The following is a 219,386-nucleotide window of genomic DNA, read 5'->3' as shown; positions in this document are numbered from 1 at the left end:
ATGATCTCACTGCCCTTGACCATTGTATAAAGTTTCATTGAATTCCAACCATTAATTTTCAAGTTATGCACTGGACAATAAAAAGTAACAAAGGGCAAAAACTTTTAAATTAGTCAAAAAAGAGTTATGCTTTCTGTGCACTGCACTTCCTCTCAATATACTTGACCATAGTATGAAATAGTTTTGAATTCCAACTAGTAGTTTTCAAGTTATGCTCTGGACAAGGAAAAGTAACAAAGGGCAGTAACTCTGTAATTAGTCAAAATGGAGTTATGGTTCTTGTGCACTGCACTTTCTCTTATTGTGCTTGACAATTGTATGACGTTGTTATAAATTCCAACCAGTATGTTTTAAGTTATGCTCCAGACAAGGAAAAGTATCAAAGGGCAATAACTCTGTAATTTTTCTAAATGGAGTTATAATTCTTGTGCACTGCATTTCCTCTTAATGTGCTTGACAACTGCATGAAGTTGTATTGAATTCCAACCAGTAGTTTTCAAGTTATGCTCCAGACAGGGAAAAGTAACAAAGGGCAATAACTCTGTCATTAGTCAAGATGGAGTTATGGTTCTCATGCACTGCACTTCCTCTCAATGAGCTTGACCATTGTATGAAGTTATATTGAATTCCAACTAGTAGTCTTTAAGTTATGCTCCGGACAAAAAAAAGCAATCGAAAAGTAACAAAGGGCAATAACTTTGTAATAAGTCAAAATGGAGTTATGGTTCTTGTGCACTGCACTTCCCCTTATTGTGCTTGGCCATTGTATGAAATTGTTTTGAATTCCAACCAGTAGTTTTCAAGTTATGCTCTGGACAAGGAAAAGTAACAAAGGGCAGTAACTCTGTAATTAGTCAAAATGGAGTTATGGTTCTCATGCACTGCACTTCCTCTCAATGTGCTTGACCATTGTATGAAGTTATATTGAATTCCAACAATTAGTCTTCAAGTTTGAGTCCAGACAAAAAAAAGCAATGGAAAAATAATAAAGGGCAATAACTCTGTAATTACTTTAGATAGAGTTATGGTTCTTGTGCACTGCACTTCCCCTTATTGTGCTTGACAATTGTATGAAGTTGTTTTGAATTCCAACCAGTAGTTTTCAAGTAATGCTCCGGACAAGGAAAAGTAACAAAGGGCAGTAACTCTGTAATTAGTCAAAATGGGGTTATGGTTCTTGTACACTGCACTTCCTCTCAATGTGCTTAACCATTGTATGAAGTTATATTGAATTCCAACTATTAGTCTTCAAGTTATAGTCCGGACAAAAGAAAGCAATGGAAAAATAACAAAGGGCAATAACTCTGTTATTACTTTAGATAGAGTTATGGTTCTTGTGCAGTGCACTTGCCCTTATTGTGCTTGACAATTGTATGAAGTTGTTTCGAGTTTCAACCAGTAGTTTTAAAGTTATGCTCCAGACAAGGAAAAGTAACAAAGGGCAATAACTCTGAAATTAGTCAAGATAGAGTTATGGTTCTTGTGCACTGCACTTCCTCTCAATGTGCTTGACCATTGTATGAAGTTATATTGAATTCCAACCATTAGTCTTCAAGTTATGCTCCGGACAAGAAAAATGCAACGGACCGCTGGACCGACCGACAGACCACCGGGTGACTCCTATATACCCACCCAAACTTCGTTTTTGGGGGTATAAATATACTATATATGGGTGAGTCAGTCAACTAGTTCAGATTAGGGCCCATTGATCAATGTCACGTGTCTCCTCTATAGCAACTATACTGCAACACGCGGAGTTGGTAGAATTATTAAACTTTTATGACCTCCGTAGCAGTCGAGCTTAAATTAATGAATCAAGTTTGAACTAAATCCAATCAACGTTTAACTCAAATGTTATTTTCTGTACGAAATCTGCTGTGGTCATAGTATTTTTACAATAGGTTTAGCTCTTACATTTGGTTTGCTATTGCTAATCATGGTCATGCATAAAGAAGCAGACGCTTGTTTTGGTTGAGTCTATTATGTTTTGTTTAGGGGGTGAGTTGTCATACACATTTGAAACAAGACTTCCTAAGAATGCTACAGACAAATTTTGGTGATCATCCATGTAAAATTTTCTAAAGGTAATAAAATGTACAAGAATGAGGATAGTTCTTTAAGTTTTTGGTTAATTTGTAAGTGATTACAAAATTTATAAAGTCAAACGTAAAACAAGTTAAAGAGATGCCTATAAGAGAAGTTATCCTACACTGAAAAATCATCACTATAATTCAATTTGAATGTTTACAAAATGGGCATTATCTTAGGTACAAGAAATAATTTTTATGTCATTGTTAGGCAAGAACTGCTAATATTTCTTTTTGTACTGAATATTTAGAAATACATGTAACATAATTTTGCATGCTTACCAGTTTTACTTTGCCCGAGAATCCTTTTTAAAGATATTTCTTGTTTTAATTTTTATAGGTCTGTCAAGTCACACTAATTTAAGAAGAAGAAAAACAACAAGAGCTATCACTAAATGTGATTAATACCCCCCCCCCCCCGAGTGCTTCGGAAATGAGGAAGTTACTAGTAACAGAATACCTTGTAAAAGAATTGAAATAGAGTTATGGTTGTGGGCAATCAAAGATACTTGTGCTTCTTGTACGTTCCTTTCACTGTGGTTGACCATTGATGAAGTTTTATTGAATTACTCTGTAGTAAGTCCAGATAGAGTTATGGTTCTTGAGCACTGCACTTCCTCTCATTACGCTTGACCATTGTATGAAGTTGTATTGAATTCCAACTACTAGTTTTCAAGTTATGGACAGGACAAGAAAAAGTAACAAAGGGCAATAACTATGCAATTAGTCCAAATAGAGTTATAGTTCTTGTGCATTGCACTTCATGTTACTGCGCTTGACCATTGTATGAAGTTGCATTGAATTCCAACCATTATTTTTCAAGTTATGAACTGGACTTAGTCCACTAGAAAAGGTAATGAAGGGCAATAACTCTGTGATTAGTCAAGATGGAGTTATGGTTCTTGTGCACTGCACTTCCTCTCAATGTGCTTGACCATTGTATGAAAGTGTATTGAATTCCAACTAGTGACAAAGGGCAATAACTATAAATATTCTGGATAGCGTTATGGTTCTTGTGCACTGCATTTCCTCTTATTGTGCTTGACTATTGTATGAATTTGTTTTGAATTCCAACCAGAACAGTTCAAAGTATGCTCCTAACAAGAAAAAGAATCAAAGTGCTGAAAGCACTGATGGGGGTGCAATATGTTGCATACAAAAGTTCGAAATTTGTAGAGCAATCTATTTCAGGTATTCCAAGCTGATATCATTCCTACTTTCAAAGTAGAATAAGTGCCCATTTTGTATACAATATAAAAGTATTGCTTCCAAACCAAGAGCATACTTACAAACCCAGGCAAAATGCATAATTGATATCATATATATCATGAATAAACATTTCAAAATATGACATTAGAATTTGTTGGGAAACTATAGTTTTTTAAGTTTATCTAAATTTTTCTTTTAACCAATTTTCATGTAAAGGACTTCCATATGTGAGTGTATAACACATAAATCAGTGCACTTACTTATTCCAAGAAATGATTATGCAAATAGAAAATAAACAGAAAATTTAACTGTCTATAAAATATTTCTAAAATAAAACCAGGACTGTAAGAACAAACTTATTTTTTGTAGAAACCTTTCAAGCACAATACATAATACATGTGAGAATGTAAATTGGAATGGATACATATAATGTAGTTGACATTGAAAACAAGAGCCACTACCTAGCTTGGGCCATGCTCGGCCTTTTCTTATATAGAAAGTCAAACACATCAGTTTGAGAATATTGTAGTATCTATAAGAGTCCTCCTAGAAAACATAATATAAGTGTATAAAGTAAATTTCAAATTTGAATTTGACTGTCAACACATTTAAGTAAAGGTCATAGTTGAATGATAAGTGTTCTTTTGTCCAAGAATGAATCAAATCATAGACAAAAAGCAAAGTTATGAAAATGTGAGCAAATTAAATTGTATAACCTTGGAGGTAATGGTCAGTTAAAGGTCAAAGTTAAATCAGAATAATTCAACATGTTGGTGGTGTGTTTGTTTGTCCAAGCATGAATCATATCTGTAAAAAAAATAACAAAGTAATGACAATTCCAGCTAACTTCAAAGATTTGTTTATCAAATAAAGGCCATATATGAACTTGGAAGGGTTTTTGTCACAAAAACATATGTCTTCTAAAACTGTGTATGGTTCTGATGACTCCTTTGAATTTGGCGGAAATCCAGCCAGCAGTTTGACATGTGATAGATTTTTCTATTTTTAACCCTGGGGGCCATTTTGTTCAGTGAAGCGGAACATGCCGGCAATGTGCACAACTAGGGATGGAACTGTTCACTCCTGTGAAGTTTCATTAAAATCTAACCAGCAGTTCTATCTGTGAAAGCCAGACAAGATTTTTCTATTTATAGCTCTGACAGCCATTTTGTGCAGCAAAGTTAAACGTGCTGGCCATATGCACAACAAAGGATAGTACTGATCACTTCTATTAAGTTTGGTTGAATTCCCACTAGTACAGTTGAGTTCACACTAAAGGTTACACAAAGTGCACAAGTTGTGCACTAGTAGTGCACTTCATAAGTGCGAGTGTAGGACAAAAGCCCCCCCCCCGGACGAAAGCCCTCTCCCCCGTCTAAAAATGACAAGGTGGACAACAGCCCCCCCCAATGAAATTTACACATAGGACAAAAGCCCCCCCCCCCCCCATCAAAAATACAGGTAGGACAACAGCATGACTTGAGACTTAATTCCTCTTGTATAAAAGCATTCCCTTTATACATTATATTTTTAATATAGAAATCTTGAATAAAGTTATCAATTCTATTTATTTCATGGACAATTTTTAATTATTTATATCATTAAAACGTATGCAAGCATTTCATGGTTGAAAAACATAATATCACAGTGTATGGATTGTTTTAAATCAATGAATTAACATTCTCTTTCAATCTTGAACATGAGGAATCGTCTCTTAAGTTATATATTATTATGCAGAATGGCAAGAAATGTGGATAAATGGATAAATATAGAAAATTCTGCTTTAGAGACAATAATATCTAATATGCATTTAAGCCATAATGTTGTTTTTTTTTTTGTATATTTTATTATACAAAAATTATGGTCATTTATCTATATGACTAACTAGCCTGAGTGCCAACACCTGATGAATCCCCAGGCTTATGTCTAACATGCATTTTGAGAAAACCAGGGAATTTCAATGCATAGTTATAATCTGCAAAATTGACTGTTCTTTGTTATTTACCATGAGGCCCTCTTATCAGCAGGAGGGTGGTATAATGAAAACAGTCCCTCTCAGAAAATACCAATACACAGCATGACTTGAGATTCTCCTCTTCAATAAAATTTTTCCCTTTTTACATTAAATTTTGAATATTGAAATACTGAATAAAGTTATCAAATTTATATATTTTATGGATAATATTCTTTAAAACATATGCAAGCATTACACAGTTGAATACTAAATTATCACAGTATATTGATTGTCACAGTATATTGATTGTTTTAAAATCAATGTATTAATATTCTCTTTCAATATTGAAAATGTGGAATTGTCTCTTAAGTTATATATTACAGAAATAATATTTTAGCTTAAATATAAACCTTTCCTTGATTTGTTTGAGCTTATGAAAAAAAAGTTTATAATGTTACAAACTAAATTAATTGGGCCAGAATTATCACTTGATTTTCCCATTTGTACACTAGAAAAATTGAAATACATGGCCATTAAAACATTAAAACTAGAACTGTGTCCAAAGGACACGGATGCCCCCACTGACAACATATATATGGTATATAGTGAAAAAATCAACAAAGGGCCATAATTCTGTTAAATTTGGTTGCAGCAAAAATTCCTTCCTTTACTACCATCTACACATTAAGGTTGTTCATCCCTGGAAGTTTAAGCAAAATCTGTCATTCGGTTTAAGAGGAATTGCGTTCACAATATTTCTATATGGTATATAGTGAAACAAGAGGGCCATGATGGCCCTGAGGTCGCTCACCTGCGTATAGGCCCCCGGAGCGGGGCCAGTTTAAACCCCAGGGCTTTTATTTGAACAAACTTGGAAGACACTCATTAGAAGATGTTTCACAATGTTAAGTTTTTACTACACACATGTAAAGAAAAACAATGATCTCAGCCACCCCCCGTCCTCCCCCTAGCAGGGCCAATTTTCAGCCAAGGGCTTTTATTTGAACAAACTTTGTAGACATCCATAAGAAGATATTTCTAGCTCATTGGGTTTTTTAGAAGAAGATTTTTAAGTTTTTACTACACACATATAGTTAAAAACAATGACACCCCTGGGGCGGGGCCAGTTTTGACCCCAGGGCTTTTATTTGAACAAACTTTGTAGACACTTACCAGAAGATGTTTCATGCTTAATATCTAAACTCTAGCTATTTGGGTTTTTTCAAAGAAGATTTTTTAAGTTTTTATTATATGCATATAGGGAAAATCAATGACCCCCCGGGGCGGGGCCAATTTTGACCCATGGGCTATTATTTGAACAAACTTTGTAGACACTCACTAGAAGATGTTTCAGGCTTAATATCTAAACTCTAGCTATTTGGGTTTTTTTCAAAGAAGATTATTTAAGTTTTTGCTATACACATATAAGGAAAAATCAATGACCCCCCGGGGCGGGGCCAATTTTGACCCCGGGGCTTTTATTTGAACAAACTTGGTAGACACCCATTAGAAGATGTTTCATGCTGAATATCTTAGCTCTAGCTCCTCTTTGAGTTCTTTCAAAGAAGATTTTTTAAGTTTTTACTATATGCATATAGGGAAAATCAATGACCCCCTGGGGCGGGGCCAATTTTGACCCCAGGGCTTTTATTTGAACAAACTTGGTAGACACTCATTAGAAGATGTTTCATGCTGAATATCTTAGCTCTAGCTCTTTGGGTTCTTTAAAAGAAGATTTTTAAGTTTTTACTATATGCATATAGGGAAAATCAATGACCCCCTGGGGCGGGGCCAATTTTGACCCCAGGGATTTTATTTGAACAAACTTCGTAGACACTCACCAGAAGATGTTTCATGCCACATAACTAAGCTCTAGCTTTTAGGGCTTTTTAAAAGAAGATATTTAAAGTTTTTTTCTTTCGGTTGCCATGGCAACCAGAGTTCTGCATGGAATTAAATTCTTTGAACAATTTTTAAAGGTGACCACCAAAGAAACATTCCTGTGAAGTTTGGATGAAATTGGCTTAGTGGTTTATGAGGAGATGTCATTTAAAGTAAAAGTTTACGGACGGACGGACGACGGACGGACCCGGACGAAACGGTTACACATTTGTGGACAATACACAATCATTTACAACGGATGAAAACATCAATGAAAGGCTGTACTATGACGAAGTCCACCTTAATAAATCTGGTGGTGCTGTGCTCGGAGGGCAAATTTTGGCAGCCATTAAATCTACCCTAAACATCAAAGGTTCTCCAGCACAGTCTGCTCGAAATTTTCCCAGGGACAACCGTCACAGAATACCACCACATCAATCTTATTGGAACAACAGAAACCAACATAAGAGGAGACAGCAATATCAAGGTCACAACAGGATTCCCCAACACAATTTCAACAGAAGGATGCCAATATGGATGCAGAGGCCATATCCATGGACACCAGTGCATCATGCACCATACTAACTGTACAAAGTGGAATCGGTGACAAACTCCATTTCGAAGCTCTTAATGATTCTACATCTTTACATACTCATCAAGAAAATGAAAATAGTCAAGAAAATAAATTTCCTCTTAAAATAAGTAATAACAATCTGGACACATCACATCAAGACTTAAAACTCCAAGACTTAAAATTAGACAAAAATGGACTTAACTTTATGCATCTCAATATACATTATTTATATCCAAAATTCAGTGAAATTCAGTTTCTAGTTGATAATCTCCCGGATATTGACATTCTTGGATTACAAGAAACCTTTCTCAGTGATGCTTTCTCAAACAATGAAATTAATTAAACAAATTATCAACTTTTCAGGCATGACAGACAATCAAATGGGGGAGGAATAGTTTTATATGTAAAATCAAACTTACATTGTGAGAGTAGAACAGACCTTAATTTAAGTGATATTGAAGCAATATGGATAGAAATGAAGCTTGACAAACAAAAACCTTTTATTGTAGGATATATTTATAGGCCCCCTTCATCACTTAATTCATGGACTGAAGAAATTGAAAAAATATTAGAAACCTTATACGTTGAAAACAAAGAAATCATTCTCTTTGGCGATTTCAACTACAATTTTATTAATTCTATTTCAGTTAATTGAAAATGGAATAATACAATCAGTACATTCAATTTAAATCAACTAATAACACAACCTACTAGAGTCACGCCAACATCCTCAACTATCATTGACCATCTCTACACAAATCAGTCTCAAAATATATGTAATATTAAGGTCCCAATTCTTTCAATAAGTGACCATTCCCCCATTGTTTTTACCCGTAAAACTAAGTCAAAAATCAAACAAGAGGGCCATGATGGCCCTATATCGCTCACCTTAAGAAATAGATGTTAACTGGATTTTTCTTATTTAAAACAAGCAACATGTTTATAAAATACTTAAAATGTTATTTAGTTAGTGTCAAATGTAAAGTATTTTTGAGCAAGAGGAATGCAATCAAGTGTATAGAAATACCTCTTTTTTCTTTTCTTTAAAGTATAGGTTGCTAAAAAATACACTCCCTGTAGTGTGTTTACATCATGAAAATTTTAACAATGACATCATAATTAACAAGGCGAAGTACAAATTTGGATAATACTTCAATAAAAATGGGTCAAAGACAAAAATGGCCGGGTTGCATTTGTATACCAAATAACATGACTCATGAGGCTGTGATGTTACAAAAATGTACTACCATTGACCAGTAATGTCGAACTTTTTACTAAGTCGGTAAACAGGAAGTGGATAAGCGATAGACCTGAACTTGGGACCACATATTAATGCAGTCACATTACCAAATATCAAGAGGCTGTGTTATGTAGTTGCTGAGAAAACTGTTACAGAAATTTCCTTCCATTTACAATTAATGCCAAAAATTCAACTAAGTCATCAAACGGGAAGTGAATGAGCCACATACCTGAAATCATATCCCATTGTATGTGACTACATGTTGATGCTGCATACCAAATATCAAGAGGCTGTGATAAGTAGTTGCTGAGAAAATCGTTAGGAAAAATTCCTACCATTGACCATTATTATGAATTTAACTAAGTCAGTTAACATGAAGTGGATGAGCGACAGACCTGAAATCGAATCCCATGGTATGGGACAATGTGTTAATGCTGTAAACTAAATATTATGAGGTTCTCTAGAGTAGTTGCTGAGAAAAATGTTACCAAAAAGGCCCAACCAATTCGCCTGTCTGCCCGGAATTAAGTCTCAATACATGATGGTAAACAGTATTTTTTTTGCATATGATTATGTAAAATTTTTCGAAAACCAGTATTATAGTTGTACCAGATATCCCATTAGTGTTTAGATATTAAAATAATTTTTGATAAAGGTGTTTACTCAGGGGTATCATGTTGGAGACAGGATCTAACCCCCAAGCATCTATGGTTTATCATATTTGGACATCCCTTTCTACAAAAACTTCTTCCTGTTCACATGAGTGGCTCTATACACAGGTTTAATCATAAAACAAGAAACATGGCAATGCCACGAAACCAGGTTTTCAATTATCTCCATTGTAGATAAATATGTTGTATTTGAAATACAAATACAAGCAATAAACAATGTAACTATGTGCAATGTAAAACATGAATAATGAAGGAGGAATTGCCACAGAAGAAGTGTTCACTATATATTCTGTATAAGGAAAAAAAACAAAGGGCCGTAATTAGGTCAAAAAGTATCCAATCACAAAACCTCTACAATATGCGCCAGGGCACTTGATGATATGGCTTCTGTGAAAGTTTGAACAAAATCTGTTGAGAAATGTAGGACTAGTTCAGCACAGAAGAATTTGATCATTATATATTGAGGAAAAAAAACAAAGGGGCATAATTAGGTCAAATATTATCAAATCACAAAACCCCGACAATATGCGCCAGGGCACTTGATAACAAAGCTTCTGTGAAAGTTTGGTCAAAATCTGTTGAGAAATGTAGGAGAAGTTGCGCACTGTAGAAATTGTTCACTATATATTCTATATAAGGAAAAAAAACAAAGGGTCATAATTACGTCAAATATTATCCAATCACAAAACCCTGATAATATGTGCCAGGGAACTTGATAACAAAGCTTCTGAGAAAGTTTGGTCAAAATCCGTTGAAAAATGTAAGAGGAGTCTCGCACAGAAGAAATTGTTCACTATATATTCTATATAAGGAAAAAAAACAAAGGGCCATAATTAGGTCAAATATTATCCAATCGCAAAACCCGGACAATATGTGCCAGAGCACTTGATGACAAAGCTTCTGTGAAAGTTTGGTCAAAATCCGTTGAGAAATGTAGGAGTTGCGCACAGAAGAAATTGTTCACTATATATTCTATATAAAAAAAAACAAAGGGCCATAATTAGGTCAAATATTATCCAATCGCAAAACCCCGACAATATGTGCCAGGGCACTTGATGATAAAGCTTCTGTAAAAGTTTGGTCAAAATCTGTTGATAAATGTAGGGGGAGTTGCGCACAGAAGAAATTGTTCACTATATATTCTATATAAGAAAAAACAACAAAGGGCCATAATTAGGTCAAATATTATCCAATGGCAAAACCCGGACAATATGCGCCAGGGCACTTGATGACAAAGCTTCTGTGAAAGTTTGGTCAAAATCTGTTGAGAAATGTAGGAGGAGTTGCGCACAGAAGAAATTGTTTACGCCCGCCCGCCCGCCGACATACCTCAATCTAATAACCAGTTTTTTCCTTCGGAAAACCTGGTTAATAAAATCATGTAAAATGTTATTAAACAAGAAAAATATTACATACATTCGTATGTAATATAGGTACGATTGCATACTACTTTTTGTGAAGACTTCATTCTTGCTGAATAAAAGGTGTAATGTAAAATGAACAAACATGTCATGAGATATTTTATATCTTTAAACATTTTCATGGAATGTAATTAATGTATCACCATATTAAAGTTGCATGCCTTCTGATGAGAAAAATGATTTCAAGGAAATCAAAATATGAAAAGAAAATTCACGGTCAATTGACTGCTTTGAAGCATAATCACAAAATAAAATTACAGGAAATTAAAAACCTTTTTAATACACTAAAGGTAGAATTTCATTGTAAATCATAGTCAAAGATTTGAGATATGATTATTTATTCATATTAACATCATTATTGGCTATATATTGATAAAAAAAACCCCGAAAGACACAGTTTGTAAATATTTATTACAATAAAATATGAAAAAGGTATTCGCGCAGAGGTTAGCTATAATTAAAATTCCCGCGCTAAGTCGCGGTGGTGCTTGGGATAATCACTTGATACTGTAAAAGGCAGCCATTTTACGATACGAATCCTCGGACAGTTTATCCTGCCGAAAAGATATGAAAAAATACTTGCAATTCAAAGTTTGCTGGCTACATAAAGATTATCGATTTACTCTTTGCACACTTTTTCTCTGCCTGAGTATAATAATATTGACGTGTTTTCATTGGCTTAAACCATCACGTTAATACCAATACACATGTAGGTGTGAACTAATTTCGTGTTCATTAAAATTATTCCGTTAATAGACATATAACAATCTTATTTACAAATGAATTGATAAAACAACAATCCCAGAAGCATTTAAGATAATAACAATCATTGGAAAAAAATAAATGCATATAAATTGTAAATTTGTGTATGACAACTCAACCCCCTAAACAAAACATAATAGACTCAACCAAAACAAGCGCCTGCTTCTTCATCTAACTATGTAGTTGCATGACCATGATTAGCAATTTAGCGAACCAAATCCAAGAGATAAAACTATTGTAAAAATAATACTATGACCACAGCAGATTTCGTACAGAAAAAAAAACAAACAGCAGGGATCTCAGGAAGGTCAGAATTTCACGTGGCAGACTGTTTGGCCAAAAAATTTCATGAGTCAAATCAGTTTTTTCTTGTGTTATTTTTCTACACGAATCATTTTCATGTTTTCAGAAATTACTGTTTGGGAAGTCATTTAGACTAGATTTTCAAGTTTAAATTGATAACAATTATAAGCTTCTTGCTTAGTTAACATGATAAAGATAATTAAGTATTTCTAGCACCATGGATAATTACCATAATTATTGTTCCATTTTCACTTACATTTATTGAGGTGATAAACACATGTGTACATGCAGGGGTAAAAGTTACAGAAACTTAAATTCTGAAAGAAAAAGTTGGGGGTCAGGGGGCTGGAGGCCCTTGGAAGCTTTTGCAATTTAGTGAATTTAAAAGTTCAAAAAAGGCTCAGATACATACTCAAGTGCTTTATATATCTTCAGATGTAATTAATCTGATATGTTAAAATTTACACAAATTCACTGAGCAATACTATTTAAGCAATATATACACATTCCACATAACAAATTATGTTCATTCTTTTACTTTCAATTTCATATCTTAAATTTAATCCTTTTCCATTGTCTTCCACTTGTTAATGTAGCACACTTTCAACTGACTTGACAATTTCTTCAGATGTGGAAACATTTTGAATTTTCAATCCTAAATGATCCATTACTACTTGACTAGTTTCATCATCAAAGTACTAAAAGATTACTTTGTTATTGTTTTTTGTTAGTTGCCTCATCCATATTCAAAGATATTAACTTGTCTTTCACTTTTGACCTTAACAGATTTGGCTACACCATGTGTTGTTATGTACATTGCACTGGTTGGAGAAAGAGAAGTTTTTTCAAGAGCAGGCTTGTGTTCAGCTAAACGTAGAGATCGCCTGCTATGGAAAATGGCAGTCAATGTTCACTAAGAAAGGCAGTTGTGATTGCTCTTTGTATGGCAATGCGGTCTTGCATACTTTCAATCTTTTTGTCCACAGCTTTTGATGAGCCTGGCAGTACCTGAAAAAGACAATTTTCAAATAAAAGATGTATGAAACATATCAAATAAAATATCACACTCATAAATTGTCAATTTAGTTTGGAAACAAGGAGATAATCAAACTAAAAAAAACATAGATAAAGAAAATCGTGTTCTAATCCTTAAAATAATATCAAGCTGAAAAAAAAATCTCCAGACCTATTAAAAATTTGGGCATAGGCCTGCACAAGGCCATTTTTTAATTCAACCCCCAACCCTTGCCCAGACCACATGAAAGTTGGGGGAAGACAGAAGAAAAAGAGGGTGGGGTAATGTGAATTGTTTATTAACTACACAATGCACAACTAAACCTCTTTTCGTTACTTACTCTAGATAGTGGCTAAACTACAAAGAGAAATGATCTTACTTGGTCTAAGATTCTTTTAGTGGTCCTCATCTTCAGCTCATCGTGATTAAGAAGCACCTTTTTCTGTTCGATTTGTCTAGTTGATCGTTTTGGAACAGACTTCACAAAAGCCCATTGCATTTGGTTTCTTCAACCAAGCATCCCATTTTTCACATTTAGAGTCCTTTTCCGCTAACCACTCCCACCTCCATTTGTTTTTTGCACCCTTTTTCAGACCAGGCGGTAAACACTTCTTGTATTTGTACATGTATTTTGACATCAAATGACTATGCAACAAACGATTTCATTGGCTAGTAAAAAACGACGACCAATCAAATCTGATCTTGTATATTCTAGCTCAATTTTTCATCGGCAATCTCCGTAATTGTTTTGATTCGTATACAAACGAGTCTGAGATGGACAAATTTATTTTAAAATATATATCAAGCATTATCAAGCAATGTGCACACGCTAATTAATGAGGCATGCTCACACACCCTTCCCGATTTCTCATCGGATTTGCGTCATTCAGAAAAATGACCTCGGAGATCGCCGAAAACATGTATAATTTTGGAAATCATATCACGGGAGGTGATATTTACATAAATACTAAATGTCATCCCTTAATACTTCACAAATAGTTAACAAAAAACCTGTTTCAACGAAGCACATCGATAATTGTATTCATCTTCACTTCTTTGTTTTGAAATACGAGTTTATGTTACAAAATTTCTCAATTTCCTTGTTCAAGGTCGCCATTTTGTCCTAATTCCCGTAATCCGATTTAGTTTAGTGTATAGGTCAGATTGATACAGATCTTTTCTAAGACTCAGGACTGATTGATATCTATTATTTAATGATTTGAATTGTATGTTTATAATCAGAATAAAATATTATGTCATAAATCGTTCAGCAGATTCAGTAAGACCGGTGTACACAATGTTGAATATATGATTTTTTCCGCAAACCGGAAGGAAGAATTTAAGTCATATCCGCACTGTAAATTAAACTTTTATCTTAATAAGCTATTTTTTTGTGAAAGAAATACAACACTTTTTGTTCACTTTCGTTTCTTTGTGCAATATCTTACAAAGAAAATGTGCAAGTCAATGTCAAGAACCAAAATACAATGCATTTAATTTCGGAAATGACACAGTCTTCCTTTCTGATGATATTACGAAATTAATGGAAAAATCCATTATTGAATAGGGAAATCAACTTCACTATAGCTCTCAAATTTGTGCTATTCTGATCGACTCTGTTTTGAATTAACATTCACATTCAACAAACTTTTCATCCTTCTAATGCTTTAAAAGAAAAATCTTCATAACAATGTCTGTTCAGACAAATAATACAAGATACACTGTCTCAATTTATCCCTACAAAGAAAGTCTATATAACCTTGCAATAAAAAAACCTTTAACTACCAAAATAGAGACCAATTTTCAGCTTTAGATAATAATTTGAATATACTTTGTAGGAACTAACAAGCTAATGCCTTGTGAGAAATATCTAAGCTCTAGCCCTTTCCATTTTGAAGTATAAGAACTTATAAGTTTTTTCTTTTAGTTGCCATAGCAACCAGAGTTTACCATGGAATGGCATTTTTTGAACAATCTTGATAGAGCTTCATACAATGAGTATTCCTGCCAAGTTTCATTAATATTGGCCCAGTGGTATTGTAGAAGATGTCGTCTGAATAAAATGTGTACGACGGACGCCATTTGGTTGGCCATCCTAAAAGCTCACCTGCACTTTGTGCAAGGTGAGCTAAAAAGGCCCATTACACCTTACTATCAATTATAGATATTTAAAGCAATTTAATGCAGAACATTTTTTAGCTGATCTAAGTAATCAACCATGGACATTGATTGATGTTTTTACTGAACCAGATGATGCTCTTGACACATTTTATGACTTATTTTTAAAAGTTCTTGATTCACATGCACCATATAGACAAAAACGGGTAAAACACAAAAACCAGAATGAATGGTTCACAGATGAAATAGCCAGTGCTATTCATATGAGAGATTATGCTAAAAAGAAAAATAAAACAGAAGAATTCAAATACTGGAGATCACAAGTTAAAATACTATCCCATCAATCAAAAAAAGACTTCTTTAATCAAGAAATAAATTCACAGAATAAAAATCCTAAAAAGTTATGGAAGAACCTAAAAGTACTATCTGGCAAAACTGACAACTTCCAAACAAACTATATAAATGATGACAATGGAAATCCAGTCTCTGACCCAAAAGAAACAGCAGAAATATTCAATACTTTCTTTTCAAACGTATTTAAAAAATCAGGAAATATTTCAGCACTGAATAAAGCAAATGAATCTATATTAAAAGAAATGTTAGAAGGTAAAGTTAACTTAGATATTCCAGAATTTGTGATACCACCAATTGAACCGGATCATGTTAAAAAAACATTAGACTCACTTGATGTCAAAAAGGCCACTGGGCTTGATGGAATCAGTGCTAGATTTCTAAAAACTGCATCTTCTGTAATATATAGACCTTTATCTACTATTATCAATTTAAGTGTTCAAACAGGAAAGTTTCCTACCAAATTAAAACAATCAAAAGTTACACCCATTTATAAAAAAGGACGAAATTCTGATAAAAATAATTACCGACCAATATCTGTACTTCCACTCATTTCTAAAATATTTGAAAAGCACGTATCTGACCATCTAAAACAATTTCTAGAAACTCATAAGTTTATTTTTAAGACCCAGTCAGGATTCAGGACCAAGCACTCTTGTGAAACAGCATTAACAAACAGTTGACAATTGGATAAATGCAATAAATGATGGAGAACTAGTTGGCACAATTTTCCTTGACCTTACCAAAGCATTTGACCTTGTAAACCATAAAATTCTTATTCAGAAACTGCATTATTACCATTGTTCTTCTCATACAATTAAATGGTTTTCATCTTATCTTGCAAACAGAACACAGAAAGTCAGTATATCAGGTAAACTCTCAGAATATGCAGAGGTTATATCAGGTGTTCCCCAAGGATCTGTCCTCGGGCCCCTGCTTTTCATTATATACATCAATGATCTCCCACTTCATTTAGAGACCTCAGAAATAGACATGTTTGCAGATGACACCACACTTACAGCATCAGGACATTCACCACAAGAACTACATAATAAACTTCAAACTAACCTCGAACATGTAAACACAAAATGCAATGGTGTTAAATACACAGAAAACAAAGGCAATGCACCTTACATCAAATAAAACACAGCTTCATTTACCACCTTTACACCTTCAAGATCAAATGATCCAATTTTCTGAAACCGAAAAGTTACTAGGTGTTTTTGTTGATAGTAAACTAAAATGGAAGATCCAAATAGAAATGATACTTAAAAAATGCAACTCTCAGTTATACCTACTTCTCAGAATCAAGCAATACCTATTCTTTAACTCATACATCTTACCACACTTAGATTATTGCTGTACTATCTGGGGCAATTGCAGCAATGATCTGATCAATGAAATCATAAAATTTCAAAAAAGAGCAGCAAGAATAATTCTAGATAAAAGTTATGATGCACCCTCCAGTGATTTGTTTAAAGAACTAAATTGGATGAGATTTGATGAAAGAATGAAATACAAAAAAGCAATCATAATGTTTAAATCTATCAATGACATACCATATCCACAATACATGCAAAGTAAATTCCAATTTGTTTACCAAAAACATGAGCGCAACTTAAGATCTACAAATAGTTCAGACCTAGCTGTTCCACGACCTAAGAAAGAATTTTTTAGAAAATCCCTAGTATACTCTGGCCCTAAATTATGGAATAATATCCCTCTTAACATAAGAAAATCTAAAACAGTTCAGGAATTTCAAGCTTCATATCTATCCTGGCATTTCTCATCATTAAATTAATCATTTTATAACAAAATTAGAATCTAATCATTTGATGTTCCACTAAAACGTATTTCATTTGATATGTACTTCTTTGACATGTATTATGCTATTAATGGACTGTATATCATTATTTAACATGTATTTCTTGTTCTGACAATTTCAATGTACATTGTAACACAATGTTGTTGCAATTATTTTTGTAATATTGTAGTTGTATATATTGTAAATTATGTTTCATAGAGGCCCACATGGAAGATTGGGAAACCAAATGTGTAGCCTTGATAAATAAAGCCTTTACTTACTTACTTACTTACTAAAAGCGATCACAAAAGCTCACCCTGTCACTTTGTGACAGGTGAGCTAAAATCAACAAAGGGCCATAATTCTGTTAAATTTGGTCGCAGCAAAAATTCCTTCCTTTACTTCCAACTACACATTAAGGTTGTTCATCCCTGCAAGTTTAAGCAAAATCTGCCATCCGGTTTAAGAGGAGTTGCGTTCACAAAATTTCTACATAGTATATAGTGAAAAAATCTATAAAGGGCCATAATTCTGATAAATTTGGTCGCAGCAAAAATTCCTTCCTTTACTACCATTTACACATTAAGGTTGTTCATCCCTGGAAGTTTAAGCAAAATCTGCCATCCGGTTTAAGAGGAGTTGCGTTCACAAAATTTCTACATAGTATGTAGTGAAAAAATCAACAAAGGGCCATAATTCTCTTAAATTTGGTGGCAGCGAAAATTCCTTCCTTTACTACCATCTACACATTAAGGTTGTTCATCCCTGGAAGTTTAACCAAAATCTGCCATCCGGTTTAAGAGAAGTTGCGTTCACAAGATTTCCGGACGTACGGACGGATAGACGGACAAGTGCAATGCTATATGCACCCACTTTGTGAGGACATAAAAAGCTTTAAAAACACTTATTTAATAATCCATTACGCAGCATATTTAAATTTAACCTTATTAATTCTATAAATTTGATTTTAAGGGGTATTATTTTACACTTACAGTTAAATACTGGGTAATAAAAATATGATTACAATAAATAAGCAAGAGGGCCATGATGGCCCAAAGTCGCTCACCTGTATATAGGCCCCCGGAGTGGGGCCAGTTTAAACCCCAGGGCTTTTATTTGAACAAACTTGGTTGTATATATGTATGTATGTATATATATATATATATATATATATATATATATATATATATATATATATATATATATATATATATATATATATATATATATATGTATATAAATATTAAATATATATGTATATATATATGTATATATCTAAAAAAAAGTCGAGCTAATGAATGACCCCCTGGGCGGGGCCAATTTTGACCCCAGGGCTTTTATTTGAACAAACTTGGTAGACACCCATTAGAACATGTTTCATGCTAAATATCTTAGCTCTAGCTCTTTGAGTTCTTTAAAAGAAGATTTTTAAAGTTTTTACTATATGCATATAGGGAAAATCAATGACCCCCTGGGGCGGGGCCAATTTTGACCCTAGGGTTTTTATTTGAACAAACTTGGTAGACACTCATTAGAAGATGTTTCATGCTAAATATCTTAGCTTTAGCTCTTTGGGTTGTTTAAAAGAAGATTCTTAAGTTTTTACTATATGCATATAGGGAAAATCAAAGACCCCCTGGGGCGGGGCCAATTTTGACCCAATGTCTTTTATTTGAACAAACTAGGTAGACACTCACTAGAAGATGTTTCATGCTTAATATCTAAACTCTAGCTATTTGGGTTTTTTCAAAGAAGATTTTTAAGTTTTTGCTAAACACATATAAGGAAAATCAATGACCCCCGGGGCGGGGCCAATTTTGACCCCAGGGCTTTTATTTGAACAAACTTGGTAGACACCCATTAGAACATGTTTCATGCTAAATATCTTAGCTCTAGCTCTTTGAGTTCTTTAAAAGAAGATTTTTTAAGTTTTTACTATATGCATATAGGGAAAATCAATGACCCCCTGGGGCGGGGCCAATTTTGACCCTAGGGTTTTTATTTGAACAAACTTGGTAGACACTCATTAGAAGATGTTTCATGCTAAATATCTTAGCTTTAGCTCTTTGGGTTGTTTAAAAGAAGATTTTTAAGTTTTTACTATATGCATATAGGGAAAATCAAAGACCCCCTGGGGCGGGGCCAATTTTGACCCAAGGTCTTTTATTTGAACAAACTAGGTAGACACTCACTAGAAGATGTTTCATGCTTAATATCTAAACTCTAGCTATTTGGGTTTTTTCAAAGAAGATTTTTAAGTTTTTGCTAAACACATATAAGGAAAATCAATGACCCCCGGGGCGGGGCCAATTTTGACCCCAGGGCTTTTATTTGAACAAACTTGGTAGACACCCATTAGAACATGTTTCATGCTAAATATCTTAGCTCTAGCTCTTTGAGTTCTTAACAAGAGCCACCGCCGGGCGGGGGCAACACTCGACTTTTTACTTTTGAACATATATTAACGTTTCCTTTTTATAAATTTAGTTGGTCTGTCTTGTCACATTAGTTTTGTTTATATATTTTGTATATATATATATGAATAGAAACATTAAGCATATTTCTAAAAATAGCAACAGTACGCAATTTCTTAAAATAGCAACATGACGCAATTTCTAAAAATAGAAAACAAGAGCCGGTTGAACCGGGTGTTGCTCCCCGAATAGGTTTTGGACACAGGAAGGTATACCTCTTGTTGTGTCAGAGTTATGTCACAGACAAAGTTCAAAGTGTAAAAACAACCCAAATATTGAGCACGACACATTGTCTCAATATGGTGATCATTTTTGTGAAATACTTTAATCAAAGTGCTGCAGCACTGAATGCGACGGACATGCAACCGGAGAGACATATTAAGGCTTCTTTTAGAAAAAAAACAAAAAAACACACAAAATATATAACAGAGAAAATTTGTACCATACAAGTTCGAGATTTGTAGAGCAATATATTTTGTGTCCCAAGTTGATATAATTCAGATTTTCTACTTTCAAGCACTTAAATACAGAATGAAATTTATGCCTAAAAACTCTGGTCAAACTTGTAAATCAGTGTCCTTATCGATTTATTCTAAGAAATGATATGTAAATAGAAAAAAACGAAATATTTCTAGAATAAATCCAGGCAAATAAACTTCAAACATAATACATTATACATTTGAGAATGCTATTTAGAATTGCTTCGTGTTATATCATAGTGGGCATACAGACAATAAAATATAAGTCATTTGTATTTTTATTTCTCTTGGATATGTCTCAATAAAAAAAAATTGGTTAAAATCATCAGCAATTAATAGTGTATTTCTTAGATTTTTTTTTATTTACAAGGTAAAGATGTAGAGGCCAGAGCACATCGTTTTTATTTTAATTTAAATGTCACTTAAGCACTACAGTGTTTAGTTGTCCTTTTCAACTTCACACTAAATTCCATTTTCAACTTGTTTGCTTCTTACAATTGTATAGCATTTCTAAAAGTATTGCATTACAATCCGCTGGTTTATTAATTACATGTTTAATGTGTACTTCCTAATCGCCTGTCCAAAAATCAGAACAGGTGATGCAGAATCTATTTTTAGAATAGCGAAGGTTAACTCATATCGTGACCTAGTTAAATATGTAAACAAACCACAAGAATCGGAAGTAGAACTGATATTATAACTTCCTTACCATGAAAGACTACATGGCGGTAAAGTGTCTTACATGCATTTTCAAAAATAGATATTTATACTAGCCATTGTACTGTATCTAATCTATTAATAACTGCTGAATATTCAGCTAAACCCGCGGTATGAGTCACGAAAATAGTTCTTCTTTTATTAATGCGCGAGGTATCCTAGAGTCACGAAAAACTTTTGATTTGTTAATAATAATGTTTTGTATAATGTAGAAATATTTATTTCCTACTAATAATGTCTTGGAACTCAGAGGTTACACCTTTATTTTAGTATAATGTGCTGTCCTACTTTTTCGACAGCGGTAAATCGTTTCAGCAGTAATTTGCATATTGCGCAATAATACTACGGGACTACAACGTTTTTATCAATAATATACGTTCATATTTTAACTTGGATAACTTAATTTGAAATTGAAAAGGCTAAATATGGAAGACATTAAGATATCCAGACAAAGTATGGGAGTTTTGAAGGATCAAATTCATGTACTATTTCTTGGGCTGTTAATTGGTTTAGGACACATTGCGCGAGTGTAGCCAACGAAATCCCATGTGTAGATGACTTAGCTCTGAACGCGCCTGAGGGCGCGTCCGTCGCAAAAATCTGACTTCAAATAAGGAAGTTTTGGGCCGGACACGATTTTGCTGCAAGGTCATGCTGTGACCTTGACCTTCAAGGTAGCGACTTAAATGTTGTGCATGACACGTCACCTTAAGATGATGATCATTTCTGTGAAATACTTTTTAAATCCAACTTCAAATAGCGAAGTTATGGGCCGGACACGATTTTGCTGCAAGGTCATGCTGTGACCTTGACCTTCAAGGCGACCCACATGTTGCGCGCGACACATCATTTCAATATGGTGATCATTTTTGTGGAATATTTTTTAAATCCGACTTCAAATAACAAAGTTATGGACCGGACACGATTTTACTGCAAGGTCATGCTGTGACCTTGACCTTCAAGGTAGCGACCCAAATGTTGCGCGCGACACGTCGTCTCAATATGGTGATCATTTCTGTGAAATATTTTTAAAATCCAACTTCAAATATCAAAGTTATGGACCGGACACGATTTTGCTGCAAGGTCATGCTGTGACCTTGACCTTCAAGGTAGCGACCCAAATGTTGCGCGCAACACGTTGTCTCAACATGGTGATCATTTCTGTGAAATATTTTTAAAATCCGACTTCAAATAATGAAGTTATGGACCTGACACAATTTTGCTGCAAGGTCATGCTGTGACCTTGACCTTCAAGGTAGCGACCCAAATGTTGCGCGCGACACGTCGTCTCAACATGGTGATCATTTCTGTGAAATATTTTTTAAAATCCGACTTCAAATAATGAAGTTATGGACCGGACACGATTTTGCTTCAAGGTCATGCTGTGACCTTGACCTTCAAGGTAGCGACCCAAATGTTGCGCGCGACACGTCGTCTCAATATGGTGATCATTTCTGTGAAATAATTTTAAAATCCGACTTCAAATAACAAAGTTATGGTCCGGACACGAATTCGGGACGTACGTACGGACAGACTGACGGACGGACGGACAACCCGACGACTATATGCTCTCCCGAAATTTTTCGGGGAGCATAAAAATGATGCAATTTCTAAAAATAGAAAAAATGACACAATTTATATATATATATGTACATGCATATTATATATATATATATTTATATATATATATCTATATATATGTATATATATATAATATATATATATACATGCATATATGTATATATATATATATATATATATATATAATATATATATATATACATGCATATATATATATATATATAATGTATATAGATGTATATATGTATATATATATATATAGAAAAAATGACGCAATTTCTAAAAATAGAAAAAAAATGATGCAATTTCTAAAAATAGAAAAAATGACGCAATTTATATATATATATATATATATATATATATATATACGTGTGTGTATATATATATACATGCATATATATATATATATGCATGTATATATATATATAATATATATATATATATATATGATATATATTTATATATATATATATATATATATATATATATATATATATATATATATATATATAATATATATAAGCAAAAACGCTATTTAAATTTGCCGTAGCTTTCGGCCTTGCGGCCTTCTTCAGCAGCATTTATTTCACATACAAATATATCAAACAAAACAATGAAAGTGACGTAACGTCAATGAACGACGCCCGCCGTGTGGCGTTGGGTGCTGGTGAGCCGCGGGTCATTCTTTGGTGTGTTAACTTACGGTGATATTAGGTTCTTATTTTTTCCCACAAATTTTCTTGTATGTTGGTTTCCGCGTTATAGGCTTTTCAGCCCAGGTATCGAAAGAATCGGTTAACGTTTGTTCTTGTGTAAAGATGCGGTCCGCTTGAGCGGTCGTTGTACTTTGGTTGCGTATCTGGATAATTAGAAGGTTGCTCTTTGGAGCAACGTTTATCGCCCCTGTCTTAGTCGGCACAGTCTTATTGGCTTACTAGTCTACTTATATTAATCTGTTGTCAATTATGATCGATCTTCATAGGCCCTTCGGTTTTCTGGGTAATTGAGTGTTTAAGTATGTTGTTTGTAGTCGCATTCAAGTAGTACTATTCGTTAGCACTGCGGCAGAGTCCATATGGTTATTGACTTTTTTGTCGGATTCCGGATGAGAACCGAATGTGTTTAATGCAAGTCACAGGTGTTTATCGGTCTGGTTTAGTTGTGATAGGTGCGTGTTTATAAAATGGCGGGCATGCCTGGATCGTTCGTCTTTCGTGCGAGTAACTGCGAGTTTTTGCAGCGGCTGAAGTATCTTAATTCTATTTGATTCTTTGGGTGATGAAGTGTGATTCGCGCAGCTGCATGTGAATGTTTTAACGATCGAGATGTGGTGGGTGGGGGTTACCGGTGAGATTCCAAAAGCCGCCAAACGTTCTCAGACATTACCGAAAATTACTGCAAAGCGGACTGTTTATACGGTTATCGTCATAGGCGTATTACCGAAGTAGATCCAGATATGTAGATGGGCGTGATTATCCCTAATCGTGAAGCACAATCGCTGGTTCCTTTGGTCTGGTACGAATGTTATCTTCCGATCTAAATGGACATAGTGTTATTTTCAAGGACCAGTGTCCATATATAGAACATCTGCTGTGGAGTATGTTGGTTGGCACGTTGATTTATATGCACGTGCAACCGCTCTCGTGCCTGCTGCCGTGGAAGCTTGGGTATGAGTTTCACGGCTAAACAGAAGAATTGTTTCTGCCGAAGTGTTGTTTAATATTGCTTTTTTCTAGGAATCCGTGCGTGTCTGTTATAAAGTATGAAGGGAAGTGATGTGCCAGTGGCGGGCGTTAGGCTCCCATGTTTACTTTTCTGACCATTTTCTCGCGTAGGATTGATTTCGTCGCAGTTTGACGTTTTTCTCAAGTGAGGCAGCCCTGTGTTAGTGCGTTTCAGGAATTCTAGCTTGGCGAGTTACCGGAATGTAGCCACCAGACGACCGTCAGATATCTTTTAAATCTTTTTGGAACATTTGATCCTGTTTCTTTTGCGAATATGCATCCTGTGCAATCTTTCCTTTGGTTTTCATAGTGTTGCGTTCTTTCTTTCCGTTTCCCGTCATATAATTTGCATTTGTAGGTCATCTGCGGCAGTGAAGTTGTACTCTGCTAGTCCTCTGGTATCATAACAAGCGAGATAGCCGTCCTATCCGCCGGACGTAGTACGGTAAAGTAATCATATTTAAGAGCTTCTTGCATCTGCTTGTTCTTCAGGTTCTTGTAATATTTGTTTTGAATTTTCTTTAGCCGGATTAGTATAGTCATCTTTTACTTTCTTGATGCTATAGCAGTCTAACATTTATTCACTTCCGCACTTGGCGGTCATCTCACGTTGACTGCTTGCTTTTTACTGTGCATATTCGATTGTTGTGTATCGGTTTTCTGTTTACTTTGTCATTGAAAATCTCTTGTGAGTTCTTCGAATTCGGCGGTTCCACGTGTTTGAAATGCAGTTATTAAGTTTTGCCTATCTATAGTTTTCGGCGGTGTCGTGACAGAATTTTTCACATCCTTGGTTGATGTAAGATAGCTGCTTGCGTAACTCAGCGTTGTTGACGACATCGTTAACACAGTTCCTGGTTTACCATTATCTATGGAATTCCGGAATTTTGATAGTTTATAGGGCTTCCGGTGACGTTCCTTCTTTAATTTATCCCAATTTGAACAGGTTCTTGGGGAATGAACCTCCAAGGTCGGATTGGGGTGTGATGACAATCTAATTACCGGATTGTGCGGCAATGCGCAAAAACAGTTCAAAATGATCACTGCATATGTTCTAAGCGATAATACATCTTTCTTGATGGAGATCAGGCCTTCGCTTGCATAGGAAAGGTTAAGGCGAATTATTTTGTAGACCACATATCACATTTCACATATATGTCGATACCATAAACACATTGCTGCAGCCGTAACTTCCGCCTCAGTAGCCCATGAACACGTTTCTCCATTTACTAATAGCATGTTCCGTACATGATCTCTAAAACTGCCATCAATCAAATTTGAAAAGTACAATCGATTATTTTCTATGTATATTCTACTGCTCGTAGTTCCTAACTTCTCTATGTTTTAGATGAATCCCCAGAATCTGCATAAGCAACACAGACGGAAGATAACGAATTCCCATCTTTTTCTATTCTATCAAACTGCCGTTTGGATTATTCTGTCGCGGTGGTGTTGTTAAGTTGTTTTCATTTTTTTGGCTTTTTCAAAGCGTTAGAAGATTTTTATCTTCGGATTGTAACTGGAAAAGTAGGATTCGCGAGATTACTCATTGTCTGTGTAGGAAAATGTCTTCACATAACATGTAATTTTAAATGTAACTGTACCAATTTCATTCGTGTTTTCTTGTTGCACTAGACACTACTCTGTTACAAACATCTACTGCTACATTCATCAATGAATCGTGAAGTTGACGAAAGTATATCTTCTACCCGCCGTTTTTGCCGCTCCATTTATGTCAAAGTCCAATTTCCATTTGATATCAAAACCGTTTGGCACTAATTGTTTTCTAAGCACTCCTTCAAAAAATGTTTATGGACTATCATATTCGATTTATTTTTTCTATCAATTTCCGTAGGCGGCTCAATTCCACTGCTTCCCGTAGTCTGCTTCATATTTGTTGTTGTTTTATAAAAGTAAAATCTCTAACTTGCCGTAGCATAAGCAAAACGCTATTTAAATTTGCCGTTAGCTTTCGGCCTTGCAGCCTTCTTCAGTTAGCATTTATTTCACATACAAATATAGTAAAACAATAACAAGATGGAAGTGACGTGAACGGTCTGTATGAGACGACGCCGGCGCCGATTGGCGTTTGCGTTGCTCGCGGTCATATGACGATGATATATATATATGATATCATAATTATGACAAACACAAGTAATGCGCGACCAAGATTGGAGAAAAGTTCAGGTTAGATATAACCTTGCAGGTCAAGTCATGTAAGAGCCCAACCAGAATTTGGGGTTATAACACTAAGGGTCTGGTCTTTTTTAGAGAATGTTTCTTGTGCGATAATTATTGAAGTTTATTCCTTCAATATTTTAGCAAAGTTCAGTTAGTTACCGCCAAGACAATTGAAAATTTCAATAATTTTTGATCCTTCGAAAGACAATGTCTTCAATTAATGGAGTTGGCAAGAGTCAAGGGTCTTTGTGATATGCTTTAACAGTTATCTAGTTGAAGGATTATTGATGTTTTCAAGAGTCTTTCAAGACAATCCATCAAAAGATAACACAAAAGTGTAAGCGAATTTAATTAGCCAAAACAAGATCTGCATTTTTGAGAAAGTAATACTTTGCCAACGACGCATTTAATACGAACACTAAATAGTAGAGTTTGTAGGAACAGTTTTTTTTTGGTTTCTATACATTTTTTGAAGATTGTTCATATGCATAGATCCTGACCTATTAATTCTTTAATATCAGATTAAGTTGGTTAAATTCTTGTTCGAGATAAAGAGATAGAATAGGAAATATCATGTCACCTCGAGTTCGTAGGTGAATTAGGTGGATGAAGGTAATTTTCACACGAGCTACGAAATTTCATGACTAACATGCCAAATGCAACACAGTAAGGACACTGTGTAAAATCTTTAAGGTTCATGTGAAAATCAAAGTTCACTTTTCATCCCTAAATCTGTATGCCAATGGTTCAATTTCATAGTGTACATCAAAAGACAAGAAAGAGGGCACCATTCATCAAAAATCTGGTCATCCTTTTGAATGATCAAAGGTTCAATTTTACAAACTTAAACTGCTGCACCATCATGTGGTTCAAAATTGGTCCCTTGGGCAAAGGGCCAAAATATTTGGGACCCAAGGATTTACATAGTCCAACAAGTCTTGAAACAGGTCCACCAAACAACATTTCGATGTCAATATGCTTAAGTTGTATTTTCCGCATTTCAGGAAAACTTTTGTTTTGATTGATTCTGTTTTTATTATGTGCTACGATAATGAGAATCACGTGCCGGAGGCCAGGGCCTTAATTTCGAACCAGGTGGGAAATTTGAACGAACTTTGGTGTATGAGCACCTATAGATAGTATTATTATGAAGGCTAACATCAAAGCTCTATGCCTTGTACCTTCAGACAAAAATATTTTTTTTTATTTTTACTATACGTACATAATGAAAATCAATGACCCCTGGGGCGGGACCAATTTTGACCCCAGGGCTATAATTTGAACAATCTTTGTAAAGGTTCACTTCACAAAGTCTCATGCCATATATTTAACCTCTAGCCTTTGTCAATTTCAGAGAAGAAGATTTTTCAATTCAGAGAAGAAGATTTTTCTCAAGTTTTTACTTTATACATATAAGGAAAACTATCGCCTCTGGGGCAGGGCAATTTTAAACACTAGGGGCATAATTAAAACAACTTAGTAGAGGACCTATAGATGATATTATATACCAAATATCAAAGCTCTAAGCACTTGTACCTTCAGACAAGAAGATTTTTTTATTTTTTACTATATGTACATAGTGAAAATCAATGACCCCTGGGGGTGGGGCCAGGCCAATTTTGACCCCAGGGCTATAATCTTGCTAGAGGTTCACTACATAATGTTTCATGAAAAATATCTTAACTCTAGCCTTTGTAAATTTAGAGAAGATGATGTTTTTAAGTTTTTACAAAATACATATAAGGTAAAACCTATGGCCCGGGGGCAGGGCTAATTTTGACACTAGAGGCAAAATTTGAACAACTTTGTAGAGTACCTATAGATTGATATCATTTAACAAATATTAAAGCTCTAGGCCTTGTACCTTCAGAACAATAAGATTTTTTTGATTTTTTACTATATGTATATATAAAATTATTGAAAATTAATGACCCCGGGGCGGGAGCAATTTTCACCCAGGGCTATAATTTGAACAATCTTTGCTAGAAGTTCACTTCACAATGTTTCATGCAAAATATCTAACCTCTAGCATTTGTGAATTGCTAGAAGAATTTTTTTTTAAAGTTTTTACTATATACATATAAGGAAAACCAATGACCCCGGGGCGGGGCCGATTTTGACCCCAGGGCTATAATTTGAACAATTTGGGTAGAGGTCTACCAGACAATGCCTTATGCAAAATATCTTAGCTCTAGGCCGTTTTGGTCTTTACAAGAAGGATTTTTAAGTTTTTTACTATATGCATATAGTGAAAATCAATGACCCCCGGACAGGGCCGATTTTGACCCCAGGGCTATAATTTGAACAATCTTGGTAGATTTCTACCAGAACAATGCCTTATGCAAAATATCTTAGCTCTAGGCCTTTAGGGATTTTACAGGAATGTATTTAATGTTTTTACTATATGTATGTATAGTGAAAATCAATGACCCCCGGGGCGGGGCCGATTTTGACCCAAGGGCTATAATTTGAACAATCTTGGTAGAGGTCTACCAGACAATGCCTTATGCAAAATATCTAAGCTCTAGGCCTTTTGGATCTTTACAAGAAGATTTTTTAAATTTATTCTTATAATTCCTTTTGGTTGCCATGGCAACCAGATTTCTGCATGGAATGAAATTCTTTGAACAACTTTGGAAGCCCTTCACCCAAGGATCAATCCTGCCAAGTTTGGTTGAAATTGGACAAGTGGTTTTTCACATGAAGATTTTTTAAGTTCACTATGTAATCTATATAACACACACACACACAAACAAACAAACAAACACACACACATACATACACACAGGTGAATCGCTATATGCCACCGCATCGCAGATGCTGCGGTGGCATAAAAATGAAAATTTCAATCATTTGACCTTCAAAGTCAAGGTCATTTATGAATGAAGGTTACAGCCAATAACAGCATGAACAAGCAAAAATTGGACTTTTAACCTTGAAGGTCAAGGTCATTTATGGATGAAGGTCAAGGTTAGTGTGGTCTACTGAAAGGTCTTGTCCCAAGGGTTGTTGTGGCCAAGTATGAAGACAATACACCAAGAAATAAAAAAGTTATGATCCAGGTACAAGTTTTCGGACGGGAACGGCAACGGCAACGCCGACCTGACTATAACAATACCTCTACTTTTTTATTCAAAAAAAAAAAAAGTCGAGCTAAAAAGAAGATTTTTTAAGTTTTTACTATATGCATATAGGGAAAATCAATGACCCCCTGGGGCGGGGCCAATTTTGACCCCAGGGCTTTGATTTGAACAAACTTGGTAGGCACTCATTAGAAGATGTTTCATGCCAAATATCTTAGCTCTAGCTCTTAGGGTTTTTTAGAAGAAGATTTTTTAAGTTTTTTTCTTATTGGTTGCCATGGCAACCAGAGTTTTAAATGGAATTTTAAATTTTTGAACAACTTTGAAAGGGGTCCACCTAAGGATCATTTCTGTAAAGTTTGGTTGCAATTGGCCATGTGGTTTAGGAGGAGATGTTGTTTGAAAAGTTTCACGCCATTTTTGAAGGACGCACAACGCACAGACGCACGACGGACGCAGAGTGATGACAAAAGCTCACCTTTGAGCACTTCGTGCTCAGGTGAGCTAAAAAAATTAAGCTTTAACATGATATCACCTAAAATGTTAAAACTGCTGATTTTAAAATTAACTTTCATGAATAGGCCATATATTCCCAAATTTTTTTTGTTACAGCAGCTTAACAACGGATGACCCCTGTCACTTGGACTATGCAATAATCCAATAAACCAGTTAGGTGTCACCTTCCCTGGCCAGCCTGGCCATTTGGTCTAGTGCACTAGAAGTGCTGTAGTTTGACTTGTGAACAAAATTTTTCTATTTTAAGCTGTGGCGACCATTTTGTGCAGCGAAACGGAACTTGCAGGCAATGTGCACAACTAGGGATGGTACTGATCAATCCTGTAAAGTTTGGTTGAAATCCCACCAGTAGTTTGACCTGCTTAGGCCGGGCAAGATTTTTCTATTTTTAGCTCTGGTGGCCATTTTGAGCAGCGAATCGGAACATGTCGGTGATGTGCATAACAACGAATGGAATTGATCACTCCTGTAAAGTTTGGTTGAAATTACACCAGTAGTTTGACCTGTGAAGGCCAGACAAGCTTAATACAGACGACCTGACGGACGAACAGATGGCGAAGGCAAAAACAATATGTCAAAAATTAAATTCAAGGTCAAGTTCCATTTAATCTTCTTGGATGTCTTGTCCGAAGGAGTGTTTGTGACAGAGTGGTCAAGGTTGTTGACTCCACCAGTCATGCTGGACAGTAACCATATTATGACCTTCACTGCTGATGCATTGTAAAAATCAAAGCAAAGCAAAGCAAATAATGTTGGAAAGATAAAATAAATTTATTATTAGATATACATATATATCCCAATAATTATGTTAGTTCATATCAAATCAATAATTTAACTTAAGAAACTCTTTGTTCAAAATTGTCCAAGCACAAAGATTTTTATAGTATACTATAGTAATTATAGTGTATATACAGTATGTACTAAATGTCTTTACAACCTACTATACTGTCCTGCAATTTTACGAAAACAATTATTTTTAAAATCCATTGTCTCAGAAGTTGCAAAATCAAGTAAATGAAATTGTTCTGGGTTTGTATCACTCTGCACAGACTTCTGTTTCACAAAAAGCTTCAAAAACATGTTATGAGTGAATCATGTGTCCCTTATTCCCTGAAAGGCTGTTGTGGTTACAAGTTTGAGAGCACAATCCCATTTCAAACCATAACAAAGTGTATAGCCCACTCCAATAGTGCAAAAAATCAAGAAATACATTTAGAGCATCTTTACCTTGGCGAATGGATTAATATGAAGGTCAGTTTAGTCTGGATCTACTTGAAGTGGCGTTGTTGTGAGCCAAGTTATTGTCTGACCTGAATACACAAAAGGTACTCTGAGAAAACTTGATGAACAACGGGGTTTAAAGTAGTTTGACAAGCAAACGGTGGTGACTGGTAGACTCATTATATAGTTGGCCATAAATGGCAAACCGAAGAGTTCTGAGCTATTACACACCCTGTCAGCATTTTTTCAATAATAAATAAATGCAATGATAAAGTCAGTTACTTGCAAGTCTTCTAACATTTTTATAAAGAATAAACATATATATTTTTTCTCAATAATTCTATGATGATGTTCAGCCATTTATATTATAACAAGATATCGAAAAGATCTACATTGTATCAGAAATAAATTGGCTCGTGGACTTTATTGTCAATTATAGAGCTCTTATGCAAAATGTAATGGTAAGCAAACATCCAGCATGAAATTTTCAAGTAGCTAAAAGTTAAATAAAATTATTAAAAATACTTTGTCATAATTCAACTATTGCTTGAAATTGACCCACATGTTTGATTACAAATGTATTACATCTATACTGTCCATAGAAATAATAAATTAATTTTCAGTCTATTTCTCTTTGCGCTTTCACACAGACTTAAATTATGCAAGTCTATGATTTTCAGAAGGAAAAAAAATCTTCTTTTCATCAAACACTAAAAATTAATATACCAACTGTAAATTGTATATGATATTCAATAAAATCTTCTTTTAGAAAAATAAGTTTGCATATTATTGTTTTAGGCAAATCATTTTTAAAATGCTGTACGGCTAGCCTCAACAGTGAGTATATATGCTAGTCGTATGTGGCTCGCGTACAGCCAGCACTTTTGTCAAACAATACTGGTTCATACTGCTAGCCACTGCCATGATTAATTATTCCTTCCTCTACCAATTCACATACTTACATCAATTAGACTTTTGAATACTATTAGTATAATAATCATATAGATGTTAAACAATAAAAGTAATGATGACTAAATATGATGTATATAAAATTCCGCTGCTAAAGACAAGTTTTTATTGATTGTTTATATCAACAAAGGTAATGAGGTAAGTTTCATCAGTGTATGATGACTTTTAAATTTTTGTTTAAAGTGAAAATTGATAGTCATCAAATTGTTCTAAATATAACCATACTGTTATATTTAATAATATAATCAGTAATGTTATTATTATTGACCTGTGGTTTTAAATTTTAATACAACTACTATTTTCATATAAATGTCTATAAATTTACAAATAAACAAGAACGTGTTTGTTAAACACAAATGCCCCCGGCTCAGATTCTTGTCAGTAGCAATATTTCAAAAAATGTTTACCCATTCACTCAGTTATGGACAGAAAAATTGCCAAAAAATTGTAAACACAAGTTATATAGCTTGACAAAGTCATGGCATTTTGTAATTGTGAAAAATATAAGTTGCCAAGTCATTGCTCAGACTTGTGAAGTTGAAAAATATTCAACTTCATGCAAGTTATCTTCCTACCAAATATGAAATACATCTGTCATTAAATAAAGGCTGTATGGGCAAAAGTGTAAAAATCTATTTTGAGCACTGGTGACCTTAACCAAACTGACCCCTAACTCTATCCAAAAGAAGAATACCATGTAAGTTATCTTCCTACCAAATATGAAATACATCTGTCAATAAATAAAGGCTGTATTGGCAAAAGTGTGAAAATCTATTTTTAGCACTGGTGACCTTAAACAAACTGACTCCTAACTCTATCCAAAAGAAGAATACCATGTAAGTTATCTTCCTACCAAATATGAAATACATCTGTCAATAAATAAAGGCTGTATGGGCAAAAGTGTAAAAATCTATTTTTAGCACTGATGACCTTGACCAAACTGACCCCTTACTCCATCCAAAGGAAGAATACCATGCAAGTTATCTTCCTACCAAATATGAAATACATCTGTCATTATATAAAGGCTGTATGGACAAAAGTGTAAAAATCTAGTTTGAGCACTGGTGACCTTAACCAAACTGACCCCTAACTCTATCCAAAAGAAGAATACCATGTAAGTTATCTTCCTACCAAATATGAAATACATCTGTCAATAAATAAAGGCTGTATTGGCAAAAGTGTGAAAATCTATTTTTAGCACTGGTGACCGTAAACAAACTGACTCCTAACTCTATCCAAAAGAAGAATACCATGTAATTTATCTTCCTACCAAATATGAAATACATCTGTCAATAAATAAAGGCTGTATGGGCAAAAATGTAAAAATCTATTTTTAGCACTGGTGACCTTGACCCACTGATCCCTACCCCAATCAAAAGGATGAATACCATGCAAGTTATCTTCCTACCAAATATAAAATATATCTATCACTTAATAAAGGCTGTATAAGCAAATGTGTAAAAATCCATTTTTAGCACTGGTGACCTTGACCCAACTGACCCCTTACTCCATCCAAAGGAAGAATACCATGCAAGTTATCTTCCTACCAAATATGAAATACATCTGTCAATAAATAAAAGCTGTATGGGCAAAAGTGTAAAAATCTATTTTTAGCACTGGTGACCTTGACCCACTGATCCCTACCCCAATCAAAAGGATGAATACCATGCAAGTTATCTTCCTACCAAATATAAAATATATCTATCACTTAATAAAGGCTGTATGAGCAAATGTGTAAAAATCTATTTTTAGCACTGGTGACCTTGACCCAACTGACCACTAACTCCATCAAAGTTTATGTTTCTATCAATTATAAATAACATCTATCTATAGAATAAGGTAAAATTGTAAAAATCTATTTTTAACATTGGTGACCTTGACATTGGTAACATTGACCTTGACCCAAATGACCCCTTACTACAACCAAAGAAGGAGGATTTCCCTTGGCATGTTTGTATTAAACTAAGACATCAACTAAAATATAAAGGCTGTATGAGCAAAAATGTTTATATTTATTTTTCAAACCAGTGACCTTGACCTTGACCCTAGAGACCGCTTACTCCACAAAAAATTAGAGGACCATCAAAGGTATCCACCTACTAAATATGAAAGATATCATTAAAGAAATTAAGCATTTAAGAGAAATTTAAGATAAATCCAACTTGCCGAAATAGGTTAACCAGACAAGGCCCTATTTTCAAAGTGAAAAAAGGGAAATAACTGGGAAATATGGATGACACAGTTATATAACTTGGCAATATCATGTACTTTGTATTGATAAGTAATTGTGGAAATTATAAATTATAAAGCCATTAGTATAGATAGAACTTAAGATATTTCCAACTTGCCGTTTTAGGTTAACCATTATTCATTTTCTAAGTGCTTAAAAGGGCAATAACTTGGTAAATATGAAAGCCAGAGTTATGTTACTTGCCCAGATCATGTACTCTGTATTGATTAGTAAGTGTGTAAACTTAGAAGGCATTGGTACAGGTAGAACTTAAGAAAAATCCAACTTGCCGTTCTAGGTTAACCTCGTACGGACAGACGGACGGACGGTTCAATCACTATATGCCCGGGGGCATAAAAATCTATAAAATTATGGACTGACCATAAATATCATGAAATCCTACATCTGATGAAGTCAAAACTGTGGAAATCAGATCTTCATGTATGAAATAAGTAGATCTGAACTTTAGCCATATTGTATAACAAGTTAGACAAAATAGAAGAAGGTCTTTGGAAACTGGTGACCGTTGAACATGAAACAAATATTTCTTTATAAGAAAATGATTAAATAGGCCTACCATTTTATGAATAATTCCAAGCAAAAAAAAATAAAGTAAACATACAAGTTTACGCAGAAAATATCTCTATTTATTATGACAGATGCCACTACGAATATTTTAATTTTGTAGATTTTCAGTATAAACAATTTATTGTTTGTAAAATTTGAGATACATATATTAAAGAAACAATGATAATTTTCGAATATATCATTCAAGTTTTTCCACCTTAAACAGTAAATTAATTATAGAAAATTAGAAATATCACGTAATAGTTTTTTGTTCTTATTATGTGTAATTCTGACTAATTTGCTAGAGGTAATTCCGTAACGTACCGATAAACAGTATTTAGCCAGGTTTTCGACCAATCGTGTACGGTTTACAGATCACATGCTCATCCATGTACCGAAAACAGGTCACGTGCTCCTCCATGCCTCAAAAGTTAAACGCGTACCAATACCCTGCGGTCTCCAGACCGCAGGGAATAAAGGAGATTAAGTGTTTGTATAATAAAACTTACAACTCTTTTAAACACCTGGGACTTCCTTATCGGTAGCAAATCTTCTCAATCTTTCTTCGAATAACTGGCCAATTATAATTGCGGGAAAATGACGCCAGAGGGAAAATAGTTCGTATTAATATGCATACAATTTTTTTCTCTGACATTCATACTTTTTAAGCATTTTAAGCTTGAAAGTTATCTAATATGAAAATCATATTCCATTTTTTCCTGAATTATTGTGTTCTATGATAGTTAGTTAATTTATGACTTGATAAAATTGGCACTAAATTTATGCACGTACTTTGGCTCTCATGCATCGGGAACCAGAAGGTAGATAAATAAACTGGTTCTCTTAAATTTTCTATCGACTGCTGGCGTAGTAATATTCAAATCACGTAAAGCAATGATATATGTAATTTTGTGATGAACGGATTTATAATTTAGTAATAAAATGACCAGTCAATTTAAAACACATAAGATATTATAATTATCTGAATATTATGGCAAAATATTGGAACTATTTTTGCTCAGCGCAGCTAGATAGCCTAGATGCGTTCAAAAGGTAGTAAGCTGAATTTATCGTAATTACACTGGGGGCTTGCGCACCCAAAAAAAGGCAATAACTCTGTAATTAGTCAAAATGGAGTTAAGATTCTTGTACACTGCACCTCATCTCAATGTGCTTGACCATTGTACAGTCGACTCCACTCATAACTAACTCGCTTATAACGAATTATCATTTATAGCAAACTTAATCTGAAATCTCCTGCTGATTCCTTTTTTATTTAATATTTAATCACATCACTTAATACATACTCGCTTAAAATGAATTTTCGGCTAAAGCGAGTCCCAAACAGCGAAAAACAAATAAATTTCATCTGTTAAAACACACTGTTATAATTAAGAACAATATTAAAATAATAATAAATATAATATCAGGTTGCGCTCGATTAAAGATCAGTACGTAAATACTGCTATCCGATAATTATTCAATCAAGTGATTGCACAGTCAAGTTATGGCTTCAGGGAATGAAAATTTTGGTAAAATGTTCTCACAAAATATTGCAATACAACTGCCAAGCTAGTATTAAAAACATTTTAACAATCAATCAATCAATCAATCAATCTTTATTTAGCAATCGGCATAAATATGCCTTTGGCCATTTACAAGTAAATAATTATAGAATATGGCCAAGACAAAATAACATATCAATGTACAATAATAATTCAAATGCATATGATTTATCAAACACATAATATATAAACATTACAATACAATGAAAATTTTTTTACAATTAAGCACTGTTTGTCTGTAAAAATTCATTTAGCTCAATAGCCAGTGTTCTTACTTTAAATGCCTCTTTAATATAAGTTGCTAATTTTACTTGAATAGTTTTATTATTATTATTCATTAATGCAACAAATTTATTAAGTGAAGGCCAAGATGTACGAGGTATAGTCAAAAAGTTCCCGGACTGGTCTGTTTAAAAAGATTATTGATGTCCGATTGTCATGAAATTTGTTTTGTTTGTTTGTTTGTTTCATTTTACGCCTTTTCCCCAACAGTATTTCAGTCATATAGTCGGGTAGTTTCCTAATCATCGTTCCTGGAGAGTTACACCAGTACAAGACTACTGTCCTCCGCGCTAAACTACCAAAGCATCTCCGGGGATCGAACCCACGCCAGATAGGTAACTGGATTAGAAGTCATCGACTCTAACCCCTCGACCACGAAGGCGGTCTGTCATGAAATTTACCATGTAGGTATTTTTAACTAATTTGAGTAGCAACATGTATGAAAAAAATCAATTTAGTAAATATTTGGAAATTATTTTTCACATGAAACACACCCGCAACTTGGTACGGGGCATTTCAGAATTAATTTGATTTTTCTAGAAGTGAATAATACTCTTTCATGAATGTATCAAAATACTGGCGCCAGAACGTTGTGATTTTTGTATGTGACGTTAGCTGAACGTTACTAGTAAACAACTGCAAAAATTCAGCGTGATAGGATGACGTATCGCCATTTTGTGCACGATTATTCAAGCCACGTGAAAATTTCTGTACGAAAAAATGTCAATCTCAGAAAAACGTACGGAGCAGCGGGCAGAAATAGAATTCTGTGCGATGTCTGGAATGACCCCCGACTGATACCTGGAAGTTTTTGAATCAGAAGGAGGGTGTTCATAATTGTTCTAGGACACTTGTGTTTGACTGGCACAAGCGTTTTAGGGAAGGTCAGACGGAAATTACCGATAGTGCACGAAGCGGAAGACCGGGTAACGATCAGCGCTCAATCCAAGATGTGAAGGACGTCATCGCCAAAGATCGGAGAAAGTCGATTGATGATATCGCAGACACCGTCGGGCTTTGTCATGGAACTGTACATAAGATAGTGACGAAGGATTTAAACATGAATAAGGTATGCGCCCGCTGGGTACCTAGGTTACTTACAGATGAAAACAAAGCAACCCGTGTAGTCGCTTCCAGAGAATTTTTTATGGCGATATGATAGAGACGGCGAACGATTCCTAAGGCGCATTATCACTACGGACGAGACGTGGGTGAACTTTTATGACCTGGAGAGTAAACGAGAGTCGATGGTGTGGAAGCGACCTTCATCACCTCCCCCCAATAAGGCGAAAACCTGCAAGTCGGCGAAGAAAGTCATGTATATTTTCTTCATGGATAGCCAGGGTATGCTGTTGCAACATGCGGTGCCAAGATCGGCGACAGTCAACAAAGAGTACTATCAAAAGGAAAGCATTAATTATGTCGCATGAAATGTTTTTACTAAATTTCTATGTTTATCTATATGTAAGGTGAAAAGTATAAAATTTATATCAAAAAATGAAAGAAATTATTATTTTTATAATTTGCCACATTTGTGGTAGTTTCAAAGAAAATGAATTTGTTATTAACAGGTTGTGCGGAGGGATCTAAGAACGCTATCAGGAAAAAGCAAGCAGGGTGCTACATCGTAAATTTAATTTTTCATCAAGATAACGCTCCAGCACACCGCGCAGACGAGACACTCCTAACTATTGACTTCTTAGGATATGAGCGGCTACGTCATCCCCCTTATAGCCCCGATCTCGCCCCTTAGACTTTTGTGTTTTCCCTAGACTGAAAGCAGATTTGAGGGGTGGGAGGTTTGATACAGAAGATGAGATCAAATATGGTGTGAGGTCCGCAATAAGAAGTTACACTCCAGAGTGGTACAGTTGAGTTCACACTAAACTTCCCACCCTTGTGCACTTCTAGTGCACTAGAGCTGAACTAGAAGTGCACACCGTGTGCACTTCTAGTGCACTAGACCATATGACCAGGTTGGCCAGGGAAGGTGACACCTAAATGGTTTATTGGATAATTGTATATCAACTGACAGAGGGCATCTATTGTTAATCTGTTGTAAGAAGAAAAAAACTTTGGGAATATATGGCCTGTTCATGAATATAAATAAGTAAATTTTAACATTTTAGGTGATAACATGTTAAAGCTTAAAATTTAACAAAAAATTATTTATTGTAATCATATTTTTATTAACCAGTATTTAATTGTAAGTGTAAAATGATACCCCTTAAAATCAAATTAATAGAATTAATAAGGTTTAATTTAAATATGCTCCGTAATGGATAAATTGTGTAAAAGTGTTTTTTAAAGCTTTTTTTAATGGCCGTGTATTTCAATTTTTCTAATGTACAAATGGGAAAATCAATGTGATAATTCTGGCCCAATTAATTTAGTTTGTAACAACATAAACTTTTTTTTCATAAGCTCAATCAAATCAAGGAAAGGTTTATATCTAAGCTAAAATAAAATATTATTTCTATAATATATAACTTAGAGACAATTCCTCATGTTCAATATTGAAAGAGAATATTAAGACATTGGTTTTTAAACAATCAATATACTGTGATAATTTAGTATTCAACTGTGTAATGCTTGCATATGTTTTATAGATATAAATAATTAAAATATTATCCATAAAAAAAAAAAAATTAATAACTTTATTCATGATTTCAATATTAAAAATTTTATGTATAAAGGGAATACTTTTATTGAAGAAGAAAATCTCAAGTCATGCTGTGTATTGGTATTTTACTGAGATGGATTGTTTTCATTATACCACTCCTGCTGATAAGAGACTCAGGGTAAATAACAAAGAACAGTCAATTTTGCGGATTATTAGTATGCATTGAAATTCCCTGGTTTTCGCAAAATGCATGTTAGACTCATCAGCCGTAGGCACTCAGGCTAGTTAGTCATATAGATAAATAACTATAATTTTTGTTTAATCAAATATACAAAAAAAATCATAATGGCATAAATGCATATTAGATATTATTGTCTCTAAAGCGGAATTTTGTATATTTTATCCATTTATCCACATTTCTTGTCACTCTGTATAATAATATATAACTTAAGAGGCAATTCCTCATTTTCAAGATTGAAAGAGAATATTAAGTCATTGATTTTAAAACAATCCATACACTGTGATATTATGTTTTCAACCATGAAATGCTTGCATACTTTTTAAAGATATAAATAATTAATTTTTTTTCATGAAATCATGGAGCTAAATATAAGTTTATATATCTGTGCATGAAATAAATACAATTGATAACTTTATTTAAGATTTCTATATTAAAAACTTAACGTATAAAGGGAATGCTTTTATACAAGAGAACAGTCTCAAGTCATGCTGTGTATTGGTATTTTTCTGACATTACACTGGTCTCCTGCTGATAATGGGGCCTCAGGGTAAATAACAAAAAAGCAGGTGTATGCAATATTTATTTAGAATTTCCAGTTTTTTTTCCCCAAAATACATGTAAGACATCTAAGATAAATGACTATAATTTTTGTATAATTAAAATTTAATGTAAAAAATAATAATAATGGCATAAAATATGCATGTTAAATATTATTGTCATTATTGTGTTTGAAGTGGAATTTTCTAATCTCATCGTTTAAAATCAATATCAGTTTTAGCTATTCTGGAATGACCTCATATCAATATTTATCCACATTTCTTGCAATTCCACATTAAAATCATCTTTTAGATTCTGAGCTGGGAAATGTTAATTTTTTTTATTATAGATTTGACAAATTTACCTTGTCAGTTTTAACACATTTAGAAGATAATATATTTTAAAGAAAATATTTAAATACATGATTATAAAACTTTTGCAACTTCCTTTTCACTTTAATGCGGATCTGTTTTTTTTTTTTTCTTTTAATAAATTACCATACATGAGCATAAAACTGTTACAGAAGATTGAAGTGTCAAAAGTCATGCTGTGTATTGGTGTTTTAATATAGTACCCTGCTGATAAGAGAGCCCCTCAGGGTAAATAACAAAAGGCAGATGATAAATATAAGTAGGCAATGTAAATTCTGTATTCTCTGGATGTTGGTGCAAATAAATTTCATTACAAGTAGTACAAAAAAGAAAAATGAAATATTTTTGCATTTTATAATAACAGTTTATACTAATTGGTATAAACTATAATTTGTATAATTTGCACCCCCACCTTCCAAAAAATTAGCATTTCAATGTTTCATATTTCATTACCAGATTATAATAAAATAGAATTATATTAAATATCAATTAATTTTATTTATTTATGCACTTATCAACATTAAAGTTATAATTATTTATATTTACTTATTCTAACAATTAAGTTTTAAAATCAGTAAAATTAATGACTTTGAAAAATTATTGTTCTAATATTTTACGCCATATTTTACAAAATCCAATATTCACAACTTCAAATCTATTATGAAAAACTATTATACAGATATCTATATTTATCTATCTTTTTGTAAAATTCAAATTGCTATTCATTGAAATAAAAGGTAACTGCTACATATAATAGGTCTGGTGCACTACAAAGTGCACTTATGAAGTGCACTACTAGTGCACTTTGAAGTGCACTAGTAGTGCACATCTAGTGCACTTTGTGTAACCTTTACATTTACCGGAAGTGGGTACAGCGGCACAGGAAGTGTATTGAACACAATGGGGACTATTTTGAAAAAGTATGAACGTGACGGTAAGTTGTTTCTGGAATATGAACGTCACCTGAACGTCGTTAGCGTTGTTGACGTCGCGAAGTGCTCCGTACGTGACATAGTGTGTAAGTTTATCGGGCTGTTAAATATGTGTAACATTTATGAAAATCATTGACTCTTATATATTCATGCAGCGATTTCTCTAAATTTTAATGTGATATATGTCATTATAAAAACATACACAAAATAACAAAGTTATCGTAAGAGTCCGGGAACTTTTTGACTATACCTCGTATAATATTTTGGAAGTAAATCTTTTCTGATATTATTATATTTTGAACAAATCAATAAAAAAATGATATTCAGATTCAATCTGTTTCTGATTACAAAATAAGCACAATCTTTCATTTCTCTCTATATTATTAAATCATCCAGTTTCAGTTACAAGATTATGCGAAGACAAACGGAATCCACTTAACTGGATTCTAGAAATATCATTAACAATATTATTAAGATAAGGTTCAAATTCTAATATATATAAAAAATTTACAGCAAAATCTATTTGTAGTCATTTACTAAAATAAACACACGTACAAGTATCATTCTATAAATAGATAACACTGTTACAATTCAAGCTACATCAACAAGACTGTAATTGAAACCGTCCAGGTAAACATCAGTTATTTATTGACATTTGCATATTTCATGAGTTATTTTCTTTTGATAGTATTAGATGGCAAATAAACAATATTATCATGACAAACAAATGGGTTACAACACCTCTAATTTGGTATTAATTGGTATTAATTACTTTTAATTGCCTTTATCATGATCACGAGGTATTAAAAACATGTGTCGCCTACTGTGTGTGTGTGTGTGTGTGTACATATATTATAGCCAGTTACAAAATTATGAAAATTACACACAAAATTTAATAGGCGTGTATATAATGTAACAAGAACGATCAGTAATCACATGTGTCGCCTCATGATGGCCAATTTCATGTTGGGACAAATTTTGTGACAGACGGACAGACAGACAGACAGTGCACAACTAGACTTGGTACTGATCATTCCTGTAAAGTTTGGATAAAATTGCACCAGTACTTTATGAGGAGTAGTCCGGACAAGCTTTTGCGTATCTGGCAACACACAGAAAAAAACACCTTTTTATCAAAGGGCCATAACTCGGCCAAAAATCATTCAACCAGAAAACCTGTGCAATATGCGCAAGGACTTGAGCTACAGATCAATCCTGTAAAGTTTCATTGAAATTGCATTAGTGGTACAAGAGAAGTAGTCCGGACAAACTTTAAAAATAACTAGAAATGTGTCATCATGCCACGGATGCCCCCGCATGCAGCCAAAATTTCAAATGTTATAATATTTAGTTCCAAATTTGTTTGCACAAATTATTTTTTTCATTCTATGTTCAAAGCCCTTAAAACTTTTCAATGTTAACACAAACCATTTTTATACAATGTTCAAGGCACTGAAATTATTCAGTCTTAACCTTTTGAAAACAGCATATTGCATATTTGTAGCCAAAATAATGGCTATATACATTTCCAGAAAAGTATGAGTGCTGAAACTGAAAGTTCAAAATTTTTCCAACATTCAGGAAAGATAAGTTTGTCCAAAATCATTGAACAACGACCAAATTCCAACTTAAACTGCTTATTCCTAAGATGTATCTATATTATTTTCAAAGTGAAAGGAACATAACTCTGCCAAAAAATCATCGAACCATGACCAAATTCCAACTTGATCTGCACATTCCTTTGACATATCCATATGTCAATTTTGAGTTGAATATGTAACACTGTTGGGTTGATAATGAACAGAAACTGTAAATTTCATATCATTTTCAAAGTGAAAGGGGCATAACTCTGCCAAAAATCATCGAACCATGACCAAATTCGAACTTGGCCTGTGCATTCCAAAAATATATCCATATGTCAAATTTGAGTTGAATGTGTAGTACCATTGGGGAGATAATGAACGGAAACTGAAAATTTCATATCATTTTCAAAGTGAAAGGGGCATAACTCTGCCAAAAATCATCAAACCATGACCAAATTTGAACTTAACCTGCGCATTTCTTTGACGCATCCATATGTCAAGTTTGAGTTTAATGTGTTGTACCATTGGGGAGTTAATGAACGGAAACTGAAAATTTCATATTATTTTCAAAGCAAAAGGGGCATAACTCTGCCAAAAATCATCGAACCATGACCAAATTTACTCTTGACCTGTATTTTCTCATGACATATCCATATGTCAAGTTTGAGTTGAATGTGTTGTACCGTTGGGGAGATAATGAACGGAAACTGAAAATTTCATATTATTTTCAAAGTAAAAGGGGCAATATGTCTGCAAAAAATCATCGAACCATGACCAATTTCGAACTTGACCTGTATTTTCTCATGACATATCTATATGTCAAATTTGAGTTCAATATGTGCAACGGTTATTAAGATAATGAACGGAAACTGATGATGACGGAAGGACGGAACAGGGTAACACTATATGCCCTTGCCATTATATGGCGGGGGCATAAAAATTATTGAAGGGCCATAACTCTGACAAAAATCATTGAACCGGAAAATGCTGACAATATGCACAACTAGACTTGGTACTGATCATTCCTGTAAAGTTTGAATGAAATTGCACCAGTAGTTTATGAGGAGTAGTCCGGACAAGCTTTTGTGTATCTGGCAACACACAGAAAAAAACACCTTTTTATCAAAGGGCCATAACTCGGCCAAAAATCATTCAACCGGAAAACCCGTGCAATATGCACAAGGACTTGAGCTACAGATCAATCCTGTAAACTTTCATTGAAATTGCATTAGTGGTATAAGAGAAGTAGTCCGGACAAACTTTAAAATAAAAAATTATTAAAGGGCCATAACTCTGACAAAAATCATTGAACCGGAAAATGCTGACAATATGCACAACTAGACTTGGTACTGATCATTCCTGTAAAGTTTGGATGGAATTGCACCAGTAGTTTATGAGGAGTAGTCCCGACAAGCTTTTGTGTATCTGGCAACACACAGAAAAAAACACCTTTTTATCAAAGGGCCATAACTCGGCCAAAAATCATTCAACCGGAAAACATGTGCAATATGCGCAAGGACTTGAGCTACATATCAATCCTGTAAAGTTTCATTGAAATTGCATTAGTGGTATAAGAGAAGTAGTCCGGACAAACTTTAAAATTAAAAATTATTAAAGGGCCATAACTCTGACAAAAATCATTGAACCTGAAAATGCTGACAATATGCACAACTAGACTTGGTACTGATCATTCCTGTAAAGTTTGGATGAAATTGCACCAGTAGTTTATGAGGAGTAGTCCGGACAAGTTTTGTGACGGACGGATGGACAGACAGACAACGGAGAAGTGATCCCTATATGTCGCCACTACTCCGTAGAGGCGACACAAAAAGAGAACAAAAATGTATATATACATATATAATCAATCAGCAAAAAACAAGCAAAATTTAGACATTTAAATTTGAAGGTCAATGCCATTGATGGATGAAGGTCAAGGTTAGTCTGCTTTACTAAACTGTATTGTTTCAAGGGTTGTTGTGGCCAAGTATGTAGACAATACACCAAAAACTTAAAAAGTTATGATCAACATACAAGTTTGCAGACGACAACGTCAACGGCAATATGACTGTAACAATACCTCTACTTTTAAAAAAAACAAGATTGCATTAGAGAAAAATGCTATGCCACAGCATTAATCCTTGTACCTTCAGACAATAAGATTTTTTGATTTTTTTACTATATGTTTATATTGAAAATCAATGACCCCGGGGGCAAAGGCAATTTTGACCTCATTGCTATAATTTAAACAATCTTGCTAGAAGTTCATTTCATAATGTTTCATGCAAAATATCTAACCTCTAGCATTTGTCAATTACTAGAAGAATTTTTTTTAAAGTTTTTACTACAAGTCATGTTTAAGTTTTTTTCCTATATACATATAAGGAAAACCAATGACCCCCGGGGCGGGGCCGATTCTGATCCCAGGGCTATAATTTGAATAATCTTGGTAGAGGTCTACCAGACAATGCCTTATGCAAAATATCTAAGCTCTAGGCCTTTTGGGTCTTTACAAGAAGGTATTTTAAGTTTTTACTATATGTACATATAGTGAAAATCAATGACCCCTGGGGCGGGGCCGATTTTGACCCCAGGGCTATTATTTGAACAATTATGGTAATGGTCTACCAGACAATGCCTTATGCAAAATATCTAAGCTCAAGGCCTTTTGGGTCTTTACAAGAAGATTTTTTAAATTTATTCTTATAATTCCTTTTGGTTGCCATGGCAACCAGATTTCTGCATGGAATGAAATTCTTTCAACAACTTTGGAAGCCCTTCACCCAAGGATCAATCCTGCCAAGTTTGGTTGAAATTGGAGTAGTGGTTTTTCACAAGAAGATTTTTTAAGTTCACTATATAATCTATATAACACACACACACAAACAAACACACACACAGGTGAATCGCTATATGCCACCGCATCGCAGATGCTGCGGTGGCATAAAAAAGTGGAGCTAAAAATAATCAATAATTATAAGAATTATCTGATAGGTTGTTTCTTATAACATTTTTTTCTCATCTTTAACCAGTAATTGGTAAAATATTGGATTGACAGTAAACTAACTGGTCAATGTTTGAAACAAGAGGGCCATGATGGCCCTGAAATCGCTCACCTGAATAAAGAAACTCTCCAAAACATGGAACAAGTAATAAGGTAAACTATAAACAAAAGCAGATATAAAATCTAAATCTTAAACTGATATCACAAACTACATGTTTGTATCTGAAATATAGTGTATGTGTAAAAACATTACTAGTTGCTTTTGCTAAGGGAAAACAACAGTTCCAAGAAGAAGGGGGGGCAGGGGAAATGTGGGGGCCGCAATTTAGACCCTAGGGTTTAAAAGAAGATTTTTTTTAAAGTTTTCACAATATACATATAAGGACAAGAGGGCCATGATGGCCCTGGGGTCGCTCACCTGTACATAGGCTTTTATTTGAACAAACTTGGAAGACACCCATTAGAAGATGTTTCATGATGTTAAGTTTTTACTATACACAAATAATGAAAAACAATGACTTTTGCCCCCCCCCCCTCCCCCTGGCAGTGCCAATTTTAACCCAAGGGCTTTTATTTGAACAAACTTGGTAGACACCAATTAGAACATGTTTCATGCTAAATATCTTAGCTCTAGCTCTTTGGGTTCTTTAAAAGAAGATTTTTAAGTTTTTAATTATTATATACAATATAGGGAAAATCAATGACCCCCTAGGGCGTGGCCAATTTTGACCCCAGGGCTTTTATTTGAACAAACTTGGTAGACACCCATTAGAAGATATCTATGCTAAATATCTTAGCTCTAGCTCTTTGGGTTCTTTAATAGAAGATTTTTTTAAGTTTTTACTATATGCATATAGGGAAAATCAATGACCCCCTGGGGCGGGGCCAATTTTGACCCAAGGGCTTTTATTTGAACAAACTTGCTAGACACCCATTAGAAGATGTTTCATGCTTAATATCTTAGCTCTAGCTCTTTGGGTTCTTTAAGAGAATTTTTTTTAAGTTTTTACTATATGTATATAGGGAAAATCAATGACCCCCTGGGGCGGGGCCAATTTTGACCCAAGGGCTTTTATTTGAACAAACTTGGTAGACATCCATTAGAACATGTTTCATGCCAAATATCTTAGCTCTAGCTCTTTTGGTTCTTAAAAAGAAGATTATTTAAGTTTTTACTATATGCATATAGGGAAAATCAATGACCCCCTGGGGCGGGGCCAATTTTGACCCCAGGGCTTTTATTTGAACAAACTTGGTAGACATCCATTAGAACATGTTTCATGCTTAATATCTTAGCTCTAGCTCTTTGGGTTCTTTAAAAGAAGATTTTTTTAAGTTTTTACTATATGCATATAGGGAAAATCAATGACCCCCTGGGGCGGGGCCAATTTTGACCCTAGGGCTTTTATTTGAACAAACTTGGTAGACACTTACTATAAGATGTTTCATGCTTAATATCTTAGCTCTAGCTCTTTGGGTTCTTTAAGATAATTTTTTTTAAGTTTTTACTATATGTATATAGGGAAAATCAATGACCCCCTGGGGCGGGGCCAATTTTGACCCCAGGGCTTTTATTTGAACAAACTTGGTAGACATCCATTAGAACATGTTTCATGCCAAATATCTTAGCTCTAGCTCTTTGGGTTCTTTAATAGAAGATTTTTTTAAGTTTTTACTATATGCATATAGGGAAAATCAATGACCCCCTGGGGCGGGGCCAATTTTGACCCCAGGGCTTTGATTTGAACAAACTTGGTAGACACTCATTAGAAGATGTTTCATGCTTAATATCTTAGGTCTAGCTCTTTGGGTTCTTTAAGAGAAATTTTTTTAAGTTTTTACTATATGCATATAGGGAAAATCAATGACCCCCTGGGGCGGGGCCAATTTTGACCCCAGGGCTTTTATTTGAACAAACTTGGTAGACACTCACTAGAAGATGTTTCATGCCAAATATCTAAGCTCTAGCTCTTTGGGTTTTTTAGAAGAAGATGTTTAAAGTTTTTTCTTTTGGTTGCCATGGCAACCAGAGTTCTGCATGGAATGGAATTCTTTGAACAACTTTGTTAAGGCTTCACACAAGGAACATCCCTGTGAAGTTTCATTATGATCTGCCTTATGGTTACAGAGGAGATGTCGTTTGAAAAGTGTGAACGGACAACGGACGACGTACGACATATGACGGACGACAGACGACGGACGAAGAGTGATCCTAATAGCTCACCCTGAGCATATGCTCAGGTGAGCTAAAAATCAATAACCCCCTTTAGACTGGTTTGATTTTGGGAAAATGTTCATCCTAACAGCATTTTTTAGTACAAGCAGGTAGTTGGGCTTACTTACCTATTTAAAGTACGATGAATTCATTTTTTGCTCTACCACAGCTTGACCTTTAAAAATCAATAGCCACCATAGAATTTTTTGTTTGTTTATTTAATCCTTCCATGGGCGAGATATTAACCCTTTACTTCATATAGACGTGTTTTGATGGCTTTTCACCCCCCCCCCCTTTTCAGGCCTCAAACAGTGGCAAAAATGTCCTATTTAGGCCCCTAAACACTGTTTTTCATTTGAGAAATGTTGATTAAAAGTGATCGCTTTTTTCGGTGCCGCCCCATATCAAAAAAGTACATCAAGGGAATGCCAAAAGGGGGATGTGTCCCCTTCTGTTTCGAGGGGTTTTAAGGGGGGTGGCAGCTCCCCTCATCGCCAAGGAAATTTTGGACATGTGACAAGCTAAAAATGGCCTCAGGTTGATCGTAAGGTAACGTGTTACCAACGCTGAAAAGCCTTTTACTCTATCTTAATCCATTGAGAAGTTGCAGCACTTTGAAATCAGTTTTGATAGAAAAAAAAACAATGCAAAATAGTGATTTTTGGCAATTTTGAGACGTCCCCCCGTTGCCATGGTAACAGGAAATTTAAGATTGAGCATGCTGTTACAGAGGCTATGGTCCAGTCAACATTTGTCCCAAGTTTCATCAGTATTGAAGCATTTTTCATAGTTTCATAGCAGTTTGAACTTGTAACAGGAGGCATTTCATCGAAAACGACCATTTTTCACAATATGCTCATGAGGTAAAGGGTTAACACATTTTTTGGCATTTTAATCTAAAGCTTTGTTAATTTTAGTCTGCTGAAATGTGAACGAGAAGAATAGATGAAATAAAAATTATTGTGGCAGCCATCTTGCTGACACTTTCCTATGTTTCTATACACTGTATTATTTTTAAAGTAAACAAGCGCAAGAAGGCTTTTTTAATAGGCTTGTTTTCTTTTATTATGAGTGCAGTCATACTTAATAAGACTGACAAGCGCAGACTTAAACAAGAGCTGTCGGTAGGACAGCAACTCTCGACTATTCTTAGTGCTTGATAGTAAAAAAAATGCTTGATAGAGTTACCTCCTCCTGTTTACAGGTATGGGTCATGATGGTGAACAAGTGTGCAAAGTTTCAAAGCCATATGTCAATGGACTTTGAAAATATTTGAACTATTACAAAAACTTTAACGTAAATTCTAAGTCGAAAAAGGGGCATAATTCTGTCAAAATGCTTAATAGAGTTACCTCCTCCTGTTTACAGGTTGGGGTCATGATGGTGAACAAGTGTGCAAAGTTTCAAAGCCATATGTCAATGGACTTTGAAAATATTTGAACTATTACAAAAACTTTAACGTAAATTCTAAGTCGAAAAAGGGGCATAATTCTGTCAAAATGCTTGATAGAGTTACCTCCTCCTGTTTACAGGTTGGGGTCATGATGGTGAACAAGTGTGTGCAAAGTTTCAAAGCCATATGTCAATGGACTTTGAAAATATTTGAACTATTACAAAAACTTTAACGTAAATTCTAAGTCGAAAAAGGGGCATACTTCTGTCAAAATGCTTGATAGAGTTACCTCCTCCTGTTTACAGGTTGAGGTCATGATGGTGAACAAGTGTGTAAAGTTTCAAAGCAATATGTCAATGGAATTTGAAAATATTTGAACTATTACAAAAACTTTAACGTAAATTCTAAGTCAAAAAAGGGGCATAATTCTGTCAAAATGCTTGATAGAGTTACCTCCTCCTGTCTACAGGTTGGGGTCATGATGGTGAACAAGTGTGCAAAGTTTCAAAGCCATATGTCTATGGACTTTGAAAATATTTGAACTATTACAAAAACTTTAACATAAGTGGTTACGCCGACGCTCGGGTGACTGCAATAGCTCTACTTATTCTTATCGAATAGTTGAGCTAAAAAGCATTCATTAAAACTACAAACTTTATGGTGCAAAAAGGTCACAAATTATACAAAAATAAATGAGAGTCATATTTGCATTTGTTTTTTAGATGTTATTTATATACTTCTAAGAATACATTACATGTTCTTTAAAACTTTTGCGATGATTTTTCAATTGTTTTTTTTATCGCCCTGAAGTGGGGGGCGGCTGCTCAAATGTCTGTCCGTCTGTCTATTCATCCGAGCATGTCAAGTGCCAGCTAGTTACCAGTTGGGGTCCAGATTAATTCGACCTCTAGGAAGAATCAGTGGTTATTGGAGGCAAAAAGGATGCATTTGGAGATAGAAACAATAATGAAGATCACAGGCATCCGCACAAATCTTTCAGTAAGAACTTGTCCCTGTCTGTCCGTTTTTAATCCCGTCCATATTTGTCATTTTCGGATTGATTATGAAATAAATTGCATGAATGTGTGGCATATGGAGACAAGTCATAATAAAGATCATGGCTTAAAGCTTAACACTTAGACTTGCAAGTGCTTGAAAAACTTTGTATTGTTTAAGATTGTGTAATTAAAAAAAGTTGGATTTTGAAATAATTCAGCACAAATTCACAGCTTAATAACGGATTAGGAAATAATATGCTTTATTATATTACTTAATCTTCAAATAGAGATACCATGAAAATGTTTTGGTTTCAAAGAGAAAGGATATTTTATGTCAATGTCAATTGCACAAGAACATGTACTAGGACGTGTAGTTCCTGAGAGTCAATTGAACAACCCAAAGATCAGGGTCATGTCAATCAAGAAAGATAACTTTGCAAAGGTTCATTTGTGGGGAATCCAGTCAATAATTTGTCATTCACAAAATCATATTAAACAAGAGGGCCATGATGGCCCTTATATCGCTCACCTGATTATGAAGGATCAATCCCATTTCATTTGGGCTTTGTGACCTAGTTTTTCACCACAGATGACCCATATTTAAACTTGACCTCGAAATCACCAAAACAACCTTCTGACCAATTTTCAGGTTATTTGGATCACAACAGTAGCCTCTAAGGAGTAAGCAAGGTTTTTCCATATAAGGGCTGTGTGACCTAGTTTCTGAACACAAGTGACCCATATTCAAACTTGATCTGGGAATCATCATAACAACAATTCTTACCAATTTTCAGGATATTTTGTCTGTTACAGTAGCCCCTCGAGTGTAAACAAGGTTTTCCAATATTGAGCCTGTGTGACCTAGTTTTTGACTCCAGGTGATCCATATTCGAACTTGATATAAAAATCATCATTTCAACCTTATTGACCAATTTCCAGGATATTTGGTTCAAAACGGTAGTCAATCTTATTAAAGGGAGATAATCAAGCCAGACATATACAAACAAGAATTTGTAACAGAGTTACCAACGTCCCCTGCCTCAGGGAAGTTTTAAATAAAGCATAAAATTGTACTATTTCAAAAGATTGAGGTATGGATCTCAGGACTTTCTGTGCAAAATAATGATCAATGCTAGATCTGCAAATGCTACAATAAATTTATAAAAGAAATAAAATGTAACACGAAATTGAAAAATCTATCATGTTAATCTTTGACCTCTAAGTGTGACCTTGACCTTGGAGGTAAAGGTGCAAGTGTTGTGCATGACATATCGTCTTATTATTGTAACTATTTGTGCCAAGTATTTTCAAAATCCTTTGAACTATGAAGAAGTTATAGATCGGACACAAAATATACCCTATAACAGACTATGTTAATCTTTGACCTTGGAGGTAGGGACCCATGTTTTGCGCCTGACATATCGCCTTATTATTGTGGTTATTTGTGCAAAGTATTTTTAAAATCCCTTGATCTATGAAGAAGTTATGGACTGGACACACAAATAAACCATATAACAGACTCTGTTAACCTTTGACCACTAAGTGTGACCTTGACCTTTGAGGTAGAGGTGCAGGTGTTGTACATATTGTTTTATTATTGTGACTATTTGTGCCAAGTTATTTCAAAATCCCTTGAACTATGAAGAAGTTCTAGATCAGACACAAAATATGCCCTGTAACAGACTATGTTAATTTTTGACCTCTAAGAGAGACCTTGACCTTAGAAGTAGGGATGCCGGTGTTGCGCATGACACATTGTCTTATTATAGTGACTATTTGTGCGAAGTATTTTCAAAATCCTTTGATCTATGAAAAAGTTATGGACCGGACACAAAATATACCTTATAACAGACTATGCTAATCTTTGACCTTCAAGGGTGACCTTGACCTTGGAGGTAGGTGACAGGTTGTTGTGCATGACACATAGTCTCATTATTGTGAACAATTGTGGCAGTATTTACAAAATCCCTTCAAAGATAAGAAAGATATGGACCGGACACGACATATACCATCAAATAGACAATGTTGACCTTCAATGAGCAAGTGCTACCTTGAACCTGGAGGTAGGGGTCCGGTTGTTGCGCATGACACATTGTCTTATTATCAGAAACATTTGTGCCAAGTTATTTCAATTTCCTTTGATGAATGACAAAGTTATGGACCGGACACGAAAGTGTGACGGACTGACGGAGCCTATTTCTATATCCCGCTTTTTCTATATCCCGCTTTTTTCTTCGAAAAATCCTTATCATTCCTTTTGGTTGCATTAGCAACCAGCTTTCTGCATGGAATCAAATTCTTGGTTTTTCACAAGAAGATTTTTTAAGTTCACTATATAATCTATATCACACAGACACACAGAGGTGAATTGCCATATGCCATCGCAGATAGATACTGCGGTGGCATAAAAAAATGTTTGTAATTTCACAATTTTCACGTTTAAATTATGATTTCTGCTTAGGCCGGTGCTAGAGGGTTTATACAGTAGCTTGCAATTTTCTGTACCGTCCATGAACAGGCTCAATCAAACCGAGCCTAATTTTGCCGCTTTGAGCGTTTTTAAGGATTCTGTTTTTTTATATATTTTAAACCAGGTCTTTCGGCAGATGTTGTTGCAACGACATGTGGCCTGCATAGACATAGTCATTGGCCTTTGAAGATGAAGGCAATTTTTGAAATATTAACATACTTACCTTAACTTTTGACAATCAAGTTATAAAATGATTTAGTGTTCCAAATGTTATTTCATCAAAATTACAACTTAAACATCTAATTGTAAATTAACTTGTGCATGTTTAAATATTACACATTTGGGATCTCAGATAAATAATAACAAGGAATATTTGTAAAACATGTATGCCCCCTATCGGCAGCCAATTAGTCATGTGATCAGGTTATTATGACTGACTTTTGACCTAGTGACCAAAAAATCAATAAGAGTTAATTACTCGTCATGACTAGTCACTAGGTAATAGTGACATGCAGCAATTTTATGACAAAGTTATTTCAAATCTTACCAAATAATATATGCATAAATTTTATAAATCATGTAGGCCTCATTAATGACAGCCAAGTTTTTACCTAGAAGGCCCCAAAATCTGCTGGTCATGAACAATCATCATATTAAGTTTAAAGTTCCTAGGCCTTAGCGTTCTTCAGTAATTGATCGGAAACCATTTTTACCTACAAGGTCAATGTGACCTTGACCTTTGACCCCAAAATCAATAGGGGTAATCTGCTGGTCATAAACAATCATCACAACAAGTTTGAAGTTCCTAGGCCTAAGCGTTCTTTAGTTATTGATCGGAAACCGTTTTTACCTACAAACTCAATGTGACCTTGACCTTTGACCCATAAATTAATAGGGGTCATCTATTGGTCATGAACAATCATCATACCAAGTTTGAAGTTCCTAGGCCTAAGCGTGTTTTAGTTATCAGTCGGAAACTGTTTTTACCTACAAGGTCAATGTGACCTTGACCTTTGACCCCTTGACCCGAAAATCACTAGGGTCATCTGCTGGTCATGAACAATCATCATCAAGTTTGAAGTTCCTAGGCCTAAGCGTTCTTTAGTTATCAGTCGGAAAATGTTTTTAGCTACAAGGTCAATGTGACCTTGACCTTTGACCCTTAAACCAATAGGGATCATCTACTGGTCATGAACAATCACCATACCAAGTTTGAAGTTCCTAAGCCTAAGCATTCTTTAGCTGACACTCGGAAACCATTTGGTATACAGACCGACCAACAGACAAATGCAAAGCAATATCACACCTGGTAAATGATAGAGCTACCTCTTTCGGAGGTATACGGTAAATCGCTCTATCACTATTTCTGAGCTAGTGCAGGTCGCTGAAATCAAGTGTCAATTGTTTTCATTTTTTATTTATTTTGTAAACTCTATACCAAATATCGAAATTCGGAGAATGCTATGCCATGTTTATTTGATTAAAGTTTCCAAAAAACGTAAAGTTGTTATATTTGTGTTTGAAATGTAGTTGTGGCGGCGTTTCCGTGTTAGCGAATTCAGCGTTGAAATGGACTGTTTCATCATAAAACAAAGTATTTTTCCTCCAATTTTCATCTATACAGCGATTCAGATTAAAAACAAATACGTTTCAAGAAGATATTAGTTCTATTAATGAAATAAGATTTTAGCGACATGCACTAGCTCGGAAGTAGGGATAGAGCGATTAACCGTATACCTAAAGAGGTAGCTCTATCATTTACCAGACGTGACTATACCCCCACTTCTTTGAAGGGGGGCATAATTAATTGTCCATAAAGAATGACCTGTAATAGTTTGAAGAAATGATGTAATTAACAATTAAAGTTTACAGTATACCTACACATTGTGTATAATTCTACATGACATGTTGCTTATATCATTATTACATTTTTGATAATTTTTCTTACAGAAGGATCCATTTGTTTTAAAGCACTTTACTTATATTTGTAAACTAGAACTCCGTGAGTCTGATGTGTCACCTTGTGAACAATATAGTTAAGGAGAAATGAGCAGGACAAAAATAAAGTATGAAAATTAACAAAGGGCAATAACTCAAAAAATAAGAAATGCAGAGTACCAGTTCTTGAGCACTGCACTTCTTAATGAGATCTATCATTCTATGAAGTTTCAAGTCCATAGCTTTTATACATTAGGAGAAATGGCCCGGACAAAAATAAAGTATGAAATTAACAAAGGGCAATAACTCAAAAAATAAGAAGTGCAGAGCACCGGTTCTTGTGCACTGCACTTCTTCTTAATGAATTCTATCATCCTATGAAGTTTCAAGTCCATAGCTTTTATACATTAGGAGAAATGGCCCGGACAAAAATAAAGTATGAAATTAACAAAGGGCAATTACTCAAAAATTAAGAAATGCAGAGTACCGGTTCTTGTGCACTGCACTTCGAGTCATTATAAGAAGCATGCATACTAAGTTTGAAGTCAATCAAGCTTAAGGGGACGCCGACGACAAAAGTAACCCCTGTTGCCTTTTTCAAGGTGACACAAAAAGTTAAAAAGGGTGTCCATTTTGAAATTAAAGATGGCAGCCATAGTAGTCAATGTTTAAATCATGTTTGATTATCAGCCAGTAATGGAAACTTAATTCTATGTAGATGAATGGACATACAATACGCTATGAACACAGAAATAATAAATTATAAAGTAGATGGTAAAGGTCAATGGTGGCCATTTTGATTTGACCTTTAGAAGGTCAAAGACTTCGGGTACAGCCGTGGTAAAGCAAAAAATGGATTAACTACCTGCTTGTACTTAAAATGCCGTTAGACTCTGAACGGTCTGAAAATCAAACCCGTTTATTTGGGCGGTGCCAGTTTTTACTACATACAAAAATCAATGATTCCTCTGGTGCGGGGCCAATTTTTAAGCTATGGCTTTTATTTGATCAAACTTGGTAGAGACCCATTAGAAGATGTTTCATGATTAATATATAAGCTCTAGCTCCAAGATTTTTGAAGTTTTTCCTATAAACATATAGGGAAAATCAATGACCCCTTGGGTGGGACCAATTTTGACCCCAGGGCTTTTATTTGAACAAACTTGGTAGACACTCACCAGAAGATGTTTCACACCAAATAAATATCTAAGCTCTAGCTCTTTGGGTTTTTTAAAAGAAGATTTTTTTTCTTTCGAATGCCATGGCAACCAGAGTTCTGCATGGAGTTTAATTCTTTGAACAATTTTTAAAGGTGACCACCAAAGAAACATTCCTGTGAAGTTTGGATGAAATTGGCTTAACGTTTTATGAGAAGATGTCTTTTAAAGTAAAAGTTTACGGATGGACTGACGCCGATCACAAAAGCTCACCTTGTCACTTTGTGACATGTGAGCTAAAAATTCCTAAACCCACATTCTCTCACTTATTCACTTCTTTAGCATTGTTCAATGATATTACTCAAATCAATCAAAAACTGGGTAATGGTGGTCAAATCCTCATTACTTTTCATCTGTTTCTTCAATGCCCCACACTTTTCCTCCTTCCTGAAATGTACATGAAGAAATTGTTAATTTCTTTTGTATATAAGCCAATAATAGGCAAAGGTTTCTTTTGAACCTTTGCTAACATGCTTAACACAAACTGCATAATATCTTTGATGTCCATCTTGCTGGATTTTTTTAAAAGGCTTGTCCAGTTTTCATATTAACTGTCCATTATCAATTTTAAGGATAGTATAATGAAAGTTGAAGATGACAGCTAGAAGTAGAGGCAGGTCAAACTGCATGAGTAAATTTCATAGGGCAGATTTCATTTCTTCATTGTGGTCTAGATAAAAGACTTAACATGTCCTGCCACACAACAGATAAATGAGTAGAAAACCACAGACCTTTCATAGCTTCGTTAAGTAAAAAGATTTTATTTTCTCTTGCTAGGGAGTGAGGGGCAAATAATTTGCAATTGGTGAACATAACCACTAGGCTACAGGGATCCTATAATAAAGTATTAAAAATCTTGTATAATCCTTTTTGTAAGTACATAAATCCCAATATTTTCTACCACTATAATTGAATCTGTAATGCTTTGGTAGATTTCTGTATATCTATTTTGCACATTCATTTGTGTAAGTTTGTTCTTCACTTCCTAAGCAGATTACAGTAAAGATTAAATAATTACATATACCGAATAAAAGAAAAATAATGACCTACTAGTTATAACCAATCAATACGTGAAACATAAAGACCTTGACCTTTCAACTAGTGACCCCATTATGACTAATCAATTTGTGAAATATAAAGACTGTGGAAATTTTTCAAGGTAATAAGCGGAAACCATTCTTACATTTCAAGCGGCACGCCTACAGATTTATGCTAATTTTATGAAAATTTTGAAAATGTGTTTAAAAGTATTATTCAGTGAAATAACAAAAAAAAGCAATTTACACAATATCAATGCCACTTACAATCCACGTAAATTACTTAAAAGAGGACAACATATGCAACAAGAGGGCCATGATGGCCCTGAGGTCGCTCACCTGTATATAGGCCCCCACCACCGCCCCCCCCCCCATCGTTGCAGGGCCAATTTAACCCAAGGGCTTTTATTTGCACAAACTTGGTAGACACCCATAAGAAGATGTTACATGCTAAACATCTAAGCTCTAGCTCATTGGGCTTTTTAAAAGAAGATTTTTTTTAAAGTTTTTACTATACACATATAGTTAAAAACAATGACACCCCTGGGGCCGGGCCAGCTTTGACCCCAGGGCTTTTATTTGAACAAACTTTGTAGACACTTACTAGAAGATGTTTCATGCTTAATATCTAAACTCTAGCTATTTGGGTTTTTTCAAAGAAGATTTTAAGTTTTTGCTATACACATATAAGGAAAATCAATGACCCCCGGGGCAGTGCCAATTTTGACCCCAGGGCTTTTATTTGAACAAACTTGGTAGACACCTATTAGAACATGTTTGATGCTCAATATCTTAGCCATAGCTCTTTGAGTTCTTTAAAAGAAGATTTTTTAAGTTTTTACTATATGCATATAGGGAAAATCAATGACCCTCGGGGCGGGGCCAATTTTGACCCCAGGGCTTTTATTTGAACAAACTTGGTAGACACTCATTAGAACATGTTTCATGCTAAATATCTTAGCTCTAACTCTTTGGGTTCTTTAAAAGAAGATTTTTTAAGTTTTTACTATATGCATATAGGGAAAATCAATGACCCCCTGGGGCAGGGCCAATTTTGACCCCAGGGCTTTTATTTGAACAAACTTGGTAGACACTTACTAGAAGATGTTTCATGCCAAATATCTAAGCTCTAGCTCTTATGGTTTTTTAAGAGAAGATATTTAAAGTTTTTTCTTTTGGTTGCCATAGCAACCAGAGTTCTGCATGGAATTAAATTCTTTGAACAATTTTTAAAAGGTGACCACCAAAGGAACATTCCTGTGAAGTTTGGATGAAATTGGCTTAGTGGTTTATGAGGAGATGTCATTTAAAGTAAAAGTTTACGGACGCCGGACGGACGCCGGACGAAAAGCGATCACAAAAGCTCACCCTGTCACTTTGTGACAGGTGAGCTAAAAATAGCCCTTACTGCGTTAGTAACGCAATATTTATAAATACTGAAAAATCGGTCATTAATCGCAAATAACATGTAAACTATTACTAGAACTTTGAATCCTAAAATCTTAGTACATTTTTCTCAGGTTTGATTTTATTGAAATATTTTCGCTCATCTGGTGGCGTGCAGCTTTAAGGCTGCTGTGACCTTGACCTTTGATCTATAGTAATCCCAAAATCTATAGGGGTCATCTACAACATATGGTTATTCAATATGTAAAATATGAAGACTTTGTGATAAATAGTTTTAAATATAATGAGCAGTAACCATTCCGACATTTAAGACCCTTGACATAGTGATCCCAATATATGTTAAATATGAAGACTGTGTGATAGTTTACAAGATAATGAGCATAACCATTCATGTATTTAAGGCACCTGTGACCTTCGCTTTTGAATTATTGTAATCCCAAAAATCAACAACATATGGCATATTCAATATGTGAAATATGAAGATTTTGTGATAAATACTTTTCAATATAATGAGCAGTAAATACCATTCTGACATTAAAGGATTCTGTTAAAGTAATCTAATGATCGCTAGCCCCATGAGTTCAAACCCTGGTAGGGGCAAGTCGTTGTTTCATTGAGCAAGAAACTTTACACACATTGGTCAGTACTGGTTGGTTCCAGGAACAAATTCGAAAGTGTGTGTATAAGCTTATAGCTTCCTACACAATCGAACTAAAATAAATTCTGTATGAACCAAAAGTTGAGTATTGCAAATTTATACTAAGTCAAGGGCAGTAACTCTGTCAAGGGCAGGGCAATGCTTGACTTTCTAAAAAACAACATAACAAATAAAAGTTTTAAACAAATCTTTGAAAATAAATTATAGTGACTTTTTTCGTTATTCCTTATTTCTTTAAATTTTAATAGGTAGGCCTAGTCACACTTGTTGTTTTGTCCAAAAAGTCCAAATTTCATTGCTGTACATCAAAAAACCAGAAAGTAGGTCACTTTGTAAAATTATCTAGGTCAACTGATATCAAAGTTCAATTTTACATCTGAAAATGTGTACATGGTCAAAATTTCATAGCTGTACATCAAAGGAAAATAAAGTAGGTCACTTCGTCAAATTATCAAAGTCAGCTGATATAAAAGTTCAAAAGTAGGTCACTACATCAATATATAGGTGTAATGATATTAAAACTCATTTTTACATCTAAAACTGTGCGCATGGGCCAAATCTCATTGCTAGAGGATAAAATAAGAGAATTTCATTAATTTGACCTTGATGATCAAGGTTAATTAAATGTCACATCTGAATTATTCTATATATTTGTTTGGTAGAAAGTCTTGTTTTGTCCAAGTATAAATCAAATCCTTACATAAATAACACAAGGTCTAATTTGAGTTCGATATACATGAAGGTACATGTACTGAACTAAAAAATGTTGTGTCTATAATTCATAATTATAAACAAGCAAATTCATTGAATTTATATCCCCCGCTGAGTACAGGTTATTACTAACACAACTGGCTTTAATAATAAGGCTTTATTTACATAAAATCAATTTCCCTGCCGTATTGATGGTTGCCATAAAGTCTTGTTGAATCAATCCAGCAGCAATATTGCTCTATATACTGCATAACTAATCAAGGGCCATAACTCTGTCTGGAAGGGTTTGACCGGAATGATTTCGAGTCAACTCGTCCTATGGTCAACTCGTCACTTTTTTGGTCAACTCGTCCTGTGGTCAACCCATCCTGTAGTCAACTCGACCCCTATTTTTTATTATTAATATTTGATAAACTATCAGATATATTTATAGAAATCCTTGCAAGAGAAATATTGGAATTGGCACTGGGATACATTTTTACCATTTCATGTGCTATATAGACACCTATTTTATACTTAATATGGTTAAGTTGAGGTTTATCTTTTCATAATCATAATTATTTGCATTATCTGATAACTTGGTTATTTTATCAACAAAGAACATGAAGACGATCATATATCAATAACATTTATTATACAAAACAGAACATATAATACTTTATCACATAAACCGTGGCGCAGGAGTGAAATAAATCCATTTAATAACAAGCAATTATCATAGTATTGCAAGCAATCCATAAGTCCCCTACCGGTTAGAACCCCATCAACATTCTGAAGGGCCATAATATTGGCCATTCACTTATGTTTCAATTTTTCTATATTTTAAGTAAATTTGTTGGAAAAGTTCTTTAAAAGTGATCACAGGAAACAGTTTTTATGAACAGACAGACAGACGGACTGAAGGACACTCTAAAGATTATATTTGAAACATCCCTGTTACCAAAATATAACATTTTTAAAAGCAAAATTCTTAAAGAGGAGATAACTCTTGAATTAAAGATGAAATTTCATAAAAAAATTTCAGCTCTTTTTTACTAATCACAAATAATGTTATATTTGCCATGTTTTAAGCCTATTTGTTGCCAAGGCAACCAATATTTTTTCAAAATAGGGAGAACAGATAAGACATGCATAATCTCAAGACTGCCATCTACCCATATGTCAAGTTTCATAAAAATATTTCCAGTACTTTTTGAGTTATCACTGGATTCAGTGTATGTGTAAAATTTGCCATATTTTTAGTCTATGTGTTGCCATAGCAACCAGAATTTTCAACATAGGAAGAAAAAAAAGAAGACGTGCATAATCTCCAGACTGCCATCTACCCATATTACAAGTTTCATAAAAATATTTCTATTACTTTTTGCGTTAAAATCACTGGATCCAGTTTATGTGTAAAATTTGCCATATTTTAAGCTTATTTGTTGCCATAGCAACCAGAATTTTCAACATAGGAAGAAAAGAAAAAGACGTGCATAATCTCCATACTGCCATCTATCCATATATCAAGTTTCATAAAATATTCAGTACTTTTGAAGTTATCGCGGGATCCAGTTTTGTGGACGGACGGACTGACAGACAGACGGACAGACAGACAGACAGACGGACGGAGGGTAAACCTAAAGTCCCCTCCGGTAAACCGGTAGGGGACTAAAAACGATATTACGATGTGACGTCATTTGCACTATATATATAAACATAGCGTTAAAGCGCTAGGCACGTCATTGAAAAATTACTGTTGGTCTTATTTACGGGCCAATTTTGACTTTAGGGCTTTTATTTGAACAAACTTGGTAGACACCCACTAGAAGATGTTTCATGCTTAATATCTAAGCTCTAGCTATTTGGGCTTTCTAAAAGAAGATTGTTTAAGTTTTTTACTATATACACATAAAGGGGAAAACAATGACCCCCTGGGGCGGGGCCAATTTTGACCCCAGGGCTTTTATTTGAACAAACTGTGTAGACACCCACTAGAAGATGTTTCATGCTTAATATCTAAGCTCTAGCTATTTTAGGTTTTTAAAAGAAGATTTTTTAAGTTTTTACTATATACAAATAAGGAAAATCAATGACCCTCCGGGGCGGTGCCAATTTTGACCCCAGGGCATTTATTTGAACAAACTTGGTAGACACTGACTAGATGATGTTTCATGCCAAATATTTAAGCTCTAGCTCTTTCGGTTTTCTAAAAGAAGATATTTTAAGTTTTTTCTTTTGGTTGCCATGGCAACAAGAGTTCTGCTTGGAATTAAATTCTTTGAAAAAAATTTAAAGTTGACTACCAAAGGAACATTCCTGTGAAGTTTGGATGAAATTGGCTTAGCCGTTTATGAGGACATGTTGTTTAAAGAAAGTTTTACGGATGGACTGACGCCGGCCGGACGAAAAGCGACAAAAAAACTCAACATGTGACTTTGTGAAAGATGGTGTATACGCTTATCTGTTGATATTTAGACTGCATTGAATTGACCTTAAACTTGATCAGCAATTAAATTAATCGTTACAATCAGATGTAGTTTGTTTATTTCAAATGAAAAATGCACAACAAGAAAAAGCTTCACTTATCAGCGTTTTTGTGTTGGAGTCACAAAGAAATACAACAGAGAAGTTTAAAAATTCTGGAAAAATGTCAAACATGTACATAATGGATCAAAACTAATTTGTCATTAAATATCAGAAAGTTATTTTTTACATAAGCATTCATTTACATTATCGGAGCGTTTATATTATTAAACATTTATATAAATTTAGTTGAAAAACATTCAAAAGAAAGATGTCATGTATAAATTTTGACTTTTTATCATGTTTTGTCTTAAGAGACCGTTTCATTAAGCGACCATTTTGGGTGTTTCCCTTGCGCGGTCGCTTAATACAAGTTTGACTGTAGATATAAGGGAAACATATGACCCCCTGGGGCGGAGCCAATCTTGACCCAAGGGCTATAATTTGAAAAACTTTGATAGAGGACCTATAGGTGATATTACATACCAAATATCTAAGCTCTAAGACTTGTACCTTCAGACAGGAGGATTTTTTAAAGTTTTTACTATATACATATAAGGAAAACTTATGACCCCCTGGGGTGGGGCCAATTTTGACCCCAGGGCTATAATTTGAATAACTTTGGTAGAGGACCTTTAGGTGATATAATATACCAAATATCAAAGTTCTAGGCCTTGTACTTTTTAACAAGAAGATTTCTTAAGTTTGCATTTTTAAAACTCCTTTTCTAGCCCCGTGACCTACTTATGCAACAGACTGGAACCATTTGAACAAGTTTGGCAGGGGACCAGCCAAGGATTATTCCTGTAAAGTTTGGTTACTGTGCAGTCATTGGTTTTTGAGGAGATGTAACATTTAAAGAAATAGTTGACGACGGACGGTGGGGGATCATAATAGCTCAACATGAGCATGTTGTGCTCAGGTGAGCTAAAAATGATATTACACTAGTGTAAAAACACTTTGACGTGACATCATTTGCGTTATATATATATATATAAATAAACACGCAATTCTATAAATAGAAAAGCACAATGTAGTTGTTGATGATGATGATAGATATATATATATATATATATATATATATATATATATATATATATATATATACACACACACACACACGCAATAAATATATATGGTCATTTAATGCACAAATCTGAGAAAATTAAGTAATTTAACCTTCAAGGTCAAGGTCATTAAAAAGCCCAAGTCAATTTGGGTTTGATAAACAACAAGGACTTGTCCTTAAGAATGTTCTGTTATAATATGAAGTTGATCCCTTCAATAGTAGCAAAGTTACAGCCAGTTACAGCCAAAATAATGAAAATTTCAATCATTTGACCTTCAAAGTAAAGGTCATTAATGAGTGAAGGTCAAGGTCTGTCTGGTTATTTTTAAGGGTTATCCTTGAAGATTATTATGTTCAAGTTTGAAGACAATCCATTCAAAAATAACAAAGTTACAGCCAATAATAGCAAGAACAAGCAAAATTCTGTTAATTACGAACATGCTGGTGTTCAGTCTATTCAGACACATAGTTGTGATTTCCTTTCTAAAGGGTTTTCTAAGGCTCTTTTTGATGATGATTCGATTAAAAGTGACCAAATAACAATTTTTTATCTTCGGATGAAATTGATTTGGCTATGCCAAAATTGAAGGTTCCTTTAAAAGGCAAAGCTGTTTCTACTAAGTTGGCTGAGCTGATAAATACTTCTTGTACAGCTTTTTGCGATACAGATCCCCTTACAAATGAGTATAAGGTGGCTGAGAACTGCGAAATGGCTAGCTTACCTTTAGTCAATCAAGAAATCTGGAAAATTTTGGACAAAAAATCTCATTTGAATGATAAAATGTTGGTTAACATTCAAAATCTAGTAGCTACCGGTTTTGGCACAGTAATTAAATTAGCAGAATTGATTAAGGGTAATATATCTCCAGACGCTAAGAACGTAATGTGTGACTTATTCACTGTCCTAGGACAAATACAGTATAATCTTTCTCTTCGGAGAAGATATTTTATTCGGCCATTGCTTAAAAAGAAGTATGCCAGTCTTTCTCAAACCTCCATGCCTGTTACAACTAAACTTTTTGGGGATGACATAAGTAAAGAGGTAAAGAATTGTGAGAGTACATTGTCTTTAGGGAATACCTTCAGTCAACAAAGTCCTTTATATGGATAATATGGGAGCAATTTTAGAGGCAGAGGTCGTTTTTCTAGGAAAAGCTTTTCATCTAGGTACATATCTAGAACTCAGCCAGTCAGTATACAATGTAATAGGAATATGCCAAGATCCAGACCTTTTAGGAGATCTGTACCTACTGCAACGGCTACAGCCCCATACGATCAGGCTTAAATAAGGTAAGTTCAGTTGGAAAAATAAAATTACATTTAGACCAATGGCAAAAATATACAAATGATCCTTGGATTCTAGGAGTAGTTTCTGGTTATAAAATTAATTTCCCGGGTGTAGATTTTCCGAGGTTTATGAAAAAAACCATGGAAACTGCTTCAAAAACCTTGGAAATAAACCAGTTTTACAAGGTTTTTTTTTAATTCCGAGGTTTTTTTTAAAACCTTGAAAACTTTATCCAAGGTTTTTGTATAAAAATCCTTGGAAATAAAGAAAACCTTGGAAACTACCTCAGAATTAAACACTCTGCCAAAAATCAGCTCGGAAAAAGCTTAGAACTTTGTCATTTTTTTGCTCGGAAAAGAACTTAGAAAATTTACGTAAAATTTGTTGGAAACACTTTGCCAATATTTAGCTTGGAAATGACCTCGGATAATTGAACTTAACTAAATTTCATCTCGGAAAATGTTAAGACATAATCATGATTTAACTTATAATGGGCATCAAAAGCAATAATCAACAGTTAAAGCAAACTAAGATAACAACCCGACTGTAGATTGCCAATGGATATTTTTTAATCCATGGTCAGAGCAAACAATTGTCCAACAGCATGGAAAGGAGAGATTTGGTCCAGGGAATCAATTTTTAGTATGGACATTGTCAATGGCCAACTTCCTTTTCAATAAATTTGTAAGCCATTTTTTGGGAGGAATCAATTAAAAAAATTTAAGTGTGAAAACATGGAAAAGTTAAATACAATGTAAATTCCTTGTTGCCATAAAATACCTTTTATTAATGGCTATAAAGGTATTGTAACTAATCAAAAATAAGATAAAGATTATTCAAATAACTGATGATCAGAAAGACTTGAAAATTTTTTTTTTTATTTTCATATTTTTTTTATTATTTTATAATTATTGTTACTAGATATCTTCTCCATTTTTAAGAATAGATAAAAGAGCAAAACTTATAACTATAGAAAAAGAAATAATCAGTGTTTATGTCTATTAGTTTCCAAATACATCAGTATTTTTCCTGCAGTTTCTTTCTATATATAGACTTAACTTAGGGTTCTTGACAGCCTGTAAGCAACACTGAAATAAGAATGCTATTAATCTTTAATATATGTTTTATGCCATATAAAATAGTATATTCTACTAAGCAAGTCTGTGACATACATTCAGATTACAATTTACTCTGCCATTAATTATGTGTACAATAAACATAAATAGTTATTAATTGTCCTTTAAATATAATTATGTACAATTGAATGTCTGAAATATAATAACCAGTATGCTTGTTAATTTCTTATAATTAGGATAAATAAATACTGCATCCACTAAGATTTCACACACAGAATATAACACACTGATCAGATAAAACTAATGGCACCCCAGGTGGTTCCTTTATCTATGCATGATCAATCTTCTCATTGAGCATTCTGGGATAGACCAGATTGTTCCATGTGATTATTCAGGGGGAGTCTGGGTTTTATACAATCCAAAACAGTCTAAAATGACACTGCAACTGTGATTCTCTTTCAAGAACTTATTATAATTTTCAAGTTTTACTTTTATTTATCATTTGATATATTTGTACCTTCAATAAATGTCCAAAAAAAATGATGATGGCTTTGATATTTTGGGATCACCCCTGTTTCACATTATGATTGCCCCTTCAGTTATACTGTTGAAAAATTTGAATCTCAGACATTAATGGGTCAAGTGGTTATAGTTGGAAATAGTGCAAACCTGGATTTATTTAAAGCAATTATGGAGATATCTTGTTTTATTAATGTTAGAGAGCATATTTTGGAATTTTCAAAGAAAACATTTATCTAAGTGTGACAAGATTCAGGAAATGTTTGGTTGATGTAATTGAACCTAAAGATCAATGACCTGGGACAGGAAGATAAACAAAAGAAACAAGATAGTTAAAATGTTCAGGTAAATAATTTTAGATACATTTATGCATAAAATCTGTTGTTGTTTTTTTTTTTCAAATAAGTATTAAATACAAACTATTTTAGATCTATATTTTTAACCTAAATGTAAGCTAGTTTAAATACAATTGTTTAGAGGATATTTTATGAGTATAAATGCTATGTTTGTATATGATTGTATTGAACAAGATGAGTGCATTAAACTATGATGACATTATTTATAAACTTTCATCTTTCATCTATTATTTGAATCTACAAATTTTTAATTACAGAGTCAGCTTGTAAGCAAGTTTGCAGGACTGTTCCAAACTATCCAGCTTTGCTGTGTTTTATCATAGTATAAAGCAGAGGAATATACTGGAATGTCATTGGCATTGGCACCTTCAAAGTCAAGTGATTAAGGAAGCCAACTGTAGACCAGGAAAGGCTTCAAGGAATAATACTACAGTATGTTTTTTGTTTTAAAACTAGGTTTTGAAAGTTTCAATTTGAAATTTGAATGAATGAAGGTTTTCTGGAACTGATTTTTTTATTGATACTTTGTTGGAAATGCTGTTAATGTTACATGATGACTCTCCAGCTTTATTGATGCAGATGTCACTTTGAGCAGACAGATACAATTAGTGTAGGCAATCGGAATCACCTTATGAAAAGCGTTATTTTTTGCAATATTTTTGGAGTGCTTTAGGTTGTAACATCCAGTATGACATAATCTAAAATAATAGTAACAGACATCGTTTCTTTTCTTAACATCGCAGAATTGTCACACTGCTTACCAAAGTTTTTCTTGAAATCCTAACACTTAAAGTACTGATGAAGAAAAAATAGAAATCAACATGAAAAAAATTAAATTCACTATTTCAAAACAGTAGACAAACATTTAAAAGTAACTACAGAAAAGGTCATTTTTGAAAATATTAAAGCCTTTCATTTTAAGCAAAGGTCTTAAACAACTTGTCATTCAAGTAGTTTTGGATCACTCAAAAGATGTATTTCTTTTCACAAAAGTGCTGATTTTTTTAAACAATATATATCAACAGTGAACTGATATTTTTGTCTATGGAAACGTTTAAGGAACGTATCATTTTTTTTTTTGATTAATAAAAAAGAAATTAAATGATGCAATTCTGATTGCCTACACATACTGAACTGTCCTGAGTATAACCACAGGTGTTCCTTAATCCTGGGCTGGATAGCTCCCTCAGAGGGAAGAAGCCCATCCTGGCTTCAGGAGTCAAAAATACAATGTTGTAAGGCAAGTAGTTTGAAGTCTTTGATCCTGACCACATGGAGAGGGAAGCGCCTAGTGGTGATTTTATATAATTGTTTTTCTAACTTCTTTCAATGGCTGTACTTTATTAAATATTTACTTAATTTATTTCAGGAATTGTATCCTGGAGCATTTTCCACATGTGACCCCTGTGATGGTGAGGGAAAAACTAAGGGACACTTTAAAAATCATGGAGAGTGAACAGGAATTCAAAAGATAGATATTTGAATACATTAAAATATAGCCGGTTACCAAAAAATTATAACTGAACATTGATTGTAATATTTACCATTAAAGACTATAACTAACTTAACTTTTCATTTGTAGTGCATTACTATTTACTTCACACTGACATTAAATGTTTCAGTGAGTCATGTGATCATTTTTTGCTCTGTATTATTATAAAGAATTTTCTTAATTCCTTAAAAGGACAATATAATTGCTCTTTTCAGAACATTTCATTGGATGTTATATTTTCTTATTTTCCATGGATATTCTAGAAATTTCCAAGGTTTTTGCTCAAATAAACCTTGGAAAATTCTCTGATGCCCTTAAGTAAGAATCCTCGAAAATATAACAGTATTCCCAGTTGTGAGAAACTTTCCGAGGTTTTCATTTAAAAACCTTGGAAAAAAAAACCACGGAAACACTTTAAAAATCCTTGGAAATCGTTCCAATACTCCGAGGTCACTCATTTTCCAAGGTTTTCTAAAAAAAAATCCTCGGAAATTATTTTACGAGGTTTTTATTCTGAAATCCTTGGAAATCGTTCCAATACTCCGAGGTCATACTTTTTACGAGGTTTTTTTTAATAAAAACTCGGAAATTTTTTACAAGGTTTTTCACCCTCTCCCTATTTTTCCAAGTTTTTTTTAATAGCAAAGTTTTGCATTTTCTTGTTCCAATACTCCGAGGTTTTTTTCCAAGGTTTTTGAGCCAAAAACCTTGGAAAATCTACACCCGGGTTTGTAAAGAAACCTTTTCAGAATAAAATACCTAAAGAAATTCCTTATGAAGGTGAACAGTTGAAAATTGTTAATGATGAAGTTGAATCTCTTATTAAAGAAGGTGCCGTTTTGCAATCTTCTCACCAGTGTAACGAGTTTATTTCATTGTTGCTACGCCTAATGTTAAATTTAGGCCAGTTATAAATCTTAGATATCTTAATGGGCTATTGGTACTTTGCGAAACGGAACAGAACGAGGGGCACCATATAGGGGAAATTAAGAATTCAAGTTCAAATTTGGAAAATTAATATAATCATAATGGTAAATAATATGAACTCTGTATAATTACAGTCGAATGATGTATAATGTCCAGTGGAACTCACCATACACAAAATATTAAATTTTAGTCTTGTTCCGTTACGTTACGCAAAGTACCATTACCCACACTGGTTTTGGTATTTTGCGAAACGGAACGAAACAAAAATTAAAAGGGGTTACAGATATATCGGTGAAAAGGAATAAAATCCTATCTTTCATTTGTAGCTTAAAGCATAACATTGAATAATTATAAATGCATACATCTGTTAACGAGCACATTTGTACATGTATATGAACCAGAGAGCAATTTTATTATTTATGATGTACCGGTCCGGATATATATAAAACCTTGAAAACAGTACTTAACATAGCACATTAAGAAATGATAATAAATTCGCCTAGTTTCATTTTGTTACGCAAAGTACCAATACCAACACAGGTATTGGTACTTTGCGAAACAGAACGAAACAAGAAAAAATATTTCATTTACATGAACTGTTTTTCATGAATTCATATCTAATAATCGTTTATGCTTGCATGTACAATAATGATCGCAAGGACTTGCAAGTCAATATGTTTCAAGTAATCTGCGACAGCTCATCAAGTCCATAACTTACTGGTACCATGTAACACTTTACTAAAAGTTAAGGCACAGTTTCTTATTTAATGTGGCTAGTCAGCGAACATCCCCGCTTGGAATGGACGGAACAACTTATTCCTGTCATGCCCAAGGAAGGCGTCATATACCTCCCCAACATCCAGTCAAGGCCGATACAGCTGGAAACAATACACATTTAAGTATTTCACCGAGCCCTGAATGCACTAGTCGTGATGTCAGCTGTGGCCGGAATCGAACCCAGATCGCTGTTATTGTATCCCAACCTGCTACCCACTGCGCAAATGACTCCCTATGTATGAATAATGTACATACTCTCATACTTTCATAGATCCATGCACCTTTATACATAAGCTCAACATGCAATACTGCCAGAAATATTGAATAATCATTTATGGTTTTATATATGTAGTTATAACTGCCAGGTCTGGACCTGCAAGTTGCCTTTCTACATGTATGTTATAAGATTATAGGAAACTTGTCTTTTTATGTCTGAAGATTACAGGCGAATTTGTGTGTTCGTGTGAAGGGGATACTTTTCATGTATTTCTTTGTATGTAACTGCTTGTGCTGAAATTTGATTATATTTATTTTCTTTCTTAGTCTATCGTATCAGCACCTAGAATCACATAATACCTATGTGACCAATCTCGTTTCGTTCCTTTTCGCAAAGTACCAATACCCAAACAGGTATTGGTACTTTGCATAACGGAACGGAACGAGAACATTTAATGTATTTTTACATGAAATATTTCAGGCATTCATATCATATGTTCGTTTATGCTTGCGTGCACAATACAATTCGACCCTGGATTGGTAACTCATTGTTGATTTTTTAAGCAATTGACAACAGCTTTAAAACAAAGCCATAATCCGAAATTACTGGTACAACATAATGTTACTATAAACATATCTACGTATCATGATAGAAACATGTACCTTCATAAGATGCCTCGACATGCAATAGAGCCGCACATTGCTGCCGACTTCAAATAAATCTTATCTTTTCTTAAATATTGAATAATCATTTATGGTTGTACTGTATAATTGCCATGCGAGGATCCGAAAGTCGACTTTTTGTCTAGAGATAAATATGATTCTCTGTCTATTTATATTTTAATTCTTATTGTCGGCATCTAGAATTACATAATACTTATAGATGTATAACAAAATTAGCTCTTGAACCTCTCTCGTTTCGTTCCATTTCGCAAAGTACCAATACCCACACAGGTACTTTGCGAAACGGAACGAAACAAGAGAATTTTAAGTTTCAAGAATATTGAATAATCGGTCAATCGTTTATATATGTGTGTGTGTGTGTGGGTGCGTGCGCACGCGTGCGTGTGTATAACTGTCGGGTTTGGATTTGCAAGTAATCTTTTTATGTATGAAGGAGGATTTTATAAGTTCTTGAATGTAACTGCAACTGTGCAACTGTAATGAACAAGAGCCACCGCCGGGCGGGGGCAACGCTCGACTTTTTACTTTTTCTAAACGCAAACATTTCTTGAACATATCTTAATGTTTCCTTTTTATAAATTTAGTTGGTCTGTCTTGTCACATTAGTTTTGTTTATATATTTTGTATATATATATGAATAGAAACATTACGCAATTTCTAAAAATAGCAACATGACGAAATTTCTAAAATAGAAACAATTACGCAATTTCTAAAAATAGAAACAATGACGCAATTTCTAAAAATAGCAACAATGACGCAATTTCTAAAAATAGCAACAATGACACAACTTCTATAAATAGCAACAATGACGCAATTTCTAAAATAGCAACAATGACGCAATTCAAAAAAAAATAACAACAATGACGCAATTTCTAAAAATAGAAACAATGACGCAATTTCTAAAAATAGCAACAATGACGCAATTTCTAAAAATAGAAACAATGACGCAACTTCTAAAAATAGCAACAATGACGCAACTTCTAAAAATAGAAACAATGACGCAATTTCTAAAAATAGCAACAATGACGCAACTTCTAAAAATAGAAACAATGACGCAACTTCTAAAAATAGCAACAATGACGCAACTTCTAAAAATAGCAACAATGACGCAACTTCTAAAAATAGCAACAATGACGCAATTTCTGAAAATAGAAACTATGACGCAATTTCTAAAAATAGCAACAATGACGCAATTTCTAAAAATAGAAACAATGACGCAACTTCTAAAAATAGAAACTATGACGCAACTTCTAAAAATAGAAACTATGACGCAATTTCTAAAAATAGCAACGACGCAACTTCTAAAAATAGCAACAATGACGCAATTTCTAAAAATAGCAACAATGACGCAATTTCTAAAAATAGAAACAATGACGCAATTTCTTGAGGTCGCTCACCTGTATATAGGCCCCTAAACGTTGCAGGGCCAATTTAACCCAAGAGCTTTTATTCCCACAAACTCGGTAGACACCCATAAGAAGATGTTTCATGCTAAACATCTAAGCTCTAGCTCATTGGGCTTTTTGAAAGAAGATTTTTTTTAAGTTTTTACTATACACATATAGTTAAAAACAATTGACACCCCTGGGGCCGGGCCAGTTTTGACCCCAGGGCTTTTATTTTTGAACAAACTTTGTAGACACTCACTAAAAGATGTTTCATGCTTAATATCTTAACTCTAGCTATTTGGGTTTTTTCAAAGAAGATTTTTTAAGTTTTTGCTATACACATATAAGGAAAATCAATGACCCCCGGGCGGTGCCAAATTTTGATCCCCAGGGCTTTTATTTGAACAAACTTGGTAGAGACACCTATTAGAACATGTTTGATGCTAATATCTTAACTCCAATAGCTCTTTGAGTTCTTTAAAAGAAGATTTTTTAAGTTTTTTACTATAATGCATATAGGGAAAATCAATGATCCCCCGGGCGGGCCAATTTTGACCCCAGGGCTTTTTATTTGAACAAACTTGGTAGACACTTATTAGAACATGTTTCATGCTAAATATCTTAGCTTTAACTCTTTGGTTCTTTAAAAGAAGATTTTTTTAAGTTTTTACTAATATGCATATAGGGAAAATCAATGACCCACTGGGGTGGGGCCAATTTTGACCCCAGGGCTTTTATTTGAACAAACTTGGTAGACACCTATTAGAACATGTTTCATGCTAAAAATCTTAGCTCTAGCTCATTTGGTTCTTTAAAAGAAGATTTTTTAAGTTTTTACTACAGTGAAAGTTGAGAAAACCGGACGGCTTTCGGACTGAGGGTTTTGTCCGGTTTTCTCAGCGGTCCGGTATTCTCAATGTCCCCTTCAGCTGTTCAGGATCTTATATTATAACCGAGCAATGACTTACTAAGGATGCTGTATATTTGCATTTCAAGATCATGTATACGTATATTGCTAAATAAAGAAATGATAAGAATACAACAAAAAATATGTTTTAATTGTTTTTGTCCCATTTTTGCATATAAAGACATAAAAGTTTGGATATAAATGAACAATAGTGACCTCATAACGATTCAAGTCCGAGTACATCCGCATATGTTTACATTTGGGTAATGGGTAATGATTTTAACGAATATTAGTTTACTTTATTTGTTTATAATAATAACATATTGGTCAGATTTTTAAAGTAGTTTTCGGCAAAGTTTCACTGTCTTTAATTAATCTAAACTTTGTCACATGTAGACAGCTCTCGTCGAATTATTTTCGGCCATGGAATAGAACTTAGCGCCGATAAATTTCGTTTCCGTTGCGAAACACAATAGAAAAATTACTCTATTTTTTTATTCATACTAATTTTAACTGATCAATATTCGTGCATTTTGGCATTTATATAAAACAGTAACATCTACACCTTACAATAAATCAAACTGAGAAAAGAGACAGTATAAACAAATCAGACAATTATTGTTCCGTTACCGCTCAGTTAGCGTATTAGACAAACCAATTGATAAGTACACAAAGTTTTTCACACATTCGGCGTCCGGTATTGTCAGGGTAATTGTCTATATAATTGACTTTGTAGTCCCCAATCAACCGTCCGGTATTCGGTTTTTACAGATTCCGGTATTGTCAATGTTTAATACAATAGTTTAAAGAAGGGAAAATTTGGGACTGAATTATTCGTCCGGTATTTAGAGAGTTCCGATTTTCTCAGCGTCCGGTTTTCTCAAATTTCACTGTATATGCATATAGGGAAAATCAATGACCCCCCTGGGGCGGGGCCAATTTTGACCCCAGGGCTTTTATTTGAACAAACTTGGTAGACACCTATTAGAACATGTTTGATGCTAAATATCTTAGCCATAGCTCTTTAAGTTCTCTAAAAGAAGATTTTTTAAGTTTTTACTATATGCATATAGGGAAAATCAATGACCCCCCGGGGCGGGGCCAATTTTGACCCCAGGGCTTTTATTTGAACAAACTTGGTAGACACCTATTAGAACATGTTTTATACTAAATATCTTAGCCATAGCTCTTTAAGTTCTCTAAAAGAAGATTTTTTAAGTTTTTACTATATGCATATAGGGAAAATCAATGACCCCCCGGGGCGGGGCCAATTTTGACCCCAGGGCTTTCATTTGAACAAACTTGGTAGACAACCATTAGAACATGTTTCATGCTAAATATCTTAGCTGTAGCTCTTTTGGTTCTTTAAAAGAAGATTTTTTAAGTTTTTACTAAATGTATATAGGGAAAATCAATGACCCCCCGGGGCGGGGCCAATTTTGACCCCAGGGCTTTTATTTGAACAAACTTGGTAGACACTCACTAGAAGATGTTTCATGCCAAATATCTAAGCTCTAGCTCTTATGGTTTTTTGAAAAAAAGATATTTAAAGTTTTTTCTTTCGGTTGCCATGGCAACCAGAGTTCTGCATGGAATTAAATTCTTTGAACAATTTTTAAAGGTGACCACCAAAGGAACATTCCTGTGAAGTTTGGATGAAATTGGCTTAGTGGTTTATGAGGAGATGTGATTTAAAGTAAAAGTTTACGGACAGACGGACGCACGGACGAAAAGCGATCACAAAAGCTAACCCTGTCACTTTGTGACAGGTGAGCTAAAAATAGCAACAATGACGTAATTTCTAAAAATAGCAACAATGACGCAATTTCGCAATTTCTAAAAATAGAAACAATGACGCAATTTCTAAAAATAGCAACAATGACACAATTTCTAAAAATAGCAACAATGACGCAATTTCTAAAAATAGCAACAATGACGCAATTTCTAAAAATAGCAACAATGACACAATTTCTAAATATAGCAACAATGACGCAATTTCTAAAAATACAAACAATGACGTTTGTAAATATATATACACACACACACACCAATAAATATATAATTATGGTCATTTAATGCACAAATCTGAGAAAATTCAGTAATTTAACCTTCAAGGTCAAGGTCATTAAAGAGCCCAAGCAAATTTGGGTTTGATAAACAACGAGGTCTGGTCCTTAAGAATGTTCTGTTATAATATGAAGTTGATCCCTTCAATAATAGCAAAGTTACAGTCAGTTACCGCCAAAACAATGAAAATTTCAATAATTTGACCTTCAAAGACAATGTTATTAATGAGTGAAGGTCAAGGTCTTTCCGTATATTTTTAACAGTTATCTTTGAAGATTATTATGTTCGAGTTTCAAGACAATCCTTTCAAAAATAAAAAAGTTACAGCCAATAATAGCCAAAAAAATGAAAATTTCAATAATTTGACTTTCAAAGTCAAGGTCATTTATGAGTGAAGGTCAAGGTCTGTCTAGTTATTTTTAAGGGATATCCTTGAAGATAATTATGTTCAAGTTTGAAGACAATCCATTCAAAAATAACAAAGTTACAGCCAATAATAGCCAAAAAAATGAAAATTTCAATAATTTGACCTTCAAAGTCAAGGTCATTTATGAGTGAAGGTCAAGGTCTGGCGGGTTATTTTTAAGGGATATCCTTGAAGATTATTATGTTCAAGTTTAAAGACAATCCATTCAAAAATAACAAAGTTACAGCCAATAACAGCATGAACAAGCAAAAATTGGACTTAACCTTGAAGGTCAAGGTCATTTATGGATGAAGGTCAAGGTTAGTGTGGTCTACTGAAAGGTCTTGTCCCAAGGGTTGTTGTGGCCAAGTATGAAGACAATACACCAAGAAATAAAAAAGTTATGATCCAGGTACAAGTTTGCGGACGGGAACGGCAACGGCAACGCCGACCTGACTATAACAATACCTCTACATTTTTTTTCAAAAAAAAAAAGTCGAGCTAAAAATGATTTTCCTTCTAATTATACTTTTTATAGTCAGCATCTTAAATAACATAATACATACATAACCAAATTAACATTTCCTATCTGGTTTCGTACCAATACCCACACCAGTAATGGTACTTTGTGAAACGGAACGAGATTTATTTTATAAATATAGTTTTTGAATTCTTATATAATAATCGTTTATGCTTGCGCGTGCAATACTAGTTAAGCCTGGATCTGTTAATCGTTTTTTTAAGCTTTAAAAAGCCATTATCTAAAATTTAGGGTAACAAACTGCAATTATATACGTATCATACGTATACGTACCTTTATAGATACATGTAACCTTATTACATGCCTTGACATCGACAGGCAATAAAAGGCCTCTATGGCCGAGTGGTTTATGTCGCTGACTTCAAACCACTTGCCCTTTATTGAGTTGGTTCGAGAATTCATCACGTGAGGAAGTTATCCAGCTGATTTACGGAAGGTCGGTGTACTTTCGTGATGAAATAATGCACGCACAGTCACCTGGGTTCTTTCTCCAGCACCCATGCTGAAAAGTTGCCATATGACCTATAATTGTACCTGTGCGACATTTTCCATTGTAGGTCGAAAGTATTTCCAGACGAATTTTTTGGATCCCAACATTTTTTGTTGATTAAAATTTCAAATTTTAGTTTGCTTTATAATTTTCCAGTTAAAATTTTTTATCACCCATGCGTTTGACCTATTATGTAACTGGTCATTTTACACCCATGTGAAATGCTGATTCCCTTGGAATGCATGTTCATAACTGTTGATTTTGGATTGATAGATTTAATTTCAAGTGAACGTTTAAGATGGACCTTCCGCAACTGTAAATTAGCATTCAAGACGGGAATCAGACCTCTGTTGAAGGCGCTTTTTCCGCGCGGAAAGATGCACTCTTGATTAATTGATAAGCTAAAGGCCATTCTATCACTCACTTCTGAATTATTTGCTGCTGATGGTTAATGTAAACACTGTCACGTGGGTTTGTTTACAACTGGGATTTCATAATTCCTAAACTACCAATTTGCTCCCCTCCCCAATCCATAAAATTCAAATTTCAAATTGGACAGCTAAGTTGATTTGTTTTCTATTTTCTCAGAAATAAAATAAAATTTTGCAAAATAAATTAAAAAAAATATTTGATGCAATCACTTTCTTTTATCATGTTGATAGTTTCAACAAGAGCGATCAGTGATCACATATGTGTTGCCTCATGATGGCCAATTTCATGTTGGGACAAGTTTTGTGACAAACGGAGAAGTGATCAGAGTAGTGGCGACATAAATTCCTGTAATGTTAGGATGAAATTGCCCCAGTAGTTTATGAGGAGTAGTGGGGACAAGTTTTGTGACAGACAGACAGTGCACAACTAGACTTGGTACTGATCATTCCTGTAAAGTTTGGATAAAATTGCACTAGTAGTTTATGAGGAGTAGTCCGGACAAGCTTTTGTGTATCTAGCAACACACAGAAAAACACAACTTTTTATCAAAGGGCCATAACTCGGCCAAAAATCATTCAACCGGAAAACCCGTGCAATGTGCGCAAGGACTTGAGCTACAGATCAATCCTGTAAAGTTTCATTGAAATTGCATTAGTGGTATACGAGAAGTAGTCCGGAAAAACTTTAAAAATAAAAATTATTAAATGGCCATAACTCTTACAAAAATCATTGAACCGTTTATGAGTAGTATAGTCCGGACAAGCTTTTGTGTATCTGGCAACACACAGAAAAAAACAACTAGCTTGCAGCAAGCTTGTGGTGCCTTTCAAATCTAAAGCATACATTTTTGAAAACAGGCCCCAAGCTTGCTGCGAGGTTCCAATTCTAAGCTTTCCGCAAGCTTTATTTGCAAGCTTGTGACAAGCTTGTTGCAAGCTTGTTGCAAGCTTTTAAAAAGCTTGCGATTTTGGTTTGGGTAGTCCGGACAAGCTTTTGTGTATCTGGCAACACACAGAAAAAAACACGTTTTTATCAAAGCGCCATAACTCGGCCAAAAATGATTCAACCGGAAAACCCTTGCAATATGCCCAAGGACAGAGCTACTTGAGCTCGGCAAGCGTCGTTACCTCTCAATGGGCGGGTCCCCTCGGGACAGATATTCCGGTCCGAACCGCAACATGACAGATATTATTTTTCTTGCATAGCAGACTGGCGTTTCCGTGAGTTTCACCCATGCCGGAAATTTCATCTGGCATGGGGGTGCAAGATGAATCGCGTGCCATACAACAACATCATTTTAGCGCATTTTATGTATGAACCGCGTTAACATGACGTCATTTTAGAAGGGAAATATGTGCTTAAGATGACGTCATTTCGCCCTTGTTATAAAGCTGTAAGTTCATACGCTATTGTCAGAAAATAGTTACTTGCATGTGAGCAGTTCCCGTACAAAAATCGTAGTAACTTAAACATTATTTTTTATTACGCTCACTCACCAAAATTTGAATGTTACACATCAATATTCAGCTCGTCACACAAATCATGGAAATTCCATCATGTTCTAAACATAGAATAACCCTTAGTTATGAGGCCTCATATGGGGTACCGAAATAATCCATTATTTTGTATGAAGAGAAGTAGTTCCCGTACATAAAATCTAACCCATTATAATTATACAATTTTATTATATCGGACCTATTTTTCATTTACAATTGTTGAACAGACCATTATCTAAGAGATAAATAGATGTAATTCAGGAAATAGAGCGTAGACTAAACGCGGGTATCAATTACCCGGTACCGTTACCCCAACGCATTCACATGCAATAGCATGCTTGTATGCATGATATTTTACGCATCAAAGCCATAAAATTATTATATATAGTAATATTGGTCAACATTCTGATAATTAAACAAGTTTAAATCACATTGCCTACTTATTTGTAAACAGGTGGTATTAGTGGAAAACCCTTTAACAAGCCTCACGTGTAAGTATTTTTGCGCATGCGCGCAAGGACGGAATCCCCCAGAGAAAACAAGGTCACGTTTTGACGACGCACAGGTGAAAGTGATTTAAAATGAGACTTTATATACGTACTGCCGAACTGACACTTAGATTTTGTCTCGTTTATGTATCTGCTTGATTTGAAATGAATTTTTGAAGAATGCAAGTAAAAATCAAGCGTTTAAATGAAAAATACGGGTACTGCTTCTGTACGGGAACTGCTCGCATGCCAGTATAGATGAAATCACTTTAATTTCCATGATCATATATATTATTGAGGTAAACCATTTTAAATATGAAATGATATGGCAGAATATGCAAGAAAAAATATCTGTCATATGTTTGCGGTTCGGATCAGAATATACGTCCCTCGGGAACCCGCCCATGGGTCATTGCCGCGCGACTATTACGAATGGATTGCGTTCTTAGGATGACGTCATTTTTACCGTTATGAAAGAAGTTGTAAGTTCATGATCCGCTACTATAAGAACAAAAAGCGTAATGAGAATATCAGTTCTCGTAATTTCCTGTTTTGAAAATAATTGATATGTAATTTGCAAGACAAGAGGGCCATGATGGCCCTGAAGTCGCTCACCTGTATATACGCCCCCAGGGCTTTTATTTGAACAAACTTGGTAGACACCCATTAGAAGATGTTTCATGCTAAACATCTAAGGTCTAGCTTGGTGGGTTTTTAAAAGAAGATTTTTTAAGTTTTTTCTTTGACACATAATTATATTATATTTAAAAACAATGACACCCCTGGGGTAGGGCCAGTTTTGACCCCAGGGCTTTTATTTGAACAATCTTTATAGACACTTACTAGAAGATGTTTCATGCTTAATATCTAAACTCTAGCTATTCGGGTTTTTTCGAAGAAGATTTTTAAGTTTTCCTATACACATATAAGGAAAATCAATGTCCCCAGGGGCGGGGCCAATTTTGACCCCCAGGGCTCTTATTTGAACAAACTTGGTAGACATCCATTAGAACATGTTTCATGCTAAATATCTTAGCTCTAGCTCTTTGGGTTCTTTAAAAGAGATTTTTAAGTTTTTACTATATTCATATAGGGAAAATCAATGACCCCCTGGGGCGGGCCAATTTTGACCCCAGGGCTCTTATTTGAACAAACTTGGTAGACATCCATTAGAACATGTTTCATGCTAAATATCTTAGCTCTAGCTCTTTGGGTTTTTCTAAAGAAGATTTTTAAGTTTTTACTATATGCATATAGGAAAAATCAATGACCCCCTGGGGCGGGGCCAATTTTGACCCCAGGGCTTTTATTTGAACAAACTTGGTAGACACCCATTAGAAGATGTTTCATGCTAAATATCTTAGCTCTAGCTCTTTGGGTTCTTTAGAAGAAGATTTTTAAGTTTTTACTATATACATATAGGGAAAATCAATGACCCCCTGGGGCGGGGCCAATTTTGACCCCAGGGCTTTTATTTGAACAAACTTGGTAGACACTCACTAGAAGATGTTTCATGCTAACTATCTAAGCTCTAGCTCTTTGGGTTTTTTAGAAGAAGATATTTAAAGTTTTTTCTTTTGGTTGCTATGGCAACTGGAGTTTTGCATGGAATTAAATTCTTTGAACAATTTTCAAAGGTGACCACCAAAGGAACATTCCTGTGAAGTTTGGATGAAATTGGCTTAGTGGTTTATGAGGAGATGTCATTTAAAGTAAAAGTTTACGGACAACGGACGGATGACGGCCGGACGCCGGACGAAAAGCGATCACAAAAGCTCACCTGTCACAAAAGTGACAGGTGAGCTTAAAAAGAATCAAACACTGTCTGCCGGTACAGACCGGAATATCTAGCTCTCGGGTAACTGTTTAGCGGAAACTCGGCAGAGCCTCGTTACCGCCGTAAACAGTAACCCTCGAGCTAGATATTCCGGTCTGTACAGGCAGCCAGTGTAAGATTCTTATATTACGTCAGTATGCCGTTCTATGAAGTACTATGCAAAATAGAAGTCGACTATGAACGGAATTCGGTAAAGTATCGACTTCTGTTTTTCTATGAAAATTAACGCACAGGATTTTTTTTTAAACTAGAAATGTGTCCATAGGACACGGGTGCCCCCACCGTGCCACTGTTCTGTCAATCTTGGTTAGGACTCTAGGTCAAATATTTTTTGAAAACTAAAAATCTTTTTACTAAGTAAAGGGCAAGAACTTTACAAATACTGAATAAATCCCCAAGCAAACCCCAAGTTGAAAATTGCAAATTTATACTACTGTAAGTCAAGGGCAATAACTCTAACAAAACTGAAAAAAATCCACATGCAAAGTCCCAGGTTCATAGCTTCACAGTGATGTGAATCATTATTCCTGTAATATAGTGATGTTGATCATTATTCCTGTAAAGTTGGTTGATTCTAACTCAAGCACTCAAGGAACAAATAACAGCATAATGAAACAGTTTTTACTAAGTCAAGGGAAATAACTCTACAAATACTGGATAAATCCACAAGCGAAACCCCAGGAGCAAAACTAAATATGCTGAGCAACCTTCCCATAAAGTTTAATGACTCTATGTCAAATCCTTTTTGAGTTACATGCGACACAAGTTGAAAATTGCAAATATTTTCTAAGTCAAGGGCAATAACTCTAAAAATACTAAATAAATCCACACGAAAATACCCAGGTGCACAACTACACATGCTGATCAACATTCCTGTAAAGTTTCATGACTCTAGGTCAAATACTTTTTTAGTTACATGCGACACAAGTTGAAAATTGCAAAATTTTACTAAGTCAAGGGCAATAACTCTAAAAATACTAAAAATATCCAGAAGAAAATACCAAGGTGCACAACTACACATGCTGATCAACATTCCTGTAAAGTTTCATGACTCTAGGTCAAATACTTTTTGAGTTACATGGGACACAAGTTGAAAATTGCAAAATTTTACTAAGTCAAGGGCAATAACTCTTAAAATACTAAAAATATCCAGACGAAAATACCCAGGTGCACAACTTCACATGCTGATCAACATTCCTGTAAAGTTTCATGACTCTAGGTCAAATACCTTTTGAGTAACGTTGCGACACAAAAGAGAACAGACGAACGGACAAGGGTAAATCTAAATGCCGCCACTAATGTGGGGGCACAAAAAAAGCGTTTTCATTGGATGACAAATAAAGTTGGACACTAGTGTATAATAATGCACGTTTTTCGTTCAAATGCTTTGTAATTAATCACTCAGGCCTATCGGCATTCGTGATTATATTACTATGCAATTGAACTCAAACCGTGCATTATTCTACAACAATGCACTCAGAATTGATATCTTTTCCTAAATAAAATCGGTTTGACGTTCTATAATTTATACATGTGATGTAATTTCATTATACATGTGATGTAACCACTAAAATGTGACGCGCTGAAAATAAGTACGGAAACAAATCAGGCTCAATATAGGTTATTATTTAATTTTACCCATGAAATATGGTGCTATATCAGTCAAATATATTTCATATTTTTTCAAAATAAATATGAAATATAAATATGAAAGTGGGCAGAGTCAAAACTCATATTTATTTTAAGGGACTTCTTTCGCCATTTTGTTTGAAAAATCTGATAAATACAAAACTTTTTGATGAATTTTGTTTTGAAAACTATCTAGAATGATAGAAAATGGTCTAACTAAGAAAATAAATCTGAACACAAATATCTTTAATTCAGTCAATAACGCTGTACAGACGTTTAGAGTTGTTTACGTGACGTCACAATATAGCACTAAATATCGCGTGCAAGCAAGACAATAATTATATTACTGCGCGCTGTACAATTGCAGCTGCGTAACAAGCAAGGGGGTACGTTACCATTTTTCTTTGATTATGAAATTAAATAAGTTATTTTTTCGTTTTTGTTAAATATGGTATATATTTTCACTCAACATGATAAAATGCCAAACATTTTCACTCGCCGTCCCGGCTCGTGAAAATATGTGGCATTTTATCACGTTTCGTGAAAATATATACCATATTTCACTCAAACGAAAAAATATCCTCTTAATATCAGGTACAGCAGCATTTATTTGTTGATGTTGTGTTAGAATCGAAATAATATATCCAAAATAGTGATTTTATATAATTCCTCTCATCCGAACTCCAAACAGTGATGTTATTGAGCGATAAAATCATTGTTTTGGATATATTATTTCTTAAATCATACATTGGTTTCAATAGAAGTTATAACGTTGAGTATAAGATAAATATAAGTAAAATACAAGCAATTATCATATTACTGCAAGCAATTCATATGCACCTACCGGTTAGAACCACAGCAACATTCTGAAGGGCCATTGGTAATTGAATTATGTAATTGAATGAACGAATGAATTTAAATCATTTGCGTTCTAAGTTTGTCTATATCTTAGTAAAGTGTTCAAGTGCTTAGTAATGAAATTATGTTTGTACAAGGGATAATCAGAAAATCCAATTTTTTAAGGATAAATATAACTTATGTTTCAACTTTTCTCTATTTTAAGTAAATTTGTTGGAAAAGTTCTTTAACATTGATGTCAAAAGAGTTTTTAGAAACGGACGTACAGACAGACGAATTGACAGACACTCTGAGGGTTAATCTTTATGGACGCTAGATTAATAACCATTGTCATATTATTATAATATTGGAGTTTGAAGTAAATGCTATAAGAAATGAAGAATTTAAGTAAAAAGAATATTCCAGAAAAAAATATGTTCAATGTGATTCTGAAAATAGTCAAGCTAGAGTATTAAATTTCTACCAAATGATTTGAGTAATAATAAGAGGATATTTTTTCGTTTGCGTGAAATATGGTATATATTTTCACGAAACATGATAAAATGCCACATATTTTCACAAGCCGGTACGGCGAGTGAAAATATGTGGCATTTTATCATGTTGAGTGAAAATATATACCATTTTTCACGAAAAACGAAAAAATAACCTTTTCATTTAATTTCATTATCAAAGAAAATGGTAACGAATCCCCTTGCTTGCTACCAACTGCAATTGTACAGCGCGCAGTAATTTATGCGTAAGCACGGGCTGTTTGGCGCTACATTGTGACGTCATGTAAACAACTCTTTAAACGTCTGTACAGCGTTAATTACTGAGTTAAAGATATTGGTGTTCGGATTTATTTTCTTAGTTAGACCATTTTCTATCATGCTAGATAGTTTTCAAAACAAAATTCAAGAAAAAAAAGTTGTTTTGTATTTATCAGATTTTTCAAACAAAACGGCGAATGAAGTCCCTTAAAATAAACATGAGTTTTGACTCCACCCACTTTCATATTTATATTTCATATTTATTTTTTAAAAATATGAAATCTATTTGACTGATATAGCACCATATTTCTTGGGTAAAATTAAATAATGATACATATTATATGAAGTTTAAAGTAGATACATTCAGAAATAAAAACAGTTATAAAAAGTATATTTTTTTCATGAAAATTCTAAGTTCAAGGGGGTAAATTCTGATATTTTTGTGCTAGAGTTGTAAATCATGTCACATATGATGTGGTTGGTGACATTTATTTGATATTGGAAGTAAATACTTAAGAAATAAAGAACTTATAGTTAAAAAGTAAAAAAACAACTTGAAAATGTCGCTGACGCTTACAGCTCTCGATAGTAAAAATTAAAATGATATGCATAATCTACATACTGCCATCCATCCATATATTTAGTTTCATAAAAATATATTCACTACTTTTTGAGTAATCACAAATATTGTTATATTTGTCATATTTTATAGCTATTTGTTGCCATAGCAACCAAATTTTTGTAGCATAGAGAGAAAAGAAAAAGACGTGCATAATCTCCCATCTATCCATTTATCAAGTTTCATAAAAAATAGTTTTAGTACTTTTTGCATTATAGCGGTGTCCAGGGGGACTTATTATATATTTCTATAACTTTTAGCAGAAAGTTCAATGTAAAATACTTGTTTTGTGTTCCACTAACTTTCACATTTAAATATAGATTTCTGGGATCATTTTCAATCTATATTTCAAGTCCGATCCATGAAAATTGAATATTCCACGTTTTTGTTTTTGTTTTCTTTTTTTTATCTTTTAGTTACTTAAATCACATGTCTCCTTATTAAATTCCTTAGTCATTTTTTTACGAAATAATTTGTCAGATTATTACAGTTTTCTTAGTTAGACCATTTTCTATCATGCTAGATAGTTTTCAAAACAAAATTCAAGAAAAAGTTGTTTTGTATTTATCAGATTTTTCAAACAAAACGGCGAAAGAAGTCCCTTAAAATAAACATGAGTTTTGACTCCGCCCACTTATATTTATATTTCATATTTATTTTTAAAAAATATGAAATATATTTGACTGATATAGCACCATATTTCTTGGGTAAAATTAAATAATGATACATATTATATGAAGTTTAAAGTAGATACATTCAGAAATAAAAACAGTTATAAAAAGTATATTTTTTTTCATGAAAATTCTAAGTTCAAGGGGGTAAATTCTGATATTTTTGTGCTAGAGTTCTAAATCATGTCACATATGATGTGGTTGGTGACATTTATTTGATATTGGAAGTAAATACTTAAGAAATAAAGAACTTATAGTTAAAAAGTAAAAAAACAACTTGAAAATGTCGCTGACGCTTACAGCTCTCGATAGTAAAAATTAAAATGATATGCATAATCTACATACTGCCATCCATCCATATATTTAGTTTCATAAAAATATATTCACTACTTTTTGAGTAATCACAAATATTGTTATATTTGTCATATTTTATAGCTATTTGTTGCCATAGCAACCAAATTTTTGCAGCATAGAGAGAAAAGAAAAAGACGTGCATAATCTCCCATCTATCCATTTATCAAGTTTCATAAAAAATATTTTTAGTACTTTTTGCATTATAGCGGTGTCCCTGGGGACTTATTATATATTTCTATAACTTTTAGCAGAAAGTTCAATGTAAAATACTTGTTTTGTGTTCCACTAACTTTCACATTTAAATATAGATTTCTGGGATCATTTTCAATCTATATTTCAAGTCCGATCCATGAAAATTGAATATTCCACGTTTTTTTTCTTCTTTTTTTTATCTTTTAGTTACTTAATTCACATATCTCCTTATTAAATTCCTAAGTCATTTTTTTACGAAATAATTTGTCAGATTATTACAGTTTAAACATTAATTTTGCACTATTTTCCTCCAAAATAAACAGAAACTATATACATGTAGTAAACTGCCAGTTAAAATTCCACATTGCAGGCCATGCTATGTACAATAGTACTTTATGAAGTGTTGGCAGATCTATAGCAGTATTTATATATTAAACAATCTAAAGCTGACATTGGTTCATTATTGTAATTTTATTAGTAAAGTTAAGTATGTAAAATAGTGATAAATATGGACCCTTCAAGAAGCAACAGCATTCTTGTGGAAAAAAAGATGAGAAAAAATGACTATAATCAATCTGCATGATTTTAAACCCAGTCAGCTGATTTTGAGACTGCACGTAACTGCATGCTATTTTTAGCTAAACACTAAATCGTATTCCATTTCGTTTCGCAAAGTACCATTACCGGTGTGGGTATTGGTACTTTGCGAAACGGAACGAAACCAGATAGGAAATGTTAATTTGGTTATGTATGTATTATGTTATTCAAGATGCTGACTATAGAAGGAAAATCATTTTTCATTACAGTTGCAGTAACATGCAAGAATCTAATTTAAAATGGCGGCGTTGCGAGGACTGGTAATCTTAGGATCGCTGACTGTGCGGGTTCAAACCCTGTCAGGGGCAAGCTGTTGTGTCCTTGAGCAAGACACTTTACATTTAATGCTTAGTACTGGTTGGTTCCAGGAAGGGATTCGAGAGTGTTTCAATAAGACAATCGAACTAAAATAAATTTGTATAAACTATATGCGAACAGTATTCACAACTTCTCCTTCATACATAAAAGATGAGTTGCAGATCCAAACTAGACAGTTTTATAAACACAAACCTATTATTCGATATTCTTAAAAAGGTTCATGTAAATAAAATATTATTATCTTGTTTCGTTCCATTATAAGAAAAACACAAAACGACAGAGAAAGGGCTAATTGGCTATACATGTATATGTTTTATGTTATTTAAGATGCCGACAATATAATTTTAATATAAACAAAAAAGTCGACTTTCGTTATGGGCACGGCAATTAAAACGAAAGTTTTAATACTTCTCCTTAATTCATTTTTATATTTAGGCATTATATAATTATATACTATAAATCTTATGAAGCACACTTTTATTTCAATCTAAAATTATCCAAATTGATCACGAAATTAACAAGAGGGCCATCATGGCCCTGAAGTCGCTCACCTGTATATAGGCCCCCCCTGAGTGGGGCCAGTTTAAACCCCAGGGCTTTTATTTGAACAAACTTGGTAGACACCCATTAGAAGATGTTTCATGCTAAATATCTAAGGTCTGGCTCGTTGGGTGTTTTAAAAGAAGTTTTCTTAGTTTTTTTCTTTACACATATATTTAAAAACAATGACACCCCTGGGGCAGGGCCAGTTTTGACCCCAGGGCTTTTATTTGAACAATCTTTATAGACACTTACTAGAAGATGTTTCATGCTTAATATCTAAACTCTAGCTATTCAGGTATTTTCGAGGAAGATTTTTAAGTTTTTGCTAAACACATATAAGGAAAATCAATGTCCCCAGGGGCGGGGCCAATTTTGATCCCAGGGCTCTTATTTGAACAAACTTGGTAGACATCCATTAGAACATGTTTCATGCTAAATATCTTAGATCTAGCTCTTTGTGTTCTTTAAAAGAAGATTTTTAAGTTTTTACTATATTCATATATAGGGAAAATTAATGACCCCCTGGGGCGGGGCCAATTTTGACCCCAGGGCTCTTATTTGAACAAACTTGGTAGACATCCATTAAAAGAAGATACATGCATATATATATATATATTCAAAAAAAAAAAATAATATATATATATATATATATATATATATATATATATATATTATATATATATATGCATATATATATTAAAAAAAATAATATATATATATATATATATATTTATATATATACATGTATATATATGTATATATATATATTTGATATATATATATATATGTATATATATGTATATATATATATATATATATATTTGATATATATATATATACATTTGATATATATATATATATATATCTATATATGTGTATATATATATATATATATATATATATATATATATACATGCATATATATATATATTTATATATATATATACCTGCATATATGTATATATATACACATTTATATATATATATATATAATACATATACTATACATACACACACACCAATAAATGCACAATCTGAGAAAATTCAGTAATATAACCTTCAAGGTCAAGGTCATTAAAGAGCCCAAGCAAATTTGGGTTTGATAAACAACAAGGTCTGGTCCTTAAGAATGTTCTGTTATAATATGAAGTTTATCCCTTCAAAAATAGCAAAGTTACAGTCAGTTACTGCCAAAACAATGAAAATTTCAATAATTTGACCTTCAAAGGCAATGTCATTAATGAGTGAAGGTCAAGGTCTTTCGGTATATTTTTAACAGTTATCTTTGAAGATTATTATGTTCAAGTTTGAAGACAATCCATTCAAAAATAACAAAGTTACAGCCAATAATAGCCAAAAAAATGAAAATTTCAATAATTTGACCTTCAAAGTCAAGGTCATTGATGAGTGAATGTCAAGGTCTGACTGGTTATTTTTAAGGGATATCCTTGAAGATTATTATGTTCAAGTTTGAAGACAATCCATTCAAAAATAACAAAGTAACAGCCAATAATAGCATGAACAAGCAAAAATTGGACTTTTAACCTTGAAGGTCAAGGTCATTTATGGATGAAGGTCAAGGTTAGTGTGGTCTACTGAAAGGTCTTGTCCCAAGGGTTGTTGTGGCCAAGTTTGAAGACAATACACCAAGAAATAAAAAAGTTATGATCTAGGTACAAGTTTTCGGACGGCAACGGCAACGCCGACCTGACTATAACAATACCTCTACTTTTTTTTTCAAAAAAAAAATGTCAAGCTAAAAATAATGTTTTGTGTATTTTGAGTTTTACTGGACATTATACATCATAAGACTGTGATTATACATAGTTCATATTATTTTATTAAATGATTATATTGATTTTCCGAATTTAAACTTGAATTCTTAATTTCCCCTATATGTTGCCCCTCTTTCCGTTTCGTTTCGTTCCGTTTCGCAAAGTACCAATAGCCATCTCAATGAATTTGTATGTTATAATCATTTTAAACAAGAAACATTCAATATTGTTTTAGATCTGATACAGAGAAATGATTACTTTACAAAGGTTGATTTGTCTGAGGCATACTTTTCTGTTCCTATACATGAACATTATAGAAAATATTTAAAGTTTCTATGGAATGGAAACTTGTATGAATTTTCATGTTTACCTTTTGGGCTTTCCATTGCGCCATATTTGTTTACAAAAATTTGAAAGCCAGTCTATGCTTGGTTAAGGAAACAAGATATTCGTTGCAGTTACTACATTGATGATTCATTGAATATGAGTCAAGATAAGGTTATCTGTTAAAAGAATTCAATGACTTTAGTTAAAACTTTAGAATCATTAGGTTTTGTTGTCAATCAAGACAAATCCAGTCTTGTACCTTCTCAAAGGATAATATTTTTTGGTTTTATTATTGATTCTGTTGAATTTAAGGTCTATTTACCCGATAAAAAAGTACAAAAAATTATTTCTAAAGCTAAGTTTCTTATTTCAAAGAAGAATGTTTTCATAAGAGAATTAGCATCTTTTATTGGTCTTGTTATCAATGCCTTTTTTGATGTTTTTGAGGCTAAATTACATTATTGTGCTTTAAAGAGAGATAAAAGTTTTGCTCTTGGCAACACTATGGATTTTGATCAGACCACGAATTTATCTGCAACTTCATTGGAGGAGTTACAATGGTGGTTACAAAATACTGATGTTAAAAATGGGTAGTTTATAAGACCACAACCTGTGCATATCAGATGTAGAACCTACGCAAGCCTATCTGGTTTTGGGGGGATATACCTCAAGTCTCAAACGCATACAAATGGTAGATGGACTTTTGAGGAGTCAAATAACAATATCAATTATCTAGAATTATTGGCAATTTTTTATGTTTTAAAGGCTCTTTACATTAATTAATCCAATAAACATATTGAAGTACAGTGTGATAATACTACTGCAGTTTCCTATGTAAATGAGTTTGGTGGTATGCATTCAATACCTATGGATTCTTTAGCTAAAAATATTTGGTATTGGTGCATTCAAAGGAATATTTATTTGTCTGCCAGTCTTATTGCTGGAATAGAAAATACTGCAGATTTTTATTCTAGAAATTTCTCTAATTCTTTTGCATGGATGCTGAAACAAAGTGTTTGACAGAATTTGTCAACAATATTTTTTACCAGATAAAGATTTGTTTGCGTCTCGTTTAAAAACAAATTTAGACAAGTTTGTAACATGCTTTCCAGAGCCAGGAGCCTATTCTGCAAAATGCGTTTTATATGTCATGGTCTGGACTTTGTAAATATTTGTTTCCTCCATTTAATTTGTTAACAAAAGTTATAAATAAAGCAAGACTGCATGAAGTTGATAAGGCTTTAATAGTATTCCCTTTATGGCCATCTCAGCCATGGTTTCCTGTTCCTTTAGAATGTATTTGTTCTATTCCCTCAAAGTTACCACGACACAGGGATTTACTTACACTTCAGCATAATCAGGAACAACACCCATTGGGGAAGCATTAAAATTTGGCCCCAACCATCATAACAGGGAATCGCTCAAAAATTGAGGTTTTTCGTCAGAACTTGCCAACTTCATTATATCATCATGGTCATCAGGAACACGGAATCAGTATCAAAGCGCCTGTAAAATATGGTTTTCTTGGAACTGTGTCAGGTCAACAAATCCCCTTAATACAACTGAAGATGAAATTTTAAAGTATCTATTTTATTTATTTAAATTAGGAAGATCCTATTCGGTAATTAATAGTCATATTTCTATGCTTTTTCAGACTTTGCCGTTTTTTGGAAACAGTTGGTGCAAATCGTGAGTTAATTCCTCGCTTCATGAAAAGTGTGTTTAACTTTAAACCTCCGCGGCCTAAATATTGTGACAGTTTTTAGTTTATAAATTATGGAGAGTAATTTTACTTTGGATTAAAAACAGAGTCTTCATTTTATCAGTAATAAATACAAGTGCTACTAATTTGTTGTAGATGTTAATTGCATTTTCAGGTTACCATAAATCATTCTGATAAGCACAATAGTAATAAATAGTAGGTTTATTCTCAGAAAGGGAGAGGGGGATAGAATTTTGAGATAGATGGAGATTAGGGAGAAATATAGAGATGTGGAAAAGAAAATATTTGAGATTCATCAGAAGTATTGTTTTAATGTAAATATTTGAAGTTTGAGTGTAATAACTTTTAATATGTTTGTGTGTTTGCGAACAAATGAATAAATGAAAAATAAATAAGTAGAAGTAGAAACTGTATTCGTATGTGTTTATTTTGGGCCTGCTGAATGTTACTTTCATGCAGGACTTTGTTAGCCAGACTTACCTCTCCAATGCTACCTAAGGAGAAGAGACTAAGTTTGGTTACACTGGTGGCAGCGGTGGGATATGGACTTTAACACACTTCTGGAGAATTAAACGTCAAAACATGGAATTTAATAAAGTGACATCTTTTAAAGAGATTTACGAAAGGAGTCCTCCTCCAAAGAAACTACAAAGTTACTTTGTGCGGGCAAATCCAAAACCAAGTATTTCGGAGAAGGATTTTGACAACTTCGTGGATAATTATCTTCTAAAACCTATTCAGTCTAGAGGATATAAAGTGCACCCAAATCTTCCATTTGTGTTTGGGTCAGAAAAATGGGATTAATTAAGTTGTGTCAATAATTGAAAGAGTTTATAAAGAGAAAAGTGCTGGATTTTTTTTTGTGTGTTGCTCCTGTTATTTTCAAATTCAGTGGAATATAATTATATAGATATGAAAAAAATCATATAGATACAGAAAAGGTGAAATTATAAGTGATTACAAAAAAGAAATGGAATAAGAAATTTGAAAATACTTCCTTAGGCTAATTCAGAAAATGGCAGAATTAATTAATGATACAGAAATAACATTATTGCAAATCATGGTGGAATTACACAATACTGTACAACACTTTCAGCTTGAATTTCAGAATTTTTTGAGCATTGTTCGTATACAGCTTAATCAGAGGGACAACACAATTGCAGATTTGAAGAAAGAAATTAATCAGTTGAAGACTGATTTAGATCTGCTAGTTCGCAAAGTCACTCCAAATGATATGAAATCATAATTCATTCATTGGTGTTTTTAAAAAGAAGTGTTTTTTTTATATAAATGCTAAACAGTGAAGTATGTTATCATAATGTGAGATGTATGCATTATTTCTTAAAGTGCAGTAAAAGATAGTTCATTTTTTTTATCGCCAAGGATTTAAGTTCAGATATATGTAATTGGTTATTTAATCGATAAAGCATCAAGATGCCCCCTAAGCGTGTTTCAGAAAATCAGGAAGGGTTGCCTAATCCTCAAGATGATAAAAGTGTTGAGGATGACCTTCGTCGTCAGATTTTGGATTTAAAACGGAAATTAACAATTTCTGAGGAAACAAGGGAGAGAACTCTTCAGGAATCTATAAGGGAAAGGAATATGATGATTGACCGTTATCAGGAGCAAATTGATAGAATAAGTGCACAAAGGAGAAAAGGGCATGATATACCGATGCCACGTCAAGTTCAGTTCGATGGAAAATCTTCATGGGAGAGCTTTGTAAAGCCGTTCATAGCTTTACAACAATCATGTAACTGGGATGAAGATGAAAGCCTTTTTCGTCTTCAAAGTAGTTTGAGAGGAGAGGCAGCTGAGTTCGCCTACAATCAGACAACACCAGAAACAACGGCATCATATGGAAAATTGATGCGGGCACTTGAAACCAGATATAAGGAACACCGTAACAGTTCTTCATATTTGGCAGAATTAGAGAGCCGTAAGCTTCAACCAAAAGAAAAGTTGGCTGAAAACATGGAATTTAATAAAGTGACATCTTTTAAAGAGATTTACGAAAGGAGTCCTCCTCCAAAGAAACTACAAAGTTACTTTGTGCGGGCAAATCCAAAACCAAGTATTTCGGAGAAGGATTTTGACAACTTCGTGGATAATTATCTTCTAAAACCTATTCAGTCTAGAGGATATAAAGTGCACCCAAATCTTCCATTTGTGTTTGGGTCAGAAAAATGGGATTAATTAAGTTGTGTCAATAATTGAAAGAGTTTATAAAGAGAAAAGTGCTGGGGTTTTTTTGTGTGTTGCTCCTGTTATTTTCAAATTCAGTGGAATATATATGGATATGAAAAAAAATTATATAGATACAGAAAAGGTGAAATTATAAGTGATTACAAAAAAGAAATGGAATAAGAAATTTAAAAATACTTCCTTAGGCTAATTCAGAAAATGGCAGAATTAATTAATGATACAGAAATAACATTATTGCAAATCATGGTGGAATTACACAATACTGTACAACACTTTTAGCTTGAATTTCAGAATTTTTTGAGCATTGTTCGTATACAGCTTAATCAGAGGGACAACACAATTGCAGATTTGAAGAAAGAAATTAATCAGTTGAAGACTGATTTAGATCTGCTAGTTCGCAAAGTCACTCCAAATGATATGAAATCATAATTCATTCATTGGTGTTTTTAAAAGAAGTGTTTTTTTTTATATAAATGCTAAACAGTGAAGTGTGTTATCATAATGTGAGATGTATGCATTATTTCTTAAAGTGCAGTAAAAGATAGTTCATTTTTTTTTATCGCCAAGGATTTAAGTTCAGATATATGTAATTGGTTATTTAATCGATAAAGCATCAAGATGCCCCCTAAGCGTGTTTCAGAAAATCAGGAAGGGTTGCCTAATCCTCAAGATGATAGAAGTGTTGAGGATGACCTTCGTCGTCAGATTTTGGATTTAAAACGGAAATTAACAATTTCTGAGGAAACAAGGGAGAGAACTCTTCAGGAATCTATAAGGGAACGGAATATGGTGATTGACCGTTATCAGGAGCAAATTGATAGAATAAGTGCACAAAGGAGAAAAGGGCATGATATACCGATGCCACGTCAAGTTCAGTTCGATGGAAAATCTTCATGGGAGAGCTTTGTAAAGCCGTTCATAGCTTTACAACAATCATGTAACTGGGATGAAGATGAAAGCCTTTTTCGTCTTCAAAGTAGTTTGAGAGGAGAGGCAGCTGAGTTCGCCTACAATCAGACAACACCAGAAACAACGGCATCATATGGAAAATTGATGCGGGCACTTGAAACCAGATATAAGGAACACCGTAACAGTTCCTCATATTTGGCGGAATTAGAGAGCCGTAAGCTTCAACCAAAAGAAAAGTTGGCTGAATATGTTTCAGATATACGTAAGTTGGTGATAAAGGGCTATCCTACAGCTGATGACATTACCAGGGAAACGATTAACGTCCGTCATTTTATCAAAGGCTTACAAGACCAACAGGCTGCACTTAACATTGGCATGAAAGATCCAAAAACTATTGAGGAAGCCAGAACAATCCTTGAGACTTACAATAGCTTAAAGGATGAAATGAGGGGAGGTGCAAGAGTTCGAGAAATACATCCCGTGAAAAAGCCAAGTTCAACTGACTATGTTACAGAAAGTAGGCTTCAAATCTTTGGCAGAGATATTAAATCTTCACTTGGAAAGAAAATTGACAGTTTAGCTAACCAAATAAAAGATGTGTCAAACCAACAAAAGCAACAAGTTCAAAGGAGACCAGCAGTAAGACCTAACAGTAATATTGTTTGTTATAGATGTGGTGAGGTTGGACATATTTCCAAGCAATGCAGTGGAAAAATGGATAAGACTGTTAACAAGAAAACGGAAAACTAGGAAGGACTGGTGCTATCGGCCCAGCATTAGTCCATAAACCTTGTGGTGATAAAGTAACAATCATTAAGTGTCGTGGAATTAATCATGGTACTTCCATTCTTTTGAAAACATATGTATGTGACATACAGTCTCATTTTGTGGTGGACACAGGTGCATGTGCAACAATACTTTCAACAGCTTTATATAACAAAATTCCCAATTCAAAGAAACCAGAGTTAAAACCAGTTGACAATTCTCTTAGACTTGAAGTTGCGGATAATGGACTTTTGCAAGTTGACGGAATAATGTCAGTTGATTTTAAGATAGGTAAAGATTACTTTCAATGGAATGTTCTGGTCGCAGCCATTCGAGAAGATGGATTAATTGGCTTGGATTTTCTGCATTATTATGACTATAATTAAACAAAAGTGGTTTGAAGTTGCGTGGGAAAAGGTGTGAAACTTTAATTGAAAATGTTCCTTTAAGAGCTGTTAGAGTTACATGTACAGAGACAATTTCTTTACCACCAGACTCTGAGTGCATTATTCCTGGTAAAGCAAACAGCAGTTCTTTTGATTTTAAAACTGGATATTTTAACCATCTGAAAGTATTACATGATCTTCCACGGATGCAAAGGCATATTACATTTGGACATTCAATTTATGACACTAAGCAACTGAAAAAGGGACAGTCTATACCTATCAGAGTGATAAATACTTCACAGGAAAAGGTTACAATTAATGAAGGTTCGACTTTAGGTTTTATAGAAGAAGTTGAGGAAAGTGATATCTGTGAGGAACAATCATCATTAAATCAGACATGTGTAAAAAGTTTAACAATGGACAGTTTAGATGCATATATAGCAAAATGGAGTAAACCGCTACAAGACTTATACAATCGTTCTTGTGTAAATCTTACTCAAACGCAAAAACTTACCCTTGCTTCTTTATTAGAGGAATTTAAATCAATATTTTCAACCGGTCCCAGTGACTTAGGGAGATTTAGTGTTATAAAGCACCAAATCAATACAGCAAAAGCACAGCCAATCAAAATACCGCCGAGACGGGTGCCGAAAGCATTTGAAGGTCAAGAAGAAAAGGTAATTCAACAGCAACTAGCAGCTGGAGTTATCAAGGAAAGTAACAGTCCTTGGTCATTTCCACTTTGTTTTGTTAAGAAACGTGACGGAAGTACTAGGGCATGTATTGATTACAGAAGACTAAATGATATTACTGTAAAAGATGCATACCCGTTACCAAAAATTGATGAATGTTTGGACTCATTACATGGAGCTGTGTATTTTAGTACCTGTGACCTTGCTAGTGGATTTTGGCAAATTGAAGTTGATGAAAAGGACAGGTCCAAAACGGCATTTTGTACAAGCAAAAATGGACTCTATGAATATGTTACTTTACCCATGGGACTTTGTAACTCACCATCAACCTTTCAGCGTGTGATGGAAGTAGTATTTCGCGGACTCCAGTGGAAAACATTATTGATTTATCTTGATGATATAATTTGTTTTGCCAAAAGTTTCGAGGAACATGTTAGCAGGTTGAAAGATATTTTTGGAAAGTTAAAGCAAGCTAACTTAAAACTGAAACCCGAGAAATGCAACCTCTTTAGGACATCAGTTGAATTTCTAGGATTTACTGTGAGTGGTGATGGAGTAAGTCCAACTGGTAATAAAGTAGAGTGCATAAAAAATTGGCCTGTGCCTAAAAATTTAACAGAAGTTAGGAGCTTTGTTCAATTCTGCTCCTACTACAGAAGATTTATCAGGTCATTTTCAATGCTAGCTGCACCAATGAATAGATTGATGGGGGCCGGTCAGGTATTTCATTGGGGCGAAGAGCAACAAAGATCATTTGAGGACTTAAAATCAGTTCTTTGCGGTAATGAAGTGTTAGCCTATCCAAATAATACAGGCTTATTTATCTTGGATGTTGATGCGAGTGACACTGGGGTAGGAGGATGTTTAAGTCAAATGCAGTTTTGTGAAGCATCCGGAACAGATGTTGAGAGGCCAATAATGTTCGTGAAAGAGGGAAATAAGCTGGCTAGTAAGTCGTTTTCTCCGAACGACCATGACACTACCGTCAGTAGCCAAGTGTTTAAACCCTCGCTTCTTGTGAATCATAGTCCGGAAAGTCTCGCAAGGTTGCAACGAAATGACCCAGATGTGGGTCGCATAATTCTCTGGATGGAGGAAAATAGAAAGCCTTCGAGAGATGATATTGCTGCTGAATCACCTGCAGTAAGGAATTTGTGGCTGAACTGGGACATTTTGTGTCTGAAGGACAATGTTCTATTTCGGAAGTTTACAAACAAAGATTTTACGATTAGAGAACAACTGGTTCTCCCATCATTGCTCAAAAGAGATGTATTAAAAGCGTGTCATGACTCTAAACTATCAGCGCATCAAGGAATAGACAGGACATTATCAAAGATAAAGTGTTCATTTTACTGGTATCATATGAAATTTGATGTTCGGGAGTATATCAGGAACTGTACAGTATGTTCATTCAGGAAAATGCCTTCTAATCCTGGAAGACATAGTCTCGCACACTATTTAGTGTCAAATCCAATGGATCGAGTCTGCACAGATATTATTGGACCTTTACCATGCACAGAAAAACAAAATCGTTATATTCTTGTAGCCATGGACCAGTTCTCGAAATTTGTTGAGTGCTATCCGCTTCAAGACCAGACTGCAGAAACTGTAGCGAGGAAACTTGTTTATGAATTTTTCAGTCGGTATGGTATTTGTTTGGATTTACACAGTGATCAGGGATCAAATTATCAATCGAAGCTTTTTCAAGAAGTTTGTCGTCTTCTTGAGATTAACCAAACACGTACATCAAGTTTTCACCCTTCTGCGAATGGAATGGTGGAACGTTTTAATCAAAGTTTATACAACATGATAACAACATACATAAATGACAATCAAACCAATTGGGATGAAGACTTGCAATTAGTGACATTTGCGTATAGGTCATGTGAGCATGCCTCTACGGGATATTCACCGAACATGTTGATGTTTGGCCGAGAAGTTGTACTGCCAATTCAGTTACAATATGGTTGTTTTCCAGCAAATGAGAATCCTTATTCGAGCAATTTTGTTGAAAATCTTAAGGCTAAGTTAGAACAAGTATATTCACTGGCCAGGAAACATACAAAATCAGCAGTGAAGAGACAAAAACGCAATTATGATTCAAGAGTACATAAAAACACCTTAAATGTAGGAGATTTAGTTTACTGCCTTGACAAATCTAGAACAGTTGGTAGATCGAAGAAGCTAGAACCTATCATTTGGCAGGGCCCTTTTGTTGTCATAAAGAAATTCTCAGACCTTTTGTTTAAAATCAAAAACAAGAAAAAGTCAAAAATAGTTCACCATGACAAATTAAAAAGATATACTGCCAGTATTATTCCACAGTGGGTCAGTGCCATCAAAATTAACTTAAATAACGAAGAAAATTCACTACCAACAGTTAAACAAAAAGAAACTATTATCTTCAAAAGGAAAGGAAATCAAATTAAGAGGACAACATCTAATAAGAATCAAAATAAAAAAGTAATTGATGCAGCATCTTTAAGACGTGGTCAGAGAAACAGGAAACAGACACAATTTTATCAAGCAAATTAACATTTACAAAAATATGGGAATAAGTGAATATGGACTGATGGCCAGTGTAAACATTCTATTAAACAAAAGATGCATTCAGTGAAACTATATACCTGAAATGCTCAGGTACATTGTAAAAACCTCAGGTATGTTGTAAAAGGAGCACAATCAGCCCCTTTTGTTTTCTAAGAAACTGGAATCACAAAATGATGGACCATGAATAATTGTTACATGTGTGAGGGATATACTGTTTGGTATAAGACAATATAAAAATGTGAAACTAGTCAGATATTCAAATAATGCCTCAGTGTAACAACTGCAGTAAAGATTTTAGAAATTTCCAAAAATTAAGATGACACTTCCTAAAATACGTACCATATTATTTTGGAAGTTATATATGTGTTAACTGTGAGTTAAGGTTCGATACGGAATTACGGTTAATTGCACACTGTTTAAAAAAATCTCATAAAAAAAGGACTTCGGTCAACTCTTTCGATATTACTCAAAGAAGAAAATCTTACTTCAAAACTTTCAAAAACGACACTTTTGGACTTAATAGTGAAACTTTTTCGAAAGAGGACATTGATTACTTGGTAAATCAAAATTTTAGAACAAATTGTGAAGTAGAGAATACTGTATACTCAATGGAAAAGGAACTTAATTTGTGTGGAATGCCTACACAAAATACTCCGTATACAGAGGATATTAGTGTGGTATCAGTGTCCCCAGCACCAGATGACCAATCAAAGAATGACTTTGAGCTTCCGAAGTTCACCAATCAGCTACTGTACTCAGCAGTTCAATTGCCAGGATTCACTTCTTTAAACTATACTCAGAGTGCAGCTGATCAGGATCAACTTCCCCAACCACCTAACATCCTGAAGAGAAAACTTTCCTCATCCACACCACTAATGGATGAAGAAAATCATAATCAGTGCTGCTGTGCTAAAATACTCAAACTAGAAGAATCAATAGACACTAGATTCAAACAGTTAGAAAACACAATGATCCAGCATCAAAAACAAATGCTGGATGCCTTGAACAAATCCAATCAGTACCAACATCAACTTGGGTTGGGATTACAAAAACAAATGATGGAACTAAACTCACAACTACTAAAAGTGCAAACTTTTGAAGTACAAAGAGCCGAAATGGCAATGAAATGTTCAAAAAGTAACATGATTGCCACAAAATGAGGACGGACAGACGGATGTATGGACGGATGGACAAGGGTAAATCTAAATGGCCCCCAGTGGGGGCAAAATAAAAATAAAAATAAGTTACCAAAAATATTTGATGTATTTGTTCCTTTTGTTTTCTTTTTTCAACCAATATTTACATATCCTAAATAAAGATTATCAGAAATTCCATACAACTTCATCAATCCAAATCAGTTCTCCAATTCCGAAAGAAAATTATCCTTCATTTTTGAACTATGAATACAATATTTAAAGTCCCTGATCCACTGTTTCAACTCTTGTTCTTTTCAGCTTCTATGAAGGGCTAGTAGTAATGTTACTGTCCCTTGTTATGCTTTACTTGTTTTTCACATTGTAACTATTTTACTTACTCAATCCTCTCCTTCTGCAAGGCCATCAGAGACTTCTGTTTCTGTTTTATACTTTGTCCACTCTGAAAGATTCCATGCTATAATCAGTTCTTGATTTACACCAAGTTCAAACTACTTCAAAATGAATTCAATTTAATTGAGCAGTTTTGACTGAAAACTATCCTATTAAAATAAATGGAAAAGCATTTTAACTTTGCAATTAGACCATACATCAAAATCTATATCATGATACCACTCCAACACAAATTTTGAAACTCATCCTTGAATGTTTAATGGGTACAAAGTATAGTTTGCATTGACTCAGAGTTTAAAATGGTCATGACACCAAATTTGTCCTGCTGCACATTTAGCAGGTGTAAATAAATAATCCTTTCTCCAAGAATGGAGAATGAATGTGTAAGGCTACAGAGAGGGCTGCAATTATCTGAGCAAACAACAAATTGATAGATATATTATGATGTGCCTTTTTTCTTATATAAGATTATGTAATACATTATAATAAATATTCATATAATTAAATAGGTAAAATGTTTTAAAAATATATTTTGCTAACTTTTTAACTTAAAACAAGAACCAGTCCGGGTGATGCTCCCCGAGAAGGTTCTGGACACAGGAAAGTATAAAATAATAAACAAAGGGCAAAAACTCCAAAATTAGGCAAGGCGGAGTTATGTTTTTTTGCACTGCACTTCTATTCAATGAGATCTATCTATCTATAAAGTTTCCTGATGATATCTCTTATAGTTTCAGAGTTATGTCCCGGGTAAAATTCAAAGTTTTAAAAATGAACAAAGGGCAATAACTCCAAAATTAGACCAGGCTTTGTTTAGGTTCTTTAAGCATTGCAGTTCTATTCAATGATATCTAGCTACCTACAAAGTTTCATGTTGATATCTCTAATAGTTTTAAAGTTATGTCCCGGACAAAAGTCAAACAGTAACAAGAGCCACCGCCGGGCGGGGGCAATGCTCGACTTTTTACTAAACGCAAACATAGAAAGGTTTAAACATATCTTAACGTTTCCTTTTTATAAATTTAGTTGGTCTGTCTTGCCACATTAGTTTTGTTTATATATTTTGTATATATATATATGAATAGCAACAATGATGCAATTTCTAAAAATAGCAACAATGACGCAATTTCTTAAAATAGCAACAATAATGCAATTTCTAAAAAATGGCAACAATGACGCAATTTCTAAAAAATGGCAACAATGACGCAATTTCTAAAAATAGCAACAATGACGCAATTTCTAAAAATAGCAACAATGACGTAATTTCTAAAAATAGCAACAATGACGCAATTTCTAAAAATAGCAACAATGACGCAATTTCTAAAAATAGCAACAATGATGCAATTTCTAAAAAATGACAACAATGACGCAATTTCTAAAAAATGGCAACAATGACGCAATTTCTAAAAATAGAAACAATGACTCAATTTCTATAAATAGCAACAATGAGGCAATTTCTAAAAATAGAAACAATGACGCAATTTCTAAAAATAGCAACACTGACGCAATTTCTAAAAATAGCAACAATGACGCAATTCTATAAATAGAAACAATGACCCAATTCTATAAATAGAAACAATGACGCTATTCTATCTATAAATAGAAACAATGACGCAATTCTATCAATAGAAACAATAACGCAATTCTATAAATAGAAACATTACGCAATTCTTGTTGTTGTTGTTGTTGTAAATATATATATATATATACACACACACACACACCAATAAATATATAATTATGGTCATTTAATGCACAAATCTGAGAAAATTCAGTAATTTAACCTGCAAGGTCAAGGTCATTAAAGAGCCCAAGCAAATTTGGGTTTGATAAACAACAAGGTCTGGTCCTTAAGAATGTTCTGTTATAATATGAAGTTGATCCCTTCAATAATAGCAAAGTTACAGTCAGTTACCGCCAAAACAATGAAAATTTCAATAATTTGACCTTCAAAGACAATGTCATTAATGAGTGAAGGTCAAGGTCTGTCGGTATATTTTTAACAGTTATCTTTGAAGATTATTATGTTCAAGTTTCAAGACAATCCATTCAAAAATAACAAAGTTACAGCCAATAATAGCCAAAAAACTGAAAATTTCAATAATTTGACCTTCAAAGTCAAGGTCATTTATGAGTGAAGGTCAAGGTCTGTCTAGTTATTTTTTAGGGATATCCCTGAAGATAATTATGTTCAAGTTTGAAGACAATCCATTCAAAAATAACAAAGTTACAGCCAATAATAGCCAAAAAAACTAGACCTATCACTGAAGGTGATTAATACCCCCACCAGCAACTTTGACTTTTTGAAAAATAAGTAGTCTGAAGTAAAATTTGAACACAAACTATCAACTGTGTACAAAGAAATATTTTAATTAATTGTAATCCCAACTGGGGTCTCTAAATAAGCTTGCTTTTCACAAAGTTTGAATACAATATCTCATTCCTAACTTTAGTTATTGTCCGGAAACCATTAAATAACGGTTTTAATGGAATAACCATTTTTCTATTTTTAGTAACACTGTAACAGTGACCTTGACTCTAGGGGGGTCCAAATGCAATACCAACCAAGGTCTTCATATAAGCTTGCTATACACCAAGTTTGATTACAATATCTCATTCCTAACTCAAGTTATTGTCAGAAAACCATTTTTCTATTTTTATTAACAATGACCTTGACCCCAGTGGGCCCAAATGCAATAACAACCCAGGTCTTCATATCAGCTTGCTATACCCCAAGTTTGATAACAATATCTCATTCCTAACTAGTTATTGTCCAGAGATTTTTCTATTTTTAGTAACAGTGACCCTGACCTTGACCCCAGGGGGTCCAAATGCAATACCAACCCAGGTCATTATATAAGCTTGCTATACACCAAGTTTGATAACAATATCTCATTCCTAACTTTAGTTATTGTCCGGAAACCATTAAATAACGGTGACCTTGACCTTGACCCCAGGGGGTCCAAATGCAATACCAACCCAGGTCTTCATATAAGCTTGCTATACACCAAGTTTGATAACAATATCTCATTCCTAACTCTAGTTATTGTCCGGAAACCATTTTTCTATTTTTAGTTAAGGTGACCTTGACCCCAGGGGGTCCAAATGCAATACCAAGCCAGGTCTTAATGTAAGCTTGCTATACACCAAGTTTGATAACAATATCTCAATCCTAACTCAAGTTATTGTCCGGAAATCATTTTTCTATTTTTAGTAATGGTGACTTTGACCTTGACCCCAGGGGGTCCAAATGCAATACCAACCCAGGTCTTCATATAAGCTTTCTATACGCCAAGTTTGATAACAATATCTCATTCCTAACTCTAGTTATTGTCTAGAAACCATTATTTTTTTGTAACCTTGACCTTGACCCCAGGGGGTCCAAATGCAATACCAACCCAGGTCTTCATATAAGCTTGCTATACACCAAGTTTGATAACAATATCTCATTCCTAACTGTAGTTATTGTCCGGAAACCATTTTTCTATTTTTAGTAACGGTGACCTTGACCTTGACCCCAGGGGGTCCAAATGCAATACCAACCGGAGTTTTCACATAAGGTTGCTATATACCAAGTTTGATTACAATACCTCATTCCAAACTCTAGTTATCGTCCGGAAACCATGATGTGGACCGACCGACGGACCGACCGACCGACAAGCTGACTCCTATATACCCCCCTAAACTTTGTTTGTGGGGGTATACACAAGTTTGATAACAATATCTCATTCCTAACTCTAGTTATTGTCCGGAAATCATTTTTCTATTTTTAGTAATGGTGACTTTGACCTTGACCCCAGGGGGTCCAAATGCAATACCAACCCAGGTCTTCATATAAGCTTTCTATACGCCAAGTTTGATAACAATATCTCATTCCTAACTCTAGTTATTGTCCGGAAACCATTTTTCTATTTTTAGTAACGGTGACCTTGACCCCAGGGGGTCCAAATGCAATACCAACCCAGGTCTTCATATAAGCTTGCTATACACCAAGTTTGATAACAATATCTCATTCCTAACTGTAGTTTAATTGTCCAGAAACCATTCTTCTATTTTTAGTAACGGTGACCTTGACCTTGACCCCAGGGGGTCCAAATGCAATACCAACCGGAGTTTTCACATAAGGTTGCTATATACCAAGTTTGATTACAATACCTCATTCCAAACTCTAGTTATCGTCCGGAAACCATGATGTGGACCGACCGACGGACAAGCTGACTCCTATATACCCCCCCTAAACTTCGTTTGTGGGGGTATACACAAGTTTGATAACAATATCTCATTCCTAACTCTAGTTATTGTACGGAAATCATTTTTCTATTTTTAGTAATGGTGACTTTGACCTTGACCCCAGGGGGTCCAAATGCAATACCAACCCAGGTCTTCATATAAGCTTTCTATACGCCAAGTTTGATAACAATATCTCATTCCTAACTCTAGTTATTGTCCGGAAACCATTTTTCTATTTTTAGTAACGGTGACCTTGACCTTGACCCCAGGGGGTCCAAATGCAATACCAACCCAGGTCTTCATATAAGCTTGCTATACACCAAGTTTGATAACAGTATCTCATTCCTAAATGTAGTTTAATTGTCCAGAAACCATTCTTCTATTTTTAGTAACGGTGACCTTGACCTTGACCCCAGGGGGTCCAAATGCAATACCAACCGGAGTTTTCACATAAGGTTGCTATATACCAAGTTTGATTACAATACCTCATTCCAAACTCTAGTTATCGTCCGGAAACCATGATGTGGACCGACCAACGGACGGACGGACCGACCGACCAACCGACCGACCAACAAGCTGACTCCTATATACCCCCCCTAAACTTCGTTTGTGGGGGTATAATGAAAATTTCAATAATTTGACCTTCAAAGTCAAGGTCATTTATGAGTGAACGTCAAAGTCTGGCGGGTTATTTTTAAGGGATATCCTTGAAGATTATTATGTTCAAGTTTGAAGACAATCCATTCAAAAATAACAAAGTTACAGCCAATAACAGCATGAACAAGCAAAAATTGGACTTTTAACCTTGAAGGTCAAGGTCATTTATGGATGAAGGTCAAGGTTATTGTGGTCTACTGAAAGGTCTTGTCCCAAGGGTTGTTGTGGCCAAGTATGAAGACAATACACCAAGAAATAAAAAAGTTATGATCCAGGTACAAGTTTGCGGACGGCAACGGCAACGCCGACCCGACTATAACAATACCTCTACTTTTTTTTTCAAAAAAAAGTCGAGCTAAAAATGAACAAAGGGCAATAACTTCAAAATAAGGCAAGGCAGAGTAATGATTCTTAAGCACTGCACTTCTACCCAATAAGACCTATCTATCTACAAAGTTTCATGTTGATATCTCTTATAATTTTAGAGTAATGTCCCGGACAAAGTTCAAAGTGTCAAAATGAACAAGAGCCATGTCAACATGGCCATCCCCCGCCGAATGTGTTTGCTCATTGGAAGAATGTATATGTAGTAGAGCAGAATAATTCCATTTTAAGAAATCTTTTGGTAATGAAAACTGATAGCTATAGTGATTACAGATTTGAAACCTATGTGAATACTGATGGCAGAAAATAACAAAGGGCAATAACTGAACAAGATTGCATTTGAGAAAAATGCTATGCCACCACATGGTTCAAATTTCATAGCTGTACATCAAAGGACAAGAAAGTAGGTCACATCATCAAAATCTAGGTCAAAGTTCAATTTTACAACTAAAACTGTGCACATCGTCAAAATGTCATTGCTGTACATCAAAGGACAAGAAAGTAGGTCACTGTCCCCTTGGGCAAAGCATAATTTTGACCCAAGGGTTTAATAACAATCTTGATACAGGTCCACCAAACAACATTTCAAGTCAAATATCTAAGCTATAGCTTTCTCCCATTCAGAAAAAATTTGTTTTATTTTCTGTTTTTACTACATGTACATAATGAGAATCACTGCCCCCGGGCAGGGCCAATTTTTGACATTTGAACAACTATAGATGATATTATTATCAAACATCAAAGCTCTATGCCTTGAACCTTCACACAAAATTTTTTTTTCCCACTATATGTACATAATGAAAATCAACAACCCCCGGAGCGGAACCAATTTTGACCCCAGGGCTATAATTTGAAAAATCTTGCTAGAGGTTCACTACACAATGTTTCATATTATTTAACAAATATTAAAGCTCTAAGCCTTGTACCTTCAGACAATAAGATTTTTTGATTTTTTACTATATCTATATATTGAAATCAATGACCCCCAGGGCGGGGGCAATTTTAACCCCAGGGCTATCATTTGAGCAATCTTGCTAGAGTTTTACAACACAATGTTTCATGCAAAATATCTAACCTCTAGCATTTGTCAATTGCAAGAAGATTTTTTTTTAAGTTTTTACTATATACATATATGGAAAACCAATGACCCCTGGGGCCGGCCGATTTTGACCCCAGGGCTATAATTTGAACAATCTGAGTAGAGGTCTACCAGACAATGCCTTATGCAAAATATCTAAGCTCTAGGCCTTTTGGGTTTTTACAAGAAGGTATTTTAAGTTTTTACTATATGTACATAGTGAAAATCAATGACCCCCGGGGCGGGACCAATTTTGACCCTAGGGCTATAATTTGAACAATCTTGTTAGAGGTCTACCAGACAATGCATTATGCAAAATATCTAAGCTCTAGGCCTTTTGGGTCTTTACAAGAAGATTTTTTTAATTTATTCTTATAATTCCTTTTGGTTGCCATGGCAACCAGATTTCTGCATGGAATGAAATTCTTTGAACAACTTTGGAAGCCCTTCAACCAAGGAACAATCCTGCCAAGTTTGGTTGAAATTGGACTAGTGGTTTTTCACAAGAAGATTTTTTAAGTTCACTATATAATCTATATAACACACACACACACAAACACACAGGTGAATCGCTATATGCCACCGCATCGCAGATGCTGCGGTGGCATAAAAATAATGCAGGGTAGGTTATCATTCTTGTGTGCTGCATCCCTCCTCAGTAAAATCTATCCACCTATGAAGTTTCAAGTTGATACCTCAAATACTTTTTGAGAACAAAATTGAATTGAAAAATTAAGTATGAAAAAAAAACAAAGGGCAATAACTCAAAAATTATAAAAGGTAGAGTTATCATTCTTGTGCACTGCACACCTCCTGAGTTAGATCTATGCACCTATGACGTTTCATAATGATATCTCAAAGGCCTTTTGAGTTATGCACTGGACAAAAATTAATTTTGAAAAATAAAAAGGGCAATAAGTAAACAATTATGCAGGGTAGAGTTATCGTTCTTGTGCACTGCACACTTCCTCAATGAGATCCATCCACCTATGAAGTTTCAAGTTGATATCTCAAATACTTTTTGAGATAAGCTCCGGACAAAACAGTATGAAAAAGAACAAAGGGCAATAACTAAAATATTGTACAGGGAAGAGTTATCATTCTTTTGCACAGCATTCCTCCTCAATAAAATCTATCCACCTATGATATTTCATGTTGACATCTCAAACACTTTTGAGTTATGCTCCACTTAGGTGAAAAATTATGTATGAAAAATAACAAAGGGCAATAACTCAAAAATTATAAAAGGTAGAGTTATCATTCGTGTGCACTGCACACCTGAGTGAGATCTATGCACCTATGAAGTTTCATTTTGATATCTCAAAGGCTTTTAGAGTTATGCTCTGGACAAAAATTAATCTTGAAAATTAACAAAGGGCAATAACTCAAAAATAATGCAGGGTAGAGTTATCATTCTTGTGCAATGAACTCCTCCTAAATGAGATCCATCCACCTATGAAGTTTCAAGTTGATACCTCAAATACTTTTCGAGTAAGCTCTGGACAAAATAGCATGAAAAAGAACAAAGGGCAATAACTCAAAAATTGTATAGGGAAGAGTTATCATTCTTGCGCACAACATTCCTCCTCAATAAGATCTATCCAACTATGACATTTCATGTTGATATCTCAAAAACTTTTTGAGTTTTGCTCCACTCAGGTGAAAAATTAAGTATGAAAAATAACAAAGGGCAATAACTCAAAAATTATGAAAGGTAGAGTTATCATTCTAGTGCACTGCACACCTCCTGAGTGAGATATATGCACCTATGAAGTTTCATGTTGATATCTCATAGGCTTTTGGAGTTATGCTCTGGACAAAAATCAATTTTGAAAAATAACAAAGGGCAATAACTCAAAAATTATAAAGGGTAGAGTTATCATTCTTGTGCACTGCACTCCTCCTCAATGAGGTCTATCCACCTATGAAGTTTCAAGTTGATAACTCAAATACTTTTAGAGATATGCTCTGGACAAAAATGTCGAACGGAAGGACAAACGGACGGAAGGACGGACAGACGGACGGAGACTATTTCTATATCCCCCGCCGCCTTTTCGGCGGGGGATAACAAAGGGCAATAACTCCAAAAGTAGGCAAGACAGTGTTACAGTTCTTGTGCACTGCAAACCTACTTAATGAGATCTATCTACCTACAAAGTTTCATGTTCATACCTCTTATAGTTTTAAAGTTATGTCCTGGACAAAGTTCAAAGTGTGAAAATAAACAAAGAGGAATAATTTAAAAAATAGGCAAGGCAGAGTTACGGTTCTTGTGCACTGCACACCTACTCAATGAGATCTATCTACCTACAAAGTTTCATGTTGATATCTCTTACAGTTTAAGAGTTATGTCCTGAACAAAGTTCAAAGTGTAAAAATAAACAAAGGGGAATAATTCAAAAATTAGGCAAGGCAGAGTTACGGTTCTTGTGCAATGCACAACTACTCAATGAGATCTATCTACCTACAAAGTTTCATGTTGACACCACTTATAGGTTACGAGTTATATCCCAGACAAAGTTCCAAGTGTAAAATAAACAAAGGGGGATAATTCAAGAATTAGGCAAGGCAGAGTAACGGTTCTTGTGCACTGCACACCTACTCAATGAGATCTATCTACCTACAAAGTTTCATGTTGATACCTCTTATACATTTAGAGTAATGTCCCGGACAAAGTTCAAAGATTTAAAATAAACAAGCAAATTCGTTGAATTTATATCCCCACGCCGGGTACTGGTTATAATTAATACAACAACTGAAGACATAAGGCTTTATTTATATATTAATCATGGCATAAACAGTAATATTCTTTGAACTTGATAAATATTCAGGGCAATAACAGAGCCATAACTTTGTGTTAAATAGTAAAATCTGGAAATGCCAATGAGATGTATGCATACTACATAACTAATCAAGGGCCATAAATCTGAGTTATTAGTATCTGACTGGAACAAGGCGACTATATGCATATCTCCTCTTAGTATCCCAAGTTTCATTGAATTCCAGCCAGTAGTAGCAGAGATTTTAGTAGCGAGGAAACAAATATTTTTCTATATGGATACTGCATAACTAATCAAGGGCCATAACTCTGAGTTAAAGTGTCTGACCGGAACAAGCAGACGATATGTGCATCTTCTCTTGGTATTGAAGGTTCCCATAAAGTTTCGTTGAATTCCAGCCAGTAGTTGCAGAGAAGTAGTGCGGAAACGATTTTTACTCCATACGCATATTGCATAACTAATCAAGGGCCATAACTCTGAGTTAAAGTATCTGACCGGAACAAGCCGACGATATGCGCATCTCCTCTTGGTATTGAAGGTTCCGATAAAGTTTCGTTGAATTCCAGCCAGTAGTTGCAGAGAAGTAGTGCGGAAACGATTTTTACTCTATATGCATACTACATACAGTCTTTCCGAAAGACCGTCGGACCTGACCGGTAAAAAAGCAGAAGGTCCGATAAAAATATATGTATTGACGGCCCAACAGTCCGGTAAAAATTAAGGATTTATAAAAACCTTACATTCAACATTTTGCAAAGACCGATCATTTACCTACATTCAAAGCATATCAAAATGTTGTCATTACACAATATAAGCAATGCTTGTAGTTGTCAACTGTTATGCATTCTCATAATGCAAACTTTAATGTAACAACGTAAGATAAAAATATCCGACAACTAGTACAATTAAAGTCAATAAGCGGCCGTATAAATTACATAAGCGGCCCAGATGTGAAAGGTCACCCGCTATTAGTTTGTTTACACAGATGAAAGTGTCAGTTTATTAAATGGAACAATTTACGTCTTTAATCCACAGACTGAGAGAAATGCTAAACTAGACCTATCACTGAAGGTGATTAATACCCCCACCTGCAACTTTGACTTAATGAAAAAAAAAATAGTCTGAAGAAAAATTTGAACACAAACTATCAACTGTGTACAAAGATATATTTCAATTAATTGTAATCGCAACTGGGGTCTTGAAATAAGCTTGCTATACACCAAGTTTGATTACAATATCTCATTCCTAACTCTAGTTATTGTCCGGAAACCATTTTTCTATTTTTAGTAACACTGTAACGGTGACCTTGACCCCAAGGGGTCCAAATGCAATACCAACCCAGGTCTTCATATAAGCTTCCTTTACACCAAATTAGATTACAATATCTCATTCCTAACTCTACTTATTGTCCGAAAACCATTTTTCTATTTTTCCTAACGGTGACCTTGACCTTGACCCCAGGGGGCCCAAATGCAATACCAACCCAGGTCTTCATATAAGCTTGCTATACGCCAAGTTTGATAACAATATCTCATTCCTAACTCAAGTTATTGTCCGGAAACCATTTTTCTATTTTTAGTAACGGTGACCTTGACCTTGACCCCAAGGGGTCCAAATGCAATACCAACCCAGGTCTTCATATAAGCTTGCTATACACCAAGTTTGATTACAGTATCTCATTCCTAAGTCAAGTTATTGTCCGGAAACCATTTTTCTATTTTTAGTAACGGTGACCTTGACCTTGACTCCAGAGGGTCCAAATGCAATACCAACTGGACTTTCCACATAAGGTTGCTATATACCAAGTTTGATAACAATACCTCATTCATAACTCTAGTTATCGTCTGGAAACCATGATGTGGACCGACCGACGGACCGACCGACGGACCAACCAACCGACCGACCGACAAGCTGACTCCTATATACCCCCCCTAAACTTCGTTTGTGGGGGTATAATTACACGTGTGCTCAACTGGTGTTTAGCTATGAAAGCTCGTCCAAGATGTTGACAAAAATTAAACTATACTGTGAAGGGAACAATTAATCTGTCAACTTCACTAAATTACCGATATATATAATTCTGTTTACATATGCCAGACTTTTGCTGAAATTTACCCTCTCATCTTGCTAGTATATAGTCTGTATGAAATTAAAGTTTAAATAGCAAAATCCATTGAATACATGTATAACAATATTTATGTTGACATTTTGATTGTGGTGAAAAAAGATAACTTCACTTCGTTGATAATACAATTTTCTTTTTGTACACAAATTTTTTGACTGCTGATACATATCAAATGACTCAAAATGCTATACCAATCAGGTTTTTTTGGTCCAGTAAAATCATGTTTGGTCCAGTAAAAATTTTCAGTTTACAGGACCTACTGTCCAGTAAAACTCAGAAGTCTTTCGCATAGACTGTACATAACTAATCAAGGGCCATAACTCTGAGTTAAAATGTCTGACCGGAACAAGCCGACGATATGCGCATCTCCTCTTGATATTGATGATTCCCATAAAGTTTCGTTGAATTCCAGCCAGTAGTTGCAGAGAACTACTCCGGAAACGAAATTCGGACGGACGGATGGACGGACGGACAACGCCAAAACTATATCCCCCTCCCGATTCCATCGGCGGGGGATAACAAAGGGGGATAATTCAAAAATTAGGCAAGGCAGAGTTACAGTTCTTGTACATTGCACACCTACTCAATGAGATCTATCTACCTACAAAGTTTCATGTTGATACCTCTTATACTTTTAGAGTTATGTCCCGGACAAAGTTCAAAGTGTAAAATAAACAAAGGGGGATAATTCAAAAATTAGGCAAGGCAGAGTTACGGTTCTTGTGCACTGCACACCTACTCAATGAGATCTATCTACCTACAATGTTTCATGTTGATACCTCTTATACTTTTAGAGTTATGTCCCGGACAAAGTTCAAAGTGTAAAATAAACAAAGGGGGATAATTCAAAAATTAGGCAAGGCAGAGTTACGGTTCTTGTGCACTGCACACCTACTCAATGAGAGCTATCTACCTACAATGTTTCATGTTGATACCTCTTATACTTTTAGAGTAATGTCCTGGATAAAGTTCAAAGTGTAAAAATAAACAAAGGGGAATAATTCAAAAATTAGGCAAGGCAGAGTTACGAGCGGCGACTATATGCTCCCCCGAAATTTTTCGGGGAGCATAATTAATATTAAAATTTTTGTCTTTAAACAATAGATTTTAAATATTTTAGTTTTATTTTGAACTTTTGTTCTATAAAGGATGTTTGTTATTGTGAAAACTTGTTGGCTTTTAATAAGCCGATAGGTTATTACTTTGTTTAGCATTAACATAAAATTACTACAAAAACACCAAAGCTGAGAAATTTCTCAGTCCAATGGCGCCTCCCACTTTTTAAGTTTGTGACAATTTTAATTTCTGGACCAATTATCACAAACAAGTTTCAGAAAGAACCAATTGTATTTTCCACAGAAACAAAGACATGTTTTGAAATAAGGAAATTTTGGAGTCAAAGTATCATTCTTATGCATACTTTGGACATAATAAATTTGTTGTTAATTAAAATACTGTCTTCGTCATTTCCAGGTATGTACAACATAATATATTTTTTATTGTTTTAATGTTATTTTCTTGGTAGTTATAAATAATAAATGTTAAACTATTGTTTAAAGCAATAATAAAACATTATTTTTGATAAATTAATGTAAAAAATATATCTTATTCTTACAATTTTGTAAAATTGTACTCTTTTTTTCAAGTTTTTTGGATTTTTGTAAAATTTTATGTAAAACTAGAACTATCACTAAATGTGATTAATACCCCCACAAGACTGCTTCGGAAATGAGGATGTTACTAGTAACAGAATACCTTGTAAAAGAATTGAAATATAGAGTTATGGTTGTGGGCAATTAAAGATAGTTGTGGTTCTTATATGTTGCATTTCCTTTCAATGTGGTTGGCCATTGATAAAGTTTAATTGAATTACTCTGTAATAAGTCCACAAAGACAAAGAAAAGGAACAAAGGGCAATAACTCTATAAATACTGAAGATAGAGTTATAGTTCTTGTGCACTGCACTTCCTCTTATTGTGCTTGACCATTGTATGAAGTTGTTTTGAATTCCAACCAGTACGTTTTAAGTTATGCTCCTGACAAGGAAAAGTATCAAAGGGCAGTAACTCTGTATTTTGTCAAAATGGAGTTATGGCTCTTGTGCACTGCACTTCCTTTTATGTCCTTGACAACTGTATGAAGTTGTATTGAATTCCAAACAGTAGTTTTCAAGTTATGCTCTGGACAAGGAAAAGTAACAAAGGGCAATAACTCTGTAATTAGTCAAGATAAAGTTATGGTTCTTATGCACTGCACTTCCTTTCAATGTGCTTGACCATTGTATGTAGTTATATTGAATTCCAACCATTAGTCTTCAAGTTATGGTCCGGACAAAAAAATCAATGGAAAAGTAACAAAGGGCAATAACTCTGTAATTAGTCAAGATAGAGTTATGGTTCTTGTGCACTGCACTTTCTCTCAATGTGCTTGACCATTGTATGAAGTTATATTGAATTCCAACCATTAGTCTTCAAGTTATGGTCCGGACAAAAAAGGCAATGGAAAAGTAACAAAGGGCAATAACTCTGTAATTACTTTAGATAGAGTTATGGTTCTTGTGCACTGCACTTTCCCTTATTGTGTTTGACAATTGTATGAAGTTGTTTTTAATTCCAACCAGTAGTTTTCAAGCTATGCCCCAGACAAGGAAAATTAACAAAGGGCAATTACTCTGTAATTAGTCAAGATAGAGTTATGGTTCTTATGCACTGCACTTCCTTTCAATGTGCTTGACCATTGTATGAAGTTATATTGAATTCCAACCATTAGTCTTCAAGTTATGGTCCGGACAAAAAAATCAATGGAAAAGTAACAAAGGACAATAACTCTGTAATTACTTTGGATAGAGTAATGGTTCTTGTGCACTGCACTTTCCCTTATTGTGTTTGACAATTGTATGAAGTTGTATTGAATTCCAAACAGTTGTTTTCAAGTTATGCCCCAGACAAGGAAAAGTAACAAAGGGCAATAACTCTGTAATAAGTCAAGATAGAGTTATAGTTTTTATGCACTGCACTTCCTCTCAATGTGCTTGACCATTGTATGTAGTTATATTGAATTCCAACCATTAGTCTTCAAGTTATGGTCCGGACAAAAAAAATCAATGGAAAAGTAACAAAGGGCAATAATTGAAGTTTACGTAGTAAACGCGGTTTATGCAAGATCTAAATTAATTCTACTTTCGATTTGATGTTAACATCGTCGGTACTTGACCTATATCCGGTTTCTAATACCACGTGACTAAATTCAGCTCCCTTATCAACAAAGTAGGACCCGCATCAGCAGCAATACGTATGCAGCCTCTCGATTTCCACAGCGCTCTTTGTTCACACGCACATTAATTTAGAAAAATAATTTTACACCACCATCCATCCCCGCCTCTCACCTTGAAGAGCAATGCCTTCTGGTTAAGATCTTGTCAGTATGCCTCTAATGGGGATTAGGCTCGTAAGCCAATACCAAGAAAGAAGGAGGCATACTGGCTCGGACTACATCAGACTTAATGGTTTTAACATGTTTTATGTCTTATTTCCAGTTTTAGTTATATTTATCATATAATCATTCATTTGGTCTGATGTTTCTTCGCCAGTTATGCCAAAAATAAAGATTTATAAGTCTATCACTTGTTTCGTGGTTTTAATTTGATTGAGTATAAACTCTGTAATTACTTTGGATAGAGTTATGGTTCTTGTGCACTGCACTTTCCCTTATTGTGTTTGACAATTGTATGAAGTTGTTTTGAATTCCAAACAGTTGTTCTCAAGTTATGCCCAAGACAAGGAAAAGTAACAAAGGGCAATAACTCTGTAATAAGTCAAGATAGAGTTATAGTTCTTATGCACTGCACTTCCTCTCAATGTGCTTGACCATTGTATGAAGTTATATTGAATTCAAACTATTAGTCTTCAAGTTATGGTTCCAGACAAAAAAGCAATGGAAAAGCAACAAAGGGCAATAACTCTGTAATTACTTTAGATAGAGTTATGGTTCTTGTGCACTGCACTTCCCCTTATTGTGTTTGACAATTGTATGGAGTTGTTTTGAATTCCAACCAGTAGTTTTCAAGTTTTGCCCCGGACAAGGAAAAGTAACAAAGGGCAATAACTCTGTAATTAGTCAAGATAGAGTTATGGTTCTTGTGCACTGCACTTCCTCTCAATGTGCTTGACCATTGTATGTAGTTATATTGAATTCAAACTATTAGTCTTCAAGTTATGGTCCGGACAAAAAAAAGCAATGGAAAAGCAACAAAGGGCAATAACTCTGTAATTACTTTAGAAAGAGTTATGGTTCTTGTGCACTGCACTTCCCCTTATTGTGTTTGACAATTGTTTGAAGTTGTTTTGAATTCCAACCAGTAATTTTCAAGTTATGCCCCGGACAAGGAAAAGTAACAAAGGGCAATAACTCTGTAATTAGTCAAGATAGAGTTATGGTTCTTGTGCACTGCACTTCCTCTCAATGTGCTTGACCATTGTATGTAGTTATATTGAATTCCAACCATTAGTCTTCAAGTTATGCTCCGGACAAGGAAAATGCAACGGACGTCTGGACCGACCGACCGATCGACCACCGGGTGACTCCTATATACCCCCCCAAACTTCGTTTTTGGGGTAATAAAAATTGTTATACCTCTCATTCCATGAAATATTTACTTGATTTAAAAGCAATCTTGTGAGTACGAAAGCTTCCTGGTGCCAATTCATAATGTTCTATAAAAAAAAATAAACTCCTCCGTAGGAGATCAAAAAGCCTAATTATGAGTTTATAACTCCTACGTAGGACTCTTAAACTCCTAAGTAGGACTTTCTAACTCCTACGTAGGACTTTATAACTCCTATGCAGGAGATAAAAAGCCTAATTAGGAGTTTGTAACTCCTACGTAGGACTTTATAAGTCCTACGTAGGACTTTATTACTCCTACGTAGGACTTTATAACTCCTACGCAGGAGATAAAAAAGCCTAATTAGGAGTTTATAACTCCTACGTAGGACTTTTAAACTCCTAAGTAGGACTTTATAACTCCTACGTAGGACTTTATAAGCCTAATTAGGCAAACTGGACTAAGATTTGTGTCAGATTTTTTAACAAGAACTGTCGGAGGACAGTAACGCTCGACTATTCGAAAAGTTGTCACAAGTGTGTTTCATTGAGTATAATAATGCTTACCAATATGAATACATAAAATTGTCTGAAAAGGTACAAAGGCTTGTTATTAAGATGTTTTATCGAGTTAATCACTGCTTTGTTATAATGAATGCATAAAATTGTTCCAAAAAAGGCACAAACCCTTCAGTAGTTTTGGAGATACCAGCTTACAAGCAAAAACTTTACATAGAATTTCTAAGCCGAAAAAGGTGCATAATAAAGCAAAAAAACAAACAAAACAGAGTTATGGGACTTATGCCAATCATGTTAGATAATCACAGAGAACAAGTGTGTGAAGTTTCAATCCATTCCCTTCAGTAGTTATGGAGATACCAGCTTGCACGCAAAAACTTAACCAAGAATTTCTAAGTCAAAAAAGGGGCATGATTATGCAAACAAGAGAGCCCTGATGGCCCTGAAATCGCTCACCTGTATATAGGCCCCTTGGCTGGGGTCAATTTTAACCTAAGGGCTTATTTGAACAAACTTACTAGACACCCATTAGAGATGTTTCATGATAAATATCTTAGCTCTAGCTCTTTGGGGTTTTTTAAATGAAGATTTTTTAAGTTCTTACTATACACATATAGGGAAAAAGTATGATTCCCCGGACGGGGCCAATTTTGACCCAAGGGCTTTTATTTGAACAAATTAGGTAGACACTCACTAGAATATATTTCATGCTTAATATCTAAACTCTAGCTCTTTGGGTTTTTTAAAGAAGATTTTTTAAGTTTTTACTGTACACATACAAGGAAAATCAATGATCCCCGGGGCATGCTAATTTTAACCCCAGGGCCCTTATATGAACAAACTTGGTAGACACCTTTAGAAGATGTTTCATGCTAAATATCTTAGCTCAAGCTCTTTGGGTTTTTCAAAAAAAGACTTTTTAAGTTTTTACTACATATATAAAAGGAAAAACAATGACCCCAGGGCTTTTATTTGAACAAACTTGGTAGACACCCACTAGAAGATGTATCATGATTAATATCTAAGCTATAGCTATTTGGGTTTTTAAAAGAAGATTTTTTAAGTTTTTACTATATACAAATAAGGAAAATCAATGACCCCCCCCCCCCCCTCTAGCTCTTTCAGTTTTTCCTTTGGTTGCCATGGCAACCAGAGTTATGGAATTAAATTATTTGAACAATTTTTAAAGTTGACTACCAAAGAACATTCCTGTGAAGTTTGAATGAAATTGGCTCAGCGGTTTATGAGGAGATTTCATTTAAAGTAAAAGTTTTATTTTATGGACTGATGGACGGAAAAAAGCGATCACAAAAGCTCACCATGTCACTTTGTGACAGGTGAGCTAAATATCAGGACAGGACTGACAAAAAGCGATCACAAAAGCTCACCATCTCACTTTGTGACAGGTGAGCTAAATATCAGGACATTTTCAAAGGGGAATAACCCTTCATAAATACCAATACATTACCGATTTCAGAGATATTAAAATTATGTAGCTTTAAATTCAAAAGGGGCATAAAAAAGTAATATAAAGTTATGTGTAACTTGGTCATATATTTTCATATGTTGTGGTTTCTGAGATATTCAAGCAAAAATGAAAATTTCAGAACATTTTTCTCAGTAAACAGAACTTGTCATTGGAAAAACAGACAAATGCTCCCAAAGCTGGTGCAGTAGGGAAATAACATCAAAGGCACAGTAACTATAACAAGAGTGTTACAAGAGTAAGGAGACATTAAACACTGGTTTTCTCAATATGCTAAATTCTTTTAAAAAAGTCGAATGAATGAATGACAAAGATATGACCAGATACAATGATCAATGTTCTATTTTGACATCCAAGTATAACTGTGATGTTTAAATAAGCCCTAAAATTTATGAATATTATGTATATTTCACAATTCATCCATGAATAACAAAATTATTCACAAAACTGGACCATCAATTGATTCTATTCACAATCAGGACATTCGACATACAAGTTACCTTGACCTTTGTGCTGGAGGCCTAAATTTTGTGCACAACAAATCATGCAACACATTTCTATACAAACTGATTACAAACCTTATCCATTAACAACAGAATTGCTGACCAGAAACAAACATTAACACACTTAAATGAAAGTTAAATATTACCTTTAGCTACATTTAACCCTGGTTTGGCAAGAAACACATCAGCTCAATTAGCTAAACATTAATGCATAATTATTCAAAAATCCATCCATGAATGCCAAAGTCATGGAACAAACAATATATAAATATCACTTGTTATGTTTGGTTTTACAGCACACCATCACAATTTAGGTCATACAGCGCCGAAACAAGAAAGATGATTTTGGCTTACCTCGGGTGTTACAAACTTACAGCAACACAAGGGGTCAAAGACCAAACAATAATTAACAAGCACTTGATAGAGAACGACTAGACAATGTTACATAAGGGGTCAAAGACCAAACAATAATTAACAAGCACTTGATAGAGAACAACTAGACAATGTTCATTCCAAATATCTCAGCTCCTGCCAGAGAAGAGAAGCTTTTACTATATACTCGTAAGGAACTCATGGCCAATTTTGATCCCACGGCTCACTAAATGATGTTTCATCCCAAGTACCTAAGCTGTAGCCGAAGTTTTTAACGTTCTTTTGAATGTTTTTGCCATGGCAAATAGACTTCTATCTGGGATGATTTTTTCAACAAGTTTGAAAAAGAATAACCCAAAATATCATTCCTGGAAAGTTTTGATTTCATTGACATAGTGATTTAGGAGATGTTGTTAAAAGAAAACAAGAGGGCCATGATGGCCCTGAGGTCGCTCACCTGTATATAGGCCCCCCCCCCCAAACCCACAAACGTTGCAGGGCCAATTTAACCCAAGGGCTTTTATTTGCACAAACTTGGTAGACACCCATAAGAAGATGTTTCATGCTAAACATCTAAGCTCTAGCTCATTGGGCTTTTTAAAAGAAGATTTTTTTTAAGTTTTTACTATACACATATAGTTAAAAACAATGACACCCCTGGGGCCGCGCCAGGGCTTTTATTTGAACAAACTTTGTAGACACTTACTAGAAGATGTTTCATGCTTAATATCTAAACTCTAGCTATTTGGGTTTTTTCAAAGAAGATTTTAAGTTTTTGCTATACACATATAAAGAAAATCAATGACCCCCAGGGCGGGGCCAATTTTGACCCCAGGTCTTTTATTTGAACAAACTTTGTAGACACTCACTAAAAGATGTTTCATGCTTAATATCTTAACTCTAGCTATTTGGGTTTTTTCAAAGAAGATTTTTTAAGTTTTTGCTATACACATATAAGGAAAATCAATGACCCCCGGGGCGGTGCCAATTTTGACCCCAAGGCTTTTACTTGAACAAACTTGGTAGACACCTATTAGAACATGTTTGATGCTAAATATCTTAGCTCTAGCTCTTTGAGTTCTTTAAAAGAAGATTTTTTAAGTTTTTACTATATGCATATAGGGAAAATCAATGACCCCCCGGGGCGGGGCCAATTTTGACCCCAGGGCTTTTATTTGAACAAACTTGGTAGACACTTATTAGAACATGTTTCATGCTAAATATCTTAGCTCTAACTCTTTTGGTTCTTAAAAAGAAGATTATTTAAGTTTTTACTATATGCATATAGCGAAAATCAATGACCCCCTGGGGCGGGGCCAATTTTGACCCCAGGGCTTTTATTTGAACAAATTTGGTAGACACCTATTAGAACATGTTTGATGCTCAATATCTTAGCCATAGCTCTTTGAGTTCTTTAAAAGAAGATATTTTAAGTTTTTACTATATGCATATAGGGAAAATCAATGACCCCCTGGGGCGGGACCAATTTTGACCCCAGGGCTTTTATTTGAACAAACTTGGTAGACACTCACTAGAAGATGTTTCATGCCAAATATCTAAGCTCTAGCTCTTAGGGTTTTTTAAAAGAAGATATTTAAAGTTTTTTCTTTCGGTTGCCATGACAACCAGAGTTCTGCATGGAATTAAATTCTTTGAACAATTTTTAAAGGTGACCACCAAAGGAACATTCCTGTGAAGTTTGGATGAAATTGGCTTAGTGGTTTATGAGGAGATGTCATTTAAAGTAAAAGTTTACGGACGGACGCCGGACGAAAAGCGATCACAAAAGCTCACCCTGTCACTTTGTGACAGGTGAGCTAAAAAGCAAATCACAGTTATGGGACTTATGCCAATCCAGGCTTTCTACTGCCTCTGCCAAAAAAACTAGGGAAAAAGTATGGCATTTTTTTTTACCAAAAAGTAGGGCAAAGTAGGGATTTCTGATGTTAAAAAGTAGAGATAAAGTAGGAATTTCTTACCGTTTTGGTTAAGACTTACCATCACCAAGACCACGTCAGGCTGTGTGTATCTTCAGTTCAGTCCATGCTTGAAAGACAGGCACCTGAAATTGTTTTTTTATTTCTCTTTAAATACAAGTGCACCAATACAAAATGTTATTTACAATGATAAGGACAAATATAATCAGCAAAACAAAACATACAATGAGTATATCTAGCACATAGTTTTAAGAATATTCACATTAGTAAGGCGAGAGCTACTAGATCCTAGTCTATTACATAGTCAAGGTAAATGCAAACAAGCTGTGAATACCAACACCAGGATGTACACTAAAAGCTATATGAACAGGACTGCATGTTAATGTAAGAGCTACATGTACATGTAGGTTAAACTGATGTATATTCATGTTAATATGTTTGCATAAAATTATAATATATTAAAAGGGCAAAAGGTGATGTCAAACATGCCACAGTGTAGTATTTTAAGGAACAATCTAACTACAACAAGAGGTACCAAGTAGGTTACATGTATGCATCCTTTAGTACACTGCCATAGTTACACTTGTAAATACAATCTAGCTGAGAAACAAGCCTAACCCAAGCTTGCTATCAGATTGTTGTGCATTATTGTCAACATGACAATGAAATGATTTGAAATTTTAAGACCTGTCATTTTCATGATTAAGCTAAACATTATATCATGTTGACAAAATGCACAACCATCTGATGGATAGTGATGAAGCAATACCAAGGTATTTGCACATGTTAGATTTTTGTTAAGTGACAATTAAAAGCTTGGAATCTAAATTGATAAGTCACACTGCTGCAACTCTACTCAGACACAAGAGCAATTGGTCAATGCAGTGTTTGATACCCACAGCTGCCAATGCTTTAATCACATTTCAAAAGTTTTTTTTTAAAACCCTTTTAAAAATTTTTTTATTGATGATTTGTTTTAAAATTTAAGTAAAATGTACATAATGGTTAATAGACTGGGGAAAAAAAAACAAACACAAAAAAACCAATAAAAAATTTTGTTTTTTTTGAATCAGTACCCAAAAGGCAACTGTGGAAACCTCACCCAATGGATTATTGGGAATATTTATAAACCTAATTTTAAAAAAATTAAATTTAAACCTTTTTGGGGTGGCAAAACCGGGGACGGGAAAATGATTCATTTTTAAAAAAGGAAATGGAAAAATTTAAAAAATTTGTTTTTTAAAATAAGTATGGGTTTTTATGTATTTTCTCATAGCCAGAAGTTGCTGAAAGTTTTTCGGGAAATCTTTCAAGGGGTGGAAAATCAAAAGGGGTACACACCCCACACACCGAACTATCATCAATTGCAATTTAAAAATACTAAATGAAATACCATTTTAAATATCTTCTTTTTTTTCATTTCATTTCAAAATGAAAAAGTAGGGATAATAGGGCTATTTCAGAAAAAAGTAGGGCAAAGTAGGGATCAAAAGAAAAAAGTCGGGAAAAGTAGGAAAAGTAGGGACCAGTAGAAAGCCTGCCAATCATGTTAATCACAGAGAACAAGTGTGTGAAGTTTCAATCCATTCCCTTCAGTATTTATGGAGATACCAGCTTGCACGCAAAAACTTAACCAAGAATTTCTAAGTCAAAAAAGGGGCATAATTATGCAAAAAAGTAAATCAGAGTTATGGGACTTGTGCCAATTATGTAAGATAATCACAGAAAACAAGTGTGTGAAGTTTCAATCCATTCCCTTCAGTATTTATGGAGATACCAGCTTGAACGCAAAAACTTAACCAAGAATTTCTAAGTCAAAAAAGGAGCATAATTATGCAAAAAAGCAAAAAAGAGTTATGGGACTTGTGCCAATCATGTTAGATAATCACAGAGAACAAGTGTGTGAAGTTTCAATCCATTCCCTTCAGTAGTTATGGAGATACCAGCTTGCACGCAAAAACTTAACCAAGAATTTCTAAGTCGAAAAAGGGGCATAATTATGCAAAAAAGCAAATCAGAGTTATGGGACTTGTGCCAATCATGTAAGATAATCACAGAGAACAAGTGTGTGAAGTTTCAATCCATTCCCTTCAGTAGTTATGGAGATACCAGCTTACACGCAAAAACTTAACCACAGGGACGCCGACGCCGACAAATGGGTGACTGCATTAGCTCGATTATTCTGCGAATAGTCGAGCTAAAAATGTGCCAAGTGCCAACAGAAGATTTTTTTAAGGCATCGTTTTTTTTAAATTTAACTTTCTATGGCTGCATGAATACTACAGAAAAATGTTGATACCAGACCTTTCATTTAAAGAGAAAAAACTTTTGATATGGATATGTTTTTTTAAAGAATGATATTTATTTTAAGTATTTAAATGTATCAAATTCAAGTTTATTTTGTACCATAATGATTCAATATAAATCTAATACAAAAAATAAAATACTTATAATATACATGTGATTGTATTTGTTTTACAGGGATTCTTATTTTATTCACACACCTATGTTATATTATTTTATAAGTCACAATGGTATATACATGTAGATGGTATTTAAATTTAAATTTTCTTTCAGACTGTTTTAAGGGACTCCCTGTCATATGTGACCTTTTTCTAATGGTCCCTTGGAAAGTCACATATGACAGTCTCGACTGTAAAAACTTAATCAGAAATCTGGACACAGTCACCGATGCTTGGTGAGTAAGACAACTCTCAATATACTATCTAGAGTGGAGCTTAATATGATGTGCATAATCTCCATACTGCTATCTATCCATATTCTAAGTTTCATAAAATAGTTTCATTACTCTCTTAATATAAGGTTTTTTCTATGTTCCCCGGGGCTGTGGAATTATCATATCTCCAGCTCTTTTGGTTAATTAAAAGAAGATTTTTTGTGGAATTTTGACACAAGGGCTATTAAATTTGAACAATTTTTGTAGTGGTCCACACAACAATGTTTCATACCAAATATCTAAGCTAAAGCTTCTATATTCTATATATAACAGAAGAAATTTTTGTTTTGATTTTACTATGTACATATAAGTTAAATCATTTACCGCCCTTGTAGCCTTGGCCTTTTATTTGAACAAACTTGGTAGACAACCACTATGTTAAATATTCTCAGCTCTAGCTCCTTTTTTTTGTTTTAACTATACTGGCATGCGAGCAGTTCCCGTACAGAAGCAGTACCCGTATTTTTCATTTAAACGCTTGATTTTTACTTGCATTCTTCAAAAATTCATTTCAAATCAAGTAGATACATAAACGAGACAAAATCTAAGTGTCAGTTCGGCAGTACGTGTATAAAGTCTCATTTTAAATCACTTTCACCTGTGCGTCGTCAAAACGTGACCTTGTTTTTCTCTGGGGGATTCCGTCCTTGCGCGCATGGGCAAAAATACTTACACGTGAGGCTTGTTAAAGGGTTTTCCACTAATACCACCTGTTTACAAATAAGTAGGCAATGTGATGTAAACTTGTTTAATTATCAGAATGTTGACCAATATTACTATATATAATAATTTTATGGCTTTGATGCGTAAAATAGCATGCATAGAAGCATGCTATTGCATGTGAATGCGTTGGGGTAACGGTACCGGGTAATTGATACCCGCGTTTAGTCTACGCTCTATTTCCTGAATTACATCTATTTATCTCTTAGATAATGGTCTGTTCAACAATTGTAAATGAAAAACAGGTCCGATATAATAAAATTGTATAATTATAATGGGTTAGATTTTATGTACGGGAACTACTTCTCTTCATACAAAATAATGGATAATTTAGGTACCCCATATGAGGCCTCATAAGTAAGGGTTATTCTATGTTTAGAACATGATGGAATTTCCATGATTTGTGTGACGAGCTGAATATTGATGTGTAACATTCAAATTTTGGTGAGTGAGCGTAATAAAAAATAATGTTCAAGTAGCTGTGATTTTTGTACGGGAACTGCTCGCATGCCAGTATACATATAAGGATAATCAATGACACCCTTGGACAGGGCCAATTTTGACCCCAGGGAATTTATTTTTATAAACTTGGTAGACACACACTAGAAGATGCTTCATGCAAAATATCTCAGCTCTAGCTCTTTAAATTTTTTTATGTTTCTTAAGTTCTAGCTGTTTGGCTTTTTCAGAGGAAGATTTCTGTTTTTGTTTTTCCTAAATATAATTATAATGAAAATTAATGAACCTCTGGGCGGGACCAATTTTGACCCCATGGCTTTTATTTGAATCAACTTGGTAGACAACCACATGAAGAAAATTGTTTCATGTTAAATATCTCAGCTCTAGCTCTTTGGATTTTTTGTTTCTTCTTTGCATTGCCATGGCAACCCGAGTTCTGCATAAAATTCAATTCTTTGAACAATTTTCAAAGGTGAACACCCAAGAAACACTTCTGTAAAGTTTGAATGAAATTGGTTTAGCAGTTTATGAGATGTCGTTTAAAGTAAAGGTTTACCAAAAACGGCCTGACACCATGCAGACGAAAAGCTAGCACAAAGACTCACTTATAATGTCACTTTGTTACAGTCAGCTAAAAGTTGCTTACCTTTTTAATCTTAGTTTGAAGCCCAATAACAGTTTGTACACCTCGTATCTAGTGAAATAAAATATTCATATATAGTATACTTATATAAAACCAATACTTAATCTTTTAAGCTACTATCCCACATCTTGTAGTCAAAAGATAAAATTTTGCCATATGCTCGTGCATTTATATGGAAATAGATGATTATTAATACATGCTTTGTCCAAAGAAAAAACATAAAAGTAAAGATTTGCTATGTATATGATGCTGTAATTTTAAACAGTTGCGCTGTTTTACACTGCAGCCGCGTTAACAACGCTTTCCGATATAATGCTCATAGGCCCTGGCTCCCAAAAAAAACTAGAAATGTGTCCATATAAGGACACGGGTGCCCCCACACTCCACCAATTTGTCAATCTTATGTCTCTAGGTCAAATTTTTTTTTTTGGCTACATGTGCCCAAGTTGAAAACTAAAATTCAATTATTAAGTAAAGGGCAAATATATACTACAAATACTGAATAAATCCACAAGAAAACCACAAGGTGCATAAGTACACATGCTGACCAACATTCTTGTAAACTTTCAGACCTACAGGTCAAATACTTTTTGAGTTACGTGCGACACAAGTTGAATATTCCCAAACCAAATCGCAAGCTTTTTAAAAGCTTGCAACAAGCTTGCAACAAGCTTGTCGCAAGCTTGCAAATAAAGCTTGCGGAAAGCTTAGAATTGGAACCTCGCAGCAAGCTTGGGGCCTGTTTTCAAAAATGTATGCTTTAGATTTGAAAGGCACCACAAGCTTGCGACAAGCTTGCTGCAAGCTAGTTGCAAGCTTGTGACAAGCTAGTTGCAAGCTTGCGACAAGCTAGTTGCAAGCTTGCGGCAAGCTAGTTGCAAGCTTGCGGCAAGCTAGTTGCAAGCTTGCGGCAAGCTAGTTGCAAGCTTGCGGCAAGCTAGTTGCAAGCTTGCGACAAGCTTGCCTCTAGCTTGCGACAAGCTTGCGTCTAGCCTGTAACAAACTTAGTTCTTTCTCCTATATTACGTCATGTGATAAGGTATAATACTAATAAACTATTACATAATAGAATTAATTTATTCATTTCAACTTATTTCTAGATTTACAAGTCATCTTAACAAAAATTATTCTAAAACACAAATACAAAAAAATAATAAATGTCTACCAAGTTGAGAAAATATAAAACAAAACATTATTTATTTAATTAGATAACTGTTTTTTTTGTTTTGTTTTTTTTTCAAATAAGTATCCATATTGAATTTGTAATATGATAAATCATGTTCTTCACAGATTCAGTCTTTCAGAATGGCTTCACTCACAGTGGCACACAACTACAATTCATATTATTGACTGCCTGTTGTACATGTACACTGAAAAGAAAAAAATTGTATAATAATTAATTATTTATGTTTTATATGCTTGGTATTATTAGCATGTTATTAAAAATATCAATATTTGAAAGCACACATTGCATAGTAAAATATTTTTTTTTTTGGCAATAGTAAAATATTATTTTTGGGCAATCTTGCCAGTTTAATTATTTATAAAAAATAAAATTGTTCTTGCTGCAATAGTTTTTAATTTTGTTAGATATTTCTATAAATAATTTCAACAACATAGATCTATATCTAGCAATGCAATTGTTTGTTAAAACTAGAAATGTGTCCATAGGACACTGATGCCCCCACACGCCACTGTTCTGTCAATCTTATGACTCTAGGTCAAATATTTTTTGGACTACATGTGCCACAAGTTGAAAACTAAAAATCAACAAAGGGCCATAATTCTGTTAAATTTGGTCGCAGCAAAAAATCCTTCCTTTACTACGATCTACACATTAAGGTTGTTAATCCCTGGAAGTTTAAGCAAAATCTGCCATCCGGTTTAAGAGGAGTTGCGTTCACAAAATTTCTACATAGTATAAAGTGAAAAAATCAACAAAGGGCCATAATTCTGTTAAATTTGGTCGCAGCAAAAATTCCTTCCTTTACTACCATCTACACCTGAAGGTTGTTCATCCCTGTAAGTTAAAGCAAAATCTGCCATCCGGTTTAAGAGGAGTTGCGTTCACAAAATTTCTACATAGTATATAGTGAAAAAATCAACAAAGGGCCATAATTCTGTAAAATTTGGTGGCAGCGAAAATTCCTTCCTTTACTGCCATCTACACATTAAGGTTGTTCATCCCTGTAAGTTTAAGCAAAATCTGCCATTCGGTTTAAGAGGAGTTGCGTTCACAAAATTTCTACATAGTATCTAGTGAAAAAATCAACAAAGGGCCATAATTCTGTTAAATTTGGTCGCAGCGAAAATTCCTTCCTTTACTACCATCTACACATTAAGGTTGTTCATCCCTGTAAGTTTAAGCAAAATCTGCCATCCGGTTTAAGAAGAGTTGCGTTCACAAGATTTCGGGACGGACTGACGGACGGACTGACGGAATGACGGACGGACTGACGGACGGACAAGTGCAACGCTATATGCTCCCACATTGTGGGGGCATAACAATACACTTGAAAATTATTCACATTCCTACTGGTTTTGACTGTTACTTCAGATGATAAGGTCTCTTTTTATCAGAACTTTTATTTTAACTATATGAAAATTTTAAATAGTGAATGTATTACATACATTTAAGATAAATAATATTGTAAGTTAAGTAAATCTTTAATATACAAAATTATATTCTATACAATCATTTTGTTTAAATGGAAATAGATACTAGCTACATTGAAAGTTGTTCATCTAACAGGTTATTTATTTCATTATTTTTATCAATTATCTAACCTTATTGAATAACAAAACTAACCATCAATTATTTCTGTAATCAATCTCATTTTTCTTTCCTTCATCATTATAATTAAAAACTTTCTATGGTACCTGCAGCATTGTAAGTTTTCCTGTAAATAAAAAGAAAAATTCATTACTAATACATATATAAATTGAGTAAAATCAAAATGCTTATTCTGATAGTAGTTTGGTACTGTTAATATAAACCCATAATTTACTAAAATATCCTCAAAATGTAAATGGTATGAAAAATCATGACCAGGAATGCTAATTTTAATGGTACATATATAATGTAAAGAAAAGGGCAGATTTAAAATTTCCCACTCAGTGAAAAAGATTTAAATCAGCACATAATGTAAAATTTATGAAGAAAAACTAAAATTAAAAGTGTTCATTTGCAAGGTAAATTTGAAAAGACTGTTGTAACAAAATAGTCTAAATAACTTACCATTATTCCATTTAACAGTAGTAAATTTCCATTTCTATCTGATTGAAGAACTCCTTTAATGTCCATTATAATTTCATTAAAGTTCACATTATAAAGTTGTTTCATCTAAATGGCACTTAAGTCACAATTGTTTAACTCTACTCCGAAGTTATAAGCACTGAGGTCCAAATAAACTCTTCCTGAGTAATATTTGAATTTTCTGAGATGAGATCCTGATACCAGATTGGTTCAGGATATTAGATTACATGTTGTAAACCCCACTTATCTCACACTTTCTTTTATATAAGATAGGTGAGTTTAACACTGGCTATTATAAAACTGCAGGGAAAATGTAATGTTACTCTTGACCGATCTCTGACCAATTACACATGTTTATACATGTAGTATGTTACAATCACTTCAATGTGTGAGCAGTCTACAATTAATACTCACAAAAGACCAATTTATGAAATGTCAAATTGAATCTTAATTATGCCATAATAACTTCTGCACAAGATAGTTAATATTTAAGAAGGGATATACTTGTGCAAATGGATTAAAAATTAAGACACATAAATAAAACAAAATTTACATTCAGTGATTGAAATAAAAAAAAAAGCCATTAGACAATACAAAATGTTCATTATATTTGCTTGTATTATTCACAATTGTTAAGAAATGTGAATTTTGTTAACTTTCATAATAACTAATTTAAAATACTAACTTTATCTTAGTTTAATTGTGTTGAAAGCTTTTATTAAAAATTTATAAGCTGAAACACTCTTGATTTCCTATTTCATTTTGATATTGGGTGATTTTCTTTTTTTTACTGAACATCATTCAGATGTCTCAAGTGTTCTCTAATTTTTGACATGGCATTAATCAATAATTTTGAGAAAGTAACAGGGTTTCTATTGACGCACATTTCCTGCGTCCTTGACGCAAAAATAGTAACCTAGGACCCTCAATTACTCGAAGTGTGCGTCCATGGGGACGCAAATTAATTTTTCCTCCGTAAATATCATTTGGAAATTCCTTCCGCTTCTTTAAAGGAAATGACGTAATTTGGTAGACGGGTTCTAATATTGAATGAGCAGAGTTATCTTTCTTTCAATTAATTTCAGTTTAATACGGAATAAAACGGCGCATACTAGAATTTAGTCGACCTTAAAAAGCGTCCCAGTCTATGCGTTTTTTGTTATAAAATTAAATCGTAAAACATGTCGGCTGCTCCCCCAATTTTTAATGAAAAGTGGCTAAGTTAACTTACCCGTGGCTCGTCCAAAACGAGAAGACCACGGATATGAAATGCAGCCATTGCGTCTCAACCAAAAAATGTAATCCATTTGCCTCGAAAATGGATGTTTGAACTTCCAAAATAGTAGATACATTTGTCCGTATGCAGTTAAACAATTGATAAAATTAGTCGGACAGATGTGAAAGATCTTGACTTTATGCAGGTTGCAAAAACATTCAGCCAAATGAAAGAAATGAAAAAATAAAAAGTGAACAATGAATGATAAATGGTTTATATTTTTTCATTTTATTTATCGATAACAAGGTCAATAGAAATGCATATGTAGTTGAACAATGTATATAAATGTAAAGAATTAAACCTAGACAATATATATAAGTAATACCTTACTTTAAAGTAATAAATGATTAGGACCCTCATATTTTTCTCTGGGACCCTCATATTTTATGAGCACGAGTCCCTGGGACTCTTAAATAAAAATTCCTAGTAGAAACCCTGAAGTAATAAAAATTTTAATAACTGAGTAATTAAAAAATTTGATAAAGTTATATGAATCTTAAAAGCATAGAATGTAAAACAGGCAGATAAAATCTATGAAATAAATGTTTTCATTTGAATCCCATTATATTATATAAATGCTAATTAGTTTAAGTGAAATGATTTTTATAAACATTTTCAAGTTTTGTACTTAGAAATTTTTCACTACTTTTCATCTTCCTGCTTTCACAATATTTTTTAAGTCCAAATTTTCGAAGAAGCTTGCGATAAAAATTGTTCTCATAAGCTTGCGCAAGCTTGCAGAATTCTGTATGAAACTACTGGCGAGCTTGCGCAAGCTTGCAGCAAGCTTACAGCAAGCATAAATAGCCAATGTAAGCTTGCGACAAGCTTGCAGCAAGCTTGTCGCAAGCTTGTCGCAAGCTTGCCACAAGCTTTCCTTTTGGTTTGGGTTGTTAATTTTTACTAAGTCAAGGGCAATAACTCTAAAAATACTAAAAATATCCACACGAAAATACCTAGGTGCAAAACTACACAATGCTGAGCAACATTCCTGTAAGGTTTCATGACTCTAGGTCAAATACTTTTTTAGTAATGTGCGACACAAGTTGAAAATTGGAAATTTTTTCTAAGTCAAGGGCAATAACTCTAAAAATACTAAATATATCCACACAAAAAAAACCAGGTGCACAACTACACATGCTGAGCAACATTTCTGTAAAGTTTCATGACTCTAGGTCAAATATTTTTTGAGTTATGTGCGACACAAGTTGAAAACTGCAAATTTTTACTTAGTCAAGGGCAATAACTCTAAAAATACTAAAATTATCCACACGAAAATATTCAGGTGCACAACTACACATGCTGAGCAACATTCTTGTAAGGTTTCATGACTCTAGGTCAAATACTTTTTTAGTTACGTGCGACACAAGTTGAAAATTGCAAAGTTTTACTAAGTCAAGGGCAATAACTCTAAAAATACTAAATATATCCACACAAAAATACCCAGGTGCACAATTACACATGCTGATCAACATTCCTGTAAGGTTTCATGACTCCAGGTCAAATATTTTTTGAGTTACGTGCGACACAAGTTGAAAATTGCAAAGTTTACTAAGTCAAGGGCAATACCTCTAAAAATACTAAATATATCCACATCAAAATAACCAGGTGCATAACTTCACATGCTGATCAACATTCCTGTAAGGTTTCATGACTCTAGGTCAATTACTTTTTGAGCTACGTGCGACACAAAAAGAGATCGACGGACGTACTTACGAAATGGTACTTATGTGACTTTTCCTTTGATCTTTTTAGCCATTTTTAGTCACACAAGGCTTAAAAAAAGACACACAAGTAAAAACGGAATGAATAGGATCAAAGAGAATTTACTGTTACGTCATACAAGTACCTCTGGGTTTGTACAGACGGACGGACAAGGTTAAATCTAAATGCCCCCCCCCTATAGTGGGACTCAAAAACACAAGAGGGCCATGATGGCCCTGAGTCGCTCACCAGAAACAACTGCTTTTCAGTGTTGGAAATTACTTTCAAATTAACTTGCTAAAAGGCAAGTCCAGCTCTTTCGGCAAGTTCAGCTCAACTTTAACTTGCTCCTCTAGTAATATACTTTCACAACACTGATTGTTTTGTTTTTTTCTTCATAATAAACAATAGGGCCACTAAGATGGCCCTAGATCACACACTTGAAACATTTTGCCATAAAGGCTTTGTTAAAAATATCTATGACTTGCAAGTGTGTATCTATGAGACTATGTAGAATAAATGCAGAATAAATGACCTTTAGAGCAGGGTAAATTTTGATGTGACAATTTTTTTTATAACTTTTGTGAATGAATACACAAAATGTCAAATATAAAATATGTAAGGTGTAGATGTTTGAAGTTTACGGTTTGGGACAACAAATTTTTTATACATTCTATATGGTAACATAACTGTACCTAAAACAAGATTGCATTTGAGAAAATGCTATGCCACCGCATTAATACAACACTCAATAGAAGTGTAGGAACAAATACTGTTGAAGAACGGGTCTTTTATTAACTATGTATATTATTGTCTGGATGAGTCGGTACCAATGCAAAACCAACGTATTACTATAAACTGCTAGCATTCCCTTGCAGAAAGATAAGCAGACGACAGCCTAAATTTCATGACTACATCAAAGGACAACACAGTAAGACACTTTGTAAAAATCTAGGTCAGCTGATATCAAAGTTCTCTTTACATCTTAATCTGTGCACATGGTTCAAATTTCATAGCTGTACATCAAAAGACAAGAAAGTAAGTCACATAATCAAAATCTAGGTCACTTGATATAAAAGTTCAGTTTTACAACTAAAACTGTGCACATGGTCAAAATTTCATTACTGTACATCAAAGGACAAGAAAGTAGGTCACTGTCCCCTTGGGCAAGGCAAAATTTTGACCCAAGGGTTTAATTCAAAACAATCTTGATACAGGTCCACCAAACAACATTTCAAGTCATAAATTTAAGCTGTAGCTTTCTCCCATTCAAAAAACATTTGTTTTATTTTCTGTTTTTATTATGTGATATAATGAAAATCACTGCCCCCAGGCAGGGCCGATTTTGACACCAGGGGAAAAATTTGAACAACTTGGGTAGAGGACCTACAGATGATATTATATAGCAAACATCAAAGCTCTATGCCTTGTACCTTCAGACAAAAATAGTTTTTTTTTTGTTTTTACTATATGTACATAATGAAAATCAATGAACCCGGGCGGAACCAATTTTGACCCCAGGGCTATAATTTGAACAATCTAAGTAGAGGTTCACTTCCCAAAGTCTCATGTCATAAACTTAACCTCTAGCCTTTGTCAATTCAGAGAAGTAGATTTTTCAAGTTTTTACTTTATACATATAAGGAAAACTATCGCCTCTAGGGCAGGGCAATTTTTCACTAGGGGCATAATTAAAACAACTTTAGTAGAGAACCCATAGATGATATTATGTACCAAAATCAAAGCTCTAAGCCTTGTACCTTCAGACAAGAAGATTTTTTAATTTTTTACTATATGTACATAGTGAAAATCAAATACCCCTGGGGGTGGGCCAATTTTGACACCAGGACTATAATTTGTACAATCTTGCTAGAGGTTCAATACTTAATGTTTCATGCAAAATATCTTAACTCTAGCCTTTGTTAATTTAGAGAAGATGATTTTTAAGTTTTTACTATACACATATAAGGAAAACCTATGGCCCCCGGGGCGGGGCTAATTTTGACACAAGAGGCAAAATTTCAACAACTTTGGTAGAGTACCTATAGATGATATCATTTAACAAATATTAAAGCTCTAAACCTTGTACCTTCAAACAATAAGATTTTTTGATTTTTTACTATATGTATATATTGGAAATCAATGACCCCCGTGGCATGGGCAATTTTGACCCCAGGGCTATAATTTGAAAAATCTTGCTAGAGGTTCACTATACAATGTTTCATGCAAAATATCTAACCTCTAGCATTTGTCAATTGCTAGAAGAAATTTTTTTAAAGTTTAAAAAAAATTTCTTCTAGCAAGTTTTTACAATATACATATAAAGAAAACCAATGACCCCCGGGGCGGGCCCTATTTTGACCCCAAGGCTATAATTTGAACAATCTTGCTAGAGGTTCAATACACAATGCCTTATGCAAAATATCTAAGCTCTAGGCCTTGTGGGTCTTTACAAGAAGGTATTTTAAGTTTTTACTATATGTACATATAGTGAAATTCAATGACCCCCCGGGCGGGGCCGATTTTGACTCCAGGGCTATAATTTGAACAATCTTAGTAAGTGTCTACAAGACAATGCCTTGTGCAAAATATCTAAGCTCTGGGCCTTTTGGGTCTTTACAAGAAGGTATTTTAAGTTTTTACTATATGTACATATAGTGAAAATCAATGACCCCTGGGGCGGGGCCGATTTTGACCCCAGGGCTATAATTTGAACAATCTTAGTAAGGGTCTACAAGACAATGCCTTATGCAAAATATCTAAGCTCTGGGCCTTTTGGATCTTTACAAGAAGGTATTTAAAGTTTTTACTATATGTACATATAGTGAAATTCAATGACCCCCCGGGCGGGCCGATTTTGACCCCAGGGCTATAATTTGAACAATCTTAGTAAGTGTCTACAAGACAATGCCTTATGCAAAATATCTAAGCTCTGGGCCTTTTGGGTCTTTACAAGAAGGTATTTTAAGTTTTTACTATATGTACTTATAGTGAAAATCAATGACCCCCGGGGCGGGGCCGCATCGCAGATGCTGCGGTGGCATAAAAAAGACAAAAGGTCAATGTAAAAGATATCAATATTAGGCCAACTGATATCAAAATTCAATTCAACATCAGAAATTACACCTCTCGTCCAAGTTTCAAGTCTGAACGGCAAAAAGCAAGAAAGTAGGTCAAATGATATTAAAAATATCATAAGTAGGTCAGCTGCTATCAAAATTCAATTCAGCATCAGAAATGACACCCCTTGTCCAAACTTAAAGTCTGTATGTCACATAACAAAAAAAGTAGGTCACGTGGTATCAAAAATATCAGAAGTAGATAAGCAGATATCAAAAAAACAATTTGTCATCTGGTGCAAATTTCAAGTCTGTATAACAAAAAGCAAGAAAGTAAGTCAAATGATATCAAAAATATCCTAAGTAGGTCAGCTGCTATCAAAATTCAGTTTGGCATCAGAAATTACATCCATGGTCCAAATTTCAAGTCTGTATGTCAAAAAACAAGAAAGAAGGTCAAATGGTGTCAATATATCACAAGTAGGTCAGCTGATATCAAAATTCAACTCAAAATCAACTAGAACTATCACTAAATGTGATTAATACCCCCGCAAGACTGCTTCGGAAATGAGGATGTTACTAGTAACAGAATACCTTGTAAAAGTTATGGTTGTGGGCAATTGAAGATAGTTGTGGTTCTTGTATGTTGCATTTCCTTTTCAATGTGGTTGGGCCATTGATGAAGTTTTATTGAATTTACTCTGTAATAAGTCCAGAAAGACAAGGAAAAGGAACAAAGGGCAATAACTTTATAAATACTGAAGGTGGAGTTATGATTATGTACACTGCACTTCCTCTCATTGTGCTTGACCATTGTATAAAGTTGTATTGAATTCCAACTACTAGTTTTCAAGTTATACACTGGACAAAAAGTAACAAAGGGCAAAACTGTAATTAGTCCAAATAGAGTTATGGTTCTTCGTGCACTGCACTTCATCTTCACTGCCTTGACCATTGTATAAAGTTCATTGAATTCCAACCATTAATTTTCAAGTTATGCACTGGACAATAAAAAGTAACAAAGGGCAAAAACTTTTAAATGAGTCAAGAAAGAGTTATGGTTTCTGTGCACTGCACTTCCTCTCAATATATTCAATATGACAATTGTATGAAATAGTATTGAATTCCAACTACCAGTTTTCAAGTTATGCTCTGGACAAGAAAAAAGCAATGGATAACAATGGGCAATAACTCTTTAAATACTCAGGACAGAGTTATAGTTCTTGTGCACTGCACTTCCTCCTATTGTGCTTGACCATTGTATGAAATGTGTTTTGAATTCAAACCAGTATGTTTTAAGTTATGCTCTGTACAAGGTAAAGTATCAAAGGGCAATAACTCTTTGTCAAATTGGAGTTATGGTTCTTGTGCACTGCACTTTCTCTTAATGTGCTTGACAACTGTATGAAGTTGTATTGAATTCCAACCAGTAGTTTTCAAGTTATGCTCCAGACAAGGAAAAGTAACAAAGGGCAATAACTCTATAATAAGTCAAGATTGAGTTATGGTTCTTGTGCACTGAACTTCCTCTTAATGTGCTTAACCATTGTATGAAGTTAAAGTTATGCTCCGTACAAAAAAAGCAATGGAAAAGTAACTAAAGGCAATAACTCTGTAATTAGTCAAGATGGAGTTATGGTTCTTGTGCACTGAACTTCCTCTTAATGTGCTTAACCATTGTATGAAGTTATACTGAATTCCAACTTTTAGTCTTCAAGTTATGCTCCGTACAAAAAAAAACAATGGAAAAGTATCAAAGGGCAATAACTCTGGAATTACTTTAGATTTAATTATGGTTCTTGTGCACTGCACTTTCTCTTATTGTGCTTGACCATTGTATGAAGTTGTTTTGAATTCCAACAAGTAGTTTTCAAGTTATGCTCCGTACAAGGAAAAGTAACAAAGGGCAATAACTCTGTAATTACTTTAGATAGAGTTATGGTTCTTGTGCACTGCACTTCCTCTAATGTGCTTCACCATTGTATGAAGTTATATTGAATTCCAACAATTAGTCTTCAAGTTATGGTTCAGACAAAAGAAAGCAATGGAAAAGTAACAAAGGGCAATAACTCTGTATTTACTTTAGATAGAGTTATGGTTCTTGTGCACTGCACTTCCCCTTATTGTGCTTGACCATTGTATTAAGTTGTTTTCAATTCCAACTAGTAGTTTTCAAGATATGCTCCGGACAAGGAAAAGTAACAAAGGGCAATAACTCTGTAATTAGTGAATATGGAGTTATGGTTCTTGTGCACTGCATATCCTCTCAATGTGCTTGACCATTGTATGAAGTTATTGTAAGCGTATGTCAGGATGGGGAAAATAAATACAATTCTTATACAGTTTTCTAAGTTTACAACAAGTATTTCGGCAACAACAGTGTCTAGTGAGTTACTAATATTGGATTTAAATACATACAAACTTACAAGTTTGGATAACAATGTCGTTTGTAAGATGTTTACTGAATTTGAACTTTTGGCGGTTTTACAACTTTAATTTACATTACTTGGTCAAGACCGAAGTGACAACATTGGTTGGATTCTGACTTTTATAAGGTTCGGTGTTTGAAATCCACCAATGAAACAACAGAAATCCGGAAATCCTCCAATGGACAGATGGCCGGATTTCTGAATCTGAAATCTTGGATTTCAATGGCAGCCATATTGAAATCTCATATAAAATCTACATACGAAAATCGTTAATTTACAAAAACATGTAGTGAATACTAAAGGATTTCTGACCTTAATCAATCATAAACTTTACATAAATTATGTTCTTGAATTGAATTTGACTGAAATTGATATTAACAATAAGAAATCTTCAATATAAAATATGAAGTGACAGATTTCAAAGATGTCTGTCACTGGACGTCTGCTACACAGAAAATGTAAAAAGAAAATCAGTTTTCTGCTATACAATAAGGTAAGTTTAACATTTCTATTAGCTAAATTGCAAAGTCAATAAGTGTCAATACAGTGTTCTTTCAGAATAATCAGGTAAGTGAATCTTGTTCTTGTAGAAGTCAAAAACTATGAAGCTTAAGGGTTTTACAAAAGTCATTGGGTTTCATTATAAGTCTGTTTAATACATTTTAGAAAATTTTCTTAGAATGCAGATCCACATTATATTAATTCCCAAACCTTATCTTAAAATTTTCTCCGGGCAAGAAAAAATTGAAAAGGAAAGTGGACCACCGCACCAATGGGTGGGCTCCCAAACCACCCCAAACCGTTTTGGGGTAAAAATTTGTAAGTTTGCAATGACATACTTTAGAGCTAGCATACTCAAAGTTATTTAAGTATTTTACTTTCCTGTTTTTTGAAAAGTAAAAAACCAGAGAATTGAAACTAGAAAAATTTTTTATTTGTCCCCTTTTTATTTTTCACCATAGGGACAAAGGCTGACCCCCTTTTTGTTTTTATTTTGATATTACTCAAAAAATAAAAAGCAAGGTTCATCATACTGTGGTATCTGATACAGAACCATATGGAGATTTAGCATGTTATTATAATTTATGCTCCCAAAAGGAATATGGAGGAATAATAAGTAATATGGATAAATATCCATGTTCATTCCGTACAGACTTGTACTTGTGGGGGAAAAACGCATTACGCATTAATATATATATATATATATATATATATATATATATATATTATATATATATATATATATATATATACACACACACGCAGATATATATATAAATATATATATATATATATACGCATTTATATAAATACGCATATTTATATATACGCATTTCTATATACATACACACCAATAAATATATATGGACATTTAATGCACAAGTCAGTGAAAATTCAGTAATTTAACCTTCAATCTTTTAACCTTCAGTCTTTTAAGAGCCCAAGTCAATTTGAGTTTGATAAACATGAAGGTTTTGTCCTTAAGAATGTTCTGTTACAATATGAAGTCAATCCTTTCAATTATAGCAAAGTTACAACTAAACAAGAGGGCCATGATGGCCCTGGGGTTGCTCACCTGTACATAGACCCCCAGGGCGGGGCCAGTTTAAACCAAAGGGCTTTTATTTGAACAAACTTGCAAGACACCCATTAGAAGATGTTTCATGATGTTAACTTTTTACTATACACAAATAATGAAAAACAATGACTTTTGCCCCCCTCCCCCCTCCCCCTAGCAGGGCCAATTTTAACCCAAGGGCTTTTATTTGAACAAACTTGGTAGACACCCATTAGAACATGTTTCATGCTAAATATCTAAGCTCTAGCTCTTTGGGTTCTTTAAAAGAAGATTTTTAAGTTTTTAATTACTATATGCAATATAGGGAAAATCAATGACCCCCTAGGGCGGGGCCAATTTTGACCCAAGGGCTTTTATTTGAACAAACTTGGTAAACATCCATTAGAACATGTTTCATGCTAAATATCTTAGCTCTAGCTCTTTGGGTTCTTTAATAGAAGATTTTTAAGTTTTTACTCTATGTATAAAGGGGAAAATCAATGACCCCTGGGGCGGGGCCAATTTTGACCCCAGGGCTTTTATTTGAACAAATTTGGTAGACACCTATTATAAGATGTGTCATGCTAAATATCTTAGCTCTAGCTCTTTGGGTTCTTTAAAAGAAGATTTTTAAGTTTTTACTACATGTATATAGGGAAAATCAATGACCCCCGGGGCGGGGCCAATTTTGACCCCAGGGCTTTTATTTGAACAAACTTGGTACACTCATTAGAACATGTTTCATGCTAAATATCTTAGCTCTAGCTCTTTGGGTTCTTTTAAAGAAGATTTTTTAAAGTTTTTACTATATGCATATAAGGAAAATCAAAGACCCCCTGGGGCGGGGCCAATTTTGACCCCAGGGCTTTTATTTCAACAAACTTGGTTGACACCCATTAGAACATGTTTCATGCTAAATATCTTAGCTCTAGCTCTTTGGGTTCTTTAAAAGAAATTTTTTTAAGTTTTTACTATATGCATATAGGGAAAATCAATGACCCCCTGGGGCGGGGCCAATTTTGACCCCAGGGCTTTTATTTGAACAAACTTGGTAGACATCCATTAGAACATGTTTCATGCCAAATATCTATGCTCTAGCTCTTTGGGTTCTTTAGGAGAAGATGTTTAAAGTTTTTTCTTTTGGTTGCCATGGCAACCAGAGTTCTGCATGAAATGGAATTCTTTGAACAACTTTGTTAAGGCTTCACACAAGGAACATCCCTGTGAAGTTTCATTATGATCAGCCTTATGGTTTCAGAGGAGATGTCGTTTGAAAAGTGTGAACGGACAACGGACGACGTACGACGGACGAAGAGTGATCCTAATAGCTCACCCTGAGCATATGCTCAGGTGAGCTAAAAAATGAAAATTTCAATAATTTGACCTTCAAAGTCAAGGTCATTTATGAGTGAAGATCAAGGTCTGTGGGGTTATTTTTAAGGGCTATCCTTGAAGATTATTATGTTCAAGTTTGAAGTCAATCCATTCAAAAATAACAAAGTGAAAGCCAATAATAGCCAAAAAAATGAAAATTTCAATAATTTGACCTTCAAAGTCAAGGTCATTTATGTGTGAAGGCCAAGGTCTGTCTGGTTATTTTTAAGGGCTATCCTTGAAGATTGACATGTTCAAGTTTGAAGACAATCCATTCAAAAATAACAAAGTTACAGCCAATAATAGCCAAAACAATGAAAATTTCAATTACTTGACCTTCAAAGTCCAGGTCATTTATGAGTGAAGGTCAAGGTCTGTCTGGTTATTTTAAAGGGCTATCCTTGAAGATTATTATGTTCAAGTTTGAAGACAATCCATTCAAAAATAACAAAGTTACAGCCAAAGTAAGAACAAGCAAAATTTGACTTTTGACCTTGAAGGTCAAGGTCATTTATAGATGAAGGTCAGGGTTGGTGTGGTCTACTGAAAGGTCTTTTCCCAAGGGTTGTTATGGCCAAGTATGAAGACAATATGCCAAGAAATAAAAAAGTTATGATCCAGGTACAAGTTTTCGGACGGCAACAGCACCAGCAACGGCAACGCCGCCAGGACTATCACAATACCTCTACTTTAAAAAAAAAAAAAAAAAAAAAAAAGTCGAGCTAAAAAGGGCCAATAACAGATTGTGATGGACCAACATGTACATGTAACCTAAATATTATATTTTGAACATGTATGTCATAGACCACTGTTCATTTACTGAATTGTGCACTTTATATTTATCAATCGGCAACACCCTTCACTCATTGAATTATCTGCCAACGAAAAAGTAAAAAATGGCCATTTTGATCCTTCAAGTACGTCCTAACTGCAGTGCCTTCAGCACTTTGATTAAGTTATGCACCGGACAAGGAAAAGGAACAAAGGGCATTAACTCTGCAATACTGAAGATTTGGTTATTGTACACTGCACTTCCTCTCATTGCGCTTGACCATTGTATGAAGTTTTATTGAATTCCAACAACTAATTTTCGAGTTATGCACTCGACAAGAAAAAGTAAAATGCAAATTAATGACATCAAAATATATGCATGACAGTGCACGGCCATTCTCAGTTAAAATTTACACCTATATCAAAATTTGATAAAAAATACAGATTCGAAAAAACGCAAAACTGTTAGTCTTTTTACAAACTTAATCCATCTGTGAAGTTGTACTGAAATTATTTTCAATATCATAAAAGTAGTTTTTTTAAATCGGCGGTTTAAAAAGTGTATCCATTTTACCTTTTTAAATTCCAGAAATGTTCGTGACAATGTACCTTTTGCTTTAAAAAGGGCTGTTTATAATTACATTGATGATATCTTATTGGAATTTACTTTTAAATATCACATAATACATAGATTTCTAATTGTACAATTGATATCACGAATTACTTGCTTAAATAAGCTTATATACTTCTTTAAATACTCATATGCAAAAAGTGCAAATCAAGATATACTGCTAAACTGTGATTACGATTTGTCTCATTATTATAAGAGCTACAACCAAGTGTAATTAATACTAGTTCTTGTCATAAATAAAAACCGTAGTATCACTGCTAGCAATTGTATGCGTTGTAAATGCTTTATTATTAGGTAAATGATCACCTTGCTAAAATTTAAGTACATGTACTATGTAAAACTAACAAACCTTTCAATTATAAACGCAAACCAAAAAAGAAGCCCACTTTAATACCCAAAAACATGCATATAGACATCCGACAATGATATTTAGTATAAAACCCATTATCTTTCTTGACTTTATAGTATACTGGTTCAAACTTTGGAGTAAAATAAAGTATCAAATAGTATTTAATGTAAAATAATAGTAAGTTAAGATATAGCAATACAGCATATCAGTCTAAAACAAATTAAACATTAACACCTCAATTTAAAGATAAACATGTATCAAGAAGTAGAACAGTCTACCAGATCAAATACATTGCTGGTGCTAAGATTTTAATCATACATTCACTTTCTTTTTCAATTCAGATATGGTATATAAAATAACGAACCTTTCATTGTCAAATCAAAAAATTTTGATGCTAATATAGACACATTTATATTCAGATATAAAGTTCGGATATAGACATTTGAATACATATCCAGATATAAAGTTCGGATAAAGACATTCAAATACAATTATATTCATTACCTAATGATAGCTATAGTAATCTCTTCATTTCTCAACAAGGGTGCCATAGTCACAAAATACGCCTGTTTTAAGGAAGCTTTAGATGGAGATGGGGGCATTATGGATAAGTGTTATCTAGCAAGCAAGTTTTTATTCTTGGCACTGGGTTGTTAGATGAACCTTAAAACAAATCAGTAGGGAAGATATGCACAGGATGTGTGACCTTGACCTTGGTCGCAGGGACCTGAATTTTATGCACGGCACTTAGCCTCACAATGATGAACATTTGTGCCAAATTATATTGAAATCCCTCTATGCATGTAGAAGTTTTGCTCCAGACAAGCGTTTTTCTATGAGCTCTAACTGTGACCTTCACCTTTGACCTAGAGACTTGGTTCATGTGCAGGGCACTACGTCTCATGGTGGTGAACAATTCTATAAAGTAACATTAAAATTCCTACATGCATGTAGAAAATATGCTCCGGACAACATCTAGATATTTAATCATCTCCAGTGACCTTGACCATGCAAATATTAACCTAAATTAAATGTGTCACACCTGTAGTCATGATAGTTACCATTTGTGCCACAATCCATCAATAAATGATGACTAAATGGTCCCTATACACATCTTCATATTTTTATCTGAACTTTGACCTCTATGTGTAACCTTGACTTTGGTCGCAGGGATCTGAATTTTGCGTGCGACACTCAGCCTCACAATGGTGAACATTTGTGCCAAGTTATATTGAAATCCCCCTATGAATGTAGAAGTTTTGCTCCGGACAAGCGTTTTTCAATGAACTCTAAGTGTGACCTTGACCTTTGACCTGGATCATGCATGGAGCAATACATATCATGGTGGTGAACATTTCCATAAAGTATTATAAAAATTCTTCCATACATGTAGGAGATATGCTCCAGACAAAATCTGGATATTTCACCATCTTTAGTGACCTTGACCTTGCATATATTGACCTAAAGTACATGTGTCACAGCTGTAGTCATGATAATGACCATTTGTGTTACAATCCCTCAATAAATGATGATTAAATCGTCCCTATACACATCTTCATATTTTTATCTAAACTTTGACCTCTATGTGTGACCTTGACCTTCGCTGCAGGGACCTGAATTTTAAGTGCGACACTCCGCCTCACAATGGTGAACATTTGTGCCAAGTTATATTGAAATCCCTCTATGCATGTGGAAGTTTTGCTCCGGACAAGCGTTTTTCAATGAGCTCTAAGTGTGACCTTGACCTTTGACCTAGAGACCTAGTTCATTTGCGTGACATGGCTTCTCATAATGGTGAACATTTATATGAAATTTCATTAAAATCCCTCCATGCGTGTAGGAGATATGCTCCGGACAAAATCTGGATATTTCATCATCTTTAGTGACCTTGACCTTGTATATATTGACCTAAATTATATGTATCACAGCCATAGTCTTCATAATGACCATTTGTGTTACAATCCCTCAATAAATGATGACTAAATGGTCCATATACACATCAACATATTTTTATCTGAACTTTGACCTCTATGTGTGACCTTGACCTTGGCCGCAAGGACCTGAATCTTGTGCGCGACACTCCGCCTCACAATGGTGAACATTTGTGCCAAGTAATATTGAAATCCCTCTATACATGTGGAAGTTTTGCTCCGGACAAGCGTTTTTTAATGAGCTCTAAGTGTGACCTTGACCTTTGACCTAGAGACCTAGTTCATGTGCGTGACATGGCTTCTCATAGTGGTGAACATTTCTATGAAGTTTCATTAAAATCCCTCCATACTTGTAGGAGATATGCTCCGGACAAAATTGGACGCCGCCCGGATATTTCATCATCTTTAGTGACCTTGACCTTGTATATATTGACCTAAATTATATGTATCACAGCCATAGTCTTGATAATGACCATTTGTGTTACAATCCCTCAATAAATGATGATTAAATGGTCCATATACACATCTTCATATTTTTATCTGAACTTTGACCTCTATGTATGACCTTGACCTTGGCCGCAAGGACGTGAATCTTGCACGCCACACTCCGCCTCACAATGGTGAACATTTGTGCCAAGTAATATTGAAATCCCTCTATACATGTGGAAGTTTTGCTCCGGACAAGCATTTTTCAATGAGCTCTAAGTGTGACCTTGACCTTTGACCTAGAGACCTGGTTTATGTGCGCGACACTGCTCCTCATAGTGGTGAACATTTCTATGAAGTTTCATTAAAATCCCTCCATACATGTAGGAGATATGCTCCGGACAAAATTGGACGCCGCCCGCCTGCCTGCCCGCCCGCCAGGGGCGTTCCCATAATACGTCCCGTTTTTCAAACGGGCGTATAAAAATGATATTAAATTGGCATCTGTAGTAAAACAAGTAATAAATGTTTTCTGAACTCTATAACAACTTATTCAATCCAATGAGAACGTATCAATATGGTAATAATACTAGATTCTACTTTTACAACAAATAAACATAAGCTTTTTACGAAGAGAAACATTCAGCTAGTATAAAACATAAGCTATATTACGCAAGCATATCAAGTTATAGGACTGGTGTCAATTTCGATTATGATACGTTCGTTATTCACTGAAACTGCATTTTTGCAGCAAACAAAAAATTGACCAATTCAATGTCGTCACCTCCCAATTATTCAAATGACCTCCGCGAAAATCTTGTTGCTTTTGAATTCATAACCTTTTAGGGTGTGTCCTTGGGTTCAGCTATATCTTTTCTTAGCCTACTGGCCATTGAAATGTGATGCAAATATTAGTTTTCATAAGGTTAATCACAATTTCACTACATTGAAGAAGCAACTTATTTTTTCATGCTTGTATTTAATACATTTTGGATATTTTTCAGAATCTTCTTGTTTTATTCTTTTACTGAATTCCGCATGTTTTCAGGTTTAAACTTTAGCATAAATGTCGGCTCAGAAGCTTCATTCGTCTAGCTTGAAAAAGATGGGGTTTTTTTATTGAAAGGTTTGTGGCCCAAAATAACGAACCTGTCATTGAGTTAAATGTTTAATTTATTATGATTCCCTCATCATAATAATTTATATTTATAGAATTGTTTTTAATTCTCTTCATAATCACACAAATATAATGTATATATGTTGTTCTTTTCAGGCGAGTACGAGGTTTATTCTTAACATAAATCTTTTTCAATTGTAATGTAAAAATCAGACATTCATTTGACGTTCTTTTTCTGTATAAACAAGATATATACTCACAAGATTTTTCTTAAATACTATATACATTACAGGATTAGAAATATTATTTTATTCTTATAAACTATCCTAGGAAAGGTTCGTGACTAATGGTCACGAAACCTTTCCTTGTTTGTAATCCAACATGGTATTGATAAACATCATAAAAAATAAATATTCGCTTATTTCATTTAAAAACAACATCGTTTGTGATTCAGTAGGCAACAGCAAATTTTCTTGAAATTTAATAATCATGAAAAGTATCAAAATCACTTGCCAAAGGATTTTGATGGAAATTCTCGATCATGTTTATATATAACATGCGCTGAGAATAATAAGCCACCATTATAGAAAGATTTGAAACGTTTCAACCCAAATGACTTCATAGTACATGCAGGGATGCCAACAGACAATTTGGAAAAAAGAGAAAAATTAAACGCGAGGGGTTATGGGGGCCGCGTAGGCCCCCCATGTAGGTCCAGGGCAGAGCCCTGGTGGGGGTCCAGGGGGCAAAGCCCCCGGAAGCTCCTGTGTTTTCATCCTTTTCAGATGGTCTAAAATGCATTTCCTTTTAGTGCTTTATCAAATATTTTCATTAACTAAAATTGTATTACTTTGACTGGCAGTAACAAAGTTAAGGCAGACTTTAATTTCAATGAAATTAATCAGTATCTATAATGTAATATATACATCTTAGATGATCTACCCTACTAGATATTTTGCACATTAGCAACTCTTTGTGTTTAACCGATTTGACATGATCCTCGATTGCAACGAACCCTCGACTAACATGATTAATTTGTTTTAAACATAGTCGACACAAAGCTTGTCTAGGAATATTTATTTTGACGAAATAGTCACCAATGTGGACGGTTGTCTCGGTTGATCTGATATTCACATTAACTGTGTTCTCTAACCATAATTTTCAAATTAAACTTATTTTTAACATTTTTGTCGCAGACTTTGATCTTCGAAGCGTTGTTGGAGTTAATTGCTGCCATTTTTCATGTAAAAAATATCTTTCTTGCTAATCGGCCGACATTTTGTTTTGCTTTCTTCAACTACAGAAAGACTGTCGGTATATTTAACGCCATCGTTCATTGGCTTACTTTAATAGCGACAATAACTGAACATACCCGAAAAGTGGTACGGTCTAAATATTTACGGTACGGTCTAAACATTTACAATCAGCAGACAATAGACGGTAGCAAACTCGGCGAAAGAAGCCCCCACCCCCCAAATTTTCTCCTCGGATTTACCTCGTTCTCAAAAGTTGTTCGAGGACCTCGAAATCCGCGGATCACTGTACATAATGTTTGTTAACCGCAGCCTTTTACAAACAAGCATAGTGTATGCGGCATCGAGTAAAATATATCACCGCACAAACCTTTCATCACAAACCTTTTCTCAGCATATTTCAGTTTCAATGATGTTGTTAATATAACTACAAAATGTTTCATTTTTGGCATGATATACTAATTTTCATGGAACATTTAATGTGCTGGGAGTGCATATTGCAAACATAAACCCTTAAAATCAGATAACGAACCTTTCAATTTTAACCCAAACCACGTCACAACGATAAATTCTACATAAATAATTCTACATAAATAATACAAAAATTGTGCACACTACAAACATGGTGATAATATGAAAGTATTACATTGTGATATTAATATGAAAAAGAATATGTAATTTTTCAATGATAAAAACACTTCACTTTCAATACGAGGGCTGTCCAAAAAATTCGTGCACTGCAGTTATTTGATAGAAAAAAATTAATTATATATCACTTGAAGGCGAGATATGTCTCAAATGAGAAAACAAAAGAAAAAACGTGTAACCGGCATGTCGTGAAAACGAATCGTCAAACAGTTACCTTGGTAACGTAATACCGGCGCACGACAAAAAAATTGGGTTAGTTCATTACTTTGATGCATCACGGTATTCTTTAAACACTACATATAAACATTAAAATTCAGGGAAAAGTATGTGTACGTGTTCCTAACGTTACTAGAAAATATGACGTCATTTGCCCTATTGTAACGGTCGTAAACAAACATTTGTGTGAGGTTGTCAATATTGTGATTACGTGAAAATGTCAGTCGCAAAACGTCTGGAAATACGGACGATCATTATATTGTGCGCGAGTATTGGTAAAACACCGACAGATACCTACAAACACCTTGAAGGGGCAAGTGGGACAAGTTCAGCGTCACTAAGGCTGATTTTTAAATGGCACAAACGCTCTGTAGAAGGGCGAGAGCCGGTAGATGATGACAACCGGTCAGGCAGACGTCCGTCCGTAATGCCGGACTATGTGACGGGGTTGTCCAATATATTCGTTCACTGGTGGGATATGTAATATGTCCGTTGCATAAGAACAATAAAAACTATAAAATACTTTACATCAATCATTCCTCTTATGACAGTAAAACAAATTATAACATAAACAAGAGCTGTCGGTAGGACAGCAACGCTCGACTATTCTTAGTGCTTGATAGTAAAAAAAAATGCTTGATACAGTTACCTCCTCCTGTTTACAGGTTGGGGTCATGATGGTGAACAAGTGTGCAAAGTTTCAAAGCCATATGTCAATGGACTTTGAAAATATTTGAACTATTACAAAAACTTTAACATAAGTGGTTACGCTGACGCAGACGCCGACACTGACGCTGACGCCGACGCTCGGGTGACTACAATAGCTCTACTTATTCTTATCGAATAGTCGAGCTAAAAAGCAAATGCCACTTTACAAGCAACAAACAATTAATACAATTACAGTAATGAACTAACCCAATTTTTTGCCGTGCGCCGGTATAACGTTACTAAGGTAACTTAATGACCATTCTTTTACACAACACGCCGGTTAGCCGGCTTTTTCTTTTGTTTTCTTATTTGAGACAGATTTCCCCTTCAAGTGATATATAATTCATTTGTTTTTATCAATAAATCTCACGACAATAACTGCAGTGCACGAAGTTTTTGGACAACCCTCGTACATGGTTAAAATGATAACGAACATTTCATAATATCCGGTGACAAACCGGTGAGTTATCTATGAGATCTAATTTATAAATTCATAATCGTGAATAATAATATGGCATCAAACAAAATTAAAACAATACAATTAAAGCATCTAAATACACGATAACTTTGTATAACTTTGACGGCGACAATCACGAACGTCATTTTCGTAACTTTGGGTGAATATTATTAAACAATTATTCATGATCAAATGACAAATTATTGTGTGTTATTTAAGGTAACATCTACCCTCTTAAACCAGCATAGACTTACAGGCAAATAACCTGCAATAATGAGGATAGAGGATGGCGACAAGTAACAAGAGCCACCGCCGGGCGGGGGCAACGCTGGACTTTTTACTTTCTCTAAAAGCAAACTAGACCTATCACTGAAGGTGATCAATACCCCCACCAACAACTTTGACTTTTTGAAAAAAATAGTAGTCTGAAGAAAAATTTGAACACAAACTATCAACTGTGTACAAAGAAATATTTCAATTAATTGTAATCGCAACTGGGGTCTCGAAATAAGCTTGCTATACACCAAGTTTGATTACAATATCTCATTCCTAACTCTAGTTATTGTCAGGAAACCATTTTTTCTATTTTTAGTAACACTGTAACAGTGACCTTGACCCTAGGGGGTCCAAATGCAATACCAACCCAGGTCTTCATATAAGCTTCCTATACACCAAATAAGATTACAATATCTCATTCCTAACTCTAGTTATTGTCCGAAAACCATTTTTCGTAACGGTGACCTTGACTTTCACCCCAGGGGGCCCAAATGCAATACCAACCAAAGTCTTCATATAGGCTTGCTATACGCCAAGTTTGATAACAATATCTCATTCCTAACTCTTGTTATTGTCCGGAAACCATTTTTCTATTTTTAGTAACACTGTAACGGTGACCTTGACCCTAGGGGGTCCAAATACAATACCAACCCAGGTCTTCATATAAGCTTCCCTTAAACCAAATTAGATTACAATATCTCATTCCTAACTCTAGTTATTGTCCGGAAACCATTTGTCTATTTTTCCTAACGGTGACCTTGACCTTAACCCCAGGGGGTCCAAATGCAATACCAACCCAGGTCTTCATATAAGCTTGCTATACACCAAGTTTGATTACAGTATGTCATTCCTAAGTCTATTATTGTCCGGAAACCATTTTTCTATTTTTGGTAACAGTGACCTTGACCTTGACCCCAGGGGGTCCAAATGCAATACCAACCCAGATCTTCATATAAGCTTCCTTTACACCAAATTAGATTACAATATCTCATTCCTAGCTCTAGTTATTGTCAGGAAACCATTTGTCTATTTTTCCTAACGGTGACCTTGACCTTGACCCCAGGGGGCCCAAATGCAATACCAACCCAGGTCTTCATATAAGCTTGCTATACACCAAGTTTGATTACAGTATGTCATTCCTAAGTCAAGTTATTGTCCGGAAACCATTTTTCTATTTTTAGTAACAGTGACCTTGACCCCAGAGGGCCCAAATGCAATACCAACCCAGGTCTTCATATAAGCTTGCTATACGCCAAGTTTGATAACAATATCTCATTCCTAACTCTTGTTATTGTCCGGAAACCATTTTTCTATTTTTAGTAACGGTGACCTTGACCCCAGGGGGTCCAAATGCAATACCAACCCAGATCTTCATATAAGCTTCCTTTACACCAAATTAGATTACAATATCTCATTCCTAGCTCTAGTTATTGTCAGGAAACCATTTGTCTATTTTCCTAACAGTGACCTTGACCTTGACCCCAGGGGGTCCAAATGCAATACCAACCCAGGTCTTCATATAAGCTTGCTATACACCAAGTTTGATTACAGTAAGTCATTCCTAAGTCAAGTTATTGTCAGGAAACCATTTTTCTATTTTTTGTAACAGTGACCTTGACCTTGACCCCAGAGGGCCCAAATGCAATACCAACCCAGGTCTTAATATAAGCTTGCTATTGCCAAGTTTGATAACAATATCTCATTCCTAACTCTAGTTATTGTCCGGAAACCATTTTTCTATTTTTAGTAACGGTGACCTTGACCTTGACCCCAGGGGGTCCAAATGCAATACCAACCGGAGTTTCCATATAAGGTTGCTATATACCAAGTTTGATTACAATACCTCATTCCAAACTCTAGTTATCGTCCCGAAATCATGATGTGGTCCATGATGTGGACCAACCGACCGACAAGCTGACTCCTATATACCCCCCTAAACTTCGTTTGTGGGGGTATAACAAAGAAATGTTTGAACAAAATCTCTAAATATACTAATTTATATATATATATATAAATAGAAACAAGCAATTCTAAAAATAGAAAATTCTATAAATAGAAACACGCAATTCTATCAATAGAAACACGCAATTCTATAAATAGAAAATTCTATAAATAGATATACGTTGTGTCACGTGGTGGTGACACGTGGCGATGACATGTGGTGGTGACACATGGAGGTGGTGATGACACCTGGTGTTGGTGACACTTGGTGTTGGTGACAGGTGGTGTTGGTGACACGTGGTGGTGTCACGTGGTTGTGACACATGGGGTTACGTGGTGGTGTCACGTGGTGGTCACATGTGATGACACATGGTGGTGACAAGTGGTTGTGACACATGGGGTTACGTGGTGGTGTCACGTGGTGGTCACATGTATTGGCACAAGGTGGTGACAAGTGGACACATGGTGTCGACATGTGATGGCATGTGGTGTCACGTGGTGGTGACACATGGTGTCATGTGGTGGTGACACGTGGTATCACGTGGTGATGACATGTGGTGTCACGTGGTGGTGACATGTGGTGTCGACACATGATGTCACCTGGTGGTGACATCTGGTGTCACGTGGTGGTGACAACATGTGATGGCACGTGGTGGTGACAAATGGTGTCACGTGATGGTGACACGTAGTGGTGTCACGTGGTAACACGTGGTGTCGACATGTGATGGCACGTGGTGTCACTTGGTGGGGACATGTGGTGGTGACACATTGTGGTGGTGACACGTGGTGGTGGTGACAGGTAGTGGTGACACGTGTTGTTGTTGTTGTTGTTGTTGATGATGATGATGATATATATATATATATATATACACACACACACACACCAATTAATATATATGGTCATTTAATGCACAAATCTGAGAAAATTCAGTAATTTAACCTTCCAAGGTCAAGGTCATTTAAGAGTGTTTGATAAACAACAAGGTCTTGTCCTTAAGTATGTTCTGTTATAATATGAAGTTGATCCCTTCAATAATAGCAAAGTTACAGCCAGTTACAGCCAAAACAATGAAAATTTCAATAATCTGAACTTCAAAGTCAAGGTCATTAATGAGTGAACGTCAAGGTCTGTCTAATTATTTTTAAGGGTTATCCTTGAAGATTATTATGTTCAAGTTTGAAGACAATCCATTCAAAAATAACAAAGTTACAGCCAATAACAGCATGAACAAGCAAAATTTGGACTTTTAACCTTGAAGGTCAAGGTCATTTATAGATGAAGGTCAAGGTTAGTGTTGTCTACTGAAAGGTCTTGTCCCAAGGGTTGTTGTGGCCAAGTATGAAGACAATACACCAAGAAATAAAAAAGTTATGATCCAGGTACAAGTTTGCGGATGGCAACGGCAACGTCGCCACGACTATAGCAATACCTCTACTTTATTTTTTAAAAAAAAAAGTCGAGCTAAAAACTAAGGGTGTAAATTCTAACTGAGAACGGCGTGCAATACCATTTTACAGAGTCATAAAAGCGACACCTGTATGTGATCAACCACAATTACTCAAAAATTTACAATGTTCAAGAAAATCAATATCTTGCAAATCCTATCATATAATGTTCTTTACCTAGAATTTCAAAGACAGGCTCACAATATTTAATTTAACTTACCATATATGTTATGTCTTTTGTAAGATACTTTTCCAATAGATATACAGCCGATTGCTCCTCGTCTGTGTCATAAACATCCCTAGACAATGACATTAAAATGAAATATCAAATGAAACATATGCCCCCTTTTCTAGCCCTTGACTCATATTATTGGAAATTTTGATAGTAGAAACTTGCCTTAAATTAGTACATGGAGGGGTTCATTTATGGAAAAAGAAAAATAATGCGCAACATATGACCTGAAACTAAATGAAAGCTATCATTGGTATAATGAGCGTAAACCATTCTGCCATTAAATGCCCCTGTGACCTTGACCTTTGACCTTGTGACCTCAAAATCAATAGGGGTCATCTACTAGTTACGACCAATCAGTATGTGAAATATAAAGACTTTGTGGGAAATAATTTTCAAGATAATGAGCAGAAACCATTCTGACATTTAGGGCCCCTCTGACCTTAACCTTTGACCAATAGATCCCCAAAATCAAATAGGGATCATCTACTAGTTACGACCAATCAGTATGTAAAATATGAACACTTTGTGAGAATTACTTTTTAAGACAAGAAATTGTAACAGAGTTACCAACGTCCCCCGCCTCGGGGAAGTTTCATATGAAGCAACAAGAGCTGTCGGTAGGACAGCATGCTCGACTATTCTTAGTGCTTGATAGTAAAAAAAATGCCTGATACAGTTACCTCCTCCTGTTTACAGGTTGGGGTCATGATGGTGAACAAGTGTGCAAAGTTTCAAAGCCATATGTCAATGGACTTTGAAAATATTTGAACTATTACAAAAACTTTAACGTAAATTCTAAGTCGAAAAAGGGGCATAATTCTGTCAAAATACTTGATAGAGTTACCTCCTCCTGTCTACAGGTTGGGGTCATGATGGTGAACAAGTGTGCAAAGTTTCAAAGCCATATGTCAATGGACTTTGAAAATATTTGAACTATTACAAAAACTTTAACATAAGTGGTTACGCCGACGCCGACGCCGACGCTCGGGTGACTGCAATAGCTCTACTTATTCTTATCGAATAGTCGAGCTAAAAAATTGTGCTATTTCAAAAAATTGAGGCAGGGATCAAAGGATTTTCAGTCCAAAATTATGATCAATGCTAGATCTGCAAATGCAACAATAAATTTATTAAAGAAATAAAATGAAACACTGAATTTAAAAATCTATCATGTTAAGCTTTGACCTCTAAGTGTGACCTTGACCTTGGAGGTAGGGGTGCAGGTGTTGTGCATGACATATCATCTTATCATTGTGACTATTTGTGCCAAGTATTTTCAAAATCCCTTGATCTATGAAGAAGTTATGGACAGGACACAAAATATACCATATAACAGACTCTGTTACCTTTTTACCTCTAAGTGTGACCTTGACCTTGGAGGTAGGGGTGCAGGTGTTGTACTTGACATAGCGTCTTATTATTGTGACTATTTGTGCCAAGTTATTTCAAAATCCCTTGAACAATGAAGAAGTTCTACATTGGACACAATATATACCCTTTTAAAGACTATGTTAATTTTTGACCTCTAAATGTCACCTTGACCTTGGAGGTAGGGATGCAGGTGTTGTGCATGACACATTGTCTTATTATAGTGAATATTTGTGCCAAGTATTTTCAAAATCCGTTGATATATAAAAAAGTTATGGACCAGACAAAAAAAAAACCCTATAACAGACTATGTTAATCTTAGACCTCCAAGTGTGACCTTGACCTTGTAGGTTGGTGACCGATTGTTGCGCATGACACATCATCACCTTGTTGTGAACAATTGTGGCAAGTATTTACAAAATCCCTTCAAAGATAAGAAAGTTATAGACCGGACACGAGATATACCCTCAAATAGACAATGTTGACCTTGAATGAGCAAGTGCGACCTTGACCCTGGAGGTAGGGGTCTGGTTGTTGCGCATGACACATCGTCTTATTATAACAAACATTTGTGCCAAGTTATTTCAAATTCCTTCAATAAATGACAAAGTTCACCTGGAGGTAGGGGTCTGGTTGTTGCGCATGACACATCGTCTTATTATAACAAACATTTGTGCCAAGTTATTTCAGATTCCTTCAATAAATGACAAAGTTATGGACCGGACACGAAATATACCCTGTAACAGGCTATGTTAATCTTTGACCTCCAATTGTGACCTTGACCTTGGAGGTAGGTGACCGGTTGTTACTCATGACACATCTTCCCATTATTGTGAGCAATTGTGGCAAGTATTTACAAAATCCCTTCAAAGATAAAAAAGTTATGGACCGGACACGACATATACCCTCAAATAGACAATGTTGACCTTGAATGAGCAAGTTCAACCTTGACCCTGGAGGTAGGGGTCTGGTTTTTGCGCATGACACATCGTCTTATTATAACAAACATTTGTGCCAAGTTATTTCAGATTCCTTCAATAAATGACAAAGTTATGGACCAGACACGAAAGTGTGACGGACGGACGGACAGACAGACGGAGCCTATTACTATATCCCCCTTTTTTCTTCGAAAAGGCGGGGGACAATAATCAGCAGAAACCATGTGTCTACCAAAGGACAGAAAGATTTAAGGTCCTTGTGATGTTGACCTTTGACCTAAAGACCCTAAAATTAATAGGGGTGATCTACCAGTTATAACCAATGGATATGTAAAATATAAAGACTTAGTGATAAATAGTTTTCAAGATTATCAACAGAAACCATTCTGACATTTAAGGCCCCTGTGACCTTTACCTTTGAACTAGTGACCCCAAAATCAATAGGGGTCATCTACTAGTTATGACCAATCAGTATGTGATACAGGAAGACTTTGTGATAAACAGTTTTCAAGATAATGAGCAGAAACCATTCTAACATTTAAGGACCCTCTGACATTGACCATTGACCAATAGATCCCAAAATCAAATAGGGGTATCTACAGTGCAACATGTCTAATCCAAACTCGTCCGGACCAAAAGAAAATTTCGGATTTGAAGTTTTTTTTACATGTTTGTTCATGTTATTGGCAGAATAGTCTAAGGAAAGAAATGGGAATGCATTTGAAATTGCAATACAAATATTTTATTTTTGCAATCTCTTATCATTCATTTTAATACATGTGAATACAAAAATAGATAAAACAAGATTGCATATGTCAAAAATGCTATGCCACTGCATTAATACAACACTGTTTGTTTTATTGGGTTTTACGTCACACCGACACAGTTTAGGTCATATGGTGATGTTCCAGCTTTACTGGTGGAGGAAGACCTCAGGTGCCCTTCCATGCATTATTTTAGGCACGAACGGGTACCTGAGTAGAACCACCGATGTTCCGTAAGCTAGCTGGATAGCTTCCTCACTTGAAAGAATTCAATGTCCCAGTTGGGATTTGAACCCACAGCAGTGAGGGGCAAATGGTTTGAAGTAAACAACCTTAACCACTCGGCCACAGACGCCCCCGCAACACTAAATAGTAATGTAGGAACACAATTTTTTATTTCTATACAATTGAAGATTGCCATAATGCATAGATCACTGACCTATCTAATTGTTATTATCAGATTAGTATAGAAGACAAGAAGATTTTTAATTTTTTACTTTATGACATAGTGACTGAAAATCAATGACACCCGGGCTGGGGCTGGGCCAATTTTGACCCCAGGGCTATAATTTGAACAATCTTGCTAGAGGTTCACTACACAATGTTTCATGCAAAATATCTAACCTCTAGCCTTTGTCAATTAGAGAAGATGATTTTTTAAAGTTTTTACTATTTACATGAAAGGAAAACCTATGACCCCGGGGCAGGGCTAATTTTGACACTAAGAGGCAAAAATTTGAACAACTTTGGTAGAGTACCTATAGATAATAACATATACCAAATATCAAAGCTCTAAGCCTTCTACCTTCAGACATGAGTTTTTTTAATTTTTTTAATATATGTACATAGTGAAAATCAATGACCCCTGGGGTAGGGCCAATTTTGACCCCAGGGCTATAATTTGAACAATCTTGGTAGAGGCTCACTACAAAATCTTTCATGCAAAATATCTAACCTCTAGCCTTTCTCAATTCAGAGAAGATGATATTTTAAGTTTTTACATATACATATAAGGAAAAATTATGACCCCTGGGGCGGGGCTAATTTTGACGCCAGAGGTAAAATTTGAACAACTTTGGTAGAGTACCTATAGATGATATCATATACCAAATATCAAAGCTCTAAGTTTTGTGTCTTCAGATAAGAAGGTATTTTCAGTTTTAACTAGTACATATAGTGAAAATCAATGACCCCCGGGGTGGGGCCAATTTTGACCCCTGGGCTATAATTTGAACAATCTTGGTAGAGGTCTACCAGACAAAGCCTTATGCAAAATATCTTTGCTCTAGGCCTTGTGGGTCTTTCCAAGAAGATTTTTTAAATTTATACTTATAATTAATTCCTTTTGGTTGCCATGGCAACTAGATTTCTGCATGGAATGAAATTCTTTGATCAATCCCGCCAAGTTTCACAAGAAGATTTTCAAACACACAGACACAACACACACAAGATAATGAGACATTTAAGGCCTCTGTTACGTAGACCTTTGAACTTGCGACCCAAAATCAATAGGGGTCATCTAATAGTTATGACCAATCAATATAAGAAGCAAGAAGACTTTGTGATAAATAGCTTTCAAGATAATTAGCAGAAACCATACTAACATTTTAGAACCCTGTGACCTTGACCTTTGACCTAGTGACCCCAAAATCAATTGGAATCACTTTCTAGTAATGACTAATCAGTATGTGAAATATGAAGACTTTGTGATAGTTTTTTAGATAATAAATGGAAACCATTCAGACATTTAAGGCACCTGTGACCTTGACCTTTGATCTAGTGACCCCAACAGCAATACATATCATCTGTTGGTTATGACCAATCAATATGTGTAATCTTAAGACTTTGTGATTATTATCTTTTAAGATGAGCTGAAATAATAACACCATTCAAAGATCCTGTGACCTTGACCTTTGACCTGGTGACCCTAAAATCAATAGGGGTCATCTACTAGTTATGACCAATCAATATGTGAAATTTGAAGATTTTGTGAAAATAGTAACCAAGATAATAATAGGAAATCATATTACCATTCAAGGCCCCTGTGACCTTGACCTGTGACCTAAAAATCAATAGGGGTCGTCTACTAGTTATGACCAATCAATATGTGAAATATGTAGACATTGTGATGAATACTTTTCAAGATATTCTGCAGAAACCATTTTGACATTTAAGGCCCGTGTGACCTTGACCTTTGACCTAGTGACATCAAAATTAATAGGGGTCATCTACTAGTTATGACCAATCAATATGTGTAATATGAAGACTTTGTGATGAATTGTAACAAAGATAATGAGCGGAAACCATTCTAACATTTGAGGCCCCTACGACCTTGACCTTTGACCTAGTGACCCCAAAATCAATAGAGTTCATCTACTAGTAATGACCAATCAATATGTGAAATATGAGAACTTTGTGATGAATACTTTGCAAAATAATCAGCGGAAATCATTTTGACATTTAAGGCCCCTGTGAACGTGACCCTTGACCTAGTGACCCCAAAATCAATAGGGGTCATCTTCTAGTTATGATCAATCAATTTGTGGAATATGAAGACTTTGTGATGAATACTTTTCAAGATAATCAGCGGAAACCATTTTGATATTTAAGGCATGTGTGACGTTGACCTTTGACCTAGTGACCCAAAAATAAATAGGGGTCATCTACTAGTTATGACCAATCACTATGTGAAATATGAAGACTTTGTGATAAATAGTTTTCAAGATAATCAGAGGAAACCATGTGGTCTACCGACGGACCGACATTAGCAAAACAATATACCCCTTTTTCTTTGAAGAGGGGAAAGGGGGGGGGGCATAAATAAATTAGCAAAAATGTTATGTCCTCCAGGGTAAGTTCATCTACGATGTTAAACAAGTGGCTGAGACATAATTATAATATCGTACCAGCATTTGTCAATTGTTGTTTACTCTTATCCGATTCAGTGATTATCCGAATTCACTGAAGGTTTCCATTAATTTCCGTTACTTTATGACGTATCATTAAAATTCATTACAAAAGATTAAATAAATATTTCTATTGCAGTATATCAAAATATTTATTGAAGGTGACGAAAAACAATCAATAAAGCAATTATAGCACAGTCGAGACTGCCTTAGCTACCCCCTGATTTCAACGACTCCCTGTCTTATCCGACCTATTTCCAGTCCTCCCAACGTATTTTCCTATATAAATGGTCTGAATTATACAACTCCCTGTCATACACTGAAAGACTTTTCCAACGAAACACTTTTTAAATTCGTATTTCACAAAAACAGTTCAAGATATCTTACTTATATTTTACCAGAACCAGTCTGACTACTTTTTGCAAATATTTTCAACGAAATCATTCATCCATGATGGATTATCGGTTCCGCACGTTCTATAGGTATGAAATCAACTTTTTGCACGAGGAAACGATTTTGGCAAACATTTTCGATTTTATTTCAATATAACTATAGTATTAGTTAGCAACATTGAAAAATCATAGATATCCTGTAAAACTTAAAATGGCTCACATGCAATTATAAGAGCACACGCGCAACCGGCATGCTTTAGGCAGGTCATTCAGCCAGACAGGTAAGTTTGTGATATATTTTTAAATACTAACAATGCCAAGTTAATACTGCTTTATTTATGATATTTGTCATAATTTGCTCAAAATAAAATAATTACTTTTTCTAGAAGAAGAAAAAAACATCACATCTTGTTTGTATATTTTCAGGTGGCCCGAGTTTTTGGCAGAAATGTGTCTGTCATAGCCAGACTTCTGTTAAAGTTTGTTTGTTAGGGTTTTACGTCACACCGACACAGTATAGGTCATTTGGCGACGTTCCAGCTTTACTGGTGGAGGAAGACCTGAGGTGCCCTTCCGTGAATTATTTCAGGCACGAACGGGCACCTGAGTATAACCACCGACGTTCTGTTAGCTAGCTGGATAGCTTCCCCACATGAAAGAATCCAAAGTCCCTGTCGGGATTCAAACCCACAGCGGTAAGGGGCAAGTGGTATGAATTCAACGACCTTCTACACTCGTACCAACGCACCAGCCGAGTTGAGGACAAGCGGCGGCAGTCTCGTGGAAGGGTCACAACACCTGTACAAGATGCCCAGATTATTGCAAATCGTCTTCAAAACCGATTTAAGACTGCCGAATCAACTGCCTTAACAACAGTTGGTTTGCATGACAGACGCATTAGCAGCAAGACCGATATCAGGTGTCTCCCCGACCAGAACATTCGAGCAAGACGACCATATCGTGGCGTTATCCTGACTGCACGTCATTGTCAACAGAGGGAACAGTGGGCCCGCCAGCATCATTGCATGACATGTGCAGAGTGGGCAAATGTTCTCTTCACGGATGAAAGTCGCTTTAATTTGTTCCATAGTGACGGTCGAGTTTGAGTTTACCGACGGCGAGGGGAACGGTTGAACGACGCCTGCATCATTCAATGTGACCAGTATGGTGGTGGTTCCGTAATGGTTTGGGCTGGTATGTCCCTACATACCAAGACCGACTTGATCATCATTCGAGGAAAACTGACTTCTGTAAAATATCAACATGACATTCTTATTCCTGTCAATATTCCTCATCTTCAAGCTGATGGAAGGGGTATGAAACTTATTCACGACGGTGCACCGGCACACACAGCACATGCAATCCGGAACCTCAACAGCAAAACATTCAGCAGCTACCCTGGCCGTCCAAGTCTCCAGATTTGAATGTTATTGAACACCTGTGGAATAAGTTGAATAGGCATGTGCCCAGGCGAGCAGTATAACCCCGGACCTACCAGAGCTTCAACAGGCCCTGGTGCAGGAATGGACAAACATTCCACAGAGATTTCTGAGGAACTACGTAATGTCCATGAGACAGAGGTGTATTTGTTTGTTTGTTTTGGGGTTTTACGTCACATCAACACAGTATAGGTCATATCACGACGTTCCAGCTTTACTGGTGGAGGAAGACTTCAGGTGCCCTTCCATGCATTATTTCAGGCACGTACGGGCACCTGAGTAGAACAACCGACGTTCCGTAAGCTAGCTGGATATAGATAGCTTCCTCAAATGAAAGAATCCAAAGTCCCTGTTGGGATTCGAACCCACAGACAGAGGTGTATGAAAGTGATACAAGCTCAGGGAGGACATATTGGATATTAACTGATTTATATTATGTTTTACTTATTATGTGATAAGAACTGTGATAAAACGAATGTAGGACAAAACCCCACCAGTTAAAACCCCACCACTCAAAATTTTATAGAGTGGACAAAACCCCACCACTACATTTCATAGAGTGGACAAAACACCACCACTAAATTTTACAGAGTGGACAAAACCCCACCACTTCAGTTTTATAGAGTGGACACAACTTTCTTGTAAACATGTTAAAAAACAGACAATTGTGCATCAGCAGAAACCCAAAATAATGTGTGAACAACTCATCAATAAGGAGTTACAGTTTGTAACACCTTTTTTGCAATCAAAACATCAATAAATAATCTGTTTTGTTCTTCAGGGATTAGGATTAAGTTTTTTGTGTACAGTTTGTAACACCTTTTTTGCATATTGCACATGCAAGATGTACATGCATTGATTTGCCAATAAAATGAAATGAAATGTTAATAAAATTGTTCATTCTTATATTACACAAATGTTATATTGAAATTAAAAAATAAAATGTGAAAAAAATGTGTATATTATATATATTATAATTCATCAAATCTTGCCCAATAAGTGGTGGGGTTTTGTCCACTCTGTGAAATTTAGTGGTGGGGTTTTGTCCACTCTATACAATTAAGTGGTGGGGTTTTGTCCACTCTATAAAATTTTGAGTGGTGGGGTTTTAACTGGTGGGGTTTTGTCCGTCTTCCGGATAAAACAATCATTTCACATCATTGTGTTGTGAATTTTGAGATTAATTTTCTGTTACTTATGTTTTTTTTCTGTTAAATTTTATACTTTTATACTTATTGACTACAATAACTTTTTTTTACAATACATGTGTGAAGTGTTCATTTACATGACATTTTTGTATCTATACTCTTAATTTTACCAATAACCATAATTTAATAACCCAAATACACAAGTGTTGGGTTAGAAAAGTCTTTCAGTGTATGTGACAATCAACCATAATTGTCTGGTCCCAATGAATTGCTTTGTCTAACTTTCACACCTTTTAATTGTCCATTAATCAGATAAATAATACCTGTTTTAACACATAGAGGGGCAAAATAATTAAGTCCAATTATAATCCAGTTGTCAGTATTCTTCAAACAAACTCTACACACCTCTTACCTCAATTACACAGATTACATGTATACACAGGTATCAAGTGATGTAGCGTCTACTCCCTACTGCTAAATATGGTAAGCATAATGCAATTGATGTGTGTTAATAAATTGAGGTGTAATGAACATAATTACCTGAGTAAACTGGATTAAGACTTGTGTCAGATTGTAAAAAAAAATTATGGAGTGCTAAGGAAATGTTTTTAGCCAGATTTTTTTTAATTTACCTTTCTATGGCAGCATGAATAATACGGAAAATGTTGATACCAGACCAGAAAAACCTTTTGATATGGAAATGCTTTTAAAAGTATGATATTTATTTTAAGGATTTGAATGTATCAAATTCAATATTATTTTGTACCATAATGATTCAATACAGTGGAGCCTTGCTAATCCGAACCCTTCTAATCCGGAATCCTTTCTTATCCAAACGAAGTGTCCGGTCCCGATTTTGTTCGTTCTATTTTCAATACTTAAAAAACCTTTCGGATCCGGAACCTGTCTACTCGAATTCTGGACGATTTTTTCAATTAACCTCTCGGATCCAAACAGATTTATGAAGATAATGTGCTGAAACCATTCTGACATTTAAGGCCCCTGTGACCTTGACCTTTGACTTAGTAATCCCAAAATCAATCAGTATGTGAAATATGAACACTTAAAAAGAATTAATGATCAACATTATTTTTTGTCCAATCACATTGTAGTATTTTTCAAATTTCTGCTAAGTCTAACTTTGGTTAATGTGTACTAACTAAATAAAATTTACCTAATCTGTTGTCTAACCAGTCTAACAAATTTCAATAATGCATTATATTAGGGAGGAGTTAGAGGTGTGATTAACGGTGTACGGACATAATCCCCTTCGGACAAAATCCCCTTCATGCATTTTTGTATATCTGGACATAATCCCCTCCATGGGTGGACATAATCCCCTTCATGTGTGAAATTTTGAAGTGGACAAAATCCCCTTCATAAAATTGCTACCTAGGACAAAATCCCCCTCGGTTTATAAAGTGGGTAAGAGAGTGACATACTGCATTATGCTGTGTGGTAAATATCTTAATGTATAAATAAGTAAAAATTATTTCAGCAGAAAAGCACATTCAATTAGCACATTTTAATCACATTAAAATTGCTTTGTTAAAGCATTCATAACAATCAATCAAGTAGTACAGTGATCTTGGTTTGATTAAATTATCACTCATTCATCAATAGAAATTGTAACAATGGACAGTATGTATCAATTAGAATTATCAACTTAATCAATGAAACAATTATTGGCTAAAAAAAATGTTTTTGATACTAATCAATTTAAAACAATTAAAGAAATTGCCTAATCAAATATGTGTTATGCAGTTGATAATTTACCATAACTTTAATGAAAACTTCTAAACTAAATAAAGGTTAACTATTGATACATAATTATAAATAAAAAAACAAAAGTTCATTATTCATCAATTTTTTAGGGAGTATAGTAATACATTATTCATAAATTTTTATGGAGCATAATAATAATTAGAAACCTATGAAACAAGGGGAATTTGTCCGGGTAGTGAAGGGGATTTTGTCCAGCCTTGCAAAAACATGAAGGGGATTATGTCCACCCATGAAGGGGATTTTGTCCGGATAGGCGAAGGGGATTTTGTCCGAAGGGGATTATGTCTGACATTCTTGATTAACACTCTGAATTGTAAAATATCTAGGTTAGCAAAACAATGCCAAGGTAAAAAACAATTAAGCGAGGTCAGATGTTACTTAAATGTGAGGATACAATCAATTAATTTATTATATAGATAATACATGTGGGACATGCAGAGACAAATGATTACATAGTAACTTTTTTTATATCCTTTTAACACTAAGAAAAATGTCTGTTATAAATTGCTGACTGTTTTAAACTCTTTTTTTCTAGAAAAAGTAACCAAAACATAATTTTCTTTCAGTTGATAGGAATGAACTGCATTAACAATCCTTGATGTTAAGAAAACAATGATTACATTTTTTGGCTGGAAAACTCAATGTAAATGGAAAACCTAGATTGACACACAGAAAAACTGTTTTTCAAATGAGCAAATCAATAGGGATTTTAAATGTTAGTAAATAACAAATTTGTATAGATTATTAATCTAATGTATTTTCTCACATTTTCAATGTATTTATAAAGGATGTACACATTTCATTAACTCCATTGTTTTACCCCCAGATATTTTAGTCTTACTGTAGATAAAGGTATAAATTCTGTGACATTTCAGTAAAAAAATGTGTCTGATTATTTGTTGATAGGGCCATTTATTTAGCTTATCTAAATGTGATATGTTAGAAACTTGACAAAGTGTAGACATCTTGTAATGCAAAAGGGCAGAGCTATCGGTGATTTAGTGAAATGCCTTGTTTTTGGTTGAAAAAATAATGTTGATCATTAAATAGGTTAATGTTTAATAATATGCATTAATACATATTATTTAACACTAACCTATACTTAATATCCAAACATGACATGTGGAAAAGGAATCAATGACATATGTGACTTTATAATGGGCTTATTATTTATTTTTTTTTTATCTTTTTAATTTTTGTTTTATGACACAACAACATTTTAAATGTCATATGATGACTTTCCAACTTTACTAGTGGAGGAAGACTTAGGTGACCCAAATGTAATACAGGCACCCTGAGTAGAGCCATCAACATTCCTTAAACTAGCTGGGTAGCTTCCTCGCATGAAAGAATCCAAAGTCATTGAGGGGATTTAAAACCACAACAGTGATTTCAAGTCACTTGGCAAAGGAAATCCTTTATCTGGTAAGACAATTTGATGATTCATAGGTCAAAACCTGATGAATTAAACTTTCAACATTTTTTACTTTTTAATAATGTCCAGCTTCTAAAATTCCAAATTTGCACACAAGTTATTTGTGTAGACCTACATCAAATGGAACATTAATCTATCTACATTTATTTCAAGTCCCATCATGTCAAATAAAACTCAATGCCCTTGAACACATTTTTTTATAATTATTATTGTGTTATGTTCCAAAGTCAGTATATTTTGATCACTAGTTCTTCCCTGAATCTTAACAAACAAATATCATTTAAATATAACATAAAAACAACTAACTATACAACTTGATTTACTTGAATATTAAAATATATTTACATTCTAGCTGCTAGAGTCTCAGTGACAGTGTTCAACACAACATCAAGGTCAATGAGGTCACTACGACTTCTCTTCTGACAATCTGTCTCCCATATCATCATTGTCTGATCTGTTAATATAACATTACATAACTTGACATGGGATCTGTAGCATAATTTGACATACAAACATAGGACAAAAGCACTTAAGAAGCAGGGTTATTTAAATACAGGTTTTTTTTTCTCAGCACTTTAGGAACATGACCAAATCCCTAGAATTGGGAAATTTTGCGATGTTTTAGACAAAATGGGAAAAATTTTCAACATACTGACCCCCGTCTGTAGATTTTCCACAGTCTTTCAGGAAAAACTCTGGAAAATAACCAATTTTCATGGAAACAAGCTTTCTTCCACAGTATTTACAGAGTTCTCTGGAACAATTTTTATGGAGAACTCTGGAACTTTACTTTTTCATCAAAAGAAATGGCCATGAAACAGTTCTGGAAACTCTGGAAAGTTAACACTTTGACAATTTTCAAGGATTTTTACTCTGGAAAACACTTGGATTTAGAAATAATTTCAGCTGATTAGGACTTAAGAAATTTTCATTTGATTTCTGCATTTACTTCACTTAATAGAGTAAAGTACTCATATTTCGACTCCTTACGATAAATTTCCGTTACAATTTAACATTTTTATGTATATCCTAATTTCGACACCTCACTTTACAGTATCTGACATTTTCGCATGCTTTTCAAACACTACTTTTTAGGTAGCATCTAAGGTTTTCCATGTAATAATAGTATGAGCTTTGTCTGTTGAGGGTCCGGTATTTCGACATGGCGATCCTAAATTCGACACCCTAATTAAGGTTTAAGAAATACATGTAAAGTTCAAATAATAATAAAAGTAAAATGAATTCCAACACTATTAATAACACTTTACAACCCAAAATATTGCATTAAAAAGCACAATCAGTTCATCTCTTTAATCAGTAAAAATATGCATGTGTAGATACATCTTTTGTATGCCTTACACAAATAATTTATATGCCTTACACAAATAATTTATATAACAAGCAATTATCATAGTATTGCAAGCAATCCATAAGTCCCCTACCGGTAAGAGCCCAAGCAACATTCTGAAGGGCCATTGGCCATTCACTTATGTTCCTATTTTAAGTAAATTTGTTGAAAAAGTTCTTTAAAAGTGATCACAGGAAACAGTTTTTATGTACAGACAGACGGACTGAAGGACACACTAAAGTTATTTTTTAAACATCCCTGTTATCAAAATATAACATTTTTAAAATCCTATCATGATTGAAGAAGTTGGAGTAAAAATTACCAATTTCTCAAAAAAAAGTCTAAGTTCAAAAGGGGCATCATTCTGGAAATAGTCTTGCTAGAGTATTGAACACTCACAAATGTTAAGTGATAATAAGAAACATTTATATGAAGTTTGAAGTAGATACATTCAGAAAAAGAAGTTATTAAAAAAAACAATGTTTTTTTCATGAAAATTTTAAGTTCAAGGGAGGTAATTCTGATAAATTTTGTGCTAGAGTTGTAAACCTTGTCACATATGATGTGGTTGATGACAAGCAACTTATATTTAAAGTTTGAAAAAAATACCTTAAGAAATAAAGAACTTATAGTGAAAAAACTTAAAAACTAGAATCAGAAATCTTGAAATTCAGTCTATTTGTTGCCATAGCAACCAGAATTTTCAACATAGGAAGAAAAGAAAAAGACGTACATAATCTCCATACTGCCATCTATCCATATATCAAGTTTCATAAAAATATTTTCAGTACTTTTTGCGTTATCGCGGGATCCAGGTTATGTGTAAAATTTGCCATATTTTCAGTCTATTTGTTGCCATAGCAACCAGAATTTTCAACATAGGAAGAAAAGAAAAAGACGTGCATAATCTCCATACTGCCATCTATCCATATATCAAGTTTCATTAAAATATTTTCAGTACTTTTTGCGTTATCGCGGGATCCAGTTTTGTGGACGGACGGACGGACAGACAGACAGACGGACAGACGGACGGAGGGTAAACCTAAAGTCCCCTCCGGTAAACCGGTAGGGGACTAATTATAGAGAAAAAGGTTAATTATAAATCTTTGAAGCGGGGATTTCAAATTTAATTGCATCTGGCAGCAGTCCACATTATGTACCACGGACAGGCTGTATAGCGGAAACATTTCTTTTTAAGATTAGTTCTTAGTTTAAATCATAGGCCTAAGAAAGTAAGTAAGTAAACGCTTTATTTATCGAGGCAACACATTTGGTTTCCCAATCTTCCATGTGGGCCTCTAAGAAAAACATAATTTACAATATATACAACTACAATATTACAAAGCTAATTGCAACATTGTGATACAATGTACATTGAAATTGTCAGAACAAGAAATACATGTTAAATGTTTACAGTCCATTCATAGCATTATACATGTCAAAGAAGTACATATCAAATTAAACAAAGTGGGAAATACGTTTTAGGTGGAACATCAAATGATTAGATTCTAATTTTGTTATACAATGATTAATTTAACCCATTACTTCATGAGCATTTTGTGAAAAATGGCTGTTTTCATTGAAAAGTCTCCCGTTACAAGTTCAAATTGCTATAATACTATAAAAACTGCTTCAACACTAATCAAACTTGGCACAAATGTTAACTGGACCATTGTCCTTGCAACAACATGCTCAGGCTTAAATTTTCTGTTACCATGGCAACGAGGGGACATCTCAAAATTGCCAAAAATCACTATTTTGCGTTGATTTTTTCCATCAAAATTGATTTCAAAGTGCTGCAACTTCTCAATGGATTGAGATAGAGTCAAATGCTTTTCAGCGTTGGTTACACGTTACCTTATGATCAATCTGGGGTCATTTACAGCCACTCACAAGTCAAAAATTTTCTTGGCGATGAGGGGGACTCCGCCCCCCTTCAAACCCCCCAAAACAGAAGGGGGCACATCCCCCTTCTGGCAACCCCCTGATGTATCTTTTGGTTGGGGGGCCGCGCCGAAAAAGAGGTCACTTTTTTTAACAACATTTCTCAAACAAAAACAAGTGTTTGGGGCCTAAATAAGGCATTTTTTCATCATTTGAGACAACAAAAAAGGGGGGGGGGTGAAAAAGGCGTTAAAAGGCGTGTATATGAAGTAATGGGTTAACTGAAAATGATGAAAATACTTGAAATTACCCTAAATCGCGTTTTTTCATGTTTAAACATGGCCTGTCATAAAAATTTGAAGAAAAATTGTTGTTTTGTAATTTTTTTTATTTTTTTCATTAACCCATTACTTCATGAGCATTTTGTGAAAAATGGCTGTTTTCATTGAAAAGTCTCCCGTTACAAATTCAAATTGCTATAATACTATAAAAACTGCTTCAACACTAATCAAACTTGGCACAAATGTTGACTGGACCATTGCACTTGCAACAACATGCTCAGGCTTAAATTTTCTGTTACCATGGCAACGAGGGGACATCTCAAAATTGCCAAAAATCACTATTTTGCGTTGATTTTTTCCATCAAAATTGATTTCAAAGTGCTGCACTTTCTCAATGGATTGAGATAGAGTCAAATGCTTTTTAGCGTTGGTTACACGTTACCTTATGATCAATCTGGGGTCATTTACAGCCTCTCACAAGTCCAAAATTTTTCTTGGCGATGAGGGGGACTCCGCCCCCCTTCAAACCCCCCAAACAGAAGGGGGCACATCCCCCTTCTGGCAACCCCCTGATGTATCTTTTGGTTGGGGGGCCGCGCCGAAAAAGAGGTCACTTTTTTTAACAACATTTCTCAAACAAAAACAAGTGTTGGGGGCCTAAATAAGGCATTTTTTCATCATTTGAGACAACAAAAAGGGGGGGGGGGGGGTGAAAAAGGCGTTAAAAGGCGTGTATATGAAGTAATGGGTTAACCTTTTCCCATATATAAGCAAGTTTCGACAGCTTTCCCCCCTTTTTTTTTGAGGCCTCAAACAGTGAAAAAATGCACTATATAGGCCCCGAACACTGTTTTTCGTTTGAGAAATGTTGTTAAAAAAGTGATCACTTTTTTGGCGCCGTTCCCCATCCAAATGTTACATCAGGGGGTTGCCAGAAGGAGGGGGATGTGCCCCCTTATGTTAGAGGAATTTGAAGGGGGCGGCAGCCACCCTCATCGCCAAGAAAATTTTGGACATGTGACAGGCTAAAAATGGCCTCAGGTCGATCTTAGGGTAACTAGTAACCCACGCTGAAAAGCCTTTTCCTCTATCTCAATTCATTGAGAAGTTGCAGCACTTTCAAAACAGTTTTGATGGAAAAAACAATGCAAAATAGTGATTTTTGGCAATTTTGAGACGTCCCCCCGTTGCCATGGTAACAGGAAATTTACCATTGAGCATGCTGTTACAGAGGCTATGGTCTAGTCAACATTTGTTCCAAGTTTCATCAGTATTGAAGCATTTTTCATAGTTTCATAGCAGTTTGAATTTGTTACAGGAGGCTTTTCAATGAAAACGGCCATTTTTCGCAATATGCTCATGGGGTAAAAGGTTAAAAATGAACAAATTGTTATAAATATGATGTACTTATATGTAAATAACTTGTTAAACAGATAATATCATTGAGCATTAAGCTGTGGTTTTAATAATTTGATTAGAAATTTTTCTTTTTCTTCTCTAAAAGAGTCACTTTCATGTAATATTATACAGAGGGACAATATTGTTATATTTGTTATGATTATATTATACGTTACTGTCTGAAGATATGTAAAAAACATTTGAAAGCGCTAACAGAAATAAACGTATAAAAAATTAACGAACTTTGTACTCTGCATTTCCCAAAACATACTTTTTTTATACATGAGATCCTAACAAGGAATCGAACTTCTTTATATATATATATATAGGTTTGTGAAAAATATTTGCATCTACAAAATACCTTTCAAAAACACTGGATCCCAAGAAGGATACAAGAACGTGGAAAAAATAACAATAAATTTGGAGAAAATAAACGTTCATACAGTGCTAAAGTATAAATACCCAAGTACTTTCGGAGTATTATGCCTTCATCAGAGGTGTATTACATGTATAGTGTGCACACAATCGAGCACAAAATCTCAATACGTGTGTACTGTATAGTATCAAAAATTGAACATTGAGATTTTGTGCTCGATTGTGTGCACACTATACATGTAATACACCCCTGATGAAGGCATAATACGCCGAAAGTAATTGGGTATTTATACTTTAGCACTGTATGAACGTTTATTTTCTCTAAATTTATTATATATATATATATATATATATATATATATATATATATATATATATATATATATATATATATATATATATATATATATATATGTGTGTGTATATATATATAAAAATGCGTATATATATATAAATGCGTATAGACAGTAGTATGCGTATATATATAAATGATATAAATGCGTATATATATACGAAGTATGTTCAAAAAGTTTGTGGGCTTTTCATGTCATTTTTTACTTGGATCATAAAAACAAACTTAGTTGATATGAATCGAAAGTAAAAGTAAGATTTACTATTATTGTAAACTTTCAATTCCTTTACGAGCTATGTGCTCCTTAATAACCATGGTAAGGCTACATCGGCGCACGCCGAAAACTTCTTTGGAAGTTTAATTATAAACAAATGTTGAAACAAACTAAATGGTCATTACATGCAATAAACTACAAGTAAACATCTATTACTATTTAAATGGCTTAAATCTGAAATTTGACGTTTGGATGTTAAATGGCTGAACAAACCGGTTTTGAGCAGCAGTAGACGGTCGTTTAAAAACTAGAAATGCGCACTTTTGGAAAATTTTACCAACAAAAGTGGGATACTCCTTCAAATACATATGAGGTGGTTAAATTAACGAAGGACAATGAGTTGGCGAGCCTGTCTCTCGGTTTCAGGTGGGGCAAGCGATTCAAGGACGGAGCATACATGATCACAGACAGAAAGGGCGAGGGAGAAAGCAGCAAAGTATTAGGATGTTTTTCACGTCAATAGCATAAAAGATCTTCAGAAGGACAGACATTATGAAAGTTTTGCGAGCTGTCCGACATTTTTAATTTCTGCGTCGGGTCTATACATTCAATTCTGACAAATTAATTTAACTTTAACAATATCTTATTTTATTCATCAGGATATATGCGTATTTAAAATAAGTAAATGTAGTTACTATTTGTATTACAAGTATTCCCACTGGTTTGTTTGATAATGAATGCTAGCCGGTGTTCAGTATATTTACCACATAGAATAAATGTCAGTTGATAAACAAGAGGGCCATGATGGCCCTGAGGTCGCTCACCTGTATTTAGGCCCCCGGAGCGGGGCTAGTTTAAACCCCAGGGCTTTTATTTGAACAAACTTGGAAGACACTCATTAGAAGATGTTTCATGATGTTAAGTTTTTACTACACACATATAATGAAAAACAATGACCTCCCCCCCCCCTTTGGCAGGGCCAATTTTAACCCAAGGGCTTTTATTTGAACAAACTTGGTAGACACCCACAAAAAGATGTTTCCTGCAATCTAACCTCCAGCTCATTGGGTTTTTTAAAAGAAGATTTTTTAAGTTTTTACTATACACATATAGTTAAAAACAATGACACCTCTGGGGCGGGACCAGTTTTAGCCCCAGGGCTGTTATTTGAACAACTTTTGTAGACACTTACTAGAAGATGTTTCATGCTTAATATCTAAACTCTAGCTATTTGGGTTTTTTCAAAGAAGATTTTTAAGTTTTTGCCATACACATATAAGGAAAATCAATGACCCCCCAGGGCGGGGCCAATTTTGACCCCAGGGCTTTTATTTGAACAAACTTTGTAGACACTCACTAGAAGATGTTTCATGCTTAATATCTAAACTCTAGCTATTTGGGTTTTTTCAAAGAAGATTTTTTAAGTTTTTGCTATACACATATAAGGAAAATCAATGACCCCCGGGGCCGGGCCAATTTGACCCCAGGGCTTTTACTTGAACAAACTTTGTAGACACCCATTAGCACATGTTTCATGCTAAATATCTAAGCTCTAGCTCTTTGGGTTCTTTAAAAGAAGATTTTTTAAGTTTTTACTATATGCATATAGGGAAAATCAATGACCCCCTGGGGCGGGGCCAATTTTGACCCAAGGGCTTTTATTTGAACAAACTTGGTAGACACTTATGAGAAGATGTTTCATGCTAAATATCTTAGCTCTAGCTCTATGGGTTCTTTAAAAGAAGATTTTTTAAGTCTTTACTATATGCATATAGGGAAAATCAATGACCCCCTGGGGCGGGGCCAATTTTGACCCCAGGGCTTTTATTTGAACAAACTTTGTAGACACCCATTAGAACATGTTTCATGCTAAATATCTTAGCTCTAGCTCTTTGGGTTCTTTAAAAGAAGATTTTTTAAGTTTTAACTATATATGCATATAGGGAAAATCAATGACCCCCTGGGGCAGGGCCAATTTTGACCCCAGGGCTTTTATTTGAACAAACTTGGTAGACACTTATTAGAAGATGTTTCATGCTAGATATCTTAGCTCTAGCTCTATGGGTTCTTTAAAAGAAGATTTTTTAAGTTTTTACTATATGCATATAGGGAAAATCAATGACCCCCTGGGGCGGGGCCAATTTTGACCCCAGGGCTTTTATTTGAACAAACTTGGTAGACACTTACTAGATGATGTTTCATGCTAAATATCTTAGCTCAAGCTCCATGGGTTCTTTAAAAGAAGAATTTTTAAGTTTTTACTATATGTATATAGGGAAAATCAATGACCCCCTGGGGCGGGGCCAATTTTGACCCCAGGGCTTTTATTTGAACAAATTTGGTAGACACTTACTAGAAGATGTTTCATGCCAAATATCTAAGCTCTAGCTCTTTGGGTTTTTTAAAAGAAGATATTTAAAGTTTTTTCTTTCGGTTGCCATGGCAACCAGAGTTCTGCATGGAATTAAATTCTTTGAACAATTTTTAAAGGTGACCACCAAAGGAACATTCCTGTGAAGTTTGGATGAAATTGGCTTAGTGGTTTATGAGGAGATGTCATTTAAAGTAAAAGTTTACGGACGGACGAAGGACGGACGGACGCCGGACGAAAAGCGATCACAAAAGCTCACCGTCACTTTGTGACAGGTGAGCTAAAAAAAACTTTTCTTTATTTTTAATGATTATATTGTTTAAAGATCGGACGAGGGCGGTTTTAAATTGATACTATAAATCATTAAATGAATTAAATTAATAACACTGTCCTTTAAGTGTCGTGATTTTTAAAAACTCCCGATTAAAGGCGGAAAGAAGCCAGCTCTCTTTAATTTCTTTTGCGAAGAAGATGTCCTTACTTTTAGTTTTAATATTCCAAATGCCTTGACACAAGTCTTCCCTTTCTTGGCAGTATTTCGCGTTGAATGCAATTTGATTCTAGATACTACAGCGTACACCCAGCGTTGAAATGTTACAGAAATTGAGAAATTGTCGATTAAACTGAAAGTTTCACACAGCTGGAAGCTATTTTATTGATCACTAAGTGAAACAAGAATGTCGAACGACACATATACCCCCCTTTCTAGCCATTGACTCACATAATTGATAATTTTATTACATAAACTTGCCAAAAATGGGTACATGGAAGTGTTCAATTATGGAAAAATCAACGGAAACCATTTTGACATTTAAGGCCCATGTGACATTGACCTTTGACCTAATGACCCCTAAATCAACAGAGGTCATCTACTTCTTATGACCAATAACTAGGTGAAATATGAAGACTTTGTGATGAATACTTTTCAAGATAATCAGTGGAAACCCTTTTGACATTTAAGGCCCCTGTGACCTTGACCTTTGACCTAGTGACCCCAAAATCAATAGGGGTCATCTACTAGTTATGACCAATCACTTTGTGAAATATGAAGACTTTGTGAAGAATACTTTTCAAGATACTGTAAAATCATTATTATTCGTGGGGCACGAATTTTCGTGGTTTTCGTGGGTAGGTCAATCCACGAATTTAGGATCCGACGAACTTTTATCGCAACAAATACTTCTTACCCTGTCTCTGTTCTATATATTACAAACATGCGTCGGCTCTTTTCCGGCCGATATTTTGTGAAATAGATGTAAGTACAGACAGATAACCAGGTTAGTGACATATTAAATATGTTTGCAATACTTAAGAAATTTGAAAGTAAACACGATTATATGTCCTCAATTTACTGTCACAAATGTCGCATATACATACTTGATCGTTGTAGTCTACTGGGACTTGATTGTGTTAACAAGAATACTTGACATAATCGAGTAAATATGGGAACCCAGGCAGTGCAATAATTAGCGCTTATAAAAATTGTCAGTTTGCTCTTATTAATTTAAAAAAAAGTCTTTGATATTAATGTCGTAAGTACACAAAACTATAAAAAAAATAGGATCGCTAAAACAGATTTATTGTACTTTCTTTGGTAGTTTTTAAATGATCCAGTTTATATGAATTTTAATCAGTATTTGTGTGAATGATATTCCGTAAACATCAAAGACGCCACCGACTTTTACAAGCTCCACATATACTCGTGTTATTTACCGAGAATAATTTATATGCATGTAAATTTACACAGTCGCTGTGACGTTGCGTGTAGTTACTGTCAAATATGTTAAGTGTAATTTTTTAAACTCGCTTGTTAATACGTGCCAGGTGTCGTATAAATTATGCGATGTTTACATCGGCGAATAACAGGGACAGTGTGTCCAATGGAGGTGCATATCATGTCACATAAATGTGTTAATTGCAGTCAATTATCGGCAGTAAACTGTGCTATATTAGAGTTATGCCCAGAGGCAAGGATTAAATTTATTGACAACCGCTGTGTGACAAGTCAAGATATGTACATGTTGTAAGTAAAAATGTTCGGCGATTAAGATTACTTTGCATTAGGTAACTGATTTTTTTTAACAAGAAAACGAAAATCCACGAATTTAAGAACCCACGAAAATGCCCGTTTTGATAAAACCACGAACTTTCATGCCCACGAATATAAGTGAATTCGCAGTAATCAGCGGATACCATTTTGACATTTTAAGGTCCCTGTGACCTTGACCTTTGACCTAGTGACCCAAAAATTAATAGGGGTCATCTACTAGTGATGAACAATCACTATGTGAAATATGAAGACTTTGTGATACATACTTTTCAAGATAATCAGCGGAAACCATTTTGACATTTAAGGCCCCTGTGACCTTGACCTTTGACCTAGTGACCCCAAATTCAATAGGGGTCATCTACTAGTGATGAACAATCACTATGTGAAATATGAAGACTTTGTGATACATACTTTTCAAGATAATCAGCGGAAACCATTTTGACATTTAAAGCCCCTGTGACCTTGACCTTTGACCTAGTGACCCCAAAATCAATAGGGGTCATCTAATAGTTATGACCAATCACTGTGTGAAATATGAAGACTTTGTGATACATACTTTTCAAGATAATCAGCGGAAACCATTTTGACATTTAAGGTCCCTGTGTTCATGACCTTTGACCTAGTGACCCCAAAATCAATAGGGGTCATCTACTAGTGATGACCAATCACTATGTGAAATATGAAGACTTTGTGATACATACTTTTCAAGATAATCAGCGGAAACCATTTTGACATTTAAGGTCCCTGTGTTCATGACCTTTGACCTAGTGACCCCAAAATCAATAGGGGTCATCTACTAGTGATGACCAATCACTATGTGAAATATGAAGACTTTGTGATACATACTTTTCAAGATAATCAGCGGAAACCATTTTGACATTTAAAGCCCCTGTGACCTTGACCTTTGATCTAGTGACCCCAAAATCAATAGGGGTCATCTACTAGTGATGACCAATCACTATGTGAAATATGAAGACTTTGTGATACATACTTTTCAAGATAATCAGCGGAAACCATTTTGACATTTAAAGCCCCTGTGACCTTGACCTTTGACCTAGTGACCCCAAAATCAATAGGGGTCATCTAATAGTTATGACCAATCACTGTGTGAAATATGAAGACTTTGTGATACATACTTTTCAAGATAATCAGCGGAAACCATTTTGACATTTATGGTCCCTGTGACCTTGACCTTTGACCTAGTGACCCCAAAATCAATAAGGGTCATCTACTAGTGATGACCATCACTATGTGAAATATGAAGACTTTGTGATACATACTTTTCAAGATAATCAGCGGAAACCATTTTGACATTTAAAGCCCCTGTGACCTTGACCTTTGACCTAGTGACCCCAAAATCAATAGGGTTCATCTACTAGTTATGACCAATCACTGTGTGAAATATGAAGACTTTGTGATACATACTTTTCAAGATAATCAGCGGAAAACATTTTGACATTTAAGGTCCCTGTGACCTTGACCTTTCACCTAGTGACCCCAAAATCAATAGGGGTCATCTACTTGTTATGACCAATTACTATGTGAAATATGAAGACTTTGTGATAAATACTTTTCAAGATAATCAGTGGAAACCATTTTGACATTTTAAGGTCCCTGTGACCTTGACCTTTGACCTAGTGACCCCAAAATCAATAGGGGTCATCTACTAGTTATGACCAATCACTTTGTGAAATATGAAGACTTTGTGATACATACTTTTCAAGATAATCAGCGGAAACCATTTTGACATTTAAGGCCCCTGTGACCTTGACCTTTGACCTAGTGACCCCAAAATCAATAGGGGTCATCTTCTAGTGATGACCAATCACTATGTGAAATATCAAGACTTTGTGATAAATACTTTTAAAGATAATCAGCGGAAACCATGTGGTCTACCGACGGACAGACCGACAGACCGACGGACAGACAGACCGACATTATCAAAACAATATACCCCCTCTTCTTCGAAGGGGGGGCATAATAAAGAAGTAACAGTAAAAAAAATATTTTTAAGGAAAATTCTTAGTTCAAGGGGAGATCAATTTGAAAATATTGGTGCTAGAGTTATGAACCTTGTCACATAAGATGTGCTTGGTGATAAGGAACATATATTTGAAATATAAACTTGATTGTTTAAGAAATAAAGAAGTAACAGTAAAAAAAATATTTTTACAGGAAAATTCTATGTTCAAGGGGAGATAAATCTGAAAATATTGGTGCTAGAGTTATGAACCTTGTCACATAAGATGTGGCTGATGATGAGGAACATATATTTGATACCTTAAGTTACAGTAAAAAATATTTTACTGCACCAAAACTATCTGAAATCTGGACGCAGAGGCCAACGGAGGGCGAGTAGGACAGCTCTCCATATACTTTGTATAGTCGAGCTAATAATTAACCAAGGGCAATAACTCCAAAATAAGGTAAGACAGAGTTATGGTTCTTTAGCACTGCACTTTTACACAATGAGATCTATCAACCTACAAAGTTTCATGTTGATATCTCTTATAGTTTTAGAGTTATGTCCCTGACAAAGTTTAAAGTGTAAAAATAAACAAAGGGCAATAATTCAAAAATTAGGCAAGGCAGAGTTACTGTTCTTGAGCCCTGGACATTTACCCAATGAGATCTATCTACCTACAAAGTTTCATGTTGATCCCTCTTATTGTTTCAAAGTTGTGCCCTTTACAAGAATAGCGAAGAGACAACCAGACAGACGGACACAAGCCACTCAATATATACAAACTATATATGCGAATGTTGAGTCAGTTCCCCCCCTCAATGCCAAATTACCCCCCCCCCTTCCAATATGGCAGCCTGAATTTGCCTGCAATGAATATTATTTTTTTTTAACTTACTTGCCGAAAAATGTTTTATTTTATGTCTGTAAGACTTACTGTTAAGCAAGGTTGTTTACAAATACAGTAGAACTTCTATGAGTAGAACTTCAATTAGTCGATTTTCTCGATGTGTCGAAGTAAAATGAAAGTCCAAATTTTTTGCCCTATATATTCCTTAAAAAAACATACTTATGAGTCGAAATTTTATGTGTCAAATTTTTTGATGTATGGAAGTTTTTTCGTGGTCCGTATAGAATAAATCAAGTACAATTTACCACAAATAAGTCGGAAGTCCTCCGATTATTTTAACACCTTCGGTCTTGAGATATTTTTCACTTCTTATCTGGCCGCGAAAAACTATTTTTACGCCTTTTGTAACTTCCTTGTATACTACAAGAGTTGGAAATTTTGTCATGAAATTGAGAACGATCCATGGGTCAAAGTCCCGATGTGTTGAAGTTTTTACGTAAGTCACTTCAACTTCAACTTACCGAAGTTCTACTGTAGTTCCCGGGTAGATAAGGGGAGCTACTCCCCACATTCCAACAAGTTTAACATGCAACGCTTTAAATTATACTGTCAATATTTTAGATCCTTATATTAAGAAAAAGCGACGTATCTTAAACTTGTGTTGCAAGAGTTGCTCCCCTTTTCTACTGGAAAGAAAACAATGTTGCACAACAGTAAATCTAACAGTGGTAAGTGGCATATTAAAATATGCACTAGATTCTTTTGTTTTTCCTCATTTGTGAAGAAATATAATTCCCCCTGCTATTGCATTTTTCCCCCTATGACCGCTTTCCCCCCCCCCCCCCCCCCCCCCCCCCCCCCAAGGAGCATGGCCAATTTGAGGTAAAAATATCTTACTGTATCAAAACTTTCAATCTTAAATCTGGACACCAGGGTGAGTTGGGCAGCTCTCCATATACTCGAGCTTATAAATTTTCATTTTTGATTAAAATATTCATATAATCTGGTAAACTTTATTACCTATAGCAGACATGTCTTCCGTAGCTATTCCTTTATTTCTGCTGAGAGACACTAACCTCCTGTTTACAGCAGACTTTCTGTCTTTACTGGACATACTTGTACTCAAATCTTCATCTTGTAAATTTATATCCCTTGTATTTGATGTTCCATTATTGCTAAGTCTTGATCTACTTAAAATTCTTCCAGATTCTTGTCTTTCTGATAAATAACTAGCTTCACTGACTGCTGTTGTATCATTTCTCCTACTATTAATGAATTTATTAGTTTTAGATTTAGTGTTACCTGTTAACACAGAACTCATATTTCTCACTGAAATTTGTGTTTCAGGCAAGACTGACACATCTCTAGTATTGCTATTAGACTCTTGCTGGTTAAATCTGCTCTTAGAAACATTTTCATTTAGGACTGGTACTGATACTTTCTGCGTCTTTCCTCCGCATTCAGTCCTTTCAGATTGATTGCCCTGTTCAGAAACACTTTTATACCGTACTTTAGACATACTTAGAACAACTTTTTCAGTCTTATTAGAGGAACTGTTATTGCTATTGATTATTTCTGCATTGTTCCGCTTTTGCTCTATTCTAGATTTACTTATGGAAGCAATTTTATCATCGATGCTGCTACCTGGTACACACTTCTGTGGAGAAATTGTCTGTTTCACTGGTGAACTTGTCCGTTTCAGTGGTGAACCTTTCAAAGGTGACTGTTTCAATGTAGACCTTTTCCACTGAGATCCACATCCCATTTGTTTTCTACTTAAATAACCAGTTATGTCCTCCATATGATTTACTCTTTGCTGTTTGAATAAATGATTATCAGTGAAATTACTCTCTACATTTTCCTGTGAGGTTGTCGCATTTTGTGTGCTCTGTGGTCTCACCAATGTTTCAGAAACTGGTGACATAGGTCGCCTCCTTGACAACTGAGGTCGACCAGGTTTTGGTGTACTTGCAAGAAACTGAAATATCGAATGTTATAATCTTATATGGTTAATATTCCTAACATATCAAAAATCCAATTCCGATCTAAAAGTTCATCGTAATTGAAAAACAAGAGGGCCATCATGGCCCTGAAATCGCTCACCTGTATATAGCCCCCCCCCCCCCAGGACAGGGCCAAGTTTGACCACAGGGCTTAAAAAAAGTCTTATTTACACAACCTTGGTAGACACTCACTAGAAGATGTTTCATGCTTAATATTAGTATGAAATACGCCCTATTTAACTTTTGTAACCATCAGGGTTCGACATTAATGGGATCCCAGGATTCCAAGGATCCCAAAAAGTCAGGAGGAATCTCTGTGAATCTTAGCTGGGGATTCCGTTGGGATCCCTGAAAAATTACCGTGTAAATTTTTGAAATTTTCTGAATTAATATCATTGAATCACAAATATTCAAGAAAAGTGTTAATAAAGACTGGCACAACTGCAAGGTTCAAGAAAGAAAAGAAAAATCCCGCCGGTAAATCTACGCTCTTGAATCATGTACGCCAGTTTTTCTTTGTACAGTGACTGCTATCAACTCATTTGCGATATATAATGAAAATATGTTTTGGCTAAAGAAACATTCTTGAATAATTTTACATCATGCATTTAAATGTACTTGTGAAAATTCAAAAAAGAAATGTAATTATCATATATATTATTACACAAACAGTGTGTACTTCAAATATGTGCTGATCGCATTGCCAGCAGTAGCTACGAGTTATCCAGTGTTTGTCGTTTGGTTTTTTTTGGTGCCAAAATTCGGCACTTGTGATCATTGTAAATTTTCGTCAAAAATTGTGAACAAAAAAGATTACTGGTGTATTTTTTTCTCCCTACAGTACAGCAAAAGTATAATTAACTAGAACTATCACTAAATGTGATTAATACCCCCGCAAGACTGCTTTGGAACTGAGGAAGTTACCTTGCAAAAGAATTGAAATAGAGTTATGGTTGTGGGCAATTAAAGATAGTTGTGGTTCTTGCATGTTGCATTTCCTTTCAATGAGGTTGACCATTGATGAAGTTTTATTGAATTACTCCGTAATAAAAATCCAGAAGGAGTTATGCTTCTAGAGCACTGCACTTCCTCACATTGCGCTTGACCATTGTATGAAGTTGCATTGAATTCTAAACATTAGTTTTTAGTTGGGACGTAGTCCCAACTAGTGTACTTACAAACCCCAAATTTCCAACCATACCTTATTTTTTGAAAATCATGTGCAAAATAGCATGAATTATGGTATTAGAAGTGTAGCGGATATAATTTGAAAGTTCGAGTAATTCTATGAATGGAGATAGTAATTCTATGAATGGAGATAAGCGACTGAGAGCTCGCAATATTCAACTTACTCAGTCGTACCTTATCATCACATTTTTTTTGTATGATATTCCAGAAATATTTGAAAAAGACAATTTTTATCGAAAAAATTTTGTAGTTTCTAATTGCAAAGTGAATATTGAAATAGAAATAGCCAGAGATGTCGATAATCTATATCTCTGAAATAGCCTATAATTTGATGAATCCGACAACTTCCGGTTTACTTTATGACCTACTTGACAAGCATATCAGCCTGTTTAGCCCATAAGGTAAGTTTTAAAGTAATATATGTTATGAATTTGATGAATAATAATAGTAAGTTTATTTATTGATGTCAATTCGTTCCTGAGGACTAAAACTTTCGTTAATATAAATTTCGAAGTAATTTGAGGGATTCCGAGCCATTTCGTACCCAAGACATTTCCACTCTGGCCTAGTCTCGATTAAACCGACCGATTTTACAAATTGATATTACACAGATGTATGCCTTTACAGGGAAAACCGGCATAAAAGCCTTCAATTTGTTGGGCTTGTCACGTTCGTAAAGTCTCTACCAAATGGGGCCCATTCTTAAATATTTCAGAATAATTTTAATTTTATTTTATCTTACACGTTTATACATTAAGGTGACAACGGAGTCAATTATCACTGAAAATACCTAAAATGAGATTTTTTGCTTAGTATATTTATCAACCTTTTCTGAACACATTCGTGATTTAATTTTGGAAGCAGTTAGTCCAAAAAATGTGTTTTTAAACGTTTTAAAACGGTACCTGTACTATTTTTATCTGCTATCGCGTAACCTGTCAATTATCGATAACGCTCCGTCCCCTGTTGAGGCATCAATGAGGGAAATCGGTAGTTCAATATATGCGTGAATTACCGGTCCATACTGGTCCATACTACTCGTAATTCATGTATCGTACAAATACCGTACATCTTTTATGAATATCGTCTACCTATTATTTAGCCTTTTTTTATAAAATAAGAAATTGTCGGCCAATGTACGTAACATAATGTATGAAACATAAATAATTAAGCACAGCGACAAATCGCACGACCACGGGGTTGATTAAAAATATAGTTGCTAAAATATCCATAATGTGTGAAAATAATTTGTCTGTCCCGTTAATCTGATAGATATTACATTGAGTTTATGGACTTTTTTACGGATTCAAGGGCTTGCTTTACATTCAACCTCGTTTTCTAACAATGTCAAGTAAAACAACAACAAAAACAGACAACATTTTTTATGTGAACGCCTATATGACTTGTACGTGGTAAGGTCTCCCTGACAAATTTCTAAACCATTTTAGGTTGTCTAAGGATGATTATTTCTCTATGAATCAATAAAAAAAAGATAATAAAATAAATTATCAGTGAATGCTTTGAATAAATTGTTCGCTAGTAAATCGAACACAGTACTAATAAACCTGGGAGAAAGTTTGGAATTTATTGTATATCCCAGTAGAAACTGGATCTCTATGCCGTGCACAGATGATTTTCATGATAATAGAAGTCAAGAAGGTCAGATCATAATGATGGAGTGATACCTTTTATTTCTATTAAAATATGTGAAGCATTTATATCAATTTGGAGGAAAAAATATATAATATCCCGTTCTTATTTGTATACATCTACCATGGACTTTAAAAGACTGTCAGAAGCTCAGTTTTTTTGTTATTTTAATTTATATTTTAACGGAATTTCATACACGAGTACACAGATAGAGTGACACTGGTATAATATAATAATAATGCTGATGATAATAATAATAAACTTCAAATGTGAAACAATTAAATACCCCGCTAGCGGTGCACAAATACGTCCCATTTCCCCCCACCGAGTGCCTCAAATTTTACCGAAAGTCACGTGACATGTGCGACCGATACCAGACTGACGGTAAATCACGTTAAGATTTGAAGAAATTTCTGTTATAAACTGATATTAATCAGCAACTTTTTAATTGGTCAGATGTCACTGGGTCATAAAATGTTGTTAGAGTATGTTACCGCAACTTGTGACCCTCTCTGGTGCGATATTTGTGTATTATGCAATTATTTAGCGTGAAACGTAGGGGTCCGAGAGAGAACAGCCGATTTATGACACTTCGTTTGATGCGGGTCGGACTAACTTTGAATCGGCATAACTTTTTTAATAATCAAGCAATTAACATGCGGTTTAAAGCACATGAAAGGGAATTCATTTACGGAGGGAACCGTGTCAGGGATTTTTGTTTGCTCAATCAGCGACTTAATTATCTTTAATTACGTAATGTTTGACGTTACGTAATATTTTTTTGAGAAAAGATAGAAAAAATTTGAGACACGGTTCCCCAGATATTATAAGTATGTTTATTTTCCAAAAGTTTGATGACAAAAAAATAAACAAGAGCACCGCTAGGCGGAGCATTATATGCCCGAAAGTGATTTTTTTTTTTTTTAGTAAAGATGAAGAATTTGTAAGACATGGGAATAAAGTATCATTACCTCCTTCACAAGACAATCATCCTTTGAAGTTTCAACATTGTGGTCCAAATGGAACTTAAGTTATGCCCCAGAAACTGTTTTCATTTCTAAGGTAATAGTGACCTTGACCTTTGACCTTGTGACCCCAAAATCAATAGGGGTCTTCTACCCAATATGGACAATCATACTATGAAGTTTAAACACAGTGGGCGAAATGAAACTTAAGTTATGCTCCGGAAACTGTTTTCAGTTTTAAGGTCATAGTGACCTTGACCTTTGACCTTGTGACCACAAAATCAATAGGGGTCTTCTACCCAATATGGACAATCATCCTATGAAGTTTGAACACTGTGGGCCAAATGGAACTTAAGTTATGCTCCGGAAACTGTTTTCAGTTTTAAGGTCATAGTGACCTTGACCTTTGACCTTGTGAGCCTAAAATCAATAGGAGTCTTCTACCCAATATGGACAATCATCCTATGAAGTTTGAACACTGTGGGACAAATGGAACTTAAGTTATGCTCCGGAAACTGTTTTCAGTTTTAAGGTCATAGTGACCTTGACCTTTGACCTTGTGACCCCAAAATCAATAGGGGTCTTCTACCCAATATGGACAATCATCCTATGAAGTTTGAATACTGTGGGACAAATGGAACTTAAGTTATGCTCCGGAAACCAAATTGCTAACGGACGGACGGACGGACGCCAGGGGGTATAACATAATATGCCTGAAATTCTTTCGGGCATATAAAAATGACTTTGATATGACGATTTAAAATTTTAGGATTTTTATTAAAAATCAATCATTTACAAAGGCATTTTTTTCAAATATGTTATTTTTTATGATGATCAACGACATTTAATGCACAAAGATTAAATAAATAACAATTATTACTAAAATAAGTTGGTTTAAATGACATTTATGTGATTACCACGGAAAGTGTCTGTTGTCACCTTAAGTATTTCGATGAATAAAGGGATTCTATGAAAGATTAAAAAAGTGATTAAACGATCAATATCAGCTGTTAGCTATTTAGTTTAGCCCCTGAAAATACTGCAGGTCTTGTATAATTGAGACATTAGAGGACAAGAAAGAAGCACTGTCCTATTATTTCTGACTAAACTCTTATTGATTGCTAGTTGATTCTTCATACCCACAAATGACAAACGAACATTATTGTCATTTTTTTATTTTACCCTCACCACCAATTGATTTTCCCCCTGTATTTTACAGCCGAATAAAGGCTGTTTCCCCTAGCCCAAAATAGGTACATTTTCCCCTAAAAATGCTAATATTTTCCCCTAAAACCCCTGTGCACATTCTTCACCAGAATGATGACCTAACATCAGCTGACTTATATCAGCTAGAAGACAGAAAGCTGTCCCTATAGATAGCTTCTGCTAGTACCATGCATAGTAAATTGATTAAAATTGATTTTTTTTAATGTATGGGTAAATTCCATTCTCAGTGGTTGGAATTTGATTTTCCCCTTTTCTGATTTATCACGCTATATTTTCCCCTTCAGGTTGTTTTAAAAATTGAGGAAAAATCACTGCCACCCTGATCATTGTTAACCTTAAAAATCTTCAGGCACTGAAAGGGATTTGAACCCCAGACCCCTTGATTACAAGGCAGACACACAACCATCTGGCAAAGAGGTCAACACAACAGCAAGGCTGTTGGAAATGATTTATACCTGTAATCACTATGTGGTTGAAGTATTTTAATCAGTTTTAATTAAACATTAAACAATTTTTGATAATACTGATATTCACATTTTAACATTTTATTCACAAATATACATGTAATATCATAAAAAAAATGATAAGAACATTTCCTCTTTAAGTGGTAATATTGTTCAATAATATGAAAAAATATTATTATCATAAATTTTCAATTTTTTTGTCATTACATGCTGTACACAATCATATTATGGTGTACACATATATATACATACACACACACTAAGAATAGTATTAGATAATTTTGAAGATGAAATCTCTTAATTGATATTTTCAGGGAAATAAATGGTCATTTACTCCAATATTCACTTGGAAAGGCTGGTACAGTGTAGCTAGAAACTAGAAATGTGTCCATAGGACACGGGTGCCCCCACCGCGTCACTGTTATGACAATCTTATGACTTTAGGTCAAATATTTTTTGAAAACTAAAAATCTTTTACTAAGTAATGGGCAAGAACTTTACAAATACTGAATAAATCCACAAGCAAACCCCAAGATGCATAAGTACACATACTGACCAACATTCTTGTAAACTTTCAGGCCTACAAGTGAAATACCTTTTGAGCTATGCATGAACAAGTTGAAAATTGCAAATTTATACTACTGTAAGTCAAGGGCAATAACTCTAACAAAACTGAAAAAAATCCACATGCAAAGTCCCAGGTGCATAGCTTCACAGTGATGTGAATCATTATTCCTGTAATTTAGTGATGTTGATCATTATTCCTTTAAAGTTCGTTGATTCTAACTCATGCACTCAAGGAACAAATAACAACATAATGAAACGTTTTTTACTAAGTCAAGGGAAATAACTCTACAAATACTGGATAAATCCACAAGCAAAACCCCAGGTGCAAAACTAAATATGCTGAGCAACCTTCCCATCAGGTTTAATGACTCTAGGTCAAATGCTTTTTGAGTTACATGCGACACAAGTTGAAAATTGCAAAATTTCACTAAGTCAAGGGCAATAACTCTAAAAATACTAAAAATATCCAGATGAAAATACCCAGGTGCACAACTACACATGCTGATCAACATTCCTGTAAAGTTTCATGACTCTAGGTCAAATACTTTTTGAGTTACATGCGACACAAGTTGAAAATTGCAAAATTTTACTAAGTCAAGGGCAATTCCTCTGAAAATACTAAAAGTATCCAAATGAAAATACCCAGGTGCACAACTACACATGCTGATCAACATTCCTGTACAGTTTCATGACTCTAGGTCAAATATTTTTTGAGTTACATGCGACACAAAAGAGAACGGACGGACGGAAGGACAGAAGGACGGACGGAAAGACGGACAATGGTAAATCTAAATGCCCGCCACTATAGTGGGGGCACAAAAAGTATAAGATATAAGAGAGACAAAAAGATTATCACACACAACAGGTTCTTGTATAATATTTGATGTATATTTCACAAATCAAACTCTTCTCCAAAAATTATTCATGAAAACATATGCCTTTTTACCAGTGTCACCACTGGCATGAATTTCTGTATAAATTCTAAAAATTTTTGGTTTGAAGCGTAAATATATCTATATATAATGATAAACATTTAGCTTCCAACAGAATCATTGAGAAGTTTTAAAACAAGTCATGTGACTTGAACAAACCCTGGAAGTTACAATAACAGATATTGTGGATATTTTATGATTGAAACAAGTCTAAGCCATTCATTTGACATGTTCTTTAACATTTCCAGAGCTCACTGTGACAACTATTGTGAAATCTTAACCCTCTAACCTGACCCACGCAAAATTGGTAAACACTTACAAGAAGATGTTTCATGTTTAATATCTAAGCTCTAGCTCTTTGGGTTTATCAGAATAAGATTTTTTTTTTAGTTTTTCATATATACATAAATTATAAGGAAATTTTATTTGACCCCCATGACAGGGCCAATTCTGACTCCAGGGCTTCTATTTCAACAAGCAAATTTGTTGAATTTATATCCCCTGCCAAGTACTGGTTATTACTAACACAACAACTGAAGCCATATTGCTTTATTTATATATATTTATCAGTGCGTAAACAGTAATATTCTTTGTACATGATAAATATTCCGGGCAATAACAGAGCCTAACTCCGTGTTAAATAGTAATATCTGGACATGCCAATGAGATGTTAATTGCCTTTTTGTATTGATGATTGCCTTAAAGTTTTGTTGAAATCAATACAGCAGTTGCAAAGAAATAGCAATATTGCTCTATATGCATACTACATAACTAATCAACTAACCAAGGACCATAACTCTGTAATGAAGGGCCTGGTCTGAACAAGGCAACAATATCTCCTCTTGGTATTAAAGGTTCCCATAAAGTTTACTTGAATTCCTGCCAGTTGTTGCAGAGAAGTAGCGCGGAAACAATTATTGCCCTATATGCATACTGCATAACTAATCAAAGGCCATAAATATGAGTTAAAGTGTCTGACTGGAACAAGGCGATGATATGCGCATCTCCTCTTGGTATTGAAGGTTCCCATAAAGTTTGCTCTATATGCATACTGCATAACTAATCAAGGGCCATAACTCTGAGTTAAAGTGTCTGAACAGAATAAGCCGACGATATGCGCATCTCCTCTTGATATTGATGATTCCCAAAAGGTTTTGTTGAATTCCAGCCAGCAGTTGCAGAGAAGTAGCTCGGAAATGATTATTGTTCTATATGTATATTGCATAACTATTATATACATCAATGATCTCCCACTTCATTTTAGAGACCTAGAAATAGACATGTTTGCAGATGACACCACACTTAAGCATCAGGACATTCACCACAAGAACTACATAATAAACTTCATACTAACCTCGAACATGTAAACAAATGGTGCATACAAAATGCAATGGTGTTAAATACACAGAAAACAAAGGCAATGCACTTTACATCAAACAATACACAGCTTCATTTACCACCTTTACACCTTCAAGATCAAATGATCCAATTTTCTAAAACCGAAAAGTTACTAGGTGTTTTTGTCGATAGTAAACTAAAATGGAAAATCCAAATAGAAATGATACTTAAAAAATGCAACTCTCAGTTATACCTACTTCTCAGAATCAAGCAATACCTAGACTTACATGCAAGAAAACTATTCATTAACTCATACATCTTACCACACCTAGATTATTGCTGTACTATCTGGGGCAATTGCAGCAATGATCTGATCAATGAAATCATAAAATTTCAAACAAGATTGCATTTGAGAACAAGAGCTGTCAGAAGGACAGCGCGCTCGACTTTTTTAGTGCTTGCCTATAAAACAAAACTTTGACAGTTAAGGGCACACAAGACTTTAACTAGGAATTTCTAAGTACAAATCAAGAAACATTTTCACAGAGTTATCTTCTCTTGCTTACAGATAGGTCTCATGATGGCACATAAGAACTCCAACTTCCAAAGTAATATCTCAAATGGTTAAGTCAACAAGTGGACAAGAATGAAAATCTTAACTGAGTTTCTAAGTCAAAAAGGGCCATAATTCAAATAAAATCCTTAACAGAATTACCTTCTCCTGCCCATGTTTAGGGACCATGATGGTAAACAAGTATTCCAACTTTCAAATTAATATCTCAAACAGTTCAGTCAAAAAGTGGACTGGTACTTAAAAACTTAACCAAGATTCTAAGTCGATAAAAGGCCTTAATTTTTAAAACAAATCCTTGACAGAGTTACCTTCTCTTGCGTACAGATGGGGGTAATGATGTGAAATAGCATTAAAAGTTTCAAAGCAATATCTCAAAGGGTTAAGGCAATAAGTGGATTTTACCCATATTCAATGTATTTTCTAAGTCAAAAAGGGGCATAATTCTGTCAAAAACCTTGACAGAGTTATGTCCTCTTGTCTGTTGATGAAGGTCGTGATGGTAAACAAGTATGGTCAGTTTCAAAGCAATACCTCCAATGGTTTTGAAATAAAGTGAGGTGGTACAAAAAACTTAACCAAGCTCAATACACTTTCTAAGTCAAAAAAGGGCCATAATTCTGTCAAAAGCCTTGACAGAGTTATGTACTCTTGTCTGTAGATGGAGGTTATGATGGTGAACAAGTATGGTAAGTTTCAAAGCCATACTTGTAATACTTCTGAAATAAAGTGGGGTGGTACGAAAAACTTAACCAAGGTGTGACGCCAACGCCAACGCCGACGCCGACGCCGGGGCGAGTAGGATAGCTCCCCTTTTCATAGAAAAGTCGAGCTAAAAATGCTATGCCACCGCATGAATACAACACTAAATAGTAGTGTAGGAACAGATTTTTTTTTGTTTCTATACAATTATGAAGATTGTCATAATGCATAGATCCCTGACCTATCTAATTCTTATTATCAGATTAGTGGTTAAATCTGTTGTTAACTCAATAAAAGATCAGAGTAGGAATATATCAATGCACTCGAGTCTAGTGAATTTGGTGGTGAAGGTCATATTTCACACAGCCTAAATTTCATGACTACATCAAAGGACAACACAGTAAGACACTTTGTAAAAATCTAGGTCAGCTGAAATCAAAGTTCACTTTACATCTTAATCTGTGCACATGGTTCAAATTTCATAGCTGTACATCAAAGGACAAGAAAGTAGGTCACATCATCAAAATCTAGGTCACCTGATATCAAAGTTCAATTTTACAACTAAAACTGTGCACATGGTCAAAATTTCATTGCTGTACATCAAAGGACAAGAAAGTAGGTCACTGTCCCCTTGGGCAAGGCAAAATTTTGGACCCAAGGATTCAATTCAAAACAATCTTGATACAGTCCACCAAACAACATTTCAAGTCAAATATCTAAGTTGTAGCTTTCTCCCATTTAGAAAACATTTGTTTTATTTTCTGTTTTTTCTATGTGTACATAATGAGAATCACTGCCCCCGGGCAGGGCCAATTTTGACACCAGGGGAAAAATTTGAACAACTTTGGTAGAGGACCTATAGATGATATTATATAGCAAACATCAAAGCTCTATGCCTTGTACCTTCAGGCAACAATATTTTTTATTTTTTTACTATATGTACATATTGAAAATCAATGACCCCCGGGGCGGGACCAATTTTGACCCCAGGGCTATAATTTGAACAACCTTGGTAAAGGTTCACTTCACAAAGTCTCATGCCATATATTTAACCTCTAGCCTTTGTCAATTCAGAGAAGAAGAATTTTCAATTCAGAGAAGAAGACTTTTCAAGTTTTTACTTTATACATATAAGGAAAACTATCGCCTCTGGGACAGGGCTATTTTAACACTAGGGGCATAATTAAAACAACTTAAGTAGAGGACCCATAGATGATATTATATACCACATATCAAAGCTCTAAGCCTTGTACCTTCAGACAAGAAGATTTTTAAATTTTTTACTATATATTCATAGTGAAAATCAATGACCCCTGGGGGTGGGGCCAGGACAATTTGACCCTAGGGCTATAATCTTGCTAGAGGTTCACTACATAATGTTTCATGAAAAATATCTTAACTCTAGCCTTTGTAAATTTAGAGAAGATGATTTTTTTAAGTTTTTACTATATACATATAAGGAAAACCTATGGCCCCTGGGGCGGGGCTAATTTTGATACTAGAGGCAAAATTTGAACAACTTTGGTAGAGTACCTATAGATGATATCATTTAACAAATATTAAAGCTCTAGGCCTTGTAGCTTCAGACAGTAAGATTTTTTTATTTTTTACTATATGTATATATTGAAAATTAATGACCCCCGGGGCGGGGGCAATTTTCACCCCAGGGCTATAATTTGAACAATCTTGCTAGAAGTTCACTTCACAATGTTTCATGCAAAATATCTAACCTCTAGCATTTGTCAATTGCTAGAAGAAATTTTTTTAAAGTTTTTACTATATACATATAAGGAAAACCAATGACCCCCGGGGCGGGGCCAATTTTGACCCCAGGGCTATAATTTGAACAGTATGGGTAGAGGTTTACCAGACAATGCCTTATGCAAAATATCTAAGCTCTAGGCCTTTTTGGTCTTTACAAGAAGGATTTTAAGTTTTTACTATATGTACAAATAGTGAAAATCACTGACCCCCGGGACGGGGCCGATTTTGACCCCAGGGCTATAATTTAAACAATCTTGGTAGATTTCTACCAGACAATGCCTTATGCAAAATATCTAAGCTCTAGGCCTTTAGGGTCTTTACAGGTATTTTATGTTTTTACTATATGTATATATAGTGAAAATCAATGACCCCGGGGCGGGGCCAATTTTGACCCCAGGGCTATAATTTCAACAATCTTGGTAGAGGTCTACCAGACAATGCCTTATGCAAAATATCTAAGCTCTAGGCCTTTTGGATCTTTACAAGAAGATGTTTTAAATTTATTCTTATAATTCCTTTTGGTTGCCATGGCAACCAGATTTCTGCATGGAATGAAATTCTTTGAACAACTTCGGAAGCCTATTACCCAAGGATCAATCCTGCCAAGTTTGGTTGAAATTGGACTAGTGGTTTTTCACAAGAAGATTTTTTAAGTTCACTATATAATCTATATAACACACACACACACAAACAAACACACACACATACATACACACAGGTGAATCGCTATATGCCACCGCATCGCAGATGCTGCGGTGGCATAAAAAGAGCAGCAGGTATATATATCCAGATAAAAGTTACGATGCACCCTCCAGTGATTTGTTTAAAGAACTAAATTGGATGAGATTTGATGAAAGAATGAAATACAAAAAAGCAATCATAATGTTTAAATCTATCAATGACATACCATATCCACAATACATGCAAAGTAAATTCCAATTTGTTTACCAAAAACATGAGCGCAACTTAATATCTACAAATAGTTCAGACCTAGCTGTTCCACTTTGAACTTTGTCCGGGACATAACTCTAAAAGTATAAGTGGTATCAACATGAAACTTTGTAGGTAGATAGATCTCATTGAGTAGGTGTGCAGTGCACAATGCAGTGCACAAGAACCGTAACTCTGCCTTGCCTAATTTTTGAATTATCCCCCTTTGTTTATTTTACACTTTGAACTTTGTCCGGGACATAACTCTAAAATTATAATAGGTATCAACATAAACTTTGTAGGTAGATAGATATCATTGAGTAGGTGTGCAGTGCACAATGCAGTGCACAAGAACCGTAACTCTGCCTTGCCTAATTTTTGAATTATCCCCCTTTGTTTATTTTACACTTTGAACTTTGTCCGGGACATAACTCTAAAATTATAATAGGTATCAACATAAACTTTGTAGGTAGATAGATATCATGAGATGTATCTACCTACAAAGTTTCATGTTGATACCTCTTATACATTTAGAGTTATGTCCTGGACAAAGTTCAAAGTGTAAAATAAACAAAGGGGGATAATTCAAAAATTAGGCAAGGCAGAGTTACGGTTCTTGTTCACTGCGCACCTACTCAATGATATCTATCTACCTACAAAGTTTATGTTGATACCTATTATAATTTTAGAGTTATGTCCCGGACAAAGTTCAAAGTGTAAAATAAACAAAGGGGGATAATTCAAAAATTAGGCAAGGCAGAGTTACGGTTCTTGTGCACTGCATTGTGCACTGCACACCTACTCAATGAGATCTATCTACCTACAAAGTTTCATGTTGATACCACTTATACTTTTAGAGTTATGTCCCGGACAAAGTTCAAAGTGGAACAGCTAGGTCTGAACTATTTGTAGATATTAAGTTGCGCTCATGTTTTTGGTAAACAAATTGGAATTTACTTTGCATGTATTGTGGATATGGTATGTCATTGATAGATTTAAACATTATGATTGCTTTTTTGTATTTCATTCTTTCATCAAATCTCCTCCAATTTAGTTCTTTAAACAAATCACTGGAGGGTGCATCGTAACTTTTATCTGGATATATATACCTGCTGCTCTTTTTTGAAATTTTATGATTTCATTGATCAGATCATTGCTGCAATTGCCCCAGATAGTACAGCAATAATCTAGGTGTGGTAAGATGTATGAGTTAATGAATAGTTTTCTTGCATGTAAGTCTAGGTATTGCTTGATTCTGAGAAGTAGGTATAACTGAGAGTTGCATTTTTTAAGTATCATTTCTATTTGGATTTTCCATTTTAGTTTACTATCGACAAAAACACCTAGTAACTTTTCGGTTTTAGAAAATTGGATCATTTGATCTTGAAGGTGTAAAGGTGGTAAATGAAGCTGTGTATTGTTTGATGTAAAGTGCATTGCCTTTGTTTTCTGTGTATTTAACACCATTGCATTTTGTATGCACCATTTGTTTACATGTTCGAGGTTAGTATGAAGTTTATTATGTAGTTCTTGTGGTGAATGTCCTGATGCTTAAGTGTGGTGTCATCTGCAAACATGTCTATTTCTAGGTCTCTAAAATGAAGTGGGAGATCATTGATGTATATAATGAAAAGCAGGGGCCCCGAGGACAGATCCTTGGGGAACACCTGATATAACCTCTGCAGATTCTGAGAGTTTTGTCATGCTATGAAAAAGTAGCTATTTTCTTGTTATATTTTATATTGTGTATATTAAATAAGTGAGTGAAATATTTGTATTGAATTTCATTTTAAATTTTATTTTGTATTTTCTGATTTCAAAATTAGGCATAAATTTATAAAGGATTAAACTAAATTATACCCTTTTTTCTTTGTTAAATCTCAAGTACATTTATGTGGTCAATTAGAATGTCTCAAACAGGTGACATGTTGTTACAGAGAAGCCAATGTGCTAAAAACCTTTTACACTAGACAAAGAATTGCAAAATGCTTGTTATATTAACATCTGTGATAAACTTTATTCTTTTAAAAACATAGACAATTAAATTTCTTGATAGTGATTAGAAAATATGTAAGTTATTTCTCAAGTATTTTCAGAATTAAGCCAGAACTTGTAGTTCCGCCTCTCTAGAAATAATGTTTAATTATTGGTCAACTAAGTTAAACCAATGGACAGTGAGAGAACCCCTTAAAAGATCCCTTTTCCAGCTGGCAGTATCATTCTGCCTGATTAGTAACTATATGTGTTGACAAATTAAATAAAAGCTGGAAAAGTGGATTAAACTTTCTTATATTTTTATATCTAGGTAAGTTGTATTTTATTCTATGTACATTTTGTAAATGTTTGATGTTAAACAACTAAAATTTAGTTAAGAACACTAAGCTGTTCTTATTTTGAATACTTGAAAATATAATTATGTTAATAACTTTGTTAAAAACTTCAGGTAACAAGATGTTACTTAATATTTGAATATCATCTATTTGTTCAAGTAAATGAATGTAAAACTTACTTTCATTAATATGTTAGAATTTAATATTCTGTTTATATTAGATCATTCTGCCTGATTAGTAACTATATGTGTTGATAAATTAAATAAAAGCTGGAAAAGTGGATTAAACTTTCTTATATTTTTATATCTAGATATTCCCCATTGTGAAAGATTCTGCCCCAATAAGCGAAGGCAGAACAGTTTACCTGATACACTGACTTTCTATGTTCTTCAATCTGGAAACAGTTAATTATGTTCTGTTTGCAAGATAAGATGAAAACCATTTAATTGTACGAGAAGAACAATGGTAATAATGCAGTTTCTGAATAAGAATTTTATGGTTTACAAGGTCAAATGCTTTGGTTAGGTCAAGAAAAATTGTGCCAACTAGTTCGCCATCATTTATTGCATTTATCCAATTGTCAACTATGTTTGTTAATTCTGTTTCACAAGAGTGCTTGGTTCTGAATCCTGACTGGGCCTTAAAAATAAACGTATGAGTTTCTAGAAATTGTTTTAGATGGTCAGATACGTGCTTTTCAAATATTTTAGAAATGATATCGGTCGGTAATTATTTTTATCAGAATTTTGTCCTTTTTTATAAATGGGTGTAACTTTTGATTGTTTTAATTTGGTAGGAAACTTTCCTGTTTGAATACTTAAATTGATAATAGTAAATAAAGGTCTATATATTACAGAAGATGCAGTTTTTAGAAATCTAGCACTGATTCCATCGAGCCCCAAGTGGCCTTTTTGACATCAAGTGAGTCTAATGTTTTTTTAACATGATCCGGTTCAATTGGTGGTATCACAAATTCTGGAATATCTCAGTTAATTATACCCTCTAACATTTCTTTTAATATATATTCATTTGCTTTATTCAGTGCTGAAATATTTCCCGATTTTTTAAATATGTTTGAAAAGAAAGTATTGAATATTTCTTCTGTTTCTTTTGGGTCAGAGACTTGATTTCCATTGTCATCATTTATATAGTTTTTTTGGAAGTTGTCAGTTTTGCCAGATAGTACTTTAAGGTTCTTCCCTAACTTTTTAGGATTTTTATTCTGTTAACTGCAGTTTTAATTTAACTGGTGCAGAAACAGTAGTTCAGCAAATGTCTAATAATACCATAGATGATTAAAATACTGAATTACAAAATGACTCATAACCCAATGATTTAAATTAAATGACAGCTGAACTTACCGAGACAGAAACATCACCAGGCACAGTGGAAAAATCAACACCATCCAACTTTTGTTGCTTTTGTGGGGTATGCTCATTCTCCACTTCATTCTAAAATTATGACAAAAACAACAGTTTTCTAAGTTTATTTCATGTGACTATAAAACAACAAGTTTTACATTTTTATATCGTCAATCTGAAACAAGAGCCGGTTGAACCGGGTGATGCTCCCCGAATAGGTTTTGGACACCGGAAGGTATACCTCTTGTTGTGTCAGAGTTATGCCACAGACAAAGTTCAAAGTGTAAAAACAACCCAAATATTGTGCACAACACATTGTCTCAATATGGTGATCATTTTTGTGAAATAGTTGTAAAATCCGACTTCAAATAACGAAGTAATGCGCCGGACATGATTTTGCTGCAAGGTCATGCTGTGACCTTGACCTTCCAGGTAGGGACCCAAATGTTGCATGCGGCACGTCTATTCAATATGGTGATCATCTCTGTGAAATAGTTGTAAAATCCGACTTCCAGTAACAAAGTTATGGGCCGGACACGATTTTGCTGCAAGGTCATGCCGTGACCTTGACCTTCAAGGTAGCGACCCAAATGTTGCGCGCGACACGCCATTTTAATATGGTGATCATTTCTGTGAAATAGTTGAAAAATCTGACTTCAAATAAGGAAGTTATGGGCCGTACACAATTTTGCTGCAAGGTCATGCTGTGACCTTCAAGGCAGCGACCCAAATGTTGTGCGTGACAGGTCATCTTAATATGATGATCATTTCTATCAAATACTTTTTGAATCCAACTTCAAATAACAAAGTAATGGGCCGGACACGATTTTGCTGCAAGGTCATGCTGTGACCTTGACCTTCAAGGAAGCGACCCAGATGTTGCGCGCGACACATCGTCTCAATATGGTGATCATTTCTGTGAAATATTTTTAAAATCCAACTTCAAATAACAAAGTTATGGACCGGACACGATTTTGCTGCAAGGTCATGCTGTGACCTTGACCTTCATGGTAGCGAGCCAAATGTTGCTCGCAACACGTCGTCTCAATATGGTGATCATTTCTGTGAAAAAGTTTTAAAATCTGACTTCAAATAACAAAGTAATGGGCCGGACACGATTTTGCTGCAAGGTCATGCTGTGACCTTGATCTTCAAGGTAGCGACCTAAATGTTGCGCGCGACACATCGTCTCAATATGGTGATCATTTCTGTGAAATATTTTTAAAATCCAACTTCAAATAATGAAGTGAGGCCTAAAAAAAAGAATGTTGTGGTTCAGGTGGCCCGACCGACCCTATTTTTTAGCGCCGACCCAAAGTTTTTTATTGATGTACAAAAAAACTAGAAATGTGTCATCATGCCACGGATGCCCCCGCATGCAGCCAAAATATCAGATGTTATAATATTTAGTTCCAAATTTGTTTGCACAAATAATTTTTTTCATTTTAAGTTCAAAGCCCTTAAAACTTTTCAATGTTAACACAAACCATTTTCATACAATGTTCAAGGCACTGAAATTATTCAGTCTAAACCTTTTGAAAATAGCATATTTCATATTTGTAGCCAAAATAATGGCTACATACATTTCAGTGCTGAAACTGAAAGTTCAAAATTTTTACAACATTCAAGAAAGATAAGTTTGTCCAAAATCATTGAACCACGACCAAATTCAAACTTAAACTGCTTATTCCTAAGATGTATCTATATTATTTTCAAAGTGAAAGGGACATAACTCTGCCAAAAAGTCATCCAACCATGACCAAATTCAAACTTGACCTGCCCATTCCTTTGACATATCCATATGTCAAATTTGAGTAGTTGGGTAGATAATGAACAGAAACTGTAAATTTCATATTATTTTCAAAGTGAAAGGGGCATTACTCTGCCAAAAATCATTGAACCATGACCAAATTCCAACTTGGCCTGGGCATTCCAAAAATATATCCATATGTCAAATTTGAGTTGAATGTGTTGTACCATTGGGGAGATAATAAACAGAAACTGAAAATTTCATATTATTTTCAAAGTGAAAGGGGCATAACTCTGCCTAAAATCATTGAACCATAACCAACTTTGAACTTGACCTGCGCATTCCTGTGACGTATCCATATGTCAAGTTTGAGTTAAAAGTGTTGTACCATTGGGGAGATAATGACTGGAAACTGAAAATTTCATATTATTTCCAAAGTGAAAGGGGCATAACTCTGCCAAAAATCATTGAACCATGACCAAATTTGAACTTGACCTGTATTTTCTCACGACATATCCATATGTCAAATTTGAGTTGAATGTGTTGTACTGTTGGGGAGATAATGAACGGAAACTGAAAATTTCATATTATTTTCAAAGTAAAAGGGGCGTAACTCTGCCAAAAATCATCGAACCATGACCAAATTCGAACTTGACCTGTATTTTCTCATGATATATCCATATGTCAAGTTTGAGTTGAATGTGTTGTACCATTGGGGAGATAATGAACGGAAACTGAAAATTTCATATTATTTTAAAGTAAAAGGGGCATAACTCTGCCAAAAATCATCGAACCATGACCAAATTCGAACTTGACCTGTATTTTCTCACGACATATCCATATGTCAAATTTGAGTTGAATGTGTGCAACCCTTACTAAGATAATGAACGGAAACTGATGATGACGGAATGACAGAATGACGGAAGGACGGAATGACGGAATGACGGAAGGACGGAATGACGGAAGGACGGAAGGACGGAACAGGGTAACACTATATGCCCCGGCCATTACATGGCGGGGGCATAAAAATGGCGCCCGTACCGACCGTACCGAAGACGGGTTTTAGTATTGCGAGTCGACAACGATGTGAGGCACAGACGATTCGGGTTCGAATTACGTATTAACGCGCACCAGCTAATATGGCGGCACAACAAGCAGCCGAAGTGTCACTGCTGGCGATTTTCTTTAAAAATACGATCATAGTTTGGCAAAACAGGAAATCAAATTAATAGACCACAGCAAAACAGCTCAAAACATTTTTCGGACGTGCATGGTCATGTTAAGAGTGATAATATTAAAATTGAAGCCAGTTGTTCGGTAAGAATAAAAAAAAATGAAAACGAAAGTCGAGTCATGCCATTGGTAAAATTTATTTCAAAATAAAATATTGAAGACTAGGTTTGGTAGTCTAACATTTTAAGTACTTTTATATGCTATAGAATATAATTTAAAGTACATATAATCCGTATCTGACATATCTACAATCGTTGATTGACTAAAAAAAAAAGTCCGACCCACTGACCCTACTTTTTTTCGCCTTGCCACCAGAAACACATCAATTTTTTTTTTAGGCCTTATGGACCGGACACAATTTTGCTGCAAGGTCATGCTTTGACCTTGACCTTCAAGGTAGCGACCCAAATGTTGCGCGCGACACATCGTCTCAATATTGTGATCATTTCTGTGATATAGTTTTAAAATCCGACTTCAAATAACAAAGTTATGGGCCGGACACGAATTCGGGACTTACGTACGTACAGACGGACAACCTGACGACTAAATGCTCTCCCGAAATTTTTCGGGGAGCATAAAAATACTTCTTACCAATAATTCTTCTGTTTACAAAAAATTACATAATATATTTTTGTTCGTTGTAAGTGATTTACTATCATTTCAACGGTTAAATATTGCAGCATTGCCGCTAACAACAATAACAAACTAGAAATGTGTCCATAGGACACTGATGCCCCCACACGCCACTGTTCTGTCAATCTTATGACTCTAGGTCAAATATTTTTTGGACTACATGTGCCACAAGTTGAAAACTAAAAATCAACAAAGGGCCATATTTCTGTTAAATTTGGTCGCAGCAAAAATTCCTTCCTTTACTACCATCTGCACTTTAAGGTTGTTAATCCCAGGAAGTTTAAGCTAAATCTGCCATCCGGTTTAAGAGGAGTTGCGTTCACAAAATTTCAACATAGTATATAGTGAAAAAATCAACAAAGGGCCATAATTCTGTTAAATTTGGTCGCAGCAAAAATTCTTTCCTTTACTCCCACCTACACATTAAGGTTGTTCATCCCTGGAAGTTTAAGCAAAATCTGCCATCTGGTTTAAGAGGAGTTGCATTCACAAAATTTCTACATAGTATATAGTGAAAAATCAACAAAGGGCCATAATTCTGTTAAATTTGGTCGCAGCAAAAATTCCTTCCCTTACTACCATCTACACAATAAGGTTGTTCATCCCTGAAAGTTTAAGCAAAATCTGCCATCCGGTTTAAGAGGAGTTGCGTTCACAAAATTTCTACATAGTATATAGTGAAAAAATCAACAAAGGGCCATAATTCTGTTAAATTTGGTCGCAGCGAAAATTCCTTCCTTTACTACCATCTACACATTAAGGTTGTTCATCCCTGGAAGTTTAAGCAAAATCTGCCATCTGGTTTAAGAGGAGTTGCGTTCACAAGATTTCGGGACGTACGGACAGACGGACGGACGGACGGACGGACAGACGTACGGACACTCGGACGGACAAGTGCAACGCTATATGCTCCCACTCTGTGGGGGCATAACCAGTACTTCTTTGCACATTCAATCAGGCACATGTATATACATGTTCGAATGTCAACGTAATGGTGGCAGATCCACGTTACTCGAATTCCGTTTCTCTTGAAGTAAATTGCCCAGTCCCTTTGATTTTGAGTTACCCAGAGTCAACTGTATATACATGTATAACATAATTATACACTGTTTAATAATGTAAGGACTTTATAAATAGGATATGTGACATATGTCTGCCTTTTAATTCTAAGGGCTGGGGAGAGTATCCGAGTATGCGGATAATCACAAATAGAAATGAATAATCGAGTACAAATATTTGTAAGTTGTGGATCGCGATTTTATTTGTTTATATACATTTACTGTTTCTCACACTCTAAAAGTTGGAAAAAAATCAATTTGAGATTGAATAATGCAATGTTTACCCAAATACAATTTGCCAAATAAAGACAGGAAGTAAAAGAACCAGTACCATGATGCTGAGCTAGAAAGTCATTAGTATCGAAAAAGGAATCACGTTTTCTTTAATGAGCACTTTGTTTTTTTATGAAATTAAATAAATATTTTTAGACGCTATGTATAGATTTATATAAGGTGACATGTATCGAAGATGGTTTTATTTTTAATAATAATTATCATTAAAATAATAAAAATCCAAAATTTGCGAAACACAAGGTAATAATTACGTCAGTGTGACGTCACTCATCCTGTCTGGAACAATATAAAATTCTACCAGCAAAATTTACTTCTAATGTTTTGAAATACTTTTGTATAGGTATCTCAAATATACTTTAAGATACTCATGCGAAAAATAAAAAAAACATAAATCTAGTTTATATTTGCATATATGTTTAATGTTTAGTATTGTTTAAAGAAAAATAACATGTTTTTAGATCTTAAATGTTCATGTTTTAATAAAGGGTGTCTTGATAACAAAAATTTGTGTTTCATTTGTGAATCGTAAGTGCTGAATCGTGGTTCTTATCGGATCGTCACTTATCCGACGATCCACACCCCTACTTTTAACATTGTGGGGTTTTGACAATTTTGATCAAGAACATGTTCCCTCATATGACAATATGACACAAGTACTGGTTAGTTTTTAAGCAAAATCAAATCCTGAATAATTCAAACAAGAGGGCCATGATGGCCCTGGATCGCTCCCCTGACACATCAACCGCATCCAAGCAATGTCTTAGACAAGCATCCTGGCCAAGTTTGATGACAATTGAGTCAAAAATGTAACCTCTATTGTGTTAAAAAGGTTTTCCATATTTGGGCAATGTGACCTAATTTTTGACTGGAGACGACCCATATTCAAACTTAACCTAGAAATCATCAAAACAACCTTCCTGACAAATTTCCAGGATATCTGGATCAAAACTGCAGCCACTATAGTGTTAACAAGCTTTTTCTATTTTTAGCTTCTGTGACCTAGTTTTTGACCGAATCTAACCCATCTTCGAACTTGACCGAGAAATCATCAAAACAACATTCCTGACAAATTTCCAGAATATTTGGATCAAAACTGCAGCCACAAGCTTTTTCTATTTTTAGCTCATGTGACCTAGTTTTTGACTGGAGATGACCCATCTTCGATCTTGACCTAGAAATTATCAAAACAACGTTCCTGACAAATTTCCAAAATATTTGGATCAAAACTGTAGCCACTAGAGTGTTTACAAGCTTTTTCTATTTTTAGCTCCTGTGACCTAGTTTTTGACAGGAGATGACCCATCTTTGAACTTGACTTAGAAATCATCAAAACATCCTTCCTGACAAATTTTCAGAATATCTGGATCAAAGCTGCAGCCACTAGAGTGTTAACAAGCTTTTTCTATTTTTAGCTCCTGTGACCTAGTTTTTGACAGGAAATAACCCATCTTTGAACTTGACCAAGAAATTATCAAAACAACCTTCCTGACAAATTTCCAGAATATTTGGATCAAAACTGCAGCTACTAGAGTGTTAACAAACTTTTTCTATTTTTAGCTCCTGCAACCTAGTTTTGACCGGAGATGACCCATCTTCGAACTTGACCTAGAAATCATCAAAACAACCTTCCTGACAAATATATAGAAATCATCAAAACAACCTTCCTGACAAATTTTTAGAGTATTTAGATCAAAACTGCAGCCACTAGAGTGTTAACAAGCTTTTTATATTTTTAGCTCCTGTGACCTAGTTTTTTACTCAACATAACCCATCTTCGAACTCGATCTGTATTTCATTGAGACAAACATTCTGACAAAGTTTGACAATGATCCAATCAAAACTGTGACTGCTAGAATGTTAACAACCCAATTGTTGACGACGAACGACGGACACCGCACTACTCACAACGACGGACGCCGGACATAGCCCCATCACTATACCTCACCTTGACCACTTCGTGGTCAGGTGAGCTAAAAAGCTATTAGCTTTCTCAAATAATGTTTAAAGTTTTAAACTAGTGGACAATGTTATTGAGTAGTCTCAGACTTCACACCACTTTACACTTTCCTATAAAGTTATCAAGTTTACTGTAAGTTGTTCAGTTAAATTAATATTGATTCAGAAACAGACTCAGCAAAGTGTCCAACCTCATATTATCCATTAGCTTCTTACAAAATTAAAAGTAAACCTTAAATTACAAAAAGCATGTTATTTTGAATTCTAAATGTTTTCATCTAAAGAGTAAATTACGTGATAAACTAGACTGGACTATGCTATAACATAGGAAAACAACAAGCTTTTGAATAAATATGTAAAAACACATGATCCCGTGTCAGCCGTTACATCAAAATGACTATTATCTCTGCCTGTTATCCATCCTGGTGCATTGTATCACTTCAAATATTTCTAAGTAAATTTAATATATTTTTGAGCTAATTACTGGTGAAATATTATTCAACAGTTTCCCAAGCATGCACTTTTATAAAAAAAAAGAACAAAAGAAAAACAAGAGGGCCATGATGGAACTGAGGTCGCTAACCTGTTTATAGGCCCCCCGGAGCGGGGCCAGTTTAAAACCCAGGGCTTTTATTTGAACAAACTTGGAAGACACCCATTAGAAGATGTTTCATAATGTTAAGTTTTTACTACACACATATAAAGAAAAACAATGACCTTTGCTCTCCCCCCCCCCCCCCCAGGCAGTGCCAATTTTAACCCAAGGGCTTTTATTTGAACAAACTTGGTAGACACCCGAAAGAAGATGTTTCATGCTAAACATCTAACCTCTAGCTCATTGGGTTTTTTAAAAGAAGATTTTTTAAGTTTTTACTATACACATATAGTTAAAAACAATGACACCTCTGGAGCGGGGCCAGTTTTGACCCCAGGGCTTTTATTTGAACAAACTTTGTAGACACTTACTAGAAGATGTTTCATGCTTAATATCTTAACTCTAGCTATTTGGGTTTTTTCAAAGAAGATTTTTAAGTTCTTGCCATACACATATATGGAAAATCAATGACCCCCTGGGCGGGGCCAATTTTGACCCCAGGGCTTTTATTTGAACAAACTTGGTAGACACTCATTAGAAGATGTTTCATGCTAAATATCTTAGCTCTAGCTCTTTCGGTTCTTTAAAAGAAGATTTTTTAAGTTTTTACAATATACATATAGGGAAAATTAATGACCCCCTGGGGCGGGGCGAATTTTGACCCCAGGGCTTTTATTTGAACAAACTTGGTAGACACTCACTAGAAGATGTTTTATACCAAATATCTAAGCTCTAGCTCTTTGGGTTTTTTAAAAGAAGATATTTAAAGCTTTTTCTTTCGGTTGCAATGGCAACCAGAGTTCTGCATGGAATTAAATTCTTTGAACAATTTTTAAAGGTGACCACCAAAGGAACATTCCTGTGAAGTTTGGATGAAATTGGCTTAGTGGTTTATGAGGAGATGTCATTTAAAGTAAAAGTTTACGGACGGACGGACGACGGACGGACGAACGCCGGACGAAAAGCGATCACAAAAGCTCACCATGTCACAAAGTGACAGGTGAGCTAAAAACAAGAGGGCCATGATGGCTCTGAAATTGTTCACCTATATATAGCAGTGTTGCATCTAGGCCGCGCGATTGCTTGATTTGCCCATTTGTTATGCAGATCGCGCATTTCAATGAAGTCAATGCGCGCCAAGTTGCGCATATGACGATCTTTTCAATTTAATTCAGTCAATCTACAACCTAATTTGAACGCTTCAACCAAGTTTGTTTTCACTCAAGGTTATGACTAAAATACGTACTAAATCGTGTGTAGCAGCTGACTTGGTCATCTCGCGTGTGTTTTGCAGTATTCGTCAATACTTTACTTTTTCTACTTCCATTTTTTAGCGGACGATAGCTGTCAAAAATGCTTGAACGTAAAATAAATCAATTCTTTTCAGTACGTCATATTGTAAGTTAAATGTATGTCCCCCACATTTTTTTCAAATCCCCCACATTTTTCAGTTGAGTGGGGGACAATCCCCCATAATTTTGAAATTCTAGATGCAACACTCATATAGGCCCCTGGGGTTACTAAGGGCCAATTTTAACCCAAGGGCTTTTATTTGAACATTTTGGTAGACACCCATTAGAAGATTTTTCATGATAAATATCTAAGCTCTACTGGTTGGGGACCACCAAAACCGGACAACCACCAAACCAGGACATCCCTGAAAATGCTTAATTTAGTATTTTCTTTGTTCAGTGGTTGTCAGTCACTTTTTGTTTTAACAATAAATGCACGTTTCTTCTATAATTTAGTAAATAAATTTATTTCAACCTCCGTAAATAGAAATATTTTAATGTCTATTTTAAGAATGTTGCCATTGAAATTTGGGCATCAAGAAAGAAATGCCTGATCTCATATACCAGCTATAATCATTTGCAAAGTAAACAAAAGAATTTCCAAAACTTCAGCATAAATTGTTGCTGATATATTGTATATCATGTTAAAATCAAAAATTAAAACATCCAAACTTTTATATGAATTAAATCACGCCATGTACATATCTGTCCGGACACATGGTACTGTAGTGTAGACAATTTAGGTAATTTGGATACCCTCCTTGACGAGCCTCAGATATAAGTGTAATACAATCAGAAATAAACTAGTTTGTTAGTAAGGAGAAGAACCTAGCTGTACTGTGTAAAAATTTTAGGTCTCTGAGTTGGAAAGTATGAAATCTGTATGTAAAAATGTTCAAAAAGTGTCCAGTTGTTGGTCCCCGACCAGTAGCGCTATATAGATTTTTTAAAGAAGATTTTTTAAGTTTTTACAATACACATATAGGGAAAAACAATAATCCACCCTCCCGGGGCCGGGCCAATTTTGAACCCAGGGATTTCATTTTAACAAACTTGGTACATACTCACTAGAAGATATTAAATGATTGGTATCTAAACTCTAGCTCTTTGGGTTTTAAAAGAAGATTTTTATACTTTTTACTATTCACATAGGGAAAATCAATGACCCCCGGGGCGATGCCAATTTTAATCCCAAGGCTCTTATTTGTACAAACTTGGTAGACACCCATTAGAAGATGTTTCATGCTAAATATCTAAGCCCTAGCTCTTTGGGTTTTTAAAAGAAGATTTTTTAAGTTGTTACTATGTATATAAAGGGAAAAACAATGACCCCCTCCCCCCATGGGGCCGGGCCAATTTTGACCCTAGGGCTTTTACTTGAACAAACTTTGTAGACACCAACTAGAAGATATTTCATGCTTAATATCTAAGCTCTAGCTATTTGGGTTTTTTAAGAGGATTTTTTAAGTTTTTATTATATACATATAGGGGAAACAATGACCCCCTGGGGCGGGGCCAATTTTGACCCTAGGGCTTTATTTGTACCAACTTGGTAGACACCCACCCAAAGATGTTTCATGCCAAAAATCTAAGCTATAGCTATTTGAATTTTTTAAAAGAAGATTTTTTAAGTTTTACTATATACAAATAAGGATAATCAATGACCCCCCCTCCTCTCCCCCCCCCCCCCCCGACAAGGGCCAATTTTTACCCAAGGGCATTTATTTGAACAAACTTGGTAGACTCTGACTAGATGATGTTTCATGCCAAATATTCAAATATTTAAGCTCTAGCTCTTTCGGTTTTTTTAAAGAAGATATTTTAAGTTTTTTCTTTCGGTTGCCATGGCAACCAGAGTTCTGAATGGAATTAAATTCTTTGAACAATTTTTAAAGTTCACTACCAAAGGAACATTCCTGTGAAGTTTGGATGAAATTGGCTTAGCCATTTATGAGGAGATGTCGTTTAAAGTAAAAGTTTACGGACGGACGACGGACAGACGCCAGACGAAAAGCGATCACAAAAGCTAACCATGTCACTTTGTGACAGGTGAGCTAAAAAACACATAGACACATTTATAAGAAAATGTAGGGTGGCATTAAACATAACAAGAACCACAGCCTGGCGGGGGCAACGCTCGACTTTTCACTTTTTCTAAAAGCAAACAAGGTAATGTTTGAACAAATCTTAACGTTTCCTTTTTATAAATTTAATCGTTCTGTCTTGTCACATAAGTTTTGTCAAAGTATGAATCCTTTCCATATATATTCGCATGTGCATTACAGAAGAATATATATACACACCGATAAATATATATGGTCATTTAATGCACAAATCTGAGAAAATTCAGTAATTTAACCTTCAAGGTCAAGGTCATTAAAGAGCCCAAGTCAATTTGAGTTTGATAAACATTAAGGTCTTGTCCTTAAGAATGTTCTGTTATAATATGAAGCCAATCCATTCAATAAAAGCAGTTACAGCCAAAAAAATGAACATTTCAATAATTTGACCTTCAAAGTCAAGATCATTTATGAGTGAAGGTCAAGGTCTGTCGGGTTATTTTTAAGGGCTATCCTTGAAGATTATTATGTCCAAGTTTAAAGACAATCTATTCAAAAATAACAAAGTTACAGCCAATAATAGCCAAAAAAATGAACATTTCAATAATTTGACCTTCAAAGTCAAGGTCATTTATGAGTGAAGTTCAAGGTCTGTCTGGTTATTTTAAGGGATATCCTTGAAGATTATTTTGTTCAAGTTTGAAGACAATCCATTCAAAAATAACAAAGTTACAGCCAATAATAGCAAGAACAAGCAAAATTTGGACAAGGTCATTTATGGATGAAGGTCAAGGTTAGTGTGGTCTACTGAAAGGTGTTGTCCCAAGGGTTGTTGAGGCCAAGTATGAAGACAATACACCAAGAACTAAACTAGAACTGTGTCCAACCGACACGGATGCTCCCACTGTGCAGATGTGCTCGTAAACAAGAGCATGCATATCTGTATGGAAGTTTAAACAAAATCTGCCATCCGGTTTAAGAGTTGTGTTCACAAAATTTCTATATGGTATATAGTGAAAAAATCAACAAAGGGCCATAATTCTGTAAAATTTGGTCGCAGCAAAAATTCCTTCCTTTACTTCCATCTACACATTTAGGTTATTCATCCCTTGAAGTTTAAGCAAAATCTGTCATCCGGTTTAAGAGGAGTTGCGTTCACAATATTTCTATATGGTATATAGTGAAAAAATCAACAAAGGGCCATAATTCTGTTAAATTTGGTCGCAGCAAAAATTCCTTCCTTTACTACCATCTACACATTAAGGTTGTTCATCCCTGGAAGTTTAAGCAAAATCTGCCATCCGGTTTAAGGGGAATTGCATTCACAAAATTTCGGGATGACGTCCGGACGGACGGACAAGTGCAACGCTGTATGCTCCCAACTTTGTGGGGGCATAAAAAGTTATGATCCAGGTACAAGTTTGCGGACCGCAACGGGTACAGCAACGGGTACGGCAACGCCGCCAGGACTATGACAATACGTCTCCTTTTTTTTTTTAAAAAAATAGAGCTAAAAACGCCTTAGTTATGAGCTTTATAACACTCAAACATGCGCTTCAGATCACATTACGTGCCCATCACCTAATGAAAAAGTATAATTGTTGTTATAAAAGTGACAAATTGTAAACAATGTATAATGTATTAAAGCTGCACGCCATTCAGGTGAGCAAAAATATTTTGATACAATCAAACCTGAGAAAAATGTACTCAGATTTCAGGAAAGGCATAAACACGGGGGTGGAACCCCATATGTATCTCAAAAATGAGCATCGGTAAAAATTATATGTGAATTTCCGCTGCACCAGATGTGAAGCATAACACCAGATGTGACTGTAAAAATAAGTCAATCGCAGAGTAAGTTTTCATCTTTTTAAACATTTATATAAAATTCAATCCTTTTTTTAAAGAAAATCGAAATGTGATTCTACCCTCCTGACTCTCCTCTATATTACCCATTTTTGTTTTGGATTTCTATGCAGTCTCCATCGAGATATTCTTTCCGTCGTGGGTTCTGTTGTGTCCAAAACATGCAATGTGAATGAAGAAAATATCACTAAGCCGACTCAAAAAATCAGAGATTTTACGAAATTTCACTACAGACCGATGCTTAACATTCAGACAAATCCTGATTTAAATATTTATTGAGATTTGGCTACAAACGAATGGAATCGCTGCTCAAAATTGTATTTGAGCTCTATATGTGCTGAAGAGATTCATATGTGCATACTATAAAAAATCAACAACATAATTACGCATCACTTTCATAAAGCAATCTTTAATTTATTCTTTTGTTTATCATTCTGTAATAAAAACTATTATCCGAAATAGACACATTTTCACGAGACGAGCTTGAATAGTATTCATATAGAAAGAGATAAAAGACATTCTGCATACGAAAGGTTTTGAAAATACGTAGATATGGTGGGAAGGCCTTGCTTATTTTTATTTAGTGACGTCATGTGGACTGCAATTATTCCCTTTTTATGCCGTCATGCATTATTTAATCAACTAACTGTTCACTCGACTGCACTGTCTGCTTATTAGGGGAGTAATGTGAAGCGTGTTTGAATTTGTTACGACGCTGCAAGAAAGTTACTGATTAACTTTTTGAAAAGGATCAAAGAAACTTTGCTTATTTATTTTCCACATCAAGGAACGTCCTTGCATGATATTTACATGGTTCACTTCATGCCCATAGTCCCAATTATGGGTCAATGCCCATTTGACTTATTTTATGACTGCTCTGTAACTCTTTGAATGGTATTAAAGAAACTTTAACAAATCATAACCGCATTGAGCGGACATGCATAGCTGATAATGCACATTGATGTTTCTAGAAAATGTTCATGTATGCAAAACGATCACTTAACCTATTCTCCGCTTTATAACTATTATTTCAGTGGGAACTGTAAATTATAAACCACTTTCGTAATTCTTTTCTTTTCTTTTCTTTCTTTTCAGGAAAATGGGTCATTTTCTAGGCACAAAAAGGAAAGGTTTAAAACTGTCAAGAATAAAACGTCACGTGTATCGTGAAAGAAAAGAGGAAGTCGTCGGCGCTAACATCTCCTTTTTTCACCATTAAAATGTCCAAATTATTTACAGCAATGTTTTTCTGTGTCTTTGGTCATCCAACCAATCAAGAACACCCAACATACTTCTGATTGGCTCATATGGTGTGGGATTGACAATATCGGTTAATGACATGTTACTAAAAAGTAACCGAGGTTCCGAGTGGGGAATTTAATTTATGAAGAGAAGACAAGTTTATTAAAATTCTCATTTCCATTGATCATGCGATAAAACAGTTATAATATATCGAACTCGACTATTATGTAGAAATATCATGACCTGGGGCGGCATCTCGGGTTTTCCTTACAGATAATGTTCTCGGTCCGTATTCTGTAAAGTAAAACCTTTGATGTTGCACCAGGCCATGATATTGCCACATAACAGTTTGTCACTATAACTATAACTTGTGGAATCTTAAAGTGATAGATATTTTTATGAATGTAAACATTATTATAGAAACATATTATATGACACGATAGCTTTACAAAGTTCAATACTTTCAGTTTGGTTTGTCCAAGCTACATATCCTTTATTAGTCAATTGTTTATCATTCAAGTATTTTCATGTACTCGACCTCTTAGTATTTTTAATGCTAGCATAAGCTAGTGAGCCCTCTCATTGTGGTGATCAAACACACTAATGTTACAATTGAACTTTCAGAGATAGCTACGAAACCTTAATTATTTCTATACATGGGCTATTTAATGATTATATTGAAGTGGTCCGTTGTTTTGTAGATGGTTTTCTACATCACTTATGGATCTTTTCAGCACATATGGAGCTCTAATGCAATTTTGAGCAGCGATTCCTACGTTTGTAGCCAAATCTCAATAAATATTTAAAATCAGGATTTGTCTGAATGTTAAGCATCGGTCTGTAGTGAAATTTCGTAAAATCTCTGATTTTTTGAGTCCACTTAGTGATATTTTCTTCATTCACATTGCATGTTTTGGACACAACTGTTGTCAAAGAAATGGCATGTAACCAATCGGATATTTTATACACCTTTATGAAAAGCCCTGCTACCAACCATAACCCTTTATGCAAGATAAAATTACTATTTGACACTTGCCTTTGTTTAATCATTTGGCACATTGGCACATTTTTGGAGTTTTCATTGTTACACTATGTCAAGCTGCCGGTGTACGGACATAATCCCCTTCGGACAAAATCCCCTTCATGTATTTTTGTATATCTGGACATAATCCCCTCCATAGGTGGACATAATCCCCTTCATGTGTGAAATTTTGAAGTGGACAAAATCCCCTTCATAAAATTGCTACCTAGGACAAAATCACCCTCCCGATGAGTTTTTGGTTTATAAAGTGGGTATGAGAGCGACATACTGCATCATGCTGTGTGGTAAATATCTTAATGTATAAATAAGTAGAAAATATTTCAGCAGAAAAGCACATTCAATTAGCACATTTTGATCACATTAAAATTGCTTTGTTAAAGCATTCATAATCAATCAAGTATTGCAGTGATCTTGGTTTGATTAAATTATCACTCTTTCATCAATAAAAATTGTAACAATAGATAATATATATCAGTTAGAATTATCAACTTATACAATCAATGAAACAATTATTGGCTAATAAAAATGTTTTTCATACTAATCAATTTAAAACAATTAAAGAAATTGCCTAATCAAATATGTGTTATGCAGTTGATAATTTACCATAATTTTAATGAAAACTTCTAAACTAAATAAAGGTTAACTATTGATACATAATTATAAATAAAACAAGAACTTGTTCGTTAAACACAAATGCCCCCGGCTCAGATTCTTGTCAGTAGCAATATTTCAAAAAATGTTTACCCATTCACTCACTTATGGACAGAAAAATTGCCAAAAAATTGTAAACACAAGTTATATAGCTTGACAAAGTCATGGCATTTTGTAATTGTGAAAAATATAAGTTGCCAAGTCATTGCTCTGACTTGTGAAGTTGAAAAATATTCAATTTCATGCAAGTTATCTTCCTACCAAATATGAAATACATCTGTCATTAAATAAAGGCTGTATGGGCAAAAGTGTAAAAATCTATTTTTAGCAATGGTGACCTTGACCAAACTGACCCCTAACTCTATCCAAAAGAAGAATACCATGTAAGTTATCTTCCTACCAAATATGAAATACATCTGTCAATAAATAAAGGCTGTATGGGCAAATGTGTAAAAATCTATTTTTAGCAATGGTGACCTTGACCCAACTGACCCCTTACTCCATCCAAAGGAAGAATACCATGCAAGTTATCTTCCTACCAAAAATGAAATACATCTGTCAATAAATAAAAGCTGTATGGGCAAAAGTGTAAAAATCTATTTTTAGCACAAGTGACCTTGACCCACTGATCCCTACCCCAATCAAAAGGATGAATACCATGCAAGTCATCTTCCTACCAAATATAAAATATATGTCACTTAATAAAGGCTGTATGAGCAAATGTGTAAAAATCTATTTTTAGCTGGTGACCTTGACCCAACTGACCACTAACTCCATCAAAGTTTATGTTTCTATCAATTATAAATAACATCTGTCTGTAGAATAAAGTCAATACACCTGTAAAAATGTAAAAATCTATTTTTAACATTGGTGACCTTGACATTAATTAAGCAATTAGGAGAAATTTAAGATAAATCCAGCTTGCCGAAATAGGTTAACCAGACAAGGCCCTATTTTCAAAGTGAAAAAAGGGAAATAACTGGGAAATATGGATGACACAGTTATATAACTTGGCAATATCATGTACTTTGTATTGATAAGTAAGTGTGGACATTATAAAGCCATTAGTATAGATAGAACTTAAGATATTTCCAACTTGCCGTTTTAGGTTAACCATTATTCATTTTCTAAGTGCTGAAAAGGGCAATAACTCGGTAAATATGAAAGCCAGAGTTATGTAACTTGCCCAGATCATGTACTTAGTGTTGATTAGTAAGTGTGTAAACTTAGAAGCCATTGGTACAGGTAGAACTTAAGAAAAATCCAACTTGCCGTTCTAGGTTAACCTCGTACGGACAGACGGACGGACATACCAAAATTTGATGTTTAAGAGGCAAATAAGCTCATAAACACCACCTGGACCAACGTCCATAAGCAAAATAAGCTCATAAAAACAAAAAAATAGCTCTTAATTTGAATTTTATGAGTTTTTGTTCTTTATTTAACTACGGAATGAAGCTCATAATAATCAAATGTTTGCACGGACAGATGGCTGGACGGTTCAATTACTATATGCCCGGGGGCATAAAAAAGTCTACAGCAATTAAAGACAAGAGGGCCATAATGGCCCTGAAGTCGCTCACCAGTATGTAGGCCCCCAGAGCGGGGCCAGTTTAAATCCCAAGGCTTTTATTTGTGAACAAACTTGGTAGACACCCATTAGAAGATATTTCATGCTAAACATCTAAGGTCTAGTTCGTTGAGTTTTTAAAAAAAAAGATTTTTTAAGTTTTAACTATACACATATAGTTAAAAGCAATGACACCCCTAGGGCGGGGCCAGTTTTGACCCCAGGGCTTTTATTTGAACAAACTTTGAAGACACTCATTAGAAGATGTTTCATGCTTAATATCTAAACTCTAGCTATTTGTTTTTTTTTCTCAAAGAAGATTTTTAAGTTTTTGCTATACACATATAAGGAAAATTAATGTCCCCAGGGCTGGGCCAAATTTGACCCTAGGGCTTTCATTTGAACAAACTTTGAAGACACTAACTTGAAGATGTTTCATACTTAATATCTAAACTCTAGCTATTTGGGTTTTTTCAAAGATTTTTTAAGTTTTTGCTATACACATAAATAAAATCAATGACTCCCTGGGGCGGGGCCAATTTTGACCCAATGGCTTTTATTTGAACAAACTTTGTAGACACTCACTAGAAGATGTTTCATGTTTAGTATCTAAACTCTAGCTATTTGGGTTTTTTCTAAGAAGATTTTTTTTTAAAGTTTTTGCAATACACATATAAGGAAAATCAATGACCCCCGGGGCAGGGCAAATTTTGACCCAAGGGTACTTATTTGAACAAATTTGGTAGACACCCATTAGAACATCTTTCATGCTAAATATCTTAGCTCTAGCTCTTTGGGTTCTTTAAAAGAAGATTTTATAAGCTTTTACTAAATGCATATAGGGAAAATCAATGACCCCCTAGGGCGTGGGCCAATTTTGACCCCAGGGCTTTTATTTGAACAAACTTGATAGACACTCATTAGAAGACGTTTCATGCTAAATATCTTAGCTCTAGCTCTTTGGTTTCTTTAAAAGAAGATTTTATAAGTTTTTACTATATGCATATAGGGAAAATCAATGACCCCCTGGGGCCGGGCAAATTTTGACCCCAGGGCTTTTATTTGAACAAACTTGGTAGACACCCATTAGAAGATGTTTCATGCTAAATATCTTAGCTCTAGCTCTTTGGGTTCTTTAAAAGAAGATTTTTTAAGTTTTTACTATATGCATATAGGGAAAATCAATGACCCCCGGGGCGGGGCCAATTTTGACCCCAGGGCTTTTATTTGAACAAACTTGATAGACACTCATTAGAAGATGTTTCATGCCAAATATCTAAGCTCTACCTCTTTGGATTTTTTAAAAGAAGATATTTTAAGTTTTTTCTATCGGTTGCCATGGCAACCAGAGTTCTGCATGGAATGGAATTCTTTGAACAACTTTGTTAAGGCTTCACACAAGGAACATCCCTGTGAAGTTTCATTATGATCTGCCTTATGGTTTCAGAGGAGATTCTGCATGGAATGGAATTCTTTGAACAACTTTGTTAAGGCTTCACACAAGGAACATCCCTGTGAAGTATCATTATGATCTGCCTTATGGTTTCAGAGGAGATGTCGTTTTAAAAGTGAGAACGGACAACGGACGAAGGACAACGGATGACGGACGAAGAGTGATCCTAATAGCTCACCCTGAGCATATGCTCAGGTGAGCTTAAAAAACCATGGCAAAGAAACAATCTGATTTGCTGAATAAATAGCATAAATTCACAAAAATTCAAAATGAGTTATGTCAATAAAGACTGACACAACTGCAAGGTTCAAGAAAGAACAGAAAAATTGCGCCGTTAAAGTCTACTCCTTTGAATCCTGTACGCTATTTTTTTCTTCGTACGATCAATCTTTAACTGACTTGCGTCAACTCATATGCAATATATATTTTGTTTAAGACAAAATTCGTCCCCAGTAATCTTTTTTACACAACTTTTGACCAAAAATCATAATAGTCTGGAACTGTTGTTAATCTATTTTCCTTTCTCACCTACAGCAATGTTTAAAAGTATTCATTAATAAACAGAATAAAATAATCCATAAAATGTTTAAAATCCTTTTTTGGTAAATCACAGCATTAATTCTAAAAATATTGTGTAAGAGGTCAATCTAGGTCATGCCTAATTTACCAAAACAAACAAAGAAACTCCTTGGGTGAAACATACAGAAAATGACGTATATTTCATCTAACAGTTCTTTGAACCAATCAGTGCTCTGAACTGTATGATTACTGCATGCAGTGTGTCCCTTTGATGTGACCGATGTTAAAAGTTCAAATAAATTTCTATACAAACAGGGAGGATAGAAATCAGACAGATCAATTTAAATTGAGTATAACACATGTTGTCATGGACTTGGAGCAACTTGTTGTTTTTAAAAAATGAAATAATTTGATAGGCACATAACTAGTTTGGTAGTGCAAACAAAGCAAACATATTTTTGATATTTTACATTGTTTGAAATCAACAATAAACTTTTAAATCCTATCACAATTTTCAACAATCAATGTACTGTTTCCTTTTTAAAGTTGTAATAGGCAATAAATATTTTTTAAAGTGATAGCATCGTGATAGCATCTGAAAGTTAATATTTTTTAAAAGCCTAATTATTAATTGTAATTTTTATAAGATTTAACATGACTATTTTGGTGGACCTTAGGCAACCTGTGAAGATGTTTTCCAAGTTCCTATTTAACTTCAAGCCCAGTCTTATAGTCCAGTACATAAATTTCACAACTCTAAGAAGAATTAAGATTAAAGCAAAATTGCTATTTTCAAAGTTCATTGAGTTTTAATCTTAATCTATCACATTGAAAATTTTTATAACAGCAATTTTTCAAAAGGGCTCAAAACTGCATTAGCCAATTTGAAACAAGGCAAAATCCTGCATGTGATCTCATGAAAAAATAAAAACCCCTTGTTAATCTTCACTTTCATTTTACTATTTTGATGTGAGGAATCCCTGACATTTAGGAGATTTTCTAAATTAAATCTCAGGGATTTCTATGGGATCCATGGCAAAGACAGTTGTGTCAACCCCTAGACTATTGTGAATTAGCAAAAAAACATATGCAGTAGGGAATTTAAGACTATTTTACTATCTGATGCATTAGTTGATAGGATCTGCAATAAATCTTATTTTTACCCATAATTTCTGCTTTGATTATTAACAATCTTCACATTTAAGATCGGGCAACCTGCTTTTCCTAGGGGCAAGTAGATTTTCAAAGTTACTTGCCCTTTGGGCAAGTGAAAGTCAAAACCTTAAGTAAACCCCTGATATATTGTGTGCATTGCAACAATATGCAATAAACTAACCGTTTTACTCATTTACAAAAAATTACCTGGTGCCCTGCATATACATCTGACTGTCACAGGTAACTTTAAATAGCATGTGGGACAGCCAGTATGGGTCTTTGTGCCACAGAAATAAAAGCTTCTTGCAGTCTTACAGTCATAAAACAATCACGTCTATCCTGAACTGATACTAAGCACTGATTTAGAAGTACAACTTTATTTTTATTGCAAATTTCTTGAGTTCTTAAAAAGTAGGAATTGAAGACAAGTAGGAATAAAGTAGGAAAAAGTAGGAACACTTAAAAAAGTAGGAGAAAGTAGGAAAAGAAGGAACAACTTGACAGACTGTTGCATCAATCAACAACAAAACCCCCAGATGCACAACTATACATGCTGACCAACATTTCCGTAAAGTTTTATGACTCTAGGTCATTTTACGTTGAAAAAAAGAAGAAAAATCAGCCTAAATGCAAGATAGAATTATGGATCTTTGTCAGTGACCTACAATTCTGACCCTAAATGCATATGTGAAGTTTTAAATAAATATCTTTAATAGTTATTGAGATATGTAAAACTTGCATGTTAACATTAACCAAGAGACTAAGTAGAAAAGGGGATATGAATCAGCCTTTAATGCAAGATAGAGTTATGGAACTTGGTCAGTGACATACAATTATGACCTCAAATTATAACCGTAAGTACAATTGTGTAAAGTTTCAAGTAAATATTCTTTGAAGACCTTTAAAACCTTTAACCAAAATCTCTAAGTTTTCAAAAAGGGGCAAATAATTCCCCTGCAAATATTGCAGACAGAGATATGCAATTTTAGCAAAATGATGTACATTGTTACTATAAAAAAGTATTGTAAATTTCAATTGAATATCTCAAGCAATAATTGAGATATTTGTCTTTACAAAAACTTTAAACCAAAATTTCCAAAATTAAAAAGGGGCATAATTCTGTCAATATTGTAGCAGAGTTATCCAACTTGTCAATCTGATGTTACCTTATTACTATTAATAAGTATTGTAAGTTTTCAATTGAATATGTCAAACAATAATTGAGATATTTGTCTTTATAAAAACTTTAACCAAAAATTTCTAAGTTAAAAAGGGGCATAATTCTCGGCAATATTGTAGATAGAGTTATCCAACTTGTCAATCTGATGTACCTTGTTACTATAAATAAGTATTGTAAGTTTCAATTGAATATCTCAAGCAATAATTGAGATATTTGACTTTACAAAAAACTTTAACCAACGCAGACGCCGACGCGGACGCTGACGCCGACGCCGGGGCGACTACAATAGCTCTCATATTCTTCGAATAGTCAAGCTAAAAATAACCGTCTATATCCTAGCACACACAACTATTCTCAGTGCTTGATAGTAAACAAGCCTTGATAATTTATCAATTTACAAATTATCAATCACAGTTAAAAATTTGTAAGATCAAATTTACAAAGAGCAATATGATCCATACTAGAGCTACGAGTCTTTGACAGTGACCTACATTTGTACAAGTTAAAATACTGCCAACATTTCTTGATGACTTGACTATTCTATCTGTTTGAATATCAATGTTAATGTTTAATCTAAAGGTGATATGATGACCAAGTCCTTCCTGCTCATCGGTCACATTTATACATACCTATATAAGTCATTAATTAAATGGGACATAATTCATATTATCACTTACTTTATCAGGTTGTACATTCAGCAGTACATTTGGGGAACCTAGAACATTAAAAGTCCTCTTTGTAACCTGCCTTCTCCTGAAAGGAAAACAAAAGGGCCATGATGGCCCTAGATCGCTCACCTGACCCGTCAAACTCATCCGAACAATTACCTAGACAAGCGTTCTGACCAAGTTTCATGACAGGTGTGTCAAAAATGTGACCACTAGTGTTAACAAAGATTATCCATATTTGAGCAGTGTGACCTAGTTTTTGACCCCAGGTGACCCATATTCGAGCTTGACATTCGAGCAATTACCTAGACAAGCATCCTGACCAAGTTTGATGATAATTGAGTCAAAAATGTGACACTAGAGTGTTCACAAGGTTTTTCTATTTTTAGCTCCTGTGACCTAGTTTTCCATCCGAGATTAATCATGTTCAAACTTATCCCAAGCAATTGACTAGACAAGCATTCTGACAAAGTTTGATGATGAAATTGGGTCAAAAAATGTGACCACTAAGAAACTGTTCGCACTGGGTTTTTTATTTTTAGCTCCTGTGACCTAGTTTTCCACCCGAGATGACCATGTTCAAACTCATCCAAACAATTGACTAAACAAGCATCCTGACAAGGTTTTTTAATAATTGGGTCAAAAATGTGACCACTAAAGAGGTGTTCACAAGGTTTTTCTATTTATAGGCTCCTTGTGACCTAGTTTTTTCATCGGAGATAAACCATGTGCAACTCATCCAAAGCAATTAATCTAAACAAGCATCCTGACAAAGTTTGATCCTGATTAGGTAAAAAATGTGACCACTAGAGTGTTCAAAAGGTTTTCCTATTTTTTTAAGCTCCTGTGACCTGGTTTTTCATTCAGAGATGACCCATATTCAAAACTCATCTGAGCAATTGACTAGACAAGCATCCACACTAGTTTGATGATGATTGGGTA

The 219,386-nt window shown here is 34.6% G+C and overlaps 1 protein-coding gene and 2 long non-coding RNA genes across 3 annotated transcripts; all 3 read right to left on the bottom strand.

Moving 5' to 3' along the window:
• Positions 1–7,186: 7,186 nt before the first annotated feature.
• LOC132738512 (uncharacterized) lies at positions 7,187–15,174 on the bottom strand. Its single transcript, XR_009626885.1, has 2 exons — positions 13,497–15,174; positions 7,187–13,110 (listed from the first exon to the last, which is right to left on the bottom strand). It is a non-coding gene; the product is annotated as an uncharacterized LOC132738512 (long non-coding RNA).
• A 21,558-nt stretch (positions 15,175–36,732) lies between these two features.
• Positions 36,733–218,529, bottom strand: LOC132738508 (uncharacterized; the record flags this gene model as incomplete). Its single annotated transcript, XM_060726011.1, is given in 8 exon segments — positions 36,733–56,885; positions 100,669–100,730; positions 125,917–125,964; positions 152,960–153,038; positions 165,495–165,603; positions 179,256–180,213; positions 196,228–196,317; positions 218,454–218,529. Coding segments are annotated over 8 exon segments (1,531 nt in total), but the record flags the coding sequence as incomplete, so codon positions are not given.
• Positions 104,036–106,660, bottom strand: LOC132738513 (uncharacterized). The gene is made up of 3 exons (XR_009626886.1): positions 104,751–106,660; positions 104,477–104,609; positions 104,036–104,191 (listed from the first exon to the last, which is right to left on the bottom strand). It is a non-coding gene; the product is annotated as an uncharacterized LOC132738513 (long non-coding RNA).
• Positions 218,530–219,386: the final 857 nt, after the last annotated feature.

This window comes from Ruditapes philippinarum, unplaced genomic scaffold (assembly GCF_026571515.1).
Source record: "Ruditapes philippinarum isolate M1 unplaced genomic scaffold, ASM2657151v2 ctg1332_1_1_1_1, whole genome shotgun sequence".
Classification (NCBI taxonomy): Eukaryota; Metazoa; Mollusca; class Bivalvia; order Venerida; family Veneridae; genus Ruditapes; species Ruditapes philippinarum.
This window is presented reverse-complemented; position numbering and strand designations above follow the sequence as displayed.